Source organism: Saccopteryx bilineata, chromosome 12 (assembly GCF_036850765.1).
Source record: "Saccopteryx bilineata isolate mSacBil1 chromosome 12, mSacBil1_pri_phased_curated, whole genome shotgun sequence".
Lineage (NCBI taxonomy): Eukaryota > Metazoa > Chordata > Mammalia > Chiroptera > Emballonuridae > Saccopteryx > Saccopteryx bilineata.
In genome coordinates, this window is record NC_089501.1 from 41,427,669 (window position 1) to 41,670,414 (window position 242,746).

The 242,746-nt window shown below is 40.2% G+C and overlaps 1 protein-coding gene across 8 annotated transcripts; it reads left to right on the forward strand.

The window, feature by feature from the left end:
* Nucleotides 1-23,792: 23,792 nt before the first annotated feature.
* Nucleotides 23,793-167,027, forward strand: STXBP5 (syntaxin binding protein 5). Of its 8 annotated transcripts, none has more exons than XM_066248449.1 (28): nt 23,793-24,085; nt 25,302-25,399; nt 50,024-50,105; nt 53,365-53,465; nt 65,186-65,320; nt 67,763-67,826; nt 69,796-69,879; nt 81,089-81,212; nt 93,223-93,301; nt 105,311-105,465; nt 106,562-106,634; nt 109,282-109,429; nt 109,647-109,714; nt 109,977-110,017; nt 110,894-111,114; nt 111,546-111,724; nt 115,698-115,823; nt 117,535-117,686; nt 126,850-126,915; nt 132,401-132,460; nt 132,562-132,609; nt 146,559-146,609; nt 151,421-151,660; nt 153,304-153,673; nt 153,960-154,125; nt 160,505-160,616; nt 161,347-161,567; nt 163,708-167,027. In XM_066248449.1, the coding sequence occupies exons 1-28, from the start codon at nt 23,933-23,935 to the stop codon at nt 163,747-163,749; spliced, it is 3,459 nt and encodes a 1,152-aa protein (XP_066104546.1). In that variant the 5' UTR covers nt 23,793-23,932; the 3' UTR covers nt 163,750-167,027. The 8 variants fall into 8 exon arrangements, with proteins under 8 accessions (XP_066104546.1, XP_066104547.1, XP_066104549.1 ...); XM_066248450.1 differs by having other exon boundaries at nt 126,853-126,915; XM_066248452.1 differs by lacking the exon at nt 146,559-146,609.
* Nucleotides 167,028-242,746: the final 75,719 nt, after the last annotated feature.

A 242,746-nucleotide genomic window follows, 5' to 3' on the forward strand; every position in this document is an offset into this window, starting at 1 on the left:
TAAAAATTAGGGAAAGACAATGAAGTAGAGTGGCTAAAGCAATTGAATCAACATGTACAAGGATAAGAAGTAAGAATTCTTATTTCAATAAGAAGGAAGCACCAGGTTTGAAGGAAAGACCCATAAGAGAGAAATCTGGAGAATTCGGTAGAGACCAGATAACAGAGTATTAGCCAGATTCACTACGGTATGTCATTTTATTCTAGAGGCAATTATTACCCTTTAAGACATTTAAAGAAGAGTTATGATATGTAAATTCTAATGATAGTAGTAACAATGGCTATTTTTTTCCTTTTTTTTTTTTTAGTGCTGCCATATCTCAGGAACCATTCTAAATGTTTGGCATGTGTTAATTCAACTAATTCTCACAGACCTTCTCAGTTAGATGCTTTTAGTATTATTATTTTTCAGGTGAGATTATTGAACCAGTATGTAATAGAACCATAGCTAAGAATAAATTTGAGGGGAATAAGATTCAAAAAAGCAAAACCAGTTCTTGCATTGTTGCGCTGACCCTTGCCTGAGATGAGGCAACGAGATAAACACAGGGAGAAGAAGAGTTGGCGGGGCAAGCAACCAAGCAGGCAGAACCGGGGAGCCCGGTAGTCATTGTTCAGATTAGATATGAGCAAAGGGGAAAGGAAACAGTCAATAATAACTCCAAATCATACTGGTCATCTGGAAGACAATAATGTCTGCAAAAAGAAGGCAAGTTGAAGAGAAATATGTGGCTTGAGGTTTGAGGCATCTGTGAGATACTACAAGAGTAGAAATATCTAGTGAGCAGTAAGGTAGTCAGGAGAGACACACACAAAAAATGCAATTGCTCAAACCCATGGAAGGTACTCCTCAATCACATGAAGACAGGAATTCCAGGTTGGCAGGCGGTTCTCCCTCGTGCAGTTTTTCTAGAGAGCTTTTCTATGTTCAACGTCATTTCTCTAGACTTTATGCTTGGAGAAAAGAGTAAAAAGAGAAATATGTTGGAGACCAGCAATTTTTTTCTTAAGCAAGTGAGAAGAAAGTTGTATATATCATTTCTAATCATCATCCCATGCTAGAACCAACGCTTGCCTATACCTACTGGAATGGGGTTAGGCAATGCAATACCTGGCTTGGTTGATACAAAACTGCTAAAATTCTATTATGGTAAAAGAGGAAACAGCTATTGGAGAGTAGTTAGAGAGTTTAGAGCCATTGAAGTGAATTTTCTTACTTAGGAAGAATGTTTAAAGGGAGGAAAAATGAATTCGTTAGGAAAGAATTATCTTGTTTTTCTTAATCTTTTTTAAATGCATGCATTGCTCATATTTATACAATTTATAATATCAGAAATAATTTGGGTCTTTATTTCAATGTTTGGTAGAAATATGTTAGAAACTTAACTCTTGTTTACATCAATTAGCCTATGGTAAAGTTGGTTCTGTTATATGTCATTTCACTTAAAGTCTAGGTTTCCAAGAGTGAAGTTAAGTGAGGACTTACTGTATAGGAAATAGATCACATTTCAAGAAAAAGAAAACGAGCAGCTTTGTTTTGTACATGTTGAATCAAGAGTGCCTAAGTTGAGCATCCACGTGGAAATGCTTAGATGACAGCTGGATATTTAAATTGCTTCCTTTTCACTGGCATCGAATTGGTGCCGTGAGGATGCACAGCTCTTCTTCTTTACCATGTAGATACACTTGTGAGGGCCATTCAACCTGAAGAGGGAAGTGGGGCTGCCAGCTCAGAGTGCACCTTCTTGCAGAGAGCAAGGACAGACCCATGCCGCTCCTGGCGCAACATGAGCAGAGTTTCCTCTTCTCTGAGGCATCATCCCTTTGCTCTCAGGAGCTTTTCTGGACAATGTGGAGCATGCACCTTCTCTCTGATCAGGACAGTGCTTAGCTAGTGTCTTTGTGCATGCAAAAGACACAAATGAAGCTGAATGCACACATTCAATTGAAAACATCTAATTAAGAAAAAACAAATGAACCACCACTATCTCGGATACTAGTATCAAAAAGTTATTAATAATAAGTGGATGTGACTCTCTGGTAGACAGTCCATACAAATCTACGATATTGTAGAGAACAGAATTTTAAATATTAAATAACCAATGGACATAGACAGTGACTTAGGGTTAAAGTGATCCATTATGAATAAATATATAAATATCAAAGTATATAGTTTGAGGAATGGTGAGCTCCAAAACATGTGCATGGAGGTAAACTAAAAGACAGAGAAGCCATCAATAAAACTTCATTGAGGACACAAAATTTTAGCAATGTGTAAATTGATGAGCTTAGATATTAGGGAATAGAAGAATTTTCCATATGAAAAAACCATCCCAGGATGGTTTGCAAGAAAGAGCAGGATCATCTGCCAAAAGAACTGTGTCGGTTTTCTTATGGAAATTACTATGCTTATTTTAGAATTAAAATGTATTTCTATTTCAAGTAAGAGAAATAAGTTGCATAAAAAGATAAATTCCTGGACCAGAAGAAAATCATTTTCATCCAAATATCCTTGTGATGAAAAAATAAAAGGGGCTGGCTCCAGTCAAATGGCTCAGTTGGTTAGAGCATCGTCCCAAAAGTACAAAAGCTGCCGGTTCAATCCCCGGTCAGGGCTCATACAGGGACAGATCAATGTCCCTGTCTCTTTCTCACTCACTCTCTCGCTAAAATCAATAAATAAAAAGTTTAGGCCCTGGCCAGTTGGCTCAGTGGTAGAGCGTCGGCCTGGAGTGCGGGAGTCCTGGGTTTGATTCCCGGCCAGGGCACACAGGATAGGCGCCCATCTGCTTCTCCACCCCTCCCCCTCTCCTTCCTCTCTGTCTCTCTCTCCCCCTCCCGCAGCCAAGGCTCCATTAGAGCAAAGTTGGCCCGGGCGCTGGGGATGGCTCTGTAGCCTCTGCCTCAGGCGCTAGAATGGCTCTGGTTGCAACAGAGCAACGCCCCAGATGGGCAGAGCATCGCCCCCTGGTGGGCATTCCAGGTGGATCCTGGGCGGGCGCATGCGGGAGTCTGTCTGACTGCTTCCCCGTTTCCAACTTCAGAAAAATACAAAAAAAAAAATTTTTTTTAACTTTTAGTAATTAAATAAAAGGGACTGAAAGAATCCAGAACATTTTTAGTATTATAGTGTTTCTGCCAGAAAATGTTGATATTAGTACAATAAAAAGGTTTATAACTGCAACCAAACAACCTTACCACCAGTAACTACAGAAGCAGAACAGGTTTTGCAAACGATGGCTTGTCAACAGAAATTTACCAGGATGGAATTATTTTATTACTTTTAAAATTTAATAACATTTATTTTTAAAGTAACACCCAAATAAAGTCAGTAGTTTAAGTCTTTTTTATCATACATCAGAAGGACAACATGTAGTTGTCATTCAGAATTGAGTACATTTTTAAATCTTCCTCAATCTGACTTGAGATGGATTCTTTTCTTGCATATCATTATATAACTAATAATAATAATAGCAATAACAAAGCAATTTTTACTGAGCACATACTATGTGGAAGGCATTGTTCTAAGTGTTTTCCATGTGCTATCTAAATCCCACAATTCCCTGTAAGGAGATACCTTATATGATTGAAGAAGTCAGCACAATATACAGTTTTAGGTCCTGAAATATTTCTAGTAAAGATTACTCAGGGTGTTTTTAGTATAAAAAGAATTCATTTTTTAAGTTCAGATACTGAGAAAGAAATTTAAGGAAGTACTACAGAATAGTCATATTAACTGAACTTTAAAGGTTTTTAATGAGAAGAAAATTTGGCAGATGGAGAATAACGAAATTTTAGAGCTGAGTTAGATTTGTCCTAGAAGAAAGGTTCACAGGAAAAAGCATATTGAGGGACATGGAAAAAAATCTGGCAGAAGATAAGGACTAATCTTTAAAATTAAGCCATAACAACACATGCTGCCCCTAGTCCCCTGCTGTATAATTTTACAACTTGCGTTTTCACAAGGGCAGTGGGGTGTAGAAAAACAGATTCTGTAAAGAGGGTCCAAGATGATGAGTTTTCTCCTTTGCTTTGCCATTTATTGGCTGTGTGTCTTCACAAGTCCCTCTTCTTCCCTGAGCTTTATTTCCTCAGTCCTAAAATAGAGTCCATGATATGCAGGTGCTGCTGTGAATATTAAATAGATACCATGCTTTTTAAACTGTACAATGCTTTACAAAGGAAAGATTTTCAGGTTTAGTCACTGAACATTATTCTTTCTTTTCTTCATCCTTTTTCTTGTTGGCATAACAAAGTATCTTGGCATCGGCTCAGGATTCAGTTGTGCTGAGCTTTTGAAATTCTGAAGTAGAAAGGCAGTTAGATGACAGAGAGAGAAAGTGTTCCTGAGCCTGAGGCAGGACTGAATCTCTGAACCCACACTCCATCAACCCATGTGCTCAGGTTACCAAGTCCTGAGTCAATAGACTCCTTCAGGCGACCCAGCCCATCTCTGCCAGTCACGGAATCTATCCTTGCACAGCCCCAGGCAAGGAATAAGCCTAAACTTGGAAACAGGCACAACCTAATAACAAATCATGCAAATGATCAGCTCGATAACTCTATATTGTGGTAAAGGATTGTGTGTTTCCTCATCCCCATATATAAGTCTTCTTTGCCACCCAAGTGGGGTGGCCACCTTGCCTTTGTGGCAGGAGGACAGGATCGATATGTGGTGCTGGTGGGAAATTAATCCAAAGAACTGGAAGCCTGTTTTTACTATTCTCATCTCCTAGTCAAGGTATCAACACAAATAGAGACCAGGAAAGTGTCAGAACACATTTGCCTGTCGGAGCTGCCTTTTGTCATGAGAGCGATTGGCTTTCACCATCAGCAGAAAAGATGGAAGATATGAACAAAACCAAATTTAGTGAGTATGTGGACCCTGGAGAGATAATGGACAAAATCAACCTACCAGATTTCCTCAAAGTTTACCTTAATCACTGACCACCATTTGGTAACACCATGAATGCCATTCAGAAGAGCTTCGACATTCTTGGTTACACCAGCTCAAAGGGCAAGAAAGTTATTCCAAGAGAGGATTTCCTGAAACTGTTTCTAAGTAAAGGTGAGCCCAGATGAGACGGAGGAAGAGATGACCAACTGCTTCGCTTCACTGCTGGGACTGAATCCCAAGGGGTGGAAATTCGAGCTGGCAGCCCCTGTGTGTCAAAGGCTTAGAAATGTGCTTCCAAGGAGAATTCTGGACGACATCACTGCAGAAATATTTGCGACTGAAATTCTTGTCTTAACCATTTCACCCAATTCTGGACGAGACCTTACATCAGTGAGGTTGCGAAGAATGTTTGAAGCACAAAGGACTCTGTGTATGTGCGTTTCTCCCCCCCACCCCTCTCCTCCTTCCCCCATCAGAAGGCAGTACTTTTTCTGCACTTCCTGAGTGCTGGTTGCTCAGGTAAATTGAATGGCATTCAGAATATCATAGAGTCTAATTCCCCCCCCTCACCACCAGTCCCAGTGAACTCAGTTGTGTCCCCGAAGACTGGTGTGGCACAATGCCAATAGAGGGAACAGATATGGCCAGTCTATGTCTCTTAGATATAGCGGTGGTAGCGGGAGTTTGGCATGGCCAGAACCAGGGGTGACGGTATAGAATCACACAATGTCCCCTTTGGGGTCAGGACAAAGCCTGAGCCAAGGTCCAGAGTGAAACAGGTCAGAGTGACTGAGCAATGAGGAGTGGGATGTGACAGCTGGTGGGAAACCAGCTAACAGTTCTGAATTAGCTGACAGTCACAATGGATTCATTAAAAGAGGATACAATGAAAGGTGACACAAGTAGAGTGGATATAAATATATATTCCTTTTTCTAATAATTTTAATAAATACCACTATACATAAATGTTTCAAGAAATAATTAATCACTAAATTACTGATAACAGGGACATTGGCATTAAGCACCATCGCAGGGCAGTTGAGTTTTCTAGTGGTTTGGTTTGTGAGCAATCAAGAGTCTATGTAACATTTTCAAAATTACTAATTTAGGAAAGTCATTAATTAAAAAAAATAAGTAAAACGTTAGTGCCAACAAAGTAAAATCAGAGAGTCAGAGATAACGAGATATTTGAAGGAATGGTATTTATTTCAATACTTGGATAGAAAATCAACTAAGAACATTGACAAGTGAATTGAAGTGAAATATGATGAGCACTTGAGAGAAAGATAACTGCCCCCTGGAGAATGGTTAATTCAACCTAGCACCAGAGACAAAGTCAAGGTGAGTCAACAGAATATTTGCTACTGTGGCTGCTTATTGCCTTGATTTGGAATCTTGAAATTTTCATTGATAACTTCTATCCTTAAATCCCAGTCATCTCCACAATATTACAAACTAATATGAACATTTGACAAAATATTTTAAAGCAATACTTCAAATAATATTTTTAAAAGTTGCAAGGGGAGACAGAAATTGGAATGTAGAAAATAATGTTTATTTTTCATAAATTTTGAGGTTTATTCCTAACTACCCCTTTCCTAGGTAAAATGAGAGGAAGGGTAAAGGCCTGGAGAGATGGGTAATTTAAATTCTTCTGAGGAGCACAGGTTCAGAGCCGCTAGGTGGAGGAGCTGGGCTGTCTCACAGAAGGGACTGCCTGGTCAATCAAGGGGGAATCTTTGACTATATATGTCACGGGGTCTTGGTCTATTATCAAGAAGGAGTAGGACGTCGTGTAGCTGATAGAAGCCTTTGCTTTACCTTGAATCCATGACTTCAGATACTCTTGATTTTAGTATTTTTACCCAAAAGGGAGAAAAACAGTGTGATACTTTCCAAAGTGTGGAAAAAAGACCTAAGCTAAATGTGAATAATTAACTTTTAGGATTTTTAGGATAGTATCGAAAAATAAAATCAATGACTTCCCTCTTTTTAGAGTTTATAAACATGTATGCCAAGACAATAAGAATAGTATTGCAAGGATGTGGAATATTATCTAATACGGAGGGACAGGAGAACATAACAGTTAGCATGATTGGTCTCTCGTTCATCGCCCACCCTTCTGCCAGTAGGCTCAGAGAGATGGGTCTCTGTTTGGCCCATGGGAAGATGGTGAAAACTTTCCTGGTGACCAAAAGACATCTTAATTTTTAAGCTTAAATTTTAAATAGAAAGATTTAAGGGGCAGACAGAAGTGGTCAGGAAAAAAGAAAAAAAAATTCTGTCTGCTTTCTCTGTCCTCCCTGGAAAGATAGAAAAAAGAAAGAAAGGAAGAGAAAAGTTGAAAAGTCAGGTGTAAGTGTGGGGAGCCCTACACCTTATTCCTCCTTTCCCCGGGGGGAGTGGAGAGCTGGGCAGGGGCATCCCACAAATGCCCTTCTCTTCAAGTACCCTCTCTCTCCCTGTGATCCCTGTAAGGACGATGACCCCAAAGTAGAGAACTTGTGCCTTCTGTTCAAGCCGAGGTCCGAGGAAACTGCAAGCCTCCTAAAAAAGCAAGCACCCTCCCCAATTCAGGTGGTGCAATCAGTCAAGTACAAGCAGAGCAGGACACTAGGCAGGAGAAAGCTGGAGAAAGGCCCTTGCTCTGGGTTTGGGTCCTGCAAGTGGACAAAGGCATACCACATTGTAACACATTGTAAGGATATGGCCTTGCCACTCCCTGCTAGAAAGCTGTTGATTCTATGGCTACATTTCTGCTGTCACTTAAAGGAAGTCGGGTTGTCTTCCTAAGACCATCTTTTTGTCTTTTAAAAAAATTGTGATTTACTACCTGTGCTGAGGACCTGGCAAGTCAAAGCAAGGCAAGAGGCTCCTTCTTCATTTCTTGTGTGTGAGAAAGGGACAGAAAACAAATATCTTGAAAAGACTGAGTTTGAAAACCAAAACAGCTTAAAAGACCCTGAGCCTACCTGCTGTGACAAGACCAATTTTCTACATCAGGTTAAAAAAAAAAAATGGGGGGTGGGTTTTAATTAAGAAAATAATTTTAACATTTGAAGAGAAGAACGTTTCACTTCTTGCTTACTGTAAACTTTGTGCCTGCTGCTATATAGTAATAATGTTTTTAAATAAGCTCTTTTGGAGATCTCTGTCCCTCTCTAAAATATGCTCCCGTATAATTATTTGGCTGCTACAAAAGCAGCAATCTGAGTTGTACAGCAGCCAAGGAAATCTCAGATCCTACGTTTGCTAATTGGACATAACAATTCATGCTCAAGGGTGGCGGGCAAAATGGGTTTATTCTGCCAGAGTTCTTTTGGTGTTAATGTTTTGGTTAGCCCTGCTCCCTCATTCCAAGCTCTCTGACCCCTAAAGCTGCTCTCCTGGCAAGTAGCACCCCAGTTCTCCACCCCGATCTAGAAAAAACTCATTCCACCATGTTTGGAGAGGCCAAGCTTTCTGTGAAAGAAGATGGGGGTTTGCAATTAATTAGGGCTTTGTTCTCTTCTGAAACTGGATCTCTTTAGAATTAATAAGAGCAAATACTGGAATTAATTCACAAGGAACAAGAAGTCAAAAACATTAACTAATAATATTCTGGCACATGATCTTTCCATTTCCAATGGTCCATAAATACAAATCATAGCTTGCAAATCAAATTACTGAGAGAAACAGGTGGGTCAATAATACAACCAGAGGTTTAATTAATTACAATTTAATAATTTTTAGTTTTTAAATTATAAAATGGAGGCCCAAATGATGGCCTCTGCCTGATCTCTGCAGTGGATGCTTAGATTATTATGAGATGATTGGGAAAAGGGAACTCAATTAGATTGAATCTTTAAATGATTTCTGAAGAATTTAATTTTTCCCCTCTACATATGTGGACAAGTCCTGCTGGGGGTGAGGACAATGGAGACGCAAAGACCCGACTCCAGGGATCAGGTTCAGTGACGCAGATCCACTTTATTCAGGAAGCAAGCTAGCTTATATACATAGGTTCAGCCTATAGGATGTTACAGCGTGTCCTTCACAGCCAATAGCTGAAAAGATCAGGGAGCTGCGTGGTTGGCGCTGAGTCACTTCCTTATGGTGGGCGAGCTCCCTTACTGGTTATGCCCAGGAGGCTTCTGGGAGCTGGAGTATTCTCACAGCATTGCATCAGCCACAGCTGCTAGGAATGTGCTCTGCGTTCCACCCACAACTCTCCCTTCTCTTTTAATTAAGACCAATTGGACTTGATGAATGACAGCTTGCTTTGTTGTAGCTTCTGAATGCTATGCATTATGCAACAGAACCCTAGTAGAACTAAAACAACTATAATACCTAATAGATTAGCTGGATTAAACAATGAGGCAAGCTTCTGTAATGTTTGACTAGTTAGGAAATAGAACGGGGGTCTTAAACAGGGGATTCCTCCTAGGGGTCGGGATGTCATTTCCCTTTCATAGTGTTATAGAGACCTTCTAGGTGCTATTAAACACAGTTCCATTTTGATTGTAAAAAATGGACGTAGGTCCATGCACGCCCCCTTCCCACAAAGGTCCCAGCATCCAAACAAAGAATGGATGGCTTGCCATGGGCTGTGTATTGCATATTGTTGCAAGGCACATTACACAAATTACAACAACATGACAAATCATACAATTTCAACAATTACAAAGGAACATTTCACCAGTCTCTGAGCACTTTGCCAAAAGCACAAAATGTCCTCAGCCTTCTTTCTAGCCATGAGAAAAGCTTCCCAGGGCAGGGGAAGGGCTTCCAGCAAAGCCACTCTCCACCCCAATCAGGGTATTTCACATTGTCCAAAATTCGTAAGTCTATCCAACAAAGGAGCCAGGGCCCACTCCGGTTGTAGTCCAGGAAATCAGTCCAAGTACACCCCCCTCATCCCTGCCATCCTGGCAGGTCTTACACTGTCCCAAAGAGGAGCACGTGGCAATGGCAGTCAGCATTTCCACCTCTGCTCCGGAGAGCATGATGGCATCCACCCCTATGTCCCAAAATGTCAGCGAACCCACCAGCGGCTTAGCAGGCACTCCCTGCCATTCCAGCGGCCACTTGGCGATGCAAGCCTGGCTTCTGTTCATCCTCCCGCCGCAGCTGCTGCCGTTTACCTTCTGGAGTCTGCAAATCGCAACTCCGGCCCAATTCTCCTCATTCTCCAAAGATGAACTGAAAACACCAGCTCGCACTGCCAGGCTCGAGCCCTGGGCTGCCACCACCTGCGTCTGGAAGTCAGCAGTCACTACAGCACACATAAGCAAGAACAGAGCACCAGGGCCTGGGGGCCCGTCAGGGGCAATTCTCTGGACCCGCCCTGCCAAAGCCTCCACATCCCCCCAGGTGATGGGGCAGCCACGCGGGCCATGAGGTCTTCTTCTGGAGCGTTGAGGACCTCCTCCCCTCAGATGTAGTCGGTGTGGAGGAGGCCAGGGCTGTGGCTTTGGATGGGTGAAAACTGAACCACTTAGTGGGTGCCCAAGAAACCTTGTCAAGCAGGTTGGGGGGTCCTCAGATCCAAATTGGCTGAAAAACACAAGCATAACCTCTCCCTTGCATTAGAAGAGGGTGTGATTCCTGCCACTGTGCCGTGGCTGGGTCCTTCCAGCATCATTTCAGAGATAGAGGCAGGGGAGAGAGCGAGCGAGAGATACAGAAAAATAGACAAGACAGACAGAAAGAGAAAAGACACATGGGGGCGTGTAGGCTGGCCCATGGGTCTGCAGCAGGAACACGAGTTGGAGAAAATGGCGTTGCAGAGGCTGGGGTGGGGCATTGAGCCCCAGCAGGGAATGCAGAAGCAGTGACTTCTGCTTTTTCTGGCTGCAGAGCTAATGGAATGGTTAGCAATTCAGTTGGTTTTGCGCGCTCAGCCGCAATTTGGTCAAACTCAGAGGCTAAACTACTTTCCCCCTCAGTGGATGGGGGCGAATAGGGAGGTAGGGGCTCCCCAGAGAGAGAGGCAGCCTGCAATATCTTTGGCACCGGCAGAGGGTCGCCAGGAGGAGCACTGGTCAGGCAGGTATGTATCGCTAGCAGGGCAGGAATGAGGCTGAGAGGGAAGGTTTGTCCCCCATGTACTTTGGCTGAATGGACACACCGGAAAGCTCGGGCCCAAGTATCGGGGTCCCAAAGAGGCGCATCCCAGAGCCAAGGGTTGAAACCTGAGAGGATTTCCCAGTAGGTACAAAGATCCTTTTCACTAACTTTACCTAATCTACTCTACAATAGGGCGTGCAGAGCTCAAGCCTGCTGGGCCCGAGAGTGAGGGAGAAGGTTTCCCATTGCAGAGGGTCACTCACCCATCCCTTGGATGCTGGTTAGGTCCCTGCCCCACATTGGGCACCAGTTGTGGACAAGTCTTGCCAGGGGTGAGGACAATGGAGACGCAAACACCTGACTCCGGGGACCAGGTTCAGTGACACAGATTCACTTTATCCAGGAAGTAAGCTAACTTATATACATGGGTTCAGCCTATAGGATGTTACAGCGTGTCCTTCATAGCCAATGGCTGAAAAGATCAGGGAGCTGCCTGGTTGGTGCTAAGTCACTTCCTTATAGCGGGCGAGCTCCCTCCTGGGTATGCCTAGGAGCTGGAGTGTTCTCACAGCATTGCATCAGCCACAGCTGCTAGGAATGTGCTCTGCGCTCCACCCACATATATACAAAGTTTGAAATGAAGAAAATTGCCATACACCAGGAAGACAAACAATCTAATTAAAAATGGGCAAATGATCTGAATAGACACTTCTTCAAAGAGGACATACAGATGGCCAATAGACATAAAAAAAAAAAATGCTCAACGCCACTAATCATCAGAAAAATGCAAATTAAAACCACAGTGAGACATCACCTCACACCTGCCAGCATGGCGCTCATCAACAAATCAACAAACAGCAAGTGCTGGCGAGGATGTGGAGAAAAGGAAACCCTCATGCACTACTGGTGGGAATGCAGACTCATGCAGCCACTGTGGAAGACAGCATGGAGTTTCTTCAAAAAATTAAAAGAGGATGTGCCTTTTGACCCAGCTATCCCACATCTGGGAATATATCCTCAGAATCCCGAAACACTAAGTCAAAAAATGATATGCATTTCAGTGTTATTTATGATAGCCAAGATCTGGAACATCCCAAGTGTCCATCAGAAGATGAACAGATAAAGAAGCTGTATATACAATACATAGTAGAATACTAACACAGCCATAAGAAAGAAGGAAAATTTACCTTTTGCAACAGCATGAGTGGACCTGGAGCTTATTAGGTTAAATGAAATAAGCCAGTCAGAGAATGGCTTATAAGTCACTTCCTTATAGCGGAAGTGACTCAATGCCCCACCCCAGCCTCTCAGAAGCCATTTTCTTCAACACGTATTCCTGCTGCAGAACTATGGGCCAGCCTACACGCCCCCATGTGTCTTTTCTCTTTCTGTCTGTCTTGTCTATTTTTCTGTATCTCTCGCTCTCTCTCTCCCCTGCCCCTCTCTCTGAAATGACACTGGAAGGACCCAGCCACGGCACAGTGGCGGGGATCACACCCTCTTCTAATGTAAAGGAGAGGTTATGCTTGTGTTTTTCAGCCAATTTGGATTCCAGGACCCCCCAACCTGCTTGACAGGGTTTCATGTGTTCTCACTTATATGTGAAATCTAAGTATACAATAAACTGATGAACAAAGTAGAGACAGAGGCGTGGACGCATGGAGCAGATGGACAGCTCTCAGGTGGGAGGGGGTTGGGGGAACGGATGAAAGAGGTGAAGAGATTAGACAAAAACTATATATTGATATATATGACATAGATACAGACAACAGGGTTGCAATAGCCAGAGGGAGGGGGGTGGATACAGGGGAGAAGAGCAAAGGGGGGTAAAATAGGGGCAGATATAGACTTTGCCTGGGGCAGGGGATGCATGATGCGATATGTAGATGGTGTTATAGTGAGTTTTACACTTGAAACCTGAATGGTTGGCGTACTGTGGAATCCCAATACATTAAAAATAAACTTAAAAAAAGAAAAAGAACTAAAGCTTTAATTTTTGGACCCAAAACCAAGAAAAAGTTATCATAAAAAAGAAATTACTTTGGTCATTTAGAACTTTGAATGAACCAAGTTCTCTGATTTATGAAGTAGTTATATTTTTTCTAAGGAGATTAGAGTGCAACAACTGAAAATCATAACTTATTTGTCTATTTTTATAGGTTTTGTGGGGGTTGCTGTCTTGCATTTATCATTAAATTTGCTATCTACAGCATGTCTTACCCCCCCCCCCCCCATTTTACAAAGGGACATTTATAACAGAGGTAAAGTGACTTGCTAAAGGGTTATACTGGCTTTCACTAGAAGCCAGATAAGGACCTCTTGCCTTCTGGCCCAGAGCCCATGGATTCATTCTATCTCAGTCAACTGCTCTGTGTCCCAGGGACTCAGCAAAGAAGAAACAAAATATCTTACAAATAAATGTATAGTGTGTCTGGTAATATTACTGTAGAGAAAAGTAAGCTGAGGAGGGCACTAGGAAGTGACAGATTATATGTGTGGGAGGGGTGAAGAGAGGGAGAAATCGCTTATATTTTATGGGGAAAAGTCAAGAAAGGCCACACTGATAAGGTGACATTTGTGACAATTGGGCAGGGACATGAAAGAAATGTGGGGATAGATTATATGTGGTGATCAAATATGGGAAAAGACCAGTATTGGCCAGGGGTTGGTCAAATCCTATCTAGTTTCTGTTCTTCTAAATAAAGTTTTATTGGAACACAACCACATTCAGTCCCTAACATACTGCCGATGGCTGCTTTTGCACTCTGTTGGCAATGTGAATGATTGTGCCTAGACTATATGCAGCCTATAAAACTAAAGATATTTATTATCTGGCCCATTAAAGAAAATGTTTGCTGACCCAACATTTATGCAGAGGGAACAGTAATGCAAAGCCCTAAGGCACACGTGTGCCTGTTATATTCAAGGAATAGCAGGAAAGCAAGCGCGGCTGCGGTGACATTAACAAGGAGAAGGTGAGAAGATGTGAAGACAGAGGGTAGGGACCTCGCAGGGCCTTGATAGGCCATTTACAGAACTTTGACCCTTACTGAAGTGAGATATGAAACCAATGGAGGACATTGAGTGCAGAACTGACATAATCTGACTTACCTTTTAAATTGTTCAATGTGTTTAGAATAGATGAGAGGGGATTAGTCTGGTATACAGTGTAATGATACAGATCAAAAATGATTCCGACTTCGATTAAGGCATGAAAAGTGGAAGCTGTGAGAATTTGTCAAATTCTGAAAATATTATCAAGGTAGAGATGATAAGATGGACTGAAATAGAGGTGTATGGGCGTGTGTGCGCATGTGCGTGCTGTGTGGTGGGGAAACTGGCAGGGAGTGGGCCTAAGCATCTGGAGGGCAGAAGTTCCCCCAAAAGACAAAAGGAAAATTGTAATAGTAAGTGTAAGCTATAGTTTACAATAAGAAGTGACTGTTTTACTATAGACATTAAATTTTAGATGCCTTTAGGACATCCAACTAGAGATGTTAAAGAGGTATGTACAAGTTATATACAAATAAAAGCTAAATTTTCAGGGAATGAAAAGACATACAAATTTGGGAGTCATTAATGTTTAGATGAATTTTAATTCACGAGAGTAGAATAAAATCATGAGACAATTATTTGAAAGCTATCATTTAATTTCGATACATAGGGTCGGGCAAAAGTAGGTTTACAATGGTTCATATGGAAAACAATAGAATAATTAATAAATAATAATACAAGAATAAACTGTGTTTTGCATACTCCACTGCAAAGCCACTTTTTCCCTACCCTGTATATGACAGGTTTTGAGATAGAAAATTTATACTCTGTCTCTAATCTCACAACACTCTACACAAGGTATTCATACACCTGTTTTGTACATGAGAACATAAGAACTTAAGCGTTAAATGACTTGTCTGAAGCTCCTCAGCTAGTGACAGAACCCAGGTATGCCTGCCTCAGCAGTCTGAGGCTTCTCTGTTCTGTCATGACAAAAGAAATAGAAATACAAAAAAGTGAACATCAGCTCGGCATATTTGAATATTAAAGAGGCAGTAGATTATCCAAGTAGGTTGCACATGAACACGAACAGGATCACCAGATGAAGACCTCTGCTCTAAATTTTATCTACAGTGAAATGCCTCTTGTAGGAAACCACTAGGCTGGTGAACCATGATAATGGAACTTCCCTTTCAATTTCCTGAGTTTAGCAAACTCTCTCACCATGAATAAGCAGAACGTTTCTAGTTTAAGAGCAGATTAAGAAGCAGCCACTGCAGAGGAATCTATGCATTGATGTCATACAACTGTATTTTAGGGAAACGAAGATTACTAATGTTAGATGCTTCTACAAGACACTGGACAAACCTTATATTAAACAAGAGGAAACAAATCTTGTGACTGAAAATTGGGTATGAATCATTTTATACAGCACACAGACAGAGAATATTACTCAGCAATAGATGCGACCCACAATGCCACCAAAATCCTTAGAGTGTCTCATTCACCCTCATAAATGTATTGGTTCTAAGTAAAAGTTTTTTGGTAAACTGAAAGTCTCACATGACCTTGTTTGCAATAGCTTCTCAAAAGTGCAGTTATTCCAACTGCTAAAGAGTCATGTGGATAAGAAAAAGCTGGTCTCCTCTTCCTTTTCTTTTTATGGGCCTGGGCTGACAGAAATCATCACTCATGTCATCACTACAGAATCGAAAGGGACACAGCACTCCATGCTGGAGGGTGAATGAGAACGAACCTGATGTGAGAACCTCTACTTACCCAATTATGAAGCCACACCCCGATGTTACATCCTTAGTACGGTTATGAGGAAACCAAGGAAGGGAAGTTGTATTCGGGGCCTGCTGAACAAGACTGTCTTGGTGGAAATATTTGGGTCATGCTGGTCTGGATGAAACCTACTGGGAGTGCTCAGAGGTTTAGGGTGAATAATAGGAAATTGAGTGATTCCAGGGTCTTTGCTTCTCCTCTCTCCATGTTTCCCAAATCCAGGTGTTGCTTCCATAGAAGTCCATCCTCTGGGACAAGGTACCATGATGATGAGTACATACCCAATGGGAGAGTGTTGCTATGGAGAGTTTGAAATGAAATACAGTTATAATCCTTAGGAGAATAAAAGGATACACTTGGCATTAATTCTTGTCACTCCTTTTAGGGACTTTGTTTTCTTATCACTATATTGCCACCTTTTTAAGTGCCACAACCAGGATGTATCATATTTATATTTCCCACAACACCCAGCAAAGTACCTGTCACACAGTGGGCACAAAGCTAACGTGTGTGGAATGGAATGCTAAACATCACCCTGCGGGCAGACCAACAAAAGCACCAGGAGTCAGATTCTTGCTGCTTTTTTTGGAAACTGCACTAATCCTGCACTCTTCTTCTTTCTCTCCCTTTCTTGATAGGTTTTAGTCATTTTGTGTCTCCAACATCACGGTTATTACCTCTCTGGATATATTTATGGACCACGAAAAACTGGCACTGGACTACTAAAGTATACATGGTCACATTCTTCATCCCTCTCTGTGAAGAGTATTCTTTGTGCTTCTGAAAGATTCACCCCTACCCCTTTTCTTATTATTAGCCGAGTGTCAGATAGAAGGGAGTAGATGGTATTACATAAGAAAGTAGATAAGAAAATGTCTGGGAGATTTGAGGAGGGCGATTTGGAGAGAGTGATCAGGGGCTAGGTTTTCTAAGGAGAGGTTGATGGAGGTTTTGGAAAAACTGCCATGAGGTGGGGTGAAGTGGGGTGTGGGGATTTACAAATAGGTGAAGAAAAACTTGGGGAGGTGTTACTTTGCTAAGTGTTTTATTTTCCTTCAAATGTTATCTTAAGAAACCATTCAGAAAAGATCTAAATTGTTCTCCAAGGCTTTGAGAGCTAGGGTGTGTGTGTGTGTGTGTGTGTGTGTAATTGTGTTGAGAATAACAAGGCTCAGTTTTCTTTGGGGTAAACTCAATATTTTTGGCATTGTATTAACTAACATTTTGATTTACTAACATGTTAGTAAGTTAAGTAATAGAGATTTTATCATTAAAAATTGCATAGCAAAAGGAACTTAGTCTAAAACCAGGAAGAGTGCAGTGGGCATGGCAGGTAGAATTGAGACTGTGGGTGTGTGAAAACAGAATAGCAGAGTAACATAAAAAGAGCAGATGATGGCCCTGGTCAGCTGACTCAGTGGTAGAGCATTGGCCAGGCATGTGGATGTCCTCAGTTCAATTCCTGGTCAGGGCACACAGGAGAAGCAACCATCTACTTCTCCACTCCCTTCACCTCCCCCTTCTCTCTTTCTTTCTCTCTCTCTTTTTCCCTCCCACAGGCATGGCTTGATTGGTTCAAGCACATTGGCCCTGGGTGCTGAGGATGGCTCCATGGAGCCTCTGCCTCAGGTGCTAAAAATAGCTTGGTTGTGAGCATGGCCTCAGATGGGCAGGGCATCAGCCCCAGACAGGGATTACGGGGTGGATCTGGGTCAGGGCGCATGTGGGAATCTCTCTCTCTCTCCTTTCCTCTGCCTTGGGAAAGAAGGAAAAAAAGAGCAAATGACTAGGCCAGAAGTTACCAAAAACTTGAAGATGTTTGACTGAGAACCAGAGGGAAGTAGATATTATAATTATAGGTTTATAAGTTGTTGTTGGACTAAGTGTATAGTATATATTTGCTAAAAACACAGTCAAGGAATCCATTCTGACTTTAAAACTAAATATCTGGTCATCTTTTGACAAACTCCATCCTTGTATTGAGACTATGCTTACTGACTTTCTACCTAAAACCTCTGAGAGTTAATTAGTTTCCCTTGCAAGTTTTCACGATTAGGACTATTATCTTGGCTGTGATGGGTCCTGGAGAGAGGATTGCTCCCACTCTCTTTACCTTAAAGTTTCTGTTTTGATTACTCAGGTAGTAATCTAGATTGACCAGCAAAAAAAAAAGTTGGCATCAAAACGTTCTACAGCCAGATGACTTAGAGATGTGGCACAGCTCTGTCTTAAACCTCAGAGCCTGAGAGGGAAAGCAAGGTATAGCATTAGTCAGCCGCGCCTGACACTATTCCACTGGGTTCTCACGTCAAGCACCTCTCTCTGAGGGGAAAAAAAGAAGCATTCAGTTTTCTGTCAGCATGCTAGCACCTAGTTACTGATGTGTGTTTTAATTAAGAAAAAGAAAAAAATGTGGTCTGGCAATTCCCTCAGAATCACACTCGGTATGCTTGACCTGCACTAAAGGAATACTTTTAGAAGTATTATGATCTACAATTTATTCTCTCTTTTTGGGGGGACCTGGGTAGTTGATTGAGGAGGGGAAACGGGCGGGCAGAGTAGAAAGAAGCAGAGGGACTAGGGGCTGAAACAAAATAGTAACTTTAACTGTTTTTCAAAGCTTATTGAGTAGCCACGGTATATTAATCGTGAATACTTGAATAACATACAATAAAGTACAAACTTTGTCACTAGCTCTCAGTCCACAGATCAAATTATAAAGAGTTATTAAGATGAACTTTCACTAAACTTTAGCAAAATTCTCAGAATACTTAGAACAATATTTAATTCTAAAATAAAATACCCAAATTAAAAATACAGGGAACATTTTTTATTACCTCAAGTATTGTTCTCGTAGTAGAACTAGCATTTGAAATACAGGAGAATTCATTGAGAAACTCTTGATTGCCCAGTTTCTTAGTTTTAAGAATTTGACAATGTTTTTCTCTGACATCTCTCCCATTAATGCCTCATATTTTACATTTAAGTGTTCATTTGGTTCAGTTAGTTTTGTTTTGTACTTCTGGAATTTTCTCTTCACTTGAACTTACTGACCTTTGCCTAGACATTTTTGCATACAGTTTAATAATACTCTTACAAACAACATTAAACAGTGACAGATGTAACCTATGGAATCATGAAGGCTCACTAATATCTGCCTAATCTGTTTTTCTAGAAAGGCCGTAGCTTGACAAAGAAGATCATGATGCAGTGGATCCTGCTTGTTCGCAGACAAGGTGTGTTTACTTAGCTGATGATATTTGTCAAGTCCACTCAGGGACAAATGGTAACTGGAAATTATCCAGGAGTCATAAATGTGAAAAGTCAATTGCAACACCACCCTTCAAAGTGCTCACGCCAAAAACAGAGGCCTCAGCCTTCCCTCTTCTCCTTCTGTCAATTGTCCCATACTGTCAGCATATCCTTTTGGTTTTTTCATTAAAATATAATCCAGAATCTGACTCTTTCTCACCACAACAATTATTTTTAACCATTCCAGGCTAAACTACAAACGCCTTGCTATACTATTGCGCTAGCATCTTTATGTTGGGGGAGGATTGTGAGTAGAAGAAACATACAGCAATGAAAGATGGCTACAAAATCTCTACATTTCTTTACATTCTGGGGCAGGCTGTGCCTCAGTTTGTAAGAACATTTTATTGGAAGAGCCAGAAACCCATTCAAACTTGTTTACACAGAGAAGGAAAGAAAATGGAGCCAGTTTTTTTTTTTTTTTTTACAAGGAATAAGAATTAGGAACTGGAGAGAAGAATGGAGACTCTACTCTTTATCTCCTTAGAGTCACTTTTTTGTCATTTGTGTCTGCTCCATTCTTCTGTGTCCCATCTCAGTGCTGACACTCTCTGCTTCAGTCCCAGCTCTACATGATTTCCTGGTTCAGACAAATTATCTTCTTGATAATTCAATTCCAAATTCCCAGAGGAAGGTGATCTATCTCTTCTTGCCTTGACTTACTTCAGGTCTCTGCCTCTGATCCAAGCAGAACAGACCAGGACACATGGTCACTTTATTAAAACATGGTTGTCCAGGTTCAGCATTTCAGCAGGACCGAAGAGACCCACTCTGCTGTAAACTTACAAATAATTTAAATTCAATATTCTGTTAAATGGTGTAGTGAATCAATTTTTGTCATGTGTAGTTTTTTGAAGGACTCCATAAGCTGCAATTAATTATATATAAATGAATGCTGGCAAGTGAGATAGATTTGACCTACTTTCCAGAAAGTATTTTTTGCCAATAATATAATTTCTCACTAAAATTTATATTTTGTTTCTGTTTTATTCTTCTCAATCAGCTGCTCCAATGAGACCAATAACAGAGTCCTAGTTAGCCTAGTAGCCTTTAAATAAGATAATGAGGATTGGCAGATTTGGAAATGTTATGAATTTTCTGTCTTGGGTCTTTGGCCTTTCAATGCCAAATAATTTAATGAGCTGCCTTTCTTTTTGTATGTAGATTTTTTTTTTTGCCTAGTAATTTTCATTTGTAGCAAATGAGTATTTTTTAGAGCTAAAGGTAATATAAATATCTATAATTTGTCAGTAGTATATATTTTCTCTCATCATATTTTGATCCATTCTTCAATAAACAGGTAAGGAAGAATTAATTACATTTGGGAGAATGTCACCTACCCAAAGGCAGAAGGGTATTGAGTTGCTTGGAATTGAGATACTGATTTAGTCATTAAACTGAACAAACAAAAAAGTAAATCTTTGTTGAGACATTATTATGGGTAAAACTACCTGCTATGTGCTCAATTTTAAAATGAATAATATAAATTATTAAATTTATTTTTTAAATTATTAAATTTTTAATAATTTTGTTCTAAACTTAAAATTTCTAATTAATTTTAATTTAAATTCTTAAATATTTTAATCTTAATTTAAAAATAAATTGGTCAATTGAAACTGACTTATAAGAAATGTTCATTTGAAGGTCTATTATTTTATCTTTGCTCTCATAAAAGTAGATATTTGGGGGCATTGTTATTTTTTTACCTAATAGATTTCTGTATATATTCTGGTCTTCCTGAGCTTGGAAAGGATGGATTAAAAGTTCACAAAGCTAAGTTACATTAGTGGACATGCTCCATACCCATCTTAAATTTCACCTGTCCTTTATGGACCAAAGTTTTGAGAATGCCAGTATGAATTCATAATCTGATGAGAGAGATGAGGAATGGAAATCAAACCAGAAATTATAAAGCCAAAAATGAGAACTGGCTTAAATTGAAGATCTCTTGAAGTCCCTTTCACTTCAAGAATCCTGATAGCAGAATGAAAAAACTGACATTTTTAAAGTATCTACAGAGTGCTAACCAATGTAGTGCAAACTTTACATTTTCCCCCCAGTTTATTCTTACAAAACCCTAGGAAAAAGATAGTATTAATCTCGTTTTACACATAAGGAACCTATATTTTAGGAAAAGTAAGGAATTTGCCCAAGGTTGCACATATCACTGGAGCCTGAATTGAAATTCATGTCTGGCAGACAACAGAGGCCAGGATTTTTCCACTACACTACCACAAGGCCTCTCAGCAAGAAGCTGTCCCTTCTCCAAAGAGTTTTATAATCCAATGATGACAAATTACCCAACAGATTTATTTTCAACCTAGATGAAAAGGCGGATCATAAAACTCTGTGGGGGAAGTGATCTTCCTGTTTTGCAATTTCCCCCTATGGAGGCATTAGTATTTTTAAAAATACTCTCTAGGTAATTCTAATTACCTTCCCACCTGCTCTTCTTCCTCCTCACCTGGCCAACTCTTTACTCATCTGGACTCAATCATGGTACATATCATCATGTCCAGGACTTCTCTGGCCAGTTAATTACCCTCTTTAGTACTTCTCATGCATGATCCCATCAGTGAACTCATCACATTGTTCTACAATTACTTATTTATGTGAGGTTTCCCCTCCTTTTATACTGTGGTGAGCTTCTTAAAAGCAAAAACTGCACTTTTTGCGCCTTCATTACCTAACACAAGGTCTCATACTCAACAAAATGTTTCAGAGCACTAAATTAGGAAACAAAAATTTCAGAACCATTTGAAATAGCTCTACAAAATCCTCCATTGCTTTGTTGTTCATTGAACACAGTGAATTAACTGAGTAATTCAATAAATATTGGGTCACAATACAATATTCGTAGGTTCCAAGTCTGAAACATCGTCCTTGGATGCGGAAGCCCTACAGAAAACTACATTTCCCGAAATCCCTGAGCCCCGTTGGTACTTGGTTTGCTGACTGTTGTTGAACGCCTGTCACATCAACCAATACTGTGACTAGAATTTCCCTGAACGGGGCAGGAGGCGGTCAATCATAAAGAAGAGGGCGGGCACTTCTAAATCGGGTCCAGAAAACCTAGAGTAGCTCTTCCGTGGCTCATCGCCGGACCCTCAGGGGCAAGAAGTCCTTCCTTCCAACCCCCACCTCGCGAATTAGAGTTAGTCTATGAGTTTCCATAATTCTTTACGTTTTCCTAATCTTCATTTTTTGCACATTCTTCCTAATCATCTTTGCTTTTGCCTCTGCTTCCCATTCACCTTTCCTTGTTGAACGCACTTTCTGGGACGGTACCTGCGGCTTGAATTTCTACCTTTTCAAACTTGAGCCAGGCATTTGTCTCCGAGCATCCAAGCGAGATTGTGTCAGAGAAGCAGCGGAACGGTCTGAGAAGCTGCTGGTATTATTATACTTAATGAATCATCAGCATGAACGGCGGATTGAAGGTTCTGAAATGAGTGACAGCGTGGTGTTTACTGGCACCCTCGCTCCCGCCCCTACCCACACCCATCCTAGCGCGCGGACTGAATCCAGGAGTGGCGTGTCACTAGTCGCGGCAGACACCCCGCCCTGGACGGTTCCCCTTCCGTAGCCTATTCCATTTTAGCAGCTACCCGCTTTGGCCACGCTTTAATCCTACCGACAGTTTGAGGAAAGAATTCACCCCCCCCCCCCCCCGGTTTGTCTCCTTTTTAGCACCTTTTCAAGTCTGTCATTCTTTGCCAGAGACACATAGTCATTGTCAAGGCGCTCTTTTTCAAATAGCAAATCCAAATCGATTCAAAACAAAGACTATCAATAAAGCAACAACAATAATGATGCAGCCAGCAGCCGGGAGTGTGCATCAGTTTCAAGGATGAGAGCATAAATCCCCGCTTTAAAGACCGAATTTGAAATGAAGGTTTCCTGCTGCTTGTTAGTCGTCAACATTTTTACTACCCCAGCTGCAGGAGCAGCAGCTGCATACTCTAGCAGGGCGATCGGGGTGGGAGAAATTTAGCCTTGGTCTGGGATTTTCGCAGAGGATAATTTAAGCCCCAGCTCCACTCCGGCGGAGGGGGGGGGGGGGGCGCGGGGTTGCGGTGGGCGTGCGCATGCTCAGCAGCCCCGCTCCGCGGAGGCCCAGCTGCCGCCACCGCCGCGGCCGGCGCTGTAACCGCGGCGGCTGCTGCTGCTGCTCTGGGCGGGCGTTGGTGCCGTGTGCCGAGGCTAGAGGGAGCGGCGGGGCGGGAGCGCGGGCGGCGCCGGCGCCGGAGGAAGGCAGCCGGGGCTCGGAACGAGCGAGGGCGGGCCGGCCCGGCGGCGGGCGAGCGAGGCGGAGAGCGCGGGGACCCACCCTGGGCGCCGGGCGTGCGATGCCGAGCCGGCGGCAGCGCTGATCGGCGGCCGCGCACCGAGTGCCCGCGACCCCCCGGAGGAGGAGCAGCGGCCGGAGCGGGAGGAAGCGCCGAGGGACTGCGGGGCCGGGGCGGACGAGGAGCGGCGGGGCCGCCCGCGGGCCATGGACGCGGCGGCGGCGGCGGCGGCGGGGGCGAGGGCGAGCCGGGGCGGCGGCGCGGCGCAGGGTCCGCCCGCGGCCAGGTGAGGCTGGGCGGCGCGGGCTCGGGCTCGGGGCGCCGCCGCCACTGCTGTGCCGCCGGGCCGCGGGGCGAGGCGGCGGCCCCGGAGGAAGAGGGGTCGCCGCCCGGGCTGCCGGTGGCCGCTGCTCGCGCGGCGTCGCAGCATTTCCTGTTTGGATTATCTTCTGCTTCTGCCCGGCTGCCTCCTTCCCCTCACACTCCCGCTCAGCCTCGCTCCTCCGTGGCCTCCGCCGGAGCTGCCCTCGGCCGGGGCTCGATCCGCCCTCTCCGGGACACCCCTGGCCGCCCCTCCCGGGCCGCGGCGGCGCCCCGCCGGGACCATGAGGAAATTCAACATCAGGAAGGTGCTGGACGGCCTGACCGCCGGCTCGTCCTCGGCCTCGCAGCAGCAGCAGCCGCAGCAGCACCCGCCTGGGAACCGGGAGCCCGAGATCCAGGAAACGCTCCAGTCCGAGCACTTTCAGCTCTGCAAGGTGAACGGAGCGTGCAGCCCGCGAAACGGGGGGTCCTCTTCTGGGGGCAGGTCGCGCTTCACGGGGAGTCCCAGGGAATGGGGTGCCGGTACTAATCAGACCGCGAATAAAGGGCTCGCTCCTCCACAGACCTCTGCTTGCTGGGTTATTTTGAGATTGACATCATCTTACACCTTTTCGTTGATTTCCACCACCCCCCTTTGCACATGCGGCGATTATTCAGGGTTGCTTCCATTGTACTCTGATCTTTAATTCGTAATTTTAATGAATAATCTTACAGCTTTTATATTCAAGCATTTTAATGTAATTCACCAACTCCGAAGTTTCCCTTGGAAACAGTGTCTAATGAATGTTGTTTATCAAAGAGCCAAACCTGTTCCACGAGATATTTGCTCATCACTTTTACCAGAAGGTGGTAGGAGGGGTTAAAATATGAAATCACAGGGTCCTCTTAGGTTTGTTAAAAAGTTAGAACAGTGATTTTTGCCGATTAATGGCACAGTTGCCACAGCGGTCTGTAATTCAGAAAGAATGATGCAGCGAATTAATTCAGCTGCTCAGTGAGAAGTACAAACTTGCCTTGGTATTAATACCTGTCTTCCTCGTAAATACCGTGCTTCTAAAAGTGGTTAGGTACTTTTTGTGCTGATGCCCTAAAATGATCAAGAATTTAGTAGCGAAATGCAAAAATACGTGAGAATGAGAACGTATTCTCATTCGTTACAGTTGCAAAATGTAGCGATAGATGTTAGAGAATTGCTTTACTGAATCTTTGACTAGCTTATATGACAGCTTTTCCTTAGAAGTTCTTGCATTAGCATCCAAATAAACTAATGAAGTGATCACACTTGAAATAAAACATGCATTGCATTTTTAAACGAATTTACAGAATTTTTGACCACTGTGAAATTTAGTAGTTTGGTCTCAGACACTATTAATAGGAATCATTTTTTTTCTTTCTTTTTTTTTTGTATAGAATGCCTGTATTATGGAAAAGCAGAAATTAAAGTGTAGTACTGGAATAGATTTTGTTTGTTTCAGGTTCTATGTGAGTAAGTTTTTTTAATGTCAATTTCATAGTTTGTTTTTTTAAAGCTGTAATTTGTGTTTTGCATCAATTATAACTGGTTCTAGATTCTAATGCCGTTATTGACTCTTCTGTTTTTAAATTTTGCTTGCTGCCTTGGTTGGTGTGATGTCACTTGCCCATCCCTAGACTGTTCGCCATGGATTTCCCTATCAACCCTCAGCCCTGGCCTTTGATCCTGTCCAGAAGATCCTGGCAGTAGGAACTCAGACTGGTGCTTTAAGGCTGTATCCTTTCATTTAATTTTACTTTTTAAACTTTTACTGTATTCTCCCCAGTTGTGCTGTGTTGCTGATTTGTTGTATTTAATTCCAAGGGTGATCTGGTCAATATTATGTGAAATCACGTGGTGTTGGCTTTTCTCTAGATTATATATATGTTCGGGTTGTATGTTGCTATGATTTTTCTCATCTCTCAGTTTATAGTAGCTAAACATTTATCTATCTACATAGAATTCTAAACTTTTACTATCTCTTCAAGGAGCTAGAAGTTTCTAAGGGGACATGTATCTGCTTATACTGGTAGTCAGTTGAATGGAACACTGTTAAGGACCTGGTTAAAGACAGTAGTAGCACAGGGTATGTTTTAATTGTTCTTTTAAAAGTATTGTATGTTGTGGGTATTGAATTTATGACCTGTTATCTAATATATTAGAGGCTGAATTTCAGTTTGGCTTTTTTCTAGCTTGTCCATTTAGAAAAATCATTAGAAGACAAATGTCTTAATTTTATATAACTCTTTGGGAAAGGTTGCTATTTCTGTAAGCATTTTCTTAGCATAATGCAAATAGATACGTGTACTCTTAGATGTTTTCCTTTTGTAGTCTGTATTTGTTATGTACATGCAAATACTTAGGTTAGTATTTTGAAATATTAGTGTACAGAATTCTTTTTCCTGGATATGTATGGCCTATAGAAGTTTGGTCATAGCATACTTCTAAATACCTACTCTGTATGTATTATTTAAGTCTGAGCAATGCAGGATACCTCTTATTTCCACTTTTAAACTGTTTAACTTAAAGTAAAATTCTGTTGTTGTTTTTTTCTATGACAATAAACCAGCTTAACCTAAACACCCTTATTGTTAAACTTAAATATAAGATTTTTTTTAATGCTGTGTTCGGTTATCTTGCTTCCTACATATTACTGAAGTAATATGTTCGTAGTATAGAAAAAATATCACTAAACATCACTATTGTCAAAAACAAATAAATGGAGGGTGATTTACCCCCTCACATCTGGCTCCTGATAAAGGGAAGGGAAACCTGTATTTGAGTTAAACACATACCTTGCTTTTTTTCCTTATAAGTTTTATAATCTTCATTTTAGTGAAGTATTGCATATGGTATCAGGATAACCTTAAGTTTCATTTGATATTAGTATGCAATCTTCAGAATGATCATAAAATTTTTTTCAGATGGGTCATTGAACTCTGTTACTAAGTGAGGTCTGCCATTCATTAACAGTATCAGTAATGTACTCAGACCTATTAAAGTGGTGAAATCTGACCAACCAAGATCTGAGTCAACTTCTAAATTGTTTGTCTAAAGGACTCTTGCCCAAATATCTAGGTAGTTTAGACTAAAGTATTTTTGGCTTCAGTTCAGCGAGTTTTATTCCTAAACCCAATGACTGGTACCTTCTAGTTAGGGTTCCTATGTGCAGACTTGTGAAAATGGAAATAAAGTTAATTTTTGTCAGCGTGGGTGCCAAGTGTTCAGTCAAACTCTTGTAGTGACAAGAGTAGTGTGTTGGAGCTCGGTGGACTCTTTGGAACTGAAAGCAGAGTTTTTTGTTGTTCCCAGCAAAAGAATATCATCACTAGACTAAACAAAAAAAGTTGAATTAAATCAGTTATTTTAAGATTAATTTGCTTTTCTTTTAAAGGGGCTGAATTTTTACTATTTTCCCAAGCAGTCTCATTTTCTCATGGTAAATAACTTTTTTTTTCTTTTGACAGCCAATCTGCCCCTTTTGTAATGTAGTATAATTAAAAGTGAGTACCATCAGCAAGGCTGATATTCTAAAACCAAGTATTTTTCTTAGACAAGACTTTTTCCCCTAATGCATTTGAGTAATTAGCTTAGCAGATTGACATAGGGAAGAGTAAAAATGTTAGGCTTAATGCTAATTGCCAAATGAAGCCAGGATCAAGTGGCCAAAAGCATTACTTGTATATGACTTTTGCTTATACATCTTTTTTTAAATAGTTAGATACTCTATAAGTTTAAGTAAATCTGTAGTTATAGTTTACCGTTAAACTCTAAATTTTTTTTTAGGACTTGTCTTACTGTATTTTGAATGAAGTCTGGAAAACTATTTACTGAATATATTTGTTTCCCTTTTTTTGAGATTTCTATGAACGTTCCAGAGAGGTAAATTGGTTTGTCTGCCAGTAACACCATCTAGTCATTCCTTCTGTCAAAGTAGCAGATCAGCTTATGAGCTTTATTTAAATACGGCTTTGACTTACTGAAAGTGACTGGCCTTTTTATTTTTATCTAATTTCGACATATGTGATTTAAGATATTTTATTTTCTCTGTTCTTTATTTTCAAAAATAGACAACTAAAATTTTAGTTTCTAATTTCACAGCTCCACATTTGATATAATATGTAGACTTACTACAAATCAATTATGTTGCCCTTGCTCTTTTATATTTTTCTCTATTGAAATTGGTTTTTTTTAGTCATACCTTTATTTTCTTTTCATATTAGACGCATGTAGCCTGTACTATATATGTCTTAAAAGGTATCTTTAGAGCAGAAGTACTTCTAAGTAAAGTCTTTTCTTCCCTTTAATTGTGGAGCAGAAAGTAAGTGATGTATTCAGAAGTAAAATCGGGCTACTGGAATTTGAAATGCATATCTGATTTGACAAATAGAAGGTCTTCCTAGATGTTGGGGGACTAAGCTATATTAATCTACTTTGAAGTTAAAAAAGCACATGAAGAAAGCTACATCTGATAACTCTTATTTGTAGACAAGAATTAATGAAGATCTGAATCCTTAAATATCTAAATAATAATGAGACAAAATAAGTTGAACATATTTGCTGCATTAATGTATAGCTAATGACTGATGATGTCATTTATAAACATATTTTATGTTTATCTTTCTTGGCTTCTGGAGAGAATATGAGGTTGGAATGTACTTACTGATAGGAAGAAGGAAAGCATATTTTACATAACAATTAATATATTAATGATATGACTTATTTTAATTCTCTTTTTGCCATGTAGAAATAGGTACAATTTAGTTTTAAGAGTAATATAGGGAATAAAACTATTGGAACAACAGGGAATATAGTCAATATTATAATAACTATCTATGGTGTCAGATGGGGAACTAGACTTACTGGGGTGATCACTTAGCGAGTCATGTAAATATCTCATCACAATATTGTACACTTGAAACTAATATAATACGTCAACTGTCATTTAACATTTTTTTAAGTTTAAACTATTTGGATAAAATAACCTTTTTTTTGATAAAATAATCTTAATTCTCTATTCCCCTATGGATAAGTAAAAAGGAGGAAAAAGTTCTAACTGCAGAACAAAAGTGGTTCTAGTATTTTGCCTTGGAATTCATTTAACAAGCATTTATTAAGTGTTAACATTAGATTACAAATTGTGGCCTGAATTCTGGTTCTTGTCTTGTCATTAAAGAATTGTGTGTTCTTGAATTAGGTTTTTCTTTTTCTTTGTTTTTTTTCCCCACTTTTAAAATGAAGATGCTGTATTAGATAATTTCTTTAAGACACAATTCTGTGATTCCAAGTAACTATTTTATACTGGTCTATGTGAGTATTCAAAAGAAATGAAAATGTGATTTTTACTTTCAAAAATTTCTCAGTCCTATCTAAAGGACTATAACTAAATATATATATATTAGTGTATAGCTAATGACTGATGATGTCACTTATAAACATACTTTATGTTTATCTTTCTTGGCTTCTGGAGAGAATATGAGGTTGGAATGTACTTACTGATAGGAAGAAAGAAAGCATATTTTATATAATAATTAATATAGTAATGATATGACTTATTTTAATTCTCTTTTTGAGAATATATATATATATTTTTGAAATTAAAGAATCATTTAAGGGTCTACTGACATTGCACAAAGTTAGATTATAGGTAAGTTCATTGCATCTGATGACATTTCTACACAGTAGTAGGTAGGATTCTGAATAGCAGAGAAGAGGGAGTAGGAAAATTATTCTAGGCAAACAGTGTGGGCAAAAGTAGAAAAAAGGGAGTTAGCATGGTAATTTAGAGGAGGACTAGACTCCTTGGAATAGTGACCCTAATTGAGTTGGGGGGGGGCAAGGAGGCAGCTGGTGGAGAACCTTGAATGTTACTCTGAATTATCTTGAGTGTTATTCGGGGGGAATCATTGTAGTTACATAAGGAGAGGCTGACAGGAAGACAGTGTGGTTTTTAGGATGATTAATGGGGTGGTGGTGTCATGGAGGAAAAGAACAGACTAAGAGAAACTTCAGATGTAACTAATCACCTATGTAGATAGTAAAAGGGATACAAAACAGGGTTAGTAGAATGGGAACTGTAGAGGTACTTCATGACTCAACATCTTGGAGTAACTAAAGATGATGATAAAGTTTTACAAATATACTAAGGGAATTACAAAGCAGAAATGGAAAGCTTGGTAAAGAGGGTGGCAGAGTAATGTTTGCAATTATGTCATCCTTTTGTCATATTGCCATTTTGAGAAGGCAGTCTAGACTACTTATTCTACCATGAAAATTTCATAAGCTTTCATGTTTGATTCCTTTTAGGTGGGCCTTGGTGATTTCCTTGGTTTTGTTAGTGAATTGAACCTAGTTTAAAGCCACTATTAGCTGTTTGGCTGTGTCCATTCACCCTCAGTTGGTGTCTCTCAATAGTGATAGCATTTGGGGCTGGATTATTTTGTGGGTTTGTCCAGCACATTGCAGGCTATGTAATGTCCCTTACTCCCACCTACTGAATGTCATTGTGGCAACCCAAACTTGCCCACAGATTTCCAGGAGCTCCCGGTGAAGAACCATTGTGCTTAGGCCAAGTTCTTCGCCAGTTAAAAAGGAGTAATAACCCTACCTAGCTCATGAAGTTATTAGCATCAGGATTAAATGCAATAATGGGTGTGCGTAGCTTTTAAGACCATGTAAGGACAGTTTTGGTGAATATTCAATATATGATATTGTTACTGAGATTTTCTCTTAATTTTCAGGTCCTTCATTTATTTCAGCAAATAATTTCTGAGAGGCACTGTGTAGGAAGGCCTTAACTTCATTTATTTTTGTAATTGATGTCATCTTTGAGTAAAAGGTCTTTTTTCTTAAAGTATGTCTTAAAATGGTTGTGTTATTCTCAATCACAAGTTTGTAAAATTTCTATGTAGATGTAATAAAGTCATGTATGTGAAAGTTTGTAGTAGATGATAAATAAATGGAATGTTTAATGGTTTTGCACTTATAGCATTATGGTATTTGAATTCTGCTTATTAATTTTATTTTAGAAGACAATTAAAATATTGGAAAAATATTTGGAAATACGATTTTTGATGTTAAAAGTAAAACAATTAGTTTAGCCAAATTTTTATCTGGTCTTTTTCTCTTGCATTTTTGTTGTTCAGAAAAGAATTCTAGTCGTTTGGAATTTTAGCTGTAGAGGTCAACAAGGACTTTGCAATACTTTTATTCTCAACTTTTAGCTTGTCATTGAAGAGGACTTTGTACCAAAGGAAGAAGGAGTATTGTGTCAACTCTAGGTTGTGGGTCTCAGCCTGCATTACTGCAGCAGGAGGGATAGGCACATGTACTGTAGAAACCACCAGAAATGATGTCTGCATGGAAGCAGTTACTTTGCAATGAGTTTCTTGTGGAGGGAAACAGTATATAATAGAATCTGAACGGAATCAAAAAGGGATATCTTAATTATTAGGCAATCAAGTCTGCTTGATATGCCTTTCTGCTTTAAGTAAGATTGAGTGTTTATTTCTGCTTGGTATTATCATTGTTTTTCAGTATAATTTGCTTTTAAAATTATATAACCTGACATTGCCATCCTGAAGGAAAAGGTGAAGGGATTTTGGAAGAATTACTTGGACATTAGATGATTTGTGTTGAATCTTCATGCTAATTTTAGATAAGCCAACCAAAATCTCTGGGCTTTTGTTTCCTTTCCTATAAAATGATGAAATCGGGATGAGAGATTTTCAGGAATTCTAACAACTCTAGAATGTAGAATTTCTTTTTAAAAGGAATTCGGGAGCGCTGTGGACCATCTCTGTCTAAGTGGTCTTTTGATTGGTGGTTCTGAATACCTGTTAAAGAGTATGAAGTATTGGACTCCTTCCCACTCTGGGTTGCTTTACTTTGTATCCATTGACTGCATTCATAATCTAAGGCAGTAGATGCACAAGTGTAAACCTTTAGTTACAAAAGGGAGCAGGAAAAAGTGTGTGAGACATTATTTTTTTTTCTAACAACAGCTCCCATTGAATACTAAGATGGTGGGTTGCATTTTCTTTTTCATTAGTCCCCACGTATCCATGGGGGATATGTTCCAAGACCCCCAGTGGATGTCTGAATCTGTAGATCAGACCAGACTCTAACTACTGTGGTTTTTGTTATCCATATGTACCTATGATAAAGTTGAATTTATTAATTAGGTAGTGTAAGAGATTAACAATAACTAATAATAAAATACTGCAATTAAAACACTATACTGTAATAAAAGTTATGTGAATGTGGTCTCTCAGAATACCTGATTATACTATACTCACCCTCATTTTATGATTATGTGAGAAGATACAGGCCTATGTGATGAGATAACGTGAATGATGTAGGCATTGTGACCTAACGTTAGGTGCAAGATTTTATCACGCTCCTTTGAACAGTGCAGTATGTATGTATCTATGTATGTATAAATGTTATTTATTCAGTTCTAGAGGGCAGGGAGGAGCAGAAAGTATTAACTCCCATATGTGCCTTGACTGGGCAAACCTGGGGTTTTGAACTGGTGACCTTAGCGTTCCAGGTCAATGCTTTATCCACTACACCACCACAGGTCAGGCAACAGTGCACTATTTAAAATGAATTGTTTGTTTCTAGAATTTTCCATGTAATATTTTTAGTTCACAGTTGACTGTGGGTATATGAAACCGTGGAAAGTGAAGCCACGGATAAGGGTGTACTCCTGCTTATCAGATATGGTTACATAATGGCAGGAGACTTGGGGCATTTAAAAATACTATTAATAAAGTTTACTTTCTTGAGGGTTAATGGTTAGGATGTCAGATTAAAATGCAGCTACTTAAAAATAATACTGGGTTCTTAATCACATGATTTTACTGATTTTTATATAAGATTTTAAGTAAAGACTATCTGCCTTGAATTGCTGGTATGTAATTTGAGTGCTAAATTTGGTAATTGTTTAGTAACTTGGAGTAGTAATAACTGACAGTGTACATGTAATTGGACTATAAGGGTTAAGTATCACTAAAAAAAAAGATAAAGGCAAATAAAGACAATGAAAGCTTAATTTCAAGCATTAGAAGTGACACATTATTTAGAAGAAGAAAATGAGTAACTTTGAGTGTCTGTATTGATTTGTTTTATAAGGCTTAAATGAGAATTTTCTTTTCTGATTTGGCATGTTATTATCATCAGAAGGTATACTCTGATGTATTTTGGGATTATAGATTAATGACATGTTTTTGGTTTGACCTAAACAGATGGAATGTAACAGAATGACCTAGAGAAGAGACTATTTTACTATGTACTACCTTATATATTTGAATATTTTTTATTAAAATAGGTTGTAAACATAATCTAGTACTACAAAACTTTTTGGAAAGTAAAACAAAGTGATTGTTGACTTGATTTTTATGAAATAAACAAAGGGTTTATAAAACTGAAAACATAAAAGCCTATTCCTTAGGCCCTGGCCAGTTGGCTCAGTGGTAGAGCATCAGCCTGGTGTGTGGAAGTCCTGGGTTCGATTCCTGGCCAGGGCACATAGGAGAAGCGCCCATCTGTTTCTCCACCCTTCCCCATCTCCTTTCTCTCTGTCTCTCTCTCTTCCCCTCCCACAGCCAAGGCTCCATTGGAGCTAAGTTGGCCTGGGTGCTGAGGATGGCTCCATGGCCTCTGCCTTAGGTGCTAGAATGGCTCTGGTTGCAACGGAGCAATGGCCTAGATGGGCAGAGCATCGCCCCAGTGGGCAGGCCAGGTGGATCTTGGTGGGGTGCATGCATGAGTCTGTCTCTCTGCCTCCTTGCTTCTCACTTCAGAAAAATACAAAACAAACAAACAAACAAAAAAACCTATTCCTTAAAAGGTACTTGATATACCGTATTTCCCCATGTATAAGACGCACGTTAATTTTGGGGCTCAAAATTTAAAAAATAAAAGTATTACATAAAGTTATTGAACTCATTTTATTCATCATAAAATTCATACAACTCCTCTGCCTCTGGCCGGTTGGCTCAGTGGTAGAGCGTCAGCCTGGCGTGCAGAAGTCCCGGGTTCGATTCCCGGCCAGGGCACACAGGAGAAGCGCCCATCTGCTTCTCCATCCCTCCCCCTCTCCTTCCTCTCTGTCTCTCTCTTCCCCTCCCGCAGCCGAGGCTCCACTGGAGCAAAGATGGCCTGGGCGCTGGGGATAGCTCCTCGGCCTCTGCCCCAGGTGCTAGAGTGGCTCTGGTCGCAACAGAGCGACGCCCCGGAGGGGCAGAGCATCGCCCCCTGGTGGGCAGAGCGTCGCCCCCTGGTGGGCATGCCGGGTGGATCCTGGTCGGGCGCATGCGGGAGTCTGTCTGACTGTCTCTCCCCGTTTCCGGCTTCAGAAAAATTCAGAAAAAAAAAAAAATTAAAAAAAAAAATTCATACAACTCCTCATCTGTGTGAAAAAGCCAGAAATGCAAGTAAAAAAATCTACAACCACTATCTAAGATACACCCAGTTTTTAGACCTCAAATTTTTCCAAAAAATATGCATCTTATACATGGGGAAATGTGGTATCTTTTCCCCTTAGTCACACGTGAAGCAAATCATTCTAAGGAGAAGAAATACTATCTTCCTATTTAATTACTCAGACTTCTTCCTATGAAGATGTTCAGGCTTGTGTATAGTTAGCTTATACATTGATTTGAACCCATTTCTAATTTTTATTTGCAACAATAAAGTAAGTTTTCTTTATATGTCAGTATTATAATTTTCAACATTTTTGAAGAATTTAATGTTTAGAAGTCATCTACTTTTGTTTTAATCTCATTTTCATGTGTTTCATTTTAAAGAAATTTTGGATAACAGTCTATTTACTATGTAGCTTTTATCTTTTCTTTTTGCACTGTGAATGGAAGGTCGACTGTGGGGAGGTAGGAGAAAGAATTGTTGACACAGTTGACTCCTCACTACTCAGTGTCCCACAATGGGCCACGTCTTTAGCAATTTTTTTAAGTCTAGGATACACTTTTCCTCACTGAAATAATTCTTTAAATCCCAGTGCCTTTGTCTTTGTGATGCATTTTTTTTTTTTTTTGTATTTTTCTGAAGCTGGAAACTGGGAGAGACAGTCAGACAGACTCCTGCATGCGCCCGACCGGGATCCACCCAGCACGCCCACCAGGGAGCAACGCTCTGCCCACCAGGGGGCGATGCTCTGCCCCTCCGGGGCATCGCTCTGTTGCAACCAGAGCCACTCTAGCACCTGGGGCAGAGGCCAAGGAGCCATCCCCAGCGCCCGGGCCATCTTTGCTCCAATGGAGCCTCGCTGCGGGAGGGGAAGAGAGAGAGACAGAGAGGAAGGAGAGGGAGAGGGGTGGAGAAGCAGATGGGCGCTTCTCCTGTGTGCCCTGGCCGGCAATCAAACCCGGGACTTCTGCACGCCAGGCCGACACTCTACCACTGAGCCAACCGGCCAGGGCCCTTGTGATGCATTTTTGTTTTAATTCCATCCCTACTTCTACCCTTGTAGCCATGTATTTCTTAATTTAGTATTTACTATCTATTACCATTCTTTATAAATACTATCAAATAAATATTAAATATCTAAAATTAGATCTTTTAGAAGTTATTAACTATAATACTGAATGGTATCGTCTTTTAAGATGAACTGTTCGAAACATAGCATATGAGAAAATGCAGTGGGGTCCAAAGCAATGCAGATCAGAATCAACCAGTATCCGCTGCCTTATCCAGAGTATAGAAGCCGTAAGCATATAATTATAAAATCAAAACAAGGAACGTCCAGTTTGCTAAACCCTGCTTTAGTTTATTAGGCTGCCTTGCTTCTAAGTTGTGTGTGGAGAGGAATGTTGGGAAAGAAATGATTACTGATATTTTTATATAGTTTCATAGATTACACTTACACATCAGTTTAAATTGGACTTTTAGTTATAAATATAAATAGAAAAATATTTTAAGAAAGAATCAGTAATTTTTAATGATACATAGTACCACTGTATACCAAGTAAAATTCTCATAAGTGTTTTATTTATTCTGTGAAGAGGCATTATTTTTCTTATGAATTCTAATTAGTGTGATTATAAAGTTGCATAGTTAGGTATTCTTTGGGGACAGTTCAGTGATCACTTCTACTAAGGAAGTATTTAGCTTGCTGAGACTTTTATTTTCTAATTTTAATTAAAAATATACAGGGGTCCTTGTGTTATGACACAGTTCTGTGTCTTTGACAGTGATGTAACCCCAATTTTGGTGTAAGTCAAAATTCACCCCAGCCTGTCACTTATCCTATATCCTATATTTGTAAAAATCATAGTCTAGCAGTGGTCTCAAACTCGCGGCCTGCGGGCCGCATGCGGCCCACCGAACAATTTTGTGCAGCCCGCAGACTAATCCACGAAGTTCAAAATATTTTGGATAAAATTAAGTAAGCCTGTGGATTAGTCTGCGGGCCGCACAAAATTGTTCAGCGGGCCGCATGGGGCCCGCGGGCCATGAGTTTGAGACCCCTGGTCTAGGACATAAAAACACTACTAAGCCACAGAAAAAGGAAAAGGACAGAAATACTCTGTACTGTACTTGTTACTGCGTATTCTTCACCGTGTGCAACCAAACTAGTTCATCCACGTAGTCCGTACGTACGATGCTAACAGCATAAGCTGAAACACTCACGCCTCAATTTTTTTAAAAGTTCTTATGGGCCCTGGCCAGTTGGCTCAGCGGTAGAGCATCGGCCTGGTGTGGGAAAGTCCTGAGTTCAGTTCCCGGTAAGGGCACATAGGACAAGTGACCACTTTCTTCTCCGCTTCTCCCCCTCCCCTTTCTCTCTCTCCTTCTCTCCCTCTCTCCTTCTCTTCCTTTCTCCTTCTCTACCTCTCTACCTCTCTACCTCTCTTCTTCTCTCTCTCCATCTCACTCTCCCTCTCTCCTTCCCTCCCACAGCCATGGCTTAAATGGTTCTAACAATTTGGCCCTGGGTGCTGAGGATGGTTCCATGGCCTCTCCTGAGGCATTGAAATAGCTCACTAGCTGAGCAGTGGAACAGTGACCCCAGATGGGCAGAGCATCGTCCTGTGAAGGGCTTGCGTGATGGATACCGGTCAGGGAGCATGCGGGAGTCTGTCTCTCTGTCTCCCTGCCTCCCCACCTCTTAATAAAAAAAATAAGTTTTAATGGGAGTTAGTGTTGCAAACTTGAAATGTCATATGTTGAGATTGTTGTAACCCAAGTTGCAATTTTGACTTGTGGAGGTCGGGGAGGGGGGGCTAAGGGGAAGAGGGTAGGAGGAGACTGCATGGGGCATGGGAGCACGAGGTGGTGTGTAGAGGGTGTTATATTGAGTGGGAAGATTGAAACCATGTCAACACAATAAGTAAATAATAGAAAAAAATATTTCCATTTGTATATTTTCCTAGTATTTTCATTAATACTACATAAAGATATATTGATAATTCAATCTTATCTTTAAAAGTAAGCATTTTACCAAATACTGTAATTTCTTAGATGTCTGCAAATGTTGATAAAAAGAATTTATTTTTATTTGTGGAAGAAAATCTGAAAATGAAATGTATTTTTAAAAAACTTATCAAGCGACCTGTGGTGGCGCAGCAGATAAAGCGTCGACCTGGAACGCTGAGGTCGCCGGTTCGAAACCCTGCACTTGTTTGGTCAAGGCACATATGGGAGTTGATGCTTCCTGCTCCTCCCTCTTCTCTCTCTCTCTCTCTCTCTCTCTCTCTCACTCACACACACACACACTCTCTCTCCTCTCTAAAAAATGAATAAATTTAAAAAAAAATTAAAGAAAAAAAACTTATCAAGCTCCTTGAAACAAATTCAGATGCATGATTACCTTCTTTAGAGTCAGATGTACTTCATTTCCCCTTTGGAAAGAATGCACATGGTACTTTAATTGGAAATTAAAATTGTACCTACTTTAAAAAAACTTTTTTTATAGTAGCTCACTTTTTGCATCATTCCGGTAGCAGTTTAGGTAAAATTTTATTTAGTCAGTAAGGCTAATTTCTACTTGATTCCATTTCTCCAACTGGTGTTAGTCCTTTTGGAAGTTATATTAGACAAATAATTAAAAGATGGCATGCTGAGAATATCTCTATTTATTGGTGCTATGATTTAAAAATAAGCATTAATCTGCAATAGTTTAGAATATAAAATTTTTTAATCTAATAATAGCTAATATTTTGGGCTTTGCAATCACATGGAAATTAAGGTTTGCTTCAAAACATGTTATTTGCAAAACAAATAGTCTTAGGAATTTTATGGTAGTTAGTGTTAAATACCAAGGGTTTGTTTTTTAAATTAGGGACTTTTTTATACTAGTTTTTGCTTGTGTTTCCTTTTCAGCAAATACATACTATCTAAAACTTTGACACTTTTCCCAGAGAGGTTATCAGTTGAGGAGTGATTAATCTTACCCTTTCTTGGAAGTACATAATCTTTCCTTGTCATAGCAGTACCCCTGTTTTTTCACAGCAATACTCTGCCAAAGGTGATCATAAATCTAGTGGCATCGCTATTGCAGGACTTCCTGCTAAATCTCTTTCCTTTTGTGTATTTTCCTTTCTGTCTTGAAAAAAGAGAAAAAGTGTTGAGACAGACTTTTCCAACTATTCAGTCTTTGTACTATATTTTTCATAATGTGTTGTATTTTTCTTTTAAAATTCACTTTATCTTACTTGAAAAAAGCACTTAGCCATTAAGCATCTTGAGAATGGATGCTGGGATAAAAGATGGTTTTTTACTTGACATGTGAGAATGTATGTTCCTTCTTGGATCTTTAACCCAGACCACTGTTCTTTATGACTGTATTTCATAGTAAACTGACCAAGTGATTTGTTTAAAAATATACTTGTATATTAAAAGCCATTTAAAAGAATTGCTTGCAATAGAGTTCATTTTGATACCTTTTAGTCCCACTACTAACCTAAAAACAGTAAATAATATGAATGAATATTTTTAACCACTTTTAATTTGTTTATAAATAATAAAAAAATATATTCAAAATAGCAATAGAAGAGGTAACTAGAGGCCTATTTCAACCCAGTTCATACTATAATGTATTAGTCTAGATGCTGCAATTTTTTGTTTTGATGTTTATTTCATATGAAAAGAAAGCAGCTGATGAGCATAATTTCAGTATCATTGGACGTTTATTGTAACATGTTAATAATCGTGTTGAGTTAAGGAAGTTTTAAATGTTGGCCTCTGCATTTTTCATGTTTAATTTTAGCATTTTGTTAAATTTTTACTGCAGAAATAGTGCACGTTACAGTTTTGCTTAAATAGCAGATGAGTAGAATGTTAGAATTGTGAGTCAGCAGTAAAAATTATGTCCACAGCTAGCTTCATTTTTTTATGTTAATTTTTTAACGGACTTTAGTTTTGAGAGCGATTTTGGGTTGACAGCACAACTGAGCAGAAGCTGCAGTCCTGGAAGCTGTGCTTTCAGCAGATGGAGGCTGTCCCCACTTGACACAGCCTCCCCTGTCAGCAACATTCCCCACCAGAACAGTGTGTTTGTTACAACTGATGAAACTGCATCGGCACATCCTAACCGTTCAGAGCTCCTACTTTATGTTAAGGGTCACTCCCAATGTTGTACATTCTAGGCACTTGACAAATGTATACTAACATGTTCCCACCATTATAATGTACATAATGGATTCATTACCTTAAAAAACCTCTATGTTCCACTTGTTCATTCCTCTCTTTCCCTAATCCATAGTAAGCACTGATTGTTTTATGGTCTTCATATTTTTGTCTTTTTTAACCATGTCATATCGTTGGAATCATACAGTATGTAGCCTTTTCAAATTAGCTTCTTTCACCTAGTACAAAATATTCCTATAAGTTTCCTCTGAGTTTTTTCACGGCTAATAGCTCATTCCTTTTCAGTGCTGAATAATATTCCATTGTCTGGATGTACCGCAGTTTATTTGTCCATTCACCTACTGAAGGGAAGCATCTCTGGATTGTTTCCAAGTTCTGACAGTCATGAAAAATGTGACTGTAAACATCTGTGTGTTGGTATGTCTGTGGATATAAGTTTTCAGGTAAATACCAAGGAGTGTGATTACAAGATTGTATAGTAAGAGTATGTTTAGTTTTGTGAAAAATGGAAACTGTCTTCTAAAGTAGCCATGCTGTTTTGCATTCCCATGAGCAATGAACAAGAAAGAGTTCCTGTTGCTCGACATTGTCATCAGCGTTTGGTGTTGTCAGTTCTGGAATGTGGCCATTCTAATGGGTTTGTAGTGGTATCTCCTTGTTGTTTTAATTTACATTTTCTCAGTGACACTTGGTGTAGAAACATCTTTGCATTTGCTTACTTGCCATTTCTGTATCTTTGTTGAGGTGTCTGTTAAGGTCTGTTGCCTCCTTTTTAATTGAATTAGTTTTTTAATTGTTGAGTTTTAAGTGTTCTTTGTGTATTTTGAATAATAGTCCTTTTGTAAATATTTTCTCAAAGTCTATGGCTTGTGTCTTATTCTCTTGACATTGTGTTTTGCAGAACAGAAGTTTTTAATTTTAATGAAGTCCAGCTTATCAGTTTTTTTCATGGATGGTGCCCTTGGTGTTGTAGCTATACACAGGGTCATCTAGCTTTTCTCCTATGTTATTCTCTAGGAGCTTTATAGTTTTATGTTTACATTTATTTCTGTGATCTAGTTTTGAGTTAATTTTTTATAAGGGTGTAAGTTCTGTGTCTAGATCCAGTTTTGGTGGTAAGGTATGGGTAGGGGGAGCATTCTGTAGTCCTCTTGTTAGATTGCATGCTTTCAGTGAGCCTTGGACTTCACCAGTGCTTTGCAGTCCTCCCCTGTCCCTCCTCGCAGCCCCCAGGTGAGTTAGGATGGAGTTGGGTGTTTCCTTTTTACCACTTCAGGCGCTGATAAACCCCCAGCAGGTTATGCTGTGGTTAGTTTCTTTTGAGGGATAGACATTGTTAAGAACAGAATGTCCAGTGTATTTGCAGATAGCCCCCCCCCCCTTACTGGAAACAGGAAGGGATTTTTCTCAGATACTCACTTGAGAACCTGGTAGAGCTCATGCTGGTGAAACTCAGTAAAATGTGGGTCCCTCTGGAGTTTCTAACTCAAATTTCTCTACTTGAAGCCTCCAGCAATTCATCAATTTATAGTTTAGATTTCCTTCTCAGGCACTGACTCCTATGGATGAGTCTGCAGGTTGGTTTATTTTGGTAAGCTGTTATTCTCTGTATTGGCCTGTCTTTTCGGTTTTGGGGGGAGTGATTTGCTCTGTGACCTCACCTGTGGATCTAAGAAGAGTTACTGATTTTTAGTTTGTTTAGCTTTTTACCTGTTAGGATACAGTGACAATTTCCAATTTTCTTATATGCTTACCAGAAACTGGAAGTCTATATTAATTTTTATAGTTAAAAAAATCTTAATAAAGATCTTCAAAAAGAGATTTAAAAATTGATGATTGTCAAGTAGGTGAATGTATAGAATAGGGGTACTCAACTATAAAAATGTAAATAATTATTTGACAAAGGCTTTGTATTGCAAATACATTTATAGGTCATAAAATACAAAATGAAATATTCCTTGCTATATTAAATTTTGGTAATGACATATTGAGGTCCTGTTTTGAGCATATTCCTATCAAGATAATTAGAAGGTAGTTCAGATAGCAGTAGCAAATTATGAAAAGTTAGGAAAATAAGACTTATGCTGAGATGTTAAGGAAATTTGTGATTACTGTATTCTGTTTGAAGAAGGAAAGTCTGGGAAATTATGTGAGGAATCATTTATATATTTATAAATTTTATGGAAGATAATGCTTAATTCTTTTTATGCCCACAAGGTTTTCGAGTTTTTCCTCAACCGTGGCTGCACATTAGAATAATTAGTGGCACTGAAAAAAGCAAAACATGCACACAATGCCCACACATATGCTTGGATTTCTTCTCTAGAGATTCTGACTGTGAGTCCGGCAGGGGGCTTGACATCTATAATTTTTTTATTTTAAATCTTTATGGATACTTATAAGGTAGAACCAGAATTGAGAAACACTGGTTAAAATTCAACAGGCAGGGTAGCAGTATTCTTAGCATGGCAGATGGTAGATAATCAGCATGTTCAATACAATTTGTGCAGAGAGGATGCCATTTTAAAGTAATGATGACATCTTGAGGTTTGTGGTATAAGCGGGAGGAAATAAGCTGACTCTTTGCCCTGCCATTACCTTTGGAGACAGCTCTGCGGAGCTGTGACATACAAGGTACATATGAAGGTGGGAAGGATCAGGAGTTCTGGGCTTGAGTTATGTATTTCCCCTAATAGTGTATCCAGCCCTGGACATGAGAACCAGCAATAAAAAATGCCATGTTGTAGTCTTAATTAAGCGGTTGAACAGTCTAGTTTTAAACTTGTAGGTGTCCTCACACTGACCAGGTAAAGGAGGCAGGTGAGGCATTTCACAGGTGAGAAAACTAGCACACATACATTGTCTTAGTTGTCTTTCGTAGGGTAAATGAGTTGGTTTATGCTAAAGCCTTCCCTCTTTTCGTTTTAAGAGTGCTTTCATCAGTATTCTTTTTTATTTCCGTTACTTTTTTTAATGTAAATATTGTTGGTGTACAGTATTATGTTAGTTATATTTGTTGCAGGGGTACAAGATAGTGACTCACATTTTTATACTTTACAATGTGATCACTCCACTCTGAAAAGTTATGCACCTCTGTGGTCCTTGCAGCATTATTTACAGAAGCAAGAGGAATGGGTAAGTTTGCCTCTTGACACATCAGTATTCTTTGACCACATGATGGTAGTATTTAGAGTTTAACTTTGATTTTGGAAAAGAGTTACATTATGGTTAAATCTCTTCAAGACTTATGCCATTAAAACATAAAAGTTACCCACTGACTTTTTATTTACAGAGTTGTAAGCCAGTTTAGAGTAGCAACACCTTGAAGGCTTACTAGAATACTTAAAGAAATGTCAATTACTCTGTTTGCTGAAAGTATAAGAATGTCCTAAAAGAAAGAGGAAGGAAAGTTTTCTTGGTTTCTGATGGATTAAAATTCCATTCCTGAGACCTGGCTGGATAGCTCAGTTGGTTAGAGCGTCCTCCTAAATAAAGAGCAGGGGTTGCTTGTTCGGTCCCAGGCAGGGCACATACAGGAACAGATGTGTTCTTTCTCTCTCACTAAAATCAATAAGAAAAATAAAAAATAAAAAAAAAGAATCCAGTACTTAAAATTATGCTCTTGAGTTTACTTTTTTTTTTTTAACTGCAGTAGGAAGAGACAGTTTATCCTTAATGATCTTTCTTGATTTATTAACAGAGCATCTGCTCAAAGGAAGTTACTTTCATGGAGTATTACATAATTAAATATATACTACTGTAGGATAATTTATTAGTCACTTAGATATCCATGTTCTCATCTTTAAACTTTGCAGGATATAAATGTATTTTCAGGAACTGAACAGAATATCAAAGTTCTTCAAGTGTTTTCCATTTTTTATGTACTCCAGTCTTCCATTTCTAGGTTGGAAAATTGAAGAGTATGTCACTTCTGTAGAGGCTGGAATAATATCAATACTTTGCCTTTTTCCTTGTTGGTAGGAATTAATGAACAAATTCTCTGAGAAAACATATAATGTTTAAAAATTTTAATAATTTACTAGGCATCTATCAGTCCTGTATTATTTTTCCTTTGTAAAAGCAAGGTTGCCAAAATATGTGTTTAATATACAGTGTTAGTGCCTGTGGTGAAAACTTGCCATCCTGGCTATTTGGCTCAGTGGTAGAGCATTGGCCCGGTGTGTGGAAGTCCCAGGTTTGAATCCCAGTGAGGGCACACAAGAGAAGTGACCATTTGCTTCCCCACCTCTCCCCCTCCCTCCCCCTCTTCTCCCACAGCTGTGGCTCGATTGGTTCAAGTGCATCAGCCCTGGGTGCTGAGGATGGCTTTGTGGAACCTCCACCACCTCAGGCGTCAAACCCCAGATGGGCAGAGCATTGGCCCCAGACAGGGTGACTGGGTGGATCCCTGCCGGGGCACATGTGGGAGTCTGTCTCTCTATCACCCCTCCTCTCACTTGGGAAAGAAGAAAAAAAAACTTGCCTAGGAGCTATACCTTTCAGAACATATCACTGGCTGGAGTTAATATTGCCTGCTTTTTTTATTGTTTTTTTGTTTCTGTTTTGTTTTTTTCTACCTTGCTGACAATACAGTGGGAATCCAGAAATCCCAGAAAGGAGAATAAGCAAGAAGAGGAACTTATTGCTGTGATTGTAATGCCAACCTAATAAATGATTGGAAGACAAAATGAACAAGCTAGAAATGTAAATTCACGGACTTATAAGATATATCATGGCCCCGGGGACAGTGCAGACCAGTCTCCTAATAGAGGCAGTTTATCAATTTCTGGAAACAGCTGGGGTTCTGATAGAGGTTGTCCTTCATATTGTAGATCAGTTTGGTACATACTGTCATCTTCCCAGTGTTAAGTCTGCTGACTCGTGAATATGGGATGTCTTTCCATTCACTTAGATCTTTCAGCAATGTCTTGTAGTTTTCAGTGTACAATTCTAGCATTTCTTCAGGTAAATTAATTCCCAAGTATTTTATTTTTTTGTGATGTTATTGTAAATTCGATTGTTTTCCTTATTTCACTTTTCAGATTCTTTGTTGCCAGTGTATGATTTTTGTGTACTGATGGTGTGTTGTTCAAACCTTGCTGAATTCATTTATTTGTTCTAATAGGTTTTTAAGTGGGTTTCTTAGAGTTTTCCATATATAAGATCATGTCGTCTATGAATAGAGGTAGTTTTACTTCTTTCTTTACAATCTGGACACTTTGCATTTTTCTTGCCTGTTTTCCCTGGCTAGAACACGCTGTGTAATGTTGAATAGAAACAGAGCCGACGTTCTTTTTCCTGAGCTAAGCAGGAAAGCATTCAGTCTTTCAGCATTAAGGGTGATGTTACCTGTGGAGTGTTCATAGATGCCCATGATCAGGTTGATGGAGTGTTCACAGATGCCTTTCTTGTTGGGTATTTTATCATGAAATAATGTTGGATTTTATCAGACTTTTTCTCCATTGAGATGATCATGTGCTTTAGGCCCTTTATTCTAATAATATAGTATTTGATTTATGAGCTTTTTGAGGATAGTTGTTTACTCATTTAGTGTCTTATTTAACTTTGCTATGAACTGTTTCTTTCACATAGCTGTAGTCTCTAAAATGTTTATTGGATGATCATTTTATACATGAAGATCTTGTAAGGAGGCTGTCTTAAAATTTCAACTAGAATTAGCGTTAAGGACTCTAGCTTTTTGCTTATTCTGCAGGGCCATGGCGCTTCATTATTAACATTAGTAGGTATTTATTACCATAACTAATATGAAAAGAGTCTAGAAAAATTTTTTGATTGGCATATTGTTTATGCCTAATTCATTTTATGATGTTTACTTAATACTAAAAGTTATATTTGGTCTAGTTTTATACTATTAAACCAGTTTGACTTTATTGTGTACCCCAGTACAAAACACTGATTATACGTACTTTCTCTGTTTATTTTCCACTTTTAAAATATCTTTAAGTTAGGAAGTGACATCTACATGTTGAAATGAGCTCTTTTGTGTGTATGTGTGTGCTGTGAGGATTGGTGAAATGTGTTCTGGACTTAAACTGCCTAGGTTCAGACCTCAGCCTCCTTACTAAGTAGCTGTATGGCCTTAGGCAACTTATTTAACCTTGCTGTACAGGAGTTTCCTCATTTGTAAACAACAGGATATATAATAGAAGTACTCGTGTGAGGTAATACATACATAGTTCTTGACTCATGTTACGTGTTCCATAAATCTTTATTTATTTATTAGAGAGAGAGGGAGGGAGGGAGGTACAGATAGGGACATACAGACAGGAAGGGAGAGAGATGAGTTGCTACACCATAGTTGATTGCTACACCATAGTCATAGTTGCTACACCATAGTTGATTGCTTTCTCATATGTGCCTTGACTGGGGGATCCAGCGAACCAGTGACAGCCTTGCTCAAGCCAGTGACCTTGGGCTCAAACCAGCGACCTTGGGCTTCAAGCCAACAACCTTTGGGCTCAAACCAGTGACCATGGGGTCATGTCTGTGACTCCCCACATAAGCTGGTGACCCTGCGCTCAAGATGGTGAGCCAGTGCTCAAGTAGAGTAGCTTGTGCTCAAGCCAGTGACCTTGGGGTTTCAGACCTGGGTCCTCAGCATCGCAGGTGGATGCTCTGTCCACCGCACCACTGCCTGGTCAGGCGCATGTTCCGTAAATCTTAACTGCTGTGATGATATAGTTCAAGCCCTCCTAATTTCTCCTTGCTTCCTCCCTTTCCAGCCCCCGCCCGCACCCCCCGAGAGAAAACCATTTAAGCAGTTGGCCGAGTGCTTATTTTGAGTTTGCATTAGATGGTACAGTGTTATAAAAAGGTTCACTGGCTCTGCACTTTGTTTCTGTTTGTCCTTCATGTACCTCTTCCTGATTTTTTTCCTGATTATTAATTTCTAGTTTCATTATGTTATATTTTTCCCTTAAATATTTTTTATTTTGTATTACTTACTTTAGAGGGTTGTGTTTAAAGTCAAAGCCCTTCATCAAGGAGTTCGCTCACAGCCTGTGTTAGCCTTGCGTTCTATAGCTCCTCTTCAGGGGTTACTGTGGTGATTGTTCTGGACAAAAACCCCGAGTGGGGCCACGTAGGAAGTATCGGCATGTGTCATGGTTCAGATCAGTTAATTACTCCAGAGACCAAGTTGCCTAGTAGGATGAAGTAGATGTCATAGCGCTTGTAGGTAAGCAGTAGAGAATTCAGAGTAAAGGTATCTAAGATAGGAAGGTTGCACCATTTTTAAAAGAATGTATTGGATGGAGTTCAGCATTAGAAGGTGAGGTGGGTTGACAGCGATAAATATTCAGTGTACCCTTACAATTTTGGCTTTGCCTTGTAATTGATTCATGCTTATATAAAAGAACAGATATTAGAATAATAAATACATATTTCTCCATTTAATAAATACCTTTTCAGAATTGTTGACTATGTAATCTTTTTTTTTAATTTTAATTTCAGATATTTTGTATTCTCATTTAATTGTGAACATAGCCACAATAAATGGGAATAAATTAACCAAGCCGATTTTTGTTACAGTGTTTGATCATTTTCTAATAAAACTGTTAATTCTCAGTAAAGACATATCAGGAAGAATCATGTATTCAAGAGGCAATAATTGGAGGTGTGAAAGGATGTGAGTATTTGCATCGATGACAGACTGTTTTGTTCTATTCAGAGTTAATATTTTCTTACATTATGAAATATCCATTGTATGGTAATGTTAGTTTTTGTTAAAATAATGAGTACATTGTGTTAAAACAATGATAATGGCCACCATTTGGTGAGTACATTCTATGTAGTTTTAATTCTTACCACAGTTCTTCATGCTAGGCTAAATAGGTGTCTTCATGTCGTAAAGAAGAAAGTTGAAGGTGTGATGTCCTCCTGAGGTCGCAGCAAGCGAGTGGTAGAGCTGGCATGTGCACTGGCTCTAGGTCTGAACTCTTCCTGCCTCTGATGTGCTCGTGGCACCTGAACAGCAGTAACAAGGTGCTGCCGGCCTCTGCGCAAGCAGGTTGGGCTTAGGAAGTCTGCGGGAGAGCTGGAATTTTCGATACACTGCCGGGATTGAGAACTACTTGCTCTGGAGTTTGTGTTCTTTCCACACAGATTATCTCTTGATTATATAAATAAGCAGTCTTAGTTCTTTAAAGTTTACTTTTAAACTTTCTGTTATTGTAAAGTAACAATTTATTATGATATGTTTCCCAATCTGTAGGGCTTTTTTGTGTTAGGACTCCTCAGGGCTTGCTACAGCATAGTGCTACCCTCTCCAAAGGAAAAGGGAAACGAATCAGTAGCAACTTTGAGAAACATCACTTCTTTGAGCATCAGGGGCAAACGGGTTTACAGTTGTGAGTGCGCAAAATACAGTCTATTCTGTACTTTGGAGAAACTTCAGGGAGGTCAGTCGCTTGAAATGTAATGTCTAATGTTAAGTGGATAAAATAACAGTAGATGATTGGAAAATAAATAATAAGATTATACGAATTCTGTACTTAGATTGCATTGCTAGTGACTTTAAAGTTCCTTTTGAAAAATTAAATATGGCCCCAGTTGGCTCAGTGATAGAGCTTCGACCCCGGCGTGTGCAAGTTTTGGGATCGATTCCCGATCATGGCTTACAGGAGAGATGGCCATCTGTTTCTCCCCCTTCCCCCTTCCTTTTCTCTTTCTCTCTCCCTCCCCCCACTTCCCTGTCCCTCCTCCCTTCTCTCTTTCCGTCCTGCAGCCATGGCTTGATTGGTTTGAGCGCATTGGCCCCAGCTGCTGAGAATGCTCAGTGGAGCCTTTGCCTCAGCTCAGTTGTGAGCATGGCCCCAGACGGGCAGAGCACTGGGGTTGCCAGGTGAATCCCGGTCAGGGTGCATGCAGGAGTCTGTCTCTGTCTCTCCCCTACTCTCACTTAAAAATAAAAGGAAATATTAAAAACATGTGTTTTACCTGGCTAGTTATGGTTATCTTTTTTATTCAATAAAAACAATCCTGAACTCCAGTTCTAGTTCATAGAGCCACAGTTAAGGAAAATGTCTTTGGCTAATGTCACAAGATTAGCAAAATTATGTTTTATGTAAAAATAATACGTAAAGTAAGTAGAGTTTTTATGATTCTCCACAATAGCTCACATTTTTTAATGAATTTAGTTATCAATTCTGACCTGGTCATCTAAGAGAAATTTTACACCATTCACATAAAATGGGAATTATAGACTATACTAATTGGTACCAGAATTTATCTGGGAAGATATGAATTAGACTCACTTTACTGACTAAAAGGTTAAAGTCCTTTCTGTCTTCTGAGAAAAGAAATGGATGATCAGAGATGAAGACATTTCTTTCCTTGGCCAAGGGTGTGCTTGGGCACAACCAAGTGCCAATGGTAGCAGTCTGAAGCCTAGTTTCCTATAGTTGCATTTGGTGTAGCAAAAATACTACTATCGATAATAATAATTAACTTAAGATTCTTAAAGAGGAGTACTATTGGCTAAATGTGCTCAATTTGTCTATTTATAAAAGAATTAATTGTTAATAAAATGACAAAAAATTCATTGACTATAAATATCACCTGGAAATTTTCTGGACGTCAAAAGGAAAAAATGAATAGAAAATAGGAATTTAGTATTTGTTGCAATTATTTTTAATTAAGAAGAACTTAAGGATGTTTGTTAATGGAATGTAGGCATAATCTATATACCTAAATGTGAATTTGTATAAAGAGTGCTGTGATTTTGTTAAATCCCCATCAAATTTTATTTTTAGATTTAGCTTTCTATAGTATTTTCTATTAATGTTTATCAAGTAGTGAAAAGTTCATTAGTGTAGCAGTATTAAAATTGTCGAACTTCTTATTTCAAGTTTGTGAAGGTTAACAATGCTTTGCATGTAGTGAATTCTGTATTTGGGCATTTTTGTTTTGTTTGTTCTTTTCTCAGCATACTTTATAAATTTGGAGTATGGACTGTCGAGCCAGAATGCTTATTCGGATTTCCTCTCTGCTACTTTCTAGTTGTATGATTTGGGGCAAGATACTTAATTTCTCTGTGCTTCAGTTTCTTACTGTTTATTTGGGGTGAAATTATATTGATATATTCTTCATGGGTTCTAAGGATTAAAGGAGTTAAAGTATGTAACTTGTTTAATGCCTAAAAAGAAAATGCTCTTTGTTTGCTGTTATTATATGCAAATTCATAGAAATTTGCATTTTAATCTATATTCAAGCCTATTTTAAAAATTGATACATTCATTGGTGATACAACATCATGCCAAAATTAGAAATATAGTTATGTGACTTTGCATTGTATTTTTAGTGTAAACTTTTAAAACGACACTATCGGAATGAAAAATACCTGTAAAAAAAAGGTTATTTAAGAGCAAAATTTCAAAATGGCTTTTGTGTATTTTTCAGATTTGTTTGTTAACTTAGGCAAAATTGGATGTTCTACCTTTTCTTCTCTTTAAGTGAAAAGAAAAACTTGGACCAGAGTCAAGTCTATAAATATATATTATCTTGTTTCTGTATATTGCTATTTTAAATACTTTTTTTTTCTAATACTACCCTATAAACAGAAAACTACCTGATTAAGTTGATATCTAATAAACCTAGGTCTACATCTCAACCTCAGTAAATAGCGTGCATTGAATATTAGGTCATTGGAATATTATGAGTGTTACATAATTTACCAATTTCTGTAAGAAGCCCACACATGCCGTAAACTCCTTGATGGCATTAATGGCAGCTTTGGTCGCCCGGGCGTGGAGTGTTACTGCCAGCACGACAGCGGCGCCGCGGTAATCCAGCTCCAGTTCCTGATTAATGAGGTTAGTGCACCGCTTTAATCTCTCCCGTGTAAGGGTGACATAAGGCCACATCTGGGCTTTCAGATTTGTTCCATTCATTCATATTGAAATATGTGAACAAAACCTTAATTTTTTATAGGTCAGAGATAATAGGAATTCCCTTTAAGGCATCACTGTGGACCCTTACATAAATAATGTAAGGTGTTTTTCTCAAAGCAATGTTGTAAATAGAATGTTAGAAGGTAAACATTTTGGTACAGGGTGCTGCATTTAAATTTTATTTCAGTGATATTGAAAGTGATAGAATATTAAAAAAACTACATTAAAATGTTTTCTAAGGATGGAGCTTATTATATGTAAATAACAAAATATACTTCTTGAATGAATTGTTTCAAAATGCAACCAGGAAACTGAAATGCATTAGAAACTGGTTATTGTCCCAAGTTCTTGCATCACTTATTGGCTGAAGTCATTGAGGATGTCTTTCTTTTTGGTAGACTATAAAGTTTGGAAGGAGCTAGAGAAACCCCATTTTTATCAGCAGAGTAAACAATGTGTTTGCCGGTTTTAAGAAAGTGTGGTTAGCCTGACCTGTGGTGGCGCAGTGGATAAAGTGTTGACCTGGAAGTGCTGAGGTCACCAGTTCGAAGCCCTGGGCTTGCCTGGTCAAGGCACATATGGGAGTTGATACTTCTAGCTCCTACCCCCCTTCTGTCTCTCCTCTCTCTCTCTGTCTCTCCCTCTCCTCTCTAAAATGAATAAATAAAAGTTAAAAAAAAAAAGAAAGAAAGTGTGGTTGGCTCTGAGAATAGATCTTTACTGTACGTAGTGACAGGCAGGAAAAACTGGTCCAAGAAGGGAGAAAGAAATCACTCCAGAAGAGGCTCTGCTGTCCTTATACGTGACAATAATTTGTGGACATTATTTGTTCCCCTAAATTCTTAAATGTATGAGAGGAAAAAAAATACTAAGTACCTCTGGCTTTTGATAAATGTTTTGTTCATATCTCAGAAGATTCTTAAAGGCATGGGTGTAATACGCTAAAGATGATAATCAAAAAACCTCAACAAAATTTCGATCCAAATAATATGCAGTTTGTAGGTTTTTCAGGGTTGGGGGAAGTCTTATTTGATTGCTTGTTTTTTAAAATTTCAGTATTTTATATAGAGCTGCATTATAAAGTGTTAAAAGAAAATCACCATGTAGAAAAGTTGTTGAACCTATATATGAGGACTCAGGTTGTTTTTCCTTTTGAAAATTTTCTTAGTTTTACATAATTAGATTGGCTGTTAGTTTTAAAAGAGAGAGGTCCTGTGTCTTCCCCCCTCAGCTTCCTCTTTAGTAGTATTTTATAGAACAGTAGTACAGTATTAAACCAAGAGAATGACATTAGTACTACAGAGACCTTTAGATTTCACCCCCAGTTTCTACATGCGTCTGTGTGTGTGTGTGTGTGTGTGTGTGTGTGTGGTTTCCTGCAGTGTTAGCATACATATAGATTTGTGTAATGACCACCACTAACAGGGTACAGATCACTTCCACCACTGTAAAGGGATGTTCCTCCTTTATAATCACTCTTTCCTGCTGCTGTCAGCCTCTAATTCCTGGTAACTACCAACCTATTCTCCATCTTTACACTTGTGTTAAGATTATTTTTTAAAGCAGTACATGAGCCACTGTAAATAACATACTGCAAAATCAATTACTATACACCCTAAATTTTTGAAATCTTAAGTACTTTATGCTGTCATAATTCATATTAGATCCTTTTCTCAAGATTATTCAACACAGAACTCTGTGAAATGACTTTTATTTTATACACTTAAAATGTTACATTTAACTACTTAAAAATGACATTGCTATTTTAAAAAATGCTTAGTAAACCAGGAGTATTTAAATGAGTATAGCTGTGGAAATCTGACAGTTGGGAGTAGCTGTTTGCTTTCATTTTGGGAAAATTATAAGTTAAAAGCCACCATAGGAGGTCAGCTATTACTGCCATTTTGGCTCTACATTATCTTCCTTGAGATTTTGAGGTGAGGCAAACATCTTGAGAAAGGAGATGATACGGTCTTAAACTACAGTGGGAATAAGAATGAAAAATACAGATCTTTGATAGTCTGAATCCTTTGAGTCTCTCTGCTTCATAGTGATGTAAATAAGAGGAGGCTCTCTTGGAAAAGGGAGGTACATACGGAGCTTTGTGTATTTCTGCTCTCTAGTGATGCTGCAGAGACAGGACTTCCTCAGTAGAAGAGCCCTTAGAACATTTCAGAGGAGGAAAGGGACTTGCAAAGATCACTTAATGTAAATTTTGTCTTGATAGGTATTTTAATTTTTTCAGATAAATAAACAACTCTTATTTTAAGAGGTAATTTAAAAGATTTCTCATAATAACTTAAATGAGAATTATAAATCTTTTTTGAAATTAATATAAATTCATCATGTTGTATCTTTTGTCTTAATTTCTGAGTGTAGAAGAAAAGATATCTTACTCTTTTAAGGAAAAACATTCACATGTCTTAATAAATCAGCCCTAATCTAGAGATTTTTAATTTTGTTCACACATTAGAATCACTTCTGGGAATTAAAAAAACAACAACACCTACATAGTTTTCTGCTCTGAGAATTCTGAGTTGTCAGATCTGGGATGAGACTGGGTTCCTGGCCTGATTTTCACATACTGCCAGAGATTTTCCTCTCTACACTTAATAGTATTTAATAGTATCAGATGTTTAACTTTCTAAATTAGATTTTTTTAACTCTTTGGATGTTGCAGTTACAGTGTGCTGAATGCAGTCTTTATTTTCCTTATCATTCTAGTAGTAGAGTTATGATCTAGGCATGTACATTCATAAGGATTTGTCTTAGGCCAAGTAAAACAGGAAGGTTAACTCATCATATGTTTTGCTCTTTTAGTCAAGGAAGTGTGTGTATTAATGATGAGGTAACTTACAGTCTGCCCTCTTAATTTTACATAGTTTGTACTCTACCATTATCTGCAACTAGATCCCAGTATTCTTTTAGTTTATAAGGTATCATTGCACTTTGTTAAAGAAGTTAAAGCATTTTTACACGTAAGCATTTTTACACATACTTATACACACAGTACACTTTTGCACCTGCTGTTTAGAATTTGGGTAAGACAAATGTTTCGCAAAACTAAATCTATTGGCAGAAAGTGTAGAAATTTGAGAAGGAGATCTTATGGTAGCTCCTTAGTAGCTTTAATATTTCTAAGCTGTGTTCTGTATAAAATATGTTACACTTTATTTTTAAGGGAGCTCTTGTGAGTGCCTTGGCTGATGATACCTTACATTTATGGAATTTACGTCAGAAGAGACCTGCCATACTACATTCACTTAAATTTTGCAGAGAAAGGTAAGACTCTCTTAGTTTTCCTATACATAGGATATTTGCTATTCTCTTTTGAAAAATTTTCTTTGAATTTTATTCTTTGATTTTATTTTCCTGTGATGGATTTTATGCACACTCTAAAAAATAATTCAAAACTTCAAAAGATATCCAGTGAAAAGTAAGTTGTTGTTTTTTAGACCCATCTTTCTTTAGAGAGGCAACCACATACATTCATTTTGTGTCCTTTTAGGAATCCTTGCAGTCTGTGTATATAAGCAAAAATCTCTGCATAGCTGCTGCTGCTTTTATTAAATTTATATTTTATATTTTATATAAGAGGGAAGACATTATATATTCTTTTCTGTGCCTATATCTGATAAATTGTTTCATATTGGCACATTTAAATCTTCCTTAGTCATAACTGCATAACACTCCGTTGTATGGAAGTGCCATGATTAATTCACTTGGTCTTGGTTATTAATGGGACTTATTTCATTTTCTGTCTGCTGTTCCCTTTACTGTGTTGCCATATTATGTCACATATATGTCTTTGTCCACATATATGAAGATATCTATATAAGATACTTGTAGAGTTGAACAGCTTGGTGACAGAAATCTCTTTATGACCTTTGTGTTTGTGCTTTAAAAAGGCCTTGTTCGCCCCACTTTTATAAAACATTCTTCCATATTTTCTTATACTACTTTTTTTTTTTTTTTTTTGTATTTTTCTGAAGCTGGAAACGGGGAGAGACAGTCAGACAGATTTCTGCATGCGCCCGACCGGGATCCACCGGGCACGCTCACCAGGGGGCGACGCTCTGCCCACCAGGGGGCGATGCTCTGCCCCTCCGGGGTGTCGCTCTGTTGCGACCAGAGCCACTCTAGTGCCTGGGGCAGAGGCCAAGGAGCCATCCCCAGCACCCGGGCCATCTTTGCTCCAATGGAGCCTCGCTGCGGGAGGGGAAGAGAGAGACAGAGAGGAAGGAGAGGGGGAGGGGTGGAGAAGCAGATGGGCGCTTCTCCTGTGTGTTCTGGCCGGGAATCGAACCCGGGACTTCTGCACGCCAGGCCGACGCTCTACCACTGAGCCAACCAGCCAGGGCCTCTTATACTTTTAAGTTGCAGTGTTTATGTTTAATCTTTTATTTATATGGAACTTATTTTTGGATGAAATATGAGTAAGGAATATAGTCACCTCCCCTCCATCTCTTCCCCTTGCTTTTGAGACATACTTTTCTATTAATGTACAGGCAGTCCCTGGGTGATGATCAAGAAAGGTCCTATATGTTTTTTCTGTTTGTTTTTTGTTGTTTTTTTTTTAGCAAGAGAGAGACAAGAGTGAGAGAAAGGGACAGACAGGCAGGAAGGGAGAGAGATGAGAAGTATCAATTCTTCCTTGTCGCACCTTAGTTGTTCATTGATTGATTTCTCATATGTGCCTTGACTGGGAGGCTACATACAGCAGACCGAGTGACCCCTTGCACAAGCCAGCGACATGGAGTTCAAGCCAGCAACCGTGGGGTCATGTGTCTTCACATCTTCACATGGTCTTTCTTCTGTGTGTATCTGTGTTCTCATTTCCTCTTATAATGATACCTGTCATATTGGATTATGGCCCATTGATATGATCTTATTTTACCTAAATTACCTCTTTAAAGATACTATCTCCAAGTACAGTTACATTTTGAGGTACTAAGGCTAGGACTTCAATATTTGAATTGGGGGGCAGGGTCATAGTTTAGTCCCTAATTGGGAAGTAGGCTAAAACCAATTGGGATACAATACAGAATTATTTTAATCACAAAAAAATAAACATACTTTGAAAGCTGAAGAAAAATACAGTGTTCTAAATGTCCTCCCTGCATAGCATGTCATTTATTGTGCCCATTGCCAGGTTCTTCTCTTACTAGGGATTTATGTGTAACACAATTTATACCATGAGATAGTTTGCCAACAGGAGCAGCTACATCATCTAAAACCCCTGCAGCCTGAAAAGGGTTGGTTGTAGCAGGATATTGGTAGAGAACCTTGAAGGCATGACCTTCAGTACCCCGTCCCTTGTTACGGATTGAACTGTGTCCCCCAAAAGACAGTGGAAGTCCTGACTCCCAGTACTTGTGAATGTAATCTTATTTGGAAATCGAGTGTTTGAGGGTAAAAGCAAGTTGGTATGAAGTTACCAAAGTTGTCCTTATCTAACATGAGTGGTGGCCTTATCAGAAGAGGAGAGACAGACACATATGGATGTGATGACTGGGGTAGGAACTGCAGTGAGGCGTCGACAGGCCGAGCAGTGCCAAGGATAGCTGCAGAACCGGAAGCCGGGAGCGAGGCGTGCGACAGTCTCCTCTGAGCCTTGAGCGCTAACTCAGCCCTGCTAGCAGCTTGATTTCCCGTTGCTGGCCTCTAGGATTCGAAAAGAATGCATTTCTGTTGTTTTAAGCCACCTAACTTGTAATTTATTATGGCGTTTGTTGGGAAACTAATATACAGGGCAGGGCAAAGGTAGGTTTGCAGCAAATTAATTAAATAACAATACCAGAATAAACTTGTATTTCATACGTTTACATCGGCGGGCCTCGTTATTCTGTACCTTTCTGGGTTTATACACATAAAGAAGAGGTTGTCTAAGTTGAGAGTTTTGCAAGCAATATTCTCTCTGGTAATTGCCTTGTTAGAGTACATTTCATTTCCCTTCTACTTCATTTTTACCTTCAAAGGAAGTTTAATTGGGGGAAGTCATGGGTTTATAAGCAACCACAACTATCTACTAGTCTTTTTTCATTACCTTGAGTTAGCATGCCCACTATTTTCAGCCATGTTAAGTTTTTGCATAGCAGTTTTAAAATAATAATATAGGAAGCATTTTAAGCCTGAAGACTGAATTATATATATATGCTTTCTTACTTAGACCCCACTATTATTTTCTAATAATTCTATCAATAATAAGTCCTTATTGTTTATAAAACACTTCCACACAAATTATTTATCTCAGGACTCAAAAAAATTTCTCTTTGTGGAATTTCAGGGAATAGAATTTTTTTCTTTTCTTTTTTTTTTTTTGCCATACATATATTAGGCAACAGAAGAGCTGAGTCTTAATACTGAAATTAATATATTTATGTTAAAGAGAAATATTTTTTCTTTATTCTAACTGATTTACAATTTATTTCTAACACTGATTCACAGCTCTTTAATTTCATAATAAAGATATCTATTTCATTTAGAGAATAATATAAGCATGCACACATCTTTCTCTAATGATTAGGAAAATACAGTGTCACATGGAATACATTAATAATCAAAATTACATCCTGCCAGTTATCAGTGGAGTGTTAATGTCCAGAGTCCTCTTAAGAAACAAAACTGTTTAACAAATGGAGTAGTTCATTCAGATGTCAGAGTTGGTACCTGTATGTACTTCAGGAACTGACGCTGCCCTGGCATCAGTTTCTTAGTAGCATAAACAAAGTAATGCAGGAAAGAAACTAATTTATCCCATTATACTCTCATTATAATACTGCCTAAATATTGTGCTTTGCATATGTATGAGGCTTATAATTTGCTCAGTGCACATGAATAGGGCATAGCTGTAAAAGAGTATTTGGCTAGATACCAGCCCTTAAAAATGTATACAGGTCTTCCCAAGATTTTGAATTAATTCAGTGCACATATCTCTGTATAAAAAAAATTAGTCATAATATTGGAACAAATCAGGGACCTAAAATTACAGTATTTGTTCATCATATCAGCAAAATATTTTTTTTTGAAAGCACTGTAATGAGAAGTGCACAAGCATTAGACATGAGAGCAGTTTGGTGGGATGAGATTCAGGACTGGGACACAGAAATGGAACGGTAGCCAGGCCTAACGGGAAAGCAGACATAGGGATCTACTTCTCGGCCCTGGTTCCAGTCTACAAAGAGAATTGGTTGGTGATACGGAAATGATGAGTCACCTTGGGAATTCTAAGTATAGAGAACCATGTACTGAGACAAAATTTAAAGGGGCAAAAAAAGAAGGAAAACTGTTTGAGGAAAGACATTTGCGATTGATGACCTTGAGAGTGTAAAAGGAAAGGTGGTTAGGAGTTGTTAGGTAGTTTCCTGAGTAAAATTACATAATGACTAAGAAAGTCTGAGAAGGGCATTGGGAGAGACATTCAGAGAGATTGGTCTGGTTGCACAAGGGCCTCAAAATTTACTCCGGTCTAAAAAGGTTCTATGGAAGGAAGAGTTATATCATCAAAGGTGAATATAAGAGCAATTTAGCTCTGCCCATCAGCACAAGCTAAGTCTTGCAAAAGTACACAAAATAATGATTGAAAACACTTTTTTATGTTGAGGGCAGGAAGGCTAAATAGATTAATGGTAGATAGAATTAAGGCATACAGGGGTGAGCAAAAGTAGTTTGACAGTTATAATACAGAGAATGCAAGAATACATTCTGAATTTTGTATACTCACAACTGTAAATCTACTTTTGCCTCCCGATTCTGGCTTAGAGAATTATATCTTAGACTGCTGAAGGGACTGTACAGTTATTTGGTTTAGGAGGAATAAAGAATGGGACTAGTGCTTCACTTTGGAAATGAAAAATAAAAGCATTTTAGAAGGTAGATTAAGGTCAATTCACCAAACATTGGGTACTTTCTGTTTACCAGGGATTATGCTAAGTGTTGAGATAGCAAAAATGAATAAAATGCTTGAATAGTTTATGTTAAAGCAAAGACTCAGACATAAAAATAACCGTAGACAATACGGATGAATGCCATTTTAGAAGTTTATGTTACATGATAGAATAATTAATCCAATCTTTTTCAACTTTTTTTAATATTCTGGCTTCTTTTAAAAGAAGACAAAAATCAGTCATCAGGGAAATGCGAACCACTACATATTTATCAGAATGCCTAAAATGTTGGTTTGAATGTGACACATTGTAATTTATAATCTACTGGTGGAAGTCTTAAACATTACAACGGTGTGGAAACCTTTTGATAGCATTTAAATACATTATAATTCAACATTTCTACTCCTAACTGTGTGTGTGTGTGTGTGTGTGTGTGTGTGTGTTTGACAGAATTCTAAGATATGGGTCTCAGTATTTCTGCTTCTAGTTATTCAGACAAATGCTAATCTAGGTAAAGACATTTTGTTGTTGGAATTGAGGTCCCAATTAATCAACTTTGGGAGATTATCTGCAGTGGGCCTGACTTAATCAGGTGTGTCTTTAAAAGGGACTGCACTCTTCCTGAGGAGGGTTCAGAGCATGGGAGGGCTTCAGTGCAAGGGAGATTCAGTCTCACAGTTACAAGAAGCTGAATTTGACTAGAAACATGGATGAGTGTGAGAGCTGCTTCTTCCCCAGACCTTCCAGAATGGGACACTGGCTTATTCCTGCATTTCAGCCTTGGGAGACCCTGAGTAGAGAATCCAGTCATGGGGGCCTGGACTTCAGACCTGTGGGATTGAAAAGGGGGTGTTGTACCAAGCTGCTAAGTCTGTGGTACTTGGTTATACAGCAGTAAAAATCTAAACAATTTTTGGTACCTAGAAGTGGGAGAATGCTGAATCAAACACCTAAGAATGTGGAACTCTCTTTGCAACCAGGCAGTGGCTCCTCCAAGGCTATTCTGTTTATCCTGAAAGTCTCCTTGTCATCTCTTTCACAGGTGTTCTGTAAATTTGTAAGTCTGCATTTTGTGCCTGGTTTTGTATTATCCCATAAGTACTATGAGGAACTTTCCCGAAAATAGCACAAATAGTAAGCACGTGTGCTTACTGTAATTGTCTTATTTACTTGATTGGCTTCTTGATTAGAATGTAAACTGTATATACTTTCTTTATCTTTTTATTGTTGGCAACAGTCTCATTGTCTGACATCTAGTAAATGCTCAAAAAATGTTGACTGATGGGTGTATCACTGACTTCAGAAATGAGATTCTCTTCTCAAGAAGAGTCTTTCATGGGCAGTGTTAATTACCTGGGAGATAGGTTGTAAGAGGGAGAATCTTAAAATTTAAAAAAATAAAAGAGTATTAGCCCCAGGCTAATTTTGTATATAGTCTTTATTCCTCCCACTAATAGTTCCAATTATTATCCTTGGACGTCTGATTATCCTTGGCGTGCTGTTTGGTCTTGGGCCTATAGCAAAGCTTTTACATTTTTCTTTTTTCCCAAAGTGACATGCCTGGGAGATACAGCAGACTTCCATCTGTACTAACTTGGCAGTGATTTTCAGGATGAAGCAGAAGGTTTATTCTCCCTTTTCCTGCCTTTCTGTATTAGCAAAAATTTCCAGGCCAGTGTTCAATGATACTGTTAATAGCATATATCTTGTACTTTGTTTTAATTTCAATAATATTGCTTTTAATAATATTGTGGTTTTAATAGTAAAGATAATGTAGGATATTAGTTTAAGAGCGAACTTTTCCTCTGAGAATTGGTTGTCAGTTTTGAAAGCTAATTTTAATTGAGTGCCTTTTTAACATCTATTTAGATTATCATGTGATTTTTTATCCTCCTTTTTCCTATTGATTTAATCTATGACATTAATAGAAATGTTAATGCATTCTTTCATGCTGTGAAATATTTGAATAAAGTGACAATTGTTTTATATTGTTAAATACTGGAAGGATATATTGTAACTCTGGAAGGATAGAATACATATAATATTAAAACCATTAGAGAAAGAAAAAGGAAAGGAAGGAAATGAATAAATATAGGTAAGGAAGAGAGATAAAATGATAGAAAAAACATGGCTAAGTAAGGTGGAAAACTAAGTTCAACTATATCAGCAATCAAAATCACTGAGATTTTAATTGGATTAAAACAAAATACAATTGTTGAACTGTTTATGAAGTATGTACTAAAGCATAATTACATAGTTTGAAAATGAACGAGAAAAGGGGGAAAGAACATGCTATAAAAGTTCCTTAAAATAACATGAGCAAAAATATATAAGGAACTTCATTAAAGGCATAAAAGATGACTTAAACAATTAGAGGATGTTATAGGAAAGAATACCCAAGTTGTAAAATATGTCACTTCTTCCTAAACGTAATCTATAAATTCAGTACTATCCCAATCAAAATTTTAACAAGATTGTTCATGGGACTTAATAAGTTGATTCTAGAATTCATATGGAAAAAAGGACAGTTTTGGGAAAAAAAAAAGTGCAACTTATTTAATTAGTGACCAAAATTGTTGCCTGGTTAGTGATGGTGCAGTGGAAAGAGCATCAACCTGGGCTATTTAAGTCCCAGGTTCGAAACCCTGAGGTTGCTAGATTGAGCATGGGATCATGGACATGATCCTATGGTTGCTGACTTGAGCCCAAAGGTTGCTGGCTTGAACAAGGGGTCACTGGCTCCATCTGAGTTCCCTGGTCAAGGCATGTATGAGAAGCACTTAGTGAACAACTAAAAGTGATACAACTATGGGTTGATGCTTCTCTCTTGCTCTTCCTGTTGACCTCTCTCTTTCTCTCTCTCTCTTTCTCTATCTTGCTATTAAAAAACTTATGAAGCTGTGGAAATTATAATGGTACAGTAATTACAAGGTGAAGATGAATGGATAAGAACACAGTAAAGGGACTCAAGAACCCATACATATGCACAGAGAGACAGACATTTATATGACAGAGGTGACATTTCAAACAAACAAAAAAGATGCATTAAATAAAAAATGCTATGACAACTGTTCTGTAAATGGGAAAAGTGTGGTCCCTCCCTCATAACTAAAATAAGTTGCAAACTATTTAAACACTTAAATGTGAAATAACGCCAGGAAAATTAAACTTGGAAGAAAGTGATAGAGGGAAGATCTTCAACCTGCACAGCATGTGCTTAAGTAGCATTCACAAACAAACACAAGCTATATAGTAAAGGATGAAAAGTTTTGTCTAACACATTAGCATAAAGTGGAAAGATGAACTACACTCACCAGGTACTCTTCAATAATAGTACAAGATTCAGAGCAATTTGTATAATATCCTTTAAAACAAAAACTTTCTGCTCGGCCCAAAATTCCTTATGTGTTCTATGTGTATGTTATGAACATGAAGAAAAAATGTAGAAGGGTATGTATATTGTTACAGACTATTTATATGACTTATGGAGAGAGTAAATTTGGGGGGAAAGACAAAGATGATTTAAAAAGTAATAAAATATTATTTAATATAGCAAATTTGCATGATGTACAAATAGGGTCATATTTGTGTTTGTATATACACATATACATGCACATATATATACACACAAACACACAACACACACACATATATATATATATATAGTAGGGAGGGAGGGAGGGGAAATTCTTCTTTTAAAGATTTTATTCAATTTTTTTAGAGAGGATAGAGAGAGAGAGAAGAGGGGAGGAGCAGGAAGCATCAACTCTCACATGTGCGTTTACCAGGCAAGCCCAAGGTTTTGAACCAGAGAACTCAGTGTTCCAGGTCAATGCTTTATCTACTGGGCCACCACAGGCCAGGTGGGAAGTTCTTTAATAATAAAAAAAAGACAGACTGGAAGATACTTGGCAGTGGTTTTAAACTGCCAGTCCATGGAGTCTGCCAGAAATTTTGTGCGGGTCTGTGAAAGAATTAATCTTCCTCATGGTGTATGAAGGGACGATGATCTTCATACATGAGATGGCAGTTGAAAACCACTGACTTAGAGTATGTCTGTCCTATAAAGTACAATAAAGGACAATCTAATATAAAAATAGAAGAGTGACGTTAACAGTTGCTAATAAGTGTCAGATTGCTTTTTTTTTTCATAGCATTTGTTATATTTTGATTTGGATACATTTCCAGAAGTTTTTAAATGTTTTATATAAATTGAGTTATAATTACTAAAGAATACAGTAAATTAATACAAATGTAAAATGACCTTCAAAGCTCTCTTGAAGCTTATTTATTTATTTTTTTTAACATTTCTTACATTTTTCTTCTGGGCTATACATATGGTAAAGATTTTTCTAAAGTACCTGTGACAGTTACCAGAAAAGATATGTATCGTCATACATTGTTGACAGTAGTGTGGTATTTTCTAAGAACATAAAAGTGATGACATACTTCCTGTCCTATGAAGCCAACCTAAGGGTGATACAGGCATGGAGATGAGCTTTTGGCTTATGTTCTTTCTATGGATTAAACTGTAAAATTATAACCATTTGTGTATTATTTTTGTGCCCTTGTTTTGGGTGATTAATTTCAACATAGGAGACTGTACATGTCCTTAGTCACATACTAATAATAGTAAAATCTTTCAGTTTTTGTACTTGTTGACTACATAATATTTGACTGCTGTTAAGGCTAAATAATGAATAGGATACGGTATATGTATCATTCCCAACACTTAAAATTTCATTATCCCAAGGCAATTATTCAGTGCCACTTGTTTCATGACTACTTTTACTGCATACTAATAGGTTTCTATCATGGATCACTTTCTTAAAGACATTAAATAACAAAGAATCTATATATATATACACACATACATATAGACATACACACATATGTAAAGTTTTAAGTGCTCCAATATATGTTACTTCTTTTAAGTAATCAATATAGTTTTTCATCAATTATTATATAAAATAAGTTTGGGTTTTTTTATGTTATTCTTTAAACTTTCAACAAAGAAGACAGATTCTTACTTTGTAAATGAGGAAGTAAGATCATATAACAACTTGAAAGAGCATTGTTAAAATAGTAAGTCTAGTTTGTCTTAACCATTAGTTTTACATTTGATTTAGTTTTTTTTTTTTAAATTTTATTTATTCATTTTAGAGAGGAGAGAGAGAGGGAGAGAGAGAGAGAGAGAGAGGAGAGAGAGAGAGAGAGAGAAGGGGGGAGGAGCTGGAAGCATCAACTCCCATATGTGCCTTGACCAGGCAAGCCCAGGGTTTCGAACCGGCAACCTCAGCATTTCCAGGTCGACGCTTTATCCACTGTGCCACCACAGGTCAGGCTTGATTTAGTTTTTTAAAAAGAATTTTTATTTTTCAATTATAATTAATTCATAATATTAGCTTCATGTTTATAATCCAGTGATTAGACATTTATATAACTTATATAGTGATCACCCCAGTAAATCTAGTACCCATTTAACACCATACACAGTTGTTATACTATTGACTTATGTTCCCTATGCTGTACTTTACATCCCCATGGCTGTTCTGTAACTACCAGTTTATACTTCTCAGTCCCTTTACGTTTTTCACCCACCTTCCCCACCCCTCCCATCCCATCTGGCATGAGTCAGAATGCTCTTTATCCATGAGTCATTTTCTATTCTCTTTGTTCATTTGTCTTATTTTTCATATTCCACTTGTAAGTGAAATCGTATGGCATTTGTTTGTCTGACTTACGTCACTCAGTACAGTACCCTCTGGGTTCATCCATGTCGTTACAGATGGCAAGATTTCATTCTTTTTTATTTTTTTTTATTTATTTTATTTTATTTTTTATTTTATTTTTTGTACCTCTCCGAATTTGGAAATGGGGAGGCAGTCAGACAGACTCCCGCATGCACCCGACCGGGATCCACCCGGCATTTCCACCAGGGGGCGATGCTCTTCCCATCTGGGGCGTCGCTCTGCCACAATCAGAGCCATTCTAGTGCCTGAGGCAGAGGCCACAGAGCCATCCTCAGTGCCCGGGCAAACTTTGCTCCAATGGAGCCTTGGTTGCGGGAGGGGAAGAGAGAGACAGAGAGGAAGGAGGGGGGAGAAGGGGAGAAGCAGATAGGCGCTTCTCCTGTGTGCCCTGGCCGGGAATCGAACCCAGGACTCCTGCACGCCAGGCTGACGCTCCACCACTGAGCCGACTGGCCAGGGCCTCATTCTTTTTTATGGCTGAATTATATTCCATTGCATATATATAGTTAACTGATTGTCATTGGTGCCAATTCAGGGCCAACAGGAATCCCCAATATGGGGTTCATTGAAGGACACTTTATTCAATGCAGAACAGCTCAATTGTTACACAGCACAGCTATGAAAACAGTGTGGCTGTGAGGCAGCCCTGAGGCCAGATACTCTCCAGCTAGACAATTCTATTCCTCCCTGGTCTGTTCTGCCCTGTTCTGCTCTGGACTGGTTGCTTTTCCCTGTGTGGTCTGCTCCACTCCCTGCCCTTCTCTATTCTGTACCAGTATGCTCTGGCTTGCACTGGTCTATTCCATTCTGCTCCCATGAGACATTAGTTCAGCAGGGGAAATGCAGTCTTCAGTGGAGACAGAAAGTGCACTCCTAGAATCAGAGGGGAGCTGGCTTATATAGACAGAAATTCCTGCCCCTGGTCCCTGATTGGTCCATATCCATGCAAATGAGGACTCCACATCCTCACAGTTTGATTGGTTCAAAAGGTACTGTCCTGATTGGTCAAAATAGAGCCACTGTTATTGGTCAGTGAAGAAGCTGATGGGAATATAGTTGTGCCATTCCCACTGGATAATTTGTTCTTCTGAAAATTTATAAAGACTCAGCCGTGCTGTCTGTTTAAAGTAAGGCCTTATATTTGAATAAGCACAGGTTTAATTAGCATAATTAAATATTGATTATAATGAGTAGATAAATCTGATGGTTGTATATCATAATTAGCATAATTAAATACTGGTAGTTGTGTATGAATTTTGCTTTTCATACATTATATATATATCATGATTAACTCTCTAATACAGTTAATAAAATTTATCAGGCATTTTTCTAATTTTTTTTCAAAATATATTTTCTCTTACAGGGTTACATTTTGCCATTTGCCTTTCCAGAGTAAGTGGCTCTATGTGGGCACTGAACGAGGTAATATACATATTGTCAATGTGGAGTCCTTCACACTCTCAGGCTACGTCATTATGTGGAATAAAGCCATTGAATTGTGAGTTTGAGCAAATACTCCATATCTGAAAGTATCAGTACCATATATGATTATATTATATAATAGCTAGTCATTAAATTCATGTTGAATTAAGTATGTGTCAGACATTCTTGATATTAAATATATACAGATTAGTCTTTTATAAGTATAGTCCTATTGGCAGTTCATACATTTAAGTGCTTTATATACAGGACTGGGCAAAAATAGGATTACAGTTGTGAGTACATGAAACATTGTTTATTCTTGCATTCTTTATTAGTTATTATATTATTTTCCATACAAACAACTGTAAACCCACATTTGCCCACAACATATGTATACACACACACACACACACACACACATATTATATATGCATCCGTTCACATATATATAAACAGTAACAAGTTTAATGAAAAAATTATTAATGAAAAACAGTCTTTATCTTGTAATTATTTTTATGTCAAACACTTGTCATGCCCCACTAAATTCTTTTTATGGCCCACTAATGGTTTGCTATCAATGTTTGGAAAACAACACTGATCTAAACTACAACTTGATATGTTTTAATAATTAACAAGTGTAATGTAAATGTTTGCCATGTAATATTGCAAAATTAATTTGCAGTTAATTTTCCTTAGTTTTGATATAATGACTGTTTTCATTTTCCAATAACAACAATAAAAACTAGATGAGCTAAAGGGCTTTCAGTTTCCTAATTTTTTTTTTTCTTTTAAGTGAGTGGAGTGGAGCTAGAGAGGCAGACTCCCACATGCGCCCAGACTGGGACCCACCCAGCAACCCCGTCTGGGGCTGATGCTGGAATTAACTGAGCTATCCTCAGCGCCTGAGGCTGGTGCTCAGACTGTCTGAACTATCCTCGGTGTCTTAGGCTAATGCTTGAACCAAATGAGCCACTGGCTCTGAGAGGGGAAGAGAGAGAGAAGGGGGAGAGGGAGAGGAAGAGAAAAGCAGATGGTCACTTCTCATGTGTGCCCTGATGGAGATTGAAGCCGGATGTCTGCACCCAAGGCTAACACTCGATCCACTGAGCCAACTGGCCAGGACCAAGAATCCTAATTTTTAGAACTAACTTTTCACTGTCTTAGAATCTTCTTTGTACCCTTTTCTTTCTTTTTTTTTCTCTCTTTTTTTAGTGAGAGGAGGGGAGGCAGAGAGACAGATTCTTGCATACACCCCAACCAGGATCCACTTGGCAAGCCCACTAGTGTGCAATGCTCTGTTTATCTGGGGCAGCTGTTCCATTACTCAGCAACTGAGCCATTTTTTAGTGCCTAAGGTGGAGGCCACAGAGTCATCCTCAGCATCCAATGCTAACTTGCAAACCAGTCAAGCCATGGCTGTGGGAGGAGAAAAGGGAGGAGGAAGGAAAGAGAGGGGGGGAGGGGTAGGGGTAGAGAAGTAGCTGATCACTTCTCCAGTGTGCCCTGACTAGGAATCAAACCCAGGACATTCACATACCAGGCTGATGCTCTACCACTGTGCCAACTGGCCAGGGCCTGTATCCTATTTCTTTCTCTAAGTTTTTTTCTTATGTAATTTAGACATAAAAATAAAAATTTAAGGATATTGGCAAGATTCTTTTGTTTTTGTTTTTGTTTTTAAACATATCTGTATTGTTGCATTCCACAGATTTTATATAACTTTGACAAAATGATAAATTTGTGGCTTATCTCTTAGGTATTGTGTTGGTGTAGCTGTAATAGTGTATTAAGCATAGTTTTCCTTCCTGTAAGGGACATTATTATCATATCTCAGTCCTTCAGCACACGATATGGGTTTTTGTGGTCATTTGAGTCGTTCATAGCATCTAGTGGGTAGGTTCCATATACATAGGTGTCTATGTAATTTAAAAATGGCTCTCATGAAGTGGACTGAATTTTAAACCCTTGGAATTTATGAATAGAGAGGTGATTACTTGCATTGTATGGGCATCAGTTTAGCTATATTCGTCTCTGCATGACATCTTTTTCTCTGTGCCAGTATAGGTAGGATCACTTTTGTTGATTTTTTAAAAAAACATAATGGAATTGTCCTTATTTTTGGTGTGAATTGTGAATCTGTATGAGATGCCCTAATTGGAGGCTAGAATTGAGTAAAATAAGATAGTAATATTTTAGATGCTGCTTTATTGACTCTGAGAATTCTACCAAGAGAATATTTTCTGTGCTAAAATACAAAATGAAAGATTCTTTGCTATATATAAAGTGTATTTAATTATAAATTTTGCTTACTTATATCAACTTAACAGTCACTATTTCTTCTCCGACTCCTATTTTGATCCATATTAAGAATTAAACATCTATTATTGATCATTTACTGAATTTTTTACATTCTTTAGACATGTATCTTTATTTTCCATTCACTATGCTTATTGTGATGAACATATATAATTGTATTGAAAATTTTAACAGAAAAAAACCTTAACTTTTTTTGTTTTAGGTCATCTAAATCTCATCCAGGACCTGTTGTCCATATAAGTGATAATCCAATGGATGAAGGAAAGGTAGAATTTTTTTCCAAAACATATTTATTACCCAAATGTGTGAATTTTGGAATTTTTTTTAATGTGCAAAATTTCAGAACAGCAGTTACCTTGCACAGTTGAGATGACTAACAAAGGTTGTGTGGCTTCTTTATACATTGTAAAAGACAAGTGAGAGTTGGAATCATTTACAATTTTAAAGAACAAAAACACCCTAAAACAATTTAAATTTAATAGAAACAGTTAAAGGGGACTAATCTAATTTTGGCTTATTCAAAATATTTTCCCAGATTTTCTGAGAAGCCTGAAAAAAATTCTCTTTTGGTTTTTAATTTTTTTAGCACTTTAGTTACACAATTTTTGTAAGTTATTATAAAGTTATGGTTACACTTGTCTCTGTATATTATACTTAATATTTTATACTCAGCAACCAGTTTTATGCAGTTGGTACCTAGCTATTGTTAATTTAGTTTTGTTAAATATATCTAAAAATAATAAAAGTTCTGTTTTCCTGAATTTTTGTATCGTAATCCTTCCGGTCTTTCAGGTAGTTCTAGTTAAAGGTAGGATTTCTGTGTATCATTTTCTGATGTTAGTCTATGTAAGTACCAGGAAAGTTATCACTATCAGAAATCAGAGAAATGAAACTTAGAAATTTTGTGAAGAAGTTGACCTAGGTTTTTCTTTTCTTAGTTAGTGGGAGTGGTCAGGCTGATAGATCGTTTGCCACTGGGAAAAGGAAAGGGTAGCTGTTCTGTTTGGAGTTAGCTTGTAATTACACAGTTGTCTGCTTTGAGAGAAACTGTATACATGAAGTTAAGTAACTATCTTCACTTTGTTTTCTTTGGTATAAGAAGATACTTGGTTGAAAGGCAAGCCTTTGGGTTAAAGGCGTGGTGGGAAAATTGAAAACTTTCCTTCCTTCTACCTTGCATCACTCACTAAGTCACTTCAGTCCTTTGCAATGTCCCTTTTCTATTTCATCTCATTAGGACCAAAGCAGGTCAAGGCATTCCAGCCCATTCTTGAATCATTTCCTGGTCAGCCTTCCAAGGGTGCCATTTTAATCTCACTGCTGTCCTGGTCAGAAGCTTTCAGTGGTTCTGCAGTATCTAACAAATGAAATACAGTTTCCTTAGAAGTAGCCTTGGGCTTCATTATCTTTCAGAACATCTGTACATGAACACCATGTTGAAGTATATAGTTCTTGTTTCCCAAATGCGGGCTGCTCTTTGCTGCCCCCATGCCTTGTTTATGTGAGTCCCTGTGTTTGGAATTCTTTCAGGTAGTTTATTTAATGATATTCTCTCTCCAGTCAATTCCTACCCCCATTTTAAGGCTCAGATTAAATATATATTTTTCATGATATCTTTCCTGATAATTCTGATAGAAAATGCTTTTTCCTACTTCCAAATTCTTTAGCACCTTATTTGTATACATTTTATAGTATTTATCACATACTGCCTTGTATTAGAAATGTGTGTATATGTCAACTTCCCTGAACTTGAAAAACTCTTTAAACATAGATAATATTTCTGCAAGTTTATATTTCCCATACTACTCAACATACAATGGAAATAGTAACTGTATATATCATCATTCTTTGAAAGTTTGTAAACTCTCAAGCATTTACAAATGTTAATTTGTATTGCTAATTAATTATGTCATATTAATAAAAATATGTACTTAGGACTTTAAAATGGTAGTTTTCTGTATAAGTACTGCACGCTAACCAATTGAGCCACTGGAGCTCCCATATTTCCTATGTATGTTTTTTGTTGAGTTCCTGATCATCAGAGGTATATAAGTATGCAATGAAGTATTCTCATTGTCATCCAGGTGATTAGTAATTAGCACTGAAAATGCTTAATTATATTTAATTTTATTTTGGAAGCATATTAATGATAATAGTTATTTTTATTATCAGAAAATAAATGTTTCATATGATTAAGATCATTCCTAAGTAATGTGGTATTTTCTTTTATTACAGCTTTTGATTGGCTTTGAGTCTGGAACAGTTGTGTTATGGGACCTCAAATCAAAGAAAGCCGACTACAGATACACATATGATGAGGTAGTGAGATTATTTTTGCTAATCAAAAGATTTTATTTCTCTGTTTCAGAGCAGCTTTTCTAAGAACTTAATTGGTGACTTTAGTTTAGGCAGCCTTTGTAATTGCAAAATAAAACACATTTTTTCCCCCCTATAGCAGATAATATGTTCACATAGCTCAGAAGATATAAAAAATCTCTTTCTTACCCTTGTCGTTTGGCCATCCAGTTCTCTTACCTTGTGTATTTTTGCAGAGCTATTCTGTACATTTAAAAGCAGATTAATAGGCCCTGGCTGGTTGGCTCAGTGGTAGAGCGTCGGCCTGGCGTGTGGAAGTCCTGGGTTTGATTCCCGGCCAGGGCACACAGGAGAAGTGCCCATCTGCTTCTCCACCCCTCCTCCTCTCCTTCCTCTCTGTCTCTCTCTTCCCCTCCCTTAGCCAAGGCTCCATTGAAGCAAAGATGGCCCCGGGCGCTGGGGATGGCTCTATGGCCTCTGCCTCAGGCACTAGAGTGGCTCTGGTCACAACAGAGCAACGCCCAGGATGGGCAGAGCATCGCCCCCTGGTGGGCGTGCCAGGTGGATCCCGGTCGGGCGCATGTGGGAGTCTGTCTGACTGCCTCCCTGTTTCCAACTTCAGAAAAATACAAAAAAAAAAAAAAGCAGATTAATAATTGGAATTTTTATTTTATACAGATGATCATAGTATGCTGTAACATTTATAGTTTACTTACGTTAAGACCATAATATAGATCAGTAGCGATTGGTTGATAAATCTTCTAAGTCTTTTGAACTATAGACCTCTCCTCTCACTCTTTTTTCACTACCTTACCTCATTTCTTCTTTTTTGCCCTTTATTTGTGGATGATAGTCTCCTCAAAAATGGGTTTTTCTGTCTGCATTTCTACTATGTTTAACGTTTTTTTTACCCTGATATTTCCTATGAGTTTGATTGTTTCCTGAAGCTTGATTAAATTCAGATTTATTTTTTACATTTAGCAAGATTACTTCATAGATAACGCTGTTGCTCTTCCACCGGTTGGAATGTTAGTGTGTGTGATGCTAGCAGTCAATGACATTTAGGGCCTGGAACTATTACTGCGGAGTGGTTTCAAAGTGAGGATGCTCTAACTCTATACTTCCTTCTCTATTTTCATTAGCTAGGACTCTTTAGTAAAGAGAGATTTCCTCTTATCTGTTATCCAGTTCATGTAGGAAAGGTAGGATAAATGCTTTATTCTTTCCTTTTATTTTAGTAATTAGTCTAAAGGGATTGTTTTGTAGTAATCTCAGTGGTTACCACTTTGTTCTTTTTTTTCTTTTCTTTTCTTTTTTAGTGAGAGTAGGGGAGATACAGAGACATACTCCTACATGCCACTGACTGGGATCCACCCAGCAACCCCCATCTGGGGAATAATGCTCTGCCCATCTGGGGCCATGCTTGCAATTGAGCTATTTTTAACACCTGAGGTAGAGGCTCCATGAAGCTATCCTCAGTGCCTGGGACCAATGTGCTCGAATCAATTGAGCCATGGCTGCAGGAGGAGAAGAGAGAGAAGGGGAGACGGAAAGGACGGGGGAAGAAGCAGATGGTTACCTCTCTTGTATGCCCCGACCAGGAATTGAACCCAGCACTTCCACATGCCGAGTTGATTCTCTACCACTGAGCCAACCAGCCAGAGCCTGTTCTTCTTTTTAGTTTTTCTCTATACTTAAAGATTTAAACCTATTTGATGTGCTTCAAAACATTGAAGTTATTGTTACTGATTTTTAAATTATTTCATCTTTGGTCAGTGCACCTCCTTTATTTTGGTTCCTGATTCGTTTGGTGATAATAATCTGGTAGAGCTTTCTTGCTATCTGTTATAACTAAGTATACTTATTTATCTCGTATATGTCTGTCCCAAACTTACTATAAGATCTTTTTCTATGAAACTGCTTGATTTCAGTGTGTAATAGTACCTAGTCACCATAATTTGGATACTAGGAGCATTCATAATTTCCACTTCAGTGACTCGAGCTAGGAAATGGATAAATGGTGCTGCTTGTTTGTTTTAAGATAAAAGGTATCATTTTTTCACATCAATGGTTTCAGTTATTCATACGACAGACTATATTGAATATCTATAGCAGTAATTGGAATACTTTGTAAATGACTACATATTATCTTTGTAAGCATGACTGAAAGAGAATTTCCTTTGTTTTCATACCTGTATACCTTTTGTGTTTTATGCTTTTTAGTTAGTAAGCATTTTTATGCTCACTAATTAATGTCTTCAAATTAGCCTGACCAGGCGGTAGCACAGTGAATTGAGCATGGGCCTGGGATACAGAGGACCCAAGCTCAAAACCCCAAAGTCGCTGGTTTGAGCACCAGCTTATCTGCTTGAGTGCAGGGTCACAGGCTTGAGCAAGGGGTCATAGACATGGCCCCCTGGTTACTGGCTTTAAGCCCAAGGTCACTGGCTTGAGCCCAAAGTTGCTGGCTTGAGCAAGGGGTCACTGGCTCAGCTGGAACCCCTCTATCAAGTATCAAGGCACACATGAGAAAGCAATCAGTGAACAACTAAGGTGCTGCAACTATGAGTTGATTCTTCTCATCTCTCTCCCTTCCTATCTGTCCTTCTCTTCTCTCTTGCTTAAAAAACAAACAAACTTGAAATTAAAGAAATAATAGTTTTAATATAGGAGTTGCATATAGATCTATTTTCTATGTTAAAATGAAAGCAGATTTTTTAAATTGACTTTTTGGTTTTGTTTTTATGTATTTAAATAGTGACCTGGCTTTAGCCATTAGGGAGTGATTGGGACTAAATTTACCCTCTTGCCTAAATAAATACATTGGAAAGCATGTATGGAATAGTGGTTTTTAGAAATGAGACAACAGGTATTGCAGAACCAGGCATTGCTTAGAGGAGGGAGTACAAACAAGGTGAGTCCTTCAGTTGCTTTAGGTCATGAACTAGATAGATTTTCATGATCTCAATACATTAGGGAAGCCCAGCAGTCTCCCTAAGTTGAGGAAACAGCACTGGGAAAGTGGGCAAGACGAAACATCTGGAGCTTGTACAGTAAGGCACCGGAAAGTAGAGAACTGCCTAGAGAAGGAGTTTTAAAAGTTGGCAGTGAGCTCTCTACCTGTCTTCAGTTGAATACCTGTAAGTGCATGGGTGTGAGGCTTAGAAAAGATCTACTGAAAAAGAGTAGGTAGAACAAGTTCTACAGCACACACAAAGCTGAAAATAGTTCACATTCCCAACACAGTAGAGAACCTTGTAATGCACAGGGCATCGGGGAAGGCACTCACAGAGGCCTCAGCAGCAGGGCCGAACTAGCACTGTCCTAAAGACGGGCCTCCTAGCCTACCAAGTCCAAACCGTTTCTCAGTGGTATAACTACATTCCAGAAAAAAGGTTCAAAATATTTAAAAGAATATAATAATCCACCATAATTTTTTACAGTGGCTAGCATCCAAATAAAACATTATGAGGCATGCAAAGAAGCCATAAAATATGATTCAAACTGTGGACAAAACGCAGTTAGTAGAAACAGTCAGAAATGACAGATGTGGTAGAATTAGCAGAGAAAGATACTAAGATAAACACAGTCTTGTGTTGCATGAGGATGTCTATGACGGCACAGGTGGTGTGGTATGCCATACAGCCCAGGTGTGTAGTAGGCTATAGGTAGGTGTAAGTATACTCTATGTCTATGATGTTTGCACAATGAAATCACCTGGCGGCACCTTTCTCGGAACATATCCTCACCAGTAAGTGGTGCATGACTGTTGAGGAATTCCCCACTTTTCTAAAGTTCACGTTATGCCACTTCACTTCTGCAAAACAATTACTTTAATATAGACCTGTTTTCTTTAACCAACCAAGAGAAATCTGAAGAGGATTTTCACATTTATGACTAAAGGCAGAAAGTGAAATTGGCGAGCGTTCAGTGCTTGTTTTGCTGGGAGCCATGACGGAGGCCATGTGAAGCCCACAGAGCCAGAGCGGCTCTGCCGAGCCCCTTTCTGGGAACTACTCAGCGTCTCAGCATCAAGCCACCGTAGCTTGGGACTGAGTCTGTGAACAGCTGTGCTTTATCTTGATTTTCTTGATTTATTTTGTGCATTCATTAGCAAGATATGTCCTAATGTATCAAAAGAGCTTAAAAGAGCTTGTAAGAGTATTACACTTAGCATAAAAATGGGTGTAATTAACACGTTGGGATGAATGAAGTGATGACATTGAGTGTGAGTTTGATTTAAGGTCTGGGAATGCTCAAAAATTTGTAATATACATTAATGGGAATTGCTTCTTTGCTTTATCGCCTTTTCTCTTTTTTTTGTATTTTTCTGAAGTTAGAAGTAGGGGGGCAGTCAGACAGACTCCTGCATGTGCCCAACCATGATCCACCCAGCATGCCCACCAGGGGGCAATGCTCTGCCCATCTGGGGCATTGCTCCACTGCAGTGGGAGCCATTCTAGCACCTGAAGTAGAGGCCATGGAGCCATCCTCAGTGCCCAGGCCAACTTTGCTCCAATGGAGCCTTGGCTGTGGGAGGGGAAGAGAGAGATAGAGGGGAAGGGTAGAGAAGCAGATGGGCGCTTCTACTGTGTGCTCAGGCCGGGAATCGAACCTGGGACCTCCACACACCCGGCTGACGCTCTACCACTGAGCCAAATGGCCAGGGTTGTTTTTTGCCATTTTGACTTACAAAAGGTTTCTTAAGCAGTGCTCTACTCTTTATGTTCAAGAAGGTAGATAAAGGCATGAATATGTTGAGGAAATACATAGAAAACTTAAAAAAGACAAGTAGAATTCCTAGAGATGAAAGCCATCTACAAAATTAAAAATAATGCACTGAGTGGGAGAACATATTCACCAAAGATACAGCTGATAAGGGTTAAATATCCAAAATTTAACAACTCAACACTATAAAAACAAAAAATCTGATTAAAAAATGGGCAGAGGACCTGAAAAGACATTTCTTTATATAGCTGGCCAATAGACAGGAAAAAATGGTCAATATTACTAATCATCAAAGAAGTGCAAAGTAAAACCACAATGAAATAATCACTTTGCACCTGTCACAATGACTATATCAATAAATCAACAAATAACAAATGTTGAGGATGTAGAGAAAAGGGAACCCTTGTGCACTATTTATTGGAATGCAAATTGGTACAGCCACTATGGAAAACAGTGTTGCTCAAAAAATTAAAGCTGAAACTGGCCCTGGCCGGTTGGCTCAGTGGTAGAGCGTCGGCCTGGCGTGCAGAAGTCCCAGGTTTGATTCCGGGCCAGGGCACACAGGAGAAGCGCCCATCTGCTTCTCCACCCCTCCCCCTCTCCTTCCTCTCTGTCTCTCTCTTCCTCTCCCACAGCGAGGCTCCATTGGAGCAGACATGGCCTGAGCGCTGGGGATGGCTCCTTGGCCTCTGCCCCAGGTGCTGAAGTGGCTCTGGTCGCGACAGAGTGATGCCCCGGAGGGGCAGAGCATTGCCCCCTGGTGGGCAGAGCGTCGCCCCTGGTGGGCGTGCCGGCTGGATCCCAGTCGGGCACATGCGGGAGTCTGTCTGACTGTCTCTCCCGGTTTCCAGCTTCAGAAAAATACAAAAAAAAAAAAAAAAAAAAGGAAAAAAGGAAAAAAAATTAAAGCTGGAACTACTTTCTGACCCAGTAACTCTACTTCTGGGTATTTATCTGAAGAAATCCAAAACACTAATTTGAAAAGATATGTACACCCTCGTGTTCATTACAGCATTATTTACAATAGCCAAGAAAGGAAGCAACTGAAATGCCCATCAATAGATGATTGGATAAAGAAATGTGGTGCATGTGATATTATACAGTGGCCATAAAAGAGTGAAATCTTAACCATTTGCGACAGTATGGATGGACCTAGAGGGTATTTTGCTAAGTGAAATAAGTTAGAGAAAGACAGATACCATATGATTTTACTTATATGTGGAATCTAAAGAGCAAAATAAGCTAACAAACCAGAAATAGACTCAGATACAGAGAACAAGCTGATGGTGGGTATTAGAATTATTCGTGATCACTTTATAAGTTATACAAATGTTTAACCATTATGCTGCACAATTGATGTTAATATAAAATAATATTGAATGTCAATTGTAACTGAAAAAAAAGTGATCCTTGAACTATGGTACAGCTTCAAGCTAATATATGTCAAACTAATAATAAGTCTAATAGGAATGCCAAAAAGGGGTGTGTGGATGCAAAACATATTTGCAAAAATACAGTGAACTCAAAGCAGAAGAAACATGAAGAAAGCTATACAAAAGCACATCATATTTCAATTGCTTAAAACTACAGCTAGTGGTGGAAAAGAGAGAAAATCTTAAAAGCAACTAGAGGTGTGGGTGGGGGGAACACATTAAATTCAGAGGATCAAAAAAAAAAAAAAAATGACAGTGGATGGTTTCCTTAGAAACAATGCAAGCCAGAACAGAACAGAACAGTTATACGGTATTTGAAGAGTAATTTGACAACCTAAAATTTTATCTTCGGCCATGTTTTCTAAAAACAAAGGCAAAATAAAGAATTTTATATACATAAAATACTCAGAATTCATCACTCGCAGACTTCTACTACAGAACATGTTTAAAAGAAGTTCTTTATGCTGAAGGCAGTTGATATGAGATGGAAATTTAGACCTACTCAAACTTGAGTTTTACTTTTCATGGAAATGACTATTTTCAACTTGTGCCTGTTTAAAATCTCAACAGAGAAAGAAACTGTAAATCATTTAATATTCAATATTTTAACATTTTAAAATTTTGTCAACTATCTTCCAAAATGTGTTTTCCGGTAATTGTTGTTCAATTAAGTGATACTATTATTGTCTCCCTTCTGTGATGGAACTAATATTGAAATTTTCACAAGTTAAGACACTACGGCCAAAGCTGCACCATTTACTGGGTTATTCATATATACAAGAAATAATTTATTCAGTGCTCTAAGCATTTACCTTATTATTTGATTACATGAGAATAATAAAACTAAAGTTTTTCAGTATTTCCTTTACATGTATTTGCAAGGTTATAATTTGAAATCAAAGCCTGCATTATAAAATTATTTTTCTTTTATCATTTTGTTCACAATTTTCTAAGGGCTTTAGCAACAGTATATAATTACAGTAGTGGTCAGTGTTGCATTTGAGTTGAATAATAAGATAAATCTTATTTTCTGGGAGAACAGAAATTGTTTTTGGTTTAAGTCCGTTAGAAAATATTTGTCAGGCCTGACGTGTGGTGGCGCAGTGGGTCAAGTGTCCACCTGGCAAGCTGAGGTCGTGGGCGGGCTTGGCTGAGGCACACACAGGAAGCAACTACTACGACCTTTTGCCTCCGCTCCCTCCTCCCCACATTCTCTCTCTCCTCTCTCTCAAATCAATAAATAAAATATTTTTTTTACATTTTTTTCTTTTTATTCATTTTAGAGAGGGGCAGAGAGAGAGAGAGAGAGAGAGAGAAGGGGGGAGGAGCAGGAAGCATCAACTCCTATATGTGCCTTGATCAGATAAGTGCAGAGTTTTGAACCTGCGACCTCAGCATTCCAGGTCGAAGCTTTATCCACTGCGCCACCACAGGCCAGGCAAATAAAATCTTTTTTTAAAAGTATTCCGGAGATTGATAGTATCATTAATAGAAACAAAAGACTTCAAAATAGAAGCAAATGTTTTTCTATTTTCAGTTTTGTTGTTTTTTTGAAAGATTTCATTTATTCATTTGAGAGAAAGAAGAGGGGAAGGAACAGGAAGCATCAACTCATACTAGTTGCTTCTCGAATGTGATTTATCAGTATATGTATAAAGTAAGAGCGGGTGTACTAGGATATATACCACTTTTAGTGTTAAGTGATTTTAATAACAATACTGATTGATTTGCAAAACCAACAGGTAGGGAATTTATTCAGTTTTGCCACTATTTTGAGTTAGTGGGTACAAAATTTGATAAATAGCCTGTTCTCTTTCTAGAAAAGTATTCTTCAAGATGCCGTCTTATTTTATAGGAATAGTAGAAAGCATCATATATACTACTTTTGTCAAAGCCTAATAATTAGATACTTCTTTTTAAAAGAGGGTATCAGAGTAGACAGTTCTTTTGCTTTTAATATTATTAAAGATAAAAATATTGTGAGGCTCCTAATTCATTACTGGTTCATGAGCTTTATTATAGTTAAGATTCTTTTTTTTGCCCGACTAGGCATTGGCACAGTGAATAGAGCCGAGGACCCAGGTTTGAGACCCCGAGGTCGCCAGCTTGAGCGCAGGCTCATCTGGCTGGGGCAAAAAAAAAAAAAAAGAAGCTCACCAGCTTAGACCCAAGGTCGCTGGCTGGAGCAAGGGGTTACTCGGTCTGCTGAAGGCTCGCGGTCAAGGCACATATGAGAAAGCAATCAATGAACAACTAAGGTGTCTAACGAAAAACTGATGATTGATGCTTCTCATCTCTCTCCGTTCCTGTCTGTCCCTATCTATCCCTCTCTCTGACTCTCTCTCTGTCCCCGTAAAAACGTAAATAAATAAAATAAAAATGTTTTAAAATTAAAAAAAAAAAGATTCTTTTTTTCAGACCCTGCATGTAATTGTACATACTGCTTTGTGGCTTGCACCAAAGGCCATACCATCTCTCCTCCTCTTCCTGTACTTTTTTCACTCTACGCTGAATGCATTTTCTTCTACAACTTTTATATATCTCTCATTTATTATGCTCTTCTGCTTTCCATGTATTCTGCCCTCCAGCTCTCCTCTTACCTGTTTCTCTTGTTCATCTCTATCTATAGTTTTCCATTTTTAAAAAAATCAAGTAACCTCTCAGTCTTCTGGAGATTGTATATTCTCTTCAGAAAAAAAAAAAACAAGCTGACTTACACAAAATTTCTCAATCCCAAATAATGCTTTCTACTTTATATTTCATATCTTCTACAGTGGAGTATTCAGGTTCGCTCCTTGGCCATCTTTTGATTCTGAGCATGTGACAGATTTGCTTAATGAATGAGATGTGCTGTTTCCATTTTGTTTACATAAATTTCTACTTCATTTTTTTAAAAACTCTAATGAAAAAGTATAATTGCAACATTTATACTATATATATAGTTTATATGTGGCATATACTATATATATACTTTTGTATATGCATACAGTATTAAATATGTTGCATAAAATATATAAAATACTTATATATATGCTATACTTATATAGGCTATATGAACATACATATGTAACATGTAGTATTACAAATAATATCAGAGTGAGAGTATTGGAAACAGTGAGATCTGGTATCAAGTTGGGTTTGTATTTGGCAAATTGCATAAAAGAGAAATTTTCATCTTTATAGCATGTTTATTTTGATATTTTTCTTTTTTTTTTTCTTCTATTTTTATTTTCTGAAGCTGGAAACGGGGAGAGACAGTCAGACAGACTCCCGCATGTGCCCGACCGGGATCCACCCGGCATGGTGGGTGATGCTCTGCCCACCAGGGGGCGATGCTCTGCCCCTCCGGGGGGTCGCTCTGCCGAGACCAGGGCCACTCTAGCGCCTGGGGCAGAGGCCAAGGAGCCATCCCCAGCGCCCGGGCCATCTTTGCTCCAATGGAGCCTTGGCTGCGGGAGGGGAAGAGAGAGACAGAGAGGAAGGAGGGGGTGGGGGTGGAGAAGCAAATGGGTGCTTCTCCTATGTGCCCTGGCTGGGAATCGAACCCGGGTCCCCCGCACGCCAGGCCGATGCTCTACCGTTGAGCCAACCGGCCAGGGCTGATATTTTTCTTTAGTGGGGTATTTTCTGTAATATTTTTTTCACTGTTATGCATAATAGTTGTGAACCACTGGTCCCTATAATTAGTATTTATTTTTGGAATGTTTAATAATTTGGTAGCTTAATAAATAAAAGATACTTTCAAATAAAGATATATTTTTTGTTTTCTTTGACATGTTAGAAATATTAGTTTTTTATTTCTATATTATGTATTAATGAAATGTACATATTTACATATGATACAAGTTTTTTAATTTATAGGTTCCAGACAACACTGTAGACTTCTTGTATTTTCCTTACCATGTAAAGAAGTAGATTTAAATAGCTTTGTGAATAGCTTCTTAGCAGTGCTCATATTTTGCAGAAATAATTCATCTGTTAAGGGATTGCTTATTTTAAGATTGAGTTTGTGGAATGTCATAGGTATTTAATACTGTTTTAAAATTTTATTTAGGATTTTTTAGAGAGATTTTAAACATAAAACATTGTTAAATATTGGCATTTAGAAAAATTCTGAATGTCTTTATTCATTGTCATTTAAATTTTTAAGTCTGATCCATAATATTGTATCATTTAACTTAAATTAACCACCATATGCAAAACCTAAATTAATGGACATTGATCGAGATGCATAGTAAATGTTGATTTTGTATAATCTGCAATTCTGATACTCTAATAGGGTAGCTTTTAAAATCAATTGACTATTAAAAACTAGAAGTATATTAAGTTGAGTTCAAAAGAGGTAATTTAAAGAACCTAGAAGAATGACTTTTTAAAATTTTACAAACAAAAAAATTAAATAATATTAGAACAAAAGATTGAAGGAAAATGTATTTGGTTATATAAAAATATTTTTCAGATAATTTTAAGTGACTTAAATGTGTAAAATAAACTTCCAGTCAAAAGAGAATCTCTTCACATTTTAAAAATCATTACAGTACTTACTGTGAGAAATGAATAATACTTTTGAAGATCAACCTCAGGTATTTTTAATTGATCTTAATTTCAAATCTACGTTTTTATTTTCTTAGAATTTTAGTTAATTTAAAAATTTGTTCTAAGCCAATGCAACTACTTTTTCTTATGGGATATTGCTTGTAATTACTTACTTGGTAATTTTTTAGGTATACTTTATTCTAAAAGTTTAAGAATCTATTTTGTTTTCCTGATTTTATCATTTTTACACGCACACATATCACTAGAGTATTTCTCTTATGCTGAGTTAAGGAGTAAATAAAGTAATAAGAATTAAAATACTGTCAATACTAACTTAAATCTCATTTGTATTACAAGTAGGCTAAAGTATGGGAATGTAAAGTAAACATTATTTTCAGTTTGGGAAATATAAAAATATTTTAAGTGAAAGGTAAAATACAATACCAGTTATGAATAGCTTGGTGTTTAAATAAATTTTTGGTTTAAAAAATGAAATTCTTTACCCCTTTTCTTAGGCTATCCACTCTGTGGCTTGGCATCATGAAGGAAAACAGTTTATTTGCAGTCATTCCGACGGCACCTTGACCGTGTGGAACGTGAGGTCCCCTGCTAAGCCTGTACAGACCATCACTCCCCATGGTAAGAAGGGTCGCTTTTCAACACTGCTCAGATTGGGCTGGGCAGTAAACTGCTTTGTGTGTTATGCGTTTGGATTTGTTTTCTGTTTGTATTTAAGGATAAGGATGGATCAAATTTTGATGGAATTAAAAATAATTATACATATAGAAATAATATGTCGCAATCATGTAATAAAATCTCAAATTAACTATAATTACAATTGAAAGAGAAATTTTGAAGTAGGAAATTATCTTTTGAATACTGTTTCATTAGTAGTTCAGAAAGTCATTTTGTAAGTAATATAGGACTTTAAGCTTTTGTCATCTTAAAAGTTAACAATTTGCAAGTTGCTAATGCATATATAGCAGTTTATTGAACTTGGAAATCTGCAGAAGGAATTTTATGTATTAAAAGTAGTGTCAGGGTACCCTAAGAGTACTACACGTTTGAGGATTCACTGGGAAAACTCACCAGATACAGCAAAGCAATGCAAAGCAAAACCAGTCAACAGAGAAGTCACATGGAATGAAATCTGAAGGGAACCACACTCACATGTCCAGAGTCTTCTCCCAGAGTGTCACGTAGGACATGCTTGAATCCCCTAGCAGTGAGTTATTACCACACGTCTGAAATGTTTTCCACCCGTGAGGCTATGCTGAGTTCAGCTGTCCAGTTTTTACTGGCATCAGTTTGTACGTACCTTCTGCTTTAACACACACCAACATTTTGGACTCCCCCAAGGAAGGCAGAGATTCATCACAAAGCGAATGTTTGTACTGAAAGCCTAATCACAGTGCGCCCCCTTCAGTCTGGGAATGGTGGAACCCGTCTCAAAACCAAGTTACCAGATGCCAGCCAAGACCTAACCCTAACCTGGCAAGGCAGCCTTGTTACAGAAAGCAGTCTTAGGCCTGCCAGGTTCACTCTTTTTCACAAGTCGTATTTACAAAACCTTAGAAGAAGGTTTTATTAAAGGACTTATGAAAAACATGTATTAGGAGCAAATTCTTTTGAGTTTTAGGTGGAGCCCAGGAATTTGTATGCCTTTATTAATCAGTATTTTCTATCCCCACCCTAAGAAATTCTTACCCAGAAATCATATTAAAGAAACTGTTCTTTAAAATGGTAGTATATTGAAGAATATTCTTGTAACTATTGCTAATATTTCATTGCTTGGTTTAAAATATGAATGCCTATGCTTTTTTAAATAATTGGGTACATTCTGAAATATTGCAATGTAGAAATTAAACAGTAAAATTTAAAACTTATTTTATCTATCTGGCAGTTCGGGCTTTTAGACTTGTCTGTTTCTGGTAAAAATAATAATTCTTGAAGCCACAAATTGTGAAATATACACTTTACCTGTGATAGCAGGTATCTTTCTAGAAAAATACTTTTTTTTTTCTTTTTTTTGCTATTTTCTGAAGCTGGAAACAGGGAGAGACAGTCAGACAGACTCCCGCATGCGCCCGACCGGGATCCACCCGGCACGCCCACCAGGGGCGATGCTCTGCCCACCAGGGGGCGATACTCTGCCCATCCTGGGCGTCGCCATGTTGCGACCAGAGCCACTCTAGCGCCTGGGGCAGAGGCCAAGGAGCCATCCCCAGCGCCCGGGCCATCTTTGCTCCAATGGAGCCTTGGCTGCAGGAGGGGAAGAGAGAGACAGAGAGGAAGGCGCGGCAGAGGGGTGGAGAAGCAAATGGGCGCTTCTTCTGTGTGCCCTGGCCGGGAATCGAACCCGGGTCCTCCGCACACTAGGCCGACGCTCTACCGCTGAGCCAACCGGCCAGGGCGAAAAATACTTTTTTTTTTTAAGTGGGAGGAGAGAAGATAGTGAGACAGACTCCTGCATGTGCCCTGACTGGGATCCACCCGGCGTTTGGGGCTGCCGCTTGAACCAATCGAGCCACTGGCTACTAGAGGGGAAGAGAGAGAGAATGGGGAGAGGGTGGGGGAGAGAAGCAGATGGTCACTTTTCACGTGTGCCCTGACTGGGGTCCACCCAGCGTTTGGGGCTGCCGCTTGAACCAATCGAGCCACTGGCTACTAGAGGGGAAGAGAGAGAGGATGGGGAGAGGGTGGGGAAGAGAAGCAGATGGTCACTTTTCACGTGTGCCCTGACTGGGAATCAAACCTGGGACATTCGTATGTCAGGCCAATGCTCTATCCATTGAGGACACCGGCCAGGGCCATAAGCATGTATTTTAGACTTGCTACAGATCTCTTTGTGCATATATCCAGAGGATGGCCCTATGGTAGTAGGTTTCATTTTTCCCTAGTTCATTTTCTTCCATCTGTTAGTGACTAGGTCCTTAATCACTGTAGTACCCCTGAGAATTCTCATAAATTTTTCGTTCTCCCAAGCTTCCTAGAACCTAGGGATCAAGCAAAACCAAAAAAGTAGATGATTAGTTTAGAGAACGGTCAGATCCAGAAGAAATGGAACTAGTATTGAAGGTGGTATTAATATTAGCTTTTCATTTTAAGTTTATATTTATTTCGATAGCTGAGTTCAGTGGCAAAACTAAGTGCATTTTTTTTTTATAAAATGAAGTGCATTTTTATACATTAAAGTACAAAATTATGTTTTTATACCATAATAAGTATATAATTTTCAGTATACTAAATATCTGATTTGGTGGATCAAAATTTAGTTTGATTTTTTTTCTCATTACTATTACTAAATTTAGGGTTTTTTCTTCAGTAATTAAAGTGTTAGTCTCTTGCTCTTCTAACAAACAGTTATGGTAAATTACTTTAAATGTCCTAGACTTTTAAATTTGTGTCCAATTTTGTTTTTTTCATGTTTAAACCCATTTAAGAATAAATACCTTATTCTTAAAATATATTTATAAGGGTTACCTTGATAGTCAGGAGTCAATTGTACTTTGAGACTCCTACCTGTATATTTAGTGTTAAGAATACCTTAAGAGGTTCTGAAGAATCTGTTTAGAAAATGTAATATTGCACCAGCCTAACATGGAATTTTAACGCCAGTAGACTTTTTGTGGTCAAGCCCTGAATCTATAGTTTCTGGCTCTGTGACTTGGCGAAGTCAGTTAACATTTGGAACCTCAGCAGTCTCATCTATACATTGAGATAATAATTGAAATGAAAGCACCTAAAAATTGTGATGTGCTTATTGAGTATGCTATATGTTATTTACTTGATAAGGTAGGACCAAAAAGTTGAGTAGTATCCCCCAAAATATATTCCACAAATACTAATTTGTTTATGTTTATTATCTGTATTGGTTTATATATTCATTTTTTATGTGGCTTTTTCCAAACTTAATTTGAATTTAGTATCTTTATTCACAGAACATCTTGTGATTCCTCTAATGTTTCATGAAATACACTTTTTTTTTTTTTTTTTTGTATTTTTCTGAAGCTGGAAACGGGGAGAGACAGTCAGACAGACTCCCGCATGCTCCCGACCGGGATCCACCCGACCGGGATCCACCCTACCAGGATCCACCTGGCACGCCCACCAGGGGCGGGACGCTCTGCTCTGCCGTGACCAGAGCCACTCTAGCGCCTGGGGCAGAGGCCAAGGAGCCATCCCCAGCGCGCCCGCCCGGGCCATCTTTGCTCCAATGGAGCCTTGGCTGTGGGAGGGGAAGAGAGAGACAGAGAGGAAGGAGGGGAGGGGGGTGGAGAAGCAAATGGGCGCTTCTCCTATGTGCCCTGGCCGGGAATCGAACCCGGGTCCCCGGCACGCCAGGCCAACGCTCTACCGCTGAGCCAACCGGCCAGGGCCTTCATGAAATACACTTTGAAAAATGATGGTCTAGTGCTGGAACTAAAATTATGAGACAGTTCTCCAGATTTGCTAGTTAAGTCACTAGGCTTGGATGACAACCTTCATTACAAAAATTATTTGATAGTGGATTCTTATTCTGACGGATATAGTAGTTATTTTGTTAGTGATGGTAAACTGGGCAGCCAAGTAGAATAATTTGAATTCATTTAAGAATCTTATGATATAATGAAGGATAATTTTACTATATGTATTGAGATGGCTTGTACTATTTTCTCCAACTCTCTATTTCTGTATCTGAGAAATTTACTCAACATGTGATTTCTTTTTAAATTAACTAAAACAGAAAAAAGGTGATAGCTCTCTTTAATCTAGTGTTGATGGTATCAGAGAATGTTTCCTGGCAGGCAGGAGACCTGGAATGCAACTCTAGCTTTGCTTTGTGTGAAAATCCTTGTGGAGCTAATTACTGTTCTGTGGGACTTAGTTTCATAATATGTAAATAGACAGGACCAAATGAGGTATAAAGTTTTGTGCATATGTGGAAATTAAGCCTGATTTGGGACTATTTATTGACCCTGCAAAGTCATTTCATCTTGGTGGGTTGTAAATATAATATATATTCCTGCTTAGAGAGTCTAGGTGGTGACCACTGCTTCTCTCTCTCTTTTGACCTGTTTCTCTCCTATGACAGAGGGGCTTTCATTGTTTGGAAGGGAAGAAATTTGATAGTCTTGGCATGGCTTACGTGCAGTCATCATGGTTAAGTGATTTGCTGGCCCAAGTCCCCACAGAATCTATCCTGTCACCGCACGTGTGTGCGTGCACATGTGTGGTATGTTGCAGAGTAGATATTCTGTGATTATCTTCATCAGAACAAATGATTCTCAAAGGAAATAGAGATGCTAGGTGGTCAAAATAAGTAGATATCCATAGGTAATGACATTTCAAATTTTAGTTTCTGGAGGTATAAATGTATCAAGGAATAAATCATGATTGGGGACCTTTTATTCTATTATGGGTTGCTGAAGGAAAAATAAAATTGAAGTTCACATAAAAAAAAGTCATTTTAATATTTTAAGGATGTGACATACACAAAATTCTATTAATCTTCTTTTAAGATTCACCTAAAGCATAAAAATTCAGTATTACTAAAACCATACTTCAGTTTCTTATATGCTTCATTGCAAAGTTTACCCCAGTTTATATTTGAAATTACTTACCCAACTCCACAGAGCATACTCAAAATAAGGCTTCTATTTAAAGGGCAAGGGTGTGGAGCAGCAGGAGGAAGAATGCAGGGAAGCATTCTGTCAGATGCTGGTAGCAAGCTCCCATGAGGAGTTACATGCACAAGTGGACTGTGCTGAGGCTCCTAGCTCCAGCCACCACGTTCTGACTTCTAGGAATGCAAAGACAAACTCTCAGGAGCCACTTCAAATGATAAAGTCATTCTTGACAAACCAGTTAAGCCAGTTGCCAATCTTCAGTAAATCTACTACACTGAAGTCATCAGTGAAGTTTGGGGAGTTTTGGACCCTGAACAAGCACATCGTAAATTCCATTGCCTTTAGTCAAGAGTCAAAAAACCAGATAGGCCCTGGCCGGTTGGCTCAGTGGTAGAGCATCGGCCTGGTGTGCAGAAGTCCCGGGTTCGACTTCCGGCCGGGGCACACAGGAGAGGCGCCCATCTGCTTCTCCACCCCTCCCCCTCTCCTTCCTCTCTGTCTCTCTCTTCCCCTCCTGCAGCCAAGGCTCCATTGGAGCAAAGATGGCCCGGGCGCTGGGGATGGCTCCTTGGCCTCTGCCCCAGGTGCTAGAGTGGCTCTGGTCGCAACAGAGCGACGCCCCGGAGGGGCAGAGCATTGCCCCCTGGTGGGCAGAGAGCGTCGCCCCCTGGTGGGCATGCCGGGTGGATCCCGGTCGGGCACATGCGGGAGTCTGTCTGACTGTCTCTCCCGGTTTCCAGCTTCAGAAAAATACAAACAAACAAACAAAAAAAAACCCCAGATATATATGTGTATCCAGTCCATTTGTAAAACAACTCTGTCTCCACACTCATTAAAGAAAGGATACCCTTGCGATTTTAGACTGCTGTTATTAACAATTGATTCTTCACTTTGAACCTTTTTTTCTTAGAACATCACTAATCAATAGAGGTGTGCGTGAGCTGTATGATTTTAAATTTACCATACTACTAATAAAATCAAATATGTAAAATTAATTTTAATAGTATTACTTAACTCTAAATATGCAAAATACTGACATTTTGACATGACATCAACCTACAAAATATTTTACTTTTTTTTGTACTCTTTGAAAAATCTAGTATGTATTTTACAGTTAAAACACATCTTAACTTGGACTGTCTACATTTCAAGTGCTCAACAGTCATGTTTGAGTGATGGCTACGTGCTGGGCATCCAGTTCTAGCCTGTGAACATAACTGCTGCGTAACAATTGTATCAGTTAGAAAATGTGTTTGCATTCGAAATGCAAAATTAAAAACTTAGGAAGCACTTGTTTTTGTCAGTAATCCTTACTCATTTTTAATACATCTTTATTCATTCAACAGACATTAATTGATCATGTCCTCTGTACCAGAGATTAAATACTAGATATATATTGCCCTTGAAGAACTCGTAATCCAATGAATGAAAATGATGTATAAATTGACAACTATATTACATTACAGTAAGTGCTGAGAAAAGCATGTGTAGTATGATGTAGAAACAGAAGTAGTGAGTGTGTTTTGAATAAAGGGCGTAGGAAGATTTCACAAATGTAGGTTATATGACCTTGAGCATAAAAGATGAGTGAGGTGTTAAGAGAAAAAAAAGAACATAAGAGGTCATTTTAGTCAGATGGTACAAAGACATAATCAAAAACAGTGTTCTTGGAAAACTGCCACTAGTTTAGTATGATCAGAATTTAAATTTCCTTTGGGCAAGTAGCAGGAAACAAACATACCAAGGTATGAATATACGTCAAAATATACTAAAGAGTTTGGCTTTCGTGATGGAGACCTGGTAAGTGATTTATCATGAGAAATAAGAAATTTACATTTTGGATATATTACTTTGATGGTAGTGCATCAGGTGTGCTGGGGCAGAAGTGGGAGGCCAGTTAGGGAGCCATTCCATTAGTAAACAAAAAATAATGAAGAGTTCAATTGTGACTGCAAATAGGAAGAACTGGACATACATGACTAAAATTTTGGAATTAGAATCAACAGGACTTGGACCAAGTAATTCATTGTGGCTGGGTGGTGTACGGGAATAGGAAGCAGGGCATAGTAAGAGACAAGAAGAAATCAGATATGCAGGTCTATGTGACTTACCAATCCAAGTGTTTATAATTAACCGGATCTTCTCAACAATTTACCAAGATAATTCACAGGTGGTTGAAAGCACAGATTGTTGCTACTCAGGTGGCATAGCAAGTAAGTAAAGTGACACCTAGTGGTGAAATCTGGTGATCTTGTAAACATCCTTTAATTTACATGGGCTTTATAAAATCTCAGTTAGTGCCTTATTATTTGATTTGATTTAGAAAATGGTTAGTCTTAGATTACTGATGAATAAATTAACCTTTGTGGAACATAAGCAATAATCGGTGATATAAATTTAAAAACCTGAGTTTAAAAAAATAAAACCAGAGTATGGAGATCAAAAGGACTAATTTCCAAGCAAGATTAATGAAGAAAGATCACTGTAAAAACTGCAACATTTTGATTTATAGTGATAATGAAACTACACTGTTAGTATTGTAGCAAGGAGTGGAAAAAAATTTTACTTATAAAGAAATAAAAATTAAACTGCTTTAAAGTTTTTTATACGTTTAAATGCTAGATATAATAGAACAATATCAGAAGATTATTGAGCAAGACAAACAGTTAAGCCAGGTTTATACAAGATATAGAAACTCAGACTTGAAAAACTCCCACATGCACCCTGACCAGTATCCACCCAGTATCCCCCATCTGGGGCCAATGCTCTGCCCATCTAGGATCTTACAACTGTGCTATATATTTTTAGCACCTGAGTTAGAGGCTCCTCTTAGCACCTGGAGCCATCCTCAGCACCTGGAGCTGACATGCTCAAATCAGTTGAGCCATGGCTGTGGGAGAAAAAGAGAGAGAGAAGGGGAGGGGAGGGGAGCAGAAGTAAGTAGATGGTCACTTCTCCTGTGTGCCCTAACCAGGAATTGAACCTGGGACCTGATGTTCTTTTTTAAAATTATTCTAGCCACTGAAAGATTACCAGTGAATACTGAAATAAATTAAATTGACATATGTCTGAATTACAGTTTTACTTCATTAAAATTATAAAACAATAATTTTTAAAAATAAATGTAAAACTTGCATCTGTAATTCTAAATTATATCAGTCTGACACTCCCATTAGAGCTTTGGATGGTGGGAGATAAAGCCTGATGCTGGCCTTCCTCCAAGCAGACATTTAATGCTTTACTGAAAGGCCCTGTGTCTCTGAACAGGTTGATGTAGAGGTTATTACTTCGTGCCTTGTACAGCATGAAGGAATACTTTTCAGATTTAAACCTTTGTTTTCCATACCTTTTCTCCCCTCAGTTTCCTCTTCTGCCTCAGCAATCTAGTCTCTTCCTCCAGCAGTCCTTTCTAGTCCTTCATTCTGGTGTTCTGCTTGCCTCCATCACTGGTCACTTCCTGGTTCTACTGGAATGCCAGAGGTTGGAGATTGCACTGCACCATCAAAGAAGTGATCCTCCAATATCCTAAGTGAAGACAGTATTGGATGCTCCAATGCCAGTTGACGTGCATATTTTCATAAAAATTTAATGTAATGAAGGTGACATTTTATATTATTTATTAATGTGGCAAGCTACTATGGTTCAATAGAGTGCTGACAGGTGCATACCTGTATTACAACCTGTCACATCACGCTCTTTAAAAATGTGCAGCTTATTCTCTGGCACTAATAGCTCAAAATATAAAATGTGCACCGAGATGATTGATAATATATTAATTAATTACAGAAAAAATACCTTCCCTATACCAAAGCATACTTTAGGAAATGAATAATTAAATATAATAAATGAAACTACTATAAAGCAGTTACAAGATTACAAAAAAATCTTTAATTGATTTTTGTGCAGGGAAGGACTTCCTAAGCATGAAACCAAAGGAGGGAATGACAAAAAAGGCTGATCATACACGTACGACATCATTCTACTCAAATGGGATCATATAATACAAGGTCCCTCTCCCTCAGCCTTTCCCCCTTCGGCAGCCAGGTCCCCTTTCCTGCCATATCAGCTAAGTGATGTTAAAAGTCTTACAGGACGTGTTAACACAATTTATAAGCATAATTTTTGTTACTGTTATATATTAAGTAGAATTATATTAGGGTGTTTTTTTTTTTGCATCTTTTCTTAATGCACTGTTATTTTAGGAAAATCTCCCCTATCATCAGGCATAGCTCTAATTCTTTCATTTTAATGGCTATATAATAGCAATTATTTAACAGTTTTTTCACAAATTTATTCAGCACTTCCAAATTAATGGGCATTCACTTTGTTTTCAGTTCTTGATCGCTACTAATTATGTTGCCATTACCATCCTGTACATATTTTATAGGAATTCTTTTGACTTCTGTTTTTAATAAATGTTGTCAAACTGCTCTCAAAAAGGGCTGTCTCCTCCATATTTCTGCTAGCCGTGGCTGAGGACCTCTTTTCCAGCATTCCTCCAGCAGTCGCTATTATGGCTCATTTTACTTTCTGCCATCTAGTTGGTTTCTTGACTTTCCATCTGCTCAGGTTCTCAGAGTCGTCCCGAAATGAGGGACTGGGACCTTGACCTTCTCCTGCCCGGGTCTTTCCTGGGCATGCACACAGCCCTGCACATGTGTGTGGCATTTTAGATCCCCAGGAATATGTCTAGTTTTCAGGATTTTCTTTTAAATTTGTGCTCGGGTTCCTTTGTTTCAAGGAAAGCCATAGCCTTCAGCAGCTAGATGTTGCAGCAGGTTACTGTTCTTTTTTGTAATGCCCTATAAGGTAGGACCCTTTGTCTCTCTGAGCTGATGTCTGTGCCAAGTGAAATTGCCACCACACCTTGGGAATATAGTTTTCCAGGGAGCTGCAAGTGGAGCAAAATATTGATTGTGTTCAGGGGAAGCTAGTTTTAACAGAACTGCAGAAAAAAATTTTGGTGCTTTATATTGGCTGATCCCTTCTGTTCCTACCTGGTCACCAAGGGTGGGGGGTGTGTGTGAAGGGGATGGAATTAGCCCTCCAACACAAGGTTCCGTCCTCCTTGTCTCCAGTGTGCAGTTTTTACTGGTTAGACAATGTGCCACTTGTTTTGTGGGTTTGGTTCATTTCCAGGCTAGTATTTCAATTGTTGTGTAAAGCAGTTTCACCTTTAGGTCCTTACTGTGTCATTCTAAAAGTTGATCTCATTTCCTAATTTCCTTAGCTCTTCGTGGGCATTGAGTCCACAATGTGAACGTTAAGGTTATTCTCTTCAAATCCAAGGAAAGCTTTTGGGATCTTAACTACATTAAATTTGCAAATTAATTTTGGAAGAATTGGCAGTTTGAAATTTTAACTTTTCTTACCTGGAGAGATGACCAAACTGATAGACTTGATTATTTAAACATATACTTTTAAAAATGTGCAATTAAAAAAAATGCTAATAATTTCATCGCAGATGACACTAGGGAAAATATTAGCAATATATGATAAATACAATGTTAATGACTTTGAATATTAAATTTGTTTTTAAATATAGAGATTACATATAAGCATGGGTAAAGGATATAAGCCCTTTTAAATAGAAGAAATACAGAGGACCAGTAAGCCTAAGAATATTTAGGGATTAAAAACTACATTTTTTTTTCTATTTTTATCAATCCTTCCACCCCCCTCACTTAGCACCCCCTCCCACAGATGTCAGCCTGCTTTCTGTGGGTTGGTCTCTGTTTTTTGCATGTTAGGTCATTTTGTTCATTCGATTCCACATATGAGTGAAATCATAGGGTACTTATCTGTCTCTGACTGGCTTATTTCACTTAATATAATGCTCTCCAGGTCCATTCAACCAGTTGCAAAGGCTAAGGGAAAAAAAGAACAAATTAAAATGAGATACCCTTTCCAACTATCAAATCAGAAAAAAATGTTATATGTATTGTTTGGGTAAGGTGTGGCACAATACTTACATTGTTGATAGAAGTATAAATGGTACAATCTTTTTTAGAATACAGTTTGGCTCAGATACCGTTTTTTAGGAATTAATCCAAAGGAAAAATGATTAATTATTCACTCATGAAATAGTTATTGAGCACCCACTGTATGCCAGATAGCGTTTGTCACCAGGTACACATCAGCAGAAAACACAGACACACTGAAAAACCTTTGCTTTCATGTAATTTACATTCTTGTTGATGAGGTGAACAGACAAAATATGAAAGTATGTTCGAATGAGAAAGGTATTATGGTGAAGGGGAAACTGGGAAGAGGAAGGTAAGTGTTGGGGTATGGGTATGGGTTTGGCATCTAAGAAAAATGTTATTTAGAATGATTAATCTCTGAGAAATGGTCATAGATTTATTATCTTCATATTTTTCTGAGTTGTTTCCACAATGACCCTATAGACATAGATAACAGAAATTAATAAACATTTTTAAAATAATCAAAACATTTTGACAGTGTGGGTCCCTGAGACCTTATGAGGTTGGTGTATTTTAGCAGCCTTCTAGACATCACAGTGGATGGGTTTTACCTTAGAAGGATAAATATAAATGAATTTATTAGCATAGGGTTTAATTTTGTAGCTTGTCACAATTGTTTAAAAATCTGATTTATATCTACTTTTCTCAAATGTAGCTATCTTAAAACTTGAATTCTTTTTAGCAAATTGAAGTTTTATTTTGCTCATCTGTGATTAAGAACATTGGGAAGACTATCAGTTTCTCTTGCTAGAACTATATTGCAGAAATGTTGTTACAAAGTTACTCATTTTATTTACTTTTCAGCACCAAATTTCAATCAGTAAATTTATTTGATTATTTCAAATATTTTGTATTAAAAATATTATGTATTAAAATATTTGTATTAAAAATATTATGTATTAAAAATATTATAGAGGTATTAAATACCTCTATCAGAGTCATTTTTAAATGTTTCATGGTGGATTTTATTATATTTCATTTTTATTTTATAAACTATCAATGTACGAATTGAGTAATTGAGAATTTTAGAATTTAATGCAGGAAAATGTATTTTAGGAAAACAGTTAAAGGATGGGAAGAAGCCAGAACCATGCAAACCTATCCTCAAAGTGGAGTTCAAAACGACTAGATCTGGGTAAGATTTTACGTCATTGCCGACGTTCATTGTGTGTGATTGCTCAAATAGCACTGAGGGCTGTTCTGTCATTATTTTTGAAGGCCTACTGTAGAATGGTATAGCCCAGTCTTAAATATTATGCTTTCGTTATTTCAAAAAAAAAACTAAAATTGGTAAGTGTATGATAAAATACTTCTTTGTGTTCTCTGTCTTTAGCAGTTCTGCTGTATGTTCGTAAAGCTTGAATTATTTTTCTCAGCAAGCTTCATACCTTCTGTTAGATTAGTCTTCAGTTAATACAGAGTTTAATCTCTAGTGAAAATTATGAAATAGCAATAAAGAAAAATTATTTAAAAATTAACCTATTATACTGTTAAGTATGAAATTTTATATGTATTTTTCAAAAATTAAATCTCATAAGAATATTTGGTAATTTCTAAAGTAAGTAGTTTAATATTAAAGGAGCTTCGTTGTGTTTGAATACATTGATTGCCTTTATAAATGAATTAGATATAAGAATTGTATGGTTTTTATACTTTATATATCTTACATAATATTTTTTCTATGGACCAGATGTTATATTTTAAAATACAATTTAGGAAAAATGTTTTTAAATGGTATTTTTAAAATCTCACATCCTTTTAAACTCGAAAGGAGTTCTTTATGTTCTAGTTTCGCAGAAAAAGTGTGTGGTGTTATTTACTATAGCTATGTAAGAGAGTGAACTTATGTAGTCTGTGTAGTCCAGTGGGACTCAAATTGTGATTCCTGGGCCAGCAGCATTAGCTGAGAACTTACTAAAGATGCAGACCCGTGAACTCCACCCAGACCTGAATCAGAAACTGTGGGCAGAGCCCTGCAGTCTGTGTTTCAGCAGACTCGCAGGAGATTCTGATGCACGCTGAAGTTTAGACCAACTGGTATGTTTTCTGTATACCAGTTTATAAACACTGGTTGTTATAACTGGCCCACTTCCCTTTTTAATCAATTTTTCTCCAAATCTCATTTAATTCAGCCCTGTTATTTGGGAAAAGACACTAAGCTGACAAATCATTAAAGTTGATTTTTTTTCCCCCTTGATCCCGTCTAGCCTTCCTCTGGGATCTGTCAGATACAGTGTTCAGGCAGTAGGTTGAATGAACTCCAAAAGGAATAGCATTGGTTTAATTGATTCCAGCATTCCTTACCGTGCGACCTTTGGCACAAAGTTATTTGACATTTTTGGGCTTCACTTTCGTCATTGGCAATATAAATGTGATAATAGGTCAAAAGGTTGTTGTTATGAATTGAGATAATCATGTATTTAAAACATTTTACACTGTGCCTGGCACATAATAAACTTTCTATAAATGGCTACCCTTTTTTTTAAATAGGAAACCTCCTACTACCAATTGTTTTTTTGTTTGTTTTTTTGCTACATTTGTCCAATGGCAAAGGAATGTGAGTAAAATATGGCGGCAAAAAACAAACAAAAAACAAAAATGATGGGTGGGGGAGGATGAAACAAAAAAATCCTGTCTTTAAAATGCAACATAAAATAAAATGTCTAACCATTTAAATTAATAGTCCTAGTTATCTTCTGAGTTAATCTCTATTTTAACAGATATTGATCGTCAGTAAGGGCAGAAGTCCAGGGAAGATTTTTTTTTCCTGCCCTTTTCCCCTGTTTTTCACTCTGGTATAGTTTTAATTTTTATGAGTTTCCAGTTTCTTAGAGGATGGCGGCAGTACTTTTCCTTTTACTAGGATCTCAGATGAAAAAACAAGCAACAGCAGCAGCAAAACTCTAGCTCTTTTGTATGCATTTTTGGATTCTTTAAAATTGATCAATAGGATCACCTTCCTGTAGCAGTCATCTTCAACGTTTCAATTTTTTTTTTTTCCACCTGGGTTAGGACATTCATAAATTAGATGGGATTTTTTCCTCCCACTGCATGGCCTCGTTTCTTGACATAGGTGCCCAGAATTCTGATGTGTCGCCAGTGTTAAGCACTGCTGCCCTGCCCTCTTCCCCTAGAGCAGAGCCACCTCCAGTTAAGGAAGCTAGGCAGCCCCCACCTTTCCGGTGTCTAGTGAGGGACTTGGGCGATGCCAGCAGAAGGTGTTCTGTTAGTTCCTCTTGACAGATGACCAAAGTTGAGTAGCAGTGCCATTCTTCTCTCCTGATGATCTTCAATATTTTCTTCTGTTTATCTAAAAATTATTCTAGGCAGGATTCCTTCTCCTTTATAGCTCAGCATAAATGTCATTACTTTAAGGACGATTTGGCCACATTGACTAGGTTGGGTCCCTCAGTAGTATACTCTGAAAGCATGCTTTATTTTTCCTTTCTAGAGCTTATACTTGTTAATAATGAAATTATTTATTTAGTGCATGTCTCAATGAAAGCATAGGATATAACTGTCTCACTTCTAATTGTCCAGCTCCTAGGACAGTGATGGGCAATCTTTTGAGCTTGGTGTGTCAAAATTCGCCAAAAAACTGAGCATAACTCAGGTGGTGTGTCACTTCGAGGAAAAAAACTATAATTTCATGATATTTATAGTTTAAATAACAAAAATGTATAATGGTAATATATAACTGTATTTAATAAACCAAAAACTAATCATTTGACTTACCTGCTTAGTGACTTCATTATTCATCTGTCAGTCGGTTTCTTTTGTTGGTCTTGATATTATTTAACTTGTGTGGGGTGCCGTGAACTAAGATAAGTGAGGGGGAGGGGGAATTCTTTAACTAACTTGCCTGTTAGGGACTTTTTTGTTGTTGAATTTCATTGGCTAAATCTTCAATTGAAGGTTGGTATTTTGTACACTTCAAGCCCAAGCAAGCGCTACTAACTTCATCTGTTAATCTGTTTTTTTGTTGTTGGTTTTGATATTATTTAACGCTGAGAATAAGGTCTCACAAAAGTATGTAGAGGGAAAAATTGTGAGTAAAGCCATTGCTATATTTTTCAGGGTGCTAAAAGTGTCTGGTAATCGGCTCCAGGCACTCCAAATTTCCTGTTCATAGTGGCACTCCTCTTGATTCTCCAAGAGGCGCCTTTCTGGATTCTCAAGCTTTGACCTCAAGTCGACAAACACCTGAGCCCAGATGCTGTCTTGAAATGCTGCAGGTTGCATCTTATGTAAATTAAGATGGCTGCTGCTATTTCTTTTTGTTTTTGTTTTTTACAGAGACAGAGAGTCAGAGAGAGGGATAGATAGGGACAGACAGGAGCAGAGAGAGATGAGAAGCATCAATCATTAGTTTTTTGTTGTGACACCTTAGTTGTTCATTGATTGCTTTCTCATATGTGCCTTGACCGTGGGCCTTCAGCAGACCAAGTAACCCCTCATTTGAGCCAGCGACCTTGGGTCCTAGCTGGTGAGCTCTGATCAAACCAGATGAGCCTGCGCTCAAGCTGGCCGCCTTGGGGTCTCAAACTTGGGTCCTCCGCATCTCAGTCCGACGCTCTATCCACTGCGCCACCTCCTGGTCAGGCTGCTGCTATTTCTAATGGTGGGAAACGGCACCCATAGCACAGGCCCTCACCTCTCCCAGCCTCCCCCTCACTTATCTCAGTAATGATGATCAATTAGAAATCCATGACACCCCAGAACAGTAGATTGGATGGTGGTTGCTGTGCCTATGTGGTTGCTGGTAATGGCGATCACAGGGGCCCCAGAGATGCATCCCCTGCGGTATTCCGCTGCTCCCTGCTCCACTGGCCGGAAGTGAGGTCAAAGATTTCCTAATGGCCTAACCGGAAGTCCCAGAACTAGATGCTCTGTGCTGGAGTTCTGTTGTTTTGGCCTACAGACCCCCAGCACAGAGTGTCTACACTACAGCAAATGTTTTATCCTCGGCTACTGCACCTGGCTATGCAGGAGCCGAGGATGAAACGTCCTTCTTGGCATGCGGCCCCATACTTCTCTGGTATGCGGCCACATGTGGCCTCGTGTCATCAAAAATGGCTACACGTGTGTCAGTGCTGACACGTATGTCATAGGTTCACCATCACGGTCCTAGGATACTGGATATGAGGAAGAAAATGATAGGCCGGTGTGTAGAAAGGCATGGTCATAAAGAATTAGCCATTACCTGTTAATGACAAAAGCATAGTTTAACTCTTAGGCACAAGTAAACTCTGACAAAAATTAAAACCAAGATGTGTTACTTTTATTTTCAAATAAAGCATATATCAAGAAAGATTAGACACAGGGAACAATGATAGTATCATGAATAGCACTTTTATTAAAGATATGGCAGTATTCTTTACATAGCCAGTTCTTTTAAAAAGTCAGAAGTTAAATGTTGAGTCAATCCTGTTGAAGCTGTGTTCTGGAAAAATGAATGTGAGTGAGGGGTGAGGCCCTGCAGGTGTCAGGGTCCTGGAGCAGAGTGTGAAGAGAGGGCACTCTGGAGCCAGGCCGCGTGGCTCTGACTCCGGCCTCAGCTGCAGGCGTCAGGGGTGCTGGAGCAGAGTGTGAAGAGAGGGCACTCTGGAGCCAGGCCGCGTGGCTCTGACTCCAGCCTCAGCTGCAGGCGTCAGGGGTGCTGGAGCAGAGTGTGAAGAGAGGGAGCTCTGGAGCCAGGCCGCGTGGCTCTGACTCCGGCCTCAGCTGCTCGCTTACTGTGCAGTCCTGGGCAAATCTGAGCTTTTGTGCCTGTTTCTTCTTCTGTAAGACGAGAATGGTAGGCTCTATCTCACAGCATTGTAATGAAGATCCAACTAATTTATATAAAGCTCTTGGAACATTCTAAGTCAGTTTTCTCACATACCAGTTGTCCCCAAATAGCAGTTGATAACCTTGAACAAACCTCTAAAATGTAGTAGTTCTTTGATACTGTATTCACAAAGCACATGTATGAGTGGCAAGGTTGACCAGACTTTAGAATAGTTAACCTCATTAATATAATATTCCTCCCTCGGTTGAGAAACACTGAGTTAGGGCAATGATTCTTTTTTTTTAAGACATCAGGTAGCCTGACCTATGTTAAGTGGATAAAGCATTGACCTGGAATGCTGAGGGCACGAGTTCAAAACCCTGGGCTTGCCCAGTCAAGGCACACATGAGAGTTGATGCTTCCTGCTCTCCCCCACACCCCTCTAAAATGAATAAATAAAATCTTAAAAAAAAAAAAAGACATCAGGTAATGGTGATCTGTTAGTGAGTTCTGAAAATAACTTTGTTCATTGTGACCATTGATTTTTTTTTCTTAATTTTTTTTGTTCTTTAATTTTTTTTTTATTCATTTTAGAGAGGAGAGGGAGAGACAGAGGGAGAGAGAGGAGAGACAGAGAGAGAGAAGGGGGGAGGAGCTGGAAGCATCAACTCCCATATGTGCCTTGACCAGGCAAGCCCAGGGTTTCGAACCGGCAACCTCAGCATTTCCAGGTCGTCGACGCTTTATCCACTGCGCCACCACAGGTCAGACGTGACCATTGATTTTTAACTTATAGACTAGAATAGGAAATAGAGTGCACTATATATTTTAAAGGTAAGTATAGGTTCATGAAACTTTTATTCATTTGTATACATTTATGTATCTGTATATCGTATCATGAAGTAAAATGCATTGCTTATGATGAGTCATAGCCCTAGTATTTGACAGCCCTGATTAGTGGAATAAGTCAGGTTTGGATTGTCAGACTTAGGTTCAAATCCCAGTTCTCCCACTTACTGTTTTATATTCAGCAAGCTGCAGAACCTTACTGACCTTTTCTTCTTACCTCAGTGAAATAGAGATAGTAAGAAATATGTGTTTGGCACATGGTAGGTGTTTGACTAAATTCTAGTTTCTTTTCTCCTCTACTCCTACTCTTTCTTTTTACTACATAAGAAGCTGTAGGCAGACAGGGCCATATATTCAACATGAAGCAACTCTGGATGGCTCAGGTATTGAATGAAGCAGGTGTGCCATTGAACTCCGTGGGCTTCTGTACCACAGACCATTGCAAGAGTCAGTTCTCTTAAGAAATGGACCACATTAAAGAATCACCACTAAGAGGAATTTATCCCCTTTTGTCATAACACCCGCTGTGGCAAACCTCTTCTGTGTGGAGTCAGAGAGTAAATATTTTAGGCTTCATGGACCACGTGGGTCTCTGTTGCAGCTGTTCAGCTCTGCCATTGTAGCCCAATAGCAGCCGTAAACGAATGAATGCAACTGTGTCCAAGGAAGAGTGTATTTACAGACACTGAAATTTGAACTTTATATCATTTTCATGTATATTTTTTCAACTACTTGAAAGTGTGAAAACCATTCTTAGTTTACAGACCATCCAGAAATGGGCAGCAGGCCATACGAACATTAATGTGCACACACATACACACACATGATATATGTATGTATTTAAGTTTATCTTTAAGGAAAAGTTTTTGGGTTTTTGGGTTTGTTTCTCCCACCTGCTGTGGAGCCAGAATATTTTCAGGTGGTTTAGAAGGTAAGGTGATTTTGTAAGTTTTAATTTTATATGTGAACTAAAAGATGTAGGTGGATTACCTATATACAAATATGAAAAAACAATATAATAAAGACTCAGGGTACATTTGTGCTATTCTGGTTCTGAAAATACCTAAGGCTATTTTAATAACACCTGCACACTTGCTACAACTGAGTTTTCTATACCATTCTTGGGACCTTGTTTTTAATGAAAGAATCCTACTGAAGCCCACAAAAAAACAACCTTCTACACGAATATTGTTGTTTCCCCAGAACACAGGTTCATTCTCATGGTGTTTCCTCCTTCACTCCGGACTTTTCTTTAATAACTATCTATTTAGCATGCTGTGTTTACAAACAGTTCTAAGTGCTGTACACATAGTAATTTATTTAGTCTTAGCAACAATTCTATGAGGCAGATATTATCTCTGTCTTAACCAATGAGGACATTGAAGAAGAGAGGTTGAATAACTTGCCCAGGATCATACAGCTCATAAGCTAAGGAGCCCAGATCTAATTAAGTTTGTGCTGTTAACCACACCACACCTCCTTTTTAGTGAATCCTATTCTTTGTTCACATTAACCACCAATCCTCAAGATCATACTTAACGCCTGCAAATCCCCTAGCAACAATTACTCTGCTATATTACCTGCTAAAAAACTGCAGACTCAAGAAACTTTTTTCCAATTCATTCATGATATGTTAACCATTGAGAACAATGCTTTGGACTCGCAGGTTTAGTAATTAGTCTTTACATCAGAAAATATGTTTTGTCTTTTTTAAAGATATGTTTTGTCTACTTTCTATTTTCCTGCCAGCATTGCATTAGAGTCAGCCAGTATTTTATATTCATTCTCTTTACTTCATTCTAATTCTGGCTAAGCCATAGCAACAATAAGAGCAACTCATTTGGGCACCGTGCCTGCTTTCAGAAACCAAGCCTCTTTTCTTTTGTACTGTCTTAGTAGTTCTCCTATCTTTACTTGAAACAAAAATAGCACCTTCTATCTTGAACTTAAGACCCTTAGTTTGATGGTGCGGTCTCCAAGTACCAAGAAGAAAATGTACAGTATTTATAAAAGGGCACAGTTTTATTTCAAAAATAATTGTTTTCAAAATTGTTACTTATTCGATAAGGCTATTCAAATATGCCTTTCTTATACTGCCTTTAGTTGATTCATTCTATTTTCCCTACTACTGAAGTTTATTCTGAGCTTTCCTACAATTTCTTTTAGATTGTGCCTTCTTCATCATCTAAATTGGTTCTCTGGTGTATCCTTAGAGCTTCATGAATTGTTCAAGCTAATCTAAGGATAGACTACTTGCCATTATTTATCCTAATATACATTTTTTCCATCCCTAAAAATGCTTTTACTTATGGTCTATACATAGTCTATCTTATCTTAGTTATGGTTCGCTGATGGAGTACTTTTACTTGCTGCTTATTGATATTGTTGATATCAGCTTGTATGATTTAGATTATGTCTTTTGAGAGCTTAGGGATCAAATCCATTGTAAGAGCTTGTCTGGATTAGTGGACATTTGCTCTTGTCCAAAACATCCATGAAGACATTGGTCCATGCCAAAAAGACCTTGATATTTGGTCATATTTGGTCCCATCTGATATTGAGAGATTGAGACTTTTGGCTTATGATTCGTTAAGAAGGGTTATTGGCAATATAGCCACAATACAATTGTTGGACCAATAAAACATGATAGTGTTTTTGTATATTAATTCTGTCAGCCAAAGGTATAAGTAAATATTATCGGCTATTTGAACCCAGAGAGATTTTCTAAGTGTGGATGTTTTTGACAGAATCAAATATCAAGGACCTTTTGGTATGGACGAAATGTCTCCATGGACATTTTGAACAGGGCCAGATTTCAAGGACCATTTTGTTTTCATGTGGATCAGATGTCTCCATGAATGTTTTGGGTAGGACATACGTACATCTTGTAAAGACTTGTCTGCAGTGAATGAGTTTGAAAACAATGCAGTGTCTAATAGGTTAACTTTGAAGTCATACTTTTAACACTGTGAACCTCGTACATAGTCTATTTAATCACAAATTAATTTCACATGGCAAAGACTATAGTATGATTTTAGATTTCTTTTGAAACAGTGCCTAATCATTACGTCTTTAAATTCTGTTATTCTTAATGATACTTGAAAGAACCCAAAATAATGGACTAATATGAATTGCTGTTTTGTCCTGATAAATCTTATATGTCCTAAACAGCCTGCATGTTAGCACTATAAGACATGAAATCCAAAAGCATAATTTTTGTGGAATTTTTATGGTTAGGATAGGCCTACCAAACTATCTTACTGACCAGTGTGCAGTAGATTTAGTGGTATTCTAAATGTATATTTGACCAGTACACAAAGGGAAAGTAGATAAACAATGAGAACCAATTGTGGTAAATGCTGAAAAGAGGTATGCAGAAGGTGCATGGAACTTAGGAGCAGCACCCAGCTCATTCCGGGTGGATGGGTCAGAAAAGGTTTGTCTGAGGCCGTAATGACTGGACTGAGATTTTTTGTTTTGTTTGTTAGTTTTTGAGGTGAGAGGAGGGGAGATAGTGAGTCAGACTCTTCCATGCACCCTGACCAGGATTCATCCAGCAACCCCTGTCTGGGATTAATGCTCGAGTACCAAGCTACGTATTTTTAGTACCTGAGGTTGACACATTCCAACAGAGCTATCCTTGGCTCCTGGGGCCACATTCAAACCAATTGAGCCACTGGCTGTGGTAGGGGGAGAGTGAGAGAAGGAGAGATGGGGGAGGGTCAGAGAAGCAGGTGATCGCTGTCTCCTGTGTGCCTTGACTGGGAATCAAACCCGGGACCTCCATATATCAGGCCAACGCTCTCCGCTGAGCCAGTGGGCAGGGCCTGGACTGAGTTTTAAGGGAGAAATAGAAAATACCCAAACAAAATGAAGTCTATCTCAGGCAGTGAACAACTTGTATAAATGTTATTGTAATAATATAAGCTGCAGGTTATTAAGGCAGAACTAAAGTGGTTGTGAAGGTGAAATGGAGGAGACAGGTTCGTGAGATCCTAGTAAACAGGATGTGTTATTATACGAGTTGGGTGCGTGTCATTATTACTATTCATTACTTACCATGTTGCAGCTGCACCAGCATTTTAGTTTCTCAGATACACCAAGCTCGTTCCTGACTTGGAGACTTTTCAGTGCTCATTCCTGCTGCCTAGAATGTACACCCTTCTCCCTACCCCCAGGGTCTTTGCATGGCTGGCTCCTTTTCACTCTGGTCCCAGCTCCTCTGTCATTACTTTGGGTGCCTTTCTGACCACTCTGTCTTACAGTAACTCCTCTAGCCTCTCCTTCACATTCAGCTCATGACTGTCTTGTTTTATTTTCTTCATAAAACTTATGTGTTGACTGTTTGTCTAGACTAGACATGAGAGCACTGTTTTATCCTCAGGATTATAGGTGCTCAAAAACATTTGAGTGAATGAATGAGTAGTGCTATGAAATCGAGTTGAACAAATTGGTTCTACCAATGGCATTTTGGGTAGAAATGCCTGCCTCCTTTAAGTAAAGGATGGTTCTTAAAGAACACAACTTCAGCCAGAGCTGTTGTCATTGGTCAGTTTTGGGAGGTTAACCAGAAGAAGGAAGCATATATACTTCCCTGAAGTGTCTAGCCTCTTAAAAATTCTAATCAAAATTATAAAATGTCCAAACCAACAACTTTCTAACCTTCATGTCGCCAAAAATGAAGGTTTTGGGTAATACCTAGAATCATTAAAAGAACTTCTACTTAAATTCTACTTAAAGTAATGGAATAAAATTATATAACCTCTAGACTTTATTATAACATTGAAAAGGCTAGCCTTTCATTTAAAAAAGAAATTAGATTGTCCACCACCATAATTCACATATTATCCTAGAAATAAGTTAGATCCCTAGAACATTTAATGTAATTCCAAATGCCAACAAAGACTTTGAATTATATAATTTTACTGTCTAGTGTTAAAATATTTAAGTTTTGTGACTGATTTATTTATTTATTTTTTTACAGAGACAGAGAGAGAGGGATAGACAGGGACAGACAGACAGGAATGGAGAGATGAGAAGCATCAATCATTAGTTTTTCGTTGTACATTGTGACACCTTAGTTGTTCATTGATTGCTTTCTCAGAAATATGTGCCTTGACCACGGGCCTTCAGCAGACTGAGTAACCCCTTGCTCGAGCCAGTGATCTTGGGTCCAAGCTGGTGAGCTTTTGCTCAAACCAGATGAGCCCACACTCAAGCTGGTGACCTCGGGGTCTCGAACCTGGGTCCTCGGCATCCCAGTTCGACGCTCTATCTACTGCGCCACCTCCTGATCAGGCTGTGACTGATTTCTTGTGAAATATTTACTTCATGCTTATTTACTTTTTAGGGTTTGGTACATTATAATGAAAAAAATAAAATCTCTGGGCGTTCATAGGTTAAGTGATTCCTGTCTGGAAAACTTATTTTTTAAAAAGAACATAAAATAAGAAAAATATGTATATGCATACATATATTTCTTGCTGGCTTGGGGAAACTTTAGTGGTGTTTGTTCCAAAACTAGCCCTTCTGACTGTTACGTGTCATCACATCCTGCTGGTGCTAGATACGAAGAGGAAGAAGACAGACGTACTGGCCATTAAGAACTACCTAAAAGTCATAAATGAAGAGATATAAGACAATCATTTTGATCATTTAAATCATTTAAATAAATACAGGACAGTTTAAATCATCTGGATAAGGTATTGTAAATAGCTTCCCCACCAACAAATGAAAACATAAGGCAGATCAAGAGCTAATTTTCTTACAATGCAAAGGCCTCTTACAAACCAATTATAAAAAGATCAGTAACCCTTTTCCTAAAACATGGACAAAAAACATGGCAAGTCAAAGATAAAGAAATACACACGGACCTAAATATTTTTAAAGGGGTTTTAAAAATCATTAAATTTAATGACAGATAGGAAGACAGAGTCTTAGGGCTAATTGGAAGTGGCCCGCTGGCAGCTGAGTGATGTGCATGGGAGCTGTGGCCTGAGAGCAAACCAGCCAGGGTTCCGGGAGAGAATGAAGTTCTACAGAAGTGATTTGAGTGATTATTTTCTCAGCATTCTCAAGGGTGATTTGTAGTTACTACGTTCTTGATGCATCAATGATGTTAATTTATTATGTACAATGGATGCTATAGGGCATTAACATTCTTGAAAGGCCTGGCTATTAGGATTGGAAATAAAAAGAGGGAAGTTCATTCAAGAGACATAGACTCAGAAACCCAGAGTCTCTTGACAGCTGTATAAAGAGGATTATGCAAATGTGTTACAGGTGGAGAGGTTTGAGAGTCAAAGGTGGTCAATGTTCATTTCTATTATAGGTTAATTTTCAGGAATTCACCTGGGTTGTACCTAAAGCAGTTAAAAAATCTACATGCAAATATTCAGTTAAATGATGCATAAAAATACAAGAATTTAAGATTTATTTAACTAAATAAAACATTTATAGTATAGCAAGAAAATAATTAGTCTCCACCATGCTATTTATAATCCTAACTATGTATTTTATTTCCAGGGAACCTTTTATTATTTTATCAGGAGGTTTGTCATATGATACTGTAGGAAGAAGACCTTGCTTAACAGTTATGCATGGGAAAAGTACTGCTGTGCTGGAAATGGACTACTCCATTGTGGATTTCCTAACACTCTGTGAAACACCGTACCCAAATGGTAAGTTTTGCACCTTGAAGCTCATTTTCTATAAATAGCTATATTCCGAACAACGACCTATATGCTAACTTAGTAGTCTCCTTATCGTGTTGTGCTTGCATCACGTTGCACATTTCAGAAGTTAATTTTGTTTAATAAGCTTTATCTGCTTAATCTTACATATTAGTATTAAGTGCCTTTGTAGGATAAACAAAACTATCCATGATAAAAAACACTTTAATATTCTGTAAAATACCAGTGTACTAGTCAAGGTTCTCTAGAAGAACACAGCCGTTAGCGATAAATACAAATACAGAGGGACAATCCAAGGAATTGGTTCATCCAGTTGTGGAAGCTGGTGAATCTAACATTTATAGAGCAGGCCTGCAGGCTGAAAATCCAGGAAAGAGTTGATGGTGCAGTCGTGAGTGTGAATACTGCCGTCTGGAAGCAGAACTGCTTTCTTTCTTTTCCCCCTAGGAAACCTGCCGTGGTTTTTCAGGCTTTTAACTGATTGGCTGAGGCCCACCCACATCTGCTTTACTCAGTTTATTGATTAAATGTTTATCACATCTAAAAAATACCTTCATAGCAACTGATCACCCCAGTGCAGACAAGTTAACAAAAAATTAACCATCACAACTTGCCTAAATTTCAAGAGGAATTTAAATCTAGATCTTTTTTACTTTATTTGAAGCTAATTGAGGTGTAAAGATGCAATGCATTTTAAAGTTAGCAGGCATATATCAAATATCCAAGATAAATGATATAATATTACAGTAGAACTCATTGGGTTTCTAAGATTTACAATAATGAGTATTCTCATGGGTATTTAGATTTAAATTTAGAGTTTGTTGGCCATGTTCTGTTTTGTAATTTGTAATACCATAAAAGTTACTTTGAGCTTCCTGACTTACTCACCAGTATAAGTTATTACGATATATACATTTATCTCATTTAGAAAATACTAGCCTTAAATTATATTAAGTATAAAATGAGAATGTTAAATGCTTGAGCAAATGGAAAAAAAATAAAAATCAAGCAAAAATATTATATAATTTTCTGTCTTTCTTACATATTTAAGACTATTATTCATTCATTGTTTTTCCTATTCCAGATTTTCAAGAACCATATGCTGTGGTTGTTCTTCTAGAAAAAGATTTAGTACTTATAGACCTTGCACAAAATGGGTAAGAAATAAGATTTGAAGAGTGATTATTTATTATGATCCCCAAAAGAATCTTTTTTAGCATTCATTTATTTCAGCGGTTCTCAACCTGTGGGTCGCGACCCCGGCGGGGCTCGAACGACCAAAACACAGGGGTCGCCTAAAGCCATCAGAAAATACGTATTTTATTTGGCTTTAGGTGACCCCTGTGTTTTGGTCGTTGGAGCCCCACCGGGGTCGCGACCCACAGGCTGAGAACCGCTGATTTATTTAGAAAACACTACATTATATCCATAACCTTACCCTCTTTTTAGAGCTCTAGATGCACATTTCAGATTACCTGCAAAAGTTCTCTAGTATGTTGAGTTTCCATTCTCTAAGTCAAAACTTGTTGAAGTTTTGAAATTTCATGTGATTCTGAGGGCACATAGAATCACTGTGTCCAAAGTTGATCCTATCACAAAGTTCACCTTCAGATAGACTCTTGTAGTTTCTCCAGCCGTATTTACTCATGTTACAGGGTGCCATAAATGCCATCATAAAGTTAAATTTACATACAGCACCAATCTTGTTACTCTTTAAACTGTGATGGTTCTCTGATTGATTGATTGATTGATTGATTTAAAAACACATCTTCTTAGCTTGCTACTGTGCACATATGGAATTTAGGGCACCTTTCCAACCTGACTTTTCACTGTTCTCCTACAGGTGCCTTATTTCCTATAAAACTGAACTGAGTGTTGAACAAACCCACACCTCCATGTCCTTTCATATAGACGTAGTTTTCGGAAGCTGAAACGCTCCACTGGCTTCACTGCCATCAAAAATTCATATAACTTTCAAAGTCACTTTTATTTTTCTCTTTATTTTTTTCTATCCTCTCTTAACTAGACATATCATATCTAATCTGTAAATTCCCACCATAGCTCCTTTGTAATTTTTTGTAGTATTTGCCATATTTTGCTTTTTGTGGCATAGATAATACTATGTTTAGCTCTAAGTTCTTTGAATAGAACATTGAACTATCTGTATCTCTTGAGAAATAATCATTATATGGTTTTAATTGAGTTTACCTATTCAATATTTGAGTATTTCTCAATGTGGGCAATTTTGTCCCCCAGGAGATATTTGGCAATCTGCTGGGGTGGGGATACTACTGCCATCTAGTGGTAGAGAACAGGAATGCTGCTATACATTCCCAGTGCTCAGGACAGACTCCCTCCCATGATAAAGAACTAACTACCTGATCCAAAATGTGACTAGTACTGAGATTGGGAAACCTTGAAGTATAAGTGAAGTGTATTATTTCTCATTTAAGGGATTTCTAAATTCACATTAACTTAGCTATGTACTGCTTTTAATAATATTTTTTTTTCTTTTTGAAAGTAACAATACCGTTGTGGAATAAAAGAATTTTAAAATATTATTTCTAAATGACAATCTGAAAATAACTTATTCTTAATATAATTCTATTTTATTTTTTTACTTAGATAAGTTTTTAAATAGTGAGGTTTTCATTTGTGGTCTGTGCTAAGAGACTTTTGTTAAGGAAACATGTGCAGGTAACCTGTGAGGAGGCATTTTATTTAGCAAATGTATCAGTTAAATGTGTAGTAATAGTAGAATTATTGAGCTAAGGATTATATGGTGTGTTTAGAAAGAGATAGAAGTTGTCTGCCATTTTTTAATGCCTTCTGTTGGTTTGAGTTTTGTCTCCTGCTTTTTTATGTGTGGTTAAGGAGGGAGTGATGAGTTGGGTTCATTTTGAAGTTTAGAAAGTCTTTTCTGAAATTCTTCTTCTCTAACTTCTTAATTACAGTCACTAGTAGACTGATCAATACATCCAATTTTTGAAGATTAGCCATTCTGAACTTTTTAGACTTTTTTAGCTGGTTTCTGATTTTCCAGATAGTTTTAAGTGATCATTTTCATTTCCAGGACTTTAAAACCAGAAAAGAAATATCATTGTATTTTAGCTAGGATTTTACTTTAATTTTATGATTTTTGAAAGCATTTTTTGGCTTTATTTAATATAATTTAATATGTAAGAAAATTTTATTTAGATTATCACTAAAACAAGAAAGCATTTGTAGAGTAAATAGTGTACTAGACATTACATTGATGGAGGGAAAAGGAATTGGTTTGTATAGCTCTACTGGTGTAAGAGTGAGTATCTGTTATTGAGAACCTTATGACTTCATGGGTAAGAACACAGTTTCAGTTCTGCTTCTTGCTAGTTGGCATGCCTTTGACACATTAGTCTAAATCATCAGTTTAGTGGGGTATAAATAAGATATGTCTATATAAATCACTTAGTCCATTGTACGGTATGTGTATGGTGTGTAGTACCAACTGCAGCTTATCTGTTTACTGTTCTATTGAGCAATTGTCATTATAAAAGATGTCATTTTTTTACATATATGCATACATTTAGTTTATTAAATCTGGTAAATGTATGTAATTTCTAACATACTATTATTTTAAATATAAATTTAAAATATAAATTCAGATAACATGTTATGTGGACCTTCAAAGAATGTTAATTTTAAATTAATTAAAACTTTTGCCATTCCAAAGCTATCAATATTTTTTAAAGTTTTTATTATTGTGTTAATCATAGGTAATAATTTGTTAAAATAATAAATGCTTTTCTTTTCCTGTTGTTAAAGATACCCTATATTTGAAAATCCCTACCCATTGAGTATACATGAATCCCCTGTTACATGTTGCGAATATTTTGCTGATTGTCCTGTGGACCTTATTCCTGCACTTTATTCTGTTGGAGCTAGACAGAAACGTCAAGGTTACAGCAAAAAGGTATTGAACATGAGTTTCAGTTTTTAATGTTATGTAAATACATCGGTATTTTGTATTTATCACCTTGAAGTGTTTGATAACACTGAATCCTTTCCTAGAGAAAATACATAGAAAATCCTTTTTGGAAGCAAAGTGTGTTGTTTAATATCGTAATAGATCTATATGAAGATGTATGGTATGCTTGGATATTGCTTTATACAATCATTTTTTCTTTCAGGAATGGCCCATCAATGGAGGTAATTGGGGTTTGGGTGCTCAGAGTTACCCAGAAATAATTATTACGGGGTAAGTAAGTCTGTTTCACCCAATAAATCGGTAATAGCTAAATATAATTAAGACTACATGAACATTAATTAATTGGGCTGATAGTACTTTTCTTTATACTGTAACATAGTAAGAAATAAATTTTTGTCTATCAACTGCCAATGTACCCTAAATTTTATCTTTTTCCTCATTTTGGTGACTATCTTTAAATAACGACATACTTCAAAGACAGTAAAAATGTAATCTGTTTTCATTACCTTCTTCACTCATTTGTTTTTCATAGGCATGCTGATGGGTCAGTTAAATTCTGGGATGCTTCTGCGAGTAAGTATTTTGAATATTATTGTATATGTTATGTTAATATTATATGTTATACAGTCATTGCTTTTATACAACCTGTATCATAATAACTGCATAACCAACCTTTAATTCAAAATTTGGAGACTATAAATATAATGCCTATTAATCAAGTATGTGAGTTTTGAATTTTTAATAGATTAAAGATATTCTTCAGGATATTAGTACTTCTCCACAGAAGTACTCAGATACTCTCTTTAAACTTTCTTCAGACCGTCTCCTCCTAATTCAGAGATAGGAGAAGCAAGCATATGTTTCAGATCAACAGAAACTTGTAGAATAATCTTAATGCCTGATTCTAAACTTTTTATGCCACAAAATTTGTCCTGTCTTTATGAAATATTTATGGTGATTATATAATGGCAAAAAAGAAAACAATGCTTTGAATGGCTGTTTGCCAATATACATAGAAAGCACACAGAATCCAGAGAACTCAGGATATATTATGTTTCATCATGCAGAATGTTAGCTAATATTGTTATCTTTTGTAGAGAAAATATTAGAAAATCATGTTAGGAAGTAAAGTGTTCTGTATTATTATATTATTCATTTTTCCCCCCAAATCCTTTTCTTACTTTTTTTTCCCCAGGTTATCTGACGTCATCATGAAGATGATTTTTAAAAACATTTTTTAAATGAATATTATGAGTCCCTTTTTTTTTGTCAATGAGTACAGTAAATGCATTATCTAAAAGTATAAGAGAAAAATGTAGACCTAAGAATAAAAATATGATTCAAATAATGAATATAGGTTATTTCCTTACATAGTATAACTGATTAAGTATTGCATTTTATTAGTTCTTTTTGCATTACATTATCTAACATATATTATCTTTTATCTAGTAACTCTACAAGTATTATATAAATTAAAGACAGCTAAAGTATTTGAAAAGTCAAGAAACAAAGATGACAAGCCAAACACAGACATCGTAGATGAAGATCCGTACGCCATCCAGATCATCTCCTGGTGTCCGGAGAGCAGAATGCTGTGCGTCGCCGGAGTCTCAGCTCACGTCATTATCTACAGATTCAGCAAACAAGAAGTGATCACAGAAGTCATTCCGGTAATGGGCTCGTGGTTACTTTCAAGGTCACATGTCTGACTTTTCTAAAATTTTGAATTATTTAGAAGATTATTTGCAGTCAGTTTTGTTCAGAATTTTAAAAAACACCTTGGTATTTACATTACCATCTACCTTGTTTTGAAAAATACTTAAATACATTATATCTTTCATTTGAAGAAAGCTAGTCTGAGTAGGAGCGTACTGTGCTTTGGTATGAAGAGATTGCCATAAATTCTGAAATCCTAGTGTGTGTTTGTGTCTTTACTCGCACAAATACACATTATTTTTTAAAAAGCTGAGTCAGAAACATATTTTTGCTAAATTCTGATCTGTAGAAATCTTGCTCATGTTTACCTTTAAAAATGTTCTTTCCACTAAAGTGTATGGTGTGTATAAACTGTAGTGACATGAAGCTCTTCCCCTGTCGGCAGATGCTTGAAGTCCGCTTGTTGTATGAGATAAACGACGTGGAGACCCCGGAAGGCGAGCAGGCGCCACCTCTGCCCACGCCGGTGGGCGGGGCCAACCCGCAGCCCATCCCTCCTCAGTCCCATCCTTCCACCAGTAGCAGTTCCTCTGATGGCCTTCGAGATAATGTCCCTTGTTTAAAGTAAGTTATTAGAAAATACAAATGTTTTGGAAATTTATTTTAATTTAGATAAATTGTATGCCTTAGTAAAGCTATGGTAACATTTTTCTGTGATGGGCTAAATGGCATAAGGACCTTCTCCTAGCATAGGAGAAGGCATTTAAATGCCTTTATTGTAGCATTTAAATACATTTTGCTTTTTTACTAGAATCAATTGGATAAAGTTTTTCTTTTTCTGTCCAATTGATACTACTTATGGTTAAATTTCTCAAAGGGTCTGGGCAGAGAAATAAAACAGTAAGGAAAGTTGAAATCATTGAGCAGTTTTATGAAGAGTGTGATTAAAAGAGAAGACAGAGGAGCAGTGACTGAAAAGTGGTTATGGAGAATGTCAAAGGGAGCCTGTCCCCAGGGTGGAGGGCCAGAGGCAGACAGCAGACTCGGGAGGGGGTGCTGTGAGAGACGCTGGCATTTGATAAAGAAGCAGGCTTTGTACTGCTGGCCTCAGATCTGCTGCAGCCTCTGCTGTGGGTGAGTACTGGCCTGTAGCTGCGGAGAAGGCCTGTGGGGGCGTGGGGCTAAGTGCTGATGGGCACACGCTTGACCTGAGGGGGAGGGTAAACAGGACGGTGCTCGGAGCCCTGTTGTAGAATTGGGCACCTGAAACACGTATCATGTTAACTAGTGCCACCCTAATAAGTTCAACTAAAAAAACTTTAAGTGGATTCGGCCCTGGCCGGTTGGCTCAGTGGTAGAGCGTCGGCCTGGTGTGCAGAAGTCCTGGGTTCAATTCCCGGCCGGGGCACACAGGAGAAGCGCCCATCTGCTTCTCCACCCCTCCCCCTCTACTTCCTCTCTGTCTCTCTCTTCCCCTCCCACAGCCGAGGCTCCATTGGAGCGAAGATGGCCCGGGTGCTGGGGATGGCTCCTTGGCCTCTGCCCCAGGCACTGGAGTGGCTCTGGTCGCAACAGAGCGACGCCCCCTGACGGGCAGAGCTTCGCCCCTGGTGGGCGTGCCGGGTGGATCCCGGTCGGGCGCATGAGGGAGTCTGTCTGACTGTCTCACCCCGTTTCCAGCTTCAGAAAAAATACAAAAAAAAAAAAAAAAATTTAAGTGGATTCATTAAAGGCAGATTTTTTTAAAGTATAATTTAAAAAATCTTTGCATGTTTACATTAATTTGAGATTGTGTATTCTATGCCAGTAGTTCTCAAATGGGGATGATTATGCTCCTCAGGAAGTGTTGTCACACCAGGGGGAATGGGGTGCTGCTGGCGTCTAGTGCATGGAGGCCAGAGGTGAGGCTGGACACCTACAGTGCACAGGACCGAGCTCCTAGCAAAGAACTAACCAGCCCACGGTGCCAGGGGGCCGGCAGTGAGAAACACTGATCTAAAGTTAGCAACTACGTTTCTCACAAGGATCTCCGGTTTCTTCCCTCCCTCCCTCCTTCCCTCCCTCTCTCCCCCCGACCCCCCTCACTCATGTACATACACTCATACCTCCTTTTTGCTGTAACTCTGGCACATTAAACGTTTAGCTGGACTGAGACTGGAAATACAGAATTTTACATTCCTCCCTTTTACATATTTAGTACTATTTTAAACTTAAATTTGTAAAATTTCCATTAATGCCCTTTCTTCTGATTTTAATATTTATTTCTCCAACTTTTTGTTCAATTTGATTTTTATAAGTATGTAAAGGACAATCTTTTGAGGTTTATTTTGGTAATATATTTTTGGTACCGAGCTTTTTGAGATTTTTATCTAGAATATACATATTCATATTCATTAGTGACTTTCATTATAGTTCAAGTTATACTTCATTTTTTTCTTTTAATAATTTTCAAGTAAATACAATTACTTAGTAACTTTACATTATTTTCAGCCAATTCTTAGAAGTCAGGAATATAATCAAATTGATGTTGTAATAACTAATATTGAGATTTTATTTGTTTGTTTTTTTATAGTATGCCTGTGTACCTAATTGGGTTTTTATAAGAAACATTTTAAAAACAGCTGTTGGCTTTATTCCTCTTACCAATAAAGTTTTATGTTTTTACTTAAATATTTTAATTATGCTTTTGCAGGGCATTTGTCCAAACAATTGTTTTGAAACTGCAAAGCCGCCAAACGTTCTTTTGACATTTAAAATACATTTGTACAAATTTAGGAGCTTTTTATAAAAGTTTTAACATTTTGTCTTTAAAAAGTACACAAATTGATTTACTTACATCAAAACCATTAAAATGATAACTTGCATGTAATCATTGTAGACATAAAACATAACACCTACTCACTCCCTATATTGTATTTTTTTAAATCTTACATATTCACTCAAAATCGATCTGGTTTCTAATTTTTGACCTGTTGTGGCTGGCTTATTTTTGTGTAAGAACCTTTTTTGTTTCCACATCCTGGGTAAAATAAGAAATTCTGTGAGTTTTATGTGCCTTCTTCACTTAAGTCTTAAATGTTTCCATAAATGTACTTTGAAATTATCTGTGAATGGCTATTCCTGCTCTTGAGAATCTACTCTAATGAGCACATTAAATAAGCTAGACATTCCCATGGACCTTGCCTCGTTCCTAAAGGGAGGGAAGTAGCACACTCAGACTCTTCAGTCTGTGCTTATGTCAACAGAGGCCGTCGTTGGTGGAGGTGAAACTGCTCAGTCATTATTTCTGTCTTGAGACGGACAGCTGCAGCTGAACAGTGGGTGTTTCCCTGGGAGAAATCAGAACTCTGCCTCCGCCGGGCGCAGTTCTGAGGGTCTGCCTTGCAGGTTTGCACAGGCAGAAGTGACTAACTGTATTAGGAATACCCTCGTGATTCATGTTTACCCTGAAAATTGGACAGCATACTGACCCTTTCCTAGAGTGAGTCTAGCAGATGCCACACCAAAAGGGCAGTTATGGTGGTTTTCACCAGAAGTACTAACTAAATGATTCAAAAAGGTTCTTCCCTGTGAGCTGGGTGTCAGGAGATGCAGCCTGAGATGACTCCCTGCCCTTCTTTCCCACCGTCCCTGCAGGGCAGAACCCAGGACTGTGGAGCAGCCACGCTTGGCCTGTGTCTCACAAGGGCAGTTATTGGTGAGAGAGTCTGTGCAACCACAAATGCTCTCCCCTTAAAGTCGAAGTAGATATCTTTTTATAGGAAAAAATCACACACAAAAATAGTTGCTCATGGTTTTGTTTTGGTCCCTCCCCCTCATTCATTAACTTAAAATTTGGGCTAGTTTTCATTTAAACTATGTTTTTAAGTTTTAAGTCAGCTTTTGTAACTTGGAGATTTTTTCTTCCGATTGCCTCGGCTGCTGCTTCTCCTCGTCCTTCTTCCCAGCCCTCTGGCTCCTTCCTTCCCCCTCCTTCCCCTTCTGACCCATCCTCCCTCTCTCCCCCCACTTTATCAGTGGGACTTACATGAGACTGCTTGTTTGTTTTACTCATGTGCATGTTTTATGTCCAACTAGATTCAGTGCTTCTGGAGGATAAGAATCTGATTTTACTGTTTAAAATATCTAGTACAATTTCATATCCAGAGTTATTTTCGTATAGTTGTGTATGCATGACTCTGTAATTACATAGGCTAAGTAATATGTTGGCTCTGGCCATTTGCTCAGCGGTAGAGTGACGGCCTGGCATGTAGAAGTCCTGGGTTCGATTCCCAGTCAGGGCACACAGGAGAAGCACCATCTGCTTCTCTACCCTTCCCCTTCTCTTTTCTCTCTATCTCTCTCTTCCCCTCCCACAGCCAAGGCTCCATGGGAGCAAAGTTGGCCTGGGCGCTGAGGATGGCTCCATGGCCTCCCCCTCAGGTTCTAGAATGGCTCTGACCACAGTGGAACAATGCCCCAGATGGGCAGAGGATCACCCCCTGGTGGGCATGCCAGGTGGATCTTGGTCGGGCACATATGGGAGTCTGTCTGACTGCCTCCCCACTTCTAACTTTGGAAAAATACAAAAAAAATAATATATTTTCCTTTGTTTCAGAGTTAAAACTTCACCACTGAAGCAGTCTCCAGGTTACCAGACAGAACTGGTTATTCAGTTGGTGTGGGTGGGAGGGGAACCCCCACAGCAAATAACCAGCCTGGCAGTCAACTCTTCCTACGGCTTGTGAGTATAATTGATGTCTGTCTCTGTCTCTTCACAGTATTTCATACATTGTTTTCATTTTAAAAATAGAAATGATCTTTATTATTTATATCACTGAAAATTGTTGTATAACTTTACTTTCAGACCACATTCAATCTTTATTTGGAACATAATTCTGTTCTGAAATTAAGTTAAATGACAAACAGACCAGTGAATTATTTGATATGAAGGTTTAAAGTCACTATCTCCTCTCCTGGATTCACTCAGAAGTAATTTCTTACTATTAGCCAGTATAATGGAGGTAAAACAGTGTCAGCCCAGAAGACTGTGTGCTAAGCTGATTCTGTAACTGGTCAACCACAGCTGTGTAATTTGTTCCTTCTACTTCCAAAATTAACTTGTACAGATTGAAAAACCATAGTAATGGTTTCATAAAGTACTCATCTGTAGTATAAGTGGACTTACTAATTTCATGCCTTCAAGTATATAGTGTTAATTATACATACTTTTTATGATACTATTTATGTTTGTATTAAAATCAACCTTGCGGTATGAGAGAAACCACATGTGGCTGTTCCGTCCCGGAGCTGTTGATTATAAGTAGGTCACTGTCTGCTGCTAGTCTGGGGACGCACTCATTCTTCCCTCCCTTCGTGTCTGTTACCACCTACTCTGTCTCTTGCAGTTATGTACCCAGCTGAGACTGGCTGTGGTCTGAGATAGTTTCTTTCATGTCTTGTATTTGCTGTCCCACAATGTAAGGAAACAGACCTTCTCCTCTTTCATATTTTACTGCCTACAACCATAAAGGAAACAAACAGGGATTAAGAAAAGGAAACAATAAGAAGTTTCAAAGGAAGTTGATCACAGGCCTCATTTGGCTCACAGTTATATTTTCACTTAGCTCCTTTGGATATTTTTAAAATTTTAGTTGCCAAAATTATTTGATGTGAGTTTCCACTGGAAAAAAATCTGATTATCTTAACTGTGTCTTCATTCTTGCTTGGCAAAAATCATCAGGAATTGAATTGAAATTTTTCCTCTTTAGATGGGTCATGTACACTATCTAGTTTACCATAATTCTTACCTGCTTGTTTTACTTAGTGATATAGCCACTCGATATAATTTTAGTTTGCAAATCCTGGCCTAAGGCATCTTAAACAAATAAAATTTATTTATTCATAGTTGATTACCAAAACTTTCTCAGAGATATAGTCCCCTGTTTTCCCAGTGGGAGGGAATGTATTCCCCTGAGAGGCTCAAATATAGATGTCAGATTGCCTCGATAAGAATAAAGTCTCGGCCTGACCTGTGGTGGCGCAGTGGATAAAGCGTTGACCTGGAATCCTGAGGTCACTGGTTCAAAACCCCAGGCTTGCCTGGTCCAGGCACATGTGGGAGTTGATGCTTCCTGCTCCTCCCCCTGTCGTCTTTCTCTCTTTCTCTCTCTAAAAGTGAATAAATAAAATCTAAAAAAAAAAAGAATTTAAGTCTCTGATCAAGTTGCAACTCCTCTGTCAAATTTTTCAATGATACTGATTTGTAATCATTAATGTCTGCAAAAGCTCTACATCATTCCATCAGAAGCCGTCTATGACCTGTTTTTTCTGTTTATGATAGTCTGTTTAAAGAGGAATTTTTCTAACACCCATCATGTGTTTTTTTTTAACTTTATACACTACATTTTCTTGTAATTATTATTTGCTAAAATGTTGCTGTTTTTCTATTTCAGGGTAGTTTTTGGCAATTGTAATGGTATCGCGATGGTTGACTACCTCCAGAAAGCCATTCTCCTCAACCTGGGCACCATTGAGTTATATGGCTCCAATGATCCTTATCGGAGAGAACCCCGGTCTCCACGTAAATCTCGACAACCTTCAGGAGGTAAAAAGAAAAGAATTCCCCAGTATTACAATTTTATAAATGCTGAGTTACTTCTGTGAATATAAGTACTTCAGTTAGATAAAGAGCCTGATTTAGTTTATATTATGTAAACTGTCAAAAACCAGTAAAAGATTGAGCTTCCCTTTTTGTTTTGTATTAGTGTTAGATTTTGCTTTTGTTTTTAATATTTCAGGATTTTATTTAACACTGAGAAAGAACCATAGTTAGCTAAATTATAATGGCAGGAAAATTTGTCTCATTATTATAGAACAGTTAACTTCAGAGTTTTGCCCCTTTTATTGTTTGGTATTATGAGGCCAACAGTTAATTTTTTTAATTATTAAAAAGAGTAACTTCCCATGTGAAAAAGTAGATACAAAAATGAATTTCAGTTCTATCAAAATATAGTGTACTCAGCCTTGATTCAATGCAAATCTGGACCCAGGAAGAATTTTCTTTATAGCATTCTTTTGTGTTTGCCAAATAATTAGTCTTTTCTATATAGCTGTCTATACCAGTAACCCTCACCATTTTTTTCTTTAACCTCACGGCACACACAGAAAGGTACACTGGATCTCTAACACATAGGGGTGTATTATTAATTAACATAGGCCTCCGGCAGTAACTGACCTACAGGCTGCAGTCTCCCCAGGGCCTGCCCTGCCGGACCAGGGATTGAGGGGAACCCTTTCTTGGACAGATTTTTTTTTTTTTTTTTTTTGTATTTTTCTGAAGCTGGAAATGGGGAGAGACAGTCAGACAGACACCCGCATGCGCCTGACCGGGATCCACCCGGCACGCCCATCAGGGGTGACGCTATGCCCACCAGGGGGCGATGCTCTGCCCCTCCGGGGTGTCACTCTGCCGCGACCAGAGCCACTCTAGCGCCTGGGGCAGAGGCCAAGGAGCCATCCCCAGCGCCCGGGCCATCTTTGCTCCAATGGAGCCTTGGCTGCGGGAGGGGAAGACAGAGAGGAAGGAGGGGGGCGGGGTGGAGAAGCAAATGGGCGCCTCTCCTATGTGCCCTGGCCGGGAATCGAACCCGGGTCCCCCCGCACGCCAGGCCAATGCTCTACCGCTGAGCCAACCGGCCAGGGCTGTTGGACAGATTTAACCCGTTTGCAGAACACCAGTGCACAGTAGGACACTGGGAAACTCTGGTCTGTATTTCCTATCTTGATCTTTCTGAGTTAAAATTCCCTCTGAGAATCATTCATTAGTTGCTCTCAGGACATTATTGGCTAATACCACCTGTGCCACATTCATAAGAAGAAAAGGTGATGGCATATTGACCTTACTGTCTTGTTAGTTGAATTTTTCCCCATTTCTGTTTGTGTCTAATCATTTTGTCATGTGTTGTCTCCAGCAGAAGTTGTCCCAGCCATTCTGTTCTAGTATCTTTGCCTCCTTTTTTTTTTCTTCTGCTTTTCTTTGCTTCACTAAGGTTTGCTGATTTTGACTTCTTGCATGTGCGGCCTTTCTAGCTTATATTCTGAATCTGTGAAAAAACTTCGTTCTTCTTTTTTAAGTAAGTTATTCATTCCGTATCAGTAAAATCATGGTATTTTTGCTTTTGTCTGTGAAATGTTCTTTTTTCATTTATTTTTTTAAATCTTATTAAAACATTGTTGTAAAATAATATAGTTATTACTTAAATTCATCTTATAATATATATGAAAATAGCTATTGAAATGTTTGTATCCCAATCCAGTTTCTTTATAAAGTAAAGAAACTAATATTTTGTGGTAGAAAGTTAGAACATTGTCATTATAGAGAAGTTTTTTAGAGAGAGACAAATGCTTTCAATAATTTTACCACTAACCCATAGAAAATATTTATTACTGCTAAAATTAATTTATTATATTTCTTTTTAATACCTCATTGTAGTTTACATAAAATTGCTAGACTAAACATAAACACGTAAATTTATCCAAGGATAAAGACCAGTTTTACAATGTAATTTTTTTTAACTTTTTAAGACAGAGACAGAGAGAGGGACATATAGGGACAGACAGGAAGGGAAAGAGATGAGAAGCATCAATTCTTTGTTATGGCACCTTAGTTGTTCACTGATTGCTTTCACATATGTGCCTTGACCTTAGGGCTGTAGCAGACCAAGTGACCCCTTGCTCAAGCCAGTGACCTGGAGCTCAAGCTGATGAGCCTTGCTCAAACCAAATGAGCCCGCGCTCAAGCCGGCAACCTCAGGGTTTTGAACCTGGGTCCTCTGTGTCCCAGTCTGACACTTTATCCACTGTGCCTGGTCAGGCTACAATGTAATTTTAAAATATATTTTTCTTAAATTTTACAGTATTTACTTTATTCTGTAGTAAGCCCCATGTATTGATATTATTGAAGAGTTAGTCCTCCTATGCATAAACATCTAGTTTTTCTTTATCATTGAAAAATATTTATTTATTGTTACTATGCTTACTTTAGTAATATTTAGGATATTTTAAATTAAATGAAAAGTATTTAAAAATATTCCTTAACATTAAATATTTTTATCTTAATGTCAAAATATAATTATTTATATTTCAAATAAAATTAAATATAGAGTCATTGGTATTTTTCATTGCATTGCTATGAAAAATGATAATCTTACTAAAGTGTATATTTTATATATTCTTGAAGTATAGTCCAAATACCATTAAATGGTTCTATCTGCTTTAATAGATCATTTTGAATAGAGAAATTTTTGCTACCAATAGATATGAATATATTTTCAGAAAGAATAAGGTGTCACTTATGAAATTATTTTATAAGATAAAACATTACTGTTTAAGTTTAAATGTTTTATAGCTGTATTAAAATACAATTGAACTATTGACTAAAATATGTCGTGTTTTTATAACAAAATTTATGAAATTTTCACAGGGACAAGTAGTGATGAAATGTTTCAACTACTTAATATATTTGCTAAAAGTCTTAATTCTACTACAAGTGAAATATATTATATATCTAGTTTTGCATGTACTTTCAAATAGGATCAATATAGTCAATAAAATAGAGGGAAAAGTATATATGGAGCTCAATAGTTCTAGTTGAAATTTCTCTCTGTGCATGTATATTATAGAAAAGATAATACTGTATAAGAAATAAGCAATAAAATCAAGGATGGATAAAAATATTGCATAGATGAACAAGTACAGTATTGAATTAAGACTGATTTTCAAAAATGAAATAAAGCAAAATGTTTACAATGGAAATACAGTTGAGTTAGGACCCCCTTTTAAGGATGATTTGAAATGATAGTTTTAAAAAAAAACAATGTAGAACTAAATAAATTTGTCAAATCTCAATGAAGAAGAATGATTTTTCTCTCTGAAAAATGTGAAAAGTAAAGGGGAAATTAAAGTCTAAGCTACATTATGTAAGTAAGGCAAATCAAGCAATAATAAAAAGATACCAAGAAAATTTGTGTAGAGAATTTGTATAGGTACTCCCAATTTAATGAAAGTCAAATATTTTAGAAATCAGTAAATTTGATTTACAGATCAGTCAGCATTCTAGAATGATTTGCTAAGTATCTGATATCTTGTGTGTATATTAAAAATAGATCAATAGAGAGATCAATAGAAGTCAGCATTGATTTACTAAAAGTAAGTTGTACCAAATAAGTGTTACTTTTTTAATCTGGTAACTACTGGGCTGGCTTGTGACAGCCTGTTGACATATTTCAAGTTAATCAATATTTGATAAAGAATGTCGTGATACTTTTATGACTCAGACAGGTAGAAGTGACCTAAATACCTAGTTTAGTTTGATGGTTGCCAAGTTGATAAGATAATGGGTCAGCAAACTATTCTCTGTGGGTCAAATCTGGTTCACTACCAGTTTTTTTTTTCTTTTTATTGATGGCTTTGATAGAGAGGTGGGGGTGGGGTGCGGTGGGGAAGCATTCATTTGTTTTTCCACTTAGTTGTGCATGCATTGGTTGCTTCCTCTATGTGCGCTGACCAGGGATTGAACTCGCAACCTTGGCATTTTGTGATGATACTCTGACCGAGCTCACCAGCCGGGACCTCATTGCCCGTATTTGCAGCTATGTTTTGTCAGAATAGCATCATGCTCATGTTTTGTCTGTGGCTGCTTTGTGTTACTCCATTAGAACCGGGCAGTTGCGACATATTGGCTCCAAAAACCAAACTAGACCTTCACAGAACACGTTTGCCAACCCTGGATTAAACCAAAGGACCTACTGGGTCAATTTATAACCTGGTATGAACTTTGATACAGTGTGCCTCAGTCAGTGAATGTATTATGTTGAAAAACACAATTGTGTCTTGTTGAACATTTGAAACAGTAAATCAAGCCTCCTGTTTAAACATTTAAAAGAGACGTTGACTATCTCTAGAAGTAATTAGGTGTTTTTCACTGCATAAGATAATGAAAAACGCTCACTGCCTCAGTTTCTTTTGTAAAATGAGGATAATATTTTATTGGCTGCAGAAAGGGTTAAACAAGAAGTCAAGCTCTTAGAACAGTATTTGGCACATAATAAGCACTTAGTAGACATTGGTTATTACCAGCTAGCTAATTGGGATACATTTGGGCAAAGTGTAGATAACTACAGTGTGTCCATAAAGTCATGGTGCACTTTTGACCGGTCACAGGAAAGCAACAAAAGACAATAGAAATGTGAAATCTGCACCAAATAAAAGGAAAACTCTCCCAGTTTCATACCTATTCAGTGCAGTTTGATGTGGGCTCACGCACAGATTTTTTTTTTTAACATTTTTTTAAATTAAATTTAATGCAGTGACATTGATAAATGAGGGTACATATGTTGAGAGAAAATATCTCTAGATTATTTTGACATTTGATTGTGCTGTATACCCCTCCCGCAATGTTAAATTGTCTTCTGTCACCTTCTATCTGGTTTTCTTTGTGCCCCTCCCCTCCCCTAACCCCTCTCTCCTTCTTCACCCCATCCCCCTTCCCCCAACCCCCCGCCCCTGTTGCCATCACATTCTTGTTCATGTCTCTGAGTCTCATTTTTATGTCCCTTCTATGTATGGATTCATCTCAGTTTTTTTTCTGATTTACTTATTTCACTCCATATAATGTTATCAAGGTCCATCCATGTTATTGTAAATGATCCGATGTCATCATTTCTTATGGCTGAGTAGTATTCCATAGTATATATGTACCAAAGTTTTTTAATCCACTCGTCCTCTGACGGACACTTGGGTTGTTTCCAGATCTTTGCTATTGTGAACAATGCTGCCACAAACATGCGGGTGCATTTCTCCTTTTCGAGCCGTTCTATGGTGTCCTTGGGGTATATTCCTAAAAGTGGGATAGCTGGGTCAAAAGGCAGTTCGATTTTCAGTTTTTTGAGGAATCTCCATACTGTTTTCCACAGTGGCTGCACCAGTCTGCATTCCCACCAGCAGTGCAGGAGGATTCCCTTTTCTCCACATCCTCACCAGCACTTATTCTGTGTTGTTTTGTTGATAAGCGCCATTCTGACTGGTGTAAGGTGATATCTCATTGTGGTTTTAATTTGCATTTCTCTAATGATTAGTGATGTTGAACATTTTTTCATATGCCTATTGGCCATCTGTATGTCCTCTTTAGAGAAGTGTCTATTCATCTCTTTTGCCCATTTTTGGATTGGGTTGTTTGTCTTCCTGGTGTTGAGTTTTACAAGTTCTTTATAAATTTTGGTTATTAACCCCTTATCAGACGTATTGTCAAATATGTTCTCCCATTGACGCACAGATTTTTTAAGGCTCCTTAGATAGCTATCCCATATAGCTAGCCTCTACAGACTCGTCACTGACTAATGGCCTACCAGAACAGGGTTTCTCCACCAAACTGCCGGTTTCCTTCGACTGCTTATCCCACCGAGTAATGTTATTCCTATGTAGTGGCGCTTCGTTATAAACGTGTCGATATTCACGTTGCACTTTGGTCACAGATTCGAATTTAGCAAGCCACAGAACACACTGAACTTTCCTCTGTACCGTCCACATCTGGACTGGCATGGCCGTGGGCTGCTCCGCTGTATACATGGTGTTACGTCATCATCTGCGCATGCGCACATGCTGCTACATCATCCTACAGAAACTGGGAGGTTTTTTTTTATTTGGTGCAGATTTCACATTCCTATCATCTTTTGCTTTCCTGTGACCGGTCAAAAGTGCATGATGACTTTACAGACACACTGTATATTGCTAGGGATATTTGCTAAAGGGAACCAACCTGGCAGTAACAGAGAAAATGGAGTAGATTATATGCTCTGAAATTCCTTCACATATTTGATTGCATTATTCAACACACATTTATTGAACATCTACCATGTGCTGTGTACTATTGTGGGTAATAAAACAGATAGAAATCTCTGTTCTTGTGGAACTCACATTATCCTGTAAAATACAATTAAATTGGTAAGTAATATATAGAAAGTTGCATAATTGTGCTAAAGGAGGAAATAATTAAATGATGGGAGCTTTGAAATATTAGTGACATGGACATTAAATTTTAAATAGAATATCCAGGTGACTTTTGAGCTAAGATTTAAAGAAAGTGAGAGAGGTATTATCCATGAGGATGCCTGTGGAAAGAACATTTTAAGCAGAGAGGAGCAAGTATAGTGCCTCTGAAGCAGTGTAGGTGAGTTCAAGGCACAGTGAGGGGTACGTGTGGCAGAGTAGGGCGAGGGAGGGAGGTGGGGAAGTACGTGAAGGAGAGGAAATAAAGTCAGAGAGGTAGTGGGGTATACCATAGTCATATGGCATATGCCACAGTCAGATATAATAGGGTTACATATCATCCAGTCATGGAAGATTGAACTTTGACTTTTACCCTGAGCCAGATAGAAGGCATTGAAGGGGTTTGTAGCTTATTCAATAATTTATTATCTAAACTGAAGAGTTTCTATCACACCCTCTAAGTTACCTTCCTAAATATTTCTTCCTAGAGAAGAAATGGGAATTTCAACATTTTTAAGAATGGGAATTATATCACATAGTATATTTTTATAGTGTTTAATAGCAGTTTACAAAATAGGGAAGGCTTAAATTTTCAAAGTTGATTATTTTTTCTGAATTAGGCCCACTATAATACTAGAGTATATTATCACTACTATTTATTTTTTATTGAGCTATAATTGACATATAAAATTGTATTAGTTTTAGGTGTACAACATAATGATTTAGTATTGATATACATTATGAAATAATCACCTCAGTAAGTCTAGTTAACAGCAGTTATCTTCCAGTTATAAAAATTTTTTTCTTGTGATGTGAACTTTTAAGATCTACTCTCTGAACAACTTTAGGCAATACAGTATTATTAACTATAGTCACCATGCTGTAGATCACATCCCAGTGACTTATAACTGGAAGTTTGTACCTTTTGACTCCATTCACCCATTTGTCCTATCCCTACATCCCCTCACCTCTGTCAGTCACCAATTTGTTTCCTGGATCTATGAGCTGGTTTTGTTTTATTTTCGTTCTTGATTTTTTAGTTTTACATATAAGTGAGATAAGGTAAACTGTCTTCCACTGTCTAACTTATTTCATTTAGTATAATGCCCTCAATTTCCATCCTTATAGTTACAAATGGCAAAATTTCACTCTTTTTAGTGATATTTCACTGTGCATATATATATATATATGCACACACAATATACACTCACCACATTTCCTTTGTCTATCAACAAATACTTAGATTGTTACCATATATCACAACTTATTTAAAGACCTGCTACCATTTATATAAATAAATATTTTGTCAAAGATTAAATGTGTACCTATAATTGCATCTGTCATTTTACAACTGTAAAAACTAGTTTTTCCAGAAACACTAGTTTGATGAACATTGAAAACTGATTGCCATTCAAAAACTTTCTACCTAATAAAGACAGATAATGTATAGTTCAAAATAGGAAACACTTCTTATAAACCCAATTCAGTACTCAGTGTTCTCTGAAAGTGTTACTGTGAGAGCTCTCTTGGTTACTGTAGACAGTGTGACATCATGTCTTTTACCAAAGGAAAGGAAAAGCAGACCCTGGTAAAATATGCACATATGTCTACATCAGTGATTTTCAGCTTGGGTGCCACAAGAAACTTTCAAACGTGCAACACCTGATTATTTAGATTTTCCCTTAGATTATCAAATTAAAAAATAACAGTCAATACAACAATAGCTGTCCAGTATAAATGAATCAAAATTATGCTTATTTTATTTTGTCGGATTGGCAAAAATACAATTTTTGGTGTACCACAGAATTGTAGTAATTAGTTTATGTGTGCCATGAGATGAAAAAAGTAGGAAATTATTGTCTACGTGATACCCAACTTTTCCAGAAGCTCAGATGCATGGTTCCTTGTCTGTTGCCCATCTATGCCAAACTTTTGATGTGTTTATTTGTAATTTTTAAAGAATTTGCAAGATTTTTTTTTACTGAAATCACCAAGCAAATTAATATCCATATTGTTTCTTTTACATTTACCATGTCTTTTAGTTCTTATCTACAGCATAAAATATCTTGCTGTTTTTTCCTATGAACTTAGACCATACAATAAGATAGTTTTATATAATTCACATATATCTGTAAAAAGAAAGTATTTCTCTAGAGCTTTTAAAAATGTGGTGGTATAGTTTTAAAGAGGGGTAGCCTTGCAATATAAATATGATAATATGCAGTGTTTTAAAATTGCAGATTTGGAGGTTCAAAATATATTTTTAATTACTCAAAAATATATAAGGCATATGTTTGAGACATATATAGGGAAAACCACTTTGAGTTGAGGGTCCTAATGATGTAACAATCATCAAATTTATTACCATTATTTATTCTTCCTCAAGAGAAATCCGATAATAATTATATTATAACTACTTCAAATTACTGATTTTAAACAGTTTTGCATTATGTCTAATGTTTCTTGATGAAAAACAAATTATTTCTTGAAAATTGTTTCTTATTTAACTGATGATTGCTGTATTTAATATTAGTTTGAGTTGTTTTAATGTCAAAATTTTCCTATATTTCTATCTCAAAACTAATGAATAGTATCAATGTCAGGTGTCGTTAATCTTCTGGTTTATTAAATGGACAGTCATCAAATGTATACTACAAATAGGAAGTAAAACTGCATTTATATAAATTTGTAGTGTGATTTGGTTTTTGGTTTTGTGTTTTTAGCAGGTCTGTGTGATATTAGTGAAGGTACTGTAGTCCCAGAAGATCGCTGCAAATCTCCAACTTCCGGTAATTTGTTTTTTATATCATTAATAATTATAAATCATAACTGTATTTTTTGCCTTCTCCTTAAGTGAAAAGAAATGTCCTAGATAAAAATTTACAGCTGTTACCTTTTAAGAGTCATAAATGATACTGCTCACAAAAATTAGAGGATATTTCAAAATGAATATGAAGTGATAAAAAAAGCATTTGATTTTTTTTTTTTCATTTTTCTGAAGCTGGAAATGGGGAGGCAGTCAGACAGACTCCTGCATGCGTCTGACCGGGATCCACCCGGCACGCCCACCAGGGGGCAATGCTCTGCCCCTCTGGGGCATTGATTTTATTTTTTATTAAACAAGAACATCAGAAAAGTATATGACAAGCCAAAGAAAGTTGTTCGATTATGCAAATGAGATGCATAACTTTTATTTCATTGGTGAAAATGCATATACAAAAGGCTGAAAATACTGGAGTATCTGCATGTTCCCTGATACTCTAATTTTTTTGAGCAGTGTGTCTACTCAGGTTTCTAATTGCTGTATTTTTTTAGGGAAAATATATTTTCTCTCTTATCCTTGGGTGTAATGGTTTCATTACCTGCAGTCTTGTCTTTGCTCTAGGCATGTCTGGCATCATTTCATGGACTAGTCCTCTAATCCTTGAATAATCTCCATTAAAATATGAACTGTAATGGTGACTATAGACAATTAGAATCATTGTAGACTATGAATATTCTTGGTTTTTGATCAGAGTAATGTCTAGTATAATTTTATAACTATACTAAAGCCTTTGTCCTTTCTTATTTATGTATAGGTCTTTATGTAACCTGTTTATATATTAATATTCTAGAGAAATTTAGTAGCTTTTGAGTCTCTGTAAGATTAGGAGAATCCTGAATTTATTATGTTTTCAGTGGATTGAAACTGCTAATCTTTAATGATTTTAACTATCATATTTATTAAATTCTGACTTGGAATTTTGATCAACTTCCTACTGGAAAGATTGTTTTTAGCATAGGTAACTGTTCTATGATAGATTCTGATCCTTAACTGTTTCTACTACATCAGAAAGAATTTTTAAGAATGGGAAATATTGAGAAGTGCTTTTTACTTTACTCCCTGCTTTTGTAGTGTAGCATTTTATTAGGCATAATAAAACCTTTTGTGGTGTTTTCTTTTTAAAATTGCATTTTCCTGATATTAACGCAAGTTAATCCTTTCTTAAAATATATTGATCTTCTGATTTTCTTAATTTTTAAATTTTATATTTAAATTCACTCATCAAACTAATAGAACATATAGAATCATAGGAATTACATTAAGTAGCACCTGTATTAATCTAACCTTGGTAGATTAAAGTTTGAATAAAATGGAGCAAAGTTGTTGTTTCTTATCTTTCAGGACTAAAGTTATTTCTGAAATAGCAGTTTAGAATTATAATATCTTAATTCTTGCTGCTCTTTCTCGATTACATACAATACTGCCTTGTTCTTACTTTCCCTTAAAGCCATGTGAATATAGATGTCATTATAGGGGTATAAGCCAAATGGAATAATTTGGCCATAAAACATATTCTCTTTTAATACAATAAATGACCATCAAAAGTATTTTAGCAAGATTCAGACCAAATAAATTAATATTCCTTTTTATCCTAAGCCAAACTTTCAATAGGTTTGTATATCTAGCTATTTGGAATAACCCAACAGAAGGTCATTGTAGATAAGTATATAATTATATTTCAATCTAAGTATATAAATATAGAAACTGTGTAAGGTAAAAACCTTTCACATTCTCTTTTCTTTGTACCAGAGAAATCTAAACATTGTTCGACATTTTAAAATATACTCTGCTCTTCGGTTCATAGAAAAGACAGTGTAGTTTCAACGGAGAGAAATTTATAGGATCTCAAACACCATTGCTAAGTCACAAATTCTTACCTTCCTATATGAAAATCTTACTTTCTTTAGTTTTCTTGATTATGTTCTAAGATAGAAGAATTCTCTGAAGAATTGTATCTATTCTTACATATCACAACAGTCTACTTTTACAAAATACACACTAGACTTGAATAGACAGTAGTTGTGCTAAAAACATGTCTTAGATAGCAGGAGAATAGACCTCAGTCATACACAAGTACTGAACCATTCAATAGGAGCTATAATAAAATGCTCAAAGCTGCCCTTTTGACAGAGTTTGTGTCTTTTCACTGCTTGTCTGTTTTTAAATAGTTAACAGTAGGCCTGACCTGTGATGGTGCAGTGGGATAAAGCGTCGACCTGGAACACTGAGGTTGCCGGTTCGAAACCTTGGGCTTGCCTGGTCAAGGCACATATGGGAGTTGATGGCTTCCTGCTCCTCTCCCTTCTCTCTCTCTCTCTCTCTTTCTCTCTCTCTCTCTCTCTCTCTCACTCACTCCTTTCTCTCTAAAAATTAATAAATAAAATATTTTTTAAAAATAGTTAACAGTAGCTACGCTACCTCTTATGGGTCAGTTGTCTCACTGTGCATTTGTAACTTTTTGCCTTCATTCCTACTAGCTAGCATTCTAATAAGGAAATAGAGAAATAATTTATTACCATTCTACTCACCAACACATGCAAACTCCACTAATTTTAGGATGGTCAAAAAAGAAAAATGGATAGGGTGAATTTAAGGTGAATGTGAAGAAACCACAAGTTATTAAAACCATGGGAAGTAGTAATTAAATTACTAGCCTCAAGTACTTTTCTGAAGTGCAAGGGAAATAAGACAAATAAATAAATGATGCGCTATGGATTATTAAAACCAACCTGGTTAATAGAAAGACTGTGAAGAAGAGGAAATGTATATCCATGGGTAGGAAGTTAAAGTGAGTTTCTCATAAATACTCAGGTGAGGGCCAGTATTATAAAAATCAACACCAATGTATTTACTCAAAATAGTACATATAAATGAAGAGAAACATTTTTGAAAAACTATTAAAACTCATAATCAAAATTCAGAATCTCAGCAGTTTACTTAAGTATCAAAGTTCTATTAAAAAAGTTTACCTTTCCCATTTATTTTAAAATAAATCAGTCTGTGAAATAATTAATTCTGCCATCCTGAATTAATGTAGAAAATCACTACTTTTATCTCTGTTTGATCTTTATTTTAAGAAAAACTCACGTTGCTTCACTGAGCACTTGAGTGTCGGAATTCTTTTCTTAGCATTCAGAATATGTGTGTATTTATGTTAAAACGATAAAAACACTTATTAGTTTATTTCAAACTGAAAAAGCCACACGTATCATGATGCACATGGTGCCTTCGGGAGCCCTATTGGTCCTAGAAAAAACCAAAGCTGTAGATATTTTCTGTTTATTTAATCATAGTAATTAGATAAGTATATTTAAGTAGGACATACTGAAAACATTTTTGGAACTTTTCATGAGCTATCACAGAAGTGATGAGTAGTGGTAGGCATTTTCAGTTAGGGAGAAATCTATAAATATCCCTTTTAGTCTTCAGTTATTGCTTATGTTGCTTACTTTAGGTTTGAAATACTAAACATAATTTTATACTTATGTTAAGATATGTTTTATCTTGCTACCGCTCTACTTTCAAATATATGAAATAAAACAAGTATTAATAAATTTTTTATGTTCGTGTGGCTATAGTTAGTATCAGAGATGACAGTGATATTTTAAAATATATAGGTAGTGTCTTATTGTAACCTTTTTTTCTTTAAATCTGAATTACGTTTATATGAAAAATAAGTATGTTTTTCTATTCTTGAAGATGTTTTTCAGCTCAGTGTTACTTACGTGATTTTTTTATATAGAATTTATGAGAATCTATAAATGCTACTTATCAAAAATTTCTTGGGCCTGACCAGGCAGTGGCACAGTGAATAGAGCATTGGCTTGGGACTCAGAGGACCCAGATTCAAAACCCCGAGGTCACCAGCTTGAGCATGGGCTCACCCAGCTTGAGCGTGGGCTCACCAACTTAAACACGGGATCACTGGCTTGAGCATGGGCTCATAGATTTGACTCCATGGTTGCTGGCTTGAGTTCAAAGGTCACTGGCTTGAAGCCCAAGGTTGCTGTCTTTAGCCCAAGGTTGCTGGCTTGAGCAAGGAGTCACTGGCTCAGCTGAATCCCTCCCACCCCCAGTCAAGGCACATATCAGAAAGCAATCAGTGAACAACTAAGGTGCTGCAACAAAGAATTGATGCTTCTCATCTCTCTCCCTTCCTGTCTGTCCCTGTATGTCCCTCTCTCTGTCTTTATTTCTCTTCCTTAAAAAAAAAAAAAGGGTCTTGGTTTTTAAAGAGTATTTGGATCCTGCCAATGTTGGCAGTGTTTACTTGGTATGTGTAGAGTCACCCCAAGGCTATTTTCCAACTAGCCAAAGAAAGCAACTACAATTTTGTGGCATAAGAAGAGGTCAGATTTTGACCTTATTTATTAAGGTTCAGTACTTTCACTGGGATAAAAAAAGAGGAAATAAAGTACAGAGAAAAATCTTTTTTTTTATTGCTAGTTATGTTTGAGATATTTGCTTCTAGTAGAAAAAGTTTTATTCTTTCAGCAAATGTTTACTTAGTGATTTCTGCAGACAAGGCTTTGTACTGTGTATATAGGGGGTGCAGTGATCAATCATCTGGGGGCCTAGTCCAGCGGGAAAGGTCAGCTATGTGTGAACAAAATATAACGTGGTTAACGTCATAAGAATACAGATAAAGTGTTATGGGAATTCAAAGGTGGGGGAGATTGAAAAATTTAATGGATAAGATATTTTAACTATTATGAAGAATAGTTTAATTCTAATAAAAGTCAGCTAGAATAATGGTTAGAATTGCATTTATAATAAAAGATATGTGTTAGAACTTTAAGGAAATACTATGAAAAATTAGAAACATCTTTTTTAAAGAAAATCACAAATAATAATTAAAAATTATTAGAAGTCATAGCTGAAATAAAATTTAATATTTATGTTATTTAAATCTTTCAGCAGAGCTGAAATTGTGTCAATATCAGTATTTTAAAGGTCTTTATGGTGATAGTAGAATTTGGATAGTTTTAAGTTTATATGTAGAAAGCTAACTCTAAAATAAATTTTAGCAGTATAGTGCTTGTACTGCATTCTCAGTTCTACTGTTAAACTTTATTTAGTTAACTAATATCAATAGCTTTACATTTTCTTTCAGAAACAGTTAACTTTTACTTATATTTTTCTTTATCTGTTCTCTAACATGATATATACCAAAATTTTGCCCAATGATTGTGACTTACAAAAAATGTTACAGAGTTCATATGTATATGTATTAGGGATTGGTCTACTGTGAAGGCTAATGCACTGTTGACTGCTCTTTGTACTGTAGTATTATTAGAATTCATGTTAACTGTATTTACCACATTTCCTTATGGCCAGTAGTATGGGGACTTGTGTTAGAGGTCAGCACATTATTTTGTTTGTACTTTCCCTGTGACAACTCAGTGTTTGTGACTGACTGTTTGCCTATTCCATTGTCTTCATTTGTGTAGGTTCTTCATCACCACACAATTCAGATGATGAACAAAAAATGAATAATTTTATAGAAAAGGGTATAGTATCTTTATTTTAAAGTATTTCTTTTAATTATATTTAATTCATTTAGTTTTCTTTGAATAGATTTTGACATTGTATATCAAAATATTATTTTCAGTGAAGACCAAAAGCAGAAAGTTTTCCAAGATGGTAGCCAGTGATATAGGTAGGATATAGTAATTTCTATTTTGTTTCTAATCCTTGCTATATGCAATGTTAACTCAATACCAAAAAATTACCTAATGCATTGCATTTGTACATATTAATTTGTTATTCCTATGCTAAACAATCTCTTGGGCTGTGTGTCTTCTAAACTCACTGGGCAATAATTATTAAAAATCAGTTAAATTGGGTTGCAGTTCTTTCTCTGACTTACAGTGTGAATTGTTCTATTAACTTTTGTTTTTGCTTTACTTTTAAGCAGGGTTCAATTTTTTCCATTAATAGTAGTACAGTTTTATACTCCAAAGTTTTAAATTTCTTGTTTTCTTTAGAGTTTTATTTGTTTTTTTTTTTCTACCTTCCTCATATTATCAAGACCCTAAGTTTCAAGGAAATGTTTGTTTAAAAGATTGATTCTGTTGGTCTGTACTCTGCACTCTCCTTGACTTAACTGAGAGTTTTCCGCCCCCCCCCACTCAAGTCAAAATGAACGTGGGAGAGAACTGATATTAATCCTTTTGTTTCTGTGAATATCCTTTAAAAGGATATTCTTTAAACTCGAAGGTTTTCAGAGTTTCAAAATGGTAGACAAAAATATATAATTAAACTTGGGAACAAGATCAAACTAGGGTTTCTTGTTCATAAAAAATTGAATATTCTCTTAAAATTTTTCAAGGCTTGAGAAACACCATTTTTTGAAAAGAAAATAAATTTAATCTTTGATTTAAATCCAAAATTTTAATTTTACTGTTATTACTTACTTTTTCTAAACTTTCCACCATATATTCCTTGAACTATAGTAAATTGGATGCACTTCTAGACAGCTGGAATAGATTCACTTTTTCTCAGCTGATAAAATTTACTGTGTAGTAAAACTAAATTTTAAAAATCATAGACATAGTATCTATATTGTCTGCATGTTGTAAATTGAACCCTGCTTAGTTGGCTGACTTAGCACCTCTGGTCATTTTTTAAATAAGGTGGTCTATTCTTGGGCAAAGGGCTCTTCATTTATGGAGAATCAATTACAATATTTACTTCTTTGTATTTGTGGGTTTTTAGTGAATCGGTTGGTAATACAATAATTAAATCACTTTAATTAATTATGTACTAGCACTATAACATAATACTTTTTCAATTAAATTTTCTCTGTAGTATTCTATCTTAATAATATTTTAGAGGTTACTTTACTGTCATATAATGTAAAAAGTTAGAAGGGACTTTCCTCCATATAGTTTACCAAATTAGAATTTAGTTACCTAGGAATTTTACCTTGCCTGAAAGCTACTTTGTACATAATTAAATATTTGGACTAATTTCTTTAATTTTTGATCCTGGGGTTATATTTCTTTTGTTAAATATAATGACTCCTTTCAGTGTTTTTTCTGTATTTTGAATGGCATATGTAACGTGGAATAGCTGAGCTTGAGTATTTGAAAGACATCATTTAACAACTTTGGTAGGACTTAGAACATTATTGGAAAGATAGTTCCTTGATAATAGTCTTGCTTTATTTTTATGTTATTAGCAAGTTGTGTTTGTTTGTTTTTTTGTCTTGCCAGATTTTATAGTTATATTTATTGGGAAACGTTAAATTTATTCAACTCTTCAAACTTTGTTAGTTCCACAGTTATGCATAATTATTTTATATCTTCAGAAACTACTTTTATATCTTCTATTTTACTTATAATTTTGTTTGTTTTTGGTTGGAATTGTTCATTGTCTTTTTAATCCCCAAAGATATCCCAAGGTATACCCAAGGTATACAAAGGGAAAGCTCACTTATAAATTTGTTTTTAAATCAAATGGAGACTGCCCCATTTTGACTATAAAGTTTTTGCATTTTAAAAGAAATGACAATTTATCTCCCTACATTAATGTCTAGTTTTATAATAAGAATTAGCATGAAATACGCTATTGGAAAAAACACATAAAATGTCAGTGAAACATTAGTAAAAGTTTCATAGAATCTTCTGAAGACCTTTCTGTCGAGATATGTTTTCCATGTGAAGCTTGTGATGTCAAAGTGCTAAGACTCCTTGGGCATTCTGAACTTACTATTTCCTGTCATCCAGTTTCATACTTGCTCTGAACCTCATAAAGTTATCACCTCTCTTTTCCCCAGTCTACGAACATTTAGAGCTCCAGCATCAGGCAGTTAGTTATATAGTGTCCTAATAAGGGGAAGGTATAAGAATTAAGCCGAGAACACCCAAGGTTGGCACTGGTAAAAGAAACACCTTGTGTGAAAGGCTGACAGAATGACGTGGCCAAAACTTTGTGTCTTGGTGTGACCTACTCTTGGAAAGTAGCTGCAACTCCTCATATTGGGGAGGGTGTGGAGAGCTGGGTGGATTGCAGGGTGCCATTCTTGCTTTAACAGCCTAGCCAAAGCATGGAAAATCAACTCTGTTTTTACTGCCCAACATTCAGCCGAGGTAACTAAGAATTTTTAAAATATAATTAATGGTTACAAATTTCTTGGCACTGTGCCAGCCTTTTATAAATAATTTTTCAAATTTAATTTATTCTGTAACCTCAGTGAGGTACTTGCTATTATTTCCCTGTTTTACAGACAAGGAAACGAGAGCTAGAACATAAGTAATATATCTATTGGTGATGCAGCTAGCCAGGATTTACACCCAGGTAGCTGACTCTACTGCCTGTCCCCTTCAACACTGTACATTACCTCTTAAGACAATTGACTGAAGACTGTAATGATTAAAAAATCTATTGTATGATTTGTAACTAGATATTTTGGTTATGGCCCTGTTCTAGCTACATGGTAACCTGGAAAAAAGATGACTTGTATTAGGTTCCAGATCATGGATGCCATCTTGGTACCCATCAACCAAACATAATGTACAGTGTCTGGAAGTCTCCCTTTCTCAAAGACCAGACTCCAGGGAAAGTAAGTAGAGCAAACGATACAGCCCCCTAAGCCATCTGTGCACAGCCTAGATTCATTGCTTGTTTCCTGACTGATACAGACAGTGACTTTCTTGTTCGTGCACACGAACAGCAGCCTCAGAAGACATAACTTTAGTCTTGTGACTTTAACAGCAAAATATTGCAGGAGATAGTGCAATTGCAGCATCCCAAGAGAAAGACACATGTATGTAATACATATAATTTGTTTTGCCTATTCATACCATATGATTAACTTTTGCTAGTAAAATTTTAAAGACCAACATTTCAAAGTCAGTAACTTTCTTGTAGTGTTAGCAATTTCTGCAAGTCATTTAGAAAATAAGATTTGTTGTCAATTTTTTAGCTGCTCATTATTTAAATTTTATAAAGCATTGGAAGTATAAAATGTTGTAAACCTTTTTGTTATTTAAATTCATGTAAAATGGCCCTAAAATATTTATCTTTGTTCAAGCATCAAATTTGTCATGATAGCCCTTTGAATAAAATGTAGGCCAGATGTTAGTATTGTTTTCTAGATTTTAACACTACATAATTAACCTTTGTAAAAACTTATTCTATTTCACTGTAATTCTATTTCATTCTGAAATATTTCTAGCTGGATTTTGTAGTCTATAACCCTGCTCATGTCCAATTTTATTACTAATTTTCATATAGAAAGAATGATTACCAAATTGATTACATGACACTGATGGGGAAATACAAAGAGAGATTAAGGAATAAAAATTCAAAAATATAGTGACACGAGTGTAGTGATAAAACAAATAAAAATAGTAGCTCTATTTAATGAATGCTTCCAAAGTTCTAGACACCATACTAGATATTTTTCATATGGCACTCTTTTTTTTTTAATTTTTTTTTATATTTTTCTGAAGTGAAAAGCGGGGAGGCTGAGAGACAAACTCCCACATGCACCCAACCAGGATCCACCCAGCAAGCCCACTACGGGGTGATGCCCTGCCCATCTGGGGCATTGCTTAACCAGAGCCATTCTAGCTCCTGAGTTGGAGGCCATGGAGTCATCCTCAGCACCCAGGCCAACTTTGCTCTAACAGAGCCTTGGCTGCGGGAAGGGAAGAGACAGACAGAAAAGAGAGGGGGAAGGGGGAAGTAGATGGGTGCTTCTCCTGTGTGTCCTGGCCAGGAATCGAACCTGGGACTTTTACACGCCAGGCCAAGACTCTACCACTGAGCCAATGGGCCAGGAGCTCACATGGCACTTATTAATACAGGCGGGATTGTACCTCCAAGGTCCTTTTCATCTTTCACATTTCGAGTTAGCAATTAATTGGGTAATGACTGATTTTCTTGGCAAAAATTGAAGTAATTTTTGAAGTCAATTTAAATGAAGATAATGTTCATTAGTCCAAATGCTGCTTTTATTACTTCTCTTATACATGAGTCCCAATTATTTCTTTTCCAAATTAAAACATTCTAACACAACTTAAATCTGTTCTAGCTCATTAATATTACATTTTAAAGCAATCAAGTCTCTTTATTTTTTATGAATGAAATTGAATCTCAAAGAAGTTAAGTGGCATATCCAAAATAATGTCCCATGGTAATGACTTAGTCAGGAACAGGCTCCAGGACTCTTGACACTCGTTTTCCTAGAGCATGTCCTCACTCTCATATAGTGTCTTGTCCTTGTGATCTTCCCAATTCTTTTATATTCAAGACTTCAAAAATAAATTCTTAGAAGTCCACCTGGAGTTCGCTACATATAGGAATGAAAGGTATGTATCAAATTAATTTAGAATTTTAAGTTACAAAATTTTTCCAGTTCACTTTAAAACTCAGATTAGTACTGATATTTCTGCTTTGTGTTCCCCAATGTTTAATCCAAAATGTGGCTGTTACATCTATGGAAATTCATCTTTATATTTTATCCACAATATGGCCGTGAAAGAATAGAAGCTCATCTTGAAAGAGAAAATGGCCCTGGCCAGTGGCTCAGTGGATAGGGTATTGGCCTGACGTATGGATGTCCCAGGTTCAATTTCTGGTCAGGGCACACAGGAGAAGCAACCATCTGCTTCTCCCCCCTCCCTCTTCTCTCCTTGTTTCCCTCCCATAGCCAGTGGCTCTATATTGGTTTGAGCATGGCCAAGGACACTAAGGATAGCTCTGTTGGAGCACGACAGCCTCAGGTACTTAAAATAGCTCGATAGTTGAGCATTGACCCTAGATGGGTTGTTTGGTGGATCCTGGTCAGGGTGCACGTGGAAGTCTGCCTCACTGTCTCCCTTCCTCTCACCTAAAACAAAAGAGAGAGAGAGAGAAGATGAGTCAAGTGTGCAATAATTCCATTTTACAGGTAACCACAATATTTTCTACTTTGAAAAATTATTACTCAGCCTTAATTTGTCCATTACTGAATTTCATAAGCAGATACTTTAAAATCATTGAGTGAATGTGTTTCTCTAATGAATTCTTTTTCTTTTTCAGGATGACTAAAATCTGAAGAGTATGACCTATGATATATTCAGATTTTAATTATATTTCTGATGTGCTCTCTGACAAATTTTATAATAAAATCTGCTCAGTAACATCTTCATGTGTTTTGTATCCTAGTACTTAACTGTATGCATTTATCTTTCTATAGAATCATCTTTTTCATATATTAGAAGAATGTATAAAGATCTTTCTAAAAATATCTTGCTATTCGTTTTCTAACGTAAAGAAAATTAGTCTAGATTAAAATAATATTGAAATCATTTATTTGTCAACTGTTGTTTGAGCAGAACTATTAATGTGACCTTTACTTTCTGCCATTAGTTTGCTAGGGCTGCCATAACAAACACAATACTTACTAAAATGCGTAAACAAATATATTTTCTCTAAAGTAGTTCTGAAAGCTAGAAGTCCTGGAGTGTCAACAGATTTGGTTTCATCTGAGGCCTCTCTCCTTGCTCCCTGATGGCTGCCTCCTCGTGTGTTCTCACATGGTCTTACTTCTATGTAGGTGCAGTCCTGGGGTTTCTGTGTGTCCACGTTGCCTCTCCTCATAAGGACCAGTCAGACGGGGTAGGGACCACTCCTAGTGACCTCATTTCAACCTAACCCACTCTTTAAAGGCCCCATCTCCAAATCGGGTCTCATTCTGAGGGACTGGAGATTATGGCTTCAACATGAATTTTTGGGGAAATATTCAACTCTTATTACTTATTAAGTCCATGTAATACCATTTATTCTATGGAAAGTGAACTTTCAGATGTAGCAGAGTTTAATTTTCAGATGTAGCAGAGTTTAATTATGGTGATATCCTAGACATGAAGTTTTATGAATTTATGCAAAGCAAATAGAGGATAGGAAAAATAATGAAGACAAAAGCTGTAGATATCAAAGTTATTTGTTGTCATCAGATCTTTGCCAGATAGGTATTAATGTCCTTTAAAGAGTTTCCTTCATGTCAGGTATTTCCAAAACTTACCTTTAGGCTTCATAGGCCTGTATTTAATTTATCTCCTTTATTTCATTTCATTTATGAAGTTGTTTAGCATTTTCCTATAGAAGTAAATTCCAATGACAGTTTTTGTTTATTCATTTATCACCATGTTTATTGAACATATATTAAATGCTAGACACATACATAGATGCAGCATTTTGTGAAATAAATTGTTCCCAAACTAATGCAATTTAGATATGCAGAGTGGGGCAAAAGTAGGTTTACAGTTTGTATGGAAAATAATAACTAATATACAAGAGTTAGCTCTGTTTCATGTACTTACAACTGCAAACCTACTTTTGTCCCACCCTATATTGAACTAATAATATATATACGATAAACTATAAACTTTATAGTATATGTTATAAACTACTATTACACATATTCGTTCGAATGGCTGTCAATGTGATAAATGCTGAGTTGCTCCTGGCTGGCCCCGCTTTGCCCTTGGGTCGTTATCATGTCCTACAAACTGATTTTTAGTCTTCTTACTATTCTGTTTTATTTAATATCATCTATTTCAACATTATCCTTGAAAAGAGTAGTATTTGGTCTCTGCGGGTGATGAGAAAAGTGATATTGTCACTTTATTCTAATTATTGGACATTACAGGTAAACAAAAATCAGTTTGTTTTTTGGCATCTTCACACTCATAATAAGTTCTTGTTTACTTTTTATAGTTGATATGCTATTTACTATAAAAGTCACATTCTACAAAGCAGAAATTACGGTTCTGTTGTCTTTTAAAAACCCTCCTTAGAAAAAGAGGATGTGGAACACAAGGGGTAGAAAAACTAAAAGAAAATTGCAAAGCGTCTGTTTAATTTCAAAGAAACAGTAAGGGTATTCATAATTGATGAACTTGACAAAGATTTGTACAGTTACAAAGAACTAAAAATAATCATGATGCAGTTGTCGTCTATGATATAATGGTCTACCAGGGGTCCCCAAACTTTTTACACAGGGGGCCAGTTCACTGTCCCTCAGACCATTGGAGGGCCCCCACATACAGTACTCCAGTACGCTGACCACCAATGAAAGAGGTGCCCCTTCCGGAAGTGCAGTGGGGGCCGGGTAAATGGCCTTGGGGCCGCATGCGGCCCACAGACCGTAGTTTGGGGGCGCCCGGAAGCGGTCTTCTTTCCTTGAGATTTGCTTCTCATAAACGTCCTGCATTTTGCCTTGATATTGAAACTACCATTGCAGATATGATTGTTGTGATCAGATATAACTTCATCATGTCATCCAAGCAAGTACAGCTCTTTACTGCTTCTTCAGTCAGCCAGCTTAATATCCTCTTTGGGTTTATAAGAAGAAAGAGCAAAGACTCAAGTTAACAGCCTTCTGAGATACTTCTCTGGTATCAGCTGTCCTCAAATTGAAGCAGCTTCTCTACCGTCACTCCCATTGTTTCTGCTGTGGACAATGGCATAGAAAAAGAGAGCTGGTTTATTCTCTCTGCTGACAAAGGATTTTAAAGCAAGGAGATCCTGACTATAAGGGAGAAGAGCTAAAGAATGCACAGTTGAAAAAAAGGAAAAACTCCAGATGCTATGTCTTCCAAGAACTTGTAAGTCTGTCTTCAGCTTAGAAGTCTCAATGGAATTTTAATAACTTCAAAGCATGCGCAGAAGCTTCTGAACAATTCCAGTGAAATCAGCTGACAAAGTAGCTGACAGTGCTTCTGAGACTCCTGAGAAGGAAAAATATGAGCATCAGAAAATTGCTGGATAAAGTGCAACCACCTCAGCATAAAATGATCCCAAATGACAGAGCAGAAGCCAGGAGGACCAACTTGAGCTTCTTGGGAGGTGGATCTGGCCTCAGGGAGGTTGACTAAACAGACATGGAGAATAAATATATTTCCCAGAAGTAGTCACAAGAATTGAAAGATACAAATGTTCAGCCTGGATTCTAACTTTGGACCTTCCATTGGCAACGTAGGATCCCACTGTAAAACTAGTCAGAATATCTGAGTCTCTCTCCATGCATTGAGCAACGGGCCATGCTGGTGGTGAGCCCCATGTGGGGCTGCGGTGGAGGGACAACCCAACTGGAGTCATAGCCTCATTCAACTAAGCAGGCAGAGGTTGGAGCTCTAGGCTGCTGCAGTGCCTGGGATTTGTGAGGCAGGGTGCTGGAGAGAGAAACTACTTGGGGGAATTCCTGGAGGTCTGGGGGAATTCACTGCAGACTCCACATGACCTGGTGGCAGCCACCTGCTTTGATGCAAACAGCTGACCTGTGATACCAGCAGTCATTCTGTAGTGCTAGGGGTTAGACCTTGCTGAACACTTCAGTTATTGTGTTATTGCAAAAAGTCAACTCCGTAAGAGTAAGGATCACTCCTGGCATTAAAGCTCTACCCTAGATCTAAACTTAAACTGAAATAGACCCACCTTAACAAAGAATAAAACCATGCCTAATAAAACCAACAGGATCCGGTAATTTAACTGCATGGCAAAACAAAACTCAACACCTATTAAGGTTGACAGTGTAATCCAGATTCCCTTCAACATATTATTCAGCATGTCTGGCATTTAGTCAGAAGCTACTAGACATGTGAAATAAAGATTCACAATGAAAGGTAGGAAGATACGACCCATAATCAGTAGAAACAGACCTGAAGATGACCTACATGTTGCAATTAACAGCCAAGGATTTTAATATTTTCAAGTACTGAAAGGAAAAAAAATAGTAATAATGAGTAAACTGAGACTATCACGGTAGAAAATAGACACTTTATAATGAATAAAATGAAAATGTTAGTACTGAAAAGTTGAATATACGTAATGATAAATTCACTGGATAGCGAGTACAGAGGAAAGGGTTATGGAACCTGAAGACCGATAAATACAAATTGTGCAGTGTGAAATACCAAGGATTCAAGTCATTCCTCTGCCCCCGTTCTCCTTCCCCTTTCTCCCTCCTGTAAGCCTCCATGAAAAATAGATTTTACTTTCAAAGGCAGGCAGTCATCAACCTGGCTTCATATTTCTCAGCCATACTTAATACGGTAAAAATAGGAACAACCTAAAGTAGGAGGTGCTGTGGTTGTGAGCTAGGACTTGCACGCATTGCCAGATTGTCTCGGATGCATGGTTTTCTTTGTTTTTAGCTAAACAGAAGTTTGTGTAATATTTGATTTTATAGTTCATCTCAACTGTTTAAATAAAAGCAGATTTTTCAAAGTAGCTAACAGGGCCTGAGCAGTGGCAGTGCCGTACATAGAACGTGGACTTAGGATGCTGAGGTCCCAGTTTCGAGACCCCGAGATCAGCAGCTGGAGCACAGACTCACCAGCTTTAGCACGGGGTCGCCGGCTTAAGCATGGGATCATCCACATGATCGTATGATCACTAGTTTGAAACCTGAGGTCACTGGCTTGAATCCCAAGGTCACTGGCTTGAGCATGGGGTCACTGGCTCAGCTGGAGCCGCCCCCCCCCCCCATCGCTCTCCTCCCGTCAAGGCACGTATGAAAAGCAATCTGGATAACTGAAGACCCACAACTACGAGCCAATGCTTCTCATCTCTCTCCCTTCCTGTCTCTGTCTCTCTCTCTCTCCTGTGCCTGTGCATGTAGAAAAAAAAGAAACCGACAGGAAATACACAAAAATGTTGCTTCATATTTATGGGCATTCATGAGGACCTTATTTTTTGTTTCTCCAAATTTTCTGTCAAGAATCCATAATTCAAAAAAGCTTAAAGATAAAATGCTTGAGTGTGGGACAATACTCAGATGTTATTCTGATACTGCCTATCAGTCTATTTACTGCCTATCAATTTATTTATTGAGATTGTGTTTTTTCATCTAAAAAGTCTCACTCTGTGCATTGAAAATGAATTTAAGCTTTAAAATATTTTGGAAAGAAGATTATATTATCCTAAGTGAACAATGCCTTACACAAGCGTTTATACCATGATATGACATTCTAGAGTAGGCAAAACTGGCCCATGGGAAAACATCAGAACAGTGGTTGTTTCTGGGGCAATAATTAATTGGGGAGAAGAAATATATGTGACCTTTTTGGTGTGATGATAAAGTTCTGTATTTTGCTGAGGGTTTGAATTACATGGGTGTATACATTGTCAAAACTCAATGAATATACATTTAAGATTTGTGTATTTGTATGTAAATTTTACATCAAAAGAGAAATACTGTCAACAAAAATTGGGGAACATACTGTTTTGTGAAAATATAGAAAGTCTAAACTATTCCTTGCTGGCTTTGTCTTCATCACCTGCAGTTGTAGATACGTATTCCAGATAGAGACAGGTGGAAGTTATGCAGTGTGCGTGGCTCCCTTAGTAGTACTTGCTACACTGCTTTGCATCGATCCCTCCAGTGGGCTGTGAGCTCCTGGAGAGCAGGAAATCCCTGCCCTCTGACAAATTACTGGCGTGGCCCAGGAAGTATTTAATAGACGAGTAAGTTTCCCTTTGGCCCTCAAAACTCTTAGTTCTGCATCTGTTTTTATAATATTAATCAGTAGCTAGAATTAACACAAAATTACACAGGTTAACATTTGTCATTTCAAGTCCTACATTCAGGAAGATACATCATCTACTATAACCAGTGTGGCTTAAATATCTGTCCTTTGATTAAATGTGACAATTAAGTTGGTAATTGGGTGTGGCTCTTCAGCTGCAAAGTGTGTTATGAGAAGATGATGGACTTTATAGTTAAATCATTTTGTGACACTTAATAGTGAAGTTACTATATTCAGAAAGTCTGCCCAATCATTTTTGTGTGTGGTCTTAAATTTATATAAAATGTGAAAATTAGACTAGCTGAAGCATTTGAAAGCTGGTTAGTTATAGCTCCATTTTTTACATGTTAAATTAAGGTGCTAGACAAAAAATTAATTTCTGGGAAAGATTAACTTAAGTTTTAGCAATGTTAGAGAAGTTAAGTGAAAAAATTCCTAGTAGATTCTAATGGAGATTAAAAGCATACAGTTAGTTACTTGGAATATTACCATAGAATTAGAGTGAAGTAACATTGAGTTTATAACTATATGAATTGCTCATCTGCATAGCATTTTAGTTTGTGAAAAAATATTTTATTTGCTTATTATGAAATAGTATTTATCAAATCCATACTACATATCAGATATTATACTCAGTGCTTTGCTGTCATTATCTTATATAGTTGACACTATGAAATTGGCCTTATTATCTGTCCTCATTTTTTTTTTTTTTTTTTTTTGCATTTTTCTGAAGCTGGAAACGGGGAGAGACAGTCAGACAGACTCCCGCATGCGCCCGACCGGGATCCACCCGGCACGCCCACCATGGGGCGATGCTCTGCCCATCCTGGGCGTCACCATGTTGCAACCAGAGCCACTCTAGCGCCTGAGGCAGAGGCCACAGAGCCATCCCCAGCGCCCGGGCCATCGTTGCTCCAATGGAGCCTTGGCTGCGGGAGGGGAAGAGAGAGACAGAGAGGAAGGCGCGGCGGAGGGGTGGAGAAGCAAATGGGCGCTTCTCCTGTGTGCCCTGGCCGGGAATCGAACCCGGGTCCTCCGCACGCTAGGCCGACGCTCTACCGCTGAGCCAACCGGCCAGGGCCTCTGTCCTCATTTTACAGATGAGGAAATTGAAGGCAAAGTGATTGGCCTAAGAACTCATACCGAGTAGTTGGCTAAAGTAGATTCAGACTCAGCTTTGATGTGGTTCCAAATCCAGTCCTAATCACTATACTGTACACTTCCACATTTTATAACCTAGTTACTGAATTTTTCTCAGTAAATGTTTGTTGTGGACTTAATGTCTGTACGTACTGTGTTGATGGTCAGTCAGACATCCTGTCCTGAAGGTTCTTGTTTCGGAACCTTGCTGTCCCACGTGTGGGCCCCACATCAGCAGCAGCAGCATCTTCTGGGACTTTGTGAGAAGTGCAGGGTCCCAGATCCTAGCCAGGAGTGCAGAACTAGAATTGAATAGAACAGGATCCCTAGCTGCTTGGTGTGCACATTCAAGTAGGATGATCACTGGGCCCAGAGACTCATGTTGATCAAATCGGCATGGTGGGACCCAGACAGGCATCCATGTCGCCTGAATCTAAAAAAGAGTACCTTTAAACTGTGCCAGACTGACTTTTCTACTTCATGTAACATGTACATTGTAGAAATATATCGTCCACAGTCCCTATAATATTTGATGAAAACCTCTGAATTCTGTCAAAATTTTTAATACTGCATTTTAGAAGATGCTTTTGGGGTATAATGTATTCTAAGTTTAATGGAATTGGATATTAAATACAATGGCCACCATTTATATAGGCTCAAGTAACCATAGATTTCATTTGGCTATTTAGTCTCATATCCTATTTTATTTTTTAATGAGATTAAGTTGGGGTGAAAATGGGAAAAGACTGATTTATTATTTGGCCCATTGTTGTTTTTTAAAGGATGCTAATTAGACTAATGAAGTTTAGAAGTGAAAACTATTTTCTCCCACTCCTTCCTGATGCCTTTCCTAACACTGGCTTTGTCGTTTTTTTAGATGTGGAAGTCATGTACTATGACTGGATTTCTCATTGTTGTTTACATGCCGCCTTTATGGACTAGCAGGGTCTGTGCTTTAAATATCTCCTAACAGTCCAAAGTTTAATCCAATGTACGCGTTCACGTATTAACAAACAAATTGCATTTTCAAAAGTTCACGTAGGAAGCACTATTCTGTTCCGCATGTACTGGCACTAACATAATAGATGTAGTTCAACAGATCCTAACTTCACATTTCTACACTAAGGCAATAACTGATTTTGAGGATGGAAAGTGAATTTCGATGTTTATACAGACTTAGACTTTTTTTAAAATTCTGATTCTAAATAGAAGTCAAAATATCTGTAGTTTACATTTTTATAAATACTGTAGTTTTAGATTGTGCATGGCTTTTTTTCGTTTGCTGAAATGTAAATAGAGGTGTTAACTTATATCAAGGAGTGGTTGAGCCAAATATGTTTGTAATGTAATCATATACCTTAACTTGTGGATGTAGATTTGTCTCCCATTCTAAGAGGAGAGGGAAAGATCTGATCATCTCATCCACCCAGACTGTCTTGTGCCTCTCTTGTCCCTACCTGCACCACCTTCCTTCTCAGAAATGCTTCTCTTAGAAAAGTCTAGTAACCCTTTTCTTTGAGCCTAAGAAATAATTAACAGACTATAAAAGGCTTCCTTTTTTTTAATAAATAAATTTTTATTAATTTTAATGGGGTGACATCAATAAATCAGGGTACATATATTCAAAGAAAACATGTCCAGGTTATCTTGTCACTCAATTATGTTGCATACCCATCACCCAAAGTCACATTGTTCTCCGTCACCTTCTATCTAGTTTAAAGGCTTCCTTTTTGAAGTAGTAGCCACAAAAATATATTAAGTAAGTACATGCTTTATAAAAAAGTTGAAAATAAGATTTACTTTCCACCCATATTATTAATCATTTCAATTATCTTAGCATCTCGATTTAATAATAAACATTTGCTTCTGTCTTCAAGAGCAATTGGTATTAATAAATATGAATCAAAGATTGTTCAGAAGTTTAAAAATGCATTTTATTTTTCAGCAAAGATGTCAAGGAAGTTAAGCTTGCCTACTGACCTAAAGCCTGACTTAGGTAAGTAAAAAAAAAAAAAGAAAATCCATAGCAGTTAAATTCCCTTTAATGGGAAGATGAAATCAGAAGATTTTAGATTTTCATCAGAAATCAAGTTTAAAATGAGTAAGATGTTTAAGGATTAATAGCTCTTAGAATGCCACCTATAAATTATGAAAGATAATTATGAAATCAGGAAAATCAAAATAATACATTTCCTCACCCCTCTCATACTTTAGACAAAATTTAGTATAAGATGAAAATTTCTATAATTTTGGATTAATTTCTATTAAAATTATTATATCATATAACTGAAAATGTATTTTGAACTCTACAATTATAAATATACTTTTTAAGAATTTAATATTTTTCTAAATACTAGTTTTTTTGTATTACCATAACATATCAAGAATCATTACTTTTTGTTGATAATAAGTTAGGAAATATTTCTTTTTCTATAGCACTTTCTATATAGCAACTAGTCCATTAGGAAAGCAGAGTGAATATATTCACATGTTCCTTTTGCTTTACATGCAGCTTAAAAACAGCTTCCTGATAACTCAGAATAGGGAAAAATGAGATTTGAATAAAGGTAAAAATAAAGTTTTATCTAATGAAGCATTGTTTCATTTTGAAACACACTTTTAATTTCAGAAATTTATATTGAATGAGTATGACTATGTAAGGATGATTTCACCCATTTTTGTCTTGGAAATAGCTAGATTTTCTCCCTTGCATTTGCTCACCTGTCTCATCTTCTCACTGTTCCTTAGATTCCTTGCCTATCTTTTTATGCATAATACAAACTTAGGTATTGATTAATTTCACCATTCTAATTTTAGTCCTTTTAAATGATAATCTTATATCGGTTATACTAGTAAGAAGCATGTGATTATGAATGAGTAGGCATAGCATATTCTGCAGTCATTAGTAAAGGGTTCCATTCCTGAACATTAAAAAAACAATTTATAAAAACCTGTAGTGTCACTAGTATTCAGGGAACAGGAACTGGTCTTAGAATGTACGATAACACTTTTGAGAAGGGCATTGTTCCCTTCACTATAAAAATGGAAGATGTAATTTGAATCCAGTTGTACTTCTAGTATACATTTTTTTCCCAACAAGAGGAACCAGGGTTTTCATCAGACTCAAAAAGGCCCATGATTTTAATAACACGAAGTACAATACTACTACTTAAAATGGCTTTATCTCTTAGTATCTTAAGCTGAAAAACACGTGTGCAAGTACTTTAAAAATTAGTAGAAGTGTCATAATTATTTTTTAGAAGAACACTAGGTAACTAGTTTTTAATGACAAATTTTATCTGAGTTTATATCTGCCAGAAAGACCACATCGTCAGGGTATTTTTGTGTCTGTACGTGTGCATGCGTGTGTGTATCTCTAAGACTGAACTTGAGTACTCGGTAATAACAAAACCCTCCACTCGTGTTGTTGGTGACATGACTTTCCCCATATCTATCTAGAGTTGTCTAGTTGAGAGTTTTGGACTTGGACGTGGGCACAAATCCTAGCTCTTCCATTAATTGACTTTGTCATCCTGGGCAAGTCATTTAACCTGTTTTTTATTATTTGTTAAATTATGATGATAATACTTTTCAGGGTGATTATGTGGGTTCACCCTGTAAAATGATAAATGTAAAATGTCATAATAGGGTATAGCACATGGTAGGCCTTAATTAGAGGTAACCATTTTAATTTCTGCTCTGGTTACGAAAATTAAAATTTCTATTAAATGTGTTTATCTTGCCCAGTTTTTAAAATTAAAGCCACAGAGACCCACAGCATATAACTTAGCAGTCAGTGGAAGTTGTAATTCATGAACTGCTGGAAAGTCTAACTTGTCTTTAAACAGTTCTAGGCAGATAAAATAAGCAGCTTAACTCTGTAAGTTCAAAGTTGATTCTCATTCACTTCATTTTCCCATTTGATCTAGTAGCCTTAGGAATTTTTTGGAAATCCAGTTTTTAAAGGGAAGCCATATAAAAAACATGCATTTGTACTTTATGAATTTTATATGGTTAAATTAGCTCATTAATTAAAAGTGTATTTGGCTGTGAATGAACACTTGTAGTTTAGATTGTTGGGAATCATCTGTTGTAATTTTAATTTCAGTAAGAGTTTTCACATAGGTTAATTTACATGGAAATTTATATTATGAAATTTTTTTGTAACCTCATTGAATTTTTTTATCGCTAGATCACAACTGAAAATATACATTTATTCATTTTGTATGTTCTATTAAAGTAACAAAGTAAATATTTTTATCATTACAAAATATAAGTAAAAATTTTGTTATTTAATATTTTACTAAAATAACTTCGGAAATGAAAGAGTTAGCACTTGAATCAATGTCATATCACGAACTCCCAGTAAGGACTTACTGCTTATGAAAGGTTTTAGTTTATAGTAATAGTTTTCTGCTGTGTCATAATCTGTAACAGGAAGTACAAATTCAAGCAAAAGAAAGATATTTTTAGAAACTATAGAAATTTCTCATGCTATTGTCATAACTAGTAGCTTTATTGTTTTCAGAGGATAGCTATAATCAAAATTGTATATAATTACTATTTGGGAGAGTTTTTTCAACCTATGAATCTAAATTTGATTATAAAAAACTTTTGGGGCATAAGTAGGATTCAGTTATACCTTTTATATTTAATAAAATGCAATTTAGAAAACTTAAGATGTTTTTTGTTTTTCATGACATTATGAAGTCATTTCATGATAGCATTGAAAGCATGTTAGTTGAGGAATGGTTTATTATATATGAACAGTAGAAGAAGCTACTAGAAATTTTAATGTGTCCTAATGGTGCAACAGTGATGCAATGGTTTAGATATTTGCAACTATAGATCTGTGTTCAGCAAATATTCATTGAGTACTTTCATATGCAAGGCATCAAAACATTACAGCCCTTATATCAATCAGGAAACTTATGGTCACTTTAGAGTGAGGCCTAAGCCAAGCCAGAAGTAACTACAGAACAGATGGTCTGTTAGTGCCATGGAAGAGATAAAACGATACTGAGTCGGAAGAAAAACTGGTTGGGTTTAAGGGTAGGATTGACTTCAGGAAGATGGCGTGACCTGAGATGGAGAATAAACAAAGTCTCTCCCTTTTTTTTTTTTTTTGGACAGAGAGGGACAGATAAAGACAGACAGACAGGAAGGGAGAGAGATGAGAAGCATCAAGTCTTCGTTGCAGCTCCTCATTGATTGCTTTCCCATATGTGCCTTGCCCGGGGGGCTACAGCAGATGGAGTGACCCCTTGCTCAAGCCAGCGACCTTTGGGCTCAAGCCAGTGACCATGGGGTCATATCTATGATCCCATGCTCAAGCTGGTGAGCCTGGCTCAAGCCAGACCAGCCTGCGTTCAAGCTGGCAACCTTAGGGTTTCGAACCTGGGTCCTACAGATCCCAGTCTGATGCTCTATCCACTGTGTACTGCCTGGTCAGACAGAATAAGCACAATCTTGATAGGCAGAGAAACAGGCAAGAGCACCAATCACAAGTAAAAGTCTAAAAATGGGTAAGTGCAGGGTGTGTTTGGAGGACACTGGATGGACTTTTAAAATAGAAATTACAGAACTGTAACTGTACATTATGTCATATGAGTTTTCTTAGAACAGTGACAGTAAATATAGGAGATTACAGTGGAATTGTGCAGTAATCTATATGAATGGTGATGAATTCCTACACTTAGGGTAATGGGAATTGCTTGTTTATGGAAAGCAAGAAATAAAGCATTGGATGCAACAAGATCGGACTTGGTATCCCATCAGGTATAGAAGTAAAGTGAAAGGGTAGAACCAAAACTGCGACTCGTGTAAGTGTTTTCCTGAGGACTGGGATGTCACTAGTATAACTAGTGCTATTAGGAGACTTAGAGCTTTGGGGAAATAATATGTTTTGATTTTGTATAGTGAGACAACAAAAAATTTTTGCCGTTAGCATTTTGAAATGCGCTTCCAAGAGATAAGAGGCCAAGGCTGAGGCAGACTTGAGAAGGGCCATGAAGAAGAAGGTGGCTGGAGATCAGAGAGGGTTTGGTTGGTTGGTGTAATTTAAAGTGTCCCTGTCAGAGCAGGAAACTGACATATACCTGATGCAAGTTATACCTTGTGATGAAAAATACCTTAGGTGAATGTGGAGTACAGTTAAAATGGCATTCAGAAAAAAGAAAGCGAATTTTTTACAGATTAAAAGTTTTCGTATGGACAGATTTGGAGGGAATAAATTTAAAGACAGAAACAGTACTTCTAAATGAATTTTTTTAAGATTTTTATTTATTAATTTTATAGCAAGAGAGGGGAAGAGCGGGAAGTATCAACTCCTAGTTGCTTCACTTGAGTTGTTGTTCATTGCTTGCTTGTTGCTTGTTGGGTGTGTCTCGCCTGGGCCCTGGGTTTCCAACCAGTGACCTCAGCGCCCTAGGTCGATGCTCTATCCACTGTGCCACCGCAGTCCAGGCTTCTAAATGCGTTTTTAAATGCAGGAAATTGACAATCCCTGCACTTTTTTTTTACCTACTCATGAAATTGTGTTCCCAAAGGATTAGAAATTGCACCAGGAGAAGAGACTGAGAGCTGAGCTCTGAAAGGCAGCCCGTGCCACCCAACAGAGAGCATCGCCAAAAACCTCGAGAGCACGCATCCAAACGTTGACTGGAGTGTGTCCATTTGCATTTGCTATTGAAGCAAAAGAAATATGTTACAGATTTTTTTTGTCAGTTAACTGTTTATCCAAATTTATACCAAACAAAAAAGTGACATTTTGTAACTTGAGCCATCTTGCATTTCAAATCATTTTAGATGTGAAAGATAACTCCTTCAGCCGATCGCGGAGTTCAAGCGTAACCAGCATTGATAAGGAATCTCGAGAAGCGATCTCCGCTCTTCATTTCTGTGAAACTTTTACACGAAAGGCGGACTCGTCTCCTTCTCCATGTTTGTGGGTTGGCACCACGCTGGGCACAGTGCTTGTCATTGCACTGAACCTGCCCCCAGGCGGAGAGCAAAGGCTGCTTCAGCCGGTGATTGTGTCTCCCAGTGGTATGTATGCTCTGGGCTGCACTGATACTGAAGGCCGGGTTCACTGTAATACAACAAGCCTTTGCTTTTCGTGTCTCAATTAATCTAAGAGTTCTAAAATGTAAATTAAATGGGGATAGTTCCAGTCATACGTGTTTAATAAAGGAATACACAGCATAAGATTGAAGAATATCATTTATTTCTACAGCCATTCAGGTTTACATTTTTTTTAACTCTAGGATCATGTCTAAGATGATTACAATGTAAGAAAGTAAAAAAAAAAAGCCCTGTTATTTTGATGCATCCCAGGATACCTCAAAATATTATGCTCTATAAGCAAAAGATTGGTACATATGTTGGAGAAAAATGTATATTATTAAACGTTATACACTTAACTATTTTTAATCTCTAAGTGTAAAGTCTTAGATTTTTTCTTCTTTGAAATGTTAAGGAAAGGTGACTTAATAGCGAATTTTAAGAAGAAAAACATGTATTTATATATTGAAAATGAGATTAAGTTTTATCAAATATATATAGTGTCTAATAGGTCTGGAACTCACTGAGAATTCTGGTTTCCATGACTAATTTATGCTGATCTAGATAGGAAAAAAATGTGATTTTGCTTATATCTATTGTTTATAGAGTAGACTTTAATAATACTTGGAATTTAGAATTAAAATGTAATTATCAATGTTAATTTCTGCACTATCTTTACATTAAAGGAAGTTTGATTTATTTATTCAGCTCAATAAATGTTTGAATATGTACTACTGCATGCCTAATTAGAAAAAGTTACATGGTATTCGTACTAATCTCATTTTTTATTAATAAGCAACAATTAAGTGTATAGAAGAAAACTAGAAAGATGAAAATCAAACTGTTAATAGTAATTATCACTGAATAGTAGGATTCTGGGTAATTTTTATTTTCCTTTTACTGATTTGTAGTTTCTAAATTTTCTACAATAAACATATGAGTTTATAATAAGAATTATATTTAGAAATGTATGGAAATTTTTTTTTCTCATTGGCCCTGTAGATCACTACTGTCTATTCAAAATGTAAAGTGACCAACATAGAAAATTTTCAATTTTAAGGCCATATTTAAAAAGTAAAAAACGGGTACAATTTAATTTTAATATCACTTTATTTAGTCCAGTATATCCAAAATTTCATGTCAGCATGTAATCCATATTTTTAAATTATTGAGATATTTTACTTTAAAAGTTTTTTTGTACTAAGTTTTCCAAGCTGCACGTATTTTACTCTTGCAGCTGCCACAGTCTGGACAAGCCACACGGCAGGTGTTCTGTGGCCACATGTGGCCAGCGGCTGCTGTATTGGACAGGGCAGCTCTAGACGCCATCTTTGCTCTCAGACTCGTTGGTAGTACGTTTGCCAGCTGTGAGAAAAGACATAGTTCCAGACGTACCAACATTTATTTATTTGGTAGCACTTATCTATTTGGGGCATGGGATATTGATATCTTTTTCTAGATTCAAATATCTGAGGTTCGGATCCTTTCCATAAGCCAGTGGACAATTTCAGTCCAGTATACATTCTATCTGCATATTTCTGAGTGTCTGTTATGTGTCATAGTTGGACTAAACATATTTATTGTATGGATTAAAATATTTGTTATCTACTAAACTTACCATATTTCAGGTACTATATTGAGGTTAAAAGGGGCGATCCTGAGAATGGCATTTCTAGACACAACAGGCTGCTTAGTGCCACCTGCATATGAATCCTGGAGAGAACACAATGTTGCTGAAGAAAAAGATGAAAAGGAGAAATTGAAAAAAAGACGGCCGGTCTCTGTGTCCCCTTCCTCTTCTCAGGAAATTAGTGAAAACCAGTATGCAGTGATATGTTCTGAAAAGCAAGCGAAAGTAATCTCACTGCCAACTCAGAACTGTGCTTATAAGCAAAATATTACAGAGACCTCATTTGTTCTTCGTGGAGATATTGTAGCATTGAGTAACAGTATCTGCCTTGCCTGTTTCTGTGCCAATGGACATATTATGACTTTTAGGTAAGAGATTTATTCTTAAGCATCTAACATTTTCTTCCTCAAAACATTATATTACATAATTATATTCAGTTTGAAAGAAATTATTTGTTTACAGTTTTACAAACTGAGAGTGTAATTTTATTGAGTTAATAGAGAGCAAGTATATGAGAAATACAAATCAGTTTTATCTCCCACTCAAGTGCACTAAATCATAAGGCTTGTTCCCTGTCATTTTTTTCTCTATATATACTTTTAGACTAAAACCTACTTTGTTTATTATTAACACGTTTTTCCTCTTTTTCTCAAGTTTGCCAAGTTTACGGCCTCTGTTGGATGTGTATTACTTGCCCCTTACCAATATGCGGATAGCCAGAACGTTCTGCTTCACCAACAATGGACAAGCATTATATCTTGTTTCACCGACCGAAATCCAGAGACTCACTTACAGTCAAGAGACCTGTGAAAACCTTCAGGTAAATAACTGAAATATTACCCTAGTTTCTTCAGTGGTGAAATATTCTCCATGGCCCCTACAATATCCATAGCCTTTATTGAGATGTTCAGAGCACACGCTTTGAGACTTGTGCTAAAGTGTCTTCATCAGGCTCTTGTTAGAAGAGAGAGGGACTGCATCTCATTGATCCATAGTTTTTCTCTTCTGTAATGGCAAAACTGTATGAAATGTTACATATGTTTTATACCCACTCCCTATATAAAATAAATATCTATTATACACATGCACCCAAAAAATCCTTCATAAGGAAGTATGTTAATGTGAAAATAATTATTTTAGGGCAAATTGTATCATCCCATCTCTGTAGTGGTAAGGATGTATATACATATTTATATAAGAAAAAATAAGGCTTGATAGTTTCCCTCTAAATATTTTGTTGATCTATTTGTGAGATACTACATATTCCTTTAAATATAAAACTTTTTTAATTATATGCCTGTGTGCTTGATTATATTTATATATGTATATATATTAGAAATGATTATTTTAGCTTCACCATTTAAAATAAAATTGCTCTTGAAATATTGAGCTATAATATTAATTGATATTTGATATTTAGAAAAAATCATTACTGGGGCACTTTATCATGAAAATTTTTGCAATTAATTAGCATTACTTGTTGGTAAATTTCAATGTGGCTTATTTTTAGAACATGAGCTTTAGAGTCAAGAAAACTAAATCTAAGTCCCAACCTTGCTAATTATGGAATTCTGTGACCTTAGACAAGAGACTTCCTCTGGCTCTGAGCTTCATCATCTCTAAATTGTAATAAAAATAATACCTATCTGCACAAGAAAAGAAATCTCCAACAAAACAAAAAGGCAGCCAACCCAAACAGGAGATGATATTTGCAAACAATAGCTCCGACAAGGGATTAATATCCAAAATATATGAAGAGCTCAAACAACTCAACACCAAATAAACAAACCAATTAAAAAATAGGTAGAGCACCTAAATAGACACTTCTTCCAAGAAGACATGCAAATGGCCAACAGATATATGAAAAAACATTCAACCTCACTAGCTATTAGGAAAATAAAAATGAAAACTACAATGAGATACCACCTCACATCACTTAGAACAGCTGTTACCAGTAAGACAGGTAATAACAAGTGTTGGAGAGGTTGTGGAGAAAAAGAACCACTCATCAACACTGGTGAGAACATCAATTAGGACAGCCACTATGGAAAACATTATGATGGTTCCTCAAACAATTAAGAATAGAGCTACCATAAGACCCAGCAACCACCCTTTTGGGTATCTACCTGAAAAATTTGAAAGTGTTTATTCACAAAGATATATGCACTCCTGTATTCATTGCAGCATTATTTGTGGTGGTCGGGACACGGAAACAATCAGCGTGTCCTTTGGTAGATAATTGATAATAAAGATGTGATGCATATATACAGTGGAACGCTGCATTTGCAACAACATGGATGGATCTTGAGAATATTACACTAAGTGAAATAAGTCTCTCAGAAAAAGCTAAGAACCATCTGATTTCACTCATGTGCAACTGAAATGCATGAACGACAGGATAGTTAGTGGTTACCAGAGAGAAGGGGGGTCCAGATATGTGGTGACAGAAGATGATTTGACTTTGGGCAGTGGCACACAGTGCATTGTACACAGCATGTATCATAGAAATGTATACTTGAAACCCATATAATCTTGTTAACCAGTAAATTTAAATTTTAAAAATGTCTCTGACATAGGTATGGTATGGATTAAGAGAGACAATGTACATAAAGTGCTTAGCATGGCGCTTGGTGGAGAGAGTGTGTTCAGGGTCAGATTTTACGTTCTCTTTTCGGTAAGCTGCCCTGCACGGGAACGTTCTCCTAGCGCGTTGTACACCGAGAGAAAGAAACTACTGCGTATCTGGTATTGGATTCAAGTTTTATGTAAGAGTTCTAAGTTTCTGAATGAAAATTTTGCTCTTTAGAGAATATGAAACTCTCCTTTCGTGTTTTCTTTCACTAGTAAAATTTTATTAAGAAATGTAAATGGACAATTTGATATATTCTTAATTCATTTCAATCTAAAATGTCTCAATTCAACTCTTCAAAATTCTAAATGTCATTTTTTTCTAGGATCAATTTATTCTATCCTTTGATCAATGCTTTCTCTTACTATTTCAGTAAAATCAATAGCAGCAGCAATAAAATTTACCAAGTTATGTTTAAATGAAATGGCCATTTAGTAGTTACACTCAATTTATTTTAATAACTATCTGCGTTGAGCCTTCAGGATAGGAAGATAATTGAAAAATAGATTCTGCTCAAAGATTTTGTGATAAAATGTTTTCTTTGGGCAATATTGACATTATATTTACCTCAATATTTTCAGTATCTAAGAACAATACCTTGGTCAAAATCTATTGAATAACAAATACCATGAACTTTATAAACACTATTCCTTGGTTCCCAGAGTGCCTTGTTACATTGTGCATTCATTTAACTTTAACCCAAAAAGCAGCCCTTAGACCCCTGCGTACATGAATAGAGTTTCCAGCCACGATGAAATAACAGGGATAGAATTCTCTCCTGCCCGACACAGGAAAAACAAACAAACAGAAACCATAGTCTTTAAGATCTGGACACGAGGCAATGACAGAAAACAAAGGAGCTGCCCAGTTCTAATGCCTTGATAGTGTTCTCAGAAGATGGCACAGGGAGAAGGTACCAGGGCAAGCCTGACTCACTTCCCAAGTTGGGATGATAGAACCAAGAGTCTGGGAAGACCAAGTAAGTGAGAGCTCCTAAAACAGAGACCGAGAGGAGGGAGCTCTGCAGAGAGAGAACACTGGGCATCTGCCGAGGGCCCAGGAGTACTCGGTAAAGTACTGTGAGCACCTGCAGGTAGGTAAACTCTAGCTGGAGAAAGAACCATCTGAAGCGGTTTTCAACCACTGGTCCAGATTGGTGCTGGTCCACCAGAAATCTGTTAATCAGTATAATTCACCGTATTAATAAACTAAAAAAATAGAAAGTAATTGACAAAATCTAACATCTATTCCTGATTTTTCTTAAAAAATCTCAGTACACAGAGAATAAAAGGGAACTTAAAGGCCACCTAAGAAAAATTTATACCTAAGATAATACTTAGTGATAAGATACTGAATTCTTAGTCCTTAAAATCAGAAGCTAGAAGGGGATGTTCACTCAACATTTCTATTCAATGTGTATTTAAGTTTTTAGCCACTGAATTCAGGTAAGAAAAAGAAAGAAAAGGCATCCTGATTAGGAAAAATAAATAAACCTATTGTTATTCACAGATGACATCATTATCTATATAGGAAATATAATGAAATCTACACAGAAAGCTACTAGAAATAACAAGTAAATCTGACAGGATGCAGGATATGAGATTGAATTGTGAAAATATAATTATTTCTGTATTTGCAATGGACATTTGGAAATTGAGATTTAAAAAACACCATTTATAATAGTGACCAAATATATGAAATGTTTTGGGAAAATCTAACAAAAATATGGAAGACTTTTACACAGAAAGCCACAAAATGCAGGGTGGGGCAAAAGTAGTTTTACAATTGTGAGTACATGAAATGCAGAGTTTATTCTTATATTATTGTTTATTAATTATTGTATTATTTTCCACATGAACAACTGTAAACCTACTCTGGCCCCACTCTATACTGAAAGACATTTTTAATAACCTGAATAAAGTGAAAAATATACTTTGTGGATCAGAAAGTTTAATGTTACCAATTCTCCGAAAATTGATCTATAGATTTAAGACAATCTCAAGCAAAATTGCAGTGACGTTTTTGTGGAGGAATTAACAAGTTGGTTTAAAAATTCATATGGAAATACATGGTACATAAAAAGCATGAACAACTCTGAAAAAGAATAAAATTGAATGACTAACACTACCTGATTTTAAGAATCATGGTGTAGGCCCTGGCCGGTTGGCTCAGTGGTAGAGCGTTGGCCTGGCATGCAGAAGTCCTGGGTTCAATTCCCGGCCAGAGCACACAGGAGAAGCGCCCATCTGCTTCTCCACCCCTCCCCCTCTCCTTCCTCTCTGTCTCTCTCTTCCCTCCTGCAGCGAGGCTCCATTGGAGCAAAGATGGCCCGGGTGCTGGGGATGGCTCTTTGGCCTCTGCCCCAGGCGCTAGAGTGGCTCTCATTGCGGCAGAGCTACGCGGCAGAGCATCGCCCCCTGGTGGGCAGAGCGTCACCCCCTGGTGGGCGTGCCGGGTGGATCCAGGTCGGGCGCATGCGGGAGTCTATCTGACTGTCTCTCCCCATTTCCAGCTTCAGAAAAATACAAAAAAAAAAAAAAAAAAATCATGGTGTAAAGCTACAGTGATCAAAAGAGTGTGATGGTGGCATCAAATCAGATAAGCAGAGTAGAGTCTGTAAATCCACACACACATGGACAACTGATTTTTGAAAAAGTACAGTGGAGAAGGGATTTCATATTCAACAAATGCTAGAAAAATTGGATATTAAAAAGCAAAACATTTATCTCTGAACTATGCCCCACAGTATTTACAGAAATTGACTTAAAGTGGATCATAACCCTACAGGTAAATCCTAAAGCTATAAAACTGATGAGAACTCAAGAGAAGAACTCACCATCCACAAAGAACAAAGTGATAACTATAAAAAATGTTTTAAATTTTTGATCTTCAAAAAACAAAAATAAAAAGACAGACTGGAAGAAAATCTTGGTGAAGCATATATCTGACAAAAGTCTTGTGTCCCAAGTATGTACAGACTCTTAAAACTCAACAGGAAGTTTAAAAAAAAAAAAAAGAGAGAGAGAGAGAGAGAGATGCCCTGGCCAGATAGCTCAGTTGGTTAGAGCATCGGCCCAAAGCACAGAGGTTGCTGGTTTGATCCCTGGCCAGGGCACATACAGGAACAGATCTATGTTCCTGTCTCTCTCTCTCTCTCCCCTCCCCCTTTCTCTCTCACTAAAATCAATAAATGAAAATATATTTAAAAAAAAACTCAACAGAAAGAAGATAACAATAAAAACATGGGCAAAATATTTGAACAGATGCTTCACCATGAAAAGATGCTCAATGTTTTTAGTCATTAGAGAACTGCAAATTAAAGCCACAGTGAATAACATTAAACACTCACTAGAAGACTAAGATTTAAAAAAATAATGACCATGCCCAGCTTTGGCAAAGACATTAAGAATCTAGAACTCGATACACTCCTGATGGGAATGAAAACGCACACACACACACACACACACACACACACAAAACAAAAACTAACAAAACCCAGCTCCACCACTTTGGAAAACAACATAACAATTTATTTATTTTTTTATTACTTTTTTATTTAAATTTTATTTAGAAAATTAAATCTTATGAGGTGACATTGATCAATAAGAAGAGTACATAGGTTTTAGGTAAACATTTCTATAGCGTTAGAACTGTTGATTGTTTCCCATCAATTCTTACAGAAATAAACATGAACCAAAGACTAGTTTTTTAACTCAAGAGGAAAGGAAATTTATATTGATAGCTGTTTTATTTGTACTAGCCAGAAAACTGGAAACTACCCAAATGTTCATAAACAAATTAAATAATAATTAAGTTACAAGTATATCCGTTGAATAGAATAAAACTTAGCAATAAAAAGGAATTTTTTTCTTTTTATTTTCCTCTTTATTCCTTTTCAACGGCATGAACTGTTGAAAACATTCAGTGTCAGAGATGAATTTCAAACTAATTATTCTGAGTGAAATAAGCCAAGGAATAAAAGGTGTACATACTGTATGATGTTATTTATATAAAACTAAAGAAAATACAGATAAATATGGAAAGAGAAAGCAAATCAGCAGTTACTTGGAGATGGAGATTAAGGAATGTTTCTTTGTGCCCCTTTTTACTGTAGAGCACCAGGAAATACTAGTGACGGGTATGTTCATTTTCTTGATAGTGGTGATGATTTCATGGGGGTCAAAATTTGCCAAATTTTAAATTTAAATATGTGCAGTTTATTGTGTGTGTGTGTGTGTGTGTGTGTGTGTGTGTGTTTTAATGGGTTCTGGGAGGGACATTTTATAATCAATGAGAGACAGTCAAAAATATATATCTTTGCTTGAAATGTAAGGAGAGTAATTAGCCAAAGTAGCAAACAGCAAATCAGTCTTAGTCACTTTAGTTCTAGTAACTTACTGTTTGACTGAGTCAGTCTGTATTGGATCTGATCACTTGAAATGTGCTCTTGTTTGTGAATTTCAACAGATTATGTTATAAGCTTAAATTAAAGAGTTTACCGCGATGGTTCGTTAGTCATAGCTTGGTTTCCCTGAAAGTCTAACAATTACACTTTGTTTTGATGTTAAAGGAAATGCTGGGTGAACTCTTCACTCCTGTGGAAACACCAGAAGCACCAAACAGGGGGTTCTTTAAAGGCCTATTTGGAGGTGGTGCGCAGTCCCTGGACAGAGAGGAACTGTGTAAGCTGGCTTATTTAACTTGGGTGGCATATCTTATCACAGAAGCATTCAAACCATATAAAATTATTACATGCACATATTACGTTTGCCTTTTTCATCTTTGTCACAACTAGTATATCCATGTTTTAGCAAAATACATGAAATTATTTTCTGTTGCTCTAACCCAAACCAGGGACTAGTTTACTCAGAGACCCAAAATCAGAATAGCTTCAGGTAGCTCAAATGAGTATTCACAACCTGATAGGAATAATGTAGAAAGTATCTGTATTTTTATTAAATGTGATCTTTATTATTATTTTAATTCCATAATTGACTATCTTCATTTTGAAGAAGTTTTTACTTAAGCACTTGTTTTACTTTACAGAATTTCCAGAACTGTTGTCATCTCACTAGAAGGTTATTTAAAATAGCAAAAGGGTTCATTTACTACCTTCGACATGCTGAGAACAAATTAGGAGTTGGTCTTGGGTGAACTAATGAATCAGTGAATGCTTGCCCTGCCTGTGCACAAGTCCTGTTATGAATAGAGCACAATATTGATAATGTATGTTGTGTTTTGCCTGTTTGAAAAAGTATCTAAAAATTAAAACCATCACAATAAAAGAAAGCATGTATTAATTATAAAGTCAAATATGTATTTTACTTTTGTTTCAGTGGTATCAGGTAGGAGTGTTTTATATTAGTAAACTTCTGTATTGTGAGTGACTTACTCATTTGTCATCTGGTTCAGTTGGAGAGTCGTCCTCAGGAAAGGCTTCACGAAGTCTGGCTCAGCATATCCCCGGCCCCGGGGGCATCGAGGGCGTCAAAGGAGCCGCCTCCGGAGTGGTGGGTGAATTGGCACGAGCCCGGCTGGCACTCGATGAGAGGGGGCAGAAGCTGGGGGACCTGGAGGAGAGGACCGCAGCCATGATGTCCAGTGCAGATTCGTTTTCTAAACACGCTCATGAGGTATGTCTGCAAGAAACCTGGAAACAGGAAAAACCCAGTAGAACAAGTATGAAAAGTACTGTCTTTTTATAGCTATTTTATATCTGCACGTGGATGTCTGTGTTATTTTCTGCGCAATTGCAAATTCCTGATTTTTGCCACCAGGGGGCCCTATTACAAGCATATGTCTTAGCTATTTTGGTCCTTGACTGAGGTTTATACATCTGCGGGAACCTGCTCACCGCCCAGCTTTTTTTTTTTTTTGCAACTATTTCTTAGCAAATGTAGTAGCAAAACTAATTTTCCTAAATGCCTCAGATTCTATCAGTTTCTCCTAGGAAGGAAATCACTTTACTCTCTTCATCTAAATAACAAAAATTGGCAGACACTTGTATTCAAAGAAGCAATACTAAATCTCTCTGTAGACCAATTTAGAGTAGTGGTCAGGCACATTTTTGCAGGGAATTCATCTTGATGGACCAGGAAGTCATGGTGGAGCTTAGAAAGGGATTCTATAAAGTCTGGCTTTCTAACTGGTCCTCTTACAAATATGCCTTGTTGTCCAGCAAATTACACTGAACACTCCAGGCCTTCAGGTAGAACACGTTCTGCATTTTGACACACAGGTCTGCCATTCCATGATCCTTTGCCCTGTGCAGCTTCACTTCATTTCCTAGTTTACTCCCTGAGGACGTTTCAAGTTGGTTTTCCGAAAAATCCTAGTAAGTTTTTATGTTTGAATACCCATCTATCAGCAATCGATCAGTAAACTTTTCTTTTTTTTTTTTTCTTTTTTTTTGTATTTTTCTGAAGCTGGAAACAGGGAGAGACAGTCAGACAGACTCCCGCATGCACCCGACCGGGATCCACCCAGCACACCCACCAGGGGCGACGTTCTGCCCACCAGGGGGCGACGCTCTGCCCACCAGGGGGCGATGCTCTGCCCCTCCGGGGCGTCGCTCTGTCAGGACCAGAGCCACTCTAGCGCCTGGGGCAGAGGCCAAGGAGCCATCCCCAGCGCCCGGGCCATCTTTGCTCCAATGGAGCCTTGGCTGCGGGAGGGGAAGAGAGAGACAGAGAGGAAAGGGGGGGGGTGGAGAAGCAAATGGGCGCTTCTCCTATGTGCCCTGGCCGGGAATTGAACCCGGGTCCCCTGCATGCCAGGCCGACGCTCTACCGCTGAGCCAACTGGCCAGGGCCATCAGTAAACTTTTCAATCAAAAGTCATCTCTTTCTTGCTCAAGAATGCTGACACCTAGAATACATGAAAGAAGTAATTGGACTTGGGAAAACTTTGTCTAGGGCTTCAAAGAAATCCAGAGATACTTTGTCAGTCCTTGTAAGCTGACACACACCTCAGATACAGCCTAGCAGCCTCCCATCTAGGGCAGGACTTTCGCTGGCATAACTGCACCTGACTGTGCTCTCTAAAGCATGTAACACTCCAGTCAGCTTCAGATATATTCACACTCCATATGTTTATCCAAGAGCTCCATCTCACACTGGTAGCTTTTCCTCTTACCAAGTATTCGTGAGTCATGTTTTAGAGAAAGGAAGACGGTGCACTGAGGTGGGTAAGATCATGAGTTCTTGAGTCATACCACATGGGCTCAGCCCCCAGATTCCCCATTGTGTTACCTTGGGTGACCCCTTTAGGCTTCAGTATCCTCGTTTATAAAATGGGGAGAATAATAGTGCCTAACCCACAGAGTTCTTTTCAGAAGCAGACGCAGGGGACTTGTGTCCTACAGTGCTGGCTCACGGGAATGCTCAGTAAATTGTAGATGGTAGTAATAGAGTACTAATTCCCAGGTTCTTAAAGCGCCATTTTTAGTTAAAATTAGAGAACTGAAAATTACCTTATTGATAAGTTATCAACTTAAATCACTAAAGAATGCACTGAGCCAAAATTGAATTATATCACATGCCTAAGAAATCTGAAGATCTTCTAGGCCGGCCCTTAATAGTTATGAACTTTTTTTTTCTAAGTGAAATAGTTCTTATTGCTTTCATTATAAATTGCTTTCAAGTAAACAATGCAGTCACACTACAGAATGTTTCAGAGTGATATAACATTCTGGGGAAATGTAGAAATCAATTATAACTTACAAATATTGTTCTGGCATTTGTAAAATCATGTTTTTCGTGTTTCTCTCCTCAGATGATGTTGAAATACAAAGATAAGAAGTGGTACCAGTTCTGACCACCAGAAATCCAACCAAGTCCAACTTCAGCCAAAAGGAAAAAAGAATTTTCCTTTTTTGTTTCATTGATTTACTTTCGGAAAGTCACCATTAAAGGACGCTCATCGCTGGCCACCGTTCCTTCCTAGCACAATCATGCACTGCTTTCCCTCGGCCGTGGGCTGTGACTGAGGCGTGTCCACGCGCCCGTGGGCGGAACGGTGTGTGCCCGCTCCGAGGTGACAATCTGGGAACTAAGCAGGCCACGCGTTACAGATGGAGCACCAAGGAGGATGGTGAGGGTACGTGGCAGAGACCATTCCTGGATCATTCCTTATCAAACTTTCACATGCCAAAAGATTTGTGCAGGCGGACCTGCCATCAGTGTGTGACCTCTGAGGGGGGGCAGTGACTCAGCAGTTCTGGCGCTGAAACCCTGTTTGTCTCATGGACTGAACTACAAAGAGCTGTCTTGGACTTTCCCTCCCTTAACCTGACTGGTCGTCAGTATCATTAGTGAAAAAGAAACAAACTGTTTGTCACCATATCTTTAGACAGATAAGCTGAATGGTGGGCTTTAAATAATAAAAACATACACATACTTGTGTATGGGCTACTCTTGGATTCTTGTTATTGTATACTTGTGTTTAGTCCATATTTTGTCAAAAGCAAAACAAGGTGATATCACTTTTCATTGAAAAGAAAAGTGTAGAGCATGACTGAACTGCTCATCCTTCTGGGCGTTTCCATGGAGTGGCTACGCAGTGTGGGAAGTGAGAAAAACCTCCATTGTGGTGAGGAGAATACTTCAATGTCCTTTGTCCTCGTTCTCATTAATTCAGCAAGAGGTGGATTTGACCAAAATAGTTACTGGTTAAATTGGTAGAAATGTTGAAATTGGCTAAGTTTTTAATTTTGCTTGAATTTTTATAAGATGTTTAACCGGATGTACCTTTGCATTATTTAATTAAAATTGCTTAAAAAAATGTTTCATTATTTCCAGTGCTCAGTAAAGTGCTCAGCTCCCTTTTCAAAAGGCCCTTGATTTGCTAACAGTTCCAGTACACTCAGGTGATGAGCCGATTAAATCTTAGTGCACATGCCGTCGCATGGAACATGACAAGCATCTGTTGTCAATAATTATCTATATAAGAGTCTAGTCTGATGACCTACAAAATATTTTCTGTAGAAATATACTATACATCTGTACATGTTCTTTCAAGGTTTTAAGAAGCCAAATGAAAGGAAATATGTGCACTTTGTAACTAAATTATTTCTGTATTGGAAAATGATGCAAATGAGACCATCAGTGGACAGTACCTGCCTGGCTCCTAAAAGCATTGCAGACAGGAAAGAAACACCGGGGTAGACCTTGGAAGGAAGCAATCTCGTAGCACGGGCATCGGAGACTCGTACTGATTGTTGTTAAAGCAACGAAGGAAGAGCAAAGCGGAATCATTGCACTTGGTGAAATTTAAATACTTTCTTCTATAAAAAATTGTTTGAAGCCATTTTCTTTTTTCATTGAGATAATCAGAGCACAAATTGATAGCAAACGTGGTTGTTTTTCTATTTCAGATGATCATTAAAGGTATATGTAGAACACCTTAATTTCATGCAGTCTGTTAATGCATCTTTTCCTCTTTTCATTCACAATGCCTTTTTGTTTACATTTTATAATGTGCACTACAGAATACAAAAGTTTACATTAAAATTTAAGTATCATTAGAGAGGGACTAAATGTATGTGATAGAGATCATTGATCAAGCTAAAAGACATATTTTAAAAATACAGAACTTTTCGAAAGTTTTTGAATTTGTAGAAAGTATCTATTAATAACATTTCTATTTAGTTAATGTCAGCTATATGATGAACACTCAGCCGTTTACAAATTGCTTAATTTGTATCATATATTATCTACTAAACCCATTGTTCATATATCACAGGAAGTATTAGGCCCTTTTTAGAAGGGTACAGTTACAGATTTGAAATGGAGAAGCACTAAATAAAGTGATATGTTAGTCGAGTACCCATTCATGGGGAAGGGCGTATTAGCTCTAATTATTTAATTTGTGGTATTGTGTTAATTATATATCCACGTCATTTTTACTGTCATTTTTCCTGTTGTATATAAAATGAACCAATCTTGTAATTTCAAATAGAGAAGTAGATACGTTTACCTGAGATGGATTTTATAAGAAAATTGTAAATCAATATTTTGGGTTATTTTATTTCATTTTTAAATTAATCTACAAATTATGCACAGCACACTAGAAATTTAGGATTAGAAAGATTGAAGTATTTTTGAAAATAGAAAATAAGCTTCTCGAAGTTATACTTGATTCAGTCTGTAGATAAGAGACAGTCTGCAGTAATAACTAACCCAGGGAATTTATTGTAATTTGAGAGACAACACCTCTATTTTTTTCTTTTTAAATGCAGAAATAGTCACCAGCAAGCCAAGATTTCAGGAAAACAAACCAAAAAAAATCAAAATAGAAAATATTGGGAAAATGAAAGATTACATGTGCTTCCTTCATATCCTCAAACATCATCCTTCGTTGCATTTGTCCTTTGCTCTGAAATCATTGAAGTATTCATTGATTAGCAGTTTGTGACCAGGAAGTGGGTTCCCTGTATGTACCCGCGAATCCAGTTCATTTCTCTCTTCGAACTGAAAGAGTCCGTGTTTTTGCTTAGAAAGTTATTTGAGATCTCATATTCTGACCAATTCTGTATGTGACAGCCATTTGAAGTTTTGCGCCATCTTGGTCCCCTTGGTTTACATCTCAGTTGTGCAGAGTGTTTCCAAAAATGGTTATAGATATAACACTGAGCTATTGCTAACTTAATTTGATTTTTATATGGATGTGAAAAAAGAATGCTGCTCCTTGTCTATATGTTCTGTCTAGTATATTCCAGTTTAATTAAGTACAGTACTTTAAAGAAAGAAGCATTTCTTTAACTTCTCAATTGTAGGCACTTCTGAAGTTATTTCATGTAGATACATGAGTGTTTTAAACAAGTCTGAAAGTGTTACATACCTTTAGGTTTTCGGGGGCACTGGGAGACAGCAGAGGAAAGGGAAAGTACATGGAAGACAGCATGGAGTTCAAAGTTTTACCCTGAGTTCTGTATTCCATATATGTTCTCCTTAAGGCATTTTCTCGTGTGACATTGGAAAAGCTATATCCAAAGGTAAATTTTTTTGTGGCAAAGATTTATTTTACATTTTAACTTTTGGGGTTTTGTTGATTTGTTTTTTTCAAAATAAAGAGCACTGAACTTTAAACTTGAATTTTTTCTGCACTTTTTTTAGGTAACAAAAACTTTTTATTATCATTTAATCCACATTTCTCCGTTCAAATCAAGTGATGCATATGTATAAAACATACCAAAACCACGAATATGCTGCTAGCTGCACCTTAAATAATTCAACTGATCATAGTTTTAAAACCTTTAATAGGGTTTTATATAGTTTTCAAGAATAAAATGTAGTAGAATCATTTGCTGTGCGTTTAAGTATTCTAGATTTTAAATTACTGCAACACTTTCAGATTTGTTTGAAGATCATACAGTAACATGTTATATTTATACATACTGCTAGAGAATATACTTTTAGTTTTAAAATGGAATTTTTATAAATGTACTCTTTAATTTTAAAAATGGTGAACTTGTTAAGTTTTAAGTCAAAGTACTTAAAAAGTATGTATATTATCCATACAAAGAGTTATGTTTTACGCTTATAATAAGAAATACTGGTATCTCATATCGAGATACAATTAATTTTAAAGAATCATATGTCATTCAAAAGCCTTCACACATGACAGGAAAGATATAAAACCTTCTATTGAGCATTTTCAAATAGGAATTTTATTTTGGGGAAAATGTCCACAACAATCATTGCAAGATCTTTCTCAATAGCTGCAGCTTGCTGTTGAATGCCTACCTTAACTGTTGTTTTAATATATATATATATATATTAAAATATATATATATTTAAAATAGTTTTCCAAGTATTTTCTTCTACCTTTTTTAAAAATAAATTTCCAAAAATGAAAACAAGAGTTTATGTATTTTTGTCAATGAAGGTTTTTATTTTGTAGTTTATAGAATTTTTTCCTTATCAGTTTGATACTTGATCACTATTCCAAGAATTTTTAATCTGTATTTAGTTTGAAAAAGAGCACTCTATCTTAAGTGTCCTTTTTTTTCTTTTCTCTTTCAGGGTCTTTGTTCTCTTGAATGGAAATTTATGCCCATAACTTTATTTTTTCATTTAAAAATGAATGTGAAGATACTATTTACAGCTTTTGTTAATTACATGTTTCACAACTCTGATCAATTTCTTGTAAAGTGCTATGGGGATTATTTTTCCTGTGACTATTAATGATCTTACTACTGCCACAGAAGTTTTAAAAGTTCTGTGAGTAGAAAATAGTTGTAACAATGAAAATTAAACAGAAAACTTTAGCTTACCTTTCTCAACTAAATTAAAATGGTTTTAATAACTTCCAAATTATCAGGTTTAAAACATTACTTTCCTCAGTTATTAACACAGTCTTAAATTATTAGGCACAATTCATTTACAAATTGAGTACCGTAGTCCAGGACTACATTTAGTTGCTCTTTTTATTTCCTTTAAATCAAAAAATCATGAATGTCAGTTTCGCCAGTATTTTGCAAAGAGGCTCATAGTTTAAAGTTTTATAGTGTTTGAGATGTAAATTAATCAGTATTTATTGTAGGTTGTTTTGCTCAGGCATTTAAAATGGATATCGGCTAATGGCAAGGGAATCTTATTTGGGAGTTTCATTTTTTTAAAAATACTTTTGCTATGTGTTTTGTGTTTTTTAAACTGCTTCAACTGAAGACCTTGTAAAGGAGTTGACAACAGACTCGTATCAATAGAAAGCAATGCAAATAGGGTAAATCATGTCTTAAATTTTTTAATTATTATTTTTTTGTAAATAAATGGTTCTGTGATACTTTCGGTGTGAACTCTGCTTAGCACAGTAGTTAGAACCAGAAAAACATTTTGCTTTCTAGTTATACTATTGGTTCATTGTAAATGCATCACCTAAAACAATGAAAAAGGAGCAAGATTCCATTTTTTCTCACATTCAGGGGCAAGCATGCTGGGTCTAGAGCTCTGGCTTGTGTACGCCTTACTGCACATGCAGGCAGTCCTCAGTTGCTGCACTTTATTTATTTTTTTATATCTTGCTCAGTCTGGTAAGTATCTCAAAGATGATTGCTGGAATTATGCATTTTAAATACGGTAAAATCTCTGTGTACTATTTCATTTAAAACAAAAACATCAGAAAAGCACTATTGCAAACACTAAAAGTGTGTTCAACTTTGTAGTTATTTTGCATTCCTGTAGTTTACAAACTGTCGTCACAGCAAAAGGTTTCAAATTAGGTAATGAAATATTTTTGTAAATAAATACCATTAATCTGGTATTTTAAAAATGTATTATAAACTCATGTTTCTGGAAACTGTTCATATATCTGTATATGAATGTCTCTATGCTGAAGGGCTCTGATTGGGCGAAATAAAATACTCGAAATCTCTCCTCAAATTAAATAAGCCCTTTTTTTTCTGGAAGATTTGTTTACATTTTTGCTCTGAATTGTGGAATTAATCCATTCGTTTAACCTAAGCAGAGGGAAAGCCAGGTTAGTCAGCTAATTCAAATAAGACCAGGTATATTTTTCTAAATTATCTGGACTTTTTGGTAAGTCTCCGGCCCGTTTATTGTTGATCCGGTGGGGGGCACAGTAGGGGGTGAGGGTCGAGGGGACAGGCACCAGTTGTGGAGGAACACTTCTCCGCCCCCCATCTTTGGGGATGCAGAATTGGACTCGGTATCCGGGCGGGGTCTGATTCTGCATCTCGAATCAGCTCCTAGGTAACAGATTCTGCTGGTGGGTGGAGCCGACCTGGAGGAGCAAAGCTGTAGAGAATTGGTGTTTTTGGCAGTATCGGTATCGAACTACTTGTACCAAAAACAAACTTCACACGAATGGGTCTAATGTTACTGAAAGCAGATTTTCATTTTTATCGTTTTCATTGCATTCTAGAATAAAGAATATGGCAATTCTCTCAATAAATGAGGTTTGATTTTTAAGTCTATATAATACGACTGCCCACATGGTGGCAGTCACATCTCACCTTCTTGTGAGCCTTTGCAACAGCTTACGGAAGTGGTTTCCAACCTTTTTACACTTGGGAACTGGTGAAAATAGAATTATTTCAGGGACCACTAAGGCAGATATGGCCCTGAGCATCAGTAAATTCGGATAAGATCAGTGGGTTTACAATCTTCACACGACAGGAGGACGGTTAACTCTCGCGGACCAGCACAAATGTCTGACGGAATGGTCCGCCTACTGGTGGTTGAAAGACGCTGTCCTACAACACCCTGAGACAAGAAAACCACAGATGTCACAAAGGCGAAATGCCATGATATTTCTAACCTAGAAAATTATTAAAGTCTTAGATATGGAACAAGCCTACTAAGTTATTTGTGATAAAGTGATATAGATCCCTTGGTACAGTGACCTGGTTTATTAAAAGCAATTTTAGTATTTTTCCAGAAAATATAGGCATAAATTGGTAAAATTTTCAAAACTAGATTATTATTATTATGTGTTGTAGGTTTTTAAAAAAAACAATCAGGGTGTGTTTTGTCTAAATGAGCCAGGACCATCCACTGTTTTAGATAGAATTACACTTGCCGTTGTAACTTCACGTTTATAAAGATAAATTTTTATTTTCTCCCATTATTTAAAAAACATGATTTGTATGTCATACTTTTTCACTTTTGTAAAATAGGGTCTTTTAAAGAAAGGACTTAGTTCTAAGTGATTTTTTCAAATAATATTTGTCTAACATCAATACTCTAGTGCATATTCTATTCACTTAAAACTTAATTGAAATATTCTAACTTTTAGTTTTGGTCATATCTAACTTTATACGATATATTTTAAAAAACAAAACCCCATAGCCTTTTATAACAGCCTTTAAAAACAACATAAAAGTAAGGTACACATCTCTTAATAAAGTCAGATAATACAGAAAATATTACTGGCAAAGGAAAGTAAATACTTTGACTTCATTTGAATATCAAAATCAAGTTCTTCATTTCCTTGTCTGCTGCAGATTTCTGTCGTCCATGGGAGACCTACCGTACTGCTGCTCAACAGATATATATTCTGAGGGAGTTAACCAGTGGTGTTGCTGTTCCCAAGGAGTGTCTCGTGTCTCCTCCGAACAGGGCATCCTTTCCGCTTCTCTCCTTGACTGAAGTTATCTCTGAATCTTCCCCGCGTTCTCTCTCCCTGGCTCCTCCCTCCGTTTCAGTCTGTCTCCATCCCTGAGATCTCTCGCCCTAAATCTCTTTACTCTTTGATAAAGATTATGTACTTCAACCAAACCCATTTCTTTGCAGATTGGGGGGGGGAGGGAGAAATACTGTAAATCTTTATGTTTCTCGGGGTCCCCTCTAAATATTGGGTAGATTTGGAAATTTTATAAACAGCAATGCCATCTCTACTCTGGACACTCAAAATCTCAGCAGAGAAAACAAAGACATTAGACCCAGGAGACCTGTGCTGAGCAGCAACTTCCAGCGCGGGCACTGACGGGGTGTAATGAGAGGAGGCAGGTGCCGCAGCCTTCGGGCCAGCCCTGGCCACTTCGCCGGGGCATTAAACCAGATGACGGCTTCACTTTCAAGTTCAAAGATGCCAAAGAATCATTAGCATTGTGTGCATGTAAAAGAAAAACATATTTCAGAAAATATAACCCTCCATGTTCCTTTAACAATCACGTGACTACAGATACCATTCGTCTATACCAGGGGTCCCCAAACTACAGCCCGTGGGCCACATGCGACCCCTGAGGCCATTTATCCGGCCCCCGCCGCACTTCTGGAAGGGGCACCTCTTTCATTGGTGGTCAGTGAGAGGAGCATAGTTCCCATTGAAATATTGGTCAGTTTGTTGATTTAAATTTACTTGTTCTTTATTTTAAATATTGTATTTGTTCCCGTTGTTTTTTTTTTTACTTTAAAATAAGATATGTGCAGTGTGCATAGGAATTTGTTCATAGTTTTTTTTATAGTCCGGCCCTCCAATGGTCTGAGGGACAGTGAACTGGCCCCCTGTGTAAAAAGATTGGGGACCCCTGGTCTATACAGTGGTTCCCAAACTTGAGCACAGAATCTCCTGGACCGATCACTTGTTAGAACTCTGACTGCTGGACCACACCCCCAGAACTTATTACCCAGCAAGTCTGGAGAGGGGCCCGAGGACTGGTGTTTTTGACAAGTTCCCAGGTGACACTCTTGGGGCTGGACCGCAGACCGCATGTTGAGAACCCTGATTTGGAGCAATGCCCTAAAACCAGTTTCCCCTTTATTTCACAAACATTTGGGATGTTTTCTTTAAATGAAATTTATAGATAACATGTTTGTCTATACATGTAATTTTTAAAGCTTGATATAATGTCTTAATAAGACAGATAAGACATGAGCGTGATTTAAACTTTTTTTTTTTTTTTTTTTTTTTTTGTATTTTTCTGAAGCTGGAAACAGGGAGAGACAGTCAGACAGACTCCCGCATGCGCCCGACCGGGATCCACCTGGCTCGCCCACCAGGGGCGATGCTCTGCTCACCAGGGGGTGATGCTCTGCCCCTCTGGGGGGTCTCTCTGCCGCGACCAGAGCCACTCCAGCGCCTGGGGCAGAGGCCAAGGAGCCATCCCCAGCACCCGGGCCATCTTTGCTCCAATGGAGCCTTGGCTGCGGGAGGGGAAGAGAGAGACAGAGAGGAAGGAGGGGGGGTGGAGAAGCAAATGGGTGCTTCTCCTATGTGCCCTGGCCGGGAATCGAACCCGGGTCCCCCGCACGCCAGGCCGACGCTCTACCGCTGAGCCAACCGGCCAGGGCCATGATTTATACTTTAAAAAATGTATTTTAATATAAACATTCTAAGGTTATACACTAGAAGAAAAAAAAAATCCCCACAAATTCCCAAAATACCCTGGATAGGGTGATCTCTCCTCTGTCCACCTCCCCTTCTAGCTAGCACTTACCCCACCCTCTACCACCCTGAGCACTGCCCACAGAACAAGACCAGTCAGTAGTGGGACATATGCTTTTTTGTGTCCACATCCAGAGGGGCTGTCAAAAATACGTTCATACATGATACACCATGATGTGTATAAGAACGTATAGAAAAGAAGTCTAAACTGCTCAAATGCTAGTTTGGTTTTGTTTGTTTTGTTTGGGTTTGGTTTGGTTTTTAATGTATTTTCATTAGTTCTTTGTAGGAATACGCTATGAAAATATGCAGAGTTAGGACAACAATTAGGGACAGTGAGGTTCCCTAGGACTAAAGCCCTGAGCGGACAAAAGTCCAGGGGCCTCTCCGACCTGAACTGGAAGCAGTGCGTGCTGGAAACAGTAAAACAGCAGGGTTCGATTCAGTAACAGAAATGTTTAGGGTCTCAGAACAGAGGTTAGGAGTCAGCATGTTCCTTGTCCTTTACTTCACCCCCTGACAACTTCTGCTGTCTGCTTCCTTGAGTTATTTGTACTGGCTAACAAATACCTGAGTAAGGCTGGGGACGGGCTTCGGTCCTTCGGTCTGCTGACCAGCGCTGTCACCTCCCTCGGCCGCTAAGAGCATGTCATCTGGTCTCTGGGTAGTTCATTGTTGCCGCCTCAGTTCCTCTTACAAGTTCTCATGTTCTCTTTTTTTTTAATATGCTTTTGAGCTAGTCAGAGTGGATGACATAGTCAAGACTGTATGTTTTTTCCTGATGCTCAGGGATCTTAACAGCAGGTGTAGTTCTCACAACCTATCCTTTTGATCAGATAAACAGCAAATCCATGTGTAACAGTCTTTACAGAACCTTAACAACGGTTAATCTGTTAGAAAGCTTACTCCCTCTGATAACCAAAACCCAATGAGGGACTCTTGGTTGATAGTAAGGTAAGTGCATTTTCCTTCTATTTGTAGTTTTATTAAAAGTGGGCATCATAGATAGCTCCTCTCAAATGCCAAGCCCATCAGCCTGAACTGGAAGGCCAGTAATCTGTCCCTAAATTTAGTGCTAGCTATGCCTAGGACCTTTTCCAAGTGACTCACCTCTATTTCCCTGTTTCCTTATGTTTAAAACTAGCATCTAAATATTGGCTTTATCTGCCTCACACTACTAGTAGGGATATAAAAAAAGAACCTCTGAAAATTGTTAGAAAACAAAAAATTAGCACACAAACACAAGGCTCTTTGATCTTTAAAATGTTAGTCTCTTAGAGGCTCTGCAAGCCAGAAATATATCAGAATAGGGAAGAGCAAGTAGCAAATCTTCTATGAGGATCAGAAAATCCGTGTATTAAAGCGGCTATAACCAGGATAAGAAAACATTGATACATTGTCTTTAGTAGAGATCAATGAATTAAAATGTATATATTTGAATTAAACCAGTGCCTTTGGTTTCAAGTGAATTTCATCTCTGTGAGGTTGTTACTCCAGGGAGCCAATTCAGGATGCATTTGTTGCCAACTATCAAGATATAGTATCTTATTAAAATTAATATGCAGCTGCCTTTCAAAATAGAGTAATCAGCTTTCCAGTGCCTGCCAATTATTTTTAAGTAACTACATTCAAATTTACAAATGTTAATGTTTACTCTCTGGTGAAGACAGTAAATACTTTTCACTATTCAGTGGTAGTGTAATTAACCTATTTTTTCACAAATCGTTTATAAAATGCCTCTATTGATAAATTTAAAAATCTATAGTTTTAGGAATCCAACTCATGACCCCCGAAACACTTCCCCTAGCCATTTGCTTTTGAATTTTTAATTGCTGCAGACATAAAGTTACCAAAACCTTCAGTATGCTGTCTTCCTCTCTGCCTTAGACTCTGGCTCCTGAGAGGCATTAGGAAGAATGAATGGCCTATATGCTCTCCCCTTCCTGGGGCTCAGGGAAGATGCTGTCCTGTGTCACTCTGGGTTGCTGGAATCTTGGGGAGCTCTCTCGGTTCCTTGCCAGACCACGCCACCCCCACGTCTCCACTGTCACGCCATCATGGTGCAAGGAACTCCTCTGAGTACAGAGGGAAATGGGGCCTCATTTGTCCCTCCTCTTGGCTCTCTCGCTTTTCAATGAGCTCCATCATTCTTCTGCCCTCCTTGGTGCTAGTCCCTGGCGGTGCCAGGCTCAGAGCCCTGTCATCTTTCTCCATCCCAGCCTGTACATTACCATCTCATGTGTGCAGATGGGAGAAGATCACTCTCTATGCTTCCTGTTTAGGCCAGAACCCCCACTCTGGCTTAGGTGGATTAAACCTACACTGACATTTACTGGAAAAAAATATATATACCTTTTTTGCCTCCAAGCCTTGTCTATGCCATGAGCTCCAAAATTCCATTTTGAAATTCAAATGTGAGCTTGCTTTATTATTCAACAGATCTCTGTTGGACACCAGGATGTGTCAGATTCCGTGCTGAATATTGGAAATAGAAAAGAAAACAAGAACAGGAGTATACGTCTACTGACAGTGACATTTTTCTTTCCATCTGTTTCTCCAGGAACAACCCTGACAACGTGAGGACAAGCAGGGCGATGTGCCTTCGCTACCCTGAGCAGGAGAGGATGGGAGTTCTGTATGTGGGCTGAGGAAATATGATGTCAAACACATCAAACCATTCCCAACCACAGATATTTATTGAGCACTTCTTCTTCCTCAACAGCCACATCTAATCTGTCACCAAGGCATTTTTTAAAGTGTGTTTTAATTTTTTAAAGTGAATTTTGCTGTGATAAGAAATCCCTTTTATTAATTTCATTTATTGAGCTGATTGGGGTGCCACTGGGTAATAAAATGCAGTATACAGACGCAGCGTTGTAGAGTTGTGCACCCGAAACCTGTGGAATTTCATTAACCAATGTCACCAGTGCACCTTTTTGACCTCACAAGTGACTCTCACATTGACCCTTCCTTCTCTCCCGCTCAGGGACTGCCTCTGCTTCGGCACACTGTTACCGAGTACAGTCCTGACCATCTCCCAGTTTCAGTCTCCTCGCTCTACGGTATATTCTATTCCAGCTCCAATTATACTGGTCTCTTTTTAAACCTTTCAACGGCTCCCCAAAAACCTATAGTAAAGTTCAATGTATTAATTTGGCAGCATGGCTCTTTAGTGGTCCCGCTTCTTCATTCCATTATTCTGGTACCATGCACCGTCCTGAACTCATTCCCCTCAGGTGCTCTGCCCCAACAACACGTGCTATTGAACCTCCATGCTCTTGTTCATGTTTGGAATGGCCTTTACTGTTTTTCTTAGCTGAGAAGTATCCCACTAAAGCTATATGGCCGTGCCAGTATGTCATTTTTTTCTTCTGGAAGCCTGCCATGCCCCCAGGAATAATTCACTGCTCTCTCCTCTCTGCTACAACAACCGTTTCCTCATGCCACTCGTTGGGCCTTTATCACAATGTGGTTGAGCTAGCTGTTCATGCATCCACTGCCTCTCTAGATGAAGAGCAACTGGAGAAAAGAGACTGGCTTATCCATCTTTTCAACTCCAGTGTCTATAACCACCTGTCAAGTAGAAGGTGCTAATTAACACTTGTTACTAAACTGATAAAGCTCAAGAGCTTTCATGTATATGAAAAAATATATATAAAATCATATGCATATGTATAAATATGTAATATATATTTCATATTTATGCATTTATATATGTGATATATTTCATTTATATTATGGAAAAAGGAGACCAGTGAGGAGCATAATATTTATATGAAACATATATCACATATTTACACATATGTATAGTCTTTCATATATACCCACATGCACATGTTTATATATTCCATATTTTGTCTAAATTTTAATATCTCTGTATTTCTGTCATACCTAGTCAGTAGCTGTTATTTCTTTTGAAATTCCTCCATAAATATAAAATATATAATTATTTTTTTATTTTAAAAGGACTAATATTTTATTTGAAGGATTTTATATTTCTTGACTGGTTTCTGAAAGCTTATTGTTAACTCTATAACACTTTATATTCTGTACTGTGTATCCTTAGTTATACTCTGTTTATTTATTTTTTTATTCAGTGAGAGGAGAGGAGGTAGAGACAGACTCCCGCATGCGCCCTGAGCAGGATCCACCCAGGAAACCAAGTAGGAGGCAATGCTCCGCCCATCTGGGGCTGAGCAACAGAGGTCTTCTTAGTGCCTGAGGTGGAAGCAATGGAGCCATCCTCAGCACCTAGGACCAGCTTGCTTCAATCGAGCCATGGCTGCAGGAGGGGAAGAGAGAGAAAGAAAAAGAGAAAGAGAGAGAGAGAGAGAGAGAGAGAGAGAGAGGAAGGAGAGGGGGAGGGGTAAAGAAGCAGATGGACACTTCTTCTGTGTGCCCTGACCAGGAATCGAACTCAGGACATCCACACACCAGGCCAACGCTCTACCACTGAGCCAACCGGCCAGGGCCAGTTATACTCTGTTTAAACAAGCTTGCCTGCAGTGTAAATAAGACACAAATCAAGGGTGTGAGTCAGAGGAAGGAATCTAGGCAATGTTACTTCAAGTCAAATGCTAGTTTGAATGGAGTAAGCAATCAGATTCTCATTCTAGTCATGCTCACTAATTACTCAGAGAAGAACATTTCAATTCAGCTTTTTAGATGGAAAACTAGAACACGATAATCCACGGAAGATCATTTTAGCCTATGTCTCTTACTGTCTTCTCTTCCTCATTAGTCTGTGAAACAGTTTTACAAGGAAAGACGAAGTCCTCATTTGAAACTCTAGTCCAAAGAAAGGTGGAAATTGTAATTGAGTAAACTAATAACAAATGGCTTTCTGTGCTGGTTTATAGACCCAGAGCAAAGAAAGTCACCGAGGATAAGAAGGCTATTCCACAACCAGGAAGAGTTCATTCGGCAGGAAGGCATCACACCCTGCCCAGGGGCTATCGCAGAAGCAGTCTTTGGCCTCCTTAACTTACCCACCAGTTTCCTTTCAACTTGGGTCCGTTTGATGACATGGGGGACTATCTGAAAACTGCCCCACGGGCCTCCCCCTGAGGACGGAGCGGAGCAGTACGCTCTGGCCTCTGCCCAACGCTGGTGCCTCCCTGGATCTTTGCAGCATGGGGCTCCTTATTTCACTGCTCCCCTTAGTGCTGAGGCTGCAGAGGGAGCCAGCCGCTGCTTGGGCCCCAACGGCGCCCGGTTTGTGGGCGCGATGCTCTTCCCCTTTCTCCTGTACAGCCCTGAAGGCCAGGGTCCGGCGCAGCCCTCAGGGCTTGGAGGAACGTTCTTCTTTGAATGAGACATTTCATTAGCCTCCCTTTTTCTGTAATTAGTACATGTTTCTCTTCTTCCATCCAAACCGTATTCTTTCCGTTCCTGTTACACACCTCGCCCAGAGTGTCATAACCGACCGTGGACGTGAAGCTCGGGCTTCGCTTAGAAGCTGTCACTAGCGGTGCCCATTTCTGAAGCTCCCCTTGGCTTCTGAAGCCCAGAACGCAGAGGGGCGTGTCCCGGCCGCACCCACAGAGTGTGCGGGAACAGAACCGACCTGCCATCTCGGGAGGTTAGTTCTCTTTTCCTAAAGCGGTCATTCTATTCAAAACCCATGATCACAGCATGTACTTTCTCACCACGAATTCCCTCGTGGGCTGTCCGTGGGGCCCCCTGGGCTTCTCCGGGACACTGAGGCCTGGTGTCCCGGGTGCCGTCCTAGTTCCAGTGGCTATCCCCAGTAGCGGTGACGTCCGCCTTTCCTCCGGTAACCTGCGGGCACGTGGGTCCCTCGCGTGCACTCCGTGGGGTGCGGCGCACGCTGCTGCGCTGAGCGAGATCCGCTGTGTCAGGCTGCACTGCGGCCGGGAGCGCGGCCTCCACACGGTGCACAGTCCTCTTCTAGCTCCCAAACCCTGACGACAGCCTGTCCGCAGTTACGGCTGGAAACACCCAAGAGCAACACGGATCCTGTTTATCTCTCATTTTTTAAAGGGAAACCAGACACCATGCTCCAATGCTAATGATATTCAGCTCAATTACTCAGAGGTTGAATGAGGTTTAGACAACAACACCATGGATGCAATTCATTGTAGCAATTGCACTGAAGCCCACCTGAAGCCCCCCCAGCCTTTCTCTGCTCCGCCAGCCGAGCCAGGTCCTCTCCACCTCTGGGAGTTAGTTCCTCCTCCAGGCCCTGTCCTCACCCCGCCCCTCGCTGGGGTCACGCTGACTCTGAACTCCAGCGTCTATCCGGATCAGCCCTCCCTTCCTCGCACGGGTCACGCCAGCCTTAATAGCTTGTGGGTCCTGCTTCAATTTCACTCTCCCGAATGAATTGCCCTGGTTTGAAATAGAGGTGTGTGTTTAGCTTCCTCCGCACAATTACCTCTCCGGCGCCTCTTCCTTCATGCTTCCCTGGGCCGATCGCTCATCCTCCCTCCCCCACCCCCTCCTGCCAGCCGCCCGGGGAGCACCGCGGTCCCCCTTTCAAACTCATTTCACAACATCCCAATGGGTTTGTTTTTAAGTTACTCCTTCTGTAGGATCGCTTTTTATTTCTTTCCTGTGTTTAGCAAATGTTTCTTGAGATGTCCGTGTTCGGAACAGAGGAGGAAAGCCAAGTTGTCGTCAACATGAGCCAGATGTGTTCCCTCTGGTACAGGAGAGAGAGGACTGGGCGAGGAGGAGAGGACTGAGCGAGGAGGAGAGGACTGGGCGAGGAGGAGAGGACTGGGCGAGGAGGAGAGGACTGGGCGAGGAGGAGAGGACTGGGCGAGGAGGAGAGGACTGGGCGAGGAGGAGAGGGCTGGGCGAGGAGGAGAGGACTGGGCGAGGAGGAGAGGACTGAGCGAGGAGGAGAGGACTGGGCGAGGAGGAGAGGACTGGGGGAGGAGGAGAGGACTGAGCGAGGAGGAGAGGACTGGGCGAGGAGGAGAGGACTGAGCGAGGAGGAGAGGACTGGGCGAGGAGGAGAGGACTGGGCGAGGAGGAGAGGACTGGGCGAGGAGGAGAGGACTGAGCGAGGAGGAGAGGACTGGGCGAGGAGGAGAGGACTGGGCGAGGAGGAGAGGACTGAGCGAGGAGGAGAGGACTGGGCGAGGAGGAGAGGACTGGGGGAGGAGGAGAGGACTGGGGGAGGAGGAGAGGACTGGGCGAGGAGGAGAGGACTGGGCGAGGAGGAGAGGACTGGGCGAGGAGGAGAGGACTGGGCGAGGAGGAGAGGACTGGGCGAGGAGGAGAGGACTGGGCGAGGAGGAGAGGACTGGGCGAGGAGGAGAGGACTGGGGGAGGAGGAGAGGACTGGGGGAGGAGGAGAGGACTGAGCGAGGAGGAGAGGACTGAGCGAGGAGGAGAGGACTGAGCGAGGAGGAGAGGACTGGGCGAGGAGGAGAGGACTGGGGGAGGAGGAGAGGACTGAGCGAGGAGGAGAGGACTGGGCGAGGAGGAGAGGACTGGGCGAGGAGGAGAGGACTGGGCGAGGAGGAGAGGACTGAGCGAGGAGGAGAGGACTGGGCGAGGAGGAGAGGACTGGGCGAGGAGGAGGCTGCGGGGTTCAGGAAAGAGATTCAGGAGCTTGTCCGGGGTTGCCTGGCCGGTAAGGTGCAAAATTCAGATTGAAACGCCGAATGGAAATGATTCCACAACTCCTGTGGTCATTCCCTCACGCGATCCTGCCTCTGTAACATTTTTTTTATAATAATTTTATTTTTTTAATAGGGTGACATCAATAAATCAGGATACATATATTCAAAGATAACAAGTCCAGGTTATCTTGTCGTTCAATTATGTTGCATACCCATCACTCAAAGTCAGATTGTCCTCTGTCACCTTCTATCTAGTTTTCTGTGTTCCTCCCCCTTCCTCCTCTCCCCATAACCACCACACTCTTATCAATGTCTCTTAGTTTCACTTTTATGTCCCACCTACGTATGGAATAATGCAGTTCCTGTTTTTTTCTGATTTACTTATTTCACTTCGTATCATGTTATCAAGATCCCACCATTTTGCTGTACATTTTTTATATGAACAGATTGGACTTCAGGTAGAAGTACTCCGAGACATGGATATGTTTAAATTCTCCTGGGAGTCCTCTGAAACATGCAGTGCAGTATTTCAAACTGCACCGAGGTGGTCCCTTAGCAAACATTGTCTCAGAATGCAGGATTCTAGAAGCGGAAAGGCCCGGAGAGAGAGCGTTCGGTCTCGGCTCTCTGGGACACTCAGAAACCCCAGGAGGCGGCATGGCCACCTGTGCGCTCCGGGAGGCCAGGCGTCCTGAGAAGGAGAATTACTCTGCGGCTCTGCGGGCCTCAGGGAGGCCACTCTGCTGGAGGGAGAATTTTGTCCAGTGGCCCCGCGCCCGGAGGGGAGCTGAGCCGTGGTCCGGCTTCCCCAGACGCCTCAGGGCTCGCCCACCATGCCGACTCTCCTCCTCTACCTCCACGGCCACGTGGCCACATGACCACAGAGCCAGGGTGCCTCCATCACCAGGATTCTATTCCAACCCTTCTTCCTGCATCCCTCCCATAGGTGCCCTCACCCGACACACACACACCTTCCAACCCCTTCCTCTGTGTCCCGAAAACTCACAATTATTTGCAAATGTCCCTGCTGTTTATACTCTCTCTTCCACCTCCTTGAGGATTTGCCTCCAATTTCCCCCTCCCCCCTCCCTGCATCAATTTATCTCTTTTCTTGATCGTTATCACTGGCACATAAACATACTCGTCTATCTCCATTTATTTGTTTGTTTGTTTGTTTATAGGGACAGACAGAAGAAGCATCAACTCATAGTTGCGGCACCTTAGTTGTTCATTGCTTACTTTCTCATAAGTGCCTTGACCAGGCATTTCCAGCTGAGCCAGTGACCCCTTGCCCAAGCCAGCAACCTCAGGTTCAAGGCATCGATATTTGGCTTAAAGCCAGTGGCCTTTGGGTCCAAGCCAGTGACCATGGGTTCATGTCTATGATCCCACGCCCAAGCTGGCAACCCCGAGCTCAAGCTGGTAAACCCATGCTTAAGCCAGTGGATCTTCAGTATCCCAGGCCAATGTTCTATCCACTGCGCCACCACCTGGTCAGGCCTTCTCAACCCCATGCCCTGCCTCTCCAGGTGCATCACCATTTCACAGCAAAGTGATGAAAGCTGTCTCTGCTCTCATTTCCCTTCCCCTCTCACCTCCCTTCCCCTCTCACTTCCCTTCCCCTCTCCCCACCCAGGCACCTCTCACTTCCCTTCCTCTCTCACTTCCCTTCCCTTCTCCCCACCCAGGCACCTCTCACTTCCCTTCCCCTCTCACTTCCCTTCCCCTATCACTTCCCTTCCACTCTCACTTCCCTTCCCCTCTCATCTCCCTTCCCCTCTCACTTCCCTTCCCCTCTCACTTCCCTTCTCCTCTCACCTCCCTTCCCCTCTCACCTCCCTTCCCCTCTCACTTCCCTTCCACTCTCACTTCCCTTCCACTCTCACTTCCCTTCCACTCTCACCTACTTTCCCCTCTCACCACCTTCCCCTCTCACCTCCCTTCCCCTCTCACCTCCCTTCCCCTCTCACTTCCCTTCCCCTCTCACTTCCCTTCCACTCTCACTTCCCTTCCACTCTCACCTCCCTTCCCCTCTCACCTCCCTTCCCCTCTCACTTACCTTCTCCTCTCACTTCCCTTCCCCTCTCACCACCTTCCCCTCTCACTTCCCTTCCCCTCTCACTTCCCTTCCCCTCTCCCCACCCAGGCACCTCTCACTTCCCTTCACCTCTCACTTCCCTTCCCCTCTCACTTCCCTTCAACTCTCACTTCCCTTCCCCTCTCACTTCCCTTCACCTCTCCCCACCCAGGCATTCTCACTTCCTGTCCCCTCTCACTTCCCTTCACCTCTTCCCAACCAGGCACCGCTCACTTCCCTTCCCCTCTCCCCACCCAGGCATTCTCACTTCCTGTCCCCTCTCACTTCCCTTCCCCTCTCACCACCCTTCCCCTCTCACCTCCCTTCCCCTCTCACTTCCCTTCCCCTCTCACCTCCCTTCCGCTCTCACCTCCCTTCCCCTCTCACCTCCCTTCCTCTCTCACTTCCTGTCACCTCTCACTTCCCTTCCCCTCTCACTTCCCTTCACCTCTCACTTCCCTTCACCTCTCCCCACCCAGGCACCTCTCACTTCCCTTCCCCTCTCACTTCCCTTCCCCTCTCACTTCCCTTCCCCTCTCCCCACCCAGGCACCTCTCACTTCCCTTCCTCTCTCACTTCCCTTCCCTTCTCCCCACCCAGGCACCTCTCACTTCCCTTCCCCTCTCACTTCCCTTCACCTCTCACTTCCTTTCCCCTCTCACTTCCCTTCACCTCTTCCCACCCAGGCACCTATCACTTCCCTTCCCCTCTCCCCACCCAGGCACTTCTCACTTCCTTTCCCCTCTCACTTCCCTTCCCCTCTCACCACCCTTCCCCTCTCACCTCCCTCCCCTCTCACTTCCCTTCCCCTCTCACCTCCCTTCCCCTCTCACCTCCCTTCCCCTCTCTCCTCCCTTCCCCTCTCACTTCCCTTCTCCTCTCACTTCCCTCCCCCTCTCACCTCCCTTCCCCTCTCACCTCCCTTGCCCTCTCACTTCCCTTCTCCTTTCACTTCCCTTCCCCTCTCACCAACCTTCCCCTTTCACTTCCCTTCCCCTCTCACTTCCCTTCCCCTCTCCCCACCCAGGCACCTCTCACGTCCCTTCACCTCTCACTTCCCTTCCCCTCTCACTTCCCTTCCCCTCTCACTTCCCTTCACCTCTTCCCAACCAGGCACCTCTCACTTCCCTTCCCCTCTCCCCACCCAGGCACTTCTCACTTCCTGTCCCCTCTCACTTCCCTTCCCCTCTCATCACCCTTCCCCTCTCACCTCCCTTCCCCTCTCACTTCCCTTCCCCTCTCACCTCCCTTCCCCTCTCACCTCCCTTCCCCTCTCTCCTCCCTTCCCCTCTCACTTCCCTTCCCCTCTCACTTCCCTTCCCCTCTCACTTCCCTTCACCTCTCACTTCCCTTCACCTCTCCCCACCCAGGCACCTCTCACTTCCCTTCCCCTCTCACTTCCCTTCCCCTCTCACTTCCCTTCACCTCTCACTTCCATTCCCCTCTCACTTCCCTTCCCCTCTCACTTCCCTTCCCCTCTCCCCACCCAGGCACCTCTCACTTCCCTTTCCCTCTCACTTCCCTTCCCCTCTCACCACCCTTCCCCTCTCACCTCCCTTCCCCTCTCACTTCCCTTTCCCTCTCACTTCCCTACCCCTCTCACTTCCCTTCCCCTCTCACTTCCCTTCCCCTCTCACTTCCCTTCCCCTCTCCCCACCCAGGCACCTCTCACTTCCCTTCACCTCTCACTTCCCTTCACCTCTCACTTCCTTTCCCCTCTCACTTCCCTTCACCTCTTCCCACCCAGGCACCTCTCACTTCCCTTCCCCTCTCCCCACCCAGGCACTTCTCACTTCCTTTCCCCTCTCACTTCCCTTCCCCTCTCACCACCCTTCCCCTCTCACCTCCCTCCCCTCTCACTTCCCTTCCCCTCTCACCTCCCTTCCCCTCTCACCTCCCTTCCCCTCTCACCTTCCTTCCCCTCTCACTTCCCTTCACCTCTCACTTCCCTTCCCCTCTCACTTCCCTTCCCCAATCATTTCCCTTCCCCTCTCACTTCCCTTCCCCTCTCCCCACCCAGGCACCTCTCACTTCCCTTTCCCTCTCACTTCCCTTCCCCTCTCACTTCCCTTCCCCTCTCACTTCCCTTCACCTCTCACTTCCCTTCCCCTCTCACTTCCCTTCACCTCTCACTTCCCATCCCCTCTCCCCACCCAGGCACCTCTCACTTCCCTTCCTCTCTCACTTCCCTTCCCTTCTCCCCACCAAGGCACCTCTCACTTGCCTTCCCCTCTCACTTCCCTTCCCCTCTCACTTCCCTTCCACTCTCACTTCCCTTCCCCTCTCACCTCCCTTCCCCTCTCACTTCCCTTCCCCTCTCAATTCTCTTCTCCTCTCACCTCCCTTCCCCTCTCACCTCCCTTCCCCTCTCACTTCCCTTCTCCTCTCACTTCCCTTCCCCTCTCACCACCCTTCCCCTCTCACCTCCCTTCCCCTCTCACTTCCCTTCTCCTCTCACTTCCCTTCCCCTCTCACCACCCTTTCCCTCTCACTTCCCTTCCTCTCTCACTTCCCTTCCCCTCCAACTTCCCTTCACCTCTTCCCAACCAGGCACCTCTCACTTCCCTTCCCCTCTCCCCACCCAGGCTCTTCTCACTTCCTGTCCCCTCTCACTTCCCTTCCCCTCTCATCACCCTTCCCCTCTCATCTCCCTTCCCCTCTCACTTCCCTTCCCCTCTCACCTCCCTTCCCCTCTCACCTCCCTTCCCCTCTCTCCTCCCTTCCCCTCTCACTTCCCTTCCCCTCTCACTTCCCTTCCCCTCTCACTTCCCTTCACCTCTCACTTCCCTTCCCCTCTCCCCACCCAGGCACCTCTCACTTCCCTTCCCCTCTCACTTCCCTTCACCTCTCACTTCCCTTCCCCTCTCACTTCCCTTCACCTCTCACTTCCCTTCCCCTCTCACTTTCCTTCACCTCTCACTTCCCTTCCCCTCTCACTTCCCTTCACCTCTCACTTCCCTTCCCCTCTTCCCACCCAGGCACTTCTCACTTCCTTTCCCCTCTCACTTCCCTTCCCCTCACACCACCCTTCCCCTCTCACCTCCCTCCCCTCTCACTTCCCTTTCCCTCTCACCTCCCTTCCCCTCTCACCTCCCTTCCCCTCTCACCTTCCTTCCCCTCTCACTTCCCTTCACCTCTCACTTCCCTTCCCCTCTCACTTCCCTTCCCCTCTCACCTCCCTTCCCCTCTCACCTTCCTTCCCCTCTCATTTCCCTTCCCCTCTCATTTCCCTTCCCCTCTCACTTCCCTTCCCCTCTCCCCACCCAGGCACCTCTCACTTCCCTTCCCCTCTCACCTCCCTTCCCCTCTCACCTCCCTTCCCCTCTCACCTTCCTTCCCCTCTCACTTCCCTTCCCCTCTCATTTCCCTTCCCCTCTCACTTCCCTTCCCCTCTCCCCACCCAGGCACCTCTCACTTCCCTTTCCCTCTCACTTCCCTACCCCTCTCACTTCCCTTCCCCTCTCACTTCTTTTCCCCTCTCACTTCCCTTCCCCTCTCACTTCCCTTCCCCTCTCACTTCCCTTCACCTCTCACTTCCCTTCTCCTCTCACTTCCCTTCCCCTCTCATTTCCCTTCCCCTCTCACTTCCCTTTCCCTCTCCCCACCCAGGCACCTCTCACTTCCCTTCCCCTCTCACTTCCCTTCCCCTCTCACTTCCCTTCCCCTCTCACCTACTTTCCCCTCTCACCTCCCTTCCCCTCTCACTTACCTTCTCCTCTCACTTCCCTTCCCCTCTCACCACCTTCCCCTCTCACTTCCCTTCACCTCTCACTTCCCTTCTCCTCTCACTTCCCTTCCCCTCTCACTTCCCTTCCCCTCTCATTTCCCTTCCCCTCTCACTTCCCTTTCCCTCTCCCCACCCAGGCACCTCTCACTTCCCTTCCCCTCTCACTTCCCTTCCACTCTCACTTCCCTTCCACTCTCACCTACTTTCCCCTCTCACCTCCCTTCCCCTCTCACTTACCTTCTCCTCTCACTTCCCTTCCCCTCTCACCACCTTCCCCTCTCACTTCCCTTCCCCTCTCACTTCCCTTCCCCTCTCCCCACCCAGGCACCTCTCACTTCCCTTCACCTCTCACTTCCCTTCACCTCTCACTTCCCTTCAACTCTCACTTCCTTTCCCCTCTCACTTCCCTTCACCTCTCCCCACCCAGGCATTCTCACTTCCTGTCCCCTCTCACTTCCCTTCACCTCTTCCCAACCAGGCACCGCTCACTTCCCTTCCCCTCTCCCCACCCAGGCATTCTCACTTCCTGTCCCCTCTCACTTCCCTTCCCCTCTCACCACCCTTCCCCTCTCACCTCCCTTCCCCTCTCACTTCCCTTCCCCTCTCACCTCCCTTCCGCTCTCACCTCCCTTCCCCTCTCACCTCCCTTCCTCTCTCACTTCCTGTCACCTCTCACTTCCCTTCCCCTCTCACTTCCCTTCACCTCTCACTTCCCTTCACCTCTCCCCACCCAGGCACCTCTCACTTCCCTTCCCCTCTCACTTCCCTTCCCCTCTCACTTCCCTTCCCCTCTCCCCACCCAGGCACCTCTCACTTCCCTTCCTCTCTCACTTCCCTTCCCTTCTCCCCACCCAGGCACCTCTCACTTCCCTTCCCCTCTCACTTCCCTTCACCTCTCATTTCCTTTCCCCTCTCACTTCCCTTCACCTCTTCCCACCCAGGCACCTCTCACTTCCCTTCCCCTCTCCCCACCCAGGCACTTCTCACTTCCTTTCCCCTCTCACTTCCCTTCCCCTCTCACCACCATTCCACTCTCACCTCCCTCCCCTCTCACTTCCCTTCCCCTCTCACCTCCCTTCCCCTCTCACCTCCCTTCCCCTCTCTCCTCCCTTCCCCGCTCACTTCCCTTCTCCTCTCACTTCCCTCCCCCTCTCACCTCCCTTCCCCTCTCACTTCCCTTCCCCTCTCCCCACCCAGGCACCTCTCACTTCCCTTCACCTCTCACTTCCCTTCATCTCTCACTTCCCTTCCCCTCTCACTTCCCTTCACATCATCCCAACCAGGCACCTCTCACTTCCCTTCCCCTCACCCCACCCAGGCACTTCTCACTTCCTGTCCCCTCTCACTTCCCTTCCCCTCTCATCACCCTTCCCCTCTCACCTCCCTTCCCCTCTCACTTCCCTTCCCCTCTCACCTCCCTTCCCCTCTCACCTCCCTTCCCCTCTCTCCTCCCTTCCCCTCTCACTTCCCTTCCCCTCTCACTTCCCTTCCCCTCTCACTTCCCTTCACCTCTCACTTCCCTTCACCTCTCCCCACCCAGGCACCTCTCACTTCCCTTCCCCTCTCACTTCCCTTCCCCTCTCACTTCCCTTCACCTCTCACTTCCCTTCCCCTCTCATTTCCCTTCCCCTCTCACTTCCCTTCCCCTCTCCCCACCCAGGCACCTCTCACTTCCCTTTCCCTCTCACTTCCCTTCCCCTCTCACCACCCTTCCCCTCTCACCTCCCTTCCCCTCTCACTTCCCTTTCCCTCTCACTTCCCTACCCCTCTCACTTCCCTTCCCCTCTCACTTCCCTTCCCCTCTCACTTCCCTTCCCCTCTCCCCACAAAGGCACCTCTCACTTCCCTTCACCTCTCACATCCCTTCACCTCTCACTTCCTTTCCCCTCTCACTTCCCTTCACCTCTTCCCACCCAGGCACCTCTCACTTCCCTTCCCCTCTCCCCACCCAGGCACTTCTCACTTCCTTTCCCCTCTCACTTCCCTTCCCCTCTCACCACCCTTCCCCTCTCACCTCCCTCCCCTCTCACTTCCCTTCCCCTCTCACCTCCCTTCCCCTCTCACCTCCCTTCCCCTCTCACCTTCCTTCCCCTCTCACTTCCCTTCACCTCTCACTTCCCTTCCCCTCTCACTTCCCTTCCCCTCTCATTTCCCTTCCCCTCTCACTTCCCTTCCCCTCTCCCCACCCAGGCACCTCTCACTTCCCTTTCCCTCTCACTTCCCTACCCCTCTCACTTCCCTTCCCCTCTCACTTCCCTTCACCTCTCACTTCCCTTCCCCTCTCACTTCCCTTCACCTCTCACTTCCCATCCCCTCTCCCCACCCAGGCACCTCTCACTTCCCTTCCTCTCTCACTTCCCTTCCCTTCTCCCCACCAAGGCACCTCTCACTTGCCTTCCCCTCTCACTTCCCTTCCCCTCTCACTTCCCTTCCACTCTCACTTCCCTTCCCCTCTCACCTCCCTTCCCCTCTCACTTCCCTTCCCCTCTCACTTCCCTTCTCCTCTCACCTCCCTTCCCCTCTCACCTCCCTTCCCCTCTCACTTCCCTTCTCCTCTCACTTCCCTCCCCCTCTCACCACCCTTCCCCTCTCACCTCCCTTCCCCTCTCACTTCCCTTCTCCTCTCACTTCCCTTCCCCTCTCACCACCCTTCCCCTCTCACTTCCCTTCCCCTCTCACTTCCCTTCCCCTCCAACTTCCCTTCACCTCTTCCCAACCAGGCACCTCTCACTTCCCTTCCCCTCTCCCCACCCAGGCTCTTCTCACTTCCTGTCCCCTCTCACTTCCCTTCCCCTCTCATCACCCTTCCCCTCTCATCTCCCTTCCCCTCTCACTTCCCTTCCCCTCTCACCTCCCTTCCCCTCTCACCTCCCTTCCCCTCTCTCCTCCCTTCCCCTCTCACTTCCCTTCCCCTCTCACTTCCCTTCCCCTCTCACTTCCCTTCACCTCTCACTTCCCTTCACCTCTCCCCACCCAGGCACCTCTCACTTCCCTTCCCCTCTCACTTCCCTTCACCTCTCACTTCCCTTCCCCTCTCACTTCCCTTCACCTCTCACTTCCCTTCCCCTCTCACTTCCCTTCACCTCTCACTTCCCTTCCCCTCTCACTTCCCTTCACCTCTCACTTCCCTTCCCCTCTCCCCACCCAGGCACTTCTCACTTCCTTTCCCCTCTCACTTCCCTTCCCCTCACACCACCCTTCCCCTCTCACCTCCCTCCCCTCTCACTTCCCTTCCCCTCTCACCTCCCTTCCCCTCTCACCTCCCTTCCCCTCTCACCTTCCTTCCCCTCTCACTTCCCTTCACCTCTCACTTCCCTACCCCTCTCACTTCCCTTCACCTCTCACCTCCCTTCCCCTCTCACCTTCCTTCCCCTCTCATTTCCCTTCCCCTCTCATTTCCCTTCCCCTCTCACTTCCCTTCCCCTCTCCCCACCCAGGCACCTCTCACTTCCCTTTCCCTCTCACCTCCCTTCCCCTCTCACCTCCCTTCCCCTCTCACCTTCCTTCCCCTCTCACTTCCCTTCCCCTCTCACTTCCCTTCCCCTCTCACTTCCCTTCCCCTCTCCCCACCCAGGCACCTCTCACTTCCCTTTCCCTCTCACTTCCCTACCCCTCTCACTTCCCTTCCCCTCTCACTTCTTTTCCCCTCTCACTTCCCTTCCCCTCTCACTTCCCTTCCCCTCTCACTTCCCTTCACCTCTCACTTCCCTTCTCCTCTCACTTCCCTTCCCCTCTCATTTCCCTTCCCCTCTCACTTCCCTTCCCCTCTCCCCACCCAGGCACCTCTCACTTCCCTTCCCCTCTCACTTCCCTTCCCCTCTCACTTCCCTTCCCCTCTCACCTACTTTCCCCTCTCACCTCCCTTCCCCTCTCACTTCCCTTCCCCTCTCACTTCCCTTCCCCTCTCACCACCTTCCCCTCTCACTTCCCTTCCCCTCTCACTTCCCTTCCCCTCTCCCCACCCAGGCACCTCTCACTTCCCTTCACCTCTCACTTCCCTTCACCTCTCACTTCCCTTCAACTCTCACTTCCTTTCCCCTCTCACTTCCCTTCACCTCTCCCCACCCAGGCATTCTCACTTCCTGTCCCCTCTCACTTCCCTTCACCTCTTCCCAACCAGGCACCGCTCACTTCCCTTCCCCTCTCCCCACCCAGGCATTCTCACTTCCTGTCCCCTCTCACTTCCCTTCCCCTCTCACCACCCTTCCCCTCTCACCTCCCTTCACCTCTCACCTCCCTTCCTCTCTCACTTCCTGTCACCTCTCACTTCCCTTCCCCTCTCACTTCCCTTCACCTCTCACTTCCCTTCACCTCTCCCCACCCAGGCACCTCTCACTTCCCTTCCCCTCTCACTTCCCTTCCCCTCTCACTTCCCTTCCCCTCTCCCCACCCAGGCACCTCTCACTTCCCTTCCCCTCTCACTTCCCTTCCCCTCTCCCCACCCAGGCACCTCTCACTTCCCTTCCCCTCTCACTTCCCTTCACCTCTCACTTCCTTTCCCCTCTCACTTCCCTTCACCTCTTCCCACCCAGGCACCTATCACTTCCCTTCCCCTCTCCCCACCCAGGCACTTCTCACTTCCTTTCCCCTCTCACTTCCCTTCCCCTCTCACCACCCTTCCTCTCTCACCTCCCTCCCCTCTCACTTCCCTTCCCCTCTCACCTCCCTTCCCCTCTCACCTCCCTTCCCCTCTCTCCTCCCTTCCCCGCTCACTTCCCTTCTCCTCTCACTTCCCTCCCCCTCTCACCTCCCTTCCCCTCTCACCTCCCTTGCCCTCTCACTTCCCTTCTCCTTTCACTTCCCTTCCCCTCTCACCAACCTTCCCCTTTCACTTCCCTTCCCCTCTCACTTCCCTTCCCCTCTCCCCACCCAGGCACCTCTCACGTCCCTTCACCTCTCACTTCCCTTCCCCTCTCACTTCCCTTCCCCTCTCACTTCCCTTCACATCATCCCAACCAGGCACCTCTCACTTCCCTTCCCCTCTCCCCACCCAGGCACTTCTCACTTCCTGTCCCCTCTCACTTCCCTTCCCCTCTCATCACCCTTCCCCTCTCACCTCCCTTCCCCTCTCACTTCCCTTCCCCTCTCACCTCCCTTCCCCTCTCACCTCCCTTCCCCTCTCTCCTCCCTTCCCCTCTCACTTCCCTTCCCCTCTCACTTCCCTTCCCCTCTCACTTCCCTTCACCTCTCACTTCCCTTCACCTCTCCCCACCCAGGCACCTCTCACTTCCCTTCCCCTCTCACTTCCCTTCCCCTCTCACTTCCCTTCACCTCTCACTTCCCTTCCCCTCTCATTTCCCTTCCCCTCTCACTTCCCTTCCCCTCTCCCCACCCAGGCACCTCTCACTTCCCTTTCCCTCTCACTTCCCTTCCCCTCTCACCACCCTTCCCCTCTCACCTCCCTTCCCCTCTCACTTCCCTTCCCCTCTCACTTCCCTACCCCTCTCACTTCCCTTCCCCTCTCACTTCCCTTCCCCTCTCACTTCCCTTCCCCTCTCCCCACCCAGGCACCTCTCACTTCCCTTCACCTCTCACTTCCCTTCACCTCTCACTTCCTTTCCCCTCTCACTTCCCTTCACCTCTTCCCACCCAGGCACCTCTCACTTCCCTTCCCCTCTCCCCACCCAGGCACTTCTCACTTCCTTTCCCCTCTCACTTCCCTTCCCCTCTCACCACCCTTCCCCTCTCACCTCCCTCCCCTCTCACTTCCCTTCCCCTCTCACCTCCCTTCCGCTCTCACCTCCCTTCCCCTCTCACCTTCCTTCCCCTCTCACTTCCCTTCACCTCTCACTTCCCTTCCCCTCTCACTTCCCTTCCCCAATCATTTCCCTTCCCCTCTCACTTCCCTTCCCCTCTCCCCACCCAGGCACCTCTCACTTCCCTTTCCCTCTCACTTCCCTACCCCTCTCACTTCCCTTCCCCTCTCACTTCCCTTCACCTCTCACTTCCCTTCCCCTCTCACTTCCCTTCACCTCTCACTTCCCATCCCCTCTCCCCACCCAGGCACCTCTCACTTCCCTTCCTCTCTCACTTCCCTTCCCTTCTCCCCACCAAGGCACCTCTCACTTCCCTTCCCCTCTCACTTCCCTTCCCCTCTCACTTCCCTTCCCCTCTCACTTCCCTTCCCCTCTCACTTCCCTTCCCCTCTCACTTCCCTTCCCCTCTCAATTCTCTTCTCCTCTCACCTCCCTTCCCCTCTCACCTCCTTTCCCCTCTCACTTCCCTTCTCCTCTCACTTCCCTCCCCCTCTCACCACCCTTCCCCTCTCACCTCCCTTCCCCTCTCACTTCCCTTCTCCTCTCACTTCCCTTCCCCTCTCACCACCCTTCCTCTCTCATTTCCCTTCCTCTCTCACTTCCCTTCCCCTCCAACTTCCCTTCACCTCTTCCCAACCAGGCACCTCTCACTTCCCTTCCCCTCTCCCCACCCAGGCTCTTCTCACTTCCTGTCCCCTCTCACTTCCCTTCCCCTCTCATCACCCTTCCCCTCTCATCTCCCTTCCCCTCTCACTTCCCTTCCCCTCTCACCTCCCTTCCACTCTCACCTCCCTTCCCCTCTCTCCTCCCTTCCCCTCTCACTTCCCGTCACCTCTCACTTCCCTTCCCCTCTCACTTCCCTTCACCTCTCACTTCCCTTCACCTCTCCCCACCCAGGCACCTCTCACTTCCCTTCCCCTCTCACTTCCCTTCACCTCTCACTTCCCTTCCCCTCTCACTTCCCTTCACCTCTCACTTCCCTTCCCCTCTCACTTTCCTTCACCTCTCACTTCCCTTCCCCTCTCACTTCCCTTCACCTCTCACTTCCCTTCCCCTCTTCCCACCCAGGCACTTCTCACTTCCTTTCCCCTCTCACTTCCCTTCCCCTCACACCACCCTTCCCCTCTCACCTCCCTCCCCTCTCACTTCCCTTCCCCTCTCACCTCCCTTCCCCTCTCACCTCCCTTCCCCTCTCACCTTCCTTCCCCTCTCACTTCCCTTCACCTCTCACTTCCCTACCCCTCTCACTTCCCTTCCCCTCTCACCTCCCTTCCCCTCTCACCTTCCTTCCCCTCTCATTTCCCTTCCCCTCTCATTTCCCTTCCCCTCTCACTTCCCTTCCCCTCTCCCCACCCAGGCACCTCTCACTTCCCTTTCCCTCTCACCTCCCTTCCCCTCTCACCTCCCTTCCCCTCTCACCTTCCTTCCCCTCTCACTTCCCTTCCCCTCTCATTTCCCTTCCCCTCTCACTTCCCTTCCCCTCTCCCCACCCAGGCACCTCTCACTTCCCTTTCCCTCTCACTTCCCTACCCCTCTCACTTCCCTTCCCCTCTCACTTCTTTTCCCCTCTCACTTCCCTTCCCCTCTCACTTCCCTTCCCCTCTCACTTCCCTTCACCTCTCACTTCCCTTCTCCTCTCACTTCCCTTCCCCTCTCACTTCCCTTCCCCTCTCACTTCCCTTCCCCTCTCACTTCCCTTTCCCTCTCCCCACCCAGGCACCTCTCACTTCCCTTCCCCTCTCACTTCCCTTCCCCTCTCACTTCCCTTCCCCTCTCACCTCCCTTCCCCTCTCACTTCCCTTTCCCTCTCTTCCCTACCCCTCTCACTTCCCTTCCCCTCTCACTTCTCTTCCCCTCTCACTTCCCTTCCCCTCTCACTTCCTTTCCCCTCTCACCTCCCTTCCCCTCTCACCTCCCTTCCCCTCTCACTTCCCTTCTCCTCTCACTTCCCTTCCCCTCTCACCACCCTTCCCCTCTCACTTCCCTTCCCCTCTCACTTCCCTTCCCTTCCCCTCTCCCCACCCAGGCACCTCTCACTTCCCTTCACCTCTCACTTCCCTTCACCTCTCACTTCCCTTCACCTCTCACTTCCCTTCACCTCTTCCCACCCAGGCACCTCTCACTTCCCTTCCCCTCTCCCCACCCAGGCACCTCTCACTTCCCTTCCCCTCTCATTTCCCTTCCCCTCTCACTTCCCTTCCCCTCTCACTACCCTTCTCCTCTCACTTCCCTTCCCCTCTCACTTCCCTTCCCCTCTCATTTCCCTTCCCCTCTCATTTCCCTTCCCCTCTCACTTCCCTTCTCTTCCCCTCTCCCCACCCAGGCACCTCTCACTTCCCTTCACCTCTCACTTCCCTTCACCTCTCACTTCCCTTCACCTCTCACTTCCCTTCACCTCTTCCCACCCAGGCACCTCTCACTTCCCTTCCCCTCTCCCCACCCAGGCACCTCTCACTTCCCTTCCCCTCTCATTTCCCTTCCCCTCTCACTTCCCTTCCCCTCTTCCCACCCAGGCACCTCTCACTTCCCTTTCCCTCTCACTCCCCTATCCCTCTCACTTCCCTTCCCCTCTCACTTCCCTTCCCCTCTCACTACCCTTCCCCTCTCACTTCCCTTTCCCTCTCACCTCCCTTCCCCTCTCACCTCCCTTCCCCTCTCACCTTCCTTCCCCTCTCACTTCCCTTCCCCTCTCATTTCCCTTCCCCTCTCACTTCCCTTCTCCTCTCCCCACCCAGGCACCTCTCACTTCCCTTTCCCTCTCACTCTCCTACCCCTCTCACTTCCCTTCCCCTCTCACTTCCCTTCCCCTCTCACTTCCCTTCCCCTCTCACTTCCCTTCCCCTCTCACTTCCCTTCCCTCTCACTTCCCTTCCCCTCTCCCCGCCCAGGCACCTCTCACTCTCATTGTCCTAAACCTGTCTTGTCAAGGACACAGATGGCTTCCATGTAGTCACACCCAGTGGAGTCTTCTCTACTCTCTGCTCTTAATGTATGTCCTTCTCTTGGCTTCCGCAACGTCACCCTCTTTGGTCCTCTGTCCTTTTCCAGGGGCGGCTTTGCCTCGGGGTTCTTCGGTAGTTCCTGCTGCTTGGTGCACCAGACACAGGACATCTTCTCTGTAACCCCATGATCCCACGGCTTTGAATACCACGGCTCCAAATTTTGTCTCTTCAGCCAAGATCTCTCCATGAACCCCAGGGTCACGCATGGAGCGGTCTCTGTGACAAAACAAAGTGGACATGCTCAGCACAGAACTTCTAGGTTTTGCAACAAGGTAGAGGTGGCAGTTGTACAACATAGTGAATGTACTAAAAATGTCACTAAATTGTTGATTTTGAAATGGTTGATTTTATGTTATGTGAGTTTCATCTCCATTTCTTTTCTTAACTAGAAACCCAGAACTTCTGATTTCCTTCTCCACCAAAACTTAGTCCTTTCTCAATATTCCCACCCTCCCCACTTCCCCTCACACCCAGACCCTGACCAGTGCAGCCACCGCTACCTCCAGCCTCTGCAGCCCGTCCCCTCCCCATGCCCACCCTCCCCACCTCCCCTCACACCCAGACCCTGACCAGTGCAGTCACCGCCACCTCCAGCCTCTGCAGCCCGTCCCCTCCCCATCCCCACCCTTCCCACTGCCCCTCACACCCAGACCCTGACCAGTGCAGTCACCGCCACCTCCAGCCTCTGCAGCCCGTCCCCTCCCCACGCCCACCCTCCCCACTTCCCCTCACACCCAGACCCTGACCAGTGCTGTCACCGCCACCTCCAGCCTCTGCAGCCCGTCCCCTCCCCATGCCCACCCTCCCCACTTCCCCTCACACCCAGACCCTGACCAGTGCTGTCACCGCCACCTCCAGCCTCTGCAGCCCGTCCCCTCCCCACCCCCACCCTCCCCACCTCCCCTCACACCCAGACCCTGACCAGTGCAGTCACCGCCACCTCCAGCCTCTGCAGCCCGTCCCCTCCCCCCCCCCACCCTCCCCACTTCCCCTCACACCCAGACCCTGACCAGTGCAGTCACCGCCACCTCCAGCCTCTGCAGCCCGTCCCCTCCCCACCCCCACCCTCCCCACTTCCCCTCACACCCAGACCCTGACCAGTGCAGTCACCGCCACCTCCAGCCTCTGCAGCCCGTCCCCTCCCCACCCCCACCCTCCCCACCTCCCCTCACACCCAGACCCTGACCAGTGCAGTCACCGCCACCTCCAGCCTCTGCAGCCCGTCCCCTCCCCATGCCCACCCTCCCCACTTCCCCTCACACCCAGACCCTGACCAGTGCAGTCACCGCCACCTCCAGCCTCTGCAGCCCGTCCCCTCCCCATGCCCACCCTCCCCACTTCCCCTCACACCCAGACCCTGACCAGTGCTGTCACCGCCACCTCCAGCCTCTGCAGCCCGTCCCCTCCCCACCCCCACCCTCCCCACTTCCCCTCACACCCAGACCCTGACCAGTGCAGTCACCGCTACTTCCAGCCTCTGCAGCCCGTCCCCTCCCCACCCCCACCCTCCCCACTTCCCCTCACACCCAGACCCTGACCAGTGTAGTCACCGCCACCTCCAGCCTCTGCAGCCCGTCCCTTCCCCACCCCCACCCTTCCCACTGCCCCTCACACCCAGACCCTGACCAGTGCTGTCACTGCCACCTCCAGCCTCTGCAGCCCGTCCCCTCCCCACCCCCACCCTTCCCACTGCCCCTCACACCCAGACCCTGACCAGTGCAGCCACCACTACCTCCAGCCTCTGCAGCCCGTCCCCTCCCCATCCCCACCGAGGCCTGAGGTCAGTTCCTACAACTCTGACTGGCCTCCTGGCCTCCACTCTCTCTTCCTACGGTTTGTTCGCCATGCAGCAGTCAATGCAATATTTTAAGCATGTAAATAAAACCATTTTACTCCCTGATTCAAGCACCTAATGGATTCCTATAATATTTAAAATAAGAGCCAACCTCCATACTGAGACCTATAGGACTGTTCAAGGTCTGACCCTGGCCTGTGCCTTCTCTGCTCCGAACTCTAACCACTTAATCCTTCGCTTACCATGCTTGTGGCAAGCATGATCACTTTGTGATTTTTAAAAACTCCATAAAATGAAAATGAACAAAAATTGAAAGGAAAAACACATCATGACGCCATAGAGCTAAAAATTAATTTGCTACTTTTCATTTATATTTTAAGCGTTCCTGTCAATCATCATCATCACCATCATTACCACCTCTGGGTTGGTGATTGATTACAAAATGCAGCCAGGCAGTTCACATGTTTTGGATATCCCAGTTTATGGTTAACATTCTTGTTGCCATATGAACTTCAGATTGATTATGAAAAAAAATAATTAAACTCTTTATTGTTACCTTAATACTGAACACAAAATGAATGCATGTTACCAGTAAGAAAAGATCCAACTAAATCTGAATCCAAGTGCAACTTGCTATTTTTCTTTTACTCTTGGGAGGTTACCAAAAGAGCTCTAGAACTCGAGTCAGGAGAACCGCTGAGTCCAAGCTCAATGTCTTTCTAACTCTCCTGTGCCATTTAACCAATTATTCCTCTCCCCGAGGCTCAGGCTTGCCCATTTACAAAAGGGGACCAAAAGTCCTCACCACGCCTATTTCCAGGATCATTAGAAAGCCTAAATGAGAACACGTGTGAAGACAGCGAGATTATGTCTGCCACGTGAGCGCACTTGCTAGATTCCAAGCGTCATGTGAAAGAAACAGCGAGCAGAGAAAAGGGTTGAGCACCAGACAACAAGGTCTTTCCTCCGTCACAGTCTAGCTGGGCAGCTGGGGCCACTCCAGGTCACCGCTCGGGGACTTAACTTCTCCAACCTCTCGAACAAGCTGATGATAAGGGCTGATAGGTGCTTTATTTCTAATATTCATAGGAAAACCCAATTCTCAAACTTACAAATTTAGAAACTTTTTTTTACAGATTGTAATTAAAGATTTGTATTTTTTTTTTTGAGGGAAGAGAAGAATTCTTAAATTCTCTAACTATCCCCGTAAAGCTAAATGTCATTTTAATGTACTTCTCGCACATTCTGGCAGCGAGCCTATTTCTTTAGTACTGAATGATAATGAAAAGTATTTCACGAGATCCAGATAACAAATGAAGACAAATGTTTCCATAAACCTCTTTTCATAAAAGTACACAATCTTCATTTATCTTCGGGGCGGTGACATCGGTTCCTTTAAAAAATATTTCCTTTATTAGATGCATTTTAGTGTCTGACTGCCTCCTCACGATTCTGACATCTATTATAAACTGCCGAGCCCCGGAATCTCTCAGCTGAGACCCGGTTCTGCTGACTTCCTGCATCCCTCCTGCTGATGGATGGGCCTGGTCCTAATGGAGCTGCCCACTGAACGCAGTGCGGAAACCGGGCCTCGGCCCTGTTGTGATTAAGGTCCCACAGAACTCTCATCATATAGAGAGTGCACTCCTGCCTCTCCTCACAGAAATGCATGATTTTCATAATTAGTAGCGTGCTTTGTAAATGAATATAGGTACGCTTGCATTCAAGCTAACTTGTGAGTTTTTTGTTTTATTTTTAAGTAACCTAACACCTCTCTTGACACGGGCTTCTGCATGGCACCCACCTGCCCCGAATATCCAATGGCTCAGAACAGATACCTCTGTGACGCTTTGTTTTCCGTGTCAACCTCACTGGTCCATGGACTGCCCCGCTGTTTGGACACATTATTCTGGGTGTGGACGAGGATGTTTCTGGTTGAGATTACCTGTTAAATTGGGGGGGGGGCTGAGAAACCAGACTGCCCTCGCCAGGGTGGGCGGGCGTCATTGGGTCACTTGCAGATGTGCGTAGGACACAAAGGCTGATGGAGGCGAGGTCGCCTGCCTGGCCGTGAGGGCCGGATGCGGTCTTCTCCTGCCGTCAGAGTGGACTGGAAACCATCAGCCCGGGTCTCCAGCTCGCCAGCCTCAGACCCTGGCACCTCTCAGCCTCCATGATCATGTGAGCCAATTCCTGATACTAAATCTCCTTATGTATCTATCTAGGCTTAGATATATTTATGTATATTCTAAAATATACTGTATCGGTTCTGTTTCTCTGGAGAGTCCTGGTTGATCCACCTCCATACAACCTGAACTATCTAGCTTTTAATCATTTTCTTAATATTTCTTCACCCTAATATCCAGCCTCATCTCAGAAGACTTTTATATGACTATAAAAACAGTATTATGGCATGCCACGCGCTGTGGTAAGAGCATGATAATGCATTACCTCAATCTTCATAACGATGCCTTGCAGTACGCCTGTTTTTATTTTCATTTTACAGATAAAGACACTTGGACTCCTAGTAATTCCGGGAATCCAGGCCCACTCTGCCTGACTCCCCAGTCCTCATTCTCAGTCTGGGTGTACGCAATCTGCACTCCTTGTTAAATGAGCCTTGCGATAATGAGGCCACATCTTACCATTCATTTCGGCCTCATTGTCTTAGAAAGTTGATCGTATTTATTTATTTATTTATTTATTTATTTTGTATTTTTCTGAAGCTGGAAACCGGGAGAGACAGCCAGACAGACTCCCGCATGCGCCCGACTGGGATCCACCCGGCACGCCCACCAGGGGCGACACTCTGCCCACCACGGGGCGATGCTCTGCCCCTCAGGGGCGTCGCTCTGTCGCGACCAGAGCCACTCCAGCGCCTGGGGCAGCGGTCAAGGAGCCATCCCCAGTGCCCGGGCCATCTTTGCTCCAATGGAGCCTCGCTGTGGGAGGGGAAGAGAGAGACAGAGAGGAAGGAGAGGGGGAGGGGTGGAGAGGCAGATGGGCGCCTCCTCTGTGTGCCCTGGCCGGGAATCAAACCCGGGACTTCTGCACGCCAGGCCGACGCTCTACCACTGAGCCAACCGGCCAGGGCCGATGATCGTTTTTAAATTTGAACGTGTAACAGAATCACCTGGAAAATCTGTTAAAAATCTAACTGGCTTATCCTGGCCTGTGGTGGCGCAGTGGATAGAGCATCGACTTGGAAGGCTAAGGTCACCGGTTTGAACCCTGGGCTTGCCGGGTCAAGGCACATACAACAAGCAGTGATCAACTAAAGTAAAGCAACTCTGAGTTGACACTTTTTGCTATTCCTCCCCCCCCCCCCCCCCTTAGAGGCTCAGGAAGCTGCCCTTGCAAGTTCCCAGGTGATTCTCACAGGTCAAACCACAGGTCACTATCTGGGAATAAAGGCCTTAGGTTGTGCCAGAGGTTCTCAAGCTTTAGCACAGGTCAGAATCCCCTGGAGGGCATGTTAGACACGCGCTGCTGCACCCCACCCCCAGGGTCTCTAATCCAATAGAACTGGGGCGGGGCGGGGTGGGGAGGGTGATCTGCATTTCTAACAAGCTCCCAGGTTGTGCTGCTTCTGCTGGTCCGGGGACCACATTTGAGAACCATTAGGTCAGGCAATTCTCCTTGCTTTGAATAGACTCCTTTGTACCCTCCCTCTAATCCAGATTTCTACTTGTTCTTCACAACACCTGCTGCCTCAGCTCTGAACCTCCCTCCTCTTCCGTTTCCTGCATCATCTGATCTTACTGGGACCCGCAGCTCTGAGAACAGCAGAAGAAAACAGCATTCTTTGTCAGTTTCTGTCCTTTCCTGCAATTGTAGGACTTCCAACCTCCCTTTTAAAAAAGCCCAATAAATATGTTTAGGGGTCACCTGGGGTGTCCACTTGTGCACATGTTCTCTGCCATGGGCTGCACCCCTCCAGTGTCCACCCCATTGGTCTGCTCCAGTTCCCTTAGATGGCACTTTCTGTGAGACTGTCCGTGGAAGGGGCAAGCAGGAGGTGTGAAGGTGTCCGCGGTCCCCAAACTGTCAGCGTTCCCACGGATCAGGCCACACCTTGTCCCCAGCGCTTCTCAGGAGTTTCCCTAAGACAGCCCAAGGCCCTCACACAGGGACCCAGATGTGGGGCAGAAAATTGTGTGTTCTGACGCTCAAAGCCAAGTGTTTAGGCTGTGACTGAGTCTTCATCCAGGACAAGTTCATTCTTTTTTTATTTTTTTAGTTTTTTGTGTGTGACAGAGAGAGAGACAGAGAGAGGGACTGATAGGGACAGACAGGAAGGGAGAAAGATGAGAAGCATCAATTCTTGGTTGCAGCACCTTAGTTGTTCATTGATTGCTTTCTCATATGTACCTTGACTGGGGGGCTACAGCAGACCGAGTGACCCCTTGCTCAAGCCAGCGACCTTGGGCTCAAGCTGGTGAGCCTTGCTCAAACCAGATGAGCCCGTGCTCAAGCTGGCGACCTCAGGGTTTCGAACCTGGGTCCTCCACATCCCAGTCCAACACTCTATCCACTGCACCTCTGCTTGGTCAGGCAACAAGTTCATTCTTACACTCACCTTGGTCCCTTTTGCTAACAGAGCTCCTGACAGAAATACCCTCCTCATCTTCAAAATTCCTAACTGTTAGAAGCTGAGGCTGTGTGCACCTTGAGCTCAGGATGGGGCGGAAAGCACATGTGTGATACTTTGTCGTGTTTAAAAATACTTCTTGAAGCCCAGGATTACTTGTTATAGTATGAACTTTTTGCTGCTCACATTTGGCCCACAGTGCCGAGAAGAGTGTTAAAACAGGCGCTCCCCTCATAATGCATCCCCAGCCTATCACCAGCCACCTTTCCCAACACCTTCTGTCCAGCTCCCTCCGCCCCCTACAGCACACTTTGCACTTGGTCACCCCTCCTCTTCCGAGGCCGGCCCAAAGCCCTCTCCTTTAAGAGCCCGTCTCCCCCATCTCCAGCCTCCCCCAATAGATTCTTTCTTCCCATCAGGAACCAGAGAGGGGAGTTTAGGGCCCTCTTCCGGCACCTGGTTTTCACCCATTCCAATCCCCGCCCCTCCCGCTGCGCCCTCCCTGCTGGGAGCAGGTTGAGCAGAGGAGTTGCCCCCGTGCGTGCCTCTTCCTCTGCCTCCAACAGAGGCTGAGCTAGGCAGGTCCCCGGCCCAGCGAAAGCACCCCACCCACTCCATACCCCGCACCCTGGAGACTGAGCCTGAAATACAGAGACTTGAAGGTGCAGTCGGAGAAAGTTGGGGAGACTTTCCCTCCCTCGCTTTGTTTACCATTGCCGTGGGGTCCCCTTGACACGTGGCCAGCCCCTGGAGGCGGAGCCCTCACTCTAGGTCAGATAGATGCTCTGCCATCCCTGCACCCTTCAGACCCTTCTTTGATCCCAGGACTAATGGGACTTTCATTTCTGTTGGGTCAGAACCTTCAAATCCCCAAAATACGGGTCATCGTTGCCAGCTCTGTGCCCCTCGCTGCCAACTTCAAAATACTTTTATAACTTTAATTTTGTTTCATAATTAAATTTTAAATTGTTTTGCTCTAATCTGACCAACACAGTTCAATCCAGATTCTGTTCGTATACATACGACATATGCAGAGATGCCGGTGTCTCTGTACAGCCGACAGCCAAGAGCGCAGTGCGCTGGTTATTCCTATTAGCTCTAGATAGAATATGGGCATTCTTCCCCCCACCCCCCAAATTGAACTGGATTTGCTTCACTTAACTTGTGAATGTCTGTCCTTTACATCGTCCTTCTTGACAGAATGACTGCTATTTGGTTTGGGGGCTAGTCATGGTATCCAGTGATGAGACTTAAGTTATGTGCTTTCCCATGGTCCTTTCAGCTTTACTGTCAAGCTTGGGTGTCTCTTCAGATTTTAGACCTCTGTGTCTTTTGTAATTATTTTTGACTCACCGTTCCATAATTTGCAACATTTAAAAAGCACCACCGTGCTCAGGACTCTCAAAGTGTACCCTAAACCTTACCGAAGAGGACTTACAACAAACGCATGCAAGAGGCTCTTGGTTTGGCTCTCCCCTGCTTTCACTTGACTGTATCAGAGATGGGATGAAGGCTGACAGCATTTCTCACTGATAAAACGGGCCAGGAATGCCGAGACTGTGAATTCCAGCTATGGCATATTTATAACCCCAGGGAAATTATTTAAGCTTTTTCTCTGGTCCGTGACACACTTGTCACATCCTGTAGGATTTATGATAAATGTCATGTGTGATCCAGGGTAGATGCTGAAAACTAAACACAGGCTTAGCTCTTTAGCGGGATAGAATAATTAGCAAATTCATTTACTACAACAATGGTCTCCAAACCCTAACAATGAACAGAATCACCTTTTGAGATCTTTGAGGAATTCGGGTATCTCAGCCCCACCCAGACCCATGGCACCCGATGGGGGGTAAGCCGGTCTGCTGATGCGTGGCCAGGCAGGAGGACCCCTGGAAGACGGCCCTGAGAACTGCGTAGGCGGTGGGCTCTTACCAACCGTCTTTCAGTGAAATTAATTCCAACTTTTGCCATCCTGCCTGATTGATCAGTGACTAATGAAAGATGACCGTGTTTGAATAATTGCCGACAGGGCACATGTTGAATCCATGCTGTTCACAGCAAGATTTAGGCCATCAACCGTGCTCATGGACATTTTTATGAAGCCAGACATGCGGGTTTTACTTAAACCGGTTAATGATTAGTCTATATTTAAAATAAAACTCTAAATAAATGGAAAGAGAAGGTTGGAGTTAGTGTTCTGTATTACTTTGTGTTGTATATTTCAAGACCTCCAAAAGGTTGGATCAAGTGAAATTTAGCCAATATATTACACTACCCAAAAGGAGAAGAATCTTTAAGGAAGAATATCAGATGTGGAAGTGTGACTTTGGGGATTAGGATGTAATGTGGCTACTCAGCAAATTTACCACCTCGTAGATAACTTTCTGCCAGAAAAAAAGCCACCCCAAAAAGTGAAAATTTCCCCCCCAAAAATGTGTTCTTAAATTTTTTTCTCAAGAAGGCATGACCCCCTCCATTTTACCCTTTTATACATTCTTTTTTTCTTTCTCTACTTCAAAATAATTTTCTCAGTTAGTGGTGTCAACGTCCAAACCTGTAAAATTTTTTATGAATTTATTTGAGCCAAACTGTAGACAATTGCTGGGAAACAAAATCTCAATGGACTGAGAAAATGCTCCAGAAAACTGGCATTTTCACCACTCATTCTATACATTAGAATTCAAAGGGAAGACTTCAGGGGGTTACATGCAACTGATTGGTAACAGATTAAAGAGGCGAGGTGGGAGAAAGCAAAGCAGGGAAATTCCTGGGACTAGATAAAAAGTAAAAATGTGTATACTGAAACTTCCTTTACATAGGCAGCCATTTCAGGCGTCCCCAAACTATGGCCGGCCCATGGGCCGCATGCGGCCCCCTGAGGCTATTTATCCAGGCCCCCGCCTCACTTCCGGAAGGGGCACCTCTTTCATTGGTGGTCAGTGAGAGGAGCACTGTATGTGGCGGCCCTCCAACGGTCTGAGGGACACTGAACTGGCCCCCTGTGTAAAAAGTTTGGGGACCCCTGCAGTTAACAAATGAACAATTAACATGATGACAATAACAATGAAGGGGTTTATCAGTTCCTGCTCTGGTGGGATTGCCTGCCCTGAATTGGGGGACAAGGAAAAAAGATGACTCTTAAATTTCAAAGGCATGTTATCAGGCACGTTATTGTAGATGCAAAAGACAACAGAGGCTCAATTAAAGTAAGCATTGACTTTTGTTCGAGAAAAATGTCTCCCTAGGACATGACTACCCAGCATGACCTGTTTTTAGTCAGACTATTTTAATTTCAGGCCATCCTGTGCGGTCACTTAAGGTCTGCAAGGCCACCTTGCAGGCCTCCCATCAGCTGGTCGGGTTGAGCATGTGGCCCCCTTTTCACCCACAGTGGCTTAATGGGAACCAGGGGTTTAACCCCTTCTTGTACAATAGAATCGTGGGTTGTAAAGAATATTTATAACAGGCTAATTTAGTTGGATCAAATCCCTGTCCCTCTTCCCAAATCAAATGTTTATCTGGCAGACACTGTGTCCCTCTAATAACTGTCAGTTAAGGCTAGAATTTCGGTCTGTCTGCTGGCTTACAGGCAAAGCAATGTCTTGGGGTCTTAGGAATTTTCATTGCAATGTTTTACAGGTTACTTCCTAAATATCGCTAAGATTTCCCCTCATCTCTTTTTCCCCAGTGCCTGCTTTGCTTCAGACACCCCACCTGCCTGGTAACGGCAGCTTTCTAGCATCTCACTTTTATTTCTAGCCATCCGTATGTAACAGCCCAAGTGATCTCGCATCCCCTACACAGGGCTAGTTCTTCCTTAATGTCACCTCAAAAGCTAATTTCCCAGTCTCCACAGCAAACATTTCCAATAGGTTTTGTATTCCATCACACCTAAGGAAAACCCTTGCTAACAACAGTCACACCTTTTCAGTGGTAATGATCAGCAAGCTCCACCCCATCTTAGGGACTTGGAACAAGGTCTCTGTTACTCCATCCCACACGGTTCCCTGTAACCGCATCCCCTCCACAAGGGGCAAATACACACGCAACATTTACAAGGAATTTCTTGTCAGAAGGCAGGTGCTTCGGTACCTCTGGGTCCCGGTTCATGGAGGACATTCTGTCCCATGGAACACGCTGTGGGGCTCTGTGGTCAGTTATGTGAGGCAGAGTCTGCGTGCTGTCCCTGGCCGGTGCTCCCTCTCACAGCCGTCCTCCCGGGTCCTCCAGGGGGCCGATGTGGCCACACTCCACCAGATCTCGGGCTCTGGAGAGGGTTTTGCTGCTCTACTAGGGGTTCGCAGGAAAACGGACTTGGGTTTGAGGCTGGGACTCTTTCCCATAAAAACTTCTTTAAGGTCAACAGAATAACTAGGTCAAGGTTGGAAGATTTGTATTCGGACCTGAAAAGGGTGTCGGAGGAACTGAGGGGACCCGTGAAAAAGGACACATAGACCGTCTTTGGAGATGGTTCCTTTCGCACTAACTTGCCATTCAAATAAAGGATTGAAAACTAAGGTGAAATTCTAAAACACAAAATGAAAGTAAGACAAATACAGTCATAGATACACCAGATAAAATGTTTATACATAAAATAAAATAGTGTATAAATAAGAGATAATGCCAATCTGTTCCCTGATTTAAATACCTTAAAGTTACTGAGGACCACTGAGCAGAATGGAGCTTCCCCTGTTGGGTGGGTATTTGGGAGAGATGGGTTAGTCTGGTGTGGTGCTGCTCTCGCGGAAAATACCTAACTAGTCACAGAAAAGGGAGGGCCTATGGCCATCCCCTCCCTGCTCCTCCCTGGGGCAGCCCCAGGGGGCAGGATGGGACCTGGTCCACATTGTGGCTGCTTCTGGGACCCAGTGGAGGGATTCCTGGGCCTCCCGAGACCAGACACTAAGAAACGCAGTTCGCTGGGCCCCTGAGGCCCCTGGCATACTCCTAAGTGACCACGGTCAGTGAGTGTCACGCTGGCCCGAGCGGTGAGAAGAGAAGGCTTCGCTCCCCCTCCACCCGGCAGCCTAGGGAAGGCGGGACAGAGCCTTCAAGGTCACTTTGCTTCTGTGCATGGCTCGTGAGGCAGCCTCATTGTAAAAGCCCATCATTTATGATTTAGGAAAAGATCTGTACTTAGTTCCACTTTGGGAACCTGAAAATTAATCTTTAATCAGACTAAAAAGAAAGGTGTGAGGTCTGATGCCATGGAGGCTTGCTAACAGCAGTCACAAGGAGGCCACGTTTTCACATCGTGCTGGATGAAACAGACCGAAAGGTTCAAAAATTAAAGAAAAATCGGAATCATCTGGGATCTGACAACATTCTTCTGCCTGTGTTTATATAATGACTTGACTTTTGTTCCTCTGTTTGTTCCCAACTAATTAGTTTAGAACACCACTTTCATTCTGCTCTTTAGGACTTACGCAAGGTCGCTAGCTCCCAGGCCTGGGACCTGTCCTGGGCTCTGTAAAGCGCTCTGTGGAGGGAGGAAGGGAAAGAGGGCCAGGGTGTGGAGGAGGAGACCAGGTAGATACCTGCAATTTCCCATTTAGACCTTTCCGGCTAGCATCTTGAGGGAAGAACTTGGGGGGGGGGTTCGGAAGAACCATGGACCCAAACATTTTCCTCCTCTCTATGTATGTGTTCTGCTTCTCATCATACTTGCAACCCACCATTTTTAACATCCACTTATGCTTTTTAACCCAAATCCATTCCTACTATGGTGGGTGTCAAACGGTGAGCCTCAGCCTTCTCCATAGCATGAGCTGAAAATGTAAAGTTCTAGAAGATAGGAAAGGGTAATTCAAGAATATCAAACACAGTCAATTTGTCATTAAAATAAGAGGACTGGGGATAGGGTTTCTAATGGGTTCTTTGTAAAAACAAAAATGAACTAAAACAACTAAAGCAAAAACAAAAATCTGACCACATTCAACTTATTTATGCTCTCAGACCCCCACTTTGGGGGTGCCTGGGCCGTCTGCGCCGTCCCCATGGGCCCCAGAACCCCCACCCTCCTGCGTCCCGCGCACAGCAGATGGGGCCCCGAGGAATAGAAGCAGCTCTTCAGCCCGGACACAGCCTCAGGGGTTCCGGATCATTAAGAAATCATTAGCGAGGAGGGATTGCTGGGTTAAATTGGACTGACACTGATAGACGTATAATTAGTAGAAATGAAAATTTTAATTAAAACTGTAGCTTATTTCCCCCATGTGTGATCTCTATTTACCATTTGGTTTGAATGAAAATCAAGCCATCTAATAGAATTGGTTGACCCAAAATAAACATTAAAAAAGTAGGATAAAAGTTAAAGCCTCTTTTTTTTTTTTTTTTTTTTTTGGTGACAGAGACAGAGAAAGACAGACAGACAGGAAGGGAGGGAGATGAAAAGCATCAATTCTTCATTGCAGCACCTTAGTTGTTCATTGATTGGTTTTTCATATGTGCCTTGACCAGGGGGCTACAGCAGACCAAGTGACTCCTTGCTCAAGGAGCAACCTTGGGCTCAAACTGGTGAGCCTTGCTCAAACCAGATGAGCCTGTGCTCAAGCTGCCGACCTCAGGGTTTCAAACTTGGGTCCTCCGCATCCCAGTCCAATGCTCCATCCATTGTGCCACCGCCTGGTCAGGCAAAGCCTCTTTTTTTTTTTTTTATTGAATGTATTGGGATACAGGTTTCAAATATACAACTCAGCTGCACACACATTACGGATTTTCCTCAAAAAATTAAAAATAGAGCTGCCTTTTGACCCAGAGATCCTACTTCTGGAGATATGTCATTAAAAAAAGTAACCCCACTTTCTAAAGTTGAAAACATACCTCATTCAACGCTCATGTTTAAGTTAGATAGTGGTGTGCTGGACTTTTTAAAAATTTATTACAACTTTTCCCACAAATGAGGATAGGTCACAGGAATTGCTGATGACGTCCACCGTGTTTGCACAGTGTCTCTATAAGGGGAACGACACCGCACTGATGCTTAGAACGCGGTTTGGAACCACAGCCGTTGGCTCCGGATATGTGCTGCATACCGTGGGCTGTGCCTTCATAGAGGTATCAGTAAGGCTCGTGTTGTTATAATCAAGAGACAGAGAGCACAGGAGCCCCTGTTACAGACCCAGGGACTGACAAGTCCATTGTGCACAGGTTGTATTCTGAAACGACCAAGGATTGACTTGCCGTCGTGATGGAGAATGAAATTTATTGATTCACACAATTAGACATCCAGGGTTGGAGTATACTACAGGACTTGACTTAACCTAGTGGTTCCAGCTCCGTATTTCCGTAATTTCTTTGGCTTTCTTTAACTCCATGTATTGGTCATCCAGAGGGTTCCAGATGACCGCAGCACTTGCTGGGCTCATTTCTACTCACAAGCGCACACAGGGGCTTCAGTGGGCCCTCTCCAGGAGAGTGATGGACTTCTCTAGTCTTAGCTAACAGTTCATCACATCTCATGGAGCCATGACTATTCCTGAACTAAACTCTATGATGGGGGATAGATTGGTCTTAAACCAATTAGGTCCATCCCAGGGGATGAAATCAGCCTTCCCTAAGGAAACATAATATAAGACAGAGTAAACCAAAAGCTTTTCTATTAATAATAAAAATGCTGGTCAGACAATATATTCAACCATAGCCGTAAGAAGCCTCATGAAATGGAGACATTCTGAGGTCAAGTAGACATTGTCTTCTTCAGAATAAGTACTTGGACATCTCCACACTGAGATTCGAGCTTTCTGAGAAAGGTGACTGAGATGCTGGTCCCTCTGTGACACTCAGTAAATTGTACCCTAGCTGCTTTGGTTCGGTGGACTCTGAAGGCATGGCTTTCTCTGATTGCTTTTCAGTAACTCTTGGCAGTTCTTTAGTTGTATAGTAAGTGTGATTTTGTTGCTTCCAACAGAAAATTTCAGTTCTTTTTCTCAAACAACAGAAGCCCATTTCTTAGGAAGTCATTTTATCTACTCTATTGTTAGCTACTTCTAACCTCTGGTTTCTGTGGAGCAAAACCCCCATAAGTTCCAGAGTTTCCAAATTCACATTCCAGTGCTCTTCTTGCCATATTTATAGGGAAATTTAATCTAATAATTTTATCTGGGGTGGCTTGACCAGGTGGTGGCACAGTGGATAGAGCATTGGACTGGGATGCGGAAGACCCAGGTTCGAGACCCCAAGGTCACCAACTTGAGCGCAGGCTCATCTGGTTTGAGCAAAAGCTCACCAGCTTGGACCCAAAGTCACTGGCTTGAGCAAGGGCAGGGGTCAGGAACCTATGGCTTGCGAGCCAGATGTGGCTCTTTTGATAGCTGCATCTGGCTCACAGACAAATCTTTAATAAAAAAATAGTAACATTAAAAATATAAAACATTCTCATGCATTACAATCCATTAATTTCCTACCACTCATGTTCATGGTTGTGGGTGGCTGGAGCCAATCACAGCTGTCCTTTGGGACAACACCACATTTTTATTAGATAATGCATAATGTACATGGGTCATTGTATGGCTCTCACGGAATTACATTTTAAAATATGTGGCATTCATGGCTCTCTCAGCCAAAAAGGTTCCTGACCCCTGAGCAAGGGGTTACTCAGTCTGCTGAAGGCCCACGGTCAATGAACACATGAGAAAGCAATCAATGAACAACTAAGGTGTTGCAATGATGATTGATGCTTCTCATCTCTCTCCGTTCCTGTCTGTCCCTATGTCCCTATCTTTCCCTCTCTCTGACTCTTTCTCTGTCTCTGTAAAAAAAAAAAAAATTATCTGGGGTGAATTGCAAATGACTTCGTGAAAGTAATGATGTCCTGACCTTGATGAGCCTCAAATTCTACAGTGGACTTTTGAATGTTATCTCGCTTAGTTTTTTTTTCAACAAACCCATAATAAGAGTTGCTAGTATGCCATTTTCAGACTGAGACAAACATAGCTCAGGCAGGTATAGCAGCTTGCCACCTGTTACTTTATCTGGAAATGTCAGAGCTAGACTGGCATAGGCTGGTGCCCAGGGATTTGTGTTCAATCCACTTCCCAGGACGTCACCATTGCCTCCTAACACTTCATCTTCAGATACTTGACAAAGCCTAAACTCTGAATGAGCCCATCCACTTTGACTCATAGGATGGGAATTTCTTCTAATCTCTGAATTAGACTCAAATGACAATCCATTACCTTCTAATTCTCTTTGTCTCTTCTTTCTTTTGAATAATGTCATCATCATGACGACTCCTGAGCAATTTCTCCTCCAAACTCAATAGATTGTCTTATTATTTTTGTGGTGTTTTTTGAAGCACAAAAAATTTAAATTGTGATAAACTCATTTATTTTTTTACTAACTTATTTAATGTATCTACTTTTCCCATTTGGTTGCTTATACTTTTAATGTCATATGTAAGAATTCATGATCTAAACCAAGGGTAGTCAACCTGGTCCCTACCACCCACTAGTGGGCGTTCCAGCTTTCATGGTGGGCGGTAGTGGAGCAACCAAAGTATAAATAAAAAGATAGATTTAACTATAGTAAATGTTTTATAAAGATTTATTCTGCCAAACTTAGCAAAAATGTGATATAAAGTACTTGGTAAGTAATTATTATTATATGCTTTAACTTGCTGTAACTCTGCTTTATAAATTTTATAAAGTAAAGTTACTTCCTTACTTTATAAATCACCATTACTGTGGAACCGGTGGGCGGTTAGAAAATTTTACTACTAACAGAGATACAAAAGTGGGCGGTAGGTAGAAAAAGGTTGACTACCCCTGATCTAACTAAGGTCATGCAACATTATAACTAGGTTTTATCTTAAGACTTTTCTAGTTGTAGCTCTCATATTGAGAATTTTGAATCATTTTGAGTATACAGTAGGATATCTATTTTATTTCTTTGCATCGGATACCCAGTTGTTTTGACACTATTTGTTGCAAAAACTATTCTTCTTTCTCTGAATGGTCTTGCCATCCTTGGCAAAGGTCAGCTGACCTTTAATGTGAAAGATTATTTCTGGACTCTCAACTTTATTCCATTGATTTCTACATCTACCTTTATGCCAGTACCACATTGTCTTTATTACTGTAGCTTTGTAATAAATTTTAGAATCAGGAAATGAGAGCTCTCCAATATTTTGTTGTTGTTGTTTTTAATATATTTTTGCCCCATTCTAGGTTCCCTGAATTTATGTAGAAATTATGGGATCATCTTGTTAATTCATTCAAAGATACCAACCATAATTTTGATTGTGTGGAATCTGTAGGTCAATTTGGGAAATATTGATATCTTTTATTTATTTTTATTTATTTTTTAAGTGAGAGGAAAGGAGATAGACAGACTTCTGCATATTCCCCAAATGGATCCACCCAGCAACCCCCATCTGGGGCAGATGCTTGAATTAACTGAGCTATCCTCAGTGCCAGGGCTGATGCTCAAATCAATCAAGTCACTTACTGTGAGAGGGGGTGAGGGAGGGAAAGGGGAGAGGTAAAGAAGGAGGAGAGGGAGGGGAAGAGAAGCAGATAGTCGCTTCTCATGTGTGCCCTGACCAGGGATCAAATCAGGACGTCCACTTGCTGGGCTGATGTTCTATCCACTGAGCCAACTGGCCAGGGCCAGTATGAACATCTTCACAAGTCTTTTGAACCAGAACATGAAATTATTTAGATCTTCTTTAATTTCTATCACCAATGTTCTGTACTTAACAGCATATAAGTTTTATGCTTCTTTCATTAAACTTATTCCTAAGTATTTTATTTTCTATATTATTATAAATGGAACCTTTCTTTCTAATTTCATTTCTGCCTTGTTCATTGACTTTATTGAATTTTAATGTTACGTGCTATATTTTTAATTCCTGGAAGTCCCTTTTGTATTTTTTCATATTGGCCTAGTTATTCATGCTTTAATATTTTGGTTAACATAAAAAACTATCTGACCCAGAACCATCAGATACAGAACTTTTGCTGTAGATTATTATTTCAATATCTGAAGTCTCCACAGGTATGTTTTTCTCACTTGTTCTCCTCTATGTCTCTCTCATGTAGGTTTCTCTCCCCCTTTGCTCAGTTCCTTAAAACAATAATTGAAGGAAAATGTTACGGCTTAGTTTGAGAGGGTCAGCAAACATGGTGTGGATTGCTTCCGCCAAATCCTTGGGGAGACTGCCAACACATGATCACTTGTAACTTGATTCTCAGGTGGAGTTTCAGCACACAGGAAGGAAGTTTTTCTGTTCCTAAAATTCCTGAATGTTAGGAATCTTCTGGGAAAACTTGTTTTTGTTTTGTTTTGTTTTGTTTTTCCACCCAGAGTCAAATTAGTGATGTTTGCTAACTCTCCCTGGGTGGCACTGAGATCCTACTTTACCCATTACTGAAATTGTCACCCTTTGTAAGCTCCAGCTTTCTGTGGGGTTCAACTCTCGAAACCCCTACTCTGCTTAAGCTTCAGCTTATGTGTGTGGCCCTTTAAAATCCAAGTTTATGGCTCCCAGGGATTGGCAAGCACCACGGACAAACGCCACAATGGCACCTGCATGCCATTCTAAATTTGTACTTTCTTATCATTTTTGTCCTTATTACTTGTACTTTTTTCTGCCAGCTCAACCATGCATTATAAAATACTTAAGACAAAATTATACTGCAATTTTCTTTCTTCCGAACATTTAGTCTGCAATGTTGCCTGCAATGGAACCCATTAATGTCTTTTTAATTTCGCTCCAATTGAAGTTAGGAGGTGTGGAATTTGATTCTGGTTCGAGCAGCAGGACCTTTGGTAAGTCTTTGATTTTTCTCTCTCTGTAGCTTAGTAACTCCATCTGTGAAAAATGAGCATTGGACTAAATTATCTTTATGGACCCTTTCAGCTGTAAATGTTCGTGACTCCTAGATGCAATAATTCCTAACTGAACAGGAACTTTGATAGTTATTAATCACATCCAGGGAGTTGTTTTATATTGTCAGGGATGAGCTATTTCTACTCATAGCTTTCTTCCAACCTGAGTGGCTCATTTATTTCCTCTCAGATAGTGGGAGTTCTTCTTATTTTGTGGCCTGAACACCTGATTGATGGCTAGTGTAAGTCCACTACAAAATATACTATACAAGTAACGCAAACTATGTCAAAGTAAAAGTTTATTTTCTTCACATAGATTGTAATAGCAATGTCCCCCACCCCCGATGTGAAATCACAATGCTGTATTTTTGAAAGGTATTCCATAACTACTACTGATGTCTTCTTTGTTTTTAAGATATGGTTTGGATTTCTTTTAAAAAAGTTGTGGGTCATAAACATTCTCCTAAAATTTCTGATGACATTCAGAGATAACTATATTTTTAACAGCTTCAACACTTTTCAAAGCCCTTCAAAAAACAAACCATAAATCGGCAGCAGGCATTGAAAAGGAAAAATCCTCCGGAAGCAAACGCTCTGTCTGTGGGCTGCTGAGAACCCATGAATCACAGAGAACAATATAACCCCAAATTGCATTTGCCTCCTGCTATTTAAAGTTGCAGGAGCAAACCTGTGGTCCTAAGTAATGAAATGCACTGAGACAGCACAGAAGTACACGATTCAGTTGCTTTTCACAGAATGTGATTTAAATTGTCCTTTGTCCCATTATCCTCGGCTCTTGGGCACTTACATTGAGGCAGATTATGAGTATTTCATAGTTAACAAGTGTTTCTCTCTGACAAAGGATGTAGCCTAATTTGTGGGGAGGATAAGAGGCCTCGCTCTCTGTCCACACAGCGCCCCTTCCCTACCTCTGCTGCCCACCAGCCTATGACTTCATCAACCTTTAAAGCAAATTAGAATCTGGCCTCTTTAGCTGTTCTCACTTTGCTGAAATCCAAAGCCACTTAATTAGTTTGCTTCTAAGAATATGTGAGTACGATAATGACATCTAATATAAACAGTATAACATGATGGTGTAAGACTACCTGGGTTCAGAAAAATAGTTGGACCCGAATTATGCTCAATACTTAATGGACATCCTGGAGGAAGTCTATTATTCTATCTGTAAAACCTGTAGCCATGGCCACCATCGCAGCCGCCTGGCCAGTGCAGGTTTGCATAGGATTCAGACAGAAGGTTATGAAACAATGGAGCCAAGAACTGGTGGGCCATTTGCTTTAATCCTAGCTTGCACCCAGCGGGCAAGAAATACACACAGTGGGAAAACACTTTGCTTTCCATTCAGGGCTCCCAAAGCCACTGACTTATCTGAGTTTCCTAGAATCAAAGGTTTCTAGCTCACCAGACTTATTCCCTTCTGTTCCCCATCTCCTTCTCTCTGTACAAACTGGCTTCTCCTTCAGCACTCCGCCATCTTGACTGCTTCTCCTCTCCTCCACGTGGCCTTTTTCTGCTCTCCTACAGTATGGGCTCCTCCTAGAACGTAATCACTCTTCTCCTGGAACAACGTGATCTCTCTTCCTTTTGAAACATTTTGGTGTGAAAGCCCTCCCTGAACATATATTAAAGTAATCACGCCCATCCTAAGCAATCACCTGGGCAACGGGCTTCCACGTGGGCAGCGCCATCTTTAACAAAGTGAGCATAATATATTTTATCTGCCCAACACTGTCCTACAGTTGGAAGGTTGTCACCCATAAATAAAGCCTTAAAAGATCCATTTGCCATGTAATGTGTCCCTTAACAAAAGTAAAAGTTTGAAAGTTTCTTTCCCCACAGTGGTTTGGGTGGAGCCTGCTTATTATTAACAAATGTGAGGGGTTCTGGAAGGAAAGTAACTTACCTGCTTCTCCTACCCTGATTGCAAGGTGCCCACACCCAGCACTCGGGTACTGAGGAGCCCCTGGCAGGGCCACTCCAGTTAACTGAGCTACTAAAGAGCTGGCGTGACCTTCAACATATGAGAATGAGATAAGAAGGCTCTGACCCGTTCCTGTACCACCTGATCACTTGAGGGGAAGCCCATGGCACTTCCTGGGCTGTCATCTTTGCTCAGATTTAGAAGGCAGGATGTGCGTCCTGCTGTGTTTCCCAGGATGCTGTGATGATTCAGAGACCAGGAAAAGGAAGTATTGCCTGAAAAGGGAGTGGTTCACTGCACTGAGAACAGAGAAGAGCATTGGGATTTGAAACGTGAAAGTCACTGGGGACTTTTCCAGAGAGTAGAAAGGAAAGAGGTTTGACTGGGAGGGGCGATGGAGAAATAACAAAATAGAGACTATGTGTAAAGATAATTCGTCATTTTGCTGTAAAGAATAACAGGAAATAGTGGTGTACCTGGAAAGGGTCATGGGGGTTCAGGGAGTGTTCTTAAGAAGGGAAATATCAAGGATGTTTGTGTGCAGAGGAGAATAACCCAGTGGACATGGAGAAATCGATAGAGGAGGGAGAAGGGGAAATTGCAAAGTCATGGAGAAAGTGGAGAAGGGGGCTCCATTGCTCTGAACAGCTGGGTGGAGATCTGGGCACGAATACTTCTACTGAAATAGAAGGGCAAGCAGGCAGAGGTGTCAATTTTATTGTATGGGAAGTTGTCAGCTGATTGTGTATTTTCATAAGAAAGTAAAGGGAGTAAAGAGGACACTTACCCTATTTCTATGCATCAGAACTTGAGGCTTATAATAGAAAAAGAATCTTCTACTTAAAAAGGGTGCAGTGAAACAATATGAACTGGGAAGATTGAAAATATTAAGTGATATGGTTACTATAATTAAAAATAACTTCTATATGCAAATGACTGGGGGAAACAAAGAAATGAATGAACTTGAGATAAAATCATAAGATAAAGAAATAAATGGCATTTGCCTGAACAGGTAATGGCACAGTGGATAGAGCATTGGACTGGGATGCAGAGAACCCAGGTTCAAAACCCCAAGGCACCCAACTTGAGTGTGGGCTCATCCAGCTTGAGCGCAGGTTCACCAGCTTGAGTGCTGGGTTACCATCTTGAGCATGGGATTATAAGCAATGACCCCATGGTCTCTGGCTTGAGCCTAAAGGTCACTGGCTTGAAGCCCAAGGTTGCTGGCTTGAGCCCAAGGTCGCTGGCTTGAGCAAGGGGTCACTTGCTCTGCTGTAGCCCCCCTCCCCTGGTCAAAGCACCTATGAGAAAGCAATCACTGAACAACTAAGGTGCCACAACAAAGAATTGATGCTTCTCATCTCTTTCCCTTTTAGTCTGTCTGTCCCAATCTGTCTCTCTGTCTCTGTCAGAAAGAAAGAAAGAAAGAAAGAAAGAAAGAAAGAAAGAAAGAAAGAAAGAAAGAAAGAAAGAAAGAAAGAGGCCCTGGCCGGTTGGCTCAGCGGTAGAGCGTCGGCCTAGCGTGCGGAGGACCCGGGTTCGATTCCCGGCCAGGGCACATAGGAGAAGCGCCCATTTGCTTCTCCACCCCTCTGCCGCGCCTTCCTCTCTGTCTCTCTCTTCCCCTCCCGCAGCTGAGGCTCCATTGGAGTGGAGATGGCCCGGGCGCTGGGGATGGCTCTGTGGCCTCTGCCCCAGGCGCTAGAGTGGCTCTGGTCACAACATGGCGACACCCAGGAGGGTCGCAACATGGCGACGCCCAGAATGGGCAGAGTATCGCCCCCTGGTGGGCAGAGTGTCGCCCCATGGTGGGCGTGTTGGGTGAATCCCGGTCAGGCGCATGCGGGAGTCTGTCTGACTGTCTCTCCCTGTTTCCAACTTCAGAAAAAATGCAAAAAAAAAAAAAAAAAAAAAAAAGAAAGAAAGAGAAAGAGAGAAAGAAAGGGCATTAAACAATGCAAAGAATATGTCTTCCATAAATATTTTAATTAGAGAAAGAAGTTGAGATGCAGAAAGTGAAGTAATGGTTAGGTCAGGCATAACCAACATACAGCCCATGGGCCAGATCTGGCCCGCATAATGAGTTTATGCAGCCTGCGATGAAATGTTTAATATTCTCCGCTACTTTAAAATCTTAGCTACTCAGAAGCAGAAGTGTCTTTGATTATTGGAAATCGAGATATTTAAGAAGATAGTGATACGTGGAAAAGAATCCACATGTGACTAATCTAGGGTTAACTTCCATTAATTGGTCGAATGGATTCGTGATACTTCTTTATTTTTTAAAAAAATTCCACTATAAAGATTTACAACTTTTGTACTTGTCTGTACTTGATATGAACTGTTTGACGTTTAGCGGCGATGTGAAACCCACATTCTTTAGGCGGAGTTTGCCAGTGCGCACCCAACGTCAAACAGTTCATTATTTTTGTGGTCAAGTGTGCTGAATCAAGTGGTATTGTAGCATAGACAATAGCTGCAGTTGATAACTGAAAACGTGTCCAGGCTGTTTGTAAAACGAAATAATTGTCTCATTTGCGATTCTATTAATTAAATATTGTTTCGATTGATTGTGATACAGTTTGGATATTTATACGGTGTGTAATTATATTTTTATTAAAATATATTTTTATTAAAAATATTTTTATTAAAATAATATTGTATATTAAAATTTTTTTCACTCACATTTATTCATAAACAAATTACATAATAAATTTTTTTTTATTTAAATGAATCATTTTTGTATTTAACATTTTTTTAATTTTAATGTTTTGTCCAGCCCATGAAAAAAGTTTTTTTCTCTTCTGGCCCGGGGGCAAAAACTGTTGGCCACGCCTGGGGTAGGGTCAAAAAACAAAAGAAATGTCAAACCAAGTAAAAATTAGAGATAGCACAGAAAGAAACAAAAATAGAGTTGAGCCAAATGGCCTCCGTGTATCCTGTCAGCATTTCTGGCAGCCACTGTGAACAGGAAGTTCTGTGGGTTAAAGAACCCCCTGAATACTCAAAAATAATTATAATTTTATTAAAGATGTAAGAAGGAGCTTATAAGTTCAGTGAGACCCTCTATGTGGTTGGTTGTTAAGTAGTCTTAATAATGTTACAATCTATTGTGCTATTTCTTTTTTTTTTTTCTGAAGCTGGAAACGGGAGAGACAGTCAGACTCCCGCATGCGCCCGACCGGGATCCACTCGGCACGCCCACCAGGGGCAACGCTCTGCCCACCAGGGGGCGATGCTCTGCCCATCCTGGGCGTAGCCATGTTGCGACCAGAGCCACTCTAGCGCCTGAGGCAGAGGCCACAGAGCCATCCCCAGCGCCCAGGCTATCTTTGTTCCAATGGAGCCTTGGCTGCGGGAGGGGAAGAGAGAGACAGAGAGGAAGGTGCGGCAGAGGGGTGGAGAAGCAAATGGGTGCCTCTCCTGTGTGCCCTGGCCGGGAATCGAACCCGGGTCCTCCGCATGCTAGGCCGACGCTCTACCGCTGAGCCAACCGGCCAGGGCCCAATTGTGCTATTTCTTTATAGCAGTCTTATGAAATATTTCAGATTTTTTTCTTACATTGTAAACATATTTGCTTGATTTTTGGCTACCATACTTGAAATCAGTGCTCAGAAAAATAATGAACACATTATTAATTTGGACATAACTAGAATTTTAAAAATAATGCTACAGCTTTGAAGGTATGAAAATTATTCCATTAATAAATTGAGTGCCTTGTGAATTTTTTGCAGTACAAGAAAATAAATATCTTATAAAAAACAAAGTAGCAGACCCTTCTGTTGTAGTAAATTAAACACCCAGTATATCTTGCTTCTTTAATATTTCAGGGATAAAACAGTTATTCTAAAAGATAATCATGAATATTAACTAAAATTATTGTGTTGTTTGTGAAACCATTTTTAACAGAAATAAGTTTTTGAGATTTATTGGGCTTATTTTAAAATTTTCAAAACAGAGTATATCATTAATTATACACAAGGACAAATTACACAGTTGTATTCTAGGCATCAGTTTTGTCATCTGTTTGACTAGATTCTAATGATGAGCTTTTAAGCTGGACCAACAGGTATTGGTAAACTATTACATTTTATATATGAAGATAAGTATTTCTTAAACATTTTCCTTACACACTTAAATTAAGATGAACCACTTTATCTGATCATAATTCATACAATTGTATATATAATGTAAATATATACAAATCCATTTGATTGATTTGTATACTGTATTTTTCACTCCATAAAATGCACCTCCCCCCAAAAAAAGTGGAGAGGTAAATGCCCGTGTGTCTTATGGAGCAAAAAATATGGTATTTTATTAAATATTTTAACACACCATTTGGTTTAGAATATTTTTTTTCTTATTTTCCTCCTTAAAACCCTAGGTGTGTCTTATGGTCAGGTGCGCCTTATGGAGCGAACAATACGGTATTCATATGTCCTACATATAGGTCTAACAGTAAGGTAAATAGTTACTTTTAATTTTTTTTTTACAATAAATGTGGCCTGCAAATTTTATTTTTTCATCTTTAAAATTTTACACTAGGTTTTGGACTATATATTTTTGCCTTAAAATAGTGGATTTAAACATCAAAATTTTTTACCCTCATGCCTTTGGAATGTTTTTAAAAAACAGTTTACTTCAGGTGCTTTAATTTTTGATCAAGGATCAATTAGTATATTAACCTAAAGCAGTAAAAAGAACATATAATTTAGAACTCCGAGACATGGGGTTGATAATCCTTTGTCATTCACTTAATACTTACGGGACCAGAAATGACTCATACCTCTCTAAGCACTGATCTTCAAATCTTAAAGTGATAAAAATACTTATTTCAAGGCTTATTGTAAATGAGGTGCACCAAGGATAAAGTTCTCCAAAATGCTTTGTACAGTGAAATGCTAACACCATTATTTTAAAACTGTAATGTTTCTGACTTTGTCTTCTCCTCCTCCTGGTGTCTCTGAGGTCTTCTACATCTATAATTGAATCTGCTATTTTCTCTTTGTTAATATTCTAAGTTTATGCTAAAACCTAAACGCCACCATGCTCGGGAGCCCACATATTAGTGACTTATTCTTTTCCGGTTTATCTATAGGGTACAGGCCCTGTGCTAGGCAGAAGAGCATGCAGTGTGGCACACTGAACTTTAAACAACAGAATGACAGGAAACAAATTAGAAAAATGCCAGGAAGAGCTCGTAGAAATGCGATCGATTTTTATCTTATTGCAAAGTTCTTTGAGATCACTATTTTACTGCAAAGTTCTTTGAGATCATTCCACTATACATCTGTAAACAAAATAGACACAGAGTGTTACAAAATAAAATAATGCAGAGGGATACTCTAAGAGAGCCAGGTAACTTAGATGTCTTTAGATCTCCTAATAACTGTCCTTGAATTCTACTGTATCTGTGTTTACAAATAATATAATTGTAGTTATATATGTTACTCCAATAATAGATGTTACTCCAGTTAATGCATACAATAAAAGTATTTTCTTTACCAATAATTTACAGAAATTAAGCAAACTCTTTAACACAAGTTTGCTAGGTCTAGAAGTGCCTTGTAGATTTTTCCACCAAGCATGTCTCTACTGATCTTTCTAAGAACATCTACCACTGTGCACCATTCTGTCCTTCGTTCCAAAAATATTCCTTAAATATCTACTATGCGCCAAGCGGCATTTTAGATAATGGGCATGAGGCATACACAAACAGCTACTACCGCCTGACCAGGCAGTGACGCAGTGGATAGAGCCTCGGACTGGGATGCGGAGGACCCAGGTTCGAGACCCCAAGGTCGCCAGCTTGAGCGTGGGCTCATCTGGTTTGAGCAAAGCTCACCAGATTGGATCCAAGGTCGCTGGCTTGAGCAAGGGGTTACTCAGTCTGCTGAAGGCCTGCGATCAAGGCACATATAAGAAAGCAATCAATGAACAACTAAGGTGTCGTAATGAAAAATTAATGATTGATGCTTCTCATCTCTCTCCATTGCTGTCTGTCTCTCCTTGTCTATCCCTCTCTCTGACTCTCTCTCTGTCTCTGTAAAAAATAAAAAAAAATTAAAAGAGAAACAGCTACTACCTTTCCCCCTTAAATTTCTTTCATTGAACCTACCTTAAATATTGCGTTAAATAATAGTAAGTTCTGGGAAGAAAATAGAAGCAGGCAAGGAAGCAAACTGGGTGAGGGAGAGAGAGTTTTTATTTATTTATTTGCTTGTTTAGTTGGTACTTAAATTAGGGTGGTCAGGGAAGGCCCGCTTGAGAAAAAGACACGAAGGAGGAAGCGGAGAGCGGGCCCTGCAGCTGCTGCGGGAAGAGCATTCCAGGCGCAGGGAGCAGCGTGGGTGCGGGCGGGCTCAGAGGGGAGAGTGAGGAGCAGCAAGGAGACCAGTGTCGCCGGACTGGAGTGAAGAAGCGGGGAGGTGGTTGGAGCTGTAGAGGTGCTAGTACCCGTAGGGCTCATAGAGTGCTATGCATAAGGCATTGGCTACTCCTCTGAGAGAAAGGATGTGTGGAAATGGAGGCCTTGGGCAGAACAGTGGCACGACCTCACATCTTAACAGGATCACTCTGGCCGCTCGGTGGGAATACAGGGCAAGGGAACAGGGCAAAAGCAAACACTTAAGAGGTGACAGCGGTCAACCTGGCAAGAGGTGATAGAAAGATGGGGGTGATTCTGAGACCACTTGAAAGTGTTAAAAACTAGGGTTAAGGTATTATCATCAGGATCATCAGAAGTGGTGGACAGAAAGGATAGTAAACATACAATTCAGAAATACCTGTCCTGCCTGACCCAAAGCCATGGATAAAGCATCGACCTGGAATGCTGAGGTTGCTGGTTCAAAACCTCAGGCTTGGCCCTGACCGGTTGGCTCAGTGGTAGAGCATCGGCTTGGTATGCAGGAGTCCTGGGTTCGATTCCTGGCCAGGGCACACAGAAGAAGCGTCCATCTGCTTCTCCACCCCTCCCTCTCTCCTTCCTCTCTGTCTCTCTCTTCCCCTCCCGCAGCCAAGGCTCCATTGGAGCAAAGATGGCCCGGGCGCTGGGGATGGCTCTGTGGCCTCTGCCTCAGGCACTAGAATGGCTCTGGTTGCAACAGAGCAATGCCCCAGAGGGGCAGAGCATTGCCCCCTGGTGGGCATGCCGGGTGGATCCCGGTCAGGCACATGCAGGAGTCTGTCTGACTGCCTCCTCATTTCCAGCTTTGGAAAAATGCAAAAAAACAAAACAAACAAACAAACAAAAAACCCCTCAGGCTTGCCCGGTCAAGGCATATACAGTAAGCTACTACTATGAGTCGATGCTTCCCGATCACCCCCACCCCACCTTTCTCTCTCTCTCTCTCTCCTCTCTTTATTTTTTTTTTAAATTTTTATTTATTTATTCATTTTAGAGGAGAGAGAGAGAGATTGAGAGAGAGAGAAAGAGAGAGAGAAGAGGGGAGGAGCAGGAAGCTTCAACTCCCATATGTGCCTTGACCGGGCAAGCCCAGGGTTTTGAACCGGCAACCTCAGTATTCCAGGTCAACGCTTTATCCACTGCGCCACCACAGGTCCGGCTCTCCTCTCTTTAAAATAAATAAATTTTTTAAATAAGATTTAAAAAATCTTAAAAAAACAACCCTATACTCCTAGGAACAGAAATATATCAATCAAACAAACAAACAAACTAAACATAGTTTCTGAATTCTAGGATTCTAGGTCTCTGGTAGACTTCCAAAGCAGGAAGAAAGATCAGGAAGTTGCTACTATATATCATCATGGGGCAGCAAAGCAGGATATCTGTTCTCATCACACATGTTCTGCATTGTACTGGGTGCCCTACCCAGAGTAATACCACCACCACCACCACCACCAAAAACACATGGTTGGGGGGTGGGGAGAAAGTAAAGCTCTGATTAACTATGAAATAACATGATCATTTATGTAAAAATCCTTGAGAACATACAGAAAAAGCCTACTAAAACTTAATATATTAATGAGTTTAGCAAGGTTATAGGTTACAAAATTAATGTGAAAGAAATCAATTGTATTTCTTTATAGTGTCAATGAATACTTAGAAATTAGACTTTAAAAACAACATTTACAATATCAACACAAATATGGAATACTTAAGGACAAATTTCTACAAAAATTTGTAAGACCTGCACATTGAAAACTACAAAGACATTGATAATACATATTAAAGAAAATCTAAATGTGTATAACCTGTTCATAGACTGAAAAATTCAAAATTGTTGAAATGCCCACTTCCCCCATTTAATTTATAGATTCAATGCAATCCAACAGGCTTTATTATTATTATTATTATTATTATTTTGTAGAAATTAATAAGCTTGTTCTAACATTTAAATGGAATTGCAAAGGGCCTAAAATACCCATATCAATTTTGAAAAAGAAGAACGAAAATTGGGAGATTTACACCATCTGACTTCAAGGCACGGACAACAGTGTGGTGGTAGCCAAGAGAAAGGGGGAGGGGGAGGGGGAGGGGGAGGAGGAGGGGGAGGGAAATGGGGATGGGAGGGACTTGGCCGGGGGTGATGGCTGCACAAGGCAGTATGAAGAGAATGTTTTGACTTGTATATCTGAAACCTGTACAGTTTTACGAACCAGTGTTACTCCAATAAATTCAATTAGAAAAACAATTCGACAGCTCCCAATCTGCAGGCATTGGAATCATTATGGAATCGGCCTCAATTCTCAAAGTGTAATTTTCGTAAACAGTAGATTGTATGAATAAATGTCCCAGTCTGTGGACTGGGGGGGGGGCAGGGAAGGGAAGACCTGATTACTAAAACAACAGTAATCAAGACAGTTTGAAGTTGGTCTAGATGTAGACATATAAACTTAATGAAATAGGATAGTTCAGAAGTAGGCCCACACATGCATGGCCAATAGATTTTCAATGGGGAAAGGACAATCTTTTCAATAAATGGCATTGGAAAAAATTGAATGCTCATATGTAAAACTGTAAACTTTACAGAAGATAATTTGACTTTGGGTGGTAGGCAAAAGAATAAGAAAAAAAATGTCAGCTTTGACCTTTACCTCACTATATACAAAAAAAAAAAATTGAAATGGCTCATAGATCCAAGTATAAAAGCAACAACCACAAAACTTCTAGAAGAAAACACAGGAGAGGACCTTTGTGACCCTGCCTCTGGCAAAAATTCTCAAAAAGACAAATAATTATGAACCCCAAAAGAACAAGTTGATAAACTGAACAATATTTAAGAATTTTTGTCCTTCCGAAAATGATGTGAAGGAAATGAAAAGGTAGGATATTATGGGAATATAGAAGAAGAAGTGTTCTTGTCATGACTATTCTGAAAAAGTAGAAGGGGCCCCCACCGGTAACTTTGGTTCCAGTGTCAAGACTGATAATGCCACCCCCCCCCCATGCACACAGCCGAACAGGGTGTGAAAACATTTCCTATTTGCATGATTAAGGTCTTTGGGAGAGGACCCTGGCTCGGGTTCCTATGGCGTGTGAGGGGTGGGGTCGCGGGAGAACAGGTGGTCCGGGCTGGTATGGTTGGAACCCCTGCTAGGTCTAAAGGAGGGGGCATCTGCTCGTTTTTATCCTCTTTCCTGGATGTGGCACACGGAGATAGGAGGGGTGAGGCTTCCCGGCTGGGGGCAGGGCAGCATCCTACCTGGAGGTGACTCTACTGTAGTCCCCACTCCAGGTTTAGAAGCACGGGGTCTCTAAGGATTAGGAAGTTTTCCCAGAGAAGGTAATCCTTGAGATAATATGAGTATTAAGAAAGGACTATTTATTCATCCATTTGTTATCTATTTGTGTTTACCTATGAATATAATTGCCAAAAATTGAAAAAAAAATACAGAAAAGTATAAAACAGAAATTAAAATTTACTCATAACCTTACCCTTCAGAAATCATCTCAGCATGTCAGTGCTATTCCTTCCTGTCCAGATTTGCTTGATAATTAGAATTATTAAATTATCAGACAATAACATGAATTTTTTTTCTGCTGTACTCTGCAGTAATTTCCCTTTTCCCCAATGAAATCTTGATATACTTGTTACTTTCCAGCTTTTCATAACGGAATGTTAACATTTCTATTCAGTTTTACTTAAATGTCTCTGGTGAGGCGATGCTTTTTTGAACATGGCTGAACTGAAATTGCTATACTTTTAAGAAGTTTGCAAATATATATATTTTGTTGTTGTTGTCAGGGAAGTGTTATTTTTACCACGTTTATTTCCATTTTATTGTCAAGAAACTGCTGCAATTTAAACTTGACCTTCCCCTTTCAATGCTGCTAGTAGAGCTAAGAATTGCCAAAGGACCAAACAGCTCTCCCCCGCTCCACAAAGAATATGACATACATCGGGAGATCCACATTCTTCTACCACTTCATCTTGCAGGTGCTTAAAGAACTTGTCAAATTCAGAGGGACAATCACTGCCTTTCATGTTTAAAAAAATATCAAGGAGGGCTGTCGTGATGCTTCTAAAGATGGATAGAGTTGTCTTTATTTCTATAACTCTCACCTCTTCAAATTCCTCACTGCTCTACCTCTAATTATCTTTCATCGCCACCACTCAGGGGAAAATAAGGAAAAGAATTCTCTGTCAAGTCTTACCTGTCACCTCTTTCTTTTATCCCATCTATTTCACTGTATTCCATTAGTGAACATCAACCCACATAGTCAACTATAAAATGAAGTTAGTGCTGTCATAAGGCAAAGGCACTGGTCACGGCCTTGGGCTTTGCAACAAAGAATAAATGTGCAAGGACCTTGAAAGACTCTGGTCCTCCAGGTGGTCCTCAGTAAGCCCGTTATGGCCTGTGGAGAGAAGGCTGACTTTGGATCATGGAAACATGTGGACATGTTCCCTCTCCACTTACACAAGAGACATTTCTGTGAAATATAATACAAGCGTGTGCATGGTGACAGTTATTTTTTTAGAGGGGAGAAATCCATTTTACTCTGCTTGGTGGAGAGTTTTCAGATATTTATCTAGAACACAAAGCATAAGACATTTACACTCTGGCCTTTTACAGAAAAACGTTTGCCAATCCCTGCCTCAGTTGTCTATGTTCACATAGATGGAACTGTTTGTACCAAATTTATTAAACTTTGGTACTAATTTAAAAGGAAATTATTGGTAACTACTGACACATAAAATAACGAGGTTATAACCATTGTTGAATGTGTAGGAATGGGAATACTCCAGGACAGGACAGTGAATCACATGGTATATAGAAAAATAAGTGACTGGCTTTGAAAGAAAGCATGTGGCCTGTTGTTTAACTTATTCTTAAGGCCTCATTAGTTCCTGCACCAGAACTATATTTGAGAAAAATCAGCATAAATCCTATATACACAAATAAGTTTCAGCTTCAACTGATATCAAGTGAACTTGGTTTAGTGCTATGTGTGCAAAGCTATAAAGTCTAGTTTGCCTCTCAAGAAGCTTTATAATAATAACAATAGTAATAATACTGTTCATCAACCTTTGTGGAGCTCTTACGATGTGTTGAACACCATTCTAAGCACTTGACCTGATTCATCTAATACAGTTTCTTCCAGGAGCCTTAGGAAGTAGGCGCTATAAGCGTCATGTCATTTTAAAGAGGAAATCTTGTGGCTTTGAGAAGGTCAGTAACTTGCCCAAGGCCGTGTAACTCTAGAGGTTGAGAGTCAGGATGCTACACCAGGCATTAAAACTGGAAAGGCAGATACTTAGCCATTTTGTGAACCACCTCCCCATGGATCCCAGTCCTCTGTGGTAGGTAGTCTGATGAAGGATCCACTACAGAAAATGTCATGAAGAGGACAGGGTGACTGGAGTCTGGAATGACAAGGTTTGGTGGTGGCAGCGAGAGGATACATATGAATCATCGCAAGTAATTCTCAGCTGCAGATGCTGACGATCTTGAGCCCTTTCTTAGAGATATTTCAAGTGTCCTACAATCAAGTGAAGACCAAAGGAAGTTCAAATTACTCTCCGTAGATAAGTAGAAAAAAAGATCATTATTTTCTGAATATTAATACAAATTACTGAGCTCTTTTGAAGACAGCATTGAAATATAAAATTTCAGACCCCGCAGCCCATGCTTCGACTCCTCCTGACCCTGCTGCAAGGGACGTCGAGCTCTTCTGTCACCCAAACCTCTGTGGCCTAGTGAAACACGTGAGCATGTTTCACTGTTCGAGTCAACAACCTTGTGCCCAGTTTCAACAACAGGCCAAACGCTTTCCTTCAAAGCCAGTCACTTCTTTTTCTATACACCGTGTGATTCGCTGTTCCGCCCTGGAGTATTCCCATCCTACACATTCATACAGTGGTTATAACCTCGTTATTTTATGTGTCAGTAGCTACTGATAATTTCCTTTTAAATCAGTACCAAAGGAACTACCAAGGTTTAAGAAGGAAGCCCAGTCCCTGAACAAATCTTGTTCAAGTTGGAGGATAAATCAAGAGCATAGAATCATCCACCTCCCACCTCACGCCTTCTGTACCAAACCTGTGTTAGAGATGTCAAGCTGCAGATGCCGCTGCCTCCTGACCCTCTCTGAAATTCTTATCTGTACCTTCCATTTGAAGCACTGCGTTCCCGGTTCCTTGTTTTGTGTTCCCTCCATTATACCTCCTAACTGCTGGGTATGATGCCATGCTGTGGACCGGCCATATTGTTACCTACCCACCTGTCCAGTGATAAACACCAGGTTGCTCCAAGGCCATATCACCACTAATAACATTGCAATGCACAAACTTAAAGACTTTGGGAGAATTTTTAAAATATTCCTAAATCCACTGGAGTGGAATTGCTGAATCTTTACACCAGTCTGTAGCACTGTCCCCCTGCCCCCAGCAATGCATGAAGTCTTCTAGATACCAATATAAACATACCAAACACTCGTACTCTGCTGTGTATGTATTAAACTTGGCATTTCCAGTCTACTCTTCGCATTGGCATCAGTGTCTAGAACTCCCAGTCAGATAGCTCATCACTGCCTATAGGCTGCAGGCCCAGCTGCCCAGTGTGAAACTGGCTAGGCACCCCCAGCTCTGCATTCTCTGATGGACCCTCGAGCACTTAATTATGTGGTTAATAATTCCTGCTGTGCAGAAGGGAGACCCAGGACAAGGAATGAATGGCCTTCATGTCCAAAGGGCCTTTGACAATGCCTGGCACAAGCTCCAGGCACAAGGTTGTTGACTCGAATAAGCAGAATACAGAGCACAAAGAACCAGTTGGGGAGGAAAGATGACTGTTTGGGGTAGATGGAATAGAATGATCAATTTAATTGGTAGCGAGACATTCCTGTGCATTTGTCCTTCAGACAATGTAGAACTCTGGGTTTAAAGCAAAAGAGAAAGTTTGGCCATAGACTTGCAGCTATAGCTTTTGAGTCATGGTAAGTGAATCAGTGAATTCCATGGGGAAGAAAGTTACACTGAAAAGACGTATGGAAAATAGGCTTATTTAGCAATCAGAGAAGGGTAGTCATCCGCCAAATTAGGCCCAGAGGACGAGGCTCAGTAAGAAAGGTTTAGCAGCAGGAAGGAAATCAGTGTGGTGTTCCCAAGGCCACGAGAGGTTTGGATGACAGAAGAGCTCGATGTCCCTTGCAGCAGGGTCAGGAGGAGATGAAGCATGGGCTGCCGGGTCTGACATTTTATATTTCAATGCTGTCTTCAAAAGAGCTCAGTAATTTGTATTAATATTCAGAAATGAATGATCTTTTTTTCTACTTATCTACGGAGAGTAATTTGAACTTCCTTTGGTCTTCACTTGATTGTAGGACACTTGAAATATCTCTAAGAAAAGGAAATTTAGAATGTGATATACTATTATAGGAAAAAATGGAATTTTACTAAAAGAAGCCAAGTTAAAGTATTTCGCTTATAGATTACTCTGGACTGTGTAAGGCAGTATTTTTTTTTAACCTTTAGGTAATTCCTTTGGCTCATGATATCACAAAAATGTTCCTTTGAATGAGTTGGAGCTCTGTATTTTAAAGAAAAGGACAACCCTATATCTTTCTGCCACATACTATCACTGACATGATTTGTGTCAAAGAAATACACCCTTACCTGGAAATTTCACAAGAAACTAAAAGATATATGGACGTAAGTTCTATAAAGTTACATAATTTATCACTCTAGTCTTATTTATCATCTAGTATTTTCCTCATAAAGTTTCTGTTTTAATGGGCACCCTAAGATTTTTGTCAAAAAAATTTAAATAACTATCTCCACTAGTGTCACAGAACTTTGTGGAAAACACAGTTTTTCAAAGATCTTAAATTTAGACTTCCTTTGAAACAGTCTACTTTATTAGCTTTTCTATTATATAAATATTGCATGGTGATTTTTCTAAGTTATATCCATCTCCCCTCTACCAACCCAAAGCATAATATTTCAGATTTTTTGGGAGAGAAAAAAAATGCCTAAAGTCATTTCCCATTATTTCTAAGTATAGAATTAATGCAATGAAATTTGAAGAAAAAACTCTTCCTTTCACATAGCTTTTGTGCGCATTTATTTCCTTTGTACCTAAAATTTGTGTCTTCCTGTGTTCATACTGACTTATAAACCACCTTTTCCTGTCTATACTACTCGTCTGAGACTCTGGAGGAAGATTTTTAAGTCCTGGGACTTCCTTTTCTGCAGCATTTTCAAGGTGAGAAGTTATATTAAGGTGATCTCACACGTAATTTGGGTTCTCTGGAATTTTATCAAGTACAGTTGTCCTTTCTTCGTCTCTCTAATGTCAAGAGTGGTACCTCTTTTAACTAGTACAATAATTGGTGCTCCTAATTATAACCCCAAGGTATCACATCGTCTTCTGAACCAAGAAAGTTGCCAGTATGGTTTTGGTAGGTATTTTATTTATACTAATCCTTTAAAAATTTGTAGCCCTACACAAAGGAGTTTTTATCAGCTTATTATGATCAACTAGACCAATTCTTGCTGTGGTATATGCCAGATAACAGAAAGACTGTCAACTTCTCTGTTAGATTGTCTCAGTTTTTTATGTCTTATATGTCAATGCTCTCTTACGTTTTACTCTGGCTTTTTTCTAAGTCATGGTTCTGTTAGAATAAACCCGTAGCCAGCTCTGCCCCTGTGCCTGAGCACCTCCATGCTGCTGAGGGAGAACACACCGCCCTGCTGACGGGCTTATTAAATTTACAACCATCAGCCTCCAATGTGACCCCGGGGCTCCTGGCATCCCTGACCTATTTCTCTAGTCAGTTCGCTCTCCCACTCTCTACGGCGATCGTTTCTGCATCATCTCCTGTCTCCCTGGCCCTCCTCCTCTTCCTCAGCAGATGACCTCGCCTTTGGTTTTCAATCAGAATAGAACTTCCACATCCTCCCAGCACCAAGTCCACTGCCCCACAGACTTGGCCGGTAACGCACGAAAGGAACCCACTGGGCTTCTGAGCAAGACCAGCCCCTCTCCTCGTGTCTGGATTCCATCCCCTCAGGCCCCCCACGGGCTCTGGTCCGGCATCACCTGTTCCCCGCTCCTCCTGGATCCTTCCGCTCTCTAGCCCCCCACGCAGTAATTCCTCCCACCTCTAGAACCACCCTTCCTTCACCACTCATCCTTCTCTAGCCCTTGCCCCTTTTTTCTGATTCCTCGTATCTCTACTCCTTACAGCAACTGCTTCTGTTGTCACCTCCGATTCCTCCCCTCACTCTCTCCTGAGCCCACCACCGCTGACACTGCCCCTGGGGAGGCCAGAAACTGCTCTCCCGGCCGCCCAGTCCAAAGTGAGTTCCAGTCCTCATCTCCCTGGACCCCTCAGCAGCAAGGGACGCAGTTGCTCATTCATTTCTTGAAAGAGATTTAGCCTCAGTCTCTGGACCCCTGAGCCTGCTCCTTCTCGTTTCCTCCTGGGCTTCTCAGAGGCCCTTCCAGGTTCTCCAGGGTGGGGCGCCCTGAGTTCTCATTCTTGGCCTTCTTTAATCTCAAGTTACCCTATGACCTTCAACACCAACTCTATACGGAAACGGCCCCGTTTCTATTTCTGCCCTGGTGCTCTTTCCTAGCTGCACACCCATCTTGACAAGCCCTCTTAGACATCTGCTAGGCACATGGAAGTTGATTTGTGCAAATGAAGGCCCCTGCTTTCTCTCCATCCTCTCTCCCAACTCCCCTCTTTTCCGGTCTTCTCCGCTTCAGAACGTGGCAACCAGTTCACCCAGTTGCTCAAGCCAAGAAGGTAGGAGTCAGCCTCGGTTCCTCTCCAAGGCCTTGCAAGGCCCACCAAAGTAGTTTCCTAAGAGGCCTCACCGCTTCTCCTCCCGGTTCCTGGTCTCTGCTCCATGGAGCAGCCAGCATAGTCCTGCTAAATCGTGAATCAGCTCGTGTTTCCTGCTGAGAACCCTTCGTGGCTTCCTGTGGCATTTGGAACCAGCTCCACTGTCCTGGTGGTGAGCTGGCCCCGCCTCTCTCCCTAATTCCAGCCGCCACCACCCTTCCCACTTTGCTCCAGCGCACAGGCCTGCTTGCTTCTCCCCAGACGTGCCACATGGCTGCTGCCTCAGCGCCTGTGCATTTGCTGTTCCCTCTTCTCACTCCTTCTCCCAAATATTTCATGATGATTTTTCATTACTTTCTTTTCCTTCACATTTTTTGTCTTCTGCTAAAATAAGTTACTTATTTAAGTCAGAGAGAGAGAGATAGGGACAGACAGGAATGGAGAGATGAGAAGCATCAATCATTAGATTTTCGTTGTGACTCCTTAGTTGTTCATTGATTGCTTTCTCATATGTGCCTTGACCGCGGGCCTTCAGCAGACCGAGTAACCCCAAGTTTGAGCCAGCGACCTTGGGTCCAAGCTGGTGAGCTTTGCTCAAACCAGATGAGCCTGCACTCAAGCTGGCGACCTCGGGGTCTTGAACCTCGGTCCTCCGCATCCCAGTCCAACACTCCATCCACTGCGCTACAGCCTGGTCAGGCTGTATCTCCATGCTTTGAACAGGGCCTGAAACATAGCAGGCACTCAATAAATATTAAAAGACAAAAAAAAATCAATGACATAAACTATTTCCCAATTTTTCATTTCTAGTTCTGCCCTACTGTGCATGGGACACTGATCATATTCTTTGATATAAAGCTCCATTCACAGTTCCAGTTAGAGCCTTCTGTGACCTCTACATAATATCTCTAATCCCTGCCATTGTCATTCTCATTCCATGAGACCTGAGTGCTCTGTTTTTGTTTGTTTGTTTGTATTTTTCTGAAGTTGGAAACGGGGAGGCAGTTAGACAGACTCCCGCATGAGCTCGACCGGGATCCACCCGGCATGCCCACCAGGGGGTGATGCTCTGCCCATCTAGGGCGTCGCTCTGCCGCAATCGGAGCCATTCTAGTGCCTGAGGCAGAGGCCATAGAGCCATCCTCGGTGCCTGGGCCAACTTTGCTCCAGCGGAGCATGGGCTGCAGAAGGGGAAGAGAGAGACAGAGAGGAAGGAGAGGGGGAGGGGTGGAGAAGCAGATGGGTGCTTCTCCTGTGTGCCCTGGCCAGGAATCGAACCCAGGACTCCTGCACGCCAGGCCAATGCTCTACCACAGAGCCAACTGGCCAGGGCCCTGAGTGCTCTGTTTTAATGACAACAGGCCATCTTGTGTTCGTCTACAGCAGGGGTAGTCAACCTTTTTCTACCTACCGCCCACTTTTGTTTCTCTGTTAGCAGTAAAATTTTCTAACCACTCACCAGTTCCACAGTAATGGCTTATAAAGTAGAGAAGTAACTTTACTTTATAAAATTTATAAAGCAGAGTTACAGCAAGTTAAAGCATATAATAATAATTACTTACCAAGTACTTTATGTCGCATTTTTGCTAAGTTTGGCAGAATAAATCTTTATAAAACAACTTACTATAGTTAAGTCTATCTTTTTATTTATACTTTGGTTGCTCTGCTACCACCTGCCATGAAAGCTGGAATGCCCACTAGTAGGTGGTAGGGACCAGGTTGACTACCACTGGTCTACAGGTTTGCAAGTCAGGCCACAGAACAATGTGATGTTTGCGTCACCTACATGTTTGTTAATTTGTTACAGTGGATATTTGCAAACATATAAAATATTGAAGAGAATAGTATAATAAACCCAGTTTAATATCACTCAGCTTTAACATTTAATTCATGGCTCGTCTTGTTTCATGCATTACCACCTCTTAACTTCACAGAATATTGTGAAGCAAATATCAGGCATTATATTATTTCATCTGTAAAAATTTCATCTCTAAAATGTAGAATATCAGCATTAAAAAAGGAAAACCCAGCCCTGGCTGATGGCTCAGCAGATAGAGTGTTGGCCCAGTGTATGAACGTCCCGGGTTTGATTCCCAGTCATGGCACACAGGGGAAGCATCCATCTGCTGCTACTCCTACCCCTTTCTCTTCTCTCCCTCTTCCCTCCCTACAGCCAGTGGCTTGATTGGTTTGCAAAAGGCCCTGGGTGCACATCAGCTTCAGGTGCTGAAAATCGCTCAGCACTCTGTTGGCCCCAGATGAGGATTCTGGATGGATCCCGGTTGGGGTGCATGTGGGAATCTGTGTCACTATCTTTACCTAAAAAAAAAAAAAAAAAGAAAAACCCTCATAACTGCAATGCCATTATCCTGCCTAAAAATTAGCGATAATTTTGTAGTATCAACACATATCTAGTCACTGTTCATCCTTTCCTCATTTTCTTATAACAGTATTTAATGATGTTTGCTTGAATCAGGTTCCAGGAAAGATCTATATTTTAAAATTGGTTGATCTGCCTTTTATATCTCTTGCCACCCTTTACTGTTTTTGCTCAAGAAACCAGGCCATTTTTCTCCGCTTAACCTTCCTCTGTCTGGATTTTGCTGATTGCATCTCCCACGTGTTTGTTAAAATTGCCTATAAATTGGTAGTAGGGCTTTGATCAGATTCAGGCTGGAAGTAGATTTGATCAAAGCAGATTTTTGGCAAAACTACTTTATAGATAGTGTTTACTTTCAATAGCAAGTAATAATGTCTGAATTTCTCTCTTTTTTGTGATGTTGTCACTCACTGATATTAATTTGATCAGCAGTTATCAAACTTTTTGTCTTACAAAGGTATTACACTTAAAAATTGAGGATCCTACAGAGCTTTTGTTGTATGGATTTTCTCTATTGATACTTACTATATTAGATATTAAAACTGTGACAATGTTAAAATATTTATGTGTTCAAAATAACAATGACAAACTTTTACATGTTGACATAAATAACATGTTTTATGGGAAATAACTACTTTTTAAATAAAAATTCATAAGAAGGGAAGTACTGTTTTACATTATCAAAAATCTTTTTGATGTCTGTTTTAATAGACCGTAAGATAACAGGCTTCTTCTTTCTGCTGCTGTATGTATTCAATCTGTTGCTTTAGCTGAAGTGCATCAAGAAATCCAATATCATGTCTAGTAGGAGTTGTAAGGATTATTTTAATACCCTTTTCAGATTGTTGTAGATAATCTTATTTGATACTATATCAAAACTTGACATGTGGTAGTTTCTTAAATGTTAATTGCTGTGTGAAATCTGAAACTATGTCAATGAACTTTTTCTATTCTGCTACATTAAATTCCACTGGCTTATTTTGCTGTTGTAATAGATCACTGCATGATTTTGTGATATTATTTGGAAAATATTGAGTCACTGATATATGTAGATCTTTCAAATGTACACAATTTCATTATTCAACATCAAAAAACACATTAATAATAATTTGTTATTTATTTTTTTGAGAGAGACAGGCAGACAGACAGAACAGGGACAGATAGGAAGGGAGAGAAATGAGAAGCATCAATTCTTCATTGAGGCACCTTAGTTGTTCATTGATTGCTTTCTCATATATGCCTTCACCAGGAGCTCCAGACAAGCCAGTGACCCCTTGCTTAAGCTAGTGACCTTGGGCTCAAGCCAGCAACCTTGGGCTTCAAGCCAGCAACCTTTGGGCTCAAGCCAGCGACCACGGGATCATGTCCATGATTCCACGCCCAGGCCAGCGACCACCCACTCAAACTGGTGAGCCCATGCTCAAGCTGGCAACCTCAGGGTTTCCAACCTGGGTCCTCAGTATCCTAGGTCGACACTCTATCCAACACGCCACCACCTAGTCAGGTAATATATGTTATTTTTTTTAAAAGCCTATAAGAATTAGGAAACTGTCAAGTTCGTGGTGGCAAGTTCAAATTTTCCAAAATTCTGATTTTTATTTGAAAACCTTAATTTTAAACACAACAAATATTATCAGTGGTTTACTTGAAGTTTCAGGTTTACTTCATTTATTTTCAAGAAGATACCTGCGAAATACAAAAACCAGAATAACCATAATTTTTGCCAGTAGTTCTTTAAGGGAAAAATTGTGTCCCGTGAAAAGTGGTTCATTTAGCTGACAACTCAATCACCACTGTTTTCAAGGAGAGGGTCATCAGAGGTCAGTGTTCAGCATAAGGACTTTATACATATTCCCACTTTATCATACAGAATTTTTTTAAAGCACTCAAACAAGATTTAATGAAATTGCCTGACCTGTGGTGGCACAGTGAATAAAGCGTCGCCCTGGAAATGCTGAGGTCGCCGGTTCAAAACCCTGGGCTTGCCTGGTTAAGGCACATATGGGAGTTGATGCTTCCAGCTCCTCCCCCCTTCTCTCTCTCTGTCTCTCCTCTCTCTCTCTGTCTCTCCCTCTCCTCTCTAAAATAATAAATAAAAAAATTAATGAAATTAATAATTTTTACTGTTTCATTGGGACACTCTTAGGTAATAATGGCCTGCTTTTTTTCCTTGCAGCATGTGGTGGTAGACAATGGAATGACTACTAGTGGTGCAGCTGGGGCCACTGCCTTGCTTGGTGCTGAACCACCAGCAGTTTGGCCCACCACTGATTTTGTATCATCAGTGTGAATGTTAACACAATGAAAAAGGCCAATAACACCTTAGTATTGCCATGAGACTAGTATTGGACTTGCAGTCCCCATAAAAGAGTCTCAGGGAATCTTACTTTGAGATCTATCTACTGGTAGATCCATTGCTGACTTAGAAGTTGTTAGTGATATTCTGTTTTCTTAGCTGGGATGCTTCTATAAAGAAATGTTTACTCATCTATGATTTTGTTTCCTGAGGATTGAACCATATAGGAAAAACAGAAAAAGTACTTGATTCATTCCCTTTACGTACCATTTAAAAAAAATAAGTCGAGCCCTGGCCGGTTGGGTCAGTTGTAGAGCATTGGCCCAAGTGTGGAAGTCCCTGGTTCGATTCCCAGCCAGGGTACACAGGAGAAGCACCCTTCTACTTTTCCATCCTTCCTTCTCTCCTTTCTTTCTATCTCCCTCTTCCCCTCCTGCAACCAAAGCTCCATTGGAGCAAAGTTGGCCCAGGCGCTGGGGATGGCTCCATGGCCTCCACTTCAGGTGCTGGAATGGCTCCGATTGCAGTGGAGCAATATCCCAGAGGGGCTGAGCATCGCCCCCTGGTGGGCATGCCTGGTGGATCCTGGTCGGGCGCATGAGGGAGTCTGTCTGCCTTCCCCCTGCTTCTCACTTCGGAAAGATACAAAATAAAATAAAAAAAATAAAGAAGTGATTCCCCAACATTCTGTAAAGGTCATCAATTAGGGTTTTATTAAAATATCATAGCACTTATGTGTTTAAACATATTTGATCAATTCATTAAATTATGATCCTTATTAATAATGATTATTCTATCTTTGTCTGGTGGGAGCTTGTTCAGGTCAGGTCATGAATTTTTTTGGAATGTCTAGCAGTCTTTGATAGATACCTTGCCTTCTCGTAGGACAAAAATTTTTTGACTAATTGCATTTCCTTCATCACATCTAGAATCAGGCGTTTCTTTATGGGACTATAGGGGAAAATAATATCAGAGAACACAATTTGGGTGCTAGAGGTCTTAATACTTTTGGGTCATTTATTGATTTCTTGTTTTTAAATCTTTTTGTAGACACAGCTAAGAAAATGTGTGTGTGTGTTACTTTAAAGATAAAATACATAATAAAGTTCATATTGACATTTCAAACTAAAGTTTAGGACTACAGAGTTTTGTTTTTAAATCTCATTGATTTTACAACTCGATCTCCTTGCAATTCTGCCAAAATTTTATATCTCAATGAAACCAATTCATTTGATTTATACCACACTATTCACATAATCTCTGCATAATCATTCAAATATGAAAGACAACAGTCTCGTCACTGAAAACAGTTTACTATTTGTTCCTGTGGTTGTGTGCAGTCATCCCTCTTCCTCCTTAAGTAGAGAGTAACACACTCGAAGTACTTTTCCCATCTCGCTTTTTTTTTTTTCCTTCAGGTAGCGGTATATCCTGGAGATCACTCCATGCCAGTGTATAGAGATAGTCTTCATTTCTTTTAACAGTAGCCAAATATGCCATTGTAATTGATTAGTCATAGCATATTCCATCAGTCCCTTATTAATGGATATTTGGGCTGGTTACAATATGTAGGCATTACAAAGAATGCTCTAATGAATATCCTTTTGAATATCCTTCTGCATACTTAAATTTTTTTAAAAAACTTGGCCAGGTGTATCTTTGGAATAAATTCCCAGAAGTTAAATCAAAGGGCAACTGGAGATTAAACTTGCTGGATCTTGTCAAACCCCCTCCACCAGGGTTGTGCTGGTTATTCAGAAATTCGTGTTCTCATCTCTCCACCCACCAGTTTCTCCTCCACTTTAAGGCGCTGGCGCTGGGACTCAGTGCATCACATTTCTGCTTTACCAGCTGTCTCCCTGGTGAGTTTTGGCCCAAACAAGCTGGAGGTTGACTGCAACACAGGATAAAGAAGGAGGTGCTTGCTGCTTGCTGCTTTGTTCCTTCTTCCTGTCAGGATCACCGTGCAACAGGTTTTTTCCAGTAAGGGTAAATTACAGTTTCTAATTTTCTACTCTCCTAGAACCCTCTCGCTGAGGTAACAACCCCAGCTGGTCAGCCACCCCCCTCAGAAAGCTCTGCTCTGAGGCGTCTCCTTAGAACTCCTGAGAAACCTCGACCCCTTCCTCAGAGGCCTGATCCCAACATCCCGGCGTCCTTTTCTCCTAACCGAACAGACAGAAACAGCTTGCCTCTGTCAGAAGGCAAGGCTCTTCTTCCAAGTTTCTCTATCCTAGTAATCCCAGCCTCTCTCCCTTTACTTCCTTTACGGAAGCTGATAGCTACTTCCTAACGGTACCACATCTGGAATGCTGCGGGTGGGGGTAGGGATTTACCCCCTATTTGTCTTTTCAACTATTCAGCACCAGGTTCACAATTCTCTTCATTTTTTTGACTGACTCTCAGCAACACAGAGTTAGTATCACTTTGCATTTTTACTCTCAGTCTATGAGAATGTATGATGCTCTAAGTCCTCACTGCCAATAGTTTGTCGCTCAACTTCTGGAGTTTTGCTAATTTGATAGGAAAAAAATGGTCTCTCGGAATAGTCTGAATGTGCATTTCTTTATTTTGAGGAATGTAGGGAATGTTTTAAATTTAACACTCATTTGCATTTTTACTGGGAATGTTGGCCCATTTTTCTATAGAGTTTTTGCCTGTTTCCTTCTCTATTATATATTTAGTTTTTTTTTTTTTTTTTTTTTGGTATTAGCCCTACCAACCCTTGATTGTCATATAAATTCTAAAATGTTCCCACAGGATGTCATTTTTTTTTTTTCCTGTGCTAAAGGCAGTTTGTTTTGTAATTTTTATTTTATTTGTTTGCCACATAAAGGTTTTTTATATTTATGTGATCAAAGGGATCAGATCACTTTTCCTATTGCTTCTGGAAATTGAATCAAACTTAAGACCGTCTTCCTTACTCACAGGTTTACAGAGAAATAGGTGTGTGTTTTCTTTTGATATGCATATTGTTTCACCATAATCTTTAAATTGCTAATTCCTTTGGGATTTAGCCCAGTGTACAGTATAAAGAGTGTATCATTTACATTGTGGGGGGGGGCAGGTCCTGAAGACCTCTTGTCCTTGCCCCTGACCAGCAAGTCCTCTGAGGCCAGGACACACTGGCGGGGAGCATGGTCCGAGACCATGGCCATGGTCCAAGTTGCCCGTGTCTGGGCTCACTCAGGCAGTCAGCTGAACAACCCCAATAAAGAGCCTAACATTTATTTGCCTTTGCTAAAACTGATAAGTTTTAAAGATTTATTTAAAACATTTATTATTCCTGGGTTTGTCAACCACACTTCTAGGAACAGGGCTTTGTTGGTCTAAGGATCTGATGCTCCACTCAGGTCTTGTGTTGACATCCTATGGATGTCATATCCATACATATATCATAAGTGACCTCAACAGAGATAGTTTCAAAACTGCGGTGCACTCCACCTGCCTCTCTTCAAGGATGGAGAAGATCGGGGCTTTCCTAAGAGCTCTAATTGCGTGCAGGTTTCTTATCAGTTAAGGGTTCAAGAGTTAGAAATATTTCAATAGCAAATTTAAACCAAATAAGAAGGAGCAAAAAAATTTAACAAACACATAAATTTACCTTACCTCAAAAGAAACAACTTTCATCCTATCAAGAGCCCATGAGATCTCAGGAATAATTTGTCCTACAACCTGAATGGAAATAAACTGTTAGATGAGAACAACTAATATTTATTATTCAACTTGGACACTTGGTCATAAATTGAGTGATTTTATGGTTATGGTAATGCAAATAACTTACATTTGTCTGAAATAGCTTTTGTCGATATCACTTTACTTGTAATAAGGTTATATAATCTGACTTTTAGGTATTAAGTTAATTTTAATGATTTAAATTTTTTTAATGCTACTCCTAAGAGCTGCTTATTGTTTGTTATTTAACAAAATACTCCACTTACCTTTTTTTTTTCCCCATTAGGAAACACTGCACTAATCCTTATCTCCATTTTGTGAGTGCATTTTAAAATACAGAATGTTTAAGGGTTACCAGAGTTAAGAGGATAACAATTTCTTTAAAAATGCATCTCCTTTTATTTTCTATCACTACTAGACTCTTTCTTGACTCTCTTTCTTTTAGCGACCTCCAGGTCTCCAACTTTTTGCACAGTTTTTTTTTTTTTTTTAACTTCTCCTCCTTAAAGAAAGGCCTGTTAGAATAGCAATGAATAATCTATTGGCATCCTGCTGCTGCTCCATACTGTTCCCTGTTTCTCCTTCTTTCATATGCCAGTTGTCACACACAGTATAATGTATACAGCTCAGACATATTAACAGATGCCCCCACTCAACCTGCCCCCCAATTAAGTTGCCAACCCAACGCCTCACGCCCGGTCACCGGGGAACAGACTGCCTGTTCCATCACTCAAGTCCATTATTCTCATTTCTCCCAGTGGCATATGTTCCTTGGAGATGCTGTTTCAGCTCGTGGTTTAAACAGAAGCAAGGCAGGGTCTGCATTTTAAGATGAATACGATATTTCTTTGACTTTTACAAGGCTAGGCACCCTGGAGACTGATGTTTAATAGATGCTAATGGAATTTAATTTTAATACACCCTACGTGTGAACATTTATCTTTGAAACAAAATGGTGTGAAACCTTACGTGACACCAAGAAAATTCCCGAACAAATTATCTTTCACTCCACTCCATCTTCTTAAATCAAGTTGCGGAGTCTGAGCAAAGTAGAAAAACTGTTTTGTTGGGTTTTTTTTTTTTTTTACATTTAGAATTTAAAACCTGAATATCATTATCATTAATTTATTACACTGAAAGTAGCAACAGGCATTTCCCCAGAGTTACTACCATTACAAAATAGTTCCAAAGTGGTGTCTGAAAAGAATCTTTCTCCACAACTCATTTTCCCATTAATTTTCATTAGGTAAGAAGTCCCCTCTGGAAAAAAAAAAAAATCTGGTCCCAAACATATTAAAAAATAATCAGCAGGATAAATGTTTTGCAAATTTTTATAAAAAGAAACAACTTTAATAAAGCAATGCCTCTCGAAAATAATCTTCTAGGTACTTGACAATGTGTACTGAGTAAATTAATTTGTGTCTAAGGCTATGCCTAGGAGTGTAATGGCAACTTGGTTTTTTTTATAAAGTACACTTTTGTCTCGATGTAAAATATAGTCTAATTATAAGTTTTGCCTAGTGTTATGGTTTGCGGAATTTGGATAATTAATTAGAGATAGATGAAAACATCACCTTTGTAATCTTCCTAATTCATGAACTAACATATAAAGCAAGCAGTTTGTTCTCTATGTATTTAAAATGCTGAGATTTCTCCAGTTCCAATTAATGGAGAAAAACTCTGTTTGCTTCAGTGCCTGGCATTCAAGTGCCTACTTAATAAACATGTGATGAGTAAATGCATGCCTCTGACAGCAGCCGGGCACTTACAGCGACAGTGAGGTAATGCAGAGCATTGCGGAAAACACGTGAGAAAGCTGGTCTGGGTTCCCGTGCCAGTTCTCTCACGAATTGACTGTGTGACCTTAGGTGAATCACTTGAACTTTCTGAGCCTTGACTTCTTCCACACGAGGCGATGCTGGAGACGATCTCCAATGGTCCTCTAGTTCTAAAACACTAGTTCTAAATCTTAAAATTAGCCAACTGTTCTTGCCAGTTTTACGTTGGACTTTAGCCATGGATAGTGACACACTCAGGCTACGAAACCTCAGCATTTGAGATTGAATGTGGTAGCCCCTAGAATGAAATCCATGAAAAGGTTCACTATGTGAAGGCAAGCGGCACAGAGATGGAAGCCTGAGGGTCTGAACACGTGTAGGAGACGGAGAAGGCAAAGGGCTACTGGGAAAGTATCCTTACTGTCCACACTCGTGGGTTCCCAACAGCAGGCTTTCTCTGGATGTTGCGGTGACCAGGTTTTATTTATGACTGATTACCACCTGATGAATTTATAAAAGGCATCGGAGAGAGCACCAGGATGCTTTATTTCCCGGATGGATAGTGACACTGCACATAAATAAAGCAGAACCAGTGCTTCCTGTTGGAGAGACATTTGCACATGGCAGGTTAGTTTTCTTCTCTGCCTTGATTTACTGTATGACCTTGGGCAAGTCATTCATCTTCTCCCAAACCAGTTCGCCTAATTATAAAATGGAAATACAAATGCTTGCTGCCTTCCCTGAGGATTAATGAGACAAGGTGACTGTCTAAGCTCCCAAAGGGCAAAAGCCTGTATAGAAGCAAGCGAAGAACTGCCAAGTAGCTTCGCTGGGCTTTTCCCACAACCTGGGAGAGAAAATAACACAATAATAAAACCTGGAGCTTTAAGTTTCCTAGTTAAATAAATAAATAAATAAATAAATAAATAAATGGGTCCCTTCTTAAAACCAGGCCACTTGCTCTGGCACGCTCCGCAGCAAGCACTGGAGACTGGGCCTTCGGTAGCTGCCAGACAAACGATGCATTTATTCCTCCAGAGTTCTAACCTTTGCTCTACCGTGAACAGTGACATCTTGGGGGGCAAATTAGTGTTTTGGTGCCTCGATTTCTTATTCTGTAAGATACTGGGTAATAATACTACAGAGAGAGAGAGAGAGAGAGAGAGATGTATGGACGTCTAACATATAGTAAATTCCAAATAAATAATCTGCTATGACTTTTGTTTTTAGCAGCGTATTTCAAACTGCAGGATTATT

Coding starts and splice junctions, on each gene's coding strand:
- STXBP5 (XM_066248449.1), top strand. CDS start 23,933: ATGAGGAAATTCAACATCAGGAAGGTGCTGGACGGCCTGACCGCCGGC. Junction 69,880..81,088: donor ACAGATACACATATGATGAG/GTAGTGAGATTA, acceptor CCCTTTTCTTAG/GCTATCCACTCTGTGGCTTG. Junction 111,115..111,545: donor TGATCACAGAAGTCATTCCG/GTAATGGGCTCG, acceptor CCCTGTCGGCAG/ATGCTTGAAGTCCGCTTGTT.